The following is a 288,358-nucleotide window of genomic DNA, read 5'->3' on the forward strand; positions in this document are numbered from 1 at the left end:
CCCAGCCGGCGATCCAGACTACGCAAGTCCCAGGTCGAAGGCCGAGGACCGGAACGCAGGGTGGAACCGCCGTGGCCGCCGGCGGAGAACGGACTCTACTGCCGCTGGTGCCCTGAGCAACCGGGGGGGGTCCCTGGTCGGTGACGATCTCCCTGCCTCCTGAGACTTGGGGGGGCGCGAGCTGGGCTGCCCGGGAGACTGCGGGTGCGACGCCGGCCTTGCTGCCTTCGCTGGTTCCCCTGACGGTGGGACGCGCTTACCTCCTGCCTGTGCCCGGTGCCTGGATATTGTACAGCGGAGCTTCGCGACCTGCGGGGTTGGTGCCTGCTGGCTGGATGCCCCGACTGCTGAACGCTCGCTGTGGGCATTTCTGGAGGGCCCATCCTGGCCGCGGGCCCTCGCTCGGGGGGCGCTGAGGACCTGCTGGGCCTAGCTGCACGTGGATGTCCCCGCTGGCGGCGGAGACGGCCGAGAGAAGGAGTGGATTGGGCCTGGGAGACCCGTGAGTTTGGCCGAGGCCGGAGACCTGTGACGATCCCGTTGAGCCCTCCTCCCCCCCCCCCCCCCGTTGGGACCCTGGTGTGGTGGCTCCTTCCATGCGCCATGGGGAAAACAGATGCAAAGCAGAGGAAGCTCCAGTTTAGGAAGCAAATGGCCCAGGACACTGAAACTGTCCCAGCGTCCCAGACGGTGGTCCCTGAAACGCAGCTGGCGCCGACGCAGGACGAAGATATCAAGAGTATGTTCCGCGAGCTTAAGGGCTGCCTAAAGGAGATTGACGGCAAGCTTGACTCCATGGCCCAGCGACTAGACGGAATATCGCATAAGGTAGATCAACATGAGGAGAGGCTGGCGACGGTGGAGGCGCGGGTTGCCGACTGAGGAGAGCAACGGCGATACCCAGGAGAAACTGCTGCGAATGGACAGGGTCCTGGAGGTAATAAAGGGGCGAAACGAGGATTTGGAAGGCCACTCCCGCAGAAATAACGTGAGAATTATTGTTATTACGGAATCCACAAACATTGGCAATATGGAGCACTTCGTTGAAGGTATGTTCCGCGACCTGTTTGGGGAAGCCCTGTCGGCCATGTTCCTGGTCGAGAGGGCACATCGCACACTGGGGCCGCGCCCGGTGCCGGGAGCGCTGCCGCGCCCGATCCTTGCCCGAGTCCTAAACTATCGGGACAGAGACACGATACTGCGGCTGGCACGTGAAAGAGGTGAGCTCACATTCCAAAATATGGCTTGTGTCCTTACTTCCCGATTTCACTCAGGCTGTGCAAGCCGCGAGGCGTGAATTCCTACCGGCTAAAAAGATCTTCCAGAAAGTGGGGACGAAATATGCAATGCTATATCCTGCCAAGTTGCGGATCCACCATAAGGGGAAACCAATGGTCTTCACGGCGGCGACGGAGACGCTCAAATTTGCGCGGCAGGCGGAGCGGACGCTGCGAGACAAGCGAGACGGGCAGGGGACTCCACCGCACGACCAGCTAAGAGACATTGAATAAACAGAACATCACTACATGCCCTCGTGGGCCTGACACTCATTGGGACGTCAGACAGCTGGTTTATACAGTATACCACTTGTTGATGCATTAGGGGGGGAGGCTGGGTCTATAACATACAGGGGTTGCCGGGGGGAGCGGTGGGAGACAGTTGTACTCGCTCCGGGGACTATTTCTGATCATTGGCAGAGTATTGTGAAGGGGGCGATGTTGGCTTACCCTGCCACAGGCAGACAGTCTATGTGTATGTAGGGCGAATTGTTTGGCCACCCTGTCGCCTTTCAGACAGGGGAGAGTGCCGGTGACCCCACGCCCTCGCAGGGATGATTCCCGTAATATCACTGATGCAAAGTTGTTGTTGGGTGGGGTGGTGGGGGGGAAATGTGTCTCAACCTGATTGGGGGGTTGGAGTGGGTGGAGGGAGGATTTGGTCAATGTTGAATGGGTTTTGTACACTGCACTATTTTACTGCACCACTACAGGATGATGTGGCCCTGCCACTGGCCGCTGCCATGTTATTATTGCTTGTGAGACATACTGCACGAGAGTTTTCCCTGTGGGCCCCGAGCGCGATACCGCTGATGACCACACTGCTGCGTAGGATACACCACTATACACACACCTGACCGCACTGCGTTGTCTCACATGGAATATTCGAGGTCTGAATGACCATCGCAAGATAAGATTGACCCATGCGCATCGGACACGACACCAGATTGACATCAGTTTCCTACAGGAAATGCATTTGCCCCAGGTAGCCGGGGTGAGGCTTAGACATGCTAGATGGGGCGAGATACACACCTCTGGCTGCTCCAGCTACTCCCGGGGAGTGGCTATTTTAATTCGGCGAGGCCTACCCTGGCAAACATTTCGGGTACATGCCGACACTGAGGGGTGCTACATAATATTGCAGGGGAAGCTATTTCACATGCAGATAACACTAGTTAACACATACGGCCCCAACACGGACGACCCTGATTTTTTCCGGCACGTATGGCACAAGGCGCAGTCGCTGGGAGAGGGTGCATGCATGTGGGGCGGAGACTTCAATGCGGTGCTCTCGCAGGAATTGGACAGGGAGGGAGCTGCTCGCGTGCATCACCCGTGTGTGGCGGGTCTCCTCCGTGGCCTCATGACGGACTATAATTTATTAGACTCGTGGCGAGTACTGCACCCTGCGCTGCGGGAGGGCACCTGCTTCACCCCACACAGAGGAGCCTGGTCCAGATTGGATTTTTGGCTCTTAACCCCACAGGTGCATGCATGGGTGTCCGATGTTGCGCACAGGGCGCGCACCCTCTCCGACCACTCGCCAGTGGAACTGCTACTCCACGTACCAAAGCCATGTGTGACGCCCTTCGCGTGGCGCTTGCCAGCACAGGCCCTATCCGATCCGGTGTTTCGAGAAGACATATACCAACGCGTGACGGAATATTTTGAGCAGAACACTGGCTCTGTGGCGTCGGAAGGCACCCTGTGGGACGCTTTCAAAGTGTTGATCAGAGGTCACTGCATTGCGGGACAGGCCAAAGTACTTAAGGCCATAAGGGGAGCGCTAAAGCGGCTGGAAGACAGCCTGCATGCTCTGGAGGTGCAGTACTGCTCGGACCTCTCGGCGACAACTTTAGTGGAAACACGCACCAAACTCACGGAATACCAGGCTGAAGCAGATAGGGAGGTTAAGTTTCTGACCAAGCATGCTGTGGCCCGCAGGTATGGGGAAGGTGACTGCCCGGGCAGAACGCTCGCTCTCCTGCTGCGGTCGCAGAGACCATCCCCCTTCGTCTCCTCAGTGGCGACACCGGAGTGTGGACATGCGTATACTCCTCCAGAAATTCTGGATACGTTTTCGGACTTTTTATAAAGAATTGTACCGTACCCGGGGAGCGCCACCGCTGGCGGAGCTATCAAGCTACTTTGATACGATCCAGCTCATCTGGTTCAATGCACACCAAAAGTGATACTTCGATCGCCCCTTCGAGGTAGAAGACGTTAGGGATGCAATAGGCTCATTGGCGGCCGGAAAGGCGCCAGGACCGGATGGCCTACCGGCACAGTTCTACAAGGAGTATGCGGAACTGCTGACCCCCAGACTACTGGCAGTATATGCTGAGGCAGTCGAGGCGGGTGTGCTCCCGGAGTCGATGAGAGAGGCGGTCATCATTGCCCTCTTGAAACCGGACAAAGATGCCCAACACTGCGACTCATATAGGCCGCTATCCTTAATCAATACTGATGCAAAGATCTTCGCGAAAATGCTAGCAACGCGGTTGCAACCGGTGCTGCCACTTATGATACGCCCCGACCAGTCGGGCTTTGTGCCGGGCCGCTCTACATCTCACAACCTTCGAACCTTATTTGGGGTGCTACACTATTTAGCCCCGCATGTAAAGGCCGTAGCGGTGCTGTTAGACGCCACGAAAGCGTTCGACTCCCTGGAATGGGGATTCCGGTTTCCCTTGCTTCAGCGAACGGGTATGAGTGAGGCATTTATTGGCTATATTAGATTACTATATACCAACATCACTGCTCGGGTTCGAGTGAACGGGCTTATCTCTGCGCCCTTTGCCATTGGGAGAGGTATGAGGCAGGGCTGCCCCTTGTCGCCCCTGCTATTCGCCGTCGCTACAGAACCCTTGGCGGCCCGCATCAGACAGCATCATGTGGACAGGGGCATTGGTTTTTCATCGAGGGCACTGACCATCTCCCTATACGCGGACGATATTACTCTATATATGATTGACCCGCAGAACAACCTTTCGCCCATGACAAGAGAATTGATAGAGTATGGCTTGCTATCGGAAGTGAACATAAACTGGGAGAAGTCGGTTATTCTACCTCTGACAGCCGGGACGACTCGTTTTACCCCGGACTGCCCGCTGAGGTGGGCTGACGGGCCGGTGCGGTACCTGGGGGTTTGGATAAGCACGGACATACAGCAACTATGGTCGGAAAATTATGGGCAGGCACTGGGTTGGGTTGAGAGCGGGTCAGTCGCTCGAAGCATTTGTTCCTTTCGCTGGCGGGCAGGATTGCGGTGGCCAAAATGGTCATCCTGCCGAAGTTCTTATATTTATTTGGGAACATCCCGCTGCCCCTGACAGCTAGTTTTCTGCGCCAAGTGCGCTCGCAGATGGTGGAGCTGGCATGGGGGGGGTAAGCAGCCAAGGGTGGCATGGGAAACCCTCACTCTCCCGCAGCGGCAAGGAGGCTTGGCAGCACCGGATTTCCCACTTTATGCCTACTGTGCACAGGCACAATTTTTGCACTACTGGGTACACCCCACACCGTTTCAGCCACATGTGGCGATAGAGACGGATAGAGCGGCACCGACGCCGCTCGCCGTGGCTGTTTATGCGCCGCACAAGCGGAGATGCACCGACATCGACCCGGTGCACGCACTTAGATGGGCCTGGGATGGGCTGCGGCGCAGGGCCGGACTAGACCTCCTCAATGCCAGATCGATGCCGCTGCGAGATAACCCGATGTGGCCCCCCGCTGCAAAATAAGCGCACTGGGGAGCGAGCTGCGTCACGCGGCCTTCGCACAGTGGGAGATTTATTCCCGGGAGATTCCTTCATCACGCCGGAGCAGATGTGTGGTGAGGAAGCTCCGACGCTGCTGTACACACTACTTTACTACCAACTACGCCACACATGTCAAAAACTTTCCTACATTTCCGGCGCCTCCGCCGGATCTACTTGCACTGGAGAACGTTCCAATGGTGGAATCGGGACGCAAGCTCGTATCCCGGTTGTACCAGCGTATGCAATACAGCCATCCCGTAGCGATCCCGGCGGCGCGTGATTTGTGGTCCGCGGAACTGGGCACCAACATCTCTGATGAACACTGGGATCTCTGTTGTAAGCTCCTGGAGATCTTATCCCCCAACTACAGACTTCGCCTGATACATTTCAAATATATCCATATGGTATATCGCACCCCTCACCGGCTACACCGCATGGGTTTGAGGGATACAGATCATTGCTGGCGCTGTCACGCACGCGGGGCTACTTTCTTGCATATGGCGTGGGACTGTCCCCCGCTGGCGTCCTTCTGGGTCAAAGTGATGTACATAGTAAGTGCAATCACCGGCCTGCTGATCCCGTGTACACCGCAGGCTGCGCTGCTAGGTATCCTGCCTATGGTCAAACCCAACCACCGGAAGTTGCCAGCGATGCTCATTTTAATGGCCAAATGCCAAATTGCGATGCACTGGGGGGTGGCTACATCGCCTAGTATTAGAGACTGGGTTAAAAGAGTAGTATATTGCCAGTCGCAGCTCGCTCTGTATTGGAAGCTACTGCCGGTGCGTTCCAGGCCGAAGGATATCTGGGAGCCCTTCACACACTGGTTGGCACAAACCACGCTCCAGGCGCTGTAATTTAAATGCTCATTCGAGACAGTTGGGAGATGGATGCAGTTCAGGTTGCATATGGGGCACGTTGGTCTACATAGATGGTTTTTGAGACTGCACGTAAGTGGGGGGTGGGTGGATGGATGGATGGGTCGGGCGCATGTTCAGACATATTGAGGGGGAGCGGATCTACCGTATTGCTGGCAGTGGGTTGGTGGGGGGCGGTATCGTCCATACCATGTCATGTATACACTGCAGTGAGTTGAATTGTTTTTTGTTGCTGAAAAATGCAAATAAAAAGAATTTTTTAAAAAAAGGAAATAATTTAATCTCCCTCAATGGTGTCTACCCTCCATCTTTGTCAATGCATCCCACCGTGCATCCTGAAATGCCCAGATTGACTTCTTCACTCTTTCCTGACCCTGATCTCTTTTTCTTACATGCACTGGTCTTAACCATGCATCCAGCGCCTCAAACTGAGTTGGTCTAGGCTGGGTTCGTAATGCAGCCATCACTGACTTCAAGTGATACAACACATCAAATCTGAATGGACCATAACATGGGAACACCAAATCTCCCTCCTTTTCAGTCATCTTTTGCCAATTCTGAATCCAAAGTATAGTATGGAGCCCTACATTCATGGCCATATAATGTGCTGGAGTATTCTCAGTCGGTGCTTCTTCCCCCCCACACGAGGTACCACTCCTATTTCCCCTACAAAGATCCCACAATACCCTAAAACATTTCATGATGAAATCAACTGTTTTACCCAGAGTGTTTTCGTTTTACTTCCTGTCAGTCAACCAATACCAGCACGGCCTTACACTAACCGACCTATCACAGCGCAGCACACTTCGACATCACTCTTCCTCCTCATTCAGCAGTTCCCCTCCACATTCGTCTCGAACACTCTTGCACATCTCACTCATACAGCAAGTAACTGTCTACCCAATGACCGGACAATCACTTGATACTGTCCACCATACGACCGAACAGTCACTCGTAATGGTCTACCTCAATCTGACAATTGTCTGTCCGTAAAATGACTGGACAAATGCCCTAGACCATCTGCCCACGAACAGCTGGACGGTCACATAAATAGTTGATCGGATCCAATCACTTGATTATACACAAACAATAACCCATGACCTGCGTTGGTGACTCAGACACTCACTCTCTCGTAACCCATCTCGGGTGGGTTTGTCGATGACGTCTCACGACTCCCACAATCAATGGTCAACAATTACCGCTCCGGGTGTCTTCTACACCACAATCTATCTATCCCGGGATTCTAGGCTACTCGTCGAGCCGGGCGTCAAGAAATCACATGGACCGCACGCACTCAGTATGAAACCACAATCTCTCAACTCTCATTCCAACCCCAAGACATCACACAATCAAATAATCACTATAGTCTACCAACATCCCTATTCATACTCACTCCTCCGCGAACTGCTGCTTCCGTAGCACCATCACTCTCCGTCAGACTCCACCAAACAGTCGTTCTCTCTCGATCTTCTGGTCAACCATCCCTTGGGCTCTTCCTAACCTTTCCCTAGCTTCGCCCCTTACTACAGAGGTAACCGTCCTCTGCTACCAACTGATCAGGCTGGGTTCACAACAGAAATTTTAACAAGGAACCCTAGGTCGATGTATTTTTACCTGCTGAGAAGTGTAAAGGGTAGAAACATTGCATCACAACAATTAACTTTCCTGTATTAACCAGGACTCAAAGATCACAGATGCCAACTTCAGTTTAGGGGGTTTATTACAAAGCCAAAAACAACTGAATATACAAGCACCACAAGACTAGGTTGTAAAAATACATGGGAACTAATACAAAGCCAAACCTACGGATGAGTCTGCTCCGATGGATCACGAAGAGAATAAACAACTCTAAAAATAAAACACAAGCAAGGACTGCTCCAACATTTAAGTCAGACTTCATCTGTGGCTAAAAAGTGAGCAGACTGTCCCTACACTATCTCTAAAATAACATCCCTTAGCATTTCTCCGACAAAATCAGTCAAAAGGTGTCAACTTGAAAACTTCCCAAGAAGCACATTCACAATATAAGTCAGATGACTAAAGCAACAGAGTTCGTTTTAAGATACTCTTCCCAGATCAGTCTTCTAACCCCTTCTCAACTCATCCTGTCTCCTTCTGCTACTCTTCCCTCGGGGCACTTTTCCGAATACAAAACACAAAAAAGTAGAACACGCCCACAGATGACCTCATTAACGGACACCTCTCCTAGGTAGTTTTCCACCGTCTTCTCCATATGTACTCCGTTGACCTTGGTTACCAGGCCTCCTCAGCGAGAAAGAACAGCGGCGCCCAATTATCGATCTTGTTTACAAAGTAACACTTCCCCTCCATGCCTAAAACAAAAGACGTTTGTTCTAACAAAGACAGCTTCTTCCACCTGCAAATGAAACGTGAGAACAGAACATTTCTACGTGCATATGAAATTCGCCGACTACTTCTAAATGCGAGAGCTTACCATGGAAATTACATTTCCAGGCCTACACAATTTGGCTAACATAAGAACAAAACGAATAGGCCTTTCATAGCACAACGTGAGCATTCATTTAGGCCTTTACACATCAGGGTTTACACACATTAATAATGCACCTTGCTGCAAACATCTTCAATCATTAAATGTTAAGCATCTCGTTATTTCTTCGTGCAATCTCCATCTTGGTGCACATTTAAATCAGAAATGCATTTCACTACACAAGCTTTGTTAGGCAACTGCAATATACCACGGGTTACAATTTCAATATAAACAGCATTTCATTTCTTTGCATAACACAAAATACTTGTCTATTACTTCACTTGCACGTTATTACAATACGAGTCCACCGATCAAGATTAATGCAACAAGAATATATGCGGGTGCGGACTATCCGGGATTATGATGCACCACTACAATTTTAGAGCACCATCACGCTCCAGCACTGATTAGCTTGAATAAAAATGGGATAACAGGCCCTGGATTTTACTACTGTGGCTGCTGGAATGACTGACTTTTTGGCCTTCTTCAGAGCTTTCCACAATCTTTTTCTTGCCCTTTTGGATAGTGGGGCAGCATCACTGAAGCCATCTACTGAGCTTGAACATAAGGAATTAACAAGCTGGATTTTTTCAGTTCTCTCATTTCTCTGAGGGACAGGACATTTATCGATTTGTGTAGCTAAGCAGAGAAACCTCTGGCCCTCCACCAGACTCCACTGGCACCCTAATATCGCCGATCACATCTCCCTGGGGTGGTTGCCGATTCAAGTTCACACTAGGTACACCAACTCCCAGGTTGTTTTAACAAATGGGAGTTCATCCCTAATACGAACTCCCAATTGTGTTTTTTTTTTTTAACTTCATCAACAAGTGATCCTACTATTGACGGGAGGTCGAATACCTTATCTAAAATGTGATAACATGTGCATCTAATTACTTGATTGTTAACCTCAGTCGGAGCCATTACCACCAAATTTGTCAAATGTTGTAGTTTATCAATGCCCGCCACGTAAGCTGCTAAAGTATTTAGAAGTTCCACCTGTATATCAAGCTTATTTGAATGAAAATTTAGTGCAGTTATTGCATTCATTGTATTAAACAAATTTTGCCACACCATTATTATCTGCACTTTTATGTATAGCAGAACGCTCATCAGGTATAGGTGATACGTCATTCATCTAGGAACGAAAGGTCTGTGGAATTCAGCAAATTATCTACTTGGGCAATATTCTGTAATCCATGTTAACTATTTATGGGTTTACTCTTTAAAGGGACTAAAATTGGATGTGCATCCAGCACCAGCTCACCAACACAACCCAAAACTAAATAGATTCAGAACACTTATTGTTAGATAGTTCTGCTATAGATGATCCGAGACCAGAGGTCTTCAATCTGTGGGGCGTGCCCCCCAGGTGGGTCATGGAGTCCTAGGAAGGGGTACCGCATTCACCAGCTTCACTTGTGCCTGCAATTGAATACGTTTCCTTTCCTTATGCAAAAAGATAGCAGTCTTGGGATGGCAAATTTAGATCATTATCAGATGAATTGTGTGTCTTGTGAGTGAAAAGCCTTTTTGCCAGGATGCCTGCTTGCCTGAATGAAATGCAAATGTGCGCTATTTGTTAATCTGCAAGTGTAAAGTGTGCTTGGGATCTAGTTCTGACTTTAATTGATGCAATCACTCCAAGCTTGTGATAAAGATCTGTTTATTTTAGTGGTAGTGCAAAGAGTTAACTGGGCTGTGATGCGCATGCTTTTAATTGTAACTGCATTTACACAGCCCTTAGTACCCCTAAGGATGTGTTTAAGGGACAGATATGTAAAAAAATATTTTTTTTAAAAACGAATTGCATACGCCCTGGTATTACTAAAAATCTACATTTTGGAAGCACCATTTGTAGCAGTCTTACACTGTGTAATGCAAGTATAAAAGAATGACATTCACAGTGCTTTGTCACATTCTGTGACCTCTTAGCACTAACAATACAAGTTACTATTCGACTGCACAAATCAATATTTAATTCTATGGCTCTCTGGTTATACACAGACCTCAGCTGTGCATTACCTAATAGAGGTTTCATAATGTACAACAGTGCATTTCACAACTTGTAAAAATTATTTTTTCATTTACGCTGCCCATTATTTTATTTGTAGTAATTGGATGGTGAAGACCTAAAACAAAGTGCAGAATATTTTGGGGATTAATTATGAGAGGTTTGCATCACCAGAGCATCTTTGAGGCTCTGGCGGAGCAAGCGTCTCAACCATACCTACGAGGGGGTACAAAGCCACCTGCATGGCTTTGCATGGCCTCAGATATAAGACATAGCAGCGCAAGTCACTGCAACAACCTTGGCATCCCATATTTACAAAATAGAGTAAACCTGGGGCAGCTCCAAAAACGGACGCCTCCCCAGCGGAGGGATAATAAGGAGAAATGTTTTAATTTCTCCTAGTTTTGTTACTCTTGACATGTGTGCTACATTCTGCAGCTCACATAGAAAGAGGAAAGCGCCTCTCCGGATTGTTTGTGAAGAAAGGTGCCCCTTCCTGTAAAAAAAAAAAAAAAAAAAAAACATTCCTGCCTATTTTGGTACTAGCCAGCAAGTTGTGCACCAACACAAAGGAAAAGGACAGGACTGCATCTGATTTTATATATACGGTGCATTCCTGCCCTTTCACATTGGCGCAGGGCAGCACAGCAAGAAGAGTTGCGGTGATGCCCTACGCCAATTCCTCATATACGAGGCCCTTTGTTTATAGCCACACCTTTGAGTACACCCCACGCTCACTGACCTTTGGTTTGCTACACACTGTTTAATATTTCCCCACAGTAAAAGTTATTTGCTATGGGAATTGGTGGAGTTTATGGTTGTTGATAGTTGTCAGTGACGAGGAGTACTGGGTTCTAGAAGTTTGTCAGAAGGTGGTCCTTACTGCGAATGTTTTTTGACAAGGGAGTCTCGGCATCAAAAAGGTCGAAGACCTCTGTCCTAGACTCTGATGGCCCATTTCTTAGATGACCAAGATATAAAGGGGCTTTGGTTAGCTTGAAGTTTAACCAAACAGTTAACAGGCATTGCTGTCATTTGAGAACTTATTACACTCCGATATGGCCCAAAGATGGTCTTCCACCTGAAGTGCACAGTTCATTCTGGGCTGCAATGTAGTTTGGGTAGACAGCAAATTTACCTGAACAGCTTTTAAGCCATTGTGGACTTTAGCTTTAACTACATGGGAGTCCCACCCCCCCCCCCCCCCCGCCACCCCTTTCACATGGGGGATTTGCTACCACAGATGCATTTGAGGTCAAAAGCATGAAGGCAGCAAACTGTTTATCACTTTCTCTCAGTTCATCCCTGTGAGATAAGTCTTCACACATTTTCTGGACGATAAACATGTTTGAGTTCAGGCATAGATAAAGGCACTTTGACTTCACATTGATCTTCATGTTGAGCATGGTCTTTCTCTTTAAAATAGTCCATTGTGCTGGGCTGAGAAAAATTGGTCATGCCACCCCCCTACCCTCCCCGAGGAAGTTTGATTGTAGATTTGGCCCACAGCACTTAAAGCACCCCCCAGACTTGATGCGGGCCCATTTACGGCCTACAGATCCTCAAGGTCCATATCATTTACCTGAAAGGTATCCTTTTGGGATTGGATTTTCCTTGCGGCTTTCCGCCTCCTTTCTAGTTGATCTCGGAACGAAAGTTGCACTGGCCCCCTTGTGCGACCTGACCGCATGATGTGAGCCTAATTACTCCAATGATAGAGACAGGGAGGCAGATATCTTAGCAACAAGCTCCTATTAAGAGGCAACACCTCACCTTTAGTTTTTCTAAGAGCCCCTATCCCTCCTTTTTCTTTTTCCAAGTGAGTACGACTCTTTACTAACAATTTGGCTGGCTGATTAGCTGCCCAGTTGACTTTGCGGGTTGATCCACTTGCCGCAGGTTCTCTTTAATGAGTGGGGCACGAGTGGGCAACAGGACACACCCACAGGCTGCACCAGAACCTAGTTGGGCCTCCTCCGCAGGCCGCCTGTAACTAACACTCAGCGACCGCCAACTACCAGTAGCCACACTCTTCACACCTGGACCAGGAAATTGGTTATTGCGATATGGGGCGATATAGCACAATCTCTCCTGGTCTGGTACCAGATGGATAGATAATTGGTCTGCTCTAGGCCAGACGCAGGGGCAAACTTGTAGTGGACACGGGACGCAGCCTACTTGCGTCACGTCAGGGAGACCCAAGCAGGGGCTTGAGGTTGTGGCAGATGTGAGCAGCTTTAGCGAGGGCTACGAGTGGCACTCACCCAGCAAGCTGCACCCATGTCTACACAGGCCGCTTACGCAGGCAGCCTAGGACACACTTCTGTGGCCGACTACGGCCACCACACGTGCTCCTCCACCATCACAGCCAGTCCTGGACAATCCTGGCCAGCTTCTGACTGGTTTCTGGCTCGTTGCGCTGGCCGCAAGGCCTTAAGGGCGTCGGCCTTACAGGGCTCTCTAGGCATCTCGGGGGAGAACCATACCCCACCGGAGCCTAGCGCCCCTACCAAAATGCCGAATTACAGCTACTGTTTCTCTCCGGCTCCCTCTGCGTCAAGACTGCGAGACTGCAAGACGGTGTGGGGTATCAGAAGCTCAGTATTAGAGCACATTCTAGTCTAGATATCTCTCAAACACATCTCATGCTGAATGTAACTTTGCTAAAAAGTATAGTTCCAAATGTAAGATCAAAAGAAATAATCCTCAAAAATACTCTGCTACAACAGGTTGTACTTCCACTGCTCCCACGAAGTTAAGGATGCAAACCTAATTTTTAGCTTCCAGTTTTGAAATTCACATCTACAGACCATTTAGAAACTCCGTTGTCCGTTTTGTTTTTATGCTCATTAATCTGTTGAGTAGATGTCATGGGGTACCAACCACAGGTTAAGAATAACTGGCCTAAAATATAACATGTGATCTTTAAAAAAAGAAACATGGTAAAGCCTCAACAGGACCGATTTGCATTTGTTGCAATCAAATCTGGTGCCCTACAAATTACTATATTAACAAGCATTGGCATAGCCAATATGTCTCGCCTTTGGGACCTTAGTGTTTAGCCATGCAACAGTTGATGTTGTTGCACCAAGGCTATTGTGCTGCATAACTAAATACTTATACGGTCCCAAAGGTGAGACCTATTGGCTATGCCAATGCTCGTTTATTTACTTTAATCAATGCTGCACAGCAGCTCTGCTGCTGTACAACACGGATATGCAAAACAGTGAAAAAAAACCAACAGCTCTTGCTTAGACAAGGCCTGTAGGCTTGGCTTATGCTGTTTTGACCGAGTGCGGTAGTGGTTAGCATTAGAGGAGGAGCGTCCAACGTAAGCCCAAGAGGGCCAGCGATTGAGAATATTCACACAAGATCCATTCATATACAATAAACTGAACTGTTTCAACATAAATCACCATTATCCTCAAAAGGTGTCATGGATCCAGCCTCTCTGGACTATTGTTGGACACCTGTTTCAGATAGTTGTGGGATTGTAGAGGGGACATCACTGGCGGTGGTGATGCATGGCTGCCCATGGAACACATTCTTCTGTCTATAGAAGACAGACAAGATGGTCATCACCCAGGCCTTCAGTTTGCAATGATTTGGCCTCCGGTGTGCATCACTCTCCATTAATTATTTGTAAGCTTTCTTCCTTTGTGGGAGGAAAAGGAGTCCTTGATGCGCCTGTGCCATATGTTACAGTCTGCGACAATCTGCAAGTGCTGTGAAACACTGAAGCGCTCAGCAATAAATCAAACCTCTTTAGAACCTCTGTATGCCAGCAATCCTAGCGTCCCTTTAATAAATGCACAGCAGTCTGTCTCCACGTGCAGGCAATCACAGAATCGCTATAATAAATGCACCCCAGCTCCGCAGTACTGTGCCCTATTGTCCACATTGCAGACAAAGTGGGTAAACTGGACCAGGGGCTTGTTTTGGCAAACAAAGTTCCAAAATACTGCTCATACGAAGAACTTAACAAATGACATATCTGATGTTATTTGGAAGGAACAGAATAAACTAGCGAGGTGAATAATACTTTGACATGCAAATGCGCCATTTTGCGCAAGTGGAAAAAAGCGTCCCAAGGTACAGCGCTGGTTAGACTTGGCATCTTTTGGTGCGTTTTCCCTGACTCTTTGCTTTCCGACCTCCCGTTTGACTGTTTTTGCTGGTGTAATGATTCTGCGCACTTCCCTCGCTGCTGTCCAGTGGGAAAGTGCAAGTGCTCCTGTATAAGATGTATATGGATTGGTATTTCCACGATTGGCCTATTTGATCCATGTGTCAGTCCCTAGTAAAGAAGAAATAAAGGGGTGGGATGCACACCATAACTTTCGTTCTTTCCACAGTTAAACTAATCCAATCTGCGTGCAACTTGGCTCAGTGTCCTGCCCAAATGACACGATGTTCGAAGGTGTCATTCATGAATCAACGCATAGTTGCAACATTGTAAAGCGTCATGGGGATGCATTACTGAAATACATTTTAACCGTAAATGACTAGTCCAGATATTTTCTATTGCATTATGGGTATGGTAGTTCCGTTCTAAATGAGGGGACACCATTGGCGTGACGCGAAGTAGGTGTGGGTGGAGTGGGGAGGAGGAGCTACAGGGGATGTCCGGTTAAAAAGATGGAGGGATTTTCAAATACCTATTGATACACCGAGGTGGTTTGAAGATTTGCGGCATTTTGTTGCAGGTATGAAAGAATGTAAAGATAGCGCATGAGAAAGCTCAGTTCAGAACTTTTGGTAGGAGATATAATACATTAGTTTAAATGGTTGTGAATAAGAGGGTTAATACTGCCGATAGTAAACGTTAGGTTTGAACTGAGGCATAATGGGGGGCATTCGCTTTCCATACATTAGAGCACGCAAACATGATGTGATTACAAAGGTAACTGACAGATAAGCAAAGGGCATGTGGTTTAACGGAGGGGAAAATACTGTGATAAGGCAACACGGTAGAGGTTTATTTTTAACTTGTTCGTGATGCATCGCAATATGCACTGATTATGGTCGTTATTTTTCTAGTAACCCCTGACGAAGGGCAACTTCAGCCCGAAATGCATTGGGTTTTAATTTCGAATAAACTGCTTTTTATGAATAGCGCTTTAGTAGTGTTCATTGAGGTCCGGATGGGCATTTTTGGGACACAAGAAACTTGGGAAAAAGGCTCATACTCCACGTGTGGCCTTGAATCATAGATGAGCAAAAGAAATGTGAAATGTAAATGGATAAGTGATAAGAAAAAGGAGCCAGTAAGGAGCAGAATACGCCTAATGGCAAAACATTGCTGTGCACTGGTTTGGGGAGAAAAGTCTCCCCGTGTATTGGGGTAGTCCCTAGTATAGTGCACTGTGAGTGCCAGGGCCTATAGATCAAACGCGGTTGGTGGGCTGCAGCACTGGATTGTGCCACCCACAGCCCATAAAGTGTAACTCTGGCCTGCCATTGCAGAGCCTGTGCACAGCCTGGGGCTGCCATGTCGACTTGGCAAGTGCACACACTTGCAAGTCCCTAAACCTTCCCTTTGCTACATGTTAGTCACCCCCTAAGGTAGGTCCAAGGTACCCCTGTGGGCAGGGTGCATTGTATGTGAAATGCCCTGGTGTGTGTGGCATGTCCAGATAGTGAATTACAGCCTACTTAGTTTTCCACTATTGCAAGGCTACCTGTTCTCCATAGGCCAGAATGGGCAGTTTGATTATTACATCCTATAATCCAAACTAACCCAGGGAACATGGTAAAAATTCGAATTTAGTATGCCTGAACTCAGAATGATAAAACCAACTTCACTAAAAGATGTATTTTATCATTCTGAGTCTGAAAATACCACTTTTAGAAAGTAGGTTATTTTCTTGTCTGACCATCCAAGCAGCCTCTGCTAGGTTGTGTATTCCTGGTCTGGAGTGTGAGTGACAGGGGCTGGGGGAGTCCAGGAGGCAGGGTGGGTCAGCACAGGGCTGAATAGTAACATCTGCATGTAGATGGGTGGGAGGAGTTGTACCTGGGACCTAAATAGGACAGTGCCTTCCCTCCACAATGCTGGCTCCACCTCCTGTGGTGCGTCCGATGTCCCTGGCCTACTCTGGAAGGAAGGAGACTTGTCAACAAAGTGCTCCAGAACTGGTTTGGACCAGACAAAGGCCCCTCTGCCTCCAGAGGACAAAAATTGAGGGTAAAAAGGGGGACCAAACCCCAGAACTTCAGATCTCGCTGGAATCAAGGAACCTGCCAAGATAAAGCTGGAAAAGCTGCCAGGAGAAGTACTGTTCCTTTGCTGTGTTGCTTTGTAGGGTTGGCCTGCAGCTGCTGCTTCTGCCTTCGGCAGTGAAAGGACTGGACTTTCTCAGTGCTGAGAATCTCAAAGGGCCTGAACCGAGCTGGCCTCCTGTTAAGTCTCAGGGACTGCAAAGACTTCACCAACCTCTGGGTACAGCTCCTGGAACCGCTGTTTGTTGCCACAGAAAATAGGGAAACGCGACCAACTCAGTCACCGACTCAGTCGCTGGCCTTGTGTCCAATGCACCGCTGGCCGCACCAACTCGCCCTGCACCGCAAGCCTTGGTCTCACCGACGCAGTCTACACGATTGTCACTGAGCCGCTGCTCGCACCTCATCGAGGGACACCGCACCTTGCACCACTTCATTTTGCATTGCAACTAGATGCCAAGACCGACTCGCACACTTGTGTGAGCCGAACTAAGAAAGGTACTGTGAACTAATCTGTCCCGCACCGATGTGGTCAGCGGGAACTGCGAGACTTTTCAGCTTCGCGGTAGGCTCGGACCGAGCTACCGACACGTACGAACTGTTTAACATATTTTGCAACAAAGACATTGAGAAGTAACTATTTCTGAAGTACTGTATGGTGGATATTTATCGTATTTGGTCTTGTTTATATAAAAATATTGGATATTTTTCTAAAACTGGTGTGGTGTCAGTTTGTAGTGCTTACATTGTATTACTGTTTGTTTTGTGCAAATGCTTTACACACTGCCTCTAAGATAAGCCTGACTGCTTGTGCCAAGCTACCAAGGGAGTGAGCAGGGGTTATTTGAGGAGTGTAACTCCCTTGTCCTGATGGTTTCTGCCTGGCTTGGGTGCAAACCTTAGCCAACCTGAAATCCCATTTCTAACCACGCTTTATTCCAATTTTATACTGCGCAAAGGCAACCCAATTGTATTGTAGCGCTTTACGTTTGCACTGTTTACACTACGCAAGTTGATGTTAATTGTTTAGGCAAGGTAGATAATGTAATTTACCCAGAATCACAGTATGTTGATCTAATGCTTGGACTATAACCTAGTTGGCATCTCTGGCTGTAACACCACACTCCTCTAGTCAACCAAAAACAGGAATCACAGGTAAAAATTACAGTAAGCACAAGAACAGTCAAGTTCCTGTGTCACCGGTTGAGTATTCTAGCTGATGAGGACACTCAAAAGTCAAATGCCATGCATTCTGGAATGAATATTTTCATAGAGTTCAATTATCCCTCAATTCAATGAGCAATAAAAAAAAAAAGTAAAGCTACATTCTTTGATTGGCAATTCCAAAGTGCTTATTCTCCTGCAAAGTGTTCCCTTGCCTGCAGTGGTCAATTACTTCCAAGATATGTTTGGGCTATATAGCTACCAACAGATACATGCATACAAGCACTATCCTCTACCACAGGCAGCGCCCACATGTATCCAAGCACTTGATCGACCACTCTAAAGGGGTGCCATCAAACTTAAATTGTATAAACAATACATCATATGGCAATTCTCAGGTGTTTAAGAGAAAACGTTTACTGTCAGCTAAACAAAAACAAAATGCACTTTCAGCTGCCTGGAAGCAGCGTGGTTACACCTTACGCCAAGAAATATCACTTCCTTGAGAGAAATACAAAGCAGACTAAAAGATACTCTTGTCCTCACTTAACTGACCCCACGAGCACATTTTATAGATAAAGATAACTTGGAATTTGAAGTTAATCCAAATTTTCCATATGAGGCCAGTGGCTTGATGCAATTAACCCAGGCATGCGTTCGGCAAAGGTCAGTGTGGTAGCCTCACTCAGATACTTCCGCGTGGAGAACAGACGAGCAGGAGCCTGTTCCAATTATGCAAATCTATCACTACATGGAGGGGTAGGATTCAGGGCCGTGACTGGTAGATGAAACTAGTCTAAATATTCACGGGAGACTCCTTGGGCCTTGCGTTCGTGGTCTGCATTAACATTAGCATATTCACTGATGCTGATATTTTAAAGCCATGCGGATATAAGGATTATATTTAAAAGCCATGCAGAAATGATAAAAGCACATTCACTAATGCTGATATTTCTTGCCCGGGAGTGGTGCGTGCGCAGTTAGCTCTTTTTCAAAGCACTCTCGTGCTTGTGGCGCGCTGCTGCGCACTCCCGCAAGGTGTATGCCTCCACAAGCACGTGCTTTGAAAAAGAGCTGGACGGCTAAAGGTCCTCCTATGCAGCACATGCTCGCTGCGTAGGCAAGACATAAAAATTTAACTAGCCAACACTCACAATCCTTATACTAGAAGGAGCGATATGTTGCAGGTAAACATTGTACTGAATCGTTATATATATGTTCTTCAAACACATCATCCTCCCTTTCCTTTGTCAATTACCAAATTACCATTAAAATGGAATTTAGAAACCTCTCATGTATACTGCAGGAGTAAGCACAATTTAGGAAGGGGTTACTGTTAATAAGTTAGGAATTTATTATGCATGAATTTTTCGTCCAACTTTATTATAAAATTAAATACAGTGAATAACCACAACAGTGCTTACATGATTAAGTTTGTGCAAGCTTCCCATCTAGATAGGTCTCATAGTATTTAAATAAAATAATAAACACTATTCCAGGTTAACATCCTGTTAGTCAGAGTACAAATGAAACCAGAGGAAAATATTCACTCCTGTAGGCCTAATCCAACATTTTGTGAAATAAACCATAGTAAAATTGTAAACTGCAAACGTCCACTCCAGTGAAAGGGCACAGAACAAATATTTAAAATCTGAAAACAGAAGCTGCAGGAAATTATATATTTTATTAACTTGTAATTATTTACTTTGTTTTAAAGAAGGATAGACTGTCCATAACTATGCATTAAAACATTCTCCAATATCAGAACATTTATAAAAATTCCTCATATTTAAACAAAAAGGACAGAGCTCAGAACTGTTCATAAAACATTATCAACTATAGCTCCTAAAAATTACTAACGATTATATTGCATAGTTCAACATAGGGTAATCTTTTTGCTGGTGCCTGCACCTAATAATTTCTGTATTAAAATCTTTGAATATCAACTTGTAAAAAAAAAAAAAAGTCACTTTAAGATTGTGAAGTACTAATAAAGGGCCAACCCATAGAGGGCGTCTGATTGCCGTTCAAAAACCAACTTACATATTTTTTTACAAAAGGCAGATGTGTAATGGTCAGATCCTATGAAAATACAAAAAGGTACCTACAAATGTAGGTAATATCTATTGAACACGTAAAAACACCATAATTTGTGTAAGCAAGTCCTTCTGCTGTACAAGTTCACAACTCCGTAGCTTGGTCTCAAATTTTAGCCTTCAACATAGTTATTTTTAGACAAATATTTCAACAAGTTTGAAAAAGAGCAAATTCCTATCAGACCATTATTTTTCAAATAAAATGATGGGATCTAGCCTTCAGATGCAATCCTGAAACAAAGAACAGATCATTGCCTAAAGATGTAGGGCCTCCAACACCCTTCAATAACACGGAGAGCGACTTCCAGAGAACTTCCGTAATATTACAAATTTGCTGAAGATGTAAAATTGCTTCTTCATAGGTAGAAATTGATCTTGTACAAATATCAGAGACTGGCCCCTGGGCTTGAAGGCTCAGACAGAGGCAGGTATGCACCACCAGCCAAGCTAGGTCTTTCAAGGAACGCAGATTACAGAATTTCAATTGTTGGTGTGGAACAATGTAGGTCATCAATGTGAACACTTCAACTTTCTCATTGCACCCATTTCGCCAAGCTCAGTCTGTAGCAGCAGATGTCACCTTCATGGCAAGGTCAACAAATTAATTGCCAGTGGTTAAGCAAATTGCTAGCATCCCTCCCATTACCTTTTGTGGGTTTGATGTGCTGCCCTAAGTGGCAAGGGTATGCCTAGATGTGCGTTCCGTGCTCACTGCCACCGGAACCAAGCTATACTTGGCTGATGAGCCCTTATCAGGACACTACTGGTCCTAGGCGGTTTGTGGTCCGGTAAGGTCCTGGCCTGGCAGTTCAGGCTGGACTTTTCCCATTAAAAGCAGTGTCAAGGGGGAAGAGGAGTTGGCCTAACGGTTAGGGCGCTCGACCTGGGGTAACTGGGTTGGAGTCTCAGTAACTACTCTAAACATCCTGTGATTCGGGGAAAATCACTTCATCTCCCCGTGCCTAACAAAAAAATGAATGTCCTCATGTAAAATAACTGGTGCTATGTAAAGCGCTCTGATACCAGATTTGATTCGGGTCAAGTTTGCGCTATACATTTTAAAAAAAGGCTAATTTGCATATGGCTGGGTCCAAATTGAGGTGGCCTGAGAGCTAAAGAACGATGGGTTGGGATGCTACCCAGAGTTATTGCCAGTGGTTATAAAACCTGCAAGCATTCCACCCATCACCTTTTGTGTCTGATTCTCACAAGATCCTGGTAGTCGGATATTGATTTATATAGTTAGGAAGGGGCTACTACTTGGACTCATAAAATATTCCACTTTTTACAACAGTGATTCATATATTTCCCTGGGCCACAATTCCTTGGTCAATTAGCGCAATCAACCACCTAAAATTTAAGAAAAACCAACAGTAGATCAGGAAGGGATGCTGTACATTACCAGGTGATCATATACATCATTGTTAACAGTTTAACCCAATTAGAAGTTGTCCTTATTTAAAAAGTCAAAATGACAGATGTCATTGATTGTTCAGGAGCCCGACCTCCAGAAAACTTGTGATTTGCTCTTCAAAACTACATTTGCGGTTAGTGCTTTAGAAACTGTAATTAGGGACCCTTTTCAATAAATTCAGCCATCTTCTTCACCCATGTGGCAGGTGTCTGACATACAGAGTAAAACTTGTACTTCCAACAGATCAGCAGTTTCTGAAATGACTCCATTTTTTTTACATCAACATAACAAATCTAACCAAAAACAAGAGCGCAACATTCATGACAAAAGTAAGGTACTTCTGAACGTCATGTTGCTGGAACAGGATCTGTTAAATTTCAAGTATTCCCTATGGAGCATACAGAAATAAATCAGTTATAAATGGTTACTATAAGAAAAAAGGTGTTTAAATGCATGGGCGATTAGTAATTAATACCACAATATAGGTTTGCAGGTGAGAAAAGTGAATGATATAGATCTGTGCCTCTTGCATCAGTTTCCTCAGTCGATCCATCGACTCCATCATCAAGTTACGGTTTTAAAGTTGCAGAGGTATTAAGCGGCAGACTTGCAGTAATTCATTGAAGTGTATGGGATTAAATCCTTAGAGGGACAACAAGCAATTTCCAGACATCGCTCATAAAAAAAATGAATAACTTTGAACTCCTGTGGGTGGTGAGGTCGTCAAAGCGAGCTGCTGTTTGTACGGTTCTTTATTACTTTTACTTCTCCCACTCCCAATTGTCATTAGTTGCATTTCCCTGCCTGGGGTTGCACTGGATTCAAAGTAATTTATTGCTAATATATATATATATATATATATATATATATATATATTTTTGTGGCATATATATATATATTCACTGAAAAAACCATAGGTTTCACACATGTTATAGTTAGCGGAAATTTTACTGATAAAAAACCAATGAAATTGCCCCGTTATAGTTAGTGCTGGCAACTATAACTCACGCGACCGCAATCCTCTGCTGATGCTAATACTGTATTTAGACACTTATATGCCCATGTCTTCTTCCATACATTTTTAGCTATACATATATTACAAATATTTTTTTTTATAAAGACACATATGTCATCAGCAGAAGATTGCGGTCGCGTGAGTTATAGTTGCCAGCACCAACTACAACTGGGCAATTTCATTGGTTTTTTATCAGTAAAATTTCCGCTAACTATAACATGTGTGAAACCTATGGTTTTTTCAGTGAATTTGCAAGGTTTTTTAAATGCTAATTCCCAACTATAACGTGTGTGAAACCTATGGTTTTTTCAGTGAATTTGTACGGTTTTTTAAATGCTAAGTTACTTTACGCCATTCGAGGCGTGCGCGCCCACTTAACGCAGTTCGTTCCGTGCACGGTTTTTAGCAATTTTAATAAGCCCTGTACATTTGGTGGCCTTCGGCCACCAAAAGCACAGGGGGTGGGGTCAATGTGGATAGTGTTTTTTTTTTTTGATTTTATAATTTCATGTTGCCAAAATTTGGTTTTTTTTCAGATCTAATAAGCCCTGTACATTTGGTGGCCTGCGGCAACCAAAAGCACAGGGGGTGGGGTAAGTGTGGATAGTGTTTTTTTTTTTTTACCGTACGCGTACGGTAAACGTACTCGGCGAAATTGCCGAAAAAAAAATTAAACCGTTTTTGCTCTTGGGGGATGTTTGGGGACTCCGTCAACATGACTGTGTGGGAGGGAGTTGTCAAAACAGCCCCGTAACATGTTTTTGGGCATCATGTTTGATAAATAACACTCAGTGCGAGAGACAAAATGGCAGACGCCGCTTCCTGGTTTCGGCCGATTCGAATGTTTACTAAGATCTAAGAGCCAATCAGAATCGCGCACGCCACCGTACGCGTACGGTAAGCGTACGGTAAGCGTACCGTAAGCGGGCTCAGATATATATATTGATTTAAAGGCTATTTTCTCAGAATCTACTGAACAGATTTACACCAAACCTACAAAAGGCACTTCCTTGACATAGGGACTACCTCTCTGCCAAATTTCTAGTAATTCTGTTCAGGCTGTAGCTCTGTCTAAAGGTCCTATGGAAAAATGCATGGGAAAAACGCGTTTTGGGACCCCCCTTTTATCTCAGCCCCCGCTTGACGAATCCCCCCCGAGACTTTCAGGGAAGGAGCGGAGCGTAGCGCCCCACCTATTTTGAGAAATTCGCGAGGATTCATCGACCGGCGCCAAAGTTATTCAAAATAGAATGTTGCGGATTTCCTATGGAAACGTGGTCCTAACTATAACTACCTACTGGCGACCGCCAGTAGGTTATATATATATATATATATATATATACACACACACTATATGACTGCATTTAAAAGGTAGTTAAAGTTTAAAATAAACAGTGAATTAGACAACATTGAGGCCAAACATTTTGCAACAATGAAAACTTTCATTGGACTACACAATTTTCACAGACTGGAGCACTTTAAGTATAGAATTAACGCTGGAGGACTCATTTGAGGCATTTGCAGGACAGATGAGAACCATTCTCATGTACATATTCAGCCATTGGCAAGGAAAACGAAATACTTCTAAAACGATCTTCTATAGTAGCAAGACTCCTAGTGAAAGGCCTTCTGTGAGCTAGGTAAACACACCTGCATTTAGAAGTCTCATCTGTAAAGGCAGCCGCTAAGCAAAGAAAGCTTAGTGATATACGAGTTGATACTCATGAGTCTTCACTAAGGTATGAACTATGAATCTCTTGGGTTGTTGTGGACTAGTTGGGACCAAGCAAAACATAGCATTTTAGTAGAGCACGTCAGTCTGATTTACAATCCTGTGCAATAACCTCTTGTTGCAGGGATAATGCTCTGGATCTGAACCATATTTGGGACCATAGAACATCAGCAGGTAGGAACCGAGTCCCCATACCATCTCAGTATCTAGGAATCCGACTATCTATAGTGCCTCACTTGCCCTCCTAACCTTCCCACAGAAACAAGTGAATAGACACCTCGGAGCAAAACTCCCCACTCAGATCACGATAACAGGAAACACCTTTTGGCTCTCATACTCGCCCACAATAAGATAACCATGAGACGAAGGAAGTTTCAAATATTTATTTAAACTTCTTTGCTCTGAAATGCAGTAAACGTGCCACAATTAGAATACAAATGCATAATAAAATACTGTTAGCATGCTTAATAATCTGTATACCATAAAAAAGCCCTTTCCTTTTATAGGACCGAGTGACCTAAACCACAGAGCTGGCTACTAAAGCCAAATGATTATATACGACAGATCACTGATTACTGGTAGACCCTGTTCCTTAAAACACACAGACGGACCCTCTACATTTCAGCAGACCGTGCTCATCTCAGAATTCTCATTACATGTGTTGGCTCATGTGCTTATCTATATGATATAAACAAACAGCTGCATTCTTGTGTTAGCTGTTATGTCTAGGTGCTAGTGCCTAGCCAGAAACAACAACAAGGGACAGTGTTTGACATGGTCTGTGGTGTTCAGACTAAATCCCAGGAAAAGAACAGAACGCAAAAACATAAGCAGGAGCCATGTGAAAGTGCAGTGTGGCACAAAAGCAAGCGTGTTTATAAAGTAACGTGTGCAAAGGAAAAAGCCTACAATGCTTACAGTTACGCTAACAGAGAACACTACAATGGGACTAACATTGGGAACACTACAGTGGGACATGCAGGAAGCACACAACCCTTTACTTTGAGCGGACACGTTCTCTGTTCATAGATTGCGGGCACAGCACCACTTAGTTGAGAGCAGTGTAAACTAATACATTGACAGAGACCGAAGTTATCTACTTGGTCATCCCTTGCATTTCTGCCCGGGCTTGCATGCATCCTTACCCCTGTCCTGCTGCCACATTCCATCGTCCATAAGCTTCGTGAGTGTTGAGAAGTTAAGGACTAATAGTACATCAGCTATTGTACAGTTAGGCAAACTGTTACTCACACCCATTTTCACTGTGCCTACCATCTCGATGACTGAAGCAAAGTTTTTTTCAGTACTTGTCTGTGGAAAGAAGGGCAGGGTTGCATGGTAGGTCTTGCCAATAGGAGGGAGACACAAACATTTAGTGTAATTTATGTAGTTTTGCTACTTCTTGTACTATCCACAAGCTGCAGCTATCATTATGCCTTTTCTATGGAAGCACCTATTGGAGAATATATATATATATATATGGGGTGTTTTGAGAACTCTACTATATGGAAAGAGAACCTTAACACCAAAACAACAATATAAATGTCAATACCTTGCAGTTAATCACAGCATTTCATAATGTGTTTTTCTGCTCTGGCAATTTGGGGGGGGGGGGGGGGGGGGGGGAGAAAGTTCTAGGATAACAGACAACCTGTGTCCTCGAAATGGGTTTATGAAATGGCCATAAAAAAATAGTGCGGGGCACTCCTGTTGTACGTCTCAAAATAGTTTTATCGGTTATTCTGTGTTGCGTGCATACAGGGATCGGGATCTGCCAGAGTCCCTAGAACTAAGCGTATATTCAGGATTGTGCCTGATGAACCTATTTGCACTGCTATGTGTATTTAACATACAATGTCAGTTTGATCACGTTGACCAATTTCAGACCATATCATACAAGATCTCAGAAACAAACTTTTGACCGCCAATTTGTTTGGTCACCGATTCATACATTTAACTCAAATTGTTTAATATAGCGAAACAATGCTGTCAATTATAATTTTTTTACATATCAAACATTGATTCGTTGTTTATTAACATCCTAATCTGTATCATCCGCTTTATAAAGTTGCCTTTGCCCAATGCATTTCGGGACATAAAAGTCTTCAAGGGCCACTGTGTTTAGAGTAACAAAACACCTAATTACTGAAAACAGAAACAATGAAATAACTTCCACATCTCCCCTTACACCCGTCCCAATCCACCACATTAAGTCTATGCATTATGGAAAGTGTTCATAATGGTTTCCATATTTCACCTTGAACATTCTTCATCCTCAAATTAAAGAACATCAGATTCATTTGCTTTCAAGACATGCTTAGCCACCTATGATGAGGAGCCAGCTGCTCAGTATGAATTGCTGTGGACAAGGACACATGAATGGTTTAGCTTATAGTCCTTTTAATCATTCTAGGGTAAGAAAGATAAAAAATGGCCAACCTGGCAACAACTACTTATTCCCAGGAAATTTAATCCGGGCATAACTTCTATCAGTTAATACCTAGATTATCACAGAGAGGGCATCTTGTTGGATGATTTACTTGTCTAAGAATTTCCTGAGTGAAAGTAGTAACTGCCAATCATACTTCTCATGCTTTTTTAAACACTTTCACAAGCAGCCTTGTAGGTTAACAAGAATAGAGTAAGGAGGAACAATGACATTCCTGGTGTGAGGGCTCTGGTAGCTTCTCTTGTAGATTTTGGATGTAAAATACAAAAAGAAAAACCCAATATCCATTACAAGAAACAATCAGCGATGTACCTTGCTGGGACACTAGACGTGCTACAGTGATTACAGTGTGTACAGTCTATGGTCCCAGGACATCTCAGGAGGCCGATAAGGACATGTCTGTGGCTTAGGAGCGTGTCATTCCCCTCTGCCCCCTCCCCCATATATTGCATAATGTCCCCAAAGCTTGCTGTGGCCCCAAAAGCTTACTGTGGTACTATAGATTTTAGAGGCCATCGGATTTGCAATTAAGTTAAGTTACTGTGGCCAGAGTTTACTATACCAATGGATATTGTCCTGGGGCTTGATGTGGCTTCACCATTTGCTGTGTCTGGATGCTGTTGTGACCAAAAACTTGGGTGTCCTCAATGATTATTGTGCCACCAGACCTTGTGGTGTAGTCTAGAGCGGTTGTGTCCTTTAAAGCACAAAGTGTCCCTAGAGCTCGATTTGTCACTTTAGCTTGCTATGGTATGTACTTTTGCACTGGCACTTTTGGTGGCCGTGAATCTCCAGCACACCAGCAGCTTCCTGTGTCCTGAGCTCTTCATGTGTCCCTGGACCTTGCTGCAACACTAAAGTCCAGTCTCTAGCCCCCGCTTTGGCCACAGAGCTTGAACTTATTTTTTATGAACTTGTGGTACTACTTGCACTTGGTGTACTCTAAAGCCAGCTATGAATTGTTTTTGCAACAAAGCTTGCTCTGATCCCACATGTTGCTGTTACACTTGTTCTTGCTGCTGAACAAGAAACATATATGTGACCCATTGGGAGGTAATATCAAAGCATATGGAAACTAACAATAGCACAGGCACTTGCTTTGGATCATCAACAAATTATGGGCCCTGGTCCTTGCGGTGGTACTTGCTTGACATACAATTGAAGAATGCTGTTGCCATGAAGTTTCTAATGGTTTGATTTCTGATTCCAAAGTTACTCCATCAGCCTGCTCTTGCCACACCTCCTATGGTGCTCCATTCCTAGAGAAAGAAAGCCACATGTTGAGGGTTTGGTGGTTACACTGTGCCCATGGGTCCCCCCCATGCCGCTCTATGTACAAATATTCCACGAGACAGCTGCCCCCCCGTGCTCAGCTAAAACTGGTTGCTGTATGTCACCCTCATTTCCAGATTTGCTATCCCCTTGGGCCCCCAGTGTATATTCTGGCTCAGCATACCTCCGGTGGTTCTCCTAATTTGTCACCCCGGGCTGCAGTCTTGTCTATTAAAGGCAGTTTCTCCACCCTCGATGCCCTGCACTTGTTTCCCCAGGTGAACAACCTTTACAACGCAACTTTTACACCGCACTACCATTACAACGAAACTATTACAACATCCCCCCAGGTGAACAACCTTTACAACGCAACTTTTACACCGCACTACCATTACAACGAAACTATTACAACGCGAAATCTGTTACAACGCATGCCATTACAACGCATGCTATTACAACGAAATGCACTAGATGGCGTGCTAACATTAGAAATAGTGTAGTTTTACTATCCAAACACCTTCCCTACTGCAACGTGGACTGGAGTTAGAATAGTAAATTATACATTTCTAATGTCAGCACTCCATCTAGTGTACGTCGTTGTAAAAGCATGCGTTGTAAAGGCTGGCGTTGTAACAGATCTTGCGGTGTAAAAAATGCGTTGTAACGGCATGCGGTGTAAAAGCATGCGTTGTAACGTCATACATCCGTTTCCCCATGATGCCATCTTTGCTCTAGATGGCCACCTCCAACCAAGACTCCATGTTCCTACCCCACACACCCTTAATCAGCCCACATGCTCTACTCCTACCCCCACTCTACTCCCTCCTAGTGTCATCCATTTCCATTATTCCCTATGGATATAGACGGACCCCCATGAAACTCCCTTTTCTATTCAAGTGTAGTCGCCTCTCAAATGCCCTAGTCTCTTCTCGTGCCAGTCACTTCCTCAGGCTTTATGAATACAGCAGATCTTAACGTACTCTGATTTCTGCTGCCCTAGGTGATAGGTTACCACTCATTCCATTAGCAATGGGCCTGTATTTGATTTTTTTTTTGTTAGGAGGGTCTAACAATATGTTGCTGGTGGTTTCCAGAACAAATCCTTAGTAATGTAGTGTAGCAGCACTGACAGCACTTCAAGCCCCTATCGCTTCCTATTTAACATCCTATCCCAAGCGTCCAGTGGTGGTTGGCCAAAACCTCCATGCCTACATGTGCCTTCTCCTAAGATCAGTACACACTGCCCTCCAAGCACCTATTCTTTCTAGCTTCAAACCGGGCACTTTCCAGCTCCATACTCTTCTCCATTTGCCCTTACAATGACTCACTTTCTGGACCAGTACTTTGCAAACCTCTGTAATTTGCTAGTCAGCAATCTCCACCCACCAGGGCTTCAGTGGTTACACTGAGCCCTCCATGCTAGTTTTACCAGAAGGAGCAGATACCTCTAGTACTTTAGGTATTGCTGTGGCCCAATCCTTGACACCACCACTTGAGTCAACTGCCTGCTGGATGTTCCTAGGGTACCTCTCTAGGGTACTGTTGGTTACAACTGGCCCTCAACACCCATATCTGTTACCTGTCTCCTAAAGTCAGCCAGCTTAACTGTGGCTTTAGTGATTGCACTGGGTCCTTTAAAACCACAACTTCGCCCAAAGTCAATCACCACAACAAAGCTTAGGTGGTTACACTGCACCCTCCATGCTGTGTCTTCATCTGCTAGGGTGAGAATCTCTACCAGGACTCTGGTAACTACAGTAAACCCTCCTCAGCCCTCTTCCCCCTCTTCCCCCAAGCCCGTGTTTAACCTGCAACATCCCTCTTCTGCTCCCTTACAAGCTAGGCATGTTCCAGGATTCCCTATAGTTACACCATCCCTCCCGCAGTTGATTTCAACACAAGAGGTAGCTCCTCAAAGAGGACTGAAAGCTTTAACCTACTACCCACCAACCATTTGGTATGGTGGTCAGATTCCTCACATTGACCAGATGCAGATACATAATGCTCTACAGGAAACTTGTGTATTCTACCTATAGTCTTATTGTGTGGCTGTCAGAAGCGACACCTGTAAGGCTGTTTATAATTCACACCACCTCTAGTGTGTGCACCACCTCTAGTGTGTGCATAAATTATGTAAGGGATCATAGAGCATGTCTTATTACTTTTCTGTGGAGCGGTGAGGAGGTATTTTTCTAGCCATTTAAATCAGTACATGTATGTTTGTGTGGTGATCTTACAGAGACACCCAATGAGAAACATGGTTTCCATGGTCCACTAATAGAACAGGTCTAGTCTACCCCTCCCTCAGCCTAATAGAGCTAACTGTGGTCCCAGTTTCATTGTACTAGGACCAAAATATCACAACTCCACCTGTCTGTGGGGTTGAGAGACTTCCTATGGGAGGCCGAAAGGCTTCCGTTCATTGGAGCGGTTATGAAAAATGCCAAAACTTAACGCAATTAAATAAATCAACATTTCAGGTTATTTTAATGGCAAAAAGGATGCAGACAGTAGATAACTTTGTGAATTTCAGGGCTACACAGTTGACACCAACAAACACTACAAGGCTTGTTGCAGTCACTCTTAGCATCAGTCTGCAATTAACTGCCAGGGATTCAACAGTAGTCTACAACCTCGGGCAGCGCGATACATTTTCAAATTGTCAATGTCCTGCTTTCGGTGGTCTCCAACTCTTGGGCAATTAGTAATGCATTGGACCACAGCAATCAGCGTAAATAACTGCCATGGGATTATAGCAAATTATGATGAAGAAATAGTCAATGGTGAGGGGAATTTATCAGAATCAACTGAGATGGGCTGCTGACATGGGGGGGGGGGGGGGGGGGGGGAACAAAAAAAAAAAGTTAAGGCTGGAAGAGCGCTTTGTTGGTCCGTCAGAAGCCCAAGCAGAAGGACCATAGCCTCCTCCACACTCCGAGGCGTAGCAGGAAAAAGGAAATTTCAGGAAGTCTAAAAGCTGATAAGCATCTCAACTTTTCAAAAACAGTTTTGAAACCAATGAAACATCGAAATGCACCTGCTGTTTGTCAGTCATTAAGTATAGTCTCTGGAGCCTTAACAAAATGACAGCATAGTCACCGTGGCCATTGCAACATGACCTCATTTGGCACAGAGTCATTAATATAATGAAGGTTTCTGTATTGCTTCGGAATAGGATTCGTCATACCCAATAGAGTGAAAAAAGCTGCCGCTCCAAACGGAGGGTCACTGGAAGGACAGCCATGGTGGCATTTAAACCATGAATGGCAGAGAGGGGTGATTTGGAATATGAATTACAAAGCAGTAAAGCACCAAGCCTCGTGCTACACCCATACAATGTTCACTTATTACCAAGTACGTGGGAAGTGACAATAGCAGAGAAATTGCCCACATTTTCAGAGGCTTGGACATGCATTAATGGCGAATCCAGCACACACTGAAAGAATATGCCTTGGTGACAGGAGAAACTCAACCTTGACAGTTAAGTTATCAGCACAACATTAAGCCAACTGAAAGCTCTGGTTGATTATAGTGCTGCCTGCAAAGTTTAACAAACTGCAAATTTGCAGCAATCTTTCAGATCCTAAATATGAGTGGACATTCCTCTGCTCCCAAACGCAAACAAGATGATGATCATCAATAGAAGCAAATAGTGTTTGCATGCTCCAACAAGTGACAGATCAAGGTTTGATGCACAGGATTACAGCAAGCATGTGTATATCAATGTTCAGAAAGAACAGCCTTCGCTCCAGGAGTGACAGTAATGGTGGAGGAAGAGCATGAGGAAGTGAAGCAAGAGCATCTAGTAATGTGCTTTATGTTGAGGAACGACGAAAAGAGGAACATTCCATAAGCACATGGGATGAGAAATTCTTTGAAATAACAAACATGTGAGTTGTCTTGATGTGGCTCGTTATTTATCTCTATTTCAGCGTTCTGTCACTGCTGTTCACCCATTAAGCCGTTTCTTCTTGCCTTTGTGTTTTTTTTGTATAGTTGAAGGTTGGTGCTATATTATAGCAAGGCCATTCCTGCTATGCCTATGAAAGGTACAACAGCACAGACTGGACTGCTGGTGTTATGCGCAGCACATTCGAGGACTCCCTTATCAAATATCCTCCAAGCAAAGCTTGCAGAAGGATTTTAATAAACCAGTTTAGAAATGCTTTTCCTGGCCATGCTGGATAGCTCTTAATGGGTACCTGATCTATTAAATGCATGCTTAATTGCCAGTGGCTTTATGGATGAGATTTCCTATTCAAAATGCTCCCAAGCTAGTACTTCTGGTCATTCAAATACTCATTAAGGACTCCATGCAGGCTAAAAGGAGGTTGGTTTTGAGTCACCCATCTTACCCCATGCTCTCGACCTCATACACCAGATTCCAATAGGAATTATGGTTCAAACAGAAGACCTAAAACTCCTACAAGTATTTTTTAATGAGCAGGAAACCATCTCCTTGATTCAGGGGTGGGGGGGCGCGCTACAGCTCAGGATCCTCACTGATGAAAAGGCCCAACTGCACATTGAGCAGGGAATGGCTCTCGGATCCTATTCAAGAGACAGTGGGTTCTGTTCTCCCAAGACGTGGTCTTCAGCAGAGTGTGATGAATACAAACAAGCCTGGAGTACGAACGGAATGGAGCATGCAAAATGGGAGAAGAGAAAGTGGCAAATCAACTAAAGTAGGGTCGAGGGATGGGTGGAAACTGGATGAAAATCAATCAGCAAACTACAATCTAAAGTACAGGACACCAAGCTTCACTAACTGAAAAAACAGACACGCACAATGTGAGTGATAGAAAGACAATACCCAAACATGAAGAGGGATGGGCGAAAGTCATGATCCAGATGAAAAAGGGAGGCAAGGCATAAACCAGACAAGAAAGGAGTTGGGCATATTCCATATGAAGAAAGGGGAAAGACGACAAATGAGAAGGGACTGTAGCACAATACGGATGCAAAAGGGAACCAAAACATACAGATGAAGGGTATAGGGAAGAAGATGAGTGGAAATCACGGCGCAAGCACACCGAGTGGGAACCAATGCGTGAAATGGATGGGAAAGGGCACAATAAATAGAAGGAAACATGAAGCCGGATGAAAATGCACACTTTTACACTATTATTTCTCCCAAAAGCAACAATGTAAGCTACATTCTTAAAGAAGCCATGTCATTTTTGAAAGAAAATAAAAAAAGGAGCCTCTGGACAATTAAGAGGCAGCAGTATGCAAGATTCAGAATTTCCTGAAGCTGGAAATTACTAGACCTTCACTCAATAGATTATAAAGTATCTTTTGCAGTATCTTAGAAAGTAGCTAGTTTCTACCTAGTAAAGCAGTTAGATCTCCCACACAAAAGCATGTGCAAGTATTACTGGAGAATGTAAAGCTATGCATCAATGGCTTAAACTTACAATAAAATATAAACAGATCAGAAGCACACAGTGTGCGAGATTGGATAGTGATTAGAGTAAGTTCATAACAAAGAATACAGAGAAAGGTTGTGAGGACCAGAGCTCACAACAGATGAGAGAAGAGACAAACAAGAATGCTGACAGAAGGGAGCAGCAGAAAAGTGAAATGAGTGGTTGGTTCAAAGTGCAATCTGGATGAGAATGAAAAGTAAAATATCAGCCGAAAGAGGATCTGGATGGGAGCTGGATGAAACGTGGGGCAAGGTGCAAGCCAGATGAGAAACGAGAGCAAGACTCAAGCCAGATGATAGGAGAACCAGTGGAAACAAAGAAAAGGGGCAAAGGCACACTCCAGATGAAGAGAAACGAAAGTCAGATGAGGGGAGCAGGCAAAGAAATGAGAAAAGCAGCGAAGCATCAGACCGATGAGGGGAACAAAGCAAAAGATAGATGAGAGAAGGGAGTTAGGCGCAAACTTGACTAGTCACACAAGGCAAAGATGGATAACAGAGGGGAATGAGACAATCCAGATGACCATAAGGGGCAGAGAAGGAGGCAAGACAAAGATAAGTTAGAGATATTGGCAAAGACGGCTAATGCAGAGCAATGCACAAAATGGAAAAGAATGGAGGAAGGCAGATAATCAAAATACACGAGGCACAGGAATAATCACTGATGGGAAAGAATATGCTGCTAGATAGAGGAGAGATACAGGAAAGGGGATGGATGAGAAAAGAGACCTAGGCAGGATCAAAAGAGTAGCAAGGCACCCTAGATGAGAAGGCACAGAGGGCCAAAGTGAAATGGAGGATCAAGACAAACTGGATGACCGAGGAGTGGGGTGCATGCCGGTGTGCCCAAGATGATCAGGATCAAAGATGGAAGAGACTTTACCAAGGCACAATATGGATGAAAGGGGGTGTGGGGGGGAAAGGTGCAAGCCAAAAGAGTGAAGCAAGCACATTGATGAGACGAGAGAGAAGAATGACGGGCAAGGCTGATTAAAGAGGGAAATGAGGCAGAGGGTGGACAAGAGTATCAAGGCACAAGCCAGATGAAAATTAAAACTAAATGTATCTTTGAAAAGGGATTTATTTATCTTTCAATTTATGGTAACACTTAACATGAAAGTAAAAATTACAGTAAATAACTTTTACAAGAGTGATTAGCATAAGGGCTATTTGCATTAAAAATCATTTTTAATTGTACTATCGGTGGTTTTTTTCCACTAACATTTACAATTAACTATTCATGTGATCTATTTAATTTCATATAACTGTTACAAGTAATTTTAGGTTTGGTTTCTCATTTAAGCGGATGCAAAAGTCGTTTAATATTAAAGATAATTAAATGCCAATTTATCTTAATGGAAGTGACCATTGGGGCAAGGTTAAACTTATAAATGTTATTTGGTTAAGTAGAACTACATGTAGTGTGAGATGCAAGTGGTAGTTAATTTTATTGTTAAGAGCGAGGTACATTTAAGACCAAGGTGCAGAAGAACACAATGGAGGAGTAAAGAGACCTGCTGACGACAGCTGAAGATTGAGACTTACGAACAAGAGTTGGGAAATGCAAGACACATGTATCTGGATGAGTAATGAACAAGAAGCACAAGAGTGATGGAAGAGGAGGAGATAAGCACAAGCTCAGTGAGCCTGTTGAGGCACAAGTTGAAAGAGGCCCCGAAGCGCAACAATGACCGAGACAACAGAAGGCTGGAGAGAAGATGCATGAGAAAAGAGCCCTAGGGATCAAAAGAATAACAAGACATCTTAGATGAGAAAAGGCACAGAGGGCCACAGTGTATGAAGGAGAGGATCAAGACAAGCTGGATGATTGAGTGGGGTGCACGCCGGTGTGCAAAAGATAATTAGGATCAAAGATGAAGACGGTACCAAGGCACAATATGGATGAAAGGGGGAAAAAAATAAAAAAAATAAAAAAGTGCAAGCCAAAGGAGTGAAGCGAGCACATTGATGAGACCAAAGAGAAGCACAAGCCATATGAGAGAGAAGAGTCATGTGCAAGCCTAATGAAAGAGGGAAATTAGGCACAAGGAGGACAAGAGTGAATCAAGGCACAAGCCCGATGAAAAAAAGACAGAGGTTCAGGAACAAAGACAAAATATAGAAGGGAGCAAGGCACAGGCCAGATGAGGTGAGGCTTAACATACAAGCAAGATTACAGTAAGTTACAACCAACCAGCAGTTCCCTCTAAGAACCGCTCGTGCTAGATTGCTCATTTCTACCTAGGAAAGCAGTTAGATCTCACTCACAGAAGCATGTGTAATTATTGTAGAATGTTGAGCTGGGCATCAATGGCTTAACTTAGAATAAAATATAAATAGATCAGTGGCACACTGCGGGTGAGATTGGATACAAATTTGAATAAGTTCATAACAAAGAAAGGTTGTGAGTAACAGAGCTCACAACAGATGAGAGAAGACACAAACAAGAATGCTGATGAAGGGAGCAGGAGGAAAGTGAAATGAGTGAATGGTTCAGAGTTCAATCTAGATGAGAAGGGAGAATAAAATATCAGCCAAAAGAGAATCTGGATGAAATGTGGGGCAGGGTGCAAGCCAGATGAGAAATTAGTGCAAGTCTCAAGCCAGGTGATGTGGAAACAGATGAGAAAAGGAGCAAAGGCACACTCCCGATGACGGAGAAGAAAAGTCAGATGAGGGGCGCAGGCAAAAGATGAGAAAAGCAGTAAATCACAAGACCGAAATGATGAACAAAGTAAAAGATGAGAGAAGGGAATAGACGCAAACCAGATCAAACAAGGCGAAGCGACACTCCAGATGGCCATAAGGGGCTGAAAAGAAGGCAAGACAAAAGACAAGTTACAGGAGATTTGGGAGGAGATATTGGCAAAGACGGCTAATGGAGAGTAATGCACAATGGATAAGAACGGAGGAAGGCAGGTAATCAAAGATGCACGAGGCAGAAGTATAATTACTGATGGGAAAAAAACTCTGCAAGATAGAGCGATACAGGAAAGATGGATGAGAAAAGAGCCCTAGGGATCAAAATAGTAACAAGACATCATAAATGAGAAAAGGCACAGAGGGCCACAGTGTATGAAGGAGAGGGTCAAGACAAGCTGGATGATCGAGGAGTGGGGTGCACGCCGGTGTGCAAAAGATAATTAGGATCAAAGATGGAGACGGTACCAAGGCACAATATGGATGAAAGGGGAAAAAAGGTGCAAGCCAAAAGGAGTGAAGCGAGCACATAGGTGAGACCAAAGAGAAGCACAAACCATATGAGAGAGAAGAGCGATGTGCAAGCCTAATGAAAGAGTGAATCGAGGCACAAGGAGGACAAGAGTGAATCAAGGCACAAGCCTGATGAGAAAAGACAAAGGTTCAGGAACAAAGAAAATATAGAAGGGAGCAAGGCGCAAGCCAGATAATCTTAACATACAAGATTACAGTAAATTACTTTATAAAATTTTAAATGAATAACGATTAGCATAAGGGCTTCATATTTATTTGCATTAAAAAAAAATCACTTTTCCAATTAACTAATCATGTGATCAATTTAATTTCATACAAGTGTTAAAAGTAATTTTAATTTAAGGATTTGTTTCTCATTTAAGTTTATGCAATATTCAAAGTTAATTAATATTAAACATAATCAATGTCAATTTATTTTAATAGAAGGTGACCATTAGGGCAAGGTTAAACTTAGAAATGTGATTTAGTTACATAGCACTACATGTAGTATGAGGTAAGTGGTAGACTTGGGTTTACTGTTCAGAGCGAGGTACATTTAAGACCAAGGTGCAGAAGAACACAATGGAGGAGTAAAAGGACCTGCTGACGACAGCTGAAGAACGAGACTCCCGAACAAGAGTTGGGAAATATAAGTCGTGTATCTGGACGAGTAATGAACAAGAAGCACAAGAGTGATGGACGAAGAGGAGAGAAGCACAAGCTCAGTGAAAGCCTGTTGAGGCACAAGTTGAAAGAGGCCCGAAGCGCAACAAAGATGACCGGAGACAACACCAGAAGGCTGGTGAGATGGAAGCAGCAGCAAAGCTGGATGAGAGGCTCTATGCAAGGATGGAGACCAGGAGTAGATGGATAAGAGTGGCATCAAAGCACCAACCAGATGAGGAAAGTAGTTCTACAATGAGGGCACCAAATCGCTCACAGAATGAGAAAACAGAAAAATGCACCACACAGGTAAAAAGAAAAGTGAGTCGCAAGTCAGATAAGAACTGGGAGCTATGCTGAAGCTAGATGATTGAAGGTAGACAGGCACAAGATGGATGAAAAATGTAAGCGCATGAATTAGAAACTACTTTCCAGTGGCATTTTGTGAACTGCTCAAAAAGCTAGGAAAATGTTGGATACAACTTAATTCCAATAAAAGGAGTATCTGGATAATTAGAGCCAGTGTGAGAACTAGACAGTTATTAGAAATTTCTTCCCATTACCCAAGTAAGTTTGTTGTTTCTATGTGGTTATAGTACCTTTAATGGCTTATGTGTATTGTTCGATATTAATGAAAACTATGCGTAACCATGTAGTTCTCTACTCAATTAAAATATGAATTACAAAGGCTATGAAAAAGTAAACATGGAGGAGGCAAATGCTGGATGAGTGTGCAGTTAAGCAATGGAATAAGAGCAGATGAGAGATGGGAGACAAAGGCCTAAGGCTGGTAAGAGAAGGAATCAGCAGACAGTCTGGCACAAGCTGTTGGTGAAACACCAGACGAATGAGAAAAAGAAACAATGAATGAGAGAAGCAAGATAAAAGCCGTACAAGCGCGTGATCAAACTACAAACTTGATGAGCAATGGAAACAATAGCTAGCCCAATGAGACCGGAGTTAGTTTTTTTTTTTAATTGTATTTTGAATTAAAAAAAATAAGTTACATCTGGTAGTGCACAGTAATAACGGTTCATCTTTTCCAGTTACAAGGACTAGGGTCCATACGAGACCGTTAAAACCGCATGAATTATCTCCAAAGGGCAACAAGATACAGTATTCACAGTAACTCAAATTACATATCTGGATATATAATGGTATCTCTATGGGAACATTGTGGGAAGTGGGGGGCTCAGGAGAGTAAGGTTTATGGCAGCAGAAGGGAGTATGGAAAAAGACAGAAGTGAATATGGACGGCAGCATACTATGAAGTAAAGCAAGGCACAAGCTGGATGGGACATAAGTGTGCAACATGCAATAAGAGGTGGCTGCGAACTGGAGAAGGGGGGGGGGGGGGGAGGGGAGTGAAAATCAGGCCAGGGGACACAATAACATGAAATAAAGGCGGGTGATAAAGGGGAACTGAGGACAAATGGATGAGAAGGGACTAAGGTAAGTAGTGTAAAATACATGGTGCAGAGAAAATACGTACTTAAAAGTGAAGTGAGATAAGATTGAGGAGTTCGGCATGAGATGATAGACAGCAGCAAATTAGTGTGCTGGAAATAAAATGAGAATGACGGATTAAAGAAGGGACTGAGGCACCGCACGGGTCAGTGAGTAGAACAAGGCATAAGACCGATGAGAGAGAGAGAAGGGAGTCAGTCACAAGCTAGATGAGATTGAAAAGCAACGTGCAAGCCAGATCAGAGAGGGGTGGTGAGGAACAAGACAAATGAGGGGTGACCAAACACACTAGACAAGAAAGAGCAAAAGACAATTAAAGGAGGAGCAAGAATCAATATGGATGAGAGAGTACTGCCAGGTGAAATGGTGATGAAAGGGGAGCCCTAAAGAAGACTGCTAACCGAAGGATGTACTGCTCAAGACAGATTAAGGAAGGCAAAGTACTCAGTGGATAAGGGAGTGGAACAGGACTGATGGGAAAGTTGAAGGAGGCAACAGCCAGATGAGACTGTAGAGTGAAGGGCGTCGCAAGCCCGATACAGCAAGGAATCAAGGCCTGGATGATTGGATCAGAGCACACACTTGAGACGGAGGATGACAATTGATCAGAATAAACTAGATGAGACCGTACAATGCAAAAGTCAGAGGGAAATAAGATAGATATGCGAGGAACACTCAAAGCAACAAGATGAAGTACTGGACAAAGAACACTATATGAGAGACTGAAATGAAGTGTGATAAGTGTTAAAAAGGGAACGAGTTACTTAGAGGGGAATGAGTCACCAGCCACATGAAATCACAAAGCGATAGCGAGATGCAAGCCCTATGGACCATAGGCCAAGTTGCCTCATAAATTGAGGCAAGAGGCATATGAACCTGTAATCTACCTTTACTTCAGAGCCACTACTACGGCTTACCAGGACTACGCATTTTTTACGTACCAGAATCTTGTACTTCGCATGCCTTAAGTTTGCATGCTTCTACGTCGCATATACCCTTACTTAGCAAAGTCAATTACTTTACTGACTATTCACATCATTGTTTTTAGGTTCGTGCAGGAGGTTGTCTATTAGGTTACAGGGTTGTGTTTATGTAGTGTAGTGGTGTATTTGGGTTTAGGGTAGTGGTCATGCAGGGGGTGGCCTTTTAGGTTCGTATTTATGTAGTGTATTTGGGTTTAGGGTGGTGTTGGGGTAGTGTATGAGGGTAAGGATAAAAGTAAAAAAAAATGCATAGAAGTTGTATACTTATTATACTGCGAAGTAAAATGCATATTTAGTTCTTTAAATGCATTTGCGAACTAAAAGCATGCGCAGTTAAATCTCATAGTAATGGTATTTGCAATGTAAAAACATCGTAGTAAAAACTTGCCAAGTAATGGTCTCTAAGTAACATCATATATTCGTTTCACAGTAGCGAGGGGCAATGCATACAAATTAGTGAGAGGAGTAAGATTGATGGGAGAAAGGACTAAAAAACCTGATGATAGAAGGGGCAATGACTCGGTGTAAGCAAATCCAGGCTGAAAGAGGAGAGAGTCACTTGCCCGATGTGTCAAGCACACTTAATCGTTCTTGAAGAGAAGACAAAATGCCAAATATTTTAGGATTAAATCTGCTGCAATCTAGAACCTCTATATGTATTTATACAGGACAAGTATCCCCAGGAAAACTGAGGTTAGATGAGGACCATTTAGCCCACTCACCCGGCTAGACATTGGCACACAAGAGTCATACATGTATGTATTCACTAAGGAAATTCCAGGCACCCACATGGATGCATACTCAGTATTGTGTCTTACCCAGCAAATAAGGAGCATGGCAGACAACCCAGTCTTGAGGCACTCCTTTGGTTCTGTCCAATCAGCAAATGCAAACCTTACCATGTTGCCCTTTGATTCTTTATTACAAAATAAAGAAAATTCCCATATGACAGAACAAAATCACTATCTTATGAAGCGCTTCATTGCACACCAAGGACCAATTTGGTATATCCAGTAAAGTCAAACATAGCAATACACAAGCTAGTCTCCTGATAACATTTTCTTGTAATAAGTCACCCACCCCCCAAAAAAAAACAAATGTGCAAATTGAACTTTAACACCAAATTCATATTTCATTCCTTTTCCTTCCCAGTCAATTGGGAGCACCAATAGCTGTGAAAGAGCCATGTATTCAGGCTCGCGTGCCTGATCAGAAATATGGTTCAACTACATATCCAGTACACCAACGTGACAAACCCTCATACCCATGGGGAATGGAAAGAAAATCTTAATTTTCTATCCCAATTGTAAAGTGCAGAAGGGTTTTAAACTACCTCTGAAGCTCCACATAGCACAACTACCAGAAGGGATCATCAATCAGTCATTTGTAAAGCGCACTACATACCCGTGAGGGTCTTGAGGCACAGGGGAGGGGCGCTATTGATCGAACAGCCAGGACTTTTGTCCTCATGAAGGTCACCAGGTCTTGGGTCGGTCGTAGGCTCAGTGGGAGGGTGTACCATGTCTTGGCAGCAAGGTGGGAGAAGGATCTCCCACCGGTGGTTCTTCAGATGCGTGGGACGGTGGCTAGTGAGGTCGGTGGAGCGGAGCTGGTGGGGGGGGGGGGGGATGTAGACTGAGTAGTCTTGAGGTAGGCTGGGCCGGTCGTGGAGTGCAGTGTGCGTGGATGAGGAGCTTGAAGGATATCCTCTTGTTTACGGAGAGCCAGTGCAGGTTTCTCAGGTGGGGGGGGTGATGTGGCCATGGCATGTCGAGGATCAGTCATGCTGAGGTGTTTTGGATGCGTTGTAGTCATTTGATGAGCTTGGTTGGGGCTCCCATGTAGAGGGTGTTGAAGCAGGAGGAGACTGCGTTCACTTGCTTGGTCACTGAGCATTGAGTCGAGGAGGATTCCCAGGTTGCATGCGTGGTCAGTGGGTGTCAGGGCTGCCCCCAGTGCAGTCAGCTACCAGGAGTCGTCCCAGGCTGAAGGGTTGGAGCAGAGGATGAGGACCTCTGTCTTGTCAGAGTTCAGCTTCAGACGGCTGATCTTCATCCAGTCGGCGACAGCCTACATTAATAAGTGGAGGTTGGCTTTGGCGTTCCTTGGTGAGGGAGAGGATCAGTTGAGTGTAGTCGGCGTAAGATTATGTTGAGGTCGTGCCGTCAGGCGATGTGTGCGAGCGGGGACATGTAAATCTTGAACAGTGTCGGGCTGAGGGAGGATCCCTGGGGTATGCTGCAAATGATCGGTGGCTTCGGATCAGAATGGGGAGGCGGACGCTCTGGGTTCTGCCAGAGAGGAAGGAGGTGGACCATTCCAGAGCCTCGTATTGGATCCCTGCGGCGTGGAGGCATGTGAATAGTGTGCGGTGGCAGATTGTCGAAGGTGGCGGAGAGGTCTAGGAGGATGAGTGCTGCGGTCTCACTGTTGTCCAGCAGGGTCCTGATGTAATTGGTGGTGGTTATGAGGGCGGATGCTGTGGTTGCTGCGGAACCCTGACTGGGAAGGGTGCAGGATTCTGTTTTCTTCAACGTATCGGGTTAGCTGTCTGACAATCCTCAATGACCTTGGCCGGGAGCGGAGGAGATGGGCCGGAAGTTTGAGGTCTTTTGGGTCTGCCTTGGGTTTTGAGTAGGGCGTTAATCTCGCTGCGTTTCCAGCTCTCTGGGAAGGTGGTGGTCTCGAGGGAGAGGTTAATGACATTGTGCAGGTGGGCTATGATGGAGCGGCTTGCTTTGTTGAAGACGTGGTGCAGGAATGGGTCTGACGGAGAGCCGGAGTGGATTGTGCTCATGGTCTTGATGGCTAGCAGGGGGTCGTGGTCAATAATGTGCGGAGAGTCTGTTGTGTTACTGGCTGTTGAGGCTGTCTGGGTGTTGAAGCTGTCTTGGATGTCTGCTATCGCGGAAGAAAAAAAAGTGGCGAGTGAGTCGCACAGGGCTTGCGACGGCAGGCTGTAGTTTGTGTTGGAGCTGGGGTTGGAGAGTTCCTTCACGATGTTGAAGAGCTCTTTGCCATCATGTGCGTTGTTGTCGAGGCGGTCTTTAAAGGAGGTCCTCTCGGCAGCCCTGATGAGGTGGTGGCGGATGGCGTCCTTGTGTGCTGCGTGGCTGACTGGAGTCCGTTCACTGAGCCATTTCTCCTCTAGTTTCTGGCAAGCTTGCTTGGAGGCTAGGAGTCCTGGGGTGAACCAGCTTGCCCTCTTGCTGGTGTGTCTGGTGGGGTTTCTTCAGTGAGGTGAGGGTGTTGGCGCAGTCCTCTATCCAGCGTCTCAGGCCGTGGGCAGCGTTGGTGTTTGGGTGGGCTGAGAGCGAGGTTTGCATGTAGTTGATCTTCAGTGATATTGCTCCAGCAGCGGCAGGGGATCTGTTGGGTGCGGTGGGTTTCTGGAAGGTGAAGTGGATGCAGCGGTGGTTGATCCAGAGGAGTTCGGTGGTGTGGTTGAAGGAGACGTGCGGGCTTGAGGAGAAGACAGGGGGGGGGGGGGGGGGGTTCGAGCGTGTGGCCGGCAGAGTGGGTGGGCGTTGTGATGAGTTGCATCAGTCCGAGGGTGGCGAGGTTATCAATCAGGGTTGTGGTGTTGCTGTCGTTCAAGGTGAAAGTAGGTTGTCCGAGGAGGATGTAGTCGATGGAGATCAGGGCGTGTGTGCTGATGAAGTCGGCGATAGAGTCGCTGAACTGGGGATGGGGTCTGTAGACGAGGGTGCCTCCGAGGGTGGAGTTGGGGTCTGTGTGGATCTGGAAATGCATGTGTTAGGCAGTGCAGAGTGTCGTCGGTGCTAGTTGAGACCCTGATGCTGTTCTTGTGGACTATGGCGATTCCTCCTCGGACTCCGTTGGTGCGGTCTCTGCAGGTGATCTTGTAGCCGTCTGGGATGGCTATGGCGATGTCGGGTGCAGAGTCGTCGTTCATCCACATCTGTCAGGAAGGCGATGTCTGGGGATGTTGTGTCAAGCAGGTCCCAGAGCTAGACGGCGTGTTTGCATGCAGAGCGGGTGTCCAGTAGTATGCATCGGAGGTGGTTGAGGTCTTTCTTGGTGGGTGGTTTGTTGGCTCTGAGGCTGGGGTAGCTGCAGTTCCGGCAGGTAAAGGGACCGTGTGTGCATTTCAGGGTGGCCTTGAAGCAGGTGTGGGTCTGTCCGGAGTCGAGCGTGCAGAGTGCTGGCATCGTAGCGGTGGCGTTAATCGTGGCAGGTGCAGGGACCAGGGCTTCTGGCACTGGGCGCGGTCCAGGTGCGGACGTGCGCATGCAGGCCTAAGGCAAGCCAGTCTTCGGCGCGCCCGCTGCGCAGCAGCTGGCATATGGGGAGGTGGGAGGGAGGAGCAGCTGGGAGGCGGGAGGCAGCAAATGGGCAGTCGGGGGGGGGGGGGGGGAACGCAGCGGCGGGACAATAAAGGGCACAAAGAGGGACAACGAATGGAACAGAAGGCAAAAACGGGCACAGGGTTACAAGTGCAGCTAAGGAACAAAAGGCAAAAACGAGCAGAGACACTGGGCAGCGAGGGGGACAAGAGGAAAAAGGGCAGAGAGACACTGGGACAGCGAGGGGAATAAACAGGCACCGACCAAGTACAGGCAGCAGGGGAGGACAGAACAGCAGTCAGACACAATGACAGTAAAGGCAATACAGCGAATACAATAAATAGCGGAAGATGAACAAACCTAACTATGGCCTACCACTGGCCACCAGGGATGAGGCGCAGGTGGTATCCTGCGGGTGGAGGAGGGCCTCGAACTTCATCAGCAGTGGCAGTTGGGGCAGGGACACAGGCGGTACTGTGCAGAGGGGGCGCGACCTACCTGGTAGGACTGTTTAGCAATGTCCCGCTATACACAAGAATTCTGCAGGTGCCTCTGATCTTTTGAGGAGTCATAGGAAGCCCCAATTTCACTATATGGGCATGGAAAGTGACTTGACTAATGGGGCAAAAAAGATAGGAACTTCCAGGAGATCAGTGTTATTACCTAGACCTCTGAGAGGTTGCTGATTCTAGGAGGAGCATGAAATGTGAAGTGTTCACTCCAGAGCCTTGATTAGAGGTAGCTGGCTGGTATACAAGTTTTTCTAAAAGTCTCCTTGCTTCTGGGGGTACAGCTCAAGATCCTCACTGATAAAGCCCAACTGCACAATCAACGAGCACAGAGCAGGGAATCGTTCCCGGCTCCTAGTCAAGCAGCTCTGGGTTCTGTTCTCCCAAGTCTTGTGGTCTTCAGCCGAGTGTGATGAATACAAACAAGCCTAGAGTACGAACGGAATGGAGCACGCATAATGGGAGATAAGAGGAAGTGGATGAAGGTGCATGACGGTAGCGAGAAGGTGGCAAATTATCAGCCAAATGAGGGTCGAGAGAAGTGAAACCTGGATGAAATAAATCAGCAAAGCACAATCTAAAGTACAGGGGACCAAGTTCCACTAAATGAGAAAACAGACATCCACACAATGTGGGTGATAAATACCCAAGCCTGATGAGCTGGGCAAAAGTCATGATCCAGATGAAAAAGGGAGGAAAGGCATAAATCAGACAAGAGAAAGGAGTTGGGCATGAGCTATATGAAGGGGAAAAGAATACACATGAGAGAAAGGACTATAGTACAATACTGACGTAAATTTTAACCACAGAACATACAGATTAAGGGAAAAGGGAAGAATACGAGTGAAGACATGGCACAAGCATGAAGAGAGGGAACCAAGGCATGCAAGGGATGTGAAAAGGACACAATCTAGATGAAAGTGAACGTGAAGCCAGAAGAAAATTAATCTGCCGAGCATAAACGCTGTGCGGGGATGTACTGGGAGCACATAACAAGATTGGAGGACAGATCATAGAGGATCTTATGGGTAGTGAAGAGTTTTAAAATAGACTGCTCTATAGGTAGCTAGTGGAGCTGGCAAAGAGGGTGCAAAACATGGCAGTACTTCAGGAGGGCAAAGAATGCGGGCTGCCTCATTTTGGGCCCATTTGGTCACTGACTTGTTAACGCCAAGGAGCAGCCAGTTACATTAGTCCAGAACGGGGGACTAGACAAACTGTTGCGCATGTGTATCAAACAGCCCCAAGATAAGCTTTAAGCCATGTAGCAAGCCAAAGCAGGTGCCTGCCACTGCCTTGGCGTGCCCCTCAAATGTGAGGGCACCATCCACCAGAACTCCCAGGTTCTTGACAATAGATTTAGGTTGGGGGAGGTACTCCAAGGGCAGAGGGCCACCTTTGACTGCCCCACAGATTAGTATCTCTGCCCACCAGGATGCATTCTGATTTGGTGGAATTCAGTTGCAAGTAATCAGCCATCCATTCAAAGATGGCCGTGAGATCATCTTGATATTTCACAAGATCATGGTTGGGGTTGCTGGAGAAGGTGAACACGAGCTGGGTACCATCGGCGTATGATGCCAGGGCAAAGTTCCGGGCTTTAGCCATGAAGGCAGAAGTAAACATTAAGTAGAGTGGGGCTCAGGGAAGAGCCCTCAGGAACATCACAGGATAAAGGGTGGACACAGGAGGAAATAAAGGTGGGGGGGGGGGGGGGGGAAGGAAAGCAGGGACCTGGAAGGACCGGTCAGCCAGAAAGGACGAAAACCAAGAGAAGGCCTTACCCTTGACACTGATCTCACCCAGCCGATATAGCAAGATCATATGGGAGACAGTGTCAAAGGCACTCCGATTGAGTAGAATTAATGCCCATGTTCTGCCCTCATCCAGAGCAGACCGACGCTGCTCCTTGACCGCAAGCAGTGCAGATTCGATGCTATGTCTAGGTTGAAATTTATTTTGAAATGGATCTAGAATTCGGTTCGCTTCCAGATATTGAGTCCGGATGGTATGGACATAGGATTCCATGATTTTAGAGAGGTATGGGAGCAGATGACGGTCAAACGTTTTCAGCTGGGACGCGCCTAGCGTCTTTTTTTTTTTTTAAACAGGGGAACAACTTTAGCGTGCTTCTATGACTTTGGGGTGGCGGCCAACAAGAGCGACCCATTTATCAGCTCCTGGCACTCCGATAGTAGGCAGTGTTGACATTTTACAAAAAGGTTGGATTTCAGAGGGTCAGGAGACCCTGACTTTACCTTGGCAGACAGCCTCCACATCCTTTGAAGACATAGGCGGGAGGATGAGGGAGTGAGTGAGTCTCAAGATCAGAGGATGGGCTCTCCCAAAAGCCGGAGGTGGAGTTTCCCCCCTGGCAAAAAGTGCTGTAAATTAGCTCCACCTTGCTAATAAAGAATTTGACCAGTGTCTCACATTGTGAATTGGAGGATATAGTACTGTTAGCAGCAGTTGGGTATTTTAGCATATCTTTCAGAAGTGCAAAGATGGTTTTGGTAGGGCTGTTGCTAGTGATAAGTCATATTGCATTGTGCATCTTTGGTCTTCCGGAACGATTTATGGTATGCTTTGACTGCGTTTCTATAGTTAGCCTTTGCTATGGGATCATAGGACCATCTCCAAGTCCATTCTAAGATCTTAATTATTTTCTTTGGCATACAGTGTCTCATCATACCAGGCATTAATAGTGTACACTCGGAATGTGTCTGTTTTTCTGAGATATGGATATCCAGTGCTTTGACCCATCCCAGAAAAGCTGTGTTGGCTGCCGCAATCTCAATTGGCCATTCTGGGCGGTGAGAGTTTAAAATGGCTGTAAAGGCGGTCAGATCTAATTTATGCCATCGGTGCTTTATAGATGGCAGGCGAGGAAGTTGCAGTATGGGGCCTTCTATACAGAGCTGTAGGGAAATGAGGGAATGATCAGTCCAGGTCATAGTGAGAGGGGGCTTGGCTTCCAGGTCATAGTGAGAGGGGGCTTGGCTTCCAAAATTAGGAGATTAGAAAATACAGGGTCAAGGAGAGGACCAGCAACGTGTAGGTCCCAAAACTAACTGCATCATCTGACATGCTTCCATATCCAAGGAAATTGGAGACGTCTAGGGACTCTTGGAGTTCCAGGTGGAGGTAGGCTAGGTTGTTGAAATTGGCTGCCTCTAAAACTAATGTAGATGCGGTGTTAGCTAGGGCTCCTTGAAAAACTTTCGAAGGGCCCGGTGGGCAGTAAATGAGTAGCCCAGATAGCGTAAACTTGTCTTTGAACTTCAGTCAGGGATAGCCTTCAGGGCAAGGTTGCAGTTAGACAGATTTGAATATAATAGCTAAACCCCCCCCCCACCCCTCCAAACCGCTCAGTTTCTAGTGCGCATCACGTAGCCTACAGGGAGGGCCAGGGCCGGTATGGCAACAGAATCCTCGGAGAGCCAGGTATCCATGAGGAATAGGATGTCCGGGGCAGTCTCTTGCAGGAGGTCCAACACACCCGCATGCCGTTTACCATCTGCAGTTTAAACTGTCGTTCCCTTAGCTAAATTCCTTCCGCCAAGAGGTGGTCACTGTTTGCATGCAGGGGCTTACCCGGAGACCATATTTATTACACTGCGAGGTACAGGGATCAGGGTACCAGCTGAGATACCCGCAGGCAACTGTGGGTCGCAAGGTGGACCGAGATTCTTGTGTATAGACTAACCTATGGGGTAACCCAGAGACAGGGTCCCTGGCGTTTGGCAACGTCCGGGCACAGATGGGCTTGCATTTGGCATGCCCGCTGCGCAAGTCCGCCATGCGGTGTGCATTTAGTACTGGGTGGCAAAACTGACTCCTCCCAGGCTATACCGGATTTGATGGAACTAGTCAATCGGGTCGAGGCACACCAGAAATGAGATTTCAGCAGTACAAATTTTAAAAAACAAACAGCGTACAAATTCAATTCTGTGCAGTAGTTAGGTTACAACCAACCAGCAGTTCCCTCTAAGAACCGCTCATGCTATTTCTACCTAGGAAAGCAGTTCGATCTCACAGAAGCATGTGTAATTATTGTAGACTGTTGAGTAGGCCTGGGCGGTAAAATCCGTTCCGCTCGCGGAATTTGCGGAATTTGCGTAATTTCGCGTTCCGCGGAGAACGCGAAATTACCCAAAAATCTGCGTTCCGCGACTTCGCGAAATTTTTTGCTTGTTCGCGTTCTCAATATGCGTGTTCGCGAGATATTTGACCCCGAGCACGCAAACAGCGATCGCGAACAGGAAAAAAGTATCGCGAACAAGCAATTCCGCGTGTTCGCGGAATTTCTGCGTGTTCGGAGATTTTTTACCGTTTCGCGGAGATTTGCGTAACGCGATTACGCAAATTCCGCCCACCCCTACTGTTGAGCTGGGCATCAAAGGCTTAACTTAGAATAAAATATAAATAGATCAGTGGCACACTGCGAGTGAGATTGGATACAAATTTGAATAAGTTCATAACAAAGAAAGGTTGTGAGTACCAGAGCTCACAACGGATGAGAGAAGACAAAAACAAGAATGCTGACAGAAGGGAGCAGCAGGAAAGTGAAATGAGTGAATGGTTCAGAGTGCAATCTGGACGAGAAGGGAGAGTAAAATATCAGCCAAAAGATAATCTGGATGAAATGTGGGGCAGGGTGCAAGCCAGATGAGATATTAGTGCAAGTCTCAAGCCAGGTGATAGGAGAACCAGTGGAAACATCAGATGAGAAAAGGGGCAAAGGCACACTCCCGATGGAGAAGAAAAGTCAGATGAGGGGCGCAGGCAAAAGATGAGAAAAGCAGTGAATCACAAGCCCGATAAGAGGAACAAAGCAAAATATGAGAAGGGAGTTAGGCGCAAACCAGATCAGTCAAACAAGGCAACAATGGATAACAGGGGAATTGACAGTCCAGATGGCTATAAGGGCTGAAAAGAAAGCAAGACAAAGTTAGAGGAGATATTGGCAAAGACGGCTAATGGAGAGTAATGCACAAAATGGATAAGAACGGAGGAAGGCAGGTAATCAAAGATACACAAGGCAGAGCTATAATTACTGATGGGAAAATACTTTGCAAGATAGATACAGGAAAGAAGATGGATGAGAAAAGAGCCCTACGGATCAAAATAGTAACACATCCTAGATGAGAAAAGGCACAGAGGGCCACAGTGTATGAAGGAGAGGATCAAGACAAGCTGGATGATCGAGGAGTGGGGTGCACGCCGGTGTGCAAAAAATAATTAGGATTGGACACAGTACCAAGGCACAATATGGATGAAAGGGGAAAAGAAAAAAAAAGGTGCAAGCCAAAGGAGTGAAGCAAGCACATTGTGAGACCGAAGAGAAGCACAAGCGATATGAGAGAGAAGAGTGATGTGCAAGCCTAATGAAAGAGGCAAATTAGGCACAAGGAGGGCAAGAGTGAATCAAGGCACAAGCCCGATGAGAAAAGACAAAGGTTCAGGAACAAAGAAAATATAGAAGGGAGCGAGGCGCAAGCCAGATGAGGCTTAACATACAAGATTACAGTAAATTACTTCACAAACTTAAATGAATAATGATTAACATAACGGCTTCATATTTATTTGCATTAAAAAAATCACTTTACCAATTAACTATTTATGTGATCAATTTAATTAAGTGTTAAAAGTAATTTTAATTTAAGGATTGGTTTCTCATTTAAGTTGATGCAATATTAAAAGTTAATTATTAAACAATTCAATGTCAATTTATTTTAATAGAAGGGGACCAGTGGGGCAAGGTTAAACTTAGAAATGTGATTTAGTTACATAGCACTACATGTAGTGTGAGAGGTAAGTGGTAGACTTAGGTAAACTGTTCAGAGTGAGGTAAATTTAAGACCAAGGTGCAGAAGAACACAATGGAGGAACAGGGACCTGCTAACGGACAGATGAAGAACGAGACTCCCGAACAAGAGTTGGGAAATGTAAGTCGTGTATCTGGACGAGTAATGAACAAAAAGCACAAGAGTGATGGACGAGGAGGAGAGAAGCACAAGCTGAGGGAGAGCCTGTTGAGGCACAAGTTGAAAGAGGCCCGAAGCGCAACAAAGATGACCGGAGACAACACCAGAAGGCTGGTGAGATGGAAGCAGCAGCAAAGCTGGATGAGAGGCTCCATGCAAGGATGGAGACCAGGAGTAGATGGATAAGAGTGGCATCAAAGCACCAACCAGATGAGGAAAAGTAGTTCTACAATGAGGGCACCAAATCGCTCACAGAATGAGAAAACAGAAAAATGCACCACACAGGTAAAAAGAAAAGTGAGTCGCAAGTCAGATAAGAACTGGGAGCTATGCTGAAGCTAGATGATTGAAGGTAGACAGGCACAAGATGGATGAAAAATGTAAGCGCATGAATTAGAAACTACTTTCCAGTGGCATTTTGTGAACTGCTCAAAAAGCTAGGAAAATGTTGGATACAACTTAATTCCAATAAAAGGAGTATCTGGATAATTAGAGCCAGTGTGAGAACTAGACAGTTATTAGAAATTTCTTCCCATTACCCAAGTAAGTTTGTTGTTTCTATGTGGTTATAGTACCTTTAATGGCTTATGTGTATTGTTCGATATTAATTAAAACTATGCGTAACCATGTAGTTCTCTACTCAATTAAAATATGCATTACAAAGGCCATGAAAAACTAAAAACATGGATGAGGAATTTGCTGGAGGGGTGTGCAGTTAAGCATACATGAAATGAGAGGAAGAGATAGGAGACAAAGGCACAAGGCTGGTAAGAGAATTACGCTGCAGACATCTGCATGGGAGGCTGGTACAAGCTGTTGGTGAAACACCCGCCGGATGAGAAAAAGCTAGGAGCAAGCGGATGAAAGGGTGCCAAAATGCTCACAGGATAAGAAAAAGGTAGAGACACAGTGAGAGAAAAGCAAGATACAAGCCGTACAAGTATGCGATCGAACCACAAACTTGGAGAGAAATGGAAGCTATAGTTTGCCCAATGAGACCGGAGTGTAATATTTGTTGATTTTTTTTTTTTTTAACTGTCTTTATTGAATTTTGAATAAAAAATTCAATTACATCTGGTAGTGCACAGTAAAGATGGTTCATCATTTCCGATTACAAGGACTGGTCCATACGAGACCGTTAAAACAGCATACATGATCTCCAAAGGGCAACAGAATGCAGTATTCACAGTAACTCAATTCACATATCCGGATATTTAATGATCTCCATGGGGGAACACTGGGGATTGAGGGGGGGGGGGGGGCTCAGGAAAGTAAGGTTTAAGGCAGCGTGGGGGAGTATGGAAAAAACCAGAAGTGAATATGAACTGCAGAATAACATGAAGTCAAGCAAAGCACAAGCTGAATGGGCATAGGAGTGACATCCAATAAAAGGGGAGGCGTCGAACTGAAGATGTGGAGTGGAGGGGAGGGGGGGGGGAACGAAAAATCAGGCCAGGGGACAATACCATGAAATAAAAGGTGGATAATAAAGGGTACCCGAGCACGATTTGGATGATAGGGAACTGAGGTCCATAGTGTAAAATACATGGTGCCAAGAAAATACGTACTTAAGAGTGAAGATTAAGGAGTTGGGTATGAGACACGATAGACCGCAGCAAATCATTAGTGTGCTGGAAATAAAATGAGAATGATGACTGGTGAAAGAAGGGACTGAGGGACCAAACGAGTCGGTGAGTAGAACAAGGCATAAGACAGATGAGAACTAGAGTAGCAGTCATAAGCTAGATGAAATTGAAAATCAAGGTGCAAGCCAGATCAGAGAGGGGTGGTGAGGAACAAGACAAATGAGGGGGTGGGGAGACCAAAGCACACTGGACGAGAAAGAGATCAAAAGCCAAACAACGGATTAAAGGGAGGATTAAGAATCAATATGGATGATAGGGCATGGCGAGGTGAAGTTTTGGTGAGGGGAGCCCTAAAGAAGATGGATAACAGAAGGATGCAAGGCTCAAGACAGATGAAGGCAAAGCACTCCGTGGATATGGGAGTGAACAGGGCTGATGGGAAAGGTGAATGAGGCAACAGTCAGACGAGACTGTAGATTGAAAGGGAGTCGCAAGCCCGATAGAGCAAGCAAGGAATCAAGGCACACACTTAAGACAATGGACAACAATTGATCAGAATGAAGTAAAGACCAAACTGGATGAGAGGCAGTAGAATGCAAAATTCAAATGAGAGGGGAAATGGGAAAGATAAGTGAGGAAAACCCAAAGCCACAAGATGAAGTACTGGACAAAACACATGAGAGAAATTAAGTGCAATACGAGTGTTAAAAAGAGAACAAGTTAATGAAACTGGAATGAGGCACCAGCCACATGAAATCACAAAGTGAGAGTGAGATGCAAGCCCTATGGACCATAGGCCAAAGTGCCTGGTAAATGGCAGAGGCAAGAGGCATATGAAATGGGAACGAGGGCAATGCATACAGATGAGTGAGAGGAGTAAGATTGTTGGAAGAAAGGACCAAAAAAACAAAACTGATAGAAGGGCAATGACTCAAGAGTGGAAGCAAATCAAGAATGAAAGGAGTGTGAAGAACTTGCCCAATGATGGGTCAGGCAAGATTCACCTCAATGAGAGGAGCATGGCACACTTGTGATCGTTCTTGAAGATAGAGAAGACCATGCCAAAAATATTAGGATAAAATCTGCCGCAATCCAGAACCCCTATATATGACAAGTATCCCTAGGAAAACGGAGGCTAGATGATTACTATGTACTCCCCTCACCCTACTAGACCTTTGCACACAAGAGTCGTACATGTATGTATTCACTAAGGAAGTTCCAGACACCCATAGAGGCTGCATTCTCGGTGTTGCGTCTTACCCAGAAAATAAGGAGCATGGCAGACCACCCTGAATGGAGGGCCTCCTTTGGTTCTGTCCAATCAGTAAATGCAAACCTTTACCATGTTGCCGTTTGATTTTGTTCAAGTTCCAAAATAAACTGAATTCAATATATATATATATATATATATATATATATATATATATATATATATATATATATAGCACAATCACGATCTTATCCAGCGCTTCATTGCGCACCTAGGGCCAGTTCGGTAGAATCAGGAAAGTCAAATAGAGCAATACACGAGCCTGGTAACCTTTGTGTAGTAGGGAGTCTCCCCCCCCCAAAACAAGTTGCAAATTGAACTTGAACACTAAATTCAAATTTAGTGCGTTTTCCTTCCCAGTCAATTGAGAGCAACAATAGCTGTGAAAGAGCCATGGATTCAGTCTTGCATGCTCTATCAGAAATATGGTTCAAATACATATCCAGTACGCAAATACTCCAGCAATGTGAAAAACTCATACCCACGGGAAATGAAAAATCATAATTTTCTATTCCCATTGTAGAGCGCAGAAGGTTTTTAAACTACCTCTGAAGCTCCACATAGCAGAACGACCAGAAGGGATCCTTATAGAGGGTTTAGCAATGTCCTGCTATACACAAGAATTGTGCAGGCACCTCTGATCTTTTGAGGAGCCACAGACCATAGGAAGCCCCAATTCCACTGTACGGGCATAAAGAGTGACTGACTCGAATGGGGCATAAAAAGATCGGAACTTCCAGAAGATCAGTGTATTACCTAGACTTCTGGGAGATGTTGCCTACTCTGGGAGGATTCAAGCAGGGGTATGAAAGGTGGTGTCAACACCAGAGCCATGTTTCAAGGATGCTGGCTGAGCAATGAGGGACATGAAGGGCTCTTTAAAATAAGATAGTTTGTGAAGGTGAGTTAATGTTGAAGACAAAAGTCTTGGAGGGCCCAGTGGAAACACCTGAGCCCTAGGGTAGATGACAGACCTTTGGAGAAAACACATGGAGGGTTTTGCCAACCACCACTGGAGTCTTGAGCTAGGATGTTAAATAGAAAGCAACAGGTGCTTGGAGGAGCCATAAAACCTACAGTGGGTGCTGCTACACTACATTACTAAGGATTGGTTTTGGTAGTCACCAGCAAAGTATTGTTAAACCCTACTAAAAAATATCAAATACAGGCCCATTGCTAATGAAATTAGTAGCAACATATCACATAGGGCAGCAGAAATCCCAGCCAATTCCCCGAGTGTAACCAGAAGGTTCATGGTGGTGGTGAGCGTGGTGGAGTCTTGGTTAGTCTAGGAGTACATTAAGATCTGCTGTAATCATTAAAGCCTGAGGAAGTGACTGACATAAGGGACTAGGGCATTTGAGAGGAGACTACACTTCCATAGAAAAGGGAGTTTAACGAGGGTCCCACTATATTCATAGGGAATAATGGAAATGGATGGCACTAGGAGGGAGAAGAGTGGGCGTCGGAGTAGATCATGTGGGCTGATTAGGGGGGGCGGGGGTAGGAATATGGAGTCTTTGTTGGAGGTGGCTATCTAGCCGAACAAAGATGTATCATGGGGGAACAAGTGCAGGGCATCCAGGGTGGATAAACTGCCTTTAGTAGACAAAAGACTGCAGCCCGGGGTGACTGAAATTTAGAGAACCACCAGAGGTATGCTGAGCCAGAGTATACACTGGGGCCCCAAGGGGATAGCAAATCAGGAAAGTGGGGTGGCATACAGCAACCAGTTTCAGCAGAGAACTTGGGGGGCAGCAGACTAGTGGAATAATATTTGTACATAGAGGCATGGGGGCCCATGGGCCCAGTGTAATCAACAAACCCTCAATATGTGGCTTTCTTTCTCTATGAATGGAGAGCCATAGGAGGTGTGGCAAGAGCAGGCTGATAGAGTAACTTGGGAATCAGAGAACTTGAAGCATTAGAAACTTCTTGGCAACAGCATTCAATTGTATGTCAAGCAAGTACCACCTCAAGGACCATGGTCCATAATTTGTTGATGATCCAAATCAAGTGCCTGTGCTATTACTAGTTTCCTTATGCGCTGATGATACTGCCCAATGGGTCACATCAGTTTCCTGTTCAGCAGCAAGAACCAGTGTAACAGCAACCTGTGGGATCAGAGCAAGCTTTGTTGCAAAAACAATTCATAGCTGGCTTTAGAGTACACCAAGTAGTACCACAAGTAAAAAAAATAAAAAAATTCAGTTCAAGCTCTGTGGCCAAAGCGGGGGCTAGAGACTGTACTTTAGTGTTGAAGCAAGGTCCAGGGACACATGAAGAGCTCAGGACTACAGGAAGCTGCAGGTGTGCTGGAGATTCACGGCCACCAAAAGTGCCAGTGCAAAAGTACCTACCATAGCAAGCTAAAGTGACAAATCGAGCTCTAGGGACACTTTGTGCTTTAGAGGACACAACAGCTCTAGACTACACCACGAGGTCTCCTGGCACAATAATCATTGAGGACATAGCAAGTTTTTGGTCACAACAGCATCCACAGACACAGCAAATGTTGAAGCCACATCAAGCCCAAGGTCAATATCCATTGGTATAGTAAGCCTGGGACACAGTAACTTATAACTTGATTGCAAATCCGATGGCTACTAACATCTATAGTGCCACAGTAAGCTTTTGGGGCCACAGCAAGCTTTGGGGACATTACACAATCTATGGGGGAGGGGGTGGGGGGGGGGGGGGGGAAATGACAAGCTCCTAAGCCACAGATAAATCCTTATCAGCCTCTGAGATGTCCTGAGACCATACCAGACTGTACACACTAAAATCACTGTAGCACGTCTAGAGAAGACCGCAAGCTTCAATGTCCCAGCAAGGTACATGACAGATTGTTTCTTGTAATGGATATTGTGTTTCTTTTTGTATTTTACATCCAAGGGGATAACAAATCTGGAAAGGGGGGTGACATACAGCACAGGGCTTGGGGCCAGCTGACTCTAGTGGAATAATCCTTGTCCATACATAGACTAGTGTGATCTCTGGAGCCCTAGGAGATGTTGCAGACTATTGGAAGGCTCATACAAAGGCATGGAGGGCCCATGGGCCCAGTGTAACCACCAGACCCTCAACATTTGGCTTTCTTTCTCTAGCTATGGAGTGCCATAGGAGGTGTGGCAAGAGCAGGCAGATAGAGTAACTTGGGAATCTGAGATAGTAGCTGGCTCCACGAGAGGGCAGATAGGATAAAGGGCCAAAGGCAGGCAAAGGAGAACAGCTGAGTGCAGCGTGATAAGACTAGGCCTGTGGACTCAGACCCGTGGGAGATCTCTCTTTGTATGAGAAGGAACTTGGTATGGAGGGCTCAGTGTAGCTCCTGGGGCCCTGGGAAGCCAGTTCCCTAGTGGAGATTAAGGCGCCACCACAGCTCGAAGACTAAGAAAAATGGACCTGGATTATGGGACCCCAGTGTAGCTATAGGAGGCTTTCAAAATCGCATGCCCTAGGAGAACGCTGCAAGGGTATGGTACCCAGTGTAACTATAGGGGGTCTAAGTTGGTGATTGACTGTAGGAAGTGTACAGCGACATAGATGGGTCATTAAAAAACCAACAAAAAAAAACACAACCTTGGCACGCGGCAATCAGTAGCAGAGGAAAAGCCACAAACCGAGAGGAGGAAATTGACTACATGAATGATGGAATGCAGGGGTTTGTGGAGGCGGCTGAGCATAAGGGAGGGTGGTCTGAGAGATGTATACCCAGTGTAAGCACATGGGCCCAAAAGACAGCTAATCTTACTAGAGAACAGGCAGGGTCATATGGTCCAGTGTAACCACAGGGCCCAGTGATCAACTGGACCAGAAGGGGAGGTGAAAGGCTCAGTCTGAGCAAGTGGCCAGGAGAGGTAGTGGAGCCTAGATAAGAGAAGAGGGCAAGGAGTATACACCATAACCATGGAAAGGCGACCAATTCTTCCCTGATAGAGGATTGGAAAGCCCATGGATTCATTAGGGGCCATTAGTAAGGAGATTCTAGAGAAGAGTAAGCAAGGGCTGATGAGAATAGTGTAGATGTGGGGGTACAGTAAGTGTGACTAGATCTAGGGTGGAAAAAAATAATAGACGGACAGGCCCAGTGTAATCACCAGAGCATTGGGTGGGTTTGTTGACCATCTGAGACCCAATACGAGTGTGGAAAACACAGTCAGGGGCCCAGGGAGGCAATTAAAAACAGAGAAGAGACAAGGCATGGAGAGTGAAGTGTGTCTACACTTGCCTGAAGTGCTATTTACTCACTAAGAGGGAAGGTACTAAAGGGCCCAAACTAACAGAGGAAACAGATATGTGGTTGAATATCCCAAGCACCTAATTGGTAGCCTGGGGTTGGTGGGTTGCCCTATGAGAAGAGGGAGTAGTGTATCCCTGGGAGGTTACGGACTCAGAAGGCAAAAGTTTCAAGGGCCCTTGATACCACTGGACGGAGTGGGTTTATGATTTTGCAAGACACCAGACAAGACAGATGTATCGACTATAACCACAGTGAGCATGGAGGAGGGAGCAGACTAAGATCATGTACCTGGCTGTGGAGGGGGCGGGGGGGGGGGCGGAGAAGGGAGCGTTCGATTACCCAATTCCACCGAATCATAGGAGTTGTGCCTCTGTGTAGCTACAGGAGCCCCAGGGAAAGGGGAGCTGGCTAAAGGAGAGCCACTAGGGCTTTGAGGAACCAATGTAAGCAGAGGAGCTCTGGGTGAGGGCCACACACCCCATAACTCAGAATGATCAGTCTAAATATAGTGGAAAAGATGTAACAAATCTGTTTCATAATCAGTGCGGCCCCCGGGTTGCACTCAATTCCATCACAATAGAAGACGTTTAGAGTTGTTGGGCTCCCAGAAAAAGGGCCAAGAACTTCAGTACCACTGTAACCTACAAGGAAGCTGCAAACTCAGGGGACAGCAAGCATTGGGCAGTGGCAAATAGTAAGACTACTGCAACCTTCAGCTCTATGCGCTCCTGGGGATACATCAAGCTATGGGAGTGGAAGCATTCACCTGCAGGAAGCAAGTGTCGGGCACTAATCTAGAAGCACTGGGACTACTGCATGATGCAGTAGAACAAATAGCTCCTTCCCCACTGCAAGTACCAGGGTGACTACTGGTGCAACAGCATGTCCCAACACTAGATCCCATTATTTCTCCCCGTTATAGGATTAGATCCCAGGATTGCATCTACCCTCTGTGGTGCTAAAAACATTACTGAAAAATCAAAGACTGACCGCAAAGCTAGCAGCGCCGGTTGTTCAAGTGCTGACCGTAGTACTGATGGTTCCCAGTGGAACTGTAACAGAGCCAGAGTTCACTTGCAATGGCCCAGTGCAGATAGTTTCTGGTGGAAACATGGAGGCCGAGCTGCAGTTCCTGGTGGTAGTGTGGGTGGCTCCTCGTGGCAATGCCTGGCGTCCGGGCATTTGATCCCTTTCAAGTAAAAGACCACGGTCCCCAGCCTGCTGATTAGAGTGTGCAGTCTACAGGTAATAATTAAAGGTTCATCCGGTCTGTTTTTTTATCGTCTGTTATTGAAAGGTAGTCCCAGGTAGAGACAGGGGTGTCCATACTTGGATAAAAAATGGGCTTCTCCTTTACTTCAGCTGGCCTCTCATGGGATTGCCATTGGTTCTCATCACGAGGGCTGGTGGTTGCTGGTGGTAGCCCTTTTGGTTCTGGATGGAAATGGCGGTAGCTCTGCACGGTAGTGCCAGTAGTTCTTGGTGAGAATGCCAACACTTCCTGTATGAGAAAGAAAATAAGAAATAGGTTATTGGAAGAATAGAGGGGGCAACGGAAAAGAAGCAGAAACGAATTGATGAGGAAGCAACTGGCATGCAAACAGGGCAACAGAGGGGCAATGAGCAGGACATCACTCAGACAGGACCAGTCATACCAGATGGAGTAATAATGATGAAATATCAAACTCTTACCTCACAAACAGGCTGCATGCAAACAGACAGCATCACTGCACAGTCACGAAGTTGCAAATCCGTCAAACATCGTCCTATGCAAAAATAAAGAATGTCTTAATGAAAAAACCTGATTAACTACAAAACAATCAATTCATTTTCATTATGTAGGAAAGTTGACAATAGTGGCCAACTCATAATAAAGAAAGTCAAAAAAATAAAATATAGCCTTAGTCCCAATCCTTACCCCTACCAGCACTCTAAACATCACCCAAATTGTAATGGGTTTAAAAACTTAAATCCGTACTCCTTTCAACTAATATTGCATTGTTAAAATACTTCGAATTTGAAGTTTATTCTACCTATTTTGGAAAATACAATCTTAGGTTTCTCCCTTTTTTGATTCATCATTTATTTATATTTTTTAACACAATGCTGGCAATTCTAGGAAAGGGTAGCAATGTAATAGGACAGTAAATTACTAAACGCAAAAAAAACCTCATCTCCAAATCATGCAAGGGAAATTAAGTGACAATTGCTGTGTGCATCTCGATCTTTCTCACATACACAACTTGTAATTTTCGGGACAGTCGAGTTTATTCGACCGATGTAGCTAAAGCATGTCAAAATTCATTAACGGGTCATTTTTACAGCTTTCATTTTGCCAGATTTCAATTTACGATTATCCGTGCATTGCCAGATTTTATTTTACAGGTCTTTTATTTTGGCAGGTGCTCAATAGATGGAAACCCGAGTGATAATAAAAAAGGACCAGGATAAATACCTCTTCATATACCGCTTTTTTTGGACCCCTCTGAAATTCACTTCCAGGTACTTTTCTGGTTTTGGTAAGGATCACCCATCACTGTCACCCTACATTGGAATAAGTGGGAGAAAGACATACAAGCATCCTATCTAAACTAACAGGGCCACTGCTGCACCATACAAAATCATTACACAAAAGCCTTTAAGCAAAGCAAACCCATCAAACCCCAACAAAAACCAGGGCTAACCGGATTCCATATGGACATGGAAAACGAAAAAGCCCTACAACCCATTCACAATGCACGGCGAGTAACATAACAGTGAAAGGAAACATACAAGCATAGATTTCCCCCCCCCCCCCCCCCATCTACCAACAGTGGCCCAGCTCGTGTGTGTGGTGTGTCTATTGTGTACTAGTGACACCTGTAAAACAAAGATTACAATTATAAACACTGCTAGGAAAAGTAAAAAAATATCACAGGGCTAAACGAATTCCACGTAATCATGGAAAACTTAAAAGCCCCACATTACAACGAGCACAAACAGTAAACATAACGCATTAATATACACAAGCCTTGACATCTACTCACAGGTAATCAACATTGGTGACTTGGATTATGTGGTATGTGTTGTACCTACTCTAAACAATCCTCATAGGAATAATTAAACATTCTCTTACATTTAGAAATTGAAACAAAAAATGGCATCCACGCATTAGCGCAGAGAGGCCCAGGCCCTACCTAGGATGTCTTCACACAAGCTGCCTCTCTTCGAGGAGGCCCTGTGCGGCTCTTCAAATAAAATACCCTGCATGGAGAATGAAACACCTGTGAACCATCCATGGGTACCCATGCAGATGCCATACATACAAAACAAAAGTGGGCATTAATGGGACACAAAATACTATAGGATAATTTCAAGGCATCGCTATAGGCATCATTTAGAATTCAGTCAATGACTCAACCAAGCCCACTGGATGGGGGTCCCAAGTATTTACTGGCCCCTGTGAGAAGTGTGAAGCTTTTTCCTCTTTGCCAGATAACAGCTATTCCATAGGTAGCACAGTAGTAGGAGTCTGCATAAGAAGGGTAGCCCCATCGCCTTTCCATAGCAGCTGTAATTACTCATCCAGTCATTCATCCTTCCACCGACTCATATACCAACTCAAAGCACTCCCGTTACAAAAAATAGTGGGGCCCTTTGGCTCCATCACTGCGAGTCCAACCTGGTTTTCCATCAAAACAACGGAGGATATTTTTGCGGAAATACAGTCTACTCACCTGCACCATTAGCGCAGCTTTTATGCTGGAGTCCTCGAAGCAGTCAGACAGAGGAGGGGTCTCGATTTAGCAAGTGATTGAGAAAGGCACCACACGGTCCTGTCCTTCAACTGGAAGAGTGACCAGGATAACGCAATATGGCTTTACGAGATTGTGAGCAAGATTCAAATGCCATTGGAAGAGTACCATCTATGGAAGATAAAGACGGGTACAAAACCACCATCAACAAAAACATATTGCAGAGTTGCGCAATCAAAGCGAATGAAAAAAAGCAACCAATACTCAGCCCTCCACACCCAGCCGGCGTCATTGGCACAGATGTGTTGGTGTTCCAATTACATGTCAATGTTTCAGCACGTTTTTTGCTACTTAACAGAGGTGTGGAGCCTGTTTTGGCATTTTGGGGTTTGAGTCAACCAAGAAAATCTTTTTTGTGCCTTTTGTTTTGCTGTGGTGGGAGTAGTTTCTCAAGAGGAGGCTGGGCTACTAATTGCAAGTCAACAGGCCTGCAAGTTTTTCCTCAAATCTAGACTGGTGGCAGCCTAGATCAAAAGCTTTAGGGAGTTACAAAGTTGCCCATACGGATGTGGTCTACAGGATAACCTCCCCCCCCGCCCCCCTCCCCACCACCAGACCATATCCCCCCCCCCCGCCCCCTTCCCCACCAGCAACGCATTTTGCACAATGGACTAAACGGTGTATATTGTCCTCTCGTTTTCGAAAGGAGTACCTATGAGAAACTGGAGTCTCAACCCATGCTGAGGTCACCCTGTCCACCCTCCTGGTACATGCAAGGTCTGACACCTACCGTTTGACTGGAGCAGAACCTGCCCTTGACCTCTGAAGACGGCTCTGGCTTCCAGCCCCTCCAGCTGTCTGCGGGTGGTTTACAGCAGCAGCCTCCATCCTGCAGGAGATGCGGGTGACTGATTCAGCACGTGTGGCCGTCTGCCATCAGTGGTGGACTCATGCAGCTGCCGCAGGGTTGTCTCCTTTGCCAGTGGGTGATGAGACGTCCACCTAAGCATCCGCGCCACGCTAATGTGTTGCATTGGATTGTAGACACTGGCAAGTTGTGGTAGTCTTAGAAAGAAGTGCTTAAGGAGGCAGTGAGCACTGGACACAAGAGGTTCAGTCTGGAGTTCCAAGCAATATCCCTGGGGGACGGGGATGTCACCACTTAATATTTCCCACCTAATAGTTACAACATTGTTGAAGATAAACTAAATCTTTTCATCTTCTCTAAGCTTATCTCCTCCATTTCCTCGCCATGATGAAATCACTAATCTATGAAGAATTGGCCAATGTGATATTTTCCAGGTTACTAAGATTCATAAAACAATTTCCATTCATCTTGCCTTATTACTGCTATTCACTCAGTGTCTGTCTTGGTCTGTTCTTTTGATCCTTGATTTTTGATGTTTTTACCACGGTCTTCTCTGGTTTCCGTGTCAGCTTCCATTTTAAAATTAAATTAATGGTAGAGTTCCACTCAGTTTCTGGTCTCCTAATGTCTATATTGCAACACTAAATTGTGCATTCGACTCTTCTTGCAGCAGCTTCTCATCTCCTCTCCCCAATGTCCAGTCCCACCTCCATGCCTTCCCATTACTTGCACCTAAATAGTGGCATTAATCTGTGCTCTTTAAACATTCAGACCAATTCTAAAGCAGCATCTGTTTTAGTTTACCTTTGCTCAATAAGTTGGGTCTTCTGTGGTTTTAGGAGCAGTGCTTGCCATTGTCTGATGAAAAAGAAGAATTCATACTCAACTTGTCTTTGGCGAGATGGTGTCTATTAAAATTTGTGGCAGGCTCGTCATGAGCAGCACGATGAGGACAGGCTGCTGTTGCTATGGTCAATGTGGCTGGAATACACCCTTGACCAAGATGAAGCTACCGAACCTTGTTCACCAGGCTCAAGGCGAGTAAGGCGTGAAGCTGCTGCCGCGCTGATCATCAACCAAGGCGATGAGAAGTGAGCGCTCTGGACTCCGCATCTACTGAGTTGGTAAAGATTAGGGGCAGGGGACCGAGGAGCAGTCACTGCCAGGTTTGCCACTGGGTGAGCAGATGCACTGATTGGGTGTTGCTGGGCTCACTGACCAGGGAAAGGGATGAGGGGGTGGCTGGTGCTGCGTTCACTATTAGCTCAAATGACAAAATGTTTTGTTGGCTTAATTTCGGTATAAAAAGGTGGTGCTGGGCTTGCCATCCTTTGTAGCAATGAAGACGAGGATTCAGCAATGTCTTAAACAGCCAAGTTGAAGATAAGGAGCCCGTCTATTGCCGGACATGATGAAAACATATTGGTTAGTCTTCGTTTGCTCATATGATTAAGAAGGGTCTTTCCAGTGCCCACTATTGTCTCAGGTCATGAAGGTGAGAGGGCAGTGCCTGGCTGACCAGTGGCAGGATTGGAAGCAACAAGGAGGGAGAGGAGACTTACAGGTGCTCTCTTCATCTTTAAGAACATTATTCTCGATCTCTGTAAAAAGACAGAAACACAGGAAGTTTTAAGGGAGATGGGAGTGTACTTTAGGACCAAACACGAGCAACAAAACTGCAAAGGCAGTGCTAAAACACACTGACTCGCCAAACATCGTACATATGCACTGAATTTTGCTAAACAAAGCTTTACCATGGGAATTATGCATTATTCTGTGGCACCCCACAAAGCATCACCATAGAAATGCACTGCAGTAAAGCATCTTAGTGCTCTAAACACACAACATTAACAATGGAATTTAATAATCCCAGAGCATGACGGCAAAAATACTTCCTCATCCTATGGTGCTCAAAATGGAGTGCACAAGGTAAGACACTTTCTTGTAGCATTTGTCAGAGAGTTCACAAGAACAGCATTATTCAACCTTCTTTCCACAGGACTGCACCACACAAAGTTCTGCCTTAATGTGTCTAAAACAGGTTCTGGTCTGTGTTCACAGTCTATAAAGGGTCTTAAGATTGGAACTACTTCGTAGGTGGTGTGGGAAATTTGCCCTTTCTGATTCCCCCCCCCCCCCCTTTTGCTGAACCGTATTTTTGATAGCTATAAAACTGTGCAATTTACCCATACTAATTAGTGGTAAACCACATAAGCTCCTCCTTTCAACATTGTAAAATATATACTCCTGATTGGACTATTTACCTTACATAAAAGCCCCTAATATATGGTAATAAAGTGTACCCTGGGCCGCTAAGATAAATGTCACATCATCCCTTGAGGCAACCAGTACAGGGACAAACTAAAGCAAGTCTCCAGGCCTACCATAGGCACCCAACTGTGTAGTGTTAAAGGGGCAATAGAATCTGTCAACATAAACCCATCCTTTTGACAGGCCTAAACCTTCCTTTTAAATAAGTCATCCCTAAGGTAGACCTTCGGGCCAAGATGCAATATATATTATAAAAAAAAATTAGGGCATGTAAAGGTTAATGTTAAACATGTTCTTACAGCAACTAGACCCTCAAAGCCATTTTAACTGCATTATGGTTGAATGTTCCATATGAAAATACTGGGATGCAATATTACATTTAATAAATACTAAATTAGAAATACCAAAAAAAAAAAACTGGTGGTCGTAGGGGCAAAATTAGACAATTTAAGGAATCAGTGAAACCATGGATAATTACTACTTGTCCATGAATTTAATTCAAACAGAACCAATCTATAAATTTCCGACAGAATATCTAAACATTTACACTCTTAATTGTGAATTTTGGACTTTAAAGACCTCGGATTAGGACGCGACCATATAACAATACAAAAGACTACATTTAGATCCATAGAATTACGTACAACCACATAGTACAGTTCACACACACACAGGTAGATCTGTAATAAGATCTATGCTCCCATTATTCCTCTTTGGTTTAGAGATGGTTTAGTTCCTCCTCAATTCCCAATTGGCAAAGTGATGGTCACATTAGTCCAGATGTTTCACCGAGAGGCAGCCACTGAGTCAGGCTGGGTATTACTAAAATCTATGGGGCAGATTTACAAGCCCTTTACGCTGCCATTGAGTCACTTTTTTATGCAAGTGCGGCACAAACTATGCGGCCAATATACAACATTGCACATGTAGAGAGACGGGTCACCTTATAAAGCCCCCGTGTCACATTATACCTGCACCAAGTATAATTTATGCAGGCTAGGTGTTACCACGAAAAAATCCATATAGAACTAATGCAGTGAAATTTACAACATTTCACTGCTTCACTCTATACCTTCACTGCGTCAAAATCCCTACGCCTGCCAGGTGTAAGGATTGGGAGGGCTTTTTGTATGGACTCACCCATCAGTTGTGGCGCAGTGCTGGAGTTGCATCACTTTCATGAGCAACTTCAGTAATGAGTCACTTTTGGGCAAGCAGATGCATCAGAACTTCTGACGCTTCTGTTAATCCTTGCGCCAGGGAGCACTGTATTGTGAATACAACACATCCATGGTGGCACAAGGACATTTGGCGCAATGAAACGGACGCATCTATGCAGATGCGCGCGTTCCTTGTAAATCGGACCCTTTATTTAGAAGCACAATTTTATCTTAAACTTTTTTTGGGCGCGTTTTGTAGTGGTCCATCTTGTACTATCTGTAATGCACGTTTGACTTCTATATGCAGTGTGCTTTCTGTCACAGGATGGGACCTCGTAGCGCTAAAAATACATGAGCAACTATTATCCATTGCACCAACCAAGATTTTAATTGTGGCTTTCTGGTTACACACAGACCTCTGCAGTGCACTAATTAATAGAGGTTTCTTAATGTACTATTGTGCATTTCCCACTGAGAAACAGTGGAGTTTATTTTATTTAAGCTGCGCCATATTTCCTATGTAGCTACCCAATGGTGAAAGACCAAAAACATTTATAGAATATTTTGGTTGTTTTAGCCAAACCTGTGACTTTCCCCAAACACACTGACCCCGCCCCCTTGCATGCAGCATCACGGTTCTCATACTTTCTTTTTAATGCACTTCGACCGCTGCTTTTAGTGATAAAAATATACCGCGCATACACAAAGCAGTGATTTTTTTGCCATTTAACACCACGATTAAACAAACCAGAGATCAAAAACAAACGGCACACAGACTGGGCGAGCTCTTCAAATATGGCACGGGTGAACTCGATAGATTTGGAGACGCTGTGAATACCTTAGGGGGACTGATAATTTCACGCGAGGGCTCGAAGGAACCGAGGTGCATGAAGCTCACAGCGCGTGAACGGGGAGCAGCACTTTGGGGTACACGATGCGAGCAAAGTGCGTCACTGGCTGTGTGTCTGCTCGGCATACAGACAGACAGCCCCCGCAATCCTTATGGCTAATGAGAGTCCGGACAAGCGCTTGTAACGGAAATCTAGACATGGTACCTTTCTCTGCTGAGCTCCGTGGGGCGACCGAGATCTGGAAAGACAGAATGGAGCAAACCCGGTGTTTATAACACATCGTCCGTTGCGGCCCCAGCCCCCACAGCACTTAAGGCTTTCAATTACCTACACCTGAGACCAAACCGCGCCCACCCACACGCGCAGTCTAAATTCTGTGCAACACCGGCCCCTGCTCAGCTTGGGGGGAGCGGGAGCCGTGTTTAGAACAAAAACACCTGTTCCTTATCAGTCCTGAAGTTTTCGAGGCAACAATAAAAATGGCAAGATAACTTGTGATTAATGTTCCTGCTACAGAGAGAACAAGTTTTGTCTGGTGGCAGTTTCTTTCCACTTATGACTAAGTAGCACTGAGGGTAAATGTGCCTGCTGCAAAGAACGTGTGCAGCGCAAGTCACCATACTGTTTTTTTATGCGGCTTGGTCAGTAGGTTACTTACTGCTTTTATCACAGAGCTCGTTTTCCAGATCATAACGTACAAATCTAATATAGCACATTGAGCTATGAGCGGTCATCAAAGGGCTGCATGCAAGCTGCATGGTAGGAGATAGAAAGTTGTCCCCCCCCCCCCCCCGTCTTTCATCATCCTAATGTTGCTAAAACGGGTAACGTGCTCTGACGCCCTATGCTGGTATCAATAGCGCTAACAAACAAATGAAATGCATGTGAGAGGGGCTGTGGAGAGATGAGGGACACTGGTGGAGAGTGATATTCAGGGAGTTCGTGGAGAAAGACTTTTTTTTTTTGGGGGGGGGGGCTACAAAGATCGTCGCACTGGGCGCTACCAGCGCTAAAGCCGGCCCTGTTTGTTTGTATTATCTAACCTTTAGTGTATCTTTTCAGATATCCATGTGGTGGAAGCAGCTTTTATAAGGAAAATTACCTGACACAGTGACGCAGGTCGAAATAGTCTTGTGCCAAGGACCACTAGAGTTCTCCAGTATACAGAAACACTGGGATCGCCAGACCACGTGTCATCTGTTTAACCACAGGTAAAAGACAACCCTTTGTTTACAAGTAACATGTAAAAGAACCCGCATTTCATACGACTGTGCATTTTAAATAAAATCGCAAACGCGCATTACACAAAGGCCGTGTAAAATTGAATATCCGTCCACTAAAAACCGCGATAATAGGAATTTTAGCCCTTTGTAGCTGACTGAAAAATGCAGGACTACACGGCACCCACTGCTTCAATGGGACACTTTGGGTTTTCTGCTTTATAGTAACAACCAACAGACATGAGCTGAATGTGGCATGCTAGATAAGCACTGGCAAAGCCAGTAAGCCTGGGACTGGCTGCCAATCTGGCTTTGTGGCTATTTTTTCCAAAACTGTTCAGGGGGGCTACTTTTTGTGTGCAAGTGCATATTTTTGAAACCGCAGAAAGCCGTCCTTCACAGACGTAAACCAATGGCACCAGTAGACAGTGCCCATGCAGTGTGCTGTGGGCGGCAGAACAAACATGTTAAGGACACTCAATTAATGAAAATAGTTGACTGAAACCCCTATAACTGAGTATTTACATTTTTTATATAAATGTTATTGAAATTAGTGTCTTAGATAGTGCCATATTTAACAAACATTGGTGAAACCAATAGGTCTGGCATTTACTGCTATCCTTTTGGCTTCATCAAGGTTTGGTTTGTCATGGGTTTTTGCAAAACGTTATTGTTGGAGGAGCTGCTGGGCCAAGTCAAACTGTATAAATGGCAAACACCGCTTTAGTCTAAAAAAGCACCCATTGCCATAGTAGTCCCTGCACTAAATGGACGTACTTGGGGGCATATCAACAAGGGCTTTATCTCTGCTTTTTTGGCTTTAAAAGCCAAAAAAGGAGAGATAAAACTAGCGCCCTATCAACAACAGGGTGCTAACATTCAAATTTGCATGTTAGCACCCTTTTACTCTACGCTTCCCCTTGCATCTCTAATGAGATGTAAAGGGGGCGTTCCAGAGTAAAATAATAGGAGAAATGTCGCTAAGCGACATTTCTCCTATTATCAAGAATGTCGCTAACCCTGTTAGAGGCAAAAAAAGCAGCGATAACCGCGGTTAACGCTGCTTTTTTACGTCTGGTATTTTTCTGACTTAGCCATGATATCCTATGGAAGGAGGATATCATGGCTAAGTTTGTGAGTCCCTATCAACAAGGGAACGTGAGATTATCGCTGGGTTTCCAGCGATAATCTCACGTTCGCCTGTTAGCGTGAGAATTTTTATCGCTATTGAGATAAGCGTTACTAATAGCACGCTATCTCAGCGATAAAAATTCACGCTAGCCGGCGATAATTATCCTTGCGCTAAGTGCGCTTAGAGATAATTATCGCCGGGGGGGTGGTATTGTGTTCCACACAAGCGGACACCGCGCCACGACCAACCTGGGCTCCTGGGTTCCTGGATTGCCACAACGCTGTATTTTGGACGGGGCACCTACGCTGTGAGTCTCCCCCGCCGCCTCCACGACACCGCAGGCCACTGTTGGGGGAGACTACAGCTCCCGTGAGCCATCACTGCCCCGCCCCCTTCCTGTTGTCAGCGCGCCCGGAGGCGCTTTAAAACTCACGGCTCCCTCCGCGTCGCGGGACGCGCGCGGGAGGCGCCGGGCTAAGCCCGGGCAAAGGGCGGGCCCTCTGAGGCCCTCAGAGGTCAACAGTGGTCGGGCGGGCCACCCATCTAAGCTGTAGACAGGTGAGAGAAGCGATATGTCCACCAGGGGGAAGCGTTCTGCTATTCAAAGTGGTAGACCGGACGCGGCACATCCGAGTACACCGCTATCCTTGGAAAGTATGCTGGATAATGCTTTCAACATGGTTGCCAATGAAATTGCGAGCACAGAGAGACGGATGTCATTGGAGCTCCTACGTGCACATCCTGAGCCCCGGGACTCAAGTACAGCACACACCATACCCTTATGCCCAACTGTTACAGTGTCTAAGTCCAATGTGCCCCACCTACCATCTATTACTCTTGGGGAGGAAAGCGACACTATTATTCTTGAGTCACAGCTCGATATTACTGAATATGTCCCTATCCCTCATGTATCCCCGAAAGCCAAACCTGCTGGAGGAAAAAGGAAAAGAGGCCCCCCAAAATCCTTAACTAATAAAAGGAAACCAGCTTTGTATAACAAGGGCCAACCCACACCGCAGAGTATGTGGACTAGAGGGAAGCAAAAAATAATAGGGGGCAGTAGTGTCACGACTGAAGAAGCGCAATTGGCCGAAGAACCCCTGGATATTACTCCTCCCAGAAATGGCATAAACTGCACATGCACACAGACTGAGCCAGTTAGTGAAAGTATTACAGCAATGAAATCAAATGCGAATTTTATGGAAACCATTGTAGATACCGTTTTTAAACAGTTAGAATGTCAAATGATCAAATAGTTTAATAGTATTTTTAAAAGATTAGACTGCATTGAAACCTTGATAAAGAATGAAGATGTTAAGAGGAAGGGGGCTATTAGTCTTGACTTAATAAGGGGTGAGAGCTTTTTGAAAGATTTAGAAACTGCTAATAAGGGCATTTTTAGTGAGGGGCAAAATGCCTCCGGAAAAGCTACTATTGCTAACACTGCATCGAAAGGCGCCAATGAAGGGAGAAATTACACTCCAAAAACCCCCCAGCACACCCTGACTACAGTCACAGAACCAATATGCCCCAATACCATGGCCACCAATACGCTAAAGGATGCTCCCACCCTGCATGCCACAGGGAGGAAGGTACCTATTAACACTGCATTAGATAAGGGCCAAACAACTATCAAAAGGCCAACAATGCACTCAGGGCCTGTCCTCAATTTGCCTCCGGACGCCTGCCCCTATGTAATAATTCTGGCAGGCGTACCTCAGTTAAGGGAGGGACAGAGCGAGTCATGGATGCAGCTAAACAACAAATGTATAGACTGGCTATCTAAACACAAAGGGGTAGGACCTAATATTATGAGAGAAATTTTGACTACTCGACGGGTGAGCTGGGTTGGGCCACTACCCAAGAATATAGAAGGGGATTGTATTGTCATTAATTTTAGAAATCCCTCTACAGTTAAATTTATCCTTGGTAGTACTAACATGTGTTTCTCCCCCCCTACTGACATAACCTCTCTGCCACTGGGCTACTTTTACAGACCTCATCATAGACCACCCAGCCACATTTTTTTTCACCTTTTCCCCTACATAATAGGTACAGTGCACTGTCTGATCTGGGCACCTTGGACTGACCATCAACCATCTCGTCAGATTCAGTAATCAGGAATTACTCTAATATACCCGGGCCAGCAGGGGATTCACTTATTGACCCAACTACAGTGATTGCTAATGATGATGAGGTGCCCAAGGGCAATAGCTATGTTTTTACCCCGGTACCATCCACTAACAATCTGGCAATCCTGAGCTGGAATATAGCAGGTTTAAATGCTAAAGTCATAAATGGGGACTGGGTGGACTGGGTTTCTAAAATTGATATCTTGATGTTTCAAGAAACTTGGTGCACCACTCCTCTTCTTTTTGATGGTTTCAGTTGTTTTAACCAAATTGCTCCTACCCCTGCTATGGGTAGACCTAGCGGGGGATTATCAATATGGGTCAAAATAGGTGCAGATGTCAAAATTGAACCACTGGAAACGCACAATAGAAACTTCCAGGCATTGCTTTATATTAGTAGTGTTAGAATATGTTTAATACATTTTTATAACAATGATTTTAAAACACATCCCAATATGAATTTTATAAAGCTGTTTAATTTTATTGACGATATTGTAGAAGGACAAAAGTGTGGCAAACTTGATGGGATATGTGTAGGAGGTGATTTTAATGCACACATTCACCGTCAAACTCCTCCCTGTAAAAGAGGTGAAGAATTATCCAACCTTCTGGCCACAAGGGATCTAATTAACGTTATGGAAAAAGTAAACACTATGGAGAATATCTGCCCCGTGGCTACTTATATTGGGCATGGGAGTGCTTCCACAATTGACTATGTATTTATGACCCCTACGCTTGTGGACCTTTTATTGGAGGCCACAGTAGTTAGGTGTATATATAGCGACCATCACCCTATCCTATCCACTCTTAAACTTCCTTACAAAAAGCTGAAGCGGATAGAAATAGGGGCAAAAAACCTAGTCGCGTCGACGGATAAGCTAAGGGTGGTTTGGAAGGGGATTGATAATAAGGGGGTGTTAGCCCGAGTTGTAAAATCCTATCCTGGATTAGTATTCACCTGCCTGTCCTCCGACCGCCCTGACTATGCGATTGTGGAAGCATTCACGGAATTGTGTAAGACTATAAAGAAGGAGATATCTAAGCCAGTCTTAACTAAAACTAATATTAACCCTAGATGGTTTGACAACTCCTGCTCTAGAGCAAATAGAGATCTGAGAGCTGCCCTAAAGACCGACCCACCAGATCAGTCTTTGGTGAGGACCCTGAGGTCTAGTTACAAACGTACTTTAAGAACACGATCCGAAGAGCTTTTAAAAACTCATTGGGAATCACTTGTACGAACTGCAGCAACAAAGGATGTTGCTGGGTTTTGGAGCGAGGTTAAGAACCTGAAATCATTTGGCTCCAATATCACTCCCATAACTTGTAGCATACCAGGGGACGTATGGGTGAAGCACTTTACAAATATTTACATGGCATCGACTCCTCCTATTGAAAATTGTCAATCATCTAAGTTTCCGCACATTTCTATAACGGAAGTAGAGGATGCAATTCTTCAAAGCGCAGGAAATAAAGCGCCAGGGCCTGATGGAGTATCTATTGACTTAATAAAATCAGAGCCTGACCTATGGTCCCCACTTTTGTGTAATGTTTTTAATAACTTATCTACTACCTCATTGCCCGATTCCTGGTTCAATAGCACCATCGTACCTATCTTTAAAAAAGGGGACAGACTTGATCCTGGGAGTTATCGCCCAATATTATTAATTGACAATAGATTGAAGATTTTGGGCAGGGTAATTTTTAATAAGATTAGCATTTGGGCCGAAGAAAATAAAATTTTACACCCATGTCAGTTAGGTTTTAGAAGCAACGTAGGGACGGTTGAGCAGTGCTTGAACCTAAACTTAGTTTTAGATAAATATACTATAGCTAAAAAATCCCCACTTTACCTAGGTTTTATGGATCTAAGCTCTGCTTTTGATTTTGTCAACCGATCACGCCTATGGACAGCCTTGCTGAGATATGGTTTGGATGAACCTCTGGTCCAATTCCTGGCCCATTTACACAGTGATTTAAAAGCCTGTGTCCGTATTAACAACGATGGAGAAGTTTCGGGCGAGATTTTAATCGGCAGGGGTGTAAGACAAGGTTGTGTCTTGGCTCCCCTGCTTTTTATTTTATATATAAATGAATTAAGCACATCCTTGGATAAATTGAGTACTGATGTCCCGCTCGTCAACGGCAAACCCCTCCCTGTATTGCTTTATGCCGACGATGCAGTACTATTAGGTCGTATACCTAATGCACTCCGCACTTTAATTTCAGGCTTTGTCTCCTATATGGCCGACCTTGACCTATGTACAAATTTTAAAAAATCTTATATAATGTCTTGTGGGCCAAAGAAACATAAAATCCGCCATATTATGTCAGGGAACAATGTTTTAAATAGCACTAGCACTTTCCCTTACTTAGGTCTGTTGTTTTCCGATTTCGGATCCTGGCAACATCACGTTGCCAGAGGGAGGAATAAACTGGGCAAAGCCATTAACTCTATAATTACTTTACGCCAACCAAAGCATACTGAAGTCATTCTATCACTTTTACAAATCTATAAAACCCAGTGCGTCCCTACAGGAATTTACGGTGCCGAGGTGTGGCGATACTCGAGTTGCACGAACATTCAGACAGAAGAAAATAAATTCTGTAGGAAGGTACTGGGGGAGTTATCTCGGCACCATCATACGTGTGCCATAGAGAATTGAATCTCCCATATATAGAGGACTTTATAAAATCTAGACCTGCTTTGTTTTGGTTAAAAATTTGGCGTAACCCAGCCGCCTCTCTGACCCGTGACATAATTTTAGATTGCCTAAAAAGTGAGCGGGCAAAATATATTCCCTGGCTTAACGCGGTACAGATGAGCCTTTTAAGCGTAGAAATGGGGCATCTTTTCTCAGCACCCGAAACAATTGATTCATCACATAAGACTACAGTGAAAAGGGCCCTATTTCAATTGTATCGAGTGAACAGAGAAAAAATTGAATTTACAAAGCCAGCAATTCTTGGGTACATACCTCTACAAGTATTATGTACTAGGCCACTTAACATGCCCCAAGGCTATATACGCAAGAAACTGGGCCGATGGAATCGGAGTTTGCTGTTTAGATTTAGGGTTGGGAGTGTGGTAAACTTACTCTGCTTCCCCTTAGGTTACACCCATAATTTGGGAAACTTATTTTGCCCACGTAACCAGGGTGGAAAGCAAAGTCTGCTGCATTTCACACTGTTCTGTGGCTTCTATGTAAAATATACCAAACACTTGCTAATCCCTTATTTGAGAGCCAATGCCCTGACGGATTTTAATGAGGCTTTTAGAGTCTTACGGATGCTAAGTACTGACGATGTAATTTACAGAGTTAATCACTTTCTTCAAATTGCTGTCCGTTCCCGTGCCTCAATGAACACGACCTGAAGTGTGTTGATTATTCTGCTCACTCAACATATTGTATTTTGCACATTGGTTGTCCATTTACCTCAATGAATCTGGTTTGACAGCCTGTCCATTATTTGCACATTGTATTTTTGTACATTGGGTGTACTATTAGACATGCTGTTTTTAAGATCAGTTTCCATTAATGTATTCGGTTGTTTCATTACTTGCACATTGCATATTTGCACATTGGATGTACTTTAGACATGCTGTTTTCTTAAGATTTGTTTTATTGTTCATTGGGATGACTTTTTATGTATTTTAATGGACGCATCTTCTAGAGCTTTCTGATATGTTAGATCTAGAATTATCTTTGCACTATTTGCACATTGATATTTGCACTTATTTGACTGTGTATAAGAATGTCTGATGTAATTTGTATGTACTTTTATGGATGTTTTTGAATATATCCGAATAAAGATCAATTGAATTGAATTATCGCCGGTTGTTGTTGATATGCCCCTTTGTATGTGATGTGCTCCTTGTGAACGAGGAAAACTGTCACAGTGAAGTGGGCTGAAGCATTTCTGCAGGATGTATGCCTGTAATGGCCAAATAAAAAAGTGAACGAAGCAACAATAGTCCAATGCACGAGGAGAGCTGGCTTAAAGCCCCTGTAAGTGTGGAATTTTAGTAAAATCAAAAGGTTTGTGGCTAATTCCAGACCTAAAAATTAGAATTTCATGTACAACAAATAAGAATGCAGCATGTCTCTATAGAATATCCCAGCCTAAGCTAACCATTCGGTGATTCTGGACACAATCACTTAAACCTGCACCTTAAATGACCCCCTCCATAAAAGGAGGTATGGGTCTCGTGTAAAAAAAAACGTAGGGAGGGGGGCTGCATGGCCTCCCTCCTGGAGCCCTTGTTGGCCCTGGGAACTGCCACCCACCAGGGCATGCTCCTGCAATGTTCCGGGGTGGCCACCCCCGGGACATTGCTGTTTGCTATGACAGGGCAAATCTGACAGCGGCGGGAGCAGGTGCTTCCAAAAACCGAAGCAGAATTGCTTTTGCATAATGGGAGCTGCATGTCAGCAGCTCCCCTTTTGCAAAAGCAATACCGGCTCCCGCAGGAGGCGGGGAGCGGGCGGCACTGTGGGGGCATTGGGGCTCCCCCCACGGTCCCCAACTGAGTGGCCAAGCCCTGTGGGTAGGGATCCCCGGGGCCAGAAGTGGCCCGGGAGGGGGGCCACACGACCCCACTTCCCTATAAATAGAAGAAAAACAAAACTCAGAAAGGCCATATTTGGCCTCTGGATTGGGAGCCACACGGTCCCCCTCCCCCAAATAAAAAAAAAACAAGGCTGCCCTGCCCCAGGGGATGGGGTCCCCGGGGCCAAAAGTGGCCCAGGGAACGGGGGCCACGCAGCCCCCCTCCCATAAAAGAAAGAAAAAAAAACTGGCAACTTGCAGGAGGCCCCGCCCCCTCCCTGCACCACTCTGCAAACGCGCCCCCTCGGGACATGGCACCCGCCACTGCATGCAGGGGGATCTCTGTCCCCATTTTGAAATGGGGACAGGTGCCACCAGCAAACTGAAATATGTAGCAGCTGTTTCAAACTAATGCACGAACCATGGGGTAGGTGTGAATTTGTGTCTGCCCTGTTCACTTTGGGGATATGAACTTGTGTGTCTGTAGCTAGTCACAGTACCATTGAATCAAACCTCTCATGCCTCTTCTCTGAGACTTAGGCAGAAGCAAAGTGCTCAGGAATATCAGTGATGAATACCAGTCAAATCACCCACATTTGGCAGATATCCCCCGCATTCACCTGCTGTCAATAAAATACCCCCATAGATTTCATCGGGGGCATCCATCTTTGAAACCTACATCACTCTCCAAATAGTGTTCATTTTGCATTCGCCTTAATGGGAGCACCCTCATTTCATGCCTGACTTCACTCATATTTTTCAGTCAAAAGGTTAACAGGTATGGTGATCGAATTATCATTTATTTGAAATATCCCAATATCTCAGAGCTTGGCATTGTCAGGCATGATCAGACAGAATCAACAATATAGTAAAATAGAATGCAACCTTTCTGTCTCTCACACCTGTTCCTCCAGTCACAAGCCTAAGCACAACTCTAGCACAACAAAAACTCGCTTCCCACACAGGCCCTGCAGTGTATGGCACTCTTAAACCACCACAGAGATTATGGGCACCACATTAACTTCTCGGGAGCCAAGGTTTCAACAATCTATAAGGTAAATTGCTAGCAAGGGGATCATTTGTAAAAATATTTGGTCCTAAATTAGCTCTTACAGCACAGTGTAGCATGCTACCAGAAGAAGGCTTGTCAAGGGTGTGATGTGCCATAGAAACGGAACTACATTATGATAAAATACATTTTGACCATAAGGCCACTGTTTCTTGAGCTTGCTGACACACACCTTTTTTGTTTTTGCAGTTTTATAAAGCATCACTCCACCGGCAGGTATCCAAGCACTATACATGAGCACCAGTTGCATTACAGACCGACACATTCATTTTAGGTACGGGGAGATTAATTGATTTTCCCAGAATTATAGGATGTTTGAGCCTTCCGCCAGATTCGAACCCCATTCCCCAGCTTCGAGATTGGTCGCTCTAGCCGTTAAGCCACATCCCCTCACTTTCCGACACTTGCTCAGAGGGAATAGCTATTCATTGTGTGGAGCGAAATGGAACGGCGGTCCATGGCATGGCCGCCATCTCAAATGGAGATAGCGAATGTGCTGTGGGTGTCAGGTGTATCTTTCAATCGTGCATTGGCACCGGGACCGAGAGGTTGAAGGTGCCCATGGTGCAGTTCAGGTTCCTCAATTTCCCCCTATTACCACGGACAGAATGATTCCTCAGTCACACACACACACACACACACATCATACGCTGGTGGGGCCCATAACACCAACATTCATTCTATCAATCTATCCGTACCTACTCAGAAGGGAACATTGGTTCCGAACCACACTGCTTCCTTGATGGGAATTTATCACTTTCTCTGTATCAAACCCTAGCGTCTCTTCCCATCAAGAAATAGGTCGATAAATCATTTAGTTGGATTTAGTTCAATGACGCCTTTATACTCTAAATTATTTGAAATACATTTCAAGGAAAATAACCACTCAACACATTGACTCAATTAAGGTTTTCTTTATCTAATTCAAAGTTGCAGGTTCAATCCTTATAATTCAATTATCATCTTTTGTTATATTTACCTATTCTGGCTAATTGTCGTTTTCTAAGTCAGAATCTGGTTCTCAGTCAAATCGTCAAAGTTCTGTTCTATCATGCAGAGTCACCGTCCTCTCCGTCAGCATAACATCAGGATACCGGCAATGACGTCCTCTTCTCTCCGTATCGTTGAGCTCAGGCGCCTTACCTCTCTAGTCTACCACTATTTATACTAATTTTCATTTACAAAAAGTATCAAAACAAGTTTGAGGGGTTCTCATTGGTCCATTGGAACACATCTTGGTTCATCAGGAAACATTCGATGTAGTTCCCATGTGGGAAAAGTTTCAATGCAAATGTCTATTGTCAATTTTATAAGTCTAATGTATCTTTGTTGGACATCCAGGGGAACTGGCGCTTCGCCCGGGGTGGCCTTGCTGGGTACAGTTGTGACAGGTCACCGAGAGGGTATGGCTGCTGAAGTTTACGCAGGCGCACTTCTCCTTGTTCCATCCACGGATGTCATTCTATGTAGTCGAAATCAGTCGGTAGCCATTTAATGGCAGGCCCAAATGGTCAACTTAAGCAAAGAAACACAAAAACGTAATTAATACATTGAAATGTTTTAAACAGTGTTATTCCCTTACAAATACCCCTATGTGTGTGTATTTATCTAGCCATTTGCACCGTTCAAAGCCATTAGTACTCGTTTATTTAAGCATAAATCACAATAACATCACATAAGCAACGTTTATCATATTAATATGCATACAAACTTAGTTCACAAATTATTCTAGCCATGCAAAGCATTCCCACGTGTATTCTTTCTGTTAATAAGGTTCATTAGTCACCGTACAGCAAACCATTAATTATTATAATTAATTATTAATTGATTTAATACAAACATACATAAATGGATTGGGTACATAAAAAGAAAACATATTACCCGCTCCATCAATCCCACCTTGGTGATTTTATCACCATAAAAACAAAACCCATGAATTCATTTTATCTTCCCCTTTTATGGAAATTCAAATGTTTTCTTGCTCAATTATAATTCTGTTTCCCCTTCATCTTCTCTTTTTGCTTTGTCATACATACTCTCCTTCCATTCTTCCAATTCTATTTCTTTAAAATCTCTTTCTCGTTTCTTTTCCTTCTTTTTGATATTTTCCCGCCTAATTTTCTTTTTATTTCTTCTATGTCTGCAAAACATGCATCCTAGTCTAAGTATTAATAATATAAAAATTACACACGTTAATGGAAATAATATTTTCCCTAATATAGTACTACCTAATTTACCTAAGAAATTCTTAATAGCAGCCATTTTATTACTAATTTTAGTCCAGATACTTTCAACCTCCAATGGTACTATTTCATCATGCAATTCTGTAATATTTTTGATATAAACTTTTTGATCTTTGCTTTCATCAGGAATGTAAGTGCAACAATGTTAAACTTTCAGCATTCCACAGACTCCACCCTCTTTTGCCAATAAAATATCAAGGGCAAGTCGATTTTGCATTATCATAGCACGCATAGCAACCATTTCAGTGTTTACCAAAAGAAATCCTCCAGCAGTGCTTGTTGACAAGCGATCCACTATTGTCGACAGTTTCCGAATATTATTTGCATTCAGAGATATTCCCACTGCTGATATCAAGGCTCCAAAAATGTCACCTACAATTTCTAACCAAGTTTCTCTTCTACTACGCATTAATATGTTATTTTTTCCATTATTTTCTACTCTATCCATGTGAAAAATCTTTGGAAAGACCAGGCCAACATAACATGTGCCATACCAATGGTCGGGCAACCTGTAATAAGCCTTGTTCCCACAAATGTAGTACAATCCAGGAAAGACTGGATCATTTCCGCCTCTAAATCCCCATCCGGATGCAATAAAATATGTATCATGGCACTCACTAGTCCCTATATAATAATAATCATATTGGGATCTTTCCCTCATAATACATAATTTGCCTTTCTGTGGTGTATCTATAGCTATTGTTGGACTAGCTTCATTTTTCAGCTCCTTTTCTTCGTCTATGTCCCAAACAGTTTTCCTCATTTCATGTCCTTCTGCTTTTTTATGCATTCTTAATCTCCTTTCCTCAACTATATCTAAAAATGTTTTCTCTTCTTTCTTCAAACTGCAAGTTAAATTGTTTCTAAAAATATATTCTAATGTTAGTTCCTTAATTTCTATAAAAATCTCACCTAATACATTAGCAGTTTTAGCAGGATTCAATTCGTTATTCATGGGCAATTGTCGAAGAATGTTATCTATATTTGACAAATTATATTCTAATTTCCCTACTTGATAAAATATACTTGTTAAAACACTACATGTTATTCCATAAGTTGCAGGGAGGTGATGATAAGTCACTCCTTCTGAAACAGAGGCAGGTAACTGCATACATACGTAGCAATCCCTTACATCCATTGTCTTCATGTATTCATATAATAATTTTGAAAACACATTGCTAGAAAAATCAGTAATAGACCTATCCATGTGTATATGTTCAGTGCTTCTTTTAATTGTAACTACCTTTTGTGAACTCTTCCCTATGTTAGTCATATTCTCAGTATGCCCTTCTAGTGTATCTAAAGTTACTTTGAAAGAGATCAGTAGAGCAAGTACGCTCCAAAGAGGCATTAATAATCCTGTACAACAACAACACATTTTACACATCTCTTCATAAAGGTGCATCTACTCTTGTTATCATCTATGTTAGCCATTTTGTTAAATTGACCGTGTCTTTTGATTTAGCCTCTTCTACTCCACTCCTTGTTCTTTCACCTGAAAGCACTAAGCACTTATCAGGTTATCCCAGTCCTTCGATTATTTCTTATTCAATTCTTTATATTTTCTACAAAGACCTTTTTTTGGAATTACTCAGTTTGGCATTTCATCATTTTTCACTTCCTTCTCGTCATCCAAATACAGAAATTCCTCAATTTCCGCTTCTTCTCCAATATCGTATAAGATAACTCTCAGGATTTCTGCTGTTTCTTCTTCCTCTACCACTTTCAGCAAAGTCTCCTCTGGACTTCCTTGGCTATCTACCTCTTCTCCTTGTTCAGGCAGTGCCACATACGTCCATTCAGGTGACTTATACTTCTGGTTTGGTTTTCAGGATCGTTTGTTTTCCTCGGACACCTCTGTCTCTCCCTCTTTTGCTTTGTGCTGACTTGTCACTTCGTTCACTTGTTCAGCTTTTGAGGGTTTAACTCGTGTCAATCGATATCTCAGTCTCTTTATCTTATTTGGCCAAAGGTCTCCTTTAGCATTTCTTCTTAGTTTGCCTTCTTTAATGTTTCTCTCCTCGATCCAAGTTCTCTTTCTCAGAACTCGACCCTCTGGTATTTCATTTTCACTGTCTTCAGATTCTGTCTCAATTGGCTTTTCCTTTCTAACAGTTTCCTTTTCCACCTCTTGTGTTTGCCCTACTTCTGTCCCTCCTCGGGTCTCCGACACGCATTCTTCCTGCTTGCTACTTGTCCCTTCACCTAACTCAGTGTTGGATGTCCCTACACCTCCTCGGGGGTTTTCCGCAGAAATCTGTCCCTCTCTCTCTATTTCTGTCCCTTCTTCCTCTTCAAGAATTTTCTCAGGTGGAACTTCTCCTACTCTTTCATCTGGTGTGAATGTCACCTCTGTTGGAATGTTCTTTTCTTTTCTCTTCTTCTTTTTGTGTTCGCTACTGGTTTTTGGTATTTCTTGCTCGTCTCCAGAATCTGAACTTGTATCTGAAATCTGCAGTCTTTTCCTCAGGATTTCTCCTCGTGGGATTGGAGCTAGTCTTTGCTCTTTCTCCCCCCTTTCGGGATTTTCTCTTGTCTTTGAATTCTCGTTGTCTGAATCAGCACTCGATTCTGAATCATCAAAATATTATTTTCCAATGCTGTCTGCTGGATTTGGAACTCTCAAAGTGTGACTTGCATGTATCCAATTTTTCAGTCCAGCACACTTCACAGCAGTTGTTGTGGTTAGGACAACTTGCCTTGGCCTTCCCCACCTTGGAACCAAGCAATTTCTTCTTCTGTGGACTTTTATTCTCACCCAGTCCCCTGGGCTCAGGTCATGGGCTGGTTTCTTTCAAGGGTAGTGGCATCCGCTCCAACCTGGTGAAACACAGAATGAACTGCATCAGTTAGGCCTTAACAGTAATCAAAAACCATGTCATCAGTTATAGTCATTAACTTGTTGACTGGAACAAACACGTGTCTCATGGCGCGTCCCATGATAATTTCGTGGGGACTCAACCCTGTGGTTCTGTCTGGAGTGGATCTAATTGTCATCAGGACTAGAGGCAAGACATCAGGCCATTTCATTCCTGTGGCTAAACACATTTTCCCTATTCTGTTTTTGATTGTGCCATTCATTTGTTCAACCACACCAGAAGCCTCTGGTCGATAGGCACAATGTAGTTTTTGTTGTACACTTAATGCTTCACAGATCGATCTCATGATTTCATTGTAAAAGTGTCCTCCTCTGTCTGATTCAATGGTCACTGGGAACCCAAACCTTGGGATGAATTCTTGTAACAATAGCTTAGCCACTGTTATTCCATCATTTCTTCTTGTTGGGAAAGCCTCCACCCACCTGGAGAACAGACAGACTATCACCAAAACATACCTCAACCTGTTACAAAGGGGCATTTCAATGAAATCTATTTGCATTCTGGTGAAGGGCCCTCCCTCTCGGCCTATTGTGCCTAGGCTCACTACTGTTTTCCTCCCAGGATTGTACTGCTGACATATCAGGCATCTTTGACAGAGACTCTCTGCTATCAACCTGAATTTTGCATTGTACCAGGTCTGCTTAAAGGCCCTTATCATGGCATCTCTCCCTATGTGTCCTTGGCCATGATACATCCGTGCCATGGTTGACATCATGCTATCAGGCATTAATGGTCTTCCATCCCGATAGACACACACATGACCTTTCTCCCTTGGTGCGCAACCTGATTTTACCCACTGTTTCATTTCTTCATCTCCTGCTTCATCCTGCAACTGCCTCACTTCTTCCCATGTTCCCACAACGTTAGTAAAAATTAAGGAGCAAGAAGACATTTCCCTTTCCTTTGCCCGATTGATCGAATACTGATTTCGTGCACAATACTGGGCCATGTCATTTGCGTATCGATTCCCTGTAGTGATGTAAACACTACCTTGACTATGAGCAGCACATTTTACAACAGCCAGTTCTTTAGGCAGCTGTATCGCTTCAAGCAATTTTCCAACCACTTCTGCATTCTTTATAGGAGTTCCACTGGAGGTCAGGAAACCTCTCTGTAGCCAAAGTTGGCCAAAGTCGTGGACAACTCCAAAGCCATACTGGCTGTCTGTTATCACAGTCACTCTCACATTCTTCCCAATCTTGCATGCCTTTGTCAATGCCACTAATTCTGCTACTTGAGCGAATTTAACTCCTTTCAAGTGTGATGCTTCTATGACAGCTGCAACTGTGCATATTGCATATGCTGCACTCAACAATCCCTCATCCGTTCTCAAACAAGATCCATCCACAAACATCACATAATAACTTTCTGGCAATGGTAAATCTCTTATGCCTGGTCTGGGTTTCGTGCAAAAATCAAGCACATCCAAGCAATCATGATCAACGTCATCTCTTACCTCCACTCTCTCTGCATCTGGCAATAGTGTGGCTGGATTCACATTCACACACCTCTCCAGACTCACGTTGGTTGCACCTAGAATGACTTTCTCATACTTAGTCAGCCGACTATGTGACATGAACTGTGTTCGGCTCCTTGTTAAAAGGATCGCCACATCATGAGGTACAAACACTCTTACTGGATATCCCATCACAATTCCTTCACTTTGCTCTAGGCTTCGGCATGTAGCAGCTACTGCTTTCAGACATCCTGGCAAACCTATAGCTACTGGATCTAGCATTGACGAGAAATATGCAACTGGTCTCCTCAATCTTCCATGTTTCTGTATTAATACTGAGAGTGCACATCCGTTTCTCTCACTGCAGTACAACTCGAACTCTTTCTCATAGTCTGGCATACCCAGAGCTTGGGCTTCACAAAGGCTGTCCTTTAATTGTCTAAATGCTGCCAATTCTTCTTTGTTCAATTCAAGGGGGTCTTTAACCTCACTTTTTGTCAACTTTACCAATGGTTTGGCAATCAGGGAAAAGTTACTTATCCACTGACGACAGTAGCCAACCATCCCTAGGAACATTCTCACTTCCCTTTGTGTCATAGGGGCTCTCATTCCTTTGATAATTCTGATTCTATCTATTGTCACTTTTCTCAGCCCTTTTTCAATGTTATGTCCTAGGTATTGTACTTCCTTCTTGCAGAATTGCAATTTTGTCGGAGATACTTTTAGTCCTCCATCCGCCAAATGATTCAGCAAAGCTATTGTGTCTGTTTCACAAGCTTCATGCGTTTTCGATGCCACAAGTAAGTCATCGATGTACTGGACCAAAACTGAATTTTCAGGCATTGCTAGGCTCTCCAGAGATTTCTTCAGCAACTCACTTCACTTTGATAGCTTTATTTCGGTCGATGACCATAAAAGCACAGGTAAAATATGTACATACAAAATAAAACATAAATATTTATACATAGAAGTAAAAAGTTATTAAACAGAAGTTATCAAAGTTGAGATTTGCACATTAATAGTTTAGTTAATAAAAGTGGACCTCCTACGCCACATGCTATGCAAAAAACGGGAAACAGTAAATACGATAGGGGGCGAAGTGTCATAACGCAATATTCTGCATGCTTGTGCGCATTGTTTTAAGCCTAGATTTCTACATAGTGGCACAAGCCATGATCTACGAATTTCTTTATAGGCAGGGCAGAAGAATAGGATATGAACTAAATCTTCTTTGGTTGCGTTACAAGCCGGACAAAGCCCCTCACTTCTTCCTGACCATTTGCAGGTAAAGTCCCCGATTGGAAGGCAACCATGCCTTAGCTGAGTATATAACTTTTTGGCAATCGGGGGCTGAATTTGGTCTAAGAATTCCTCCCTACTGGGTGTCATCTTAACTTGCAAGAATTCTGCGGTCAGCCTACCCATAGTCTGTGAGCGGTATAGCAAAGTTAGCTTGTGCTGCTTTAGTAGGACTAGCAACTCCTTCTTCTGTACCGCTAAACAGCTCACCCATGGAGAGTCCCAGAGTTGGGGCAGGCCTATCTGGTATATTAATGCTTTAAGGTGAGATAGCCAGGGTATATTTTTGGCCTTCAATTGATCCCAAGTAGCCACGAATTCTGCTCTATAGTCATTAAGCTCGGGCACTGTCCATAACCTTCTCCAATATAGGAGGGGTCGGTTTGACAGAAAATCAGAAATGGGTTCCAGGTCTAGATCTAACCTCAAGGGGACGAGAGGTGTACTCTGGGGGAGCCCTAGCAAGTTTCTAACAAATGTGTGTTCAGCCTTTGATAGGGGTAATACACGAGTGTGGCCCCAGAGTTCTGCACCGTATGTAGCGGTAGGTCTTGCTTGAACCCTATACATTTCGAGGGCTGGAGAAACTGGTTTAAATTGCGTTTTCCTGTGAAACTTGCTAATGCCACCAGCTACCTGTGTCAACTTTAGGGCAGATTTGGTCACCTGGGGGCCCCAACCGAAATCTTCAGCAACTGATTAAATATTGAGGGGCTCTCTGTGTACCCCTGTGGGATTCGGCTCCATGCCAAAATACGCTCTCCAAACCGAAATGCAAAAATCGGCTGGCTGTCATGATGCAACGGAATGGAAAAGAAAGCATGACACAAATAAATTACTGTGTACCATTCTGCATCATGGGGAATCTGATACAAAATCACTTATGGATTTGGTACAATGGGACAACATGACACAACAATTTTGTTAATCTTTCTCAAATCCTTTCACTATTCTGAACTTTCCATTAGGCTTCTTCAGTCCCATGATAGGTGAATTACATGGACTGCTCATTATTTCCCTCAAAACTTCTTGTTGAATCATTTTCTCAATTAAAGGTGTTACTCCTTCAATTATTTCAGGTGTCAGTCTGTATTGTGGAATGTTTGCATAAACTACTCCTTCTTTTAATGTTATTTTTACTGGATCTATATTTCTCATAAGGCCTACATCTTCTCCAGTAAAATCCCAGACTCCTGCTTTCACAGACTGCTTCTATTCTTTGAGGTAATTCATCAGGGTTGAATACTGCATAAGTTCCTGTAACTTCATTCTCTTGATTAGCTATTGTCATTTTATACAATACATCCTCATCTGGTGTCTCAAATGCTATACCATCTGGGGTACAGATTAAAGTGCAATTCATCTTGCACAAAAGATCCCTTCCTAGCAAATTCACAGGACTGGTGTCACACACCACAAAACGATGCATGTCTGTAAATTTCCTTATTTTGACCTTTACGGGTTCTGTAAGGTATGTCCTCCTAATCTGTGTGTTTGACACACCAACTACTTGGATTGTTTCATCCGAAAGAGGAAGATTCTTTACATCTGCTGACCTGACAGTTGATCGTGGAGCTCCAGTGTCTACTAGAAAAGTAATGTTTTCATCATTAACTTTCCCATCCACAAATGGTCCTGTCTGATCTATTTCTAGAGTTGCGCCAAGCACGCACTCCTCTTCCTCCCTTCGGCACCGTCAATTATTCTCCTCTGTATCACTTTCGTCATTTCGCAGCCAATATTGTGAAACAGCGCTTGCGCGTTGCGGTTTGTTTACCTGTTCTTCATTGTAGAATCCCACTTCTTTACTATATTTCTGGGTGTTTCTGCTTTGCGGTAATGGTGGTTTTGGCACCTGATTCTGTGGATTAACAGCCTTCTGCTGTTGCTGCTGTTGGCCACTCACCTCACACTGACAAACAAGACAGTTTGAAGGAGAGAGTCCAAGGGAATAGATTGAAAGACCACTAAGGATTATATCCCCAAGCAACTGTTAACAAACACAGAAATCCTAGGGTCTGCGTACTACCTCCAAGTTATAACCTAAACCAGTGCGATAGTAGTCGACCTATTCGGTAAAAATTACTAATCAGAGTGTTCCTTAGGGCAGATCCCTTTTAGGACGTAATCCCTCACTCACCAATGGTGACCTGCTTCATCATAGGGACTCTCCTCCCAAAGGAAAACCCTAGTTCCTTTGGGGGCTACAACCCCCTCACTGAGAGGGAGGAGCTCAGGGATGTTCTGTTTATAGTTTTGAGGACTGACTAAATCCACATATGATGAGCAAAAATTTATGAGCAAGGATGCAGCGCAAATAATGAAAAGTGGTGAATATGTGAAAAGAAGTGATAATTAAAACTGGCTAGGAGGCATCAAAACCATGCTTTAATCAAAAGATGCCTACTGTCAGGGTTAAAAAAGTGCACGGGGGGTGTGCCTTGGAGCCCAGCGAAGATGGCAGCGCCGTGGTGAGGCTCCCGGACCGAAGCGGGGAAGCAGCGCCCATTTCTCCCTATTGTGCCTCATTTGTGGAGGAATACGCGGAAGAACTGATGCCTACAAGGATGCTGCACAAGTAGAATGTCCTCCCGGTAATCTTCACATCTTTATTGGCAGTTTGAGCGCATCGGCGAAATCACGCTATGCCGGCCGCCATTTTGTTTTTTTTCGTTTTTTCCTGCCGTGGCTGACAGGACTCCCATTTATAAACGCAATGGACTTTTTTCATTCTCTTTACTCCTTTGAAGTTCAGTTCAGCTATTTTGACCCCCTGTGGTGGCATATGGTGGTGCAGCAACCTAATTTTTATCTTACCATTTCTGGATGTCTGTGGTGACTAGGATGCAGCCGCCATTTTGCCCTGCCTACTATCTTTTCAGCGAATGCTCCTGAATTGCCAAGGAAAATCCTGCTAGTCTCAACGGTCGTTTAATCTATGTTGAGAGGTCAGCATATGTCTATTTGCTAGTGACTGTGCAACTTAATATTTATTTCCCCATGCAGGGGGGTCCTTCTCTCCTCATGTATTGACTGCCTCACACAGTCTTCTCAGGCTCTCCAGCTACCGTCCTGCGTTGGTGACTAAACAGTCTCAAGTTCAAAACTAGGTCCTATTGCTTATCTTTGTCTACTTTTCCTTCATATATTTATTCATTTCTATTCTCACTGCTCATCTAGCGCTTCCTACTTTTTTTCCGAGGTCTGGGTCTGTGTCTTGCATTTTGACAACGCAAATTTATGGGACGCACTAAAGGGACCTCCTATGCTGCTTCGAAACCTAAACGCATCTTCATTAAAAATTCAAAAGTTTTCTCAGAGCTTTCTCAGTTAACTGCTTCAGGTCTCCTGGCACCTGATTTGTGTCACGCAAGTATGGAACCTGCACAATCCGCCGTCGGTAAGGTTAATATGAAGCGTCAAAAGAAAGACCCCCCGTCACCACCTAAATCGGATTCTCCGGTCTCCATGGAACTGTTGTTGCAAGAAATACGAGCCCTCAGGCCGTTTATGGAGGAAACCAATACCAAACTACAAATTCTTTCGGATAATTGGTCACAAGTGGATGCCAGGCTTACAACAGTGGAACAGAATGTCTCTTCTTTTCAGGACACTACCAAATGTGTTACGTCCTTACAATCCCAGGTATCCACGTTACATAAACATGTTGAGGACCTTGAAAACCGGAATAGAAGGAACAACCTGCGCATTTATAATCTAGCAGAGGGAATTGAAGGTACATATCCTGTCACCTTCTTCAAGTCCTTTCTCCCGAAGGTTCTCCATGTGCCAGAAGATACCATGCTGAACATACAACGTGCCCACAGGCTGGGGCGGGTCGCTTCTGCAACAGCATCCTCACAGAAACCGAGGGGTGTTATTCTCTATTTCTTGGAGTACACTGACTTGTTAAAAGTTCTAGCTGCTGCCAAAGCTCGTCAGCAGATTACCTGGTCAGGAGCTACACTATTTTTTGCGCAAGATTATTCCAGAGCTACGGCGTCACGACGCAAGGCCTTTCTAGACATGAGACCGGTTCTTCGATCCATGGGCGCTAGGTATGGTCTGTACCACCCATGTCTGTTCAAAGTCACCTACAATAACAAAACCACTTCCTACGAGGATCCAGTGCGTCTGCAGAGTTTCATCAATGCACACAAGATAGACTTAATGGATTCTTCGAGACCCTCTTCCTCTCATGGAACTTGATTGGTTGAAATTTCTTGTTAAGACTGCTCTCTCTTATTTACCCTGTTTTTTCTCCCGTTAATTGCAGGAGCTATGTTGTTGTTATTTACTTACATAATTACGTATATTGTTCGCTTAGAGATGGCTAACTGATTTTTTATCTTTCATGCTTTTTCCACAGTCATGTTTATGTTATGGCGTGTTTCCCCATGGTTCCGGTTTGAGCTTCACCGGATGGCCCGTCTGTTTCACGCTGCTCCACCTTTCCCCATCTTCTCATTCCCTAACTGTAGGTATGTCTTTTGTTTTGTCTTTTGTCTTTTGTTCAGTACTTCTATTTTCCTTTATTTTCGCTTCAGGTGTCCCTTTAATTCTTATCAACTCTTACTCTCTGTCCTACTTATCTTCGTTCACTTTCCTATTTTCTATTCTTTCCAGTTTATGTTTTCCTTACCTTTCCCTTACAAATAATCTTTTCTATTTTTTCCAGATTTTCCTCTTTTCCTCAACATCCATACTATTTGATTCTCCTTTTTATCTCTTATCTGAGTCTCATTTTCCTCTCCAATTTTCTCTATTCTCATTCATTCACATACATTAATGTATTTATAGAATGGGTGTGCGTTTTACAGGTTTGGATCATTATCTGTTAAATTACTTATGTCATTGAGATTTACTTCATGGAACGTTAGGGGTATGAACTCGCCCATCAAAAGGCAAAGAGTTCTCACCCATTTAGCCAAATTGAATGCTGACTTGATGTTTCTACAAGAGACTCATTTAACGGACATCGAGTCATCAAAACTAAAAAGAGGGTGGGTGGGGGACGTTTTCTCATCTCCGGGTGATGGGAAGCGGAATGGTGTAACAATATTATGTCGCAAGTCACTTCCAATCTCGTTTGTATCGCAAGAATCTGATGGGGAGGGCAGATGGTTGCTTGTCAAATTGTTGTTAAAAGGAGTACCAGTATCTCTTCTTAATGTGTATGCCCCTACTTCGGGTGAGTCCTCCTTTTGGTCTACATTAGCTAAACAGATTGCACACGCTATGGAAGACAATTTTATATTGGCAGGTGACTGCACATTCATTGACAGAAACTCCAAATTCCCTTTTGTCCCTACCAAACAGCACAAATCCTTTGTTCATGCCATTAACCAACACAAACTTCTAGATGCGTGGCATTTGTGTAACCCTGCCCTCAGAGAATAGACTTTTTATTCACCTACTCATAACACCCAATCTAGGATTGACTATATTTTTGTGTCCCATAACATATCGCAAACACTTACTCACGTAGAGATAGGCCCTATTTTACTTTCAGACCATGCTCCCGTTTTGATTGGTATTGATATCATACCCAAATCCCTAACCCCTAGAAGATGGTGTTTTAACAATGCGCTCCTCTTAAACCCAGATTTCACTGCTTCTTTCACTTCTTTTTCTAATGTATATTTTCAGCTCAATCAAACTGATTGCCTACCGTTCTCAACAATATGAGATGCTTATAAGGCATCGGCAAGGGACTTTATTATCCGTTTTGTTGCTAAGCAACAAAGGTCTGCTCGTTTACATACCAAGAATCTTCTCCATGACATCAAAAAGTTGGAACACTCTTACTACACATCACACTCAAAGGACTGTCTGGCTGCTCTTATTAATGCTAAATTGCAGTTCAATAAGAAGTCGGCAGATGATGCTTCCTTGTACTTGTTGAAATCTAGTGCAAAGTTTTATGGTGGCAAAAATAAGGCCGGGAAAATACTGGCTAATTACCTAAAAGTCAAGCAAAACAAATTGAACATTGATTCAGTCTACGATATTAATTCCAATCTAAAATTTAAAGATGAAGAAATCTTAAATGAATTCTCCCGTTTTTATCAATCTCTATATTCATCTGAAACACAACCCTCTGTTGATTCCCTCTCACATTTCTTCTCTACTATCCCAAAACCAAATCCCTCCTCTCTGGATCTATCCCCTTTGGAGTTGGACGTTACGCAACAGGAGCTGACAGATGCACTTCAACACCTTAAAAAAGACAAAACGCCTGGCCCGGACGGCTTTACCGTTGAATTTTACCTTCATTTTTCCAAGATTCTTTTACCCAAATTGTACCTTTTGACAGAGTCCTTTTGCTCCTCCAAAAAATCCTCTGGTTCCTTTTCTGAGGCGCATATCTGTCTCATTCCCAAAGAGGGTAAGGATTCTAAATTTTGTAAAAATTATAGACCCATTTCCCTAGTTAACATTGATTACAAATTTTTTTCAAAAGCTTTGGCTATCAGGTTAGATTCTTATTTGCCAAATTTACTGGGGAAGGAGCAGTCTGGCTTCGTAAAGGGGCGTTTTATCACTGATAACACCCGCCTTCTTTTTAATATCCTCTCTAAATCGTCTCGGTTAACGCACTCCCTAGCAGCAATAACATTGGATGCGGAGAAGGCGTTTGATAGGGTTGAGTGGACTTACCTGTTCTATACTCTTAACTGGTTCGGTTTTGGCCCTAAATTTATTTCTTTGGTTTCTCTTCTCTATTCTAATCCTCGTGCTGCAGTATGTGCCAATGGTTTAATTTCTTCATTCTTTGATTTAGGCAGAGGAGTTCGTCAAGGATGCCCGCTGTCCCCCTTTTTGTTTAATCTTGCTTTAGAACCTTTCCTCTCTAAATTACACCACAACCCCTGCTTACATGGCTTTCAAACGTCTAACTTTCATATTAAATTGGCAGCTTATGCTGATGATATTTTGCTTTTTGTTTCTCAACCAAGTGAATCGATTCCTGCATTCCTAGCTGAAGTCCAAGCATACTCACTCATCTCTGGATATAAGTTAAATAACGACAAATGCAAGATTTTACCCCTAACCAAATACACGTTCAAACCTGATTTCAGCGACTCCAACTTCACATGGAGCCCCAAGCACATTAAGTACCTAGGATTGCATATCACACCTAATATTTCAGATACAGTGGCATTGTGTATGAGCAAGTGCAATCAGAAGCTTTCGGACCTGACCACTAGATGGCATCCCCTCTACTTATCTTGGTGGGGTCGCTTAGATACAATAAAAATGATGTTGTCACCTATAGTCTTATACACTATATCCAATATGGCAGTTCCGATTCCTGTTAAATCACTTAATAAGATTAACTCTATACTAGTTTCCTTCTTATGGAATAATAAAAAGCCCAGAATGTCATTGCAACGGTTAGTTTGCTCCAAAGATAAAGGTGGAGTTAATTTTCCAGATTTCCGAACGTACCACCAAGCATTTCTCTTACGCCAGGCAGCTTTTTGGTTGCTCGAGTCCACGGATGACTGTCCTTTATGGACCTCAATCGAACGTCTTTCTATATCTCCATTTTCTTTTCAGGAATACCTTGCCTTTTCGCGTCCACCGCAGTCTATTACGACTCCCATAATCAAACTGACTTTGAAACTTCTCCAGTTACTGCATCCCCCTACTCAACTTGCTAAGGATCCCTTCCTCCAAACACCCATTTGGCATAACAGAAATCTTCTCATTCGCAATATGCCCTTTTATTGGAAGTCCTGGAGGCAGAGGGGATTAATATGGGTTCACCAATTATTTTCCCATTCCGACTTTTTATCTTTTCCCTCGCTTAGCCAATCATTTAACCTACCTCCTTCATTCATTACCAAATATAACCTTTTAAAGGAAGCTGTGATGACTGCTTACATCCATTTACCTGATGCATCCAGTTCTTCCAATGACCCTGACTCCCTGCTACAATTTCACAACATGTTAAAGAGTACTCCTAAAGCTTCTACCATATACAGTTTCCTGCAGGACACTCGCGTAACCAGGCAGAAGTCAAAAACAGAGGAAGCATGGGAACATGATTTTCACACCTCTTGGCAAACTCCTACCTGGAAGAGCTTATGGATTAAGATACACAAATCCTCTAGGGCTGCCAATATCACGCAAACATTGTTTTTTATATATAACAGGCTCTTACTAACACCGCAGGCTTTAAATAAACGCTTTTCAGATGTACCGGATGCATGTTGGACGTGCTCTTCCCCAAATGCTGATCTGTTCCACATGCTATTCTCTTGCACACATGTATGTGATTTTTGGAAGCAAGTTTGGACTCAAATTAATCTCATTTTTGGTACTGCATGTTCTTTTTCCTTCACTAACATCTTTCTCGGCAGTCTCTCCCCTGTCTGGGAAAATGTATTGTCCAAGGTTAAGATCATTGATTTTTTAATTGCAGTTGCTTTTCAACAAATTACTGTTAATTGGAAAGATTCTACAAAAATTTCCTACAGAGCATGGTGGTATGCTGTATGCCATAACCACAGGTTGGGTAGGGCTTTTGTTTATCACGCACATTTGGCACCAAAGCGTCTGGCGTTATGGTCCCCTGTTACACAGTTTCTTGATAGAAATGCTAAACGGTTTTCCCAGTTGCAACCGTCACAACAAGAGGTTCTCAAACCCCCTTGATCCCCAAATTGTTCCATTCCTTTTCTTTCCTTTTTATATGTAAATGATACTCAGATTTTATGTATATTATGAATTTCTCATTTATTATTATTCACTGCTTAGTTTATGTATTTCAGAATATGTTTATATGGATATGCTGATATGAGGCAAATGTTATGTATTTTTTATGGACACCTGTATGCTTCTTAATAAATACTCTTTTTGAAAACTAAAAAAGAAGCAGTGCACCTGCGGTATGGATTTGAAACCACTATGGTGTGAGTTTAGGTGGTCAACATGTTTCAGCCCTAGAAGACCCAAACTGGATCGGGCTTTCGTCAGGACCTTGCGAAAAAACGCTACTGCCAATAATGAAGTGAAAAAGAAACTGAAAAGGATATGGGGCCAGAGCACTGTCATAGGCCTCTATCAATAACTGCTGATACCCGCAAAGGCTGGGTACAGGATTTCACCTCTACCTGGCAACCGCTCAGGAAGGCAGCACCGCTCTATCCAATGGTACCACTAGACCTGGAGAGCCTGCTGCCGGTATTAGTCTTTCGTAATAAGCATGAACTGATTCTTTCACTTCCTGATTTGTTCGATCTATTTTTACCCAATCTGTTTCTTTGGGAGGCACTTTGTTTTTCAAAAATACCCTAACTTGTTCATATTTCTTCATTACCTCGGGGTCTGATGCTCCTGTTTTGGGATCTCTCGGGTATTCTTTAGCTGGGCAATCTAGGACTATTTTGCATTCTGCCCATAAGTCTGCTGGCACTATTATATCAAATAGGCTATTTAGATCAATCCACAGTACTTTTGACAATTTAACAAATCTGTCCACCTGTCTGTACCACTCGACGGGCTTTTCTCGCAATCGAGGGAAGTCATTTTTTTTTTTTGAAAAACCTTTATTAGCATTTCAACCAATAACAAGTATGGGCCTACAACCCCCCGGGGCCGGCCGCTAAGCAATCAAAGCAACAGAGATCCAATGTTGACACAGGCAGAACCTCGGGGAGCAGAATCTCCATGCTACTATATTCTCGGCCAGTGAATGGCGCAAGTAGGACCCCAGGATTAAGAAGGCTTTCATTTTATAATAGGGAAAGACGAAAGGATCAGGTGCCGAACAATTTCCCAGCAGCGATAAATGGCAGGCAGAATAACAAACGTAAACAATAAACGGCAATCTATCGAGTCAATGGCGCTAAAACAGGAAGTGCAGGATGTAGAGAAGTATCGTGACCAGTTGCGCCTGCAGTCTCATGCCCTAAAGCCCAGAAAACACCCCGGAAATTGTGGCACACATGAAAAAGCAGTGATTCACAACAAAGGAGTTGTACCACACTGATCCCAGAAAAGAAAAACAGAGAAGAATCAAAGAAGAAAAAAAGAGGCCATGGAAAAAAAGGGTAAAGACTAAAGAATCCCCTTCCCCAACCCCCCACCCTGCACCTCTGCAGATGAGTACGGCCCCCCCCCCAGCAGTGTGCCTGTCGCCCTGGAACCAGACCCGAAATATAGAAGAACAGAGAAAAGGGAGTAAGAAAAGAACCCCACCAGACGGGGGGGTAGAGAGAGTATTACTAAACTGGAGGAGGGCCTTCAAAACATGCCCCCGGCTTCTCCCTCCCGCACGGTAAGTTTTCCCCAAGGCAAACAGTAAGCAGCACAAAATCGACCACGCCAAAGAAAAATGGGGAGCATTATGCACCAATTATACTAATAGCTATGCCATGAGAGCACGCAACCCCTGAGACCGCCCGTCTACTAGATGACCACCCCTGAAGGATCAGCCTTATCCTTGACCGCTCTTTGCAAATCTGCCCCTGCATACCCCTCGACCCAGCGCCATGTCCAATGTTACAAGGTAAAGGAGTGTCCAAAAACGACCGGGAAGCGACGCACACAGGTGGGGTGGAAGTCTCTGAGTACCAACACAGTCCGCATCATGGAGGGACGTCTTTCCCAGTGTTGCCCCAGGATCTGCACTGCACACAAGGTCCAGGAAGTCGGAATCAGCCAAAGTAGACAACTGTTGCTTGAATTTTCCCTGGGTCACCAAAGGCCGTGCACGGGACGAGGCCACCACCTCCCACTCAGGTCCAATACCTCCGGAACAGATCAAACCCACAGCCAGCCGATCACACGGAAGCATACTGTCCGGAGTTTCCAGCTGTTCACTAATCTCAGGGGTGGCCGCGGCATTGTCCTCCTGTGTGCAGTGTGGGAAGTCCCTGTGTACCTGCGGACAGGCAGGCCGCAACTGTCCCGACGCTGATGCCACACCATCGAGCTTACTCCCCAAGACCCCGATGCCATGAACCAAGGTGGAATGAAGGGCACCGAGAGCCTCGAGGAGGTCGCCGTATCCCAGCACAGCTCTCTGCGATCGCTCCACCACACTCCCAAAAGTCACACACTCCCAATCCTGCTGTGACCCGGTGGACAGGATGGTAGGCTTCATCATAACAAGATGGCCGCCGGGTAGGCCCGACCCGTATTGGGACCGGGACCCAGGGACAAGCGCCTCAAGGTCCACGTCGCTGGAAACAGGGTTCCGGGGGCAGGCAAAAATTATCGGTTGTGTGGTCACGGGCAACAGTCGTCCCCACCACGGACCAGCGCCCGCGAAAATCCGGGAGCAGCCCGCAAGAATCTGGGCGAGTTACGGGCGGCGTCTGGGCAGCTCACCGTCAAAGGCAGGGGCAATCACCGGAGAATCTCAGAATTGCCACCCCGGGCATGCACTCGGTCCGCTACGCTTAGCGGTAGGAACGACCACGGCGAAATGTAGGCCGAGGTGTGCACCGCTCCGGTGGTCCGACTCCACCCAGTCACCACAGGCCGCTGTTGTTGAACTGCCACCCGGCCAAGGCGTCCACTCGAGGTCCTGGCTCCAGGGCTGCACGGGCCGCAAATTTCAAAGGCACATTTCTCCGGCGGTACAGCCGCCAGAAACTTCGGAGTCACACGGTCGGTTGCCACTCTCATTCACAAATACGAGCGCGTAGCGCAGGCTGAGGATCCCATGCAGGATATCCGTGCGGGATGCGGAGGTTCACGGAGCCGGGAGTCTACGCTGCCGTCCCGGTCGCCATCTTGGCTCCTCCCCCGGGAAGTCATTTGTAAATGACAAAATGTCCTGTCTTGTCCATGGGACATGCACATATCCCCCTCCTGGAATCTCTCTCGTAGGGAATTCTGTCACTACCTTCTCCTTTTCTCTCACAAGAAATGCTGGGAAAGTTCTGTCTGAGGTATCATCTCGCTTTCTATACCACCTACCTTTCCATTTATCCATATCTCCCCATTTTCTCAACAATGTGTTTATGTCCTTAATCTGCCCTATTCGTCCTGTAGTGTTCATGTTTTCAATATCTTTTTCCGTGAAATCCACCCGGTAAGGCTTTTGCAAAGCTTTCACCTTGTCCATGTCAATTACCATTTCACTTGCTATTTCTTCTAGCCTGTCATGTAGTTCTTTGCTCTCCAAGTGACACATTTGCATAGAAACAACAGCTCCTCATCCTGGTAATTTTTCAGCTTTTCTGTGGGGATTGTCCCTACTATTAATTCTTCTAACACCATGCGTAATTTTGCCACATCAATTGTTTGGGATTCTTTTTCTTTTCCCTGCAAGCCCTTCAGCCATTCGCTCAATTCGTCTGTAGTTATTCCTACTGATTTTTCTGCATTCCCTTGTTCTGTCACTCTTTGTGGTTCTAATATTGATCCTCCTACTATTCTGTTTCTTTCTACAGAATCAGGACTATAAAACGGGTTATTTGACACATTCAGTTCACCTTCACTCATTGTTTGTCTCCAAGGATTCTCCCTTGCTCTCATTAGGGGTTGTTCCCCTTGTCTATTGCTTACAGACGGAACTGTTAGGCCATGCTCGCTTTCTTTCTGCTTTTCAAAAAAATGGGCATAACCGGACCTATGGTTACAGGGACTGTAACTGCTTCTAGATTTTTGGTCAATTCTCTTATCTTCTCTGTTAGTTCTAACGTGGTTTTTGCTAAATCCCTAGAATTTTCACTATCAGCCTTATTTTCCATCTCTTTCCCGGAAGCGTGCTGGGCCCATAACCCAGAGGTCGATGGATCGAAACCATCCTCTGCTACCAGAAAAACTGGTGCAGTTCAGGTTCCTCAATTTCCCCCTATTACCACGGACAGAATGATTCCTCAGTCACACACACACACACATCATACGCTGGTGGGGCCCATAACACCAACATTCATTCTATCAATCTATCCGTACCTACTCAGAAGGGAACATTGGTTCTGAACCACACTGCTTCATTGATGGGAATTTATCACTTTCTCTCTTTCCCTAAGAGAATTTCTTCTCTCCACCTCTGGAGTCATGACTTCTGTTTTGATGATTCGCAGGGTTCCTTTCACTGGAGTACCTGAGGTTAATATCTCTGATTCCTGTCTGTACGGTGGTGGATTTTTATCAAACATATCATCTAGAACATCATCCTCTGATTCATTTGCTCCATACCTTCTAGATTCTACATTATGTCTTTTCTCTATACATTTTCTTCCTTCATTTTCTCCTGTGGTTCTTACAGGAAACAGTCCTTCAGTCATACTTGCGTCTCGCCACCTTCTCCTTCGATCACAATGAGTTTCACGATCATTTTGTCGTCCAAACATATCTCTATATCTACTGCCATTTCTCTGTTTTTCTCGCTCATGCATCTCATCTTCCCACTCAGTCAATGCCTCGAACTGTGTCGGTCTAGGTCGTGGATCTAAACTCATCATTCTTTCCCGCAAATTCCTTAAAATTGGGAAATTAAACAAACCATTTTCTGGGAACGCTAAAACTCCGTCTTCCGTAGTGTACTTTGCCCAATTGTCTAACCAAATGCAAGTATGGTATCCATATTTCGCAACCATGAAGGATGCGGGTGTTTTCGTCGGAGGAAGTAACTGTCCTTCTCTTGTCACAATCTCTTTGTCTTTTACAAACCATCCTTTTATTTCACTAAACAAGGCTCTTTTCTTCTTTTCGGGTGAATGATAATACATCTTCCTTTCTTCTGTGAACCCCTAGTCTTTTCTTCAACTGTACGATCTTTAGTCCAATAGCAGCGCGACTCTCACTAACGCACCAATCCGGAGCGTATACGTCACTGTCACAGTCTCAAATCCCAGCGCGACTCACACTAACGCACCAATCCTGGAGCGTCGATGTCACCCTGTACTTCTCCAATCCTAGCACGGCTTTACACTAACGCACCAATCCGGGGCGTTTTACACTTCTGACCGAATGTCCAGTCCCAGCGCGGTCTTTCTGACGTCAGAAGTCGCTGCAGCAACTCCTGCTCCTGTCTCCGGTCTACCCCTCCTTTACAAGACTACTCGGTAGACTTTGTTTCAATTTTACAATACTGTTAGTTACGACATATAAACATCTCCATTGTCTGCTTCGCTAACCACAGAATAGTAATAGACCTTTCTCACAAGAATTCCGTCTTTCCCGAGAGCAGCGCTTACCTCTGCCCTACTACAGAATCGTTACTTCCGTTGATAAAGTAGCACATCATTCTACTTCACCCTTCTACCAAGCATCAGTTAACTGTTTCTCCAGAATTAAGAAACATAGTTGGAAACGCAATGCTCCTGAGAAATAAAACCAGAGTTTCACAATTAACCTGAATGCCTTTACATTCACGCACATTCACACAAGAAAATGTAGTACATTCACACAGAATCCTGTCTTTCCCGAGAACAGCGAACAGTTTGTCCTACTACAGAATTATGACATACGTTAACAAAGTAGCGCTTCCCTCTACTTTGTCCTTCTAACAAGCTCAGAGAACACCTGCTACCTTTTCAGTGATAAGCGTTATCGGAATGCCAATTGGTTTCCTGGTACTTAAACACCAAAATTTCACAGGTAACCTTTGCTATCATACACACTTCTCTCACACAGAAAATATATCTAATGGCAACACACGACTATGTCACTGAATCCGAACCCAAACAATGCGACGCGCAACTTCAATTGTTACACGTTTCTCCCTGTGTACCTACAGGGCCAACAATTCCGCCTTTCCCGGGAGCAGCGCTTTTCCTGTGCCCTACTACGGAACTGTTAGCGACTTCCTACATCCCAGAAGCCGTACAGACTACATAAAACTCAATACGACTTCAACATATAGTGTTAGTACACATATCAATACCAATCAATAATCAATAAGCTATATACAGGCAAAAATCATTCAACCAAAACAATAAAAACCATCTCTAGCTACCAGAAAAACTGGTGCATTTAGGGTTCCTCAATTTCCCCCTATTACCACGGACAGAATGATTCCTCAGTCACACACACACACACATCATACGCTGGTGGGGCCCATAACACCAACATTCATTCTATCAATCTATCCGTACCTACTCAGAAGGGAACATTGGTTCCGAACCACACTGCTTCCTTGATGGGAATTTATCACTTTCTCTGTATCAAACCCTAGCGTCTCTTCCCATCAAGAAATAGGTCGATAAATCATTTAGTTGGATTTAGTTCAATGACGCCTTTATACTCTAAATTAGTCGAAACACATTTCAAGAAAAATAACCACCCAACACATTGATTCAATTAAGGTTTTCTTTATCTAATTCAAAGTTGCAGGTTAAATCCTAATAATTCAATTATCATCTTTTGTCATATTTACCTATTCTGGCTAATTGTTGTTTTCTAAGTCAGAATCTGGTTCTCAGTCAAATCGTCAAAGTTCTGTTCTATCATGCAGAGTCACCGTCCTCTCCGTCAGCATAACATCAGGATACCGGCAATGACGTCCTCTTCTCACCATACCGTTGAGCCCAGCCGCCTTACCTCTCTAGTCTACCATTATTTATACTAATTTTCATTTACAAAAAGTATCAAAACAAGTTTGAGGGGCTCTCATTGGTACATTGGAACACATCTTGGTTCATCAGGAAACATTCAATGTAGTTCCCATGCGGGAAAAGTTTCAATGCAAATGTCTATTGTCAATTTTATTAGTCTAATGTATCTTTGTTGCAAATCCAGGGGAACTGGCGCTTCGCCCGGGGTGGCCTTGCTGGGTACAGTTGTGACAGGTCACCGAGAGGGTACGGCTGCTGAAGTTTACGCAGGCGCACTTCTCCTTGTTCCATCCACGTATGTCATTCTATGTAGTCGAAATCAGTCGGTAGCCATTTCATGGCAGGCCCAAATGGTCAACTTAAGCAAAGAAACACAAAAACGTAATTAATACATTGAAATGTTTTAAACAGTGTTATTCCCTTACTAATACCCCTATGTGTGTGTATTTATCTAGCCATTTGCACCGTTCAAAGCCATTAGTACTCGTTTATTTAAGCATAAATCACAATAACATCACATAAGCAACGTTAATCATATTAATATGCATACAAACTTAGTTCATAAATTGTATTGTATTGTATATCGATTTGTAAAGCGCGATTGCTGCCCCACGGGCGTCCAAGCGCTGAGGATGTAGACAGAGTTGGGAGGTAACGGCAGGAGTTAATGGGCAGGTTGGACCTAGCAAACAGAAGGGTCTTTAATTGTTTGCGGAAAGATTGCAGGTTGGGGTTGCATCTAAGTTGAAGAGGGAGTGAATTCCACAGTTTTGAGGCATTCAGAGTGAACATTCTGCCCCCAGTTCTAGCTCTCTTAACTTTTGGAACCACGGCCAAAAAGGCTTCGGTGGAGCGTAGATTCCTGCTTGGGTGATAGTGGGTGACTAGATTGTCATTTATTGCTGGACCTGTTTTCCAGAAGGCATGATGTGAAATGCATAGTGCCTTAAAAGCCACTCGCTGCTTCACCGGTAGTTTTTCTAGCCATGCAAAGCATTCCCACGTGTATTCTTTCTGTTAATAAGGTTGATTAGTCACCATACAACAAACCATTAATTATTATAATCAATTATTAATTGATTTAATACAAACATACATAAATGGATTGGGTACATAGAAAGAAAACATATTACCCGCTCCATCACCCACAGCACCCGGATTATAACTGCCTGTCACTACAGTTTGCAGGGTGTGGTCCATTTTCCTTGCTTACATTAGAACCCCATGCCAAGGTGTCCCGCCCTTCTCATCTTTACTCACACTCTCTTTTGTGCCCTAACTATATTACATTGTTGCGAAAAACTTGAGAATGGGCAATGCCATGCCTGTTAAAAGATGCATTGGCTCTTCTATACATTGATCTTTGTATATCACGATTCTTCATTGCATTGTCACTTTTCCCAGTGCTGTACAGAATAAATGTTTGTTTTGAAATTGCATGTTGGTATGTTCTGGACTGACTTCTTCCATTTCCTTATTGGGGTTTGATGTTCTATTTTAATATTATTTGTTTCTTTTCTTTGGTGTGATAGCGTACTTTTGATGTATTTCACTGATTTCTCTGTTTTCTTAGCTCAGCTTTTTCCTTGGTGGGTCTCTTTCTCTTTCCCTAACCATTCTGTTTCTGAGCTCAGCTCCCTGTGTTGCTTTCTACTTTGCCAGCCCTATTGCAGGTACCTTTTTCTCAATGCACTATGCGCAATGGGTAGGAAATTTCCTCTGACCGACAGACACTATTACTCACCCTGCACCAGTTCCGCTTGTAGATACTCTTTACTCACAATAAATACAAGGTTTGCCTTCACTTCACTGGGGTCCATCTTTCCCATCGGCCCTCCTGTGTCCCATAGCACGCCTTAGCTATCTGTGATTTGCACATGGCTAAACTGGTTTTTATTTTTATACAATTGACGTGGACAGTTTCCACAATAAGACAAGTTCATAATGAGACAGAGGTGATCACACAAAGGGTAACAAGAAACAGAATGATCAGGAAACAACCATTGGTGAAGCCATTAGGTCTTGCCTATGCTAGAGGTATTGGCTTTGCTTTAGCCATGTAATACACCAGTGTGCTTGTTGTTGAGTATGGCTAAAAGTTAGTGGTGTAGAGGAGAGTGGTGTGGAGTGTCTAAGAGTAGTTTGGAATAGAGGGTTGTAGAGTAGAGTGGCATAGAGTGAGTAGAGTGTCATAGACTGGAATGGCGTGGAATGGCATGGAGGGGCATTGAGTGGAGAAGTGTCATAGAGTGGGGTGGCAAAGAGTGGAGTAGAGTGTCGCAGAGTGAAGTGGCATGGAGTAGAGTATTGTGGAGTGGTGTGGAATGTTATAGAGTGGAGTGGCATGGGGTAGAGTAAAGTGGGGTAGTGTGGAGTGGCATAGAGTGGGATGTTGTAGAGTGTCATAGAGTGGAGTGGCGTGGAGTAGAGTGAAATGGCTTGGCATAGGGTGGAGGGGCATAGTGTGGAGTACAGGTTGTAGAGTGGAATGGCGTAGAGTGAAGCAGCGTAGACTGGAGTGATGTACAATGGAGTAGATTGGAGTGTCGTTGGGTGGCGTGGAGTGGAGCAAAGTGTTATAGAGTGATGTAGACTGGAGTGCATAGAGTGGAGTGGACTGTTGTAGGGTGTAGTGGCATGAAGTGTCTTAAAGTGAAGGTGCGTGGAGTGGAAGGGTCCAGAGTGGAGTGACGTAGAGTGGAGGGGTGTAGAGTGGAGCATGCATGGTGTGGTAGGCCACAGCCATTACAGACAACATATTTTCAAATTAAATTACCATTGCATTTACACAGGCACAGTTTTACTGATAAATCTATGCAGCACACAAACGATAATGGGTGGAAATTGGCAACACCTAGTGTATAGATTTGTTTTGATAATATCTACATATGTCCTTCCACTACACTTCAGAATTTTAAAAAATGTTGCTTCATTTGTGCTTTCTTAATGAAGTTTAGCCACTGTATGCTCCCTCTGGTGTCAAGTGATAGTACATCGAGTAGGGATTCTTTCATGGGTAGTGGTGTATTGTTTGACCAGATACGAATCCAGCAAGCAAGGTGCCTAAAAGCAATCGCATGGGCAACGTTCTTTAGTCCCAGGTCTAGAAGCATTGGTGTCAAAGTGGCATTCCAAGGGAGCTCCAGAACTGATCTTATAAATGAGTTTTCAGTTTTTTCTATGGCACCGACATTGTTGTGGCTCCAAAGCTCTGCCCCATAAATTGTGACTCCGATGCCCTGAGCTTGACACACTTGGGTTACTGGTGCCAGTGGTCTTCAAATTAACTTTCTTAACTTTTTAGCTAGGCCAGTGCCTATATAATGAAGTGAGAGCTGGCTTTTTACAATTTGGGGGTCCATGATTGTGTACTGGTCAGCCTTATCCCCAGGTAGTCAAATTGATTCACCTTCTCTAAACAGTGGAGCCCACCCTTATACTCCCCCTAAAAGACTTGTGTCAATTGAATGCCGTAAATTTAGTTTTTGAAGTATTGATATCTAATTTGAATTCCTCGCAGGCTGTGCTAAACCTATCCACTATGTTTTGGAGCCCCATCGGTGTTCTGGAAATGAGCAGGGTGTCGTCTGCGAATAATAGTGCGGGCACTGCCTGTTCTGCAAGCTCTGTTAGTGATTTAATCAGGCTGTTGATGTAGAGGTTAAACAGAGTCGATGCAAGGACACAACCTTGGTGCACTCTTCTGTGCACTTTGATTTGGTTGGTCAACCCCCCTCACTACCCCACCTGACTTCTGCGTAGTTGTCCTTATGGAGATCTGCAATAGATCATTCGGGGTCCCCATTTCATTTAGGGCTGCCCAAAGTTTTTCGCGGGGTACTAAATCAAATGTAGTGCAGAGGTCCACAAACACCACATTTGAGTGATTCTTTTTGATTGTTGCATATTTCCATAGGATCATTAAAAAATGAAACAGTTGGTCTATGGTGCTTGTGTTACCTCTGAATCCTGCCTGCAAAGATGACAGTATATTCGCATCCCTCATCCAATCTAAAAGGCTCTCCAGCAGATGCCGGCAGAATATTTTCTGTGTCATGTCAATGAGGCTGATGGGTCTGTAGTTCGCCGGATTACTTTTATCGCCTTTTTAAAATATTGGCACTACCTCGGCACCTAACCAGGAATCATGAATTTCTGTTCCCTTTAAAATAGCATTAAAGGTATGAGTGAAGATCGCACCCCAAAGTTTGCCTTCAGAGAGAAATAGGTCACCCGGGATTTTATCGAAGACTGGTGTTTTCCCCTTTTGCAGAGTAACAATTACTCCCTGAGTTTCTTCTATGGTAAAGATAAGTTGATATTTTTCCAATTCTGCAACAGGGTAATCAGTGGGTGCTTGACTAGTATCCTTTGGTCCAGCATAGAGTTGACCAAAGTGGTCTTCCGAAACCTGTGGCAGTATATGGAAATTTTCTTCTTTGATTAGGTTTTTTGACCCTTTGGATATCAAGTGCCAGAATTGTTTGCTATTTTTGGCTTGCGCCGCAACTAATAAATCTCTCCAGAAGTCTTCGTGCCAGTTCCTTTTTGCCTCAATTTGGGCGATTTTGTATTCTTTCCATATTTTGGATACCATAGTTCCTAGGCCAGTTTTGATGGCCCCCATCAAAGATTGTCAAGCTCACTTACAGGACTCGTCAAATCACTCATTCTTGTTTCCGGCCATTTTCTTGTCCCTGTCTTGCTTATAAAAAATGTTTAAATATTATTTAATAGTGACACCGGACCCAGGGGTACGTATCCCTGGGGTGTATGATGGGGTCCCCTTAATGAGTAGGCAGGAGGCTGTTCCGAGTAAACGTGATGTTCCTTTTATTTTTGGATAACAAAAGGCAAATAATAAAGTGTTCATAGCACACAGGACTCCGGGCACTCCACCGTTTTCGGGAAGTCTTGACAGGCACAGCCTCTTCCTCGAGATGGCAAATCAGGAAAACAAAGGAAAACATACCGTGTGTAAGTGGGGCGGTTCAACATCCTGAGTTGAAGGGGAAGGGAGCGTGAGGGAGCACCGAACACCAGAAGCCCGTGAAGTACAGAGAGCGGTGACCACCCTCAAAAGCGTTACCCATTCCCACCCAGTGCTTTCGAAAACCCCCGTATCCGGCGACATACCTGCTCCAGCCACACTCCTCCAGGAGCGTGGCGGAGCGGTGAGTGTCCTCGTTGGCCTCCTGGCGTTCTTCCTCCCCGAACCTCCGAGGGAGCGATACAATCTTCGCAGGTAGCTTCTTCCTTCTCTACTCTCTCCGGCTTGTCTCAGTTTTCTCCTCCGACTGCGTTCGCGCTGAGAATTGACACTTACTCCTTTTCTGCGGCAGTGTTCTCCTGTAATTGGTGGCTTGCGAGTGACGTCACAAATCCAGCCCCCGGCTCGGCTTCTCTCCACGAAGAATTAAAGGGGCCGTACGGGTCCTGCGTAGGGGTGGGCGGAATTTGCGAAATTCACTTTAGCAAATTATCGCGAAAATGTTAAAAATCTCCGCAAACACGTGGAAATATCGCAAAGTTTTTTTCCCGCCCGTTCGCTGTATTTTCTGCATGGTCACGGCTCGCCAACTTACTCATGTGGTTGCTCGCGGGCGCGGCCATCTTGTTTTCAGTTGTCTCGTGGTGCATGATCGCGAGAAGAAAGACGTGATCGCGAGACCAATGACGTCACTGCGGGCGCGAACTGTCGCAAGACAGTGCAAATGGCTACCAACAATCCAAATCTCATGGAGAACGTGACCGGATCGGGAAAACCTGTCGGTGAACGCGGGGATTCAGGTAAGGCGATTGCGCGCACGCGAGAATGTATTATTTTACAGCGCGAGCAAGAAACAAATTATCGCTAAGCTGCAGAATGCGAACATTTTTACATTTACGTGCTTTCCGCGGAACGCGAAATTGTCAAATTATCGCAATTTCCGCGACCGTAACGAAATTTTTGCCCAGGCCTAGTCCTGCGCACAAAGCACTATAGCGTCAATATCTGGGAAAAACAGTGAGCCCTCGTGCACAGGGGTCTCGTGACAAATAGGTTCATAAATATATCCACCGGAGATTGCAGCTCCGAACTCTAGGCGTCCAAGTCAACCACAGAGAAGGCTACTAAGTTGTACATTTGTGTCAAAGTGTCAGTGCTACTCTAAATCGCTGGCCATTTAACCCTCCTTCTGTTATTGCTAAGGACAGTTGGGGTGGGTAAAATACTCTGGACATAGCAGGTAGGAAGTGAACACATCAAATAATTCTAAAGTTAGGGCATATAATCGATCCTTGTTTGGCAATGGGCTCGTTTGTATATATAGCTGGGCTTTTGGTCAGACTTAGCACGCCCATTACTGGCCCTCAGCCCGTATTTCAGGGTTAGAGAGGCAACTTGAAATGCTACCTTTACGTTTTTAGCTGCCTTTACTTGACTCAGGCGCGGGATGCCCAATTCGGCATCCTCTTCATCGGTGACATTCATAATTGCCTCAAGGGGCTCAAAGGTTGTGTGAAAGTCCCCTGTAAGAACTCGGCTATGTGATGCCCCTTCCCTTTTGAAGAACTCGTCTAGGATAAAAATTGTGAGGGAGTCATGGTTTTGGGAGGGAAATCTGTTGTAGATGTTAACCAGGAGCATTGATCTGTTGGTAGTGATTCCTTGGATGCTAAAGGCCAATAAATTTGTGTATTTTATATAGGGCTCCCGGTTTTATGGTATTTATTTTTTTAACATTTCCGTCTGTATTTATCCATATTTATTTTTGGGTCATTTTATCTGTATTTATCCACATTTATTTTTGTTGCAATCAAAAAAAGGCGCTGCAGCTAGTATTTTTCTACATTTATTTAAATTGACATGCATACTTTGTCAGCTGAACCCATAGTGGGAAAGAATAAGGATTCGCTCTACAAATGACTGCCACACGCACGCTGTGTGCCTAGCCGCATACGGTGCTGCATCAGAGGCACCTGCGCCCCCACATTCACTTTCTAAAGTTCTGCTTACCTATAATATGTCCATCTAACATTATGTATCTGGCCCTGTAAAAAATAAAACTTTGAAATTCTGATGCATGCTGAATACAGTATACAGCCCGGCAATCTGTCAGTTTTGTGAAGGATATGTTCGACCCCTGAAATATAATTACCAATACCAGGTGTTTTTCCTTCCCAAGCAAGACACTTAATAGTAATATCTCTGTCAAAAACCAGGGTAAAGGATAAGATACAGGAGACGCTGGTTTGGAATGGCAAATACCACAGCTTAGGACCTTCACAGAACTACTGCTTACTAATATTGACAAAGCAAGAATAATGTGCTTTGTCTTTAGGAAAAGTTTCTTCAATAACAAATATAAAGCATGTAAGACACATGGTTGCACCAGGATTTTTTGTGGGTACAGAGATCATAATTTGTTTACTTTTATGTGTGGAATATTATTCTTTTTCTACAATGGAGTAATCTAGCACTGTATGAAGGCTTAATTTGTCTACAAGGGCAACAGAACTGCTCATGGCATCAGGCACATTTTACCATGGTCCTCATTTACTTGCTGCAAAGATAAAAGACGGCAAGCTCATCAAAAAATAGAGCTGGGAGTGAGACCTTGCCAAGGCTGTCCCATTTCACTGGCATCTCAACAACCCAGGGAATCAAACCAGCCCACAACCCACGTCTACACAGCCTGCCTCAGGCCAATTCTATAAAGTGTCCGTGTGCATGCTTTTCTACACTCCTTTCCCCTCTAATACAACAAAAGGTTGCTGGGGTTGCAGCCGATGTCCTGGTGTGTTTTCACACCTTTTAAAGGACTTTGGATGCTTGCACTGCTCAAAGAATTAACTTTGCATGAGCACCACAGCGAGGGGTGCTGGAGGGTCTCTGCAGACAAGGTGGCCCCAGATGCACTTGTTCACCGCTCTCCAGAGCGTCAGTAGTTTCAGATTTCATTCGCAGCCCCTGTGCGCCTCTGACACAGATTTTATAGAGGAGCACAGAGGTGGCAGAGGCATTTGTTTTGTCAGTATTTTCCCGTTTCTATATATAAATACAGGCAGAAAACTAAATGTTTTCCGTCTGTATTTATATGTAAAAATCCGGTAAAACGGAAAAACGGGAGCCTTAATTTTATATCATACTTTCTAATGTAGACCCTTAGGTTAATTTTGGTCCAGATGATAAGACCACCTGATGGACGATCCTTCTTTGACGGTACAGCTTCAACACTCTAATTAGAAAAATTCACTCTTGAAGCTTTATCAGTGGCCCAAGTCTCCTGAAAAAGACATATGTCATAACTATCCACAAACTTCACCCACTCTTCACAGACAATCTTAGATCTGAGACCTGCTAGATTCCAGGACAATAGTCTGAGTTTCTTAGTAGGCTCAGGGGTTGGAGGAGCTTGCCTTTCCTCTTGGCCAGTCAAACAAGTCGTGGTAATTGGTGATGTGATCATTAAGGTATGAGACTGCCCCTCCGCGTCACTATTCATATTGACCCCAGCTGGCTGTAGTAACTCAGTTGGTGTTAGAGAATAATAGCCTTCCTTTAGTGAATTTTTTATGACACAGTCGGGAAACAGTCCCTGCTCATGTCAAGTGTGCTTGTTCATAGGATCTGCCTGACCCTTGCGGGTTTTATTGCGGCTATTATCTGCTTGTCTTCCATGCTTTTTATCGATTTCCAAGGCCTGGTTTGGTTGGGAATATTTAAACTGAATCAGCGAACCCTTAGGTGGTGAGGTATGCAGGTCCAGGTTGACTAGGCCATCTGCTATATCCCAGCCAGCCAGATCCAGAATCATATAATCGAATCCCTTATTTATTGAGCAGCATTTTACAGTTATAATGTCTGGTCTTATGACTGAACGACATTGCCTCACCTGTCTTTTCCAGTAGATTACTTTATTAATAATAATAATAATAATAATAATAATCACATTTATAAAGCGCCTGGTTACACTAGGCTGGTGTGTCCCCACGCTGCGGTACAAGCTAAACTCTGCATCATAAGAGGGGAGCTAAGAATCAGGGCATAGCAAGGGGGGTCTACACAGAAGGGAAGAGGTATGTTTTCAATCTTTTCTGAAAGGTAATCTCAGAGCCCTCCAGCCGGAGGCTCTGAGGGAGTTTGTTCCACTGGTGTGCTGCCAAGTAGCGGAAGGAGCGGCCACCCATCCTTGCTCTCTTGATGGTAGGGACACACACCTGCCCCGTCCCGCTAGATCTTAGTTGCCGGGTCGGTGAGTAGGGGGTTAATAAGTCATGCAGGTAGGAGGGACCCTTCCTTTGTATGATCCGATGGCTAACGCACAGAGCCTTGCACCGAACTCTCTCCCTAAGTGGAAGCCAATATAGGGAGGCTAAGGCCCTCTTAGCAGAGGCTCTCTTAGGAAGCATTAGAACTAGTCGTGCTGCTGCATTCTGGATACACTGGAGTCTCTGCATACATTTAGCAGTTGCACCCAGGTACAGTATGTTCCCATAATCCAGACGCAATGTCACCAGAGCATGCACCATAGTTTTCCTGGCTGCAGTAGGCAACACATCTAGGGTTTTCCGCAGACCACGTTGGACTCCAAAACAGGCGCCTGCCACCCGCCTGGTATGGATCTCAAAGGAGAGCTTGGTGTCCAACCATACCCCAAGGTTCTTAGCCTGTTCACAAGGCGTGGGGGTGGGACCCAAAGTCTGGGGCCACCATGCCGATGACCACACTGATGGAGCTTTCCCTATCACAAGCACCTCGGTATTGTTGCCATTCAATTTCAGGCAATTATTTGCCATCCAAGAAACCAGTTCTTGCAGGCAGGACACAAAATTGAAGGCTGCCTTATCCTGTGCCTGTGTAAGGGAAATCACCAGTTGAGTATCATCGGCATAGGACACAACATTGATCCAGAATTTATCCGTGATCTTCGCTAAGGGGGTGACGTAAAGATTAAACAGGGTCGGACTCAGGGTAGACCCGTGAGGCACCCCCTGTTTCAGCTTGATGTCTTTAGAGTAGTGTGATCCCTGCACCACTTGAAAGCTGCGCTCAGACAGGAAGGATCCCATCCAATTCAAGGCACTACCTGACACACCTCCTTTCCTAAGACATTGCCACAGGGTATGGTGGGCAACAGTGTCGAAGGCGGTACTCAAGTCTAATAAGATTAAGGCCGCCATCTGACCCTCGTCTACATATTTCCGAATGGTCTCTATCGAAAAGAGTAGAGCCGATTCGGTAGAATAGAGGGCCCGAAAACCAGACTGGGTAGGATGAAGGAGATTATGTTTGCAGGTCTGTGCCATCAGTTGGATATTTACTACCTTCTCCGCAACTTTTGCAAAGTAAGGAAGCAGAGATATAGGGCGCAAATTGTCAAGTTGGTCCATACTAATATGGGGTTTCTTTTGTAATGTCAAACAACTGCCTCTTTCCATCTTTTTGGGACTATTCCTGAGGTGAAAGAGAGCTCCAAAAGATGTCTAATGCAGGGCTCGAGCATCTCAATACTCCCGTTAAGCACCCTAGGGAAGGCAGGATCCCTGGGTGAGCCTGACTTAATGCTGATGGCTATCTTATTGAGAGTCTCTGGGGGGGGGGGAATGATAAATTTATCGAGGCGTTCTGTCTCCAATATGTCGACAGGTTCCACCGCAACCCTGTAGCCATTGCGTGCAGAGCCAGGAAAGGAGGAGTAGATCTTCTCCACCTTTTCAGCAAAAAAATCAGCCACTCGATTGCATGATTCCCCTGAACCTGCAATAGGTGCTTCAATTTTCGCTAGGGAGAATATCTCTTTATAGACCCTGAACAACCCTTTAGCTGAGTTCTCAGCAGTCTCGATCCTTTCCTTATAATAGGTTGCCCTGGCCTTTCTAATGAACGCCTGATAGCTCTTAAGGCTAATTTTATATTCGCTCTTCACCTGGACTGAAAAATCTTTCCTCCACCGCCTTTCTAGGCGTTTGCATGCTGATTTGGCAGTTCTTAACTCATCGCCATACCAGGGAGCTGATTTTTGTCTTCTTCCTGACATTTTTAATGACCAGGGTGCGGTGCTATCTAATGCATCCGTGATGCGCCTCTCCAAGGCTTCACAAGCAGAATCAGAGTCCAAGCCGCCCGGTAACCCTCCCTTTAAGAGGGCCCTGTTATAATTCCCCTGAGAAAAACCAGCCCACTTCCTATGTTTTATTTTGGTCTAAACTTTCTCCTGTACCTTCGGCAAGGGCAACCTTGCCGTAAAAGGAATCAGGAAATGATCATACCATAAAACCGGGAGCCCAACTGATGTGTGGGGAGTTCTGATTTTAATGTTAATTGTAAGGCTGCCAATTCCTGACGGATCTCTTGAGCCCCAGAGTTGAGTGTGTCATCAAGGTGCAGATTTAAATCACCCAGCACTAATAACTTCTCATATCGTAGTGTTGGTTGTATGAGGCACTCAATCAGACTAGGTGAGAACCGTGTAGAGGGTCTGGGAGGTCTATAGACCAGAAGCCCCTTAATTATGTAATTGGTGGCTGTCCTAATCGTAAAAAGACCTGCCTAGTTATCTACTATGTCAACCGGCTCGAGAGAGCACTGGATAGCGTGTTTATAAATGATCGCAATCCCCCCTTCTCTGCCGGAGAGTCTATCCACTCTGGTGATCCCATAGCCACTGGGGAGTGCCTCAAGGATTTCTGGCGCTGAGTCCTCATCCAACCAAGTCTCTGTGAGAAACAGCACATCTGCCCGACCATCTGCCAGATGGTCGCAGATCTCCACTCTGTTTCTTCAGTGACCTACAGTTAATTAAGGAAAAACTAAGTAATGGGCCTACCTCCTCATCCTCCACCTGAGCATTCGCTGTAAATGATCAATGTCTACATTTCCAGCTCTTGCTCTCTGCCATTATGCTATGTCTACACTGCTCACCCGTAGTGGAATAGAGCGCGTGTAGCTGTTGGGAGCTATAGTAAAATCCGAATCCGAAACCACCAGGGGTTCTGGCCTCGGGCCCCGGTCGGCCGCGGATGGGCGCAGACGGGCTTGCCTTTGGCATGCCACCGGCGGCGCGCCCGCTGCATGTGTCTGCTGCGCGGCCGCTGAGGCATGTGGCCTTTAGAGGAATACTCTCCCTGCAGCTAGACCACTGACCGTGCCAAGCGGAAGTGCCTGGCTCTACCTTCTCCGCCCTCTGCGCAACGGTTCTGGTTACCGCGTCGGACCGAGGCGGGAAGGACCAGCAATCGAGCCCAGGCCTCCGCAATCAGGTAGGAACCACAAGCACCCCTAGTGCTCCCTTAAAAAAGTAAAAACAGAAATAAACAATTTAAAAGATCTGAGCCCAAGATTATGTATTTAAAATGTCTTGGTCTGCCGTACCGCAAAGCGGGTCGAGGGACACTGCCACTGTCCGCCTAACCGCCATTGATCAAGGCTTCTTTTGTTTCTCCTGAAGCACATGTCAATTTAGGTACACTTGTTATGTACACTCTATTTCTAGCACCTCTATGCAATTCCAGGGGGCTCCATTAACTGGCCCCCCTGCAGGATCTGGGGATCTCACCATCAGTGCGTGAACTTTCGTGAAATTGATTCAAACCTGTCACCCCTATTGGAGTCTTTGCTGTGGGGAGTCCTACCTCAGTATTGATTTTCCCTTTCACCCAACATTGATCGCGAAATCTGCCCTGATGCCACTGACCTTTGTATGGTGATGTACCATAAAAATAAACTAAAGGACTATACCTACCAATAGTCCCAACACCATTACCAAATAATCAGTCAGTTGGCAGTGAAGAAGGTTCAATCGTTTATTAAACAAAATACTCTATAGAGGAGCCTCTCCGAACCTCACCCATCAGGTGCGCCGAGAAGACTGTTGGCTCGTATTCAAATATGACGTTATACACTTTTTGGTTCAATACATACAATCACTGTAAAAGGAAAAACACCAGTTGGCCCTCGAGCTCCAGGAAAGGACCATATATGGCACACATCAGATCAGTACAAAGGCTTGACTATCTATTACTGATGAGGTCAGGAGGGGTGACTCCCTTTCGTCTTGGTGCCTGGGAGTGTAGACACTGCGCCTCCAGAATTGCGCTTATCGCCCCCAAAGCCAGATGCAACCTTGAGTCTTAGAACAGTAAAAGTAAAACGGCCTACCTTCAACTGCTACCAGTAACTCAAATGAACTGGGGCCTGACAATTGCACGTGATCAACACGTGATCACAGCCCGTGCTCGAGCATATGATCAGAAGAGGGCGTCTGTATGGTTCTCAGCCTACTCTTTTAGCAATGGATATACAAGGAGGTAATAAACGAGTTTCCTCCAAGCAAAAGCATATATTTCAAACAGGGAGTATATGTATAGATGCATCATGCTAACATAATATAGGTCCGATACTCCTTATACTTTTTTATCCCTCAGAACGGCCCTTTTAGCATGATGTAGCTAAATAACAACCGTTCAATCTTCAAATATTCCCTCGTCAATCTGCATTAAGTCTTTGAGCTCCTGCTGAACTAGCTGAGCTTTTACCGCTGTTGGGGATGGACCAAACACAGAGGAAGTGAGTTTTGTCACGCAATAAGAGCAACATGCAGGCCCACATTGTACACAAACACAACACATGAATAAGATACCGGCTATACATGCCAGCACCATCAAAATGTTCCATCCCCAGGTAGACAGCAAACCCCAGAACCAACTAGAGAGAGACCACGTACCAGTTTCTACATGTATCTCAGAAGCCAAACGATGTGGCTTCTGTATGGCCAAATGAACGGAGGCGGCGGAGTCAGCAATATAAACACAGCCAGAGCTGCCGATCACATGGCATGCTCCTCCTCGATCTGCCAAGATAACGTCCAAAACCATACGGTTTTGAAGCGAAACGAGTCTGGTGGCCTGTAGCTCTACTGTGATATTGGTCAGTATTCCCCTTCAACTACTCTAGATAAACGTCGTACTTCGTGGCTAGTAATCATAGGCCCCCAAAAGGGGAACACTCCCTTCATAATGTTGGTGAAATGCTGCAGTGGAGTATCAGTCTGATCTATATCAGTGGTATGTATCTATCACTCTTTTATTTCTCCTAATAAGCACGCTACGTTTATCTAGTCAGTGATCCTTGTGATAATCAGAAGGGGCAATATAGACTGGAGGGTACAGGAAGGACAGGTAGCAACGTCCATTCCAACCTCATGGAAGCCAAGTATAGGCACTTTCTCCACAGACAAAATATACATTAGGAGGGGTTAACAAAGGAGGGCTGCTAAAGCTACGCAACTGATAAGTGTAATTACATCAGCTTTTCCCTACTGATATGTACCCTGCTCCTTGAACCCAAAATGTAGAGGTGCTGTTTAATACAGGCACTGGAATAGCCCTATCTTCAGTAACATTACGGTCCTGAAAGTGTCGAAAATATTGAGCGAAATTGAATTCAACAAAGTCCAAAATTTCATTTTTCAACCAAGTGGTATTTTCGTGAGTTATATACATATTCATACAGGCATTCGAATCTAAGGTTCCCTCTCCATTATTCCCATCGGGGTTGAATCCTTGATGAACCTCAATATAAGCTAAAATCATTTCATAATCTCTCTCTGAAAACCTTTGAGCGTCCACAGTGTAATGCATATACATCATAGAAAGCAATTTGAACCAAGTCTCGCAACTTCCCAGATTAGACAAAGGTAGAGATATAAATAAGTCGTGCTTATGCATAACAGATGGTAAAAGACCACAATCCCAACAATTCGTAGTATTGGTGGCACTGTGTGCTTGATGAAGCATTTCAATGAATGCGTTTTTCACATAGGTCTGACGATGCCTTTCCTTATGAGGGGCTAAAGTATGAAAGACATGTTCCGGAGGTGGGGTAGTTGTTCCTAAAACAGTATGCAATGGGTGGCAAAATTCTAAATATATGAATACTCCCAGTTATATAATTAGCAATATTGCTATAGTAGCTATAAATGCAATTTTAACACGATTGGTCCAACTAGAAAAAACAGGCATAGATGTAGGAAAATAGCGTGGTACAAAAGGACGTTCCTCTTCAGGAACAAAACGAGCAAAGGGATACATGCTAACTAAAAGTCCAACAATAAACTATGGCAATGCAGTCCAACCTGCCAGAGGGTGCTTCTTTCCTGTGTCCGTTTAGAGCCTCACAGGCAGGCTCCTATCGTTCATCACAGATAATACCAAAACAAACTTCTCACGTTGGAGTTATGTTCTCACACAACCCTTGAAGAAAACACAACCTGGGCCACTTTGAACATGAAATTCAGTCTTTCTTTCTGAGCAGAGCAAACAAATGTTCAAGGCTCTCAGCGCGTTCAGTCCAGTGTCTCGCTCAGTACACCAGAAGCGTATCTAACAGACATTCATAGCACAGGTCTGTATCCTATCACTCAAGTCTCTTCCTATCTCCTACCATGTTCACCTGGTGTACTGTGTTGTTTTCTGGGCCGCAGGTTGTATCGAGTATGGCCAGGCACTTCCTGATCAGGGAACAAAACAGAGGATGATGAATCCAGTGAAATAGGGGTACCACAAGCCTCTGGGTTAGCTGTAGGAACAACAGAATCTGGGGTGATCAATTGTGCTGATGACAGCGCCCCTTCCGAACCCGGTGCACCTTCTCCTTGCCCTTCTCCAATTACCTGGGCGTCAGAAAAAGGGATGAATCGAGGAACTCGCTCAGTTTCCTGAGTCAGAACCCTGTCCTGGATTCGCTGATCATATGGAAGCGGGAGGGATAGTTTTTTCAGATGTGACACATGGATCCAGTGTCGCTTGCCGTTCACTTTTACCGCCGTCCGCGTGGCCAACAAGACTTGGAATGGTTGAGACCAACGAGGATCCAAGCTGAATTTTCGCTGATAGTTACGGACCAGAACGCACTGTCCTGGTTCCAAGCGATGTCCAGGATCCTCCGGCAGAGGCTGCAAAACTGCTGAGACCTGTTGATGAATGGAACGAAGATCTTTAGTCAAAGCATACAAATAGTCTGTCAGCATAGGATACTCTATATAACGAAGCGTTCTGGGTCTCGGGATGTCCCAAACATTAGCAGGGTGCCCAAAAATGACCTCATACGGAGACAAACCAGAACGGGAATGTGGGGTAACTCGTATTGACATTAATGCCAGCGGCAGAGCATCTGGCCACCTCAATCCAGTACTTTCTTGAATTTTAGCTAATTTGAGCTGTAATATCCCATTATACTTCTCGACCAACCCAGCGGACTGGGGGTGTCGAGCCGCATGGAATTTCTGTTTAATCTGTAGTCCATTACATATATGTGTGATGAGTTCTGCATTAAAATGTCTTCCGTTGTCACTCCAGATCACACGAGGCAATCCGTAGCGAGGGAAATACTCCTTTACCAATGCTTTTGCCGTTGCCAAAGCAGTGTTTTCTTTTGTCGGGTAGGCTTCCACCCACTTACTGAAAGCGCATACCACGACCAGAACATACTTCAAATTGTTAACGTGCTCCAGCTGGATATAATCCATTTGAAGCCCCTCAAAAGGCAAAGATGGTGGTGCAAAGTTTCCACTCAGAACAGGCTCCCTGCCTCCTGGATTATGTCGTAAGAAAACCATGCAATATTGTACCAAATGAGCAGCGGTCCTCGAAATATTGGGGTTGTACCATACAGGATCTAATAATGCACAAATACCTTTCACCCCAATATGCGCTGAACCATGTGCCATTGTCACCACCGCATTGACTAATGCATTAGGCAAGAACCACCGCTGCTTTTCTGTCAGATCAATCCAACAACCATCTGCATCTAATCTCCCAATTCGCTCTCTCCAGTGAGCCAGTAAAATAGGGGTAGCTTCTTTCTGTATTTCTCGGACACTCTCCATGGTATTATCAAACATCTCTGTTTCAGCCACCCACCTAGCAGAGCTAGTCACAAACATTGAGGTCAATTTGGATTTCGCAGTTTCCTTAGCTACTTGATCGGCAAAGGCATTACCCTCCCCCACTGCATCAATCACTGCCTTGTGTGCACTACATTTGACTACAGCCACTATTTCTGGTAACGTCAATGCTGTCAGTAATCGCAAAATCAAGGGACCATGCTGTATTCGCTGACCATGAGAAGTAAGAAAACCTCTTTCTGCCCAAAGTCGGCCAAAACTATGAGCCACGCCAAAGGCGTACTGGCTCTCGGTTTAAATATTTACTCTCAGTCCTTCACTTAACTCACAGGCCCGAAACAATGCCACTAATTCAGTCGCCTGCGCTGACTGATAGGGTACTCGAGAAGCCTCAACTATAGTGTGAAGAGTAGTTATCGCACATGCAGCAGTTGTCGTGCCATCTGGTAACTTGAAACAAGAGCCATCGACATACAACTCCCCTTGAGGGTCAGATAGAGGAGTGTCAGTCAGGTCTACCCGTCCCTTCGTTTCTTCCTCAGTCCGAAATATACAATCTTGAACATAATTGTTCTTTTCATTCGAAGGGAGGGGTAGTAACGTAGCAGGGTTCAGAGTGGCACATCGTTTAATCGTAATATGTGGAGCAAACAAAGTCAATTCATATCAGGTAAGGCGCGCACTTGTAAGGTGCTGGGTCTTTGTTTTGTTCAATAATGTATCCACAGCGTGCGGTACCATCACTGTGAGGTCAGTGTTCAGAACGAGCCCTTCCGACTTACGAATAGCCATCGCAACCGCAGCAGTGGCTCTTAAACAGCTAGGGAGTGCTCTGGTGAAGTTATCCAACACCGCCGAGAAATAGGCACAAGGTCTCTGCTTATCACCAAATCCTTGTGTTAACACAGAAAGCGAGCAACCGTCCACCTCGTGTACGTAAAGCACAAAAGGTTTTCGGTAGGAGTACCAAGAACAGGTGCAGAACAAAGCGCAGATTTCAGAGTCAAAAGCATCTTGATAAGCATCAGTCCAGGGTAAAGGTTCATGCACATCTTTAGTGGTTAAGTACATAAGGGGTTTAGTAAGAAGGGAAAATTAGGGATCCATTGGCGACAGTAAGAAGTTATGCCGAGAAATGCATGAACATCACGCTGAGTACGAGGTACAGACATATTAAAAATGGTAGTCACACGCTCAGGGGTTAGTCTCCTCCCCTCCTTCGACAGTAGATCACCGAGATAGGTCACCTCCTGTGGACAATATTGAAATTTAGAAAGGGACACTTTATTGCCATTAGCAGCCAAATGAGACAACAATTATACAGTGGCCTTCTTACAACCTTCCTCGGTATCAGAGGCCACTAACAAATCGTCTACGTATTGCAACAGTACATTACCAGGAGGCAAGACCAAATCATCCAACAATGTTTTCAAAGCTTGACTATAAATACTAGGACTCTCTGTGTACCCCTGGGGAACGCGGCAGAACTGGAAGCTGCAACCAGATAATGAGAAGCCAAAAATATGGCGGCTATCAGGATGAATCGGAATGCTAAAGAAAGCATTCTTTAAATCAATCACTGAGAAATATTTGGCAGTAGGAGGAATCATAGTGAGAATAGTAGTGATGTCGGAAACCACAGGGTATTGGGGCACCACTATTTTATTAATTTCACACAAATCAATCACAAAACGAGAGGTATCAGCATAGTCAGGATCGCTTCCAACAGGGGCTCTCTTTAAGATAGGCAATATGGGGCTGTAACACACATTAGCAGCTGTCTCTTCCACCACACCCCTTTTCACCAAATCTTGTATGATGGAGAGCAAAGCCTTCTCGTCTGCGGAGAAATTTTGTACTGAGGTATACGAGGAAGCCAAGCATTTTGCTTCAAAGTAATAGAAACGGGCGGAATCTTTAATAATCCTACATCTGTGTCACCAGTGGCCCACAATGTTGCTGGAATAACAGAAAACTCAGGAGGGAGGGGTTCATTTTTAGTGAAACACTGCAAAGTATGCTTCCCAAGGGAATTAATAGTCAAATAAACACCATCAGGTGAACAATGAATCGTAGCATGTAATTTCTTCAACAAATCCAAGCCCAACAAATTTTCGCCACAATGGGAAGTCAAAAGAAACGGGGAGTCTATCGTAAAAGGACCAATTGTAGAAGGAATAGGTTTGGAGATGGGGCTCACCACTAGAATTCCCGAGAATCCTACCGAAACATTATTGTGCCCAGACAGAGCAGCCCCTGGGACCAGGGAACGAGAAATAGAACTATTCATTGCACCCGTATCAACTAAAAACTTTTCAGATGTCCCCATTAATTGTGCCTCTACATAAGGTCCTTGCTGATCAATGGGTACTGACACCTGGCCCTCACTCTGTCCATGGCTATCCTATGTATAAGCATACCCTTCGGTCGCGTCCATTATACACTCCTCATTATAATACTGCCTACCTCGTGGATTATCAAAATAGTTATTTTCTTGTCCAGCTTGCGTCGCCTCTTCTCGTCGCATGTCACTGAGATCCACACTTCTCCGACCTCTTCCTCTACTTCCCATAGCCCCGTTCTGGGTCTGCAACAACGGACACTGAGATCGCCAATGCCCTTCCTCCTTACAATAAGCCCACTGATTAATTCCCAAAACAACAGCGGGCCCTCTTCCTCGTCCAGTTCTCGCCCCCCTCGGGACGAACCCTCTACCGCCACTCTCTCTGCCTCGTCCTTGAACTTGTTGCAACAACACCCGTGTTTTAAGATCCTTTGTTCTCTTTTCCGTCTTATCCTTACTCTCATTTTCTCTATGTTCGTAATATTGGGCCATACTCAATATTACCGAAGGCGTGGAGGTGGTCCAGGTACCTTCAGCGGCTTGTAGCCGTGCAGAGACTTCTGGTAACAAATTGGTCACAAAACGATAAACAAATAATCGTATACCGCCTTCCAACGACAAATCCTGTCCACAAAAATCAATGAATACGCCCTCAAATCTAGTGAAAAAATCAGAAACACTTTCGTCTTTCTTCTGTTTACATGCGGTCAATTTGTCCCAATCCACCTTACGAGGCGGAATTAAGGAATGCATGCAAGTGATAATACGGCCAGGTAATGCCAATACTTCAGGTTTCGGCTTACCCCAGGCTTACTATCCTTGTCCCAATATTTTATCTGCTCCCATGTTCCGCCTAATTCTTGAGCATGGTCCTGACCTGACGCCATACGTCAACGGGAACTAACAATGCAAAAAATAGCTCTATGTCAGCTAAGGTCATGACAGCCAAAGAGGCCGCTTCTGTGAGTTCTTTATAATAAGCCGTGAGATTTTTACAGGGGTCGGGTAATTGTGATTTTAGCGAGAGGACTTCACTCCTCTTCCAGGGGGTGTAAACCCTTTGTTCTTGCACTCGGGCCTCTACACAAGGTCTAGTCACCACGCCATGGTCATACTTTAGTTTCGGTATTTCAGGATGAAGAATAGGATGAACTTCTCGCATAGGATGCTGAGTGTCCCACGAGGAACACTTTTGATGCATCCGTTCTCGATAATTTAATAAAACCTCCACATTTCTATACACTTCATCTGGGCTAAGTTCAGACTTATGAGCCCTGTCCAGGATGTCATACATGACGTGGGGGGCCATGCATCCTGGAAAACACTGTTCCCAGAGAGTAATAATACGTGAGCCATGGGTTTCAAAGCATGTTGCTACATAACAGGCTCATAGTCTCGAAGCGTGTTCCATATATCAGTTATAGTGTAAATAGGCTGTCGCATCCACTGGGATGACTGATTCTCAATCATCTGTTTCTCATTCGGTCCTACAGCTGAACGGGTAAACAACTTCCGTGTGTTGAAATCCCCTGGAGCACAAAATGGAGTCGAAACAGCTGGAGATGGGGTTGTGCTCGCAGAAAGGGAAGCCCACACAGGGGTGGGGGGGAGACAAAACAGCTGTGGACATAACAGAAGATGGCAGTGTAACAGGCCATAAGGTAGCCGTCTCAGACACTGAGGGAGACAAAACAGAGGACGTTCCCGGAGAGGCAAGGGAAGAGAAATCAACAGGGGCGGTAGCTGAAGGGGCCTGTACTAGAGTCGGGAGAACAACGGGATATATACGCTGCGGAGCATAAGGTGGAGGTGGACGAGTATCCAATAAATCCTCTATCTCATCTTCCGCTTCAGTCCTAGCCACATAGGTCTTATCCACTTGCAATCTAAATTGTCTGTCTGCACAATCAATCCCTTGTTCAATTTGTGCTTTATCCTAAGCTATAGCTTTCTGAGTAATCGTCTGATTTCCCCTCATCCTACATACTTTCTCCTCCCGCATACGTCTACGCCTTGCTTCCTTCTGCCACAGGTTCAGGGAGTCAAACAGTGACTGTCAACTTCGTTTAGAAAATAATCGATCCTGCAGGAAATGTATCTTTTTTTCATCAAAAGACCCGGTTAAATGCCATTGCAAGTCCACATTATCTTTAGTATATTTATGCCATAGTGTATTAAACAGGAGAGGTGTAATACCATGCTTTACATACATATCATAACTTGGGCTGCCCTCAGGTGGGGCAGGTTGACTTTCAGCCAAACGCATATCACTAGGGAGGCAACAACATCCAAAACAAACCAATTTGCTAAAACACGGCATGGTGATTGTCGTCACGCGTTCCTCATCCGATCATAAAAATAACCTTCCAAACATGGCCATGTTCAAACATTCACAAAACGTACCACCTCACACTCATTCAAACATACACAAGACAATAATATATATATACATACAAAGATATTCAAAAAGGATGTCTTTTCAAACAAAGAACAGAGCCCGTCGACTCCTGTTGGTGGAGAATCAATCAAATTCAGATTCCAAGACCGACAGATACCAAAATCAAGCAGTCCAAAGACTACCAAGAGACTGTCAGACAGGTATAACCACAGACCGACCTACGGACCATCCCGCAGCCTTCCTGGTTCACTCTTGGGACTATTCTGACTAAGCCCGCTTCATATGTGTTCCCAAGGCTACCCAGGTACAGCCACAGGCTTTTCCGAGAGCAGTCCAGCCGGGCGCGCACCTCACGTGCCACAACGGGCGTCCGATCAGCATCTCTATTATTCACAAAAGGTCCGTGGAGAATCTATACGTGCAGCCACCACAATGCTGCCCTGTCAGACCCCCAAGATTCTCCGTGGTACACTGACCACCAAATACTTACACAGTTAACTGCTTCAAAAGCACTGCTCAACAGTGCAGACCAAGAAAACCAAAACAATTCCACTCACCTGGTGCACACAGGTACAATTGCGTGTTCTCCACTGCCAACTCCTGAAGACCAACGCGGTCAGCTCCTGGGTTACGCCCGTAGGACTCCGGTGACGGGTCACTAGCAGCTGGGGATACTCTGATCGTGAGAGCGGAGTAAGTTCATACCAAAGACGGCGACATTTTTTAATTTTTTTTTTACATTTTATTTTTATTACAAGGAACAGGAACAAATCACAAAATAAAACATATTGTCTTGGTGGCGACCCTACCGGGCACCAAGACATCAACAATCCAATTATAGTTAGTTGACAGGCGGATAAGAATAATAACCCACAACATCCCACAATATGCCCTATCCTGCAGACTCTTCAATCCATTCTGTGATTGGCCTCCAAATTTTTAACCCCCTTATGCTCCCTCTAAGTCCCTTTGTTTTATAAATAGCAGATTCCATATTAAACATTGCCAAAAGTCGGGCCCTCCAAGCACAAAATGACGGAGGGTCAGAAGAGATCCAATCTTTCGTAATACAAGCGCGAAAAATCGCCATACAGATAAACAGAAAGGAAGTTATAGATTTCGATCTTCCTTGCGCTTCAGCATCTGATTTAATTCCTAATAACACCATTTCCCCAGTAATATACACTGGTGATCCCAGTACCACAACCAAAAAGTATTGAATTGAAGATAAAAGATCCGCCAGTTTTGGGCATGAGTAAAACATATGGATAGCATCTGCAGCTAAAGTACCACACCTATTACACTTAGTTCCTGGTCCTGTTCCCCATTTCAAAATATTGCACGGTGTGTAGTATAAATCATAGATAGCCATATAATGTTGTGCACGCATCCTACCTGTCATTAAAATTTCGTTCGCCAAGGTAATAGTGGTGTCTAACGCAATTGTCTCTATATTTAACTTCCTTTTCCATCTTTCCTGGCAATACTGCAAGTCATCGGGCATTACCTTTCTAAAAGTCGAATAGAAGAAACCTATAGGCATATTTTCCCCCAACTGTTCTATTACGGGGAACTTTCTAAATTGGTGCATACCATCTGAAGCTACTGTATTACAGAAGCTTCGGATTTGCAAATATTTAAAAAAAATCATGTTTTGATAATCCATATTGTAATGTAAGCTCTGTAAAAGATAAAAATTGTCCATCTGGACAGAGATCTCCTAGACGAGAGATCCCTTTCTGCATCCATCTATTAATAATATAGTCTCGAAAAATTGGTGGAAGCACCCCTAAAGCATCAAGAGAGATATAGGCATTTATTTTCGGAAGAGCTAGAAGCCGTTTAACTCCCCTCCAGATAGCAAAGGCTGCCTTATAAATTTTAAACTTTGCTTTTTTATAGTAGCTGGGTTCCGTGAATTTTACTAGACAGGAATTTGCCTTTTCCCCTAATCCGAATTCATAAATTGAAGGGCTGTGACAGGGCAACAGCTTAGCCCTATCTCCCACTACCAGTGGAGACATAAATTTAATTGCTGTCGCCCAATAGTAAAATAAAAAATACGGGATCCCCCAGCCTCCCACGGTTCTAGGTAGCACCATCTTTTTGCATGCCCTTCTATGCCTTTTATGGTCCCATTAAAATCTAGAACTAATATTCTCAAGTCTTTTGAAATAAATTGCTGGGAATTCCAGTGGTATAGTTCTAAACAGGTATAACAGTTTGAGGAGCACCACCACCGTTAAAACATTTGACCGTCCATGCAGCGACAAATGAAGATTGTTTATTCTGTCTAAGGTAGCATTAATCCTATCTAATACTGTGTTCAAGTTAATTTCAGGGATATTATTAACAGGAGAGCATAGGTTGATTCCCAAATAAGTAGCTTCTGAAAGAGTAGAGATGCCGTCCGGAGGGTTACCCCCCACTCATAGAATCTGAGTTTTACTCAGGTTTAATTTATAGCCGGACATTAAACCATACTGCAAAGCGAAATGTTCAATCGTTGAAAGAGCAGAGGGAATATCAGTGGTGAGAATAACAATATCATCTGCGTATGCAAATGCTGTATACTTAATGTCACCCACTTCAACAGGTTTAATCTCTTTAGATTGATTTAATTTAACTAAAAAAAAATCAATATATAAGGCAAATAATAAAGGTGAGCTGGGACAACCTTGCCACATGCTCCGGCTTATAGTGAAAGATTCTGACTCTCTACCCGAGAGACGTATACACGCATTAGGTGACTGATACAGTGACTTAATGGCTTGAAGTATACCTGGCCTAAAATCCTTCAGCTGCATTACTTCCCAAAGGAAAGGCCAGGACACCCTGTCGAATGCCTTCTCGGCATCCAACAGGAAGATTCCAATAGGGGTTTTTGTAGCTTTTGCCCAGTCCATTAATGCTATCACACGAATGTTAGAATCCGGGTTCTCTGGTTGACACAGGTAGGGACTTGTGTCAAGCAGGGATCCCTTCTTCCAGTCAGGGTAAGGGGTTACACTCTAACAATAACCCCTGCTCACCCTCTAGGTAGCTTGGCGCGAGCAGACAAGGCGTTATCTTAGGCGTAATGGTTAAGCATTTGGGACCACATACAACAATTCAATGATACCCCCACAAATGGACTCCACACTGGGTTTATCAATAATAAGTATTTTATATTTAAGCAGACTTAGCACAAGACCCAGTAACGATAAACGGGCCCACAATACAATTTGTAATAAGCAGTTCTTGAGTTCAAGCATATTTCAGGAGTTCTGTGCGCTTCATGCGTGTCGGGTGGTTTGTGTGACTGTAAGAGGCTCACGAGCGGGGCTCACAAGCGTTTGCAGACGCTCCGGGCGATGCGTACACCTTTCGGTGCGAAGAGGGCACAGTACCTTTATCTTTCAGGAGTTCATCACGGACGGTGCGGTGAATTTCCAGCGCGTTTGTACGGCGCGATGTCCTTTCAATTGCAGTGCGAGCTACGGCTCGAAAGGGGCCTCAGTCGCGTTGCTCAGGGGGACAATGCGGGTGTACAGTGCGTTGGCTCTTCGTTGCGGCGTTTGAGCCGTACCTTGAGAGCGGCGCCCTTGTTCTCAGCGCGATGCGAAGCAGGCAGTATTCCCGGGGGAGTCGCGTGCCAACCACTCGGCGCACCACAGCATGCCCTCGGCAAGGGTAGGGGGGCACGCACAAGGGGTACGATGTGGAGAGGGGCAAACAGCAAGTGTCACGAAGTTCTTCCCTTGCGTTGCGAGCTACGGCTCGAGGGGCCTTAGTCGCGTTGCTCGGGCCGGGCAGGGGGGCACAGGCTTGCCCAAGTACATGCCGGGTTGAGAGGCACACACTTTTCTCGGTGTCAGCTTCACAGGGAGAACGGCGGTTCTCAAGTGGGGTGAAGTCCACTGGTCCTGGGACTTCGTTCAGGGGGCAAGCTCAGCACAAGCCCTTGGAGACCTTAAACAGCACAAGTTGAAGCAAAGTTTCTCAGCAATCTTTCTCCTCTCCTTCAGCAGCAAGGCAACCACTGCAGGCCAATCCCCCAGGTCAGGGACAGTACAACAGAGGTTCATCTTGTAGCAGGATCTGATTTCTTAGGAGCAGGGCTCCTACATTTATACTACATTTCTTTTGTTCTCCCAGGCCAGGGGGGCCCTTGCCTAGTTCAGTCCAGTTCTGGAGCACTTTATTCACGCGATGCAGGCTTCTTAATTCAGGGTGCAGGGCAGAGTCATCAGACGCTCCACAGGGGGCAGAGCCGGCATTGTGGTGGCAAAGCACAGTCCTATTCAGAGTCCAGGTGCACTCCTCCCACCCATCTACCTGTCAATCGTTCTATTCACCACCAGGCTACCTAGCCCTGCCCATCTGGGTTTCCCCGGCCCTGTCACTCACGCAAGCCAGACAGCAGATACACATCACGCAGAGGCGGGCTGAAATGGTTAGGCGAACAAAGGCCATCTTTCTAAAAGTGGCGTTTGCGAACACAGAACATTAAAATAAACCTTGCCAACGGATGTACTTTATTATTCTGAGTTCAGGCATACTAAACTCGATCTTCTACCATGTTCTCTGGGTCTGTTAGGATCATAGGATGTAACAATCCTAACAGCCCATTCTGGCCTATGAGAACAGGGTAGCCTTACAATAGTGAAAAACGAAAATGGCTGTAATTCACTATTACGACATGCCACACACATCAGGGCTTGTCCTACCTTACACTTACAATGCACCCTGCCCTTGTGCCTGCCATAGGGGTGACTAATATGAAGTTACGGGAAGGTTTAGGGACTGGCAAGTGTGTGCACTTGCCCAGTCAGCATGTCAGTACCAGACTGCACGCAGGTTCTGCAGTGGCAGACCTAGACACATTTTACCAGGCCGCTTCTGTGGGTGGCACAACCAGTGCTGCGAGCCCACCAGTGGCATTTGTATTTACACGCCCTGGCACTCCTGGTGCACTTTACTGGGGTCTGACAGTAAACCAAATAAGCCAATCAGGGAATCCAACCAACATATACAATTTACATAGGGAGCACTTGCACTGTGGCACCGGTTGGCAGTGGTACAGTGCTCGGAGTGGCCAACACCATAAAAACACATGAGGCACAGCGACAAAAAGTGGAAGGGAGACTCACGCCAAGGTGCCAGGTCTAACAACGACGCACGTGATCAGTCGTATCACGGCCAGGAATAAACCCGTGCTGAAGTGGGGAGACAAGGGTGGCGATAATACTCGATAGACGAGCAGCTAGAACTTTGGAATAAATTTTACTATCAGCATTAATCAATGAGATAGGTCTGTATGAGGCAGGCGACACCGGAGATTCATCTTTTTAAAGAAATACTGTGATTATTGATTTCTGCCTAGACAGAGGGGGTGAACCCTTCTGAGTATCTAGAAACGTAGCCAAGAGTTCATTTTTTAGAAGTGAAAAAAAGGTTCTAAAGAATTCCAGAGGAATCCCATCTTGACCAACAGCCTTACCTACCACAAGGGATAACATTGCTGCCTCTATTTCCTTAATAGAGATATCGGCCTCTAGCCCTTCTTTTTGTTCTGGAGTTAATTTTAAAATCTCATTATCTCCCCAAAACCTCACAAAATTGCCTTCTATATCAGTAAGATCTTTATATGAGTACAACTGAGTATAAAAATTATTGAAGATCTCCAAGATTTTTATGGGATCCGAATGCGTTTGCCCAGCTTCATCCTGAATTAATTCCACCCTCCTAGCGACCTCTTTCTGCTTTAATCTTTCTGCAAGTAAGCGACCCGAGTTTTCACCTACCTCATATAGATCTAACCGATGAACTACGATTTGGCCCGCTACAGCAGTAGCAAAGTTTTGATACACCTTCATTTTCTGAATGGCCAGATCTCTCGCTATCTGTTCGTAATTCTGAGTAGTAATAACGGCTGTCATAAACTTGACTTCTAAAGTTCTCAATTTGTTCAACTGCTCGTCTTGTTTTATCTTTATTCTACACTGTTTATTAATCGAATAACTAAGGGTCTTCCCCGTACCCCAGCCTTAAAGGCATCCCAAATCATACCACTTGAAGCAGATCCGCGATTAACTTAAAAAAAACTCAACTATCCACTTAGACATTTGATCCTGATAGAGAGGGTCAAGCAATAACCGTCGGTCAAATGTCCAGGTTTTTTTAAAAGGTCTATACATTGTCTCCACCTCTAATTCCATAATAATAGGGTTATGGTCAGATATTATTTTTGGTTGGATGTTGATCTGAGCATTAGACAATAATTCTAAAGAAGTGAAAAAATAATCCAGTCGGACATGTTTCCGATGAGGGGCAGAAAAAAAAGTGTAACCGGGGTCGTTAGGTCTTTTTAACCACCAGACATCAACTAAACCGAAATCATTAAGAAGACCCTTGGTGGCCTTGAAAACCTTTGTCTTTGCCCTTTATATTTCATGTCACTACTAATATTCTCATCTCCTTGCAATTAATTGTAAGTTAAAGTCTCCACACAAGATTATAGGAGAGGGCCATAAAGCCAGTTCAATACGGATGTCATTCAACATATCAGGGTCGTCAGCGTTAGGCCCCTATATCGAGCACAGAGTAAAAAGAAGACCATCTATCATCATCTCAGTAATGGCCCACCGACCAAATTGATCAGTCGCAATACGGTTACACTTATCCCATCCATATTTTTAAAAAAATTGCAACACCCCTTGTGTTCGACCCTTGCCGAGTACAACAAACTAGCTCTAAGCCAAGATCTTTAAGACAGGCCCTATTATTCCATGCTATATATGCGTTTCCTGAATACATAGGACTTCTACCCTCATTGTTTTCAGTATCTGAGCTATCATCTCTATTTTATTCCTGTTATTCAGCCTACATACATTCCATGAACAGATAGCAAATTTACCCATCTTTAATCAAATCTAGCTTTATCAGGGTTGTCAAATCAATTGGATATTGACTCCAAGTAATAACATGTTTGAGACTTGCTTTCACCAGAGACTCTCCCTAAAAAGTTATTCCTAAAAACAGCTTACCAAACCAAAACATGCCTTGTGCCTTTACTGGTCCCACCATCGTGCTGCTACATTGCCCATGTTCCTTGTCCCATACCCTCCCCCCCCAACCCCCTTTCCACACTGCAACCCCTACCCCCCCCACTCCCCCATGAACCCACCCAAAAAGGACCAAAGGACTGAATAGTCCCTATTAGTGATGGAAAGAGAGGATAAAGCACTCTCCCGCTCCCCTACCCCCCTCTCTGACTGCAAAAATATAGAACTACTCTTGCTAAACTCACTGACCATTACAGTGTCCCCTAAAATTCCTTCGCAGCTAACTCAGAGGTGAAAAATGACGTTTTTTCCTTAACTATGACTTTAAGCTTAGCCGGGTTTAGTAGATAAGCTTGTGCCCCTTTTGCTTGCAGAGGTGGAATTAATTGGCGCAAATACCATCTAAGCTGTACTGTTGCCTGACAATAGTCAGGAGTCATGAAAACTCACACCCTTTAGCTCTCCGCTTACGATTGGGGCGAGCTAGGTCGTATAGACGCTCAGAAAGTAAAAAATTATTAAGACAGATCAAGATTGCCCTGGGCTTAGTCGCTACCCCTCTAGAACCTGCCCTTATCTGAAAGGGGAATCTATGAACCCTCTGTAGCTCAAGTTCCCATTTCCAATTAGTTAAATCAAAAAAAGCCTCAGTTAGTAGTTCGATCATAAATTGCCGAATGTCATTCCCTTCCAACCCCTCAGGGACGCCAAGTACACGCAGGTTATTTCTTCTTGACCTGTTTTCAATGTCAGTTAGCTTCCAATTTATGTCATTATGTGTTGATTGAAGGGCTGAAACATCAGCCTTCTGGACTACCAGCACATCCTCTAGTGAAGAAATTCTACATTCAGCTTCTCCTATTCTGGCTGATAGCTCTGAGCAGGATTTAGCCACGCACCACACCGTATTTTGTAGTTTGCGTACTGTCCCCTGAACCCGGAGGCTCTCAGCCTTTGTCTCCTCTCTATGTGACATAATGGCATAATATATTGTCGATAGTGTCACCGCATTATCAGATTCTTCCAAGATAGTGTTTGGATCTACCGTGGGGTTACTTGGTAGCGTGGCTTGTCATGCTAAATGGGGGTCAGTATAAGATTCTAAACTTGGTGATCCTTCCGTTAGTTGTCACTTGCCCTAGCAAGAGATCAGTAGGGCTAGACAAGTCTTGCACCTTTTGCACTGTGCCTCCCCCTTCTTGTAGTGATGTATTCAACTCCTCCTCAACTGGGGCGGAACTCGTACCGCTTCTGTCATCCACCGAATCAAGATCCAAACTTTCCCCTTCTGACACAACTGAAACATCTGACATAGAGTAGAACTTGGCCCCAGAGCCACAGGAGTCCAACTCTATGGCGGTTTCTGCTATAATGGGATAATTATCAGCAGCCAGGTCACCAGTTTCTACAGTTGTTAGGCCAGCGAAGTCATGGGACTTATTAAACAGTGGCTCGACATTATTTCCTACCCTAGGATTTGTAGGATCGCTAAGCGAGGATGAAGAAGGGAAAGTCCCTATGCCACTTGCTGCCATTTTTGCTGTGTTTAGCATACTAACTGGTGTTCCCTTGCCCTGGCTCTTGCTCATCGGTGTCAGCAGGGTCTGACTTTAATTCCCATTTATATTAGTACTGGAGACCTGCTTCTTTTTCCTAAAAATCCCCGTCACTGCAATTCTTGAGCCTGATCCAGTCACCACCACCGGCCCCTGATTGGGCAGGGCTTCGGGTAGCCCTTTGAGGCCGGATTCACTGGTAGAGCGAGAGCTTTCCTGTAATGATGAGAGTACACCAGCCAAATCCTGATTAAGAGTTATTTGTTCTGCATTTGAAGTAGTAATCACAGTTACTGAAGCGGCAGCGGCTGCATGCGTCTTTGGTCCTTTAGGAGCACTGGAATTAGCATTTTTGGGCCTCATAGTCAAGGATTTGTTACTCCTGTCCCGGGCTTCCCTAGCCCAGAGACGCCTCAGCGTGCACCTAGTCTCTTCTCCAGGGGACCGGAGACCAGTCTCAAGGCCAGTGCTGCGCCTACTAACGCCAACGCCAAGATGGGGGTAGCCGACACCAGCAAAAATATTTAACCCAGCTTGGCGTCTAAGGGGAGAAGTATCAAGCAGCTGTACCAGCCACAACATAACCCCCTCCCCCAGTCCCCGCTACCGACCACGGAGATCGATAGGTGCCGCAGGATTGCCAGCGGTTCTGCAGCCCCCCCAGTCACTCATGTTTCGCTTCAATACGCTACGCTCCGCTCCGTCTCTGACTTCACCGCTTCACCACTTCAACGCTGTAGATCAGAACAAGATCAGAACAAGCAAGAGGTAAGCCAGAGCTCTACTCCATCCATAGCGTTTTTGTTTGCCGTCATAGCCGCTCACATCATACCGGATCACAAACACGATCGGAAAGACAGCAGGTAAACAGCAAATAAACAGAACTGAGCTGCAGCTCCGGGCCACTGCAACTCCGTACACGGTTTTTACGAGCTGCTTCGCTTCAGTCAGCTTTGCTTCTTCCGTGGCAGTGTCTTTGCCGTTTTTCGCCGCCCTCACCGAACCACCCTGCTTACGACATCACGATCATCCTGAGACAGGCGGGAGGCGGCAGGTAAGCCGGGCCATCCGCGTTTCATCCGCGTTTCACAGGGAGGGAGGGAGTCCTGGAGAGCGCTGCAATCCATCTCAATCGGACACAGCCGCGTCCGCCATCTTGGTCCCGCAAGATGGCTAAATTTCAAAGGATCCTTTTTCCATCCACCCGCTTGACCAGAATTACCCCTTGTCCTTACCACCCGTTTACGGGGAGGACGACCCAATCACGGAGTCCCGGCGGAGTCGCCAACTGATGTACCATAAAAATAAACTAAAGGACTATACCTACCAATAGTCCCAACACCATTACCAAATAATCAGTCAGTTGGCAGTGAAGAAGGTTCAAAGGTTTGTTAAACAAAATACTATATAGGTGAGCCTCTCCGAACCTCACCCATCAGGTGCGCAGAGAAGACGGTTGGCTCGTATTCAAACATGAGGTTATCTACTTTTCGGTTCAATACATACAATCACTGTAAAAGGAAAAACACCAGTTGGCCCTCGAGCTCCAGGAAAGGACCATATATGGCACACATCAGATCAGTGCAAAGGCTTGACTATCTATTACTGATGGGGTCAGGAGGTGTGACTCCCTTTTCGTCTTGGTGCCTGGGAGTGTAGACACGGCGCCTCCAGGAATGCGCTTATCACCTTCAGCTGCTACCAGTAACTCAAATGAACTGGGGCCTGACAATTGCACGTGATCAACACGTGAACACAGCCCGTGCTCGTGCATATGATCAGAAGATGGCGTCTGTATAGTTCTCGGCCTACTCTTTTAGCAATGGATATACAGGGAGGAAATAAATGAGTTTCCTCCTAGCAAAAGCATATATTTCAAACAGGGAGTATACGTATAGATGCATCATGCTAACATAATATAGGTCTGATACTCCTTATACACAGGAAATCTACTTTTTTATCCCTCAATGGATTACAGAGTGTAGTGCTCTTCCCTGCTATTTCCCCTCGCTTAGGGCATGGGGGCATTTGTTTTTTAAAATGCTGCTGGTGGATGTGGTGAATTCCTTGTATTTTCAGGGGAGCTAAAATCATAGATTGTGTAACAATCCCTGAGCTGCTATTTCCATCACCCTTTTCCACTCAATCTTTACTCTGCTGGTGAATAATATTGGCCATTCCAATCCCTCTAATGGTGATTGATTTTATCCTTCTAAGCTGATCTATGAGAGACCCCACAGTCATTCTCAGTGAAAGCACCTCTAGAGTTAATTCCTTAACAGTTGCTTTAATCTCTCTCAATTCACTATTGATGGAGCCGGGTTACATGTTCTAGATCTACTCTGGAACCACTGGCCGATGTCTCTTTTTGTCTGCTTGGAAGTGTAGAGGGGAGGACATCGTCAGTAGCCAATTATACCTTACAATTCAAATGAATCATGATTCCAAAGAATCACAGACTCCCAATCCAAATTTAGTTAGTTTATTACAAAGCCAGGAACAACTGAACATGCAAACACCTCAAGATGTGGGTATAGAAATACATTGGAACTAATACAAAGCCAAACCTACGGGTGAAGTTAAGATGGTGCAGCATACACAAGATAACCAAATCAAGAATCAGGACACAGAATATTACAGTGCACACGTCTAGAGTCCCCTTCATCAGAGGTTCGTAGGTAAAAAGCATTAGTCTATCCCAACTCTACCACTAACATGACATCCCTACTCAAAGTTTCCCAAAGGCAAGTCTGAAAAGGTGTCAGCTAGTGAAGGCTTCCTAAGAAGACAATTCCCTTTGAATGGGTCAAGTAGCATGAAGCTACAGAGCTCACTCTAAGATGCCCTCTTCTCTCAAGGTAAGGCAGAAGCCCCTGGACTCTGACTCTGACCCTAACTCCAATTCAAGAATGGGAACAAACTTCCCGTCAGGCAACGCGATAACAACCCATTCACACAAGGCACCACCTCATAGGCAACTTTCCATGCGGCAATGATGCTCCCAGGCCTTGGCTCGATGACCTTGATTCCCAGGCTCTCTCTGGTGAGAAAGAACACCATCCCACATTATCAGCATTGTTGTTCAATGTATCTTCTCCTCCCTCAGCCTAACTCCTAAAACAAACACATTATTCTAAATAACAAAGACGCATTTCTCCATCTGCAACAGAAAACATGAGAAAGAGCAAGTTCTGCATATACATGAATTCTTCTAGCAAAGCTGGCTCGAGAGCAACAGGGAAAATACTTGTTAGGCCTACAGAATTTGGCCAATATAAGAAACTGCACGTGTATTCATAACACACGAATGTACCTAAGCATTGCTACTGTGCACAATTAAATCAGTGTGTTACATAAACTTACAAATCATAACATTCATTAGTCAGGAATACAATTCTCTACGTTATGATTTTCTATCTAGTCATACGTTATTGAAATGATTAATTCTTCACGCTATACAAAATATACCTATCACTTCACCATACACAGTATTAGAGTACATGATCTAATAACACAAATGTTAGCACAATGAAGATTATATGCGGGCGTGGACCACCCATAATTATGATGCACCCCTACAACTGCCAGAGCAAAATTATGCTCTATCACTATAAGGAGTACTGGTGTCCGCTTTTGTTAAATTATTCCCCTTCTTCCTCTTGGCCTCTGCCTCATGGGCCAAGGGGGAAACTATGATCTCACCTGGGTTCCTGCTGACAGTAGCTTCAGCGCTGGGTACAAGAGGGTCAAACTGATTCGTGCATACATTATCTGGGGCTACTGTTACCTCGGCATTAGAGTTGGTATGACCAGTTCCAGAGGGTACATGTGTGGGGATGGATTCCCGATGCTTCCCGTTACTTGTGTCGCTGCAATGCGCTGAAGACATAGGAGTGTCACTAGGGGCTGGTAGCTTGAGCGGAATCTTTTTCAAGGGGATCCTTTGCAAAATAATGTCTACAACTCTCTGGCCCGCTTTAGATGGCTTATTCTGGCCATTTAGTAGGCTTACAACCTTCTTCAATTAGAGTGTTTATATTGTCCACCACACAGTTCGCGGCAGCCCTTGATGCGGACCTTTTTACTTGCTTAGAAGCCACATTTGGATGCCCTTGGCTTTCTGTTTGCCCATTCTACAATGGTAAGCAGTATCAATCAAATCTGCGATAGGCAGGCCTATCAGCGGTAATCCCTTCAGAGGATATATATAGGTGACCAAGACCATGGACGTGGTCGAAACATGTTCTTTTGTCAATCTAAAATAAAGAAAACTTTACATACTTGTTGGAGTGGGCTCGTGGATTTCTGATCGAAGTATCCAGTTTTTTTTTGTTTGTTTTTTCTGAAAAAAATCACGGGTTAACCCCTTCGCTGCTGCGGACATTCCGCTGCAGCGCTGGGGGGGGGCAGGGGGGCAGCGCGGCGGGCCTGTGCTCATGACGGAGCCGCTCCGTCATGAGCCACAGTTGAGCTGTGCTCATGACGGAACGGTTCCGTCATGACTCCGCCCATTTGCGTTGTCGCCCCGCACAGGCGGGGAAACAGCGCCGCGCAGGCGGAGCGGCCGCCGACAGGATTGTCATGACGGAACCGTTCCGTCATGAGCACACGGCAACCGTGGCTCATGACGGAACGGTTCCGTCATGAGCAGGGAAGGGGTTAAAGTAGCATTATAGTCACAAAGTCACCCACAAGGTAATGTTTACAAAACAAAAAAAAATCAAAATTCTAAAGTTATAGTTCTCGAGCTAACTATAATTTTCATCTCCACCATTCACTGCTTATGATTTCACATATTACATCACTCACAACATGTTAAATGACATCATTGGCGACATCACTGATGACATCTCAAATGACATTATTGTTTACATCATCCGAGCTACTGCTCCTCAAATGCCCCTATAAACCTCTAAATCACTTAAGGAAACAAAGTAGGTAGTAAAGTGCCCACAAACATATAGCACAAACATTGACTGTGTTCATGTGTGCATATAAGAAATAGTGTAGTAGTTGAGAAAAGACTGATTCACTGTGGTAAAAGTTAAACAGTGCACAATTTAACCACCTGTAAAACGTGGAAACAGTACTTCATTTAAGCAAGGTAGAGACTAAGCGCAACTAGTGTGCAGATGTATGTTACCAATAGGTTGAGGTTTAAATCCAAATCCTGTTGCCAAAATATGTGAGAAAAACTGAAGCTTATTCTTACATTACATTATTCACCTGTGCATTTCTTTGCACATGCTGATGGTAAAGAGATGCCAGTGAACATTATGACACATTATACATTGTTGAAGAATTTATAATTAGGGCTCCCGGTTTTATGGTATTTATGTTTTTTAACATTTCCGTCTGTATTTATCCATATTTAATTTTTGGCCATTTTATCTGTATTTGTCCATATTTATTTTGTGTTTTGCGTATAAATGTAGTTGTAAAACTGTACATTTCCATATTTATATAAATGATAAACGCGCACTCATACTTTGATGTCTATCATGTTTTAGCTATTTAAGTTGCCAAATATTACATAACAGTACTCCCGTTTTTAGGTCTCGCGAGCCAAAGGCTCGAAGAGACATTTTATATCTGGGCATTTTCAAAGTGCTGCCGTGGCCTAAAGCTACAGTGCACGTGAACGTGCACGCGCGCAGCCCGTAGCGATCGTAATCACGATCACTTTCACGGGCTCCTCTGATGCTGGAATTCCCCCCTCCCTTCTCGTCTAACTTGCTTTGTTTCTCCTTTGTTAAAATGCTTGCTGTGAAAGGCCAGTTTCGTTGCATTGCCAGTGTTCAGTTTTCAACCTTATTCACCCATTGCTGTTTAATGAAACGGTTTTCTAAATAGTGGAGTCTAATTCTGATTTTATCAACCTTGGCAGCCGACGCGTGTTTTGCTCGCGTTGCTACGACCGTCTCATCTGTCGCCTTCATCAAGGCTTGTTTTGTTTGCTTTTCTGGTCAGCCCAAAGCCCCAATCACAAATGACGTTCAACTGTATAGTTTGGCTCAGAAAACGGCCCGCCTTGGGCAAGCTGACATGCCTCGTTTTGCAAGTAGGAACTTCCTTCTTTCCATTCTTGTCAGCGCAGCTGCTGTTTCACCTTTTATCTCTGGTTGTTTTTAAAACGAAGCATCGTTATGTGAAGTCGGCGCGCCTTCCATGTGTGTTTCCAGCCTCTTCTACGCACCCCCCTCCCAGCGCCCCCCTCGCACAGCTTCTCGCTGCTCGGATTCGATCTTACACGCGGCTCAGGTTTGGACACATTATTTCCACACTTGTAAGAATCTTGGAACAGGAAGCCGTGGCTACCCCTAGAACTGCCAAATATCACTTATTTCATGAGAACGGAGGTTAGTAGAGGGTGCGGGCTCCAAAGGTTCTCGAGTACCGATGAACACAATGTTCCATTTATCAGAACCAAGTTCACTTTAAGAGAATGCAGTTCCTTGTTTTGGTTTGGACTGTTCTCGTCTTTAAACAACAGTCGATTTATTTTGTACCCAATCCTTTTCCTCTTAAAAGTGTTCTGTTCCATTTTTTTTTTAGCGTTTTAGATAGCGCGAACTAGACCTGAAGATATCGGAGCGCTTTACATGAGCTCCAGTTTCGTTACAGACGGACAATTTCATTTTTGTTATGCAGGGGGAGATTATTTGCCCAGAATCACAAGATGTTGAGCGTCGTTGCCGAGACACGAACCCGATTCCTCTGCTTCCAGGTCAACCGCTCTAACTGCAAGGCCACACTCCTGACTTATTCTCGTTCCTTATTTGAGCATTCACATGCATGGTGTGCCTCATGGCATGTCTGGCAGAGCTAATCTACCTCCCCCCTCTCCCGCCCCATTCCCCCCCACATACACATCACAGTCTCATGCTCGGGGACGACAGAATTATGCTGCAATGATGGAGCAAATTATGCAGCATGGTTCACTAAATTATGCAGCAAGAAAAGGCAAGTTATGCGGCATAATGTGGCCCGTTGTGTGTCAGTATTGTGCCTTTAGTTTGTCATTTTGACACAATTAATGTTGCCTGGGTAAAAGTTACATTTCATTAGCACCAGAGTAACACCCGAGTACTGCATAATCAGCCAGCTAACTTGTGCTCGGGCTCTGCCCCTGCTTGACACAAGTGTAGTACTTTTTTTTAGTAACTTTGGATTCGTTGGATTTAGATGCCTTCTTTTTTTTTTTTTTTTTATTAAAGTCTGCAAATGGCGCAGCAGATGGAGGTTTAAGTGATAAGTATGGTAAATCTATAATTATGCAGAAAACACTACAGAATTGCAGAATTCCTGTGCCCTGCCATGCTAAGTTTAGAAATGTAAGTTTCTCTATTATACAAGTAGTTTTTAGGTCTCGCGAGCCAAAGGCTCGAAGAGACATTTTATATCTGGCCTTTTCCAAGTGCTGCCGTGGCCTAAAGCTACAGTGCACGTGAACGTGCACGCGCGCAGCGCCATGTGTCTTTCCTCCGTAGCGATCGTAATCACGATCACTTTCACTTTCGCGGCCGTGTTTCCAAAGCTTGTTTAAATTCCGCCGAAGCTGCAATCAGCAAGTGGTGCCAGTCAATGGGTTTTCTCTGCTTCACCAGCCTGCCCGTTTCTGCCAGGAGTGCAATGACACATGAAATTTCAATAGTTGCTGATCGCTCGGTGTTTCAGTATTAGAGGCTAGCAGTGCAGCTTGGACAAACAGCTGCAGGATTTTAGGGCTTTTTTCATTTACCCACCTTTTTAACGTAGCCCGGAGTAGCCCGCTAATAATGTGGGCTGGGTGCAGACCTTTAATTCTATACAGAAAGTTTCAGAGGGGTGCAGCATTGCATCCTGTGAGAAGTAGAAGGTGCCACTTCATGCAGCGCACAGAAAGTATTGGCACGCACTCTCAAAAAATCACTTCAAAGCGCCCGCTTAATCCTTGCACCTCTGATGTGGGTGCTCAATTGTATGGCGCAGGCCAGCGCACAGAAAGTATTGGCACGCACTCTCAAAAAATCACTTCAAAGCGCCCGCTTAATTCTTGCACCTCTGATGTGGGTGCTCAATTGTATGGCGCAGGCCAGTCTCAAATGCCAGCTCAGAAGCAGGCCGGTTCCAGTTTCAGTTGCCGACCTCAGAAATAGTCCGGCACCCGTGTTCCAATCTCAGAAGCGCCAAAACGCCATCCTCTGTGCCACCGCGCCAACAATCATCCAAGAGTCTCTCCAGGGGCACTTGGTGCCAGCTCCAGTGCCAATCCCTACAGATGGCATACTCAGACTGGAGTGCGCTTGTCCTCTTATTCTCTTTCCGAGCAATGTGGATCTCCCGTTGCCGTCGGCGAGGTAAACCAGCCAGAAAAACCCAGTCATGGAGGACGAAGAGGATGCCATTGGAATCCTGGACAGAGCCCTGAAGGAGGAGGACGTGTTTCTGTTGGGTGACTACAAGATCATTGTGATGCCCTCGTGCCCCCTGGAGCTGGACTTCCTCATGTCGGGAAAGGTGAGAAGACATGGAAACACTGATTTTATTTTTCATGTTTACAGTATTCCTGTCTTGCAGCTCTGTGCGCATTGGAAGGCCAATGTGGTCATGTATGGACATTGCTTGGGGGTCAGAGGAGGGAGGGGGTTGTTGAGGGTGTGGCAAAGCCTGCCCTCTGAAAGGTGATTGCTCAGTGCGCATAGTAAAGGCTGTCTTGTTTGTAGGCAAGGTTGGTGGTGCTATGGCCGCGGGCTCTGGAAAACTCGTCTCAATGTATATTTGTTTTACCGGTGCTAGTAAAAGAGGGTGCGCCTGCTGCTCGTTTTCCACTGGAGCTGTTCCTTCGGAAGGGGGTAGGTGATGAACAAGAGTCCCATTTGTGCCCCTCAGCTTGGCAGACATTGTCCTGGGTGAACAGCGCGCTCCCTCTGCCCCCTTGGTGTGGTGCCAGCACGTCGACCTTCCTGAACACAAAGTGTGCCTCTTGCAGGATCACACTGCAGATTGCTGTCCCTGCTTCCCGTCTGTTTGCAGGTCTGAGGCACACACTTCTCTGGACATGGCTCGTCATACCTCAGTGCCCTTTGCACATTGCTACCTCTCTGAATGTAGCTCAGTAAAAGCCACACCCAGCTACCAGGGTTCAACGTGATGTAGCTAGGTTGGGTGTATGACTGTGCCAGGTGGCCACAGTTCTACCAGATTATACCTGTACTAACAGCAGTCACCAAGAAGGGTGCCCCAATGCAAACTGAGTGGACCTCTTAGCTGGCACACAACGCCCATAGCCTACAGCCCCCTCCGTTGTGTGTCTCAGCCTGGGCTGACGCAGCTGGAGCTGCTGTGCGTTCGGCTGGGCAGTGTCTGGAGTCTTATCTCCTGCACCCTGAGTTATTCACAGATCTTTAAAGTCCATTTGCATATTTACATTCCTTTGTAAACTGGTTACCCAGGCTTCGTTTGTTTCTGGTTCCAGTACCCCCTGTGCCCCCACTCTGCCTATTCCTTTGCCGTAGTTTCAGAATGTATTTCACGAAAAGGAATATAAAGTAGGATTGCCAAAAGAAAAATGCCAGCCATGTGTTGTTTAAAGAGCCTGCAAAACCTTGTCTTGACAATAAATAGGGATGTAAATAAAAAAGTATGTATTCATTTGTAATGTGACTTTTCTGTCTTTGTTCCCTTTAATTGTCATGGATCATTCAGGCAGTCCTAGAACACAATTAAAAGTGCTTTTTATTTATATTTGCTGTTCCAAGTATGCACAAATAACTGCTGAAAATACGGCTTTAGGTGACTGTTTATTTTTGTACCATTTGGGACATCAAAATAATGAGCTGGCAACCCTAATCATAAGACTGGAAGTTTGTTGTAGGATCACCACATTATTTATTTCCTCCACCCTTAATCCCTACTTTATGCCATAATAGAAATAGTTTAATTTATATCTGAAACTCTACGCCGCCGTCAATAACATGCTGAGTTACTTCAATAGTCTGGGAATGTACCCTGCATTCAGATAATTGACGCCTTATTCTCGACCTTCACTTTCACCCTGCACTCACAGTGATCACACTGATCACCATGCACTCACACTGATCACCATGCACTCACACCATTCACCTGCTCACCCCGCACTCACAATGCACTTGTACTGTTCACCCTGTACCTCACCCTGCTGTCAATGAGCACACTACTCACCCTGCAGTCATGTAACACTTCACTCACCTGTCCCCCTTACTGCTCAATCTGCAATCTCACTCAAATAAGCCCATCACTAACCATGCATTCATTAGTCGCACTCTGCACTTACATCCGCATCCAAATTCATATGGTCATCTCACTCACCCTGCAGTCACTCCTCTTACCGTACTCTCACACTGTCGCATCGCTCACCGTGCACTCACATGTGCACTCTTATCACCCACACAGCACACAGGGTTAATGTGCCTGCTACAAAGAACGTGTACCAAGCAGATCACAGAACTGAGTGTGAGTAAACTAAGAATAGCCCTATAAAACATATGAAATGTTTGTCAGAAAGAGGCTATAGAGAAATTAGGTGCACTGTTGGCGAATGGTAGGGAGGGAATTTATGGAGAAGGAGGAAATGCGGGAGGGGCGCCAAAAAAGACTGTTGCACTGTGTGCGACCAGGGCCAGCACTGGCTGGCAGTGTTAGTTTCCCCACCCCCCGAAGTTCGGGTCTAGTTGCACCCCTACCTCTTAGTGCCTCTGACTCACCACTGTGCACTACTCCCACCAAGCTGCACGGGGAGCTTCTTTTACTCTCCGTTTTACTTTTAATTTAGGAAACCCATTTTTTAAAATTATTGTTATCTTTGATGTTAAGACCACACAACACACCTCCTCCAGGCCTTTCCCTCTTTAGGTCGAGCCGTGGCAGCGCATGCGCTGCAAGCTATGCTGTATTGGAGTATGTACTTGAAGCCCCGCTCACTCTCCGCCCATATTTGTCATGGGCTTGTGTCATTGTCTTTCATAAATGCTGGCTTCGGATTCATTATTAGACTTGTTAGTCCCTCCTTAGTATCACCTTGTCTATATTTGTAACATCCCATGAGTACTAGCCCTTTTACTTTGGTTGTTACACAGTATGTCTTTAGTCTGTGAGCACTATTTTCTGTCATGAGTTTCTCTTACTGCAGGAGGGTCTCTTGTGCACAGATGTGACCAATGGATTGTTTATTCAACTCATAGTAAATGGGGAGCTCTTCAGGGGCCAAAGGAGATAGAAGGGGGCAACTCAGTGATGCCGTCCAGCATTTGGAATGCAATAGGTCTCGCATTTGCGAGAGTTTAAGCTATTGGCATTTTAAATGACAATGCCTTTTATTTAGGTTTTAAAAACCAAATTATACATAAAAGGCATAATCATTTACAATGCCAATAGCTCAAACCCGCGTAAATGCGAGACCTATTGCATTGCAGATGCTTGTTTAATTTCCCAAGCTGTCCATCTACTCAACTGTTGGGCTAAATTCATGAAAACAGCACGAAGAGTCACTGAAAAGAAGCACATTTTCTGTATTTATCAATTTTAAAAAAAATAAATGAATACAGAAATCACATTGTTTCACATTGTCTGTATTTATCTATAAAAATCCGTAAAAACTGAAAACAGGGAACCCTATTTATAATGCTTGATTGATGCACTTGCACTTTCAAACAGTTCAAGTTGCACTATTAATGTGAGGTATGTTCTAATAGTGTACGCTATTCTGCTCATTTCAGAAATATGCAAAAGGTATTTTTACAAATTACAGGGGATTGTGCAAGCCAGTTGTGCATTCTTCATCTTGGCTAGTGAGTCAGTGTAAAGCTGTTCACTTAAAGTTCTATGTGAGAAGAGGTATTTAACCGGCACATCTCATTAAGGAAAATAATGACCAAACACTCTTTTGAACAGTATTCAAGGTCTCATAAACAGTTGACTGCATTCATGTCTACAGAGATATTATCTGGCCTATTCACAAAGGTAACTAACACTTGTGAGTTTGTTCCTCCATAAATTGCTGATCACATTAATGTCTGTAGAGACATTACGTTTCTTACACATCTGAATATCAGTAAAAAAAGAGTATTATATCTACAAAATGTGGGTGATTTCACAGATATGCTTCATGCCCTGTAAATGGTTAAGCCCATTAGCACTACAAAGGTGTTAGAAAATCAGATCTAGGTGTAGGTTGGTGAATACCTTCCAGTATGAAACGTGCATAGTAAACTGTTGCATTCATTGGATGATGTCACCAGTGATGTGATTTAGCATGTCATGAGTTATGTTATATGTACAGTTACAAGCAATGCATGACAGGGACGCAAGTTATAATCAGCTCACTCAAGTACAACTGGCAACTTATTAGCGATTTTAGTTTTTTTTAACGTTACACTATGTGTGACTTTGTCAATGAACTATAATACCACTTTAATCTTTTTTTTTCAATAATGTTCTGAGATCCTTTTAATGTAGGTTTAGGTGGTTTTCGATGCCTAATTATAACATCACTTTAACCATATATATATTCACTGAAAAAACCATAGGTTTCAGGGGCATTATAGTAAGGAATTGGCATTTAAAAAACCTTAGAAATTCACTGAAAAAAACATAGGTTTCAGGGGCGTTATAGTTAGCCTGACATTCCCCTCGTACAAAACCCTAGAAATCCCCCTGTTATAGTTAGTTCAGCTAACTATAACTCGCGCCCCCGCAATGCACTGCTGATGACGTCGCATATTACATCACTCATGACATGGTCAGTGACATCACTGATGACATCACTGATGACATCTGAAATAACATCACTGATGACATCACTGATGACGTCATCCAGTGAGTGTGTGTTTCTGTACATTTTAAATATGTTTAATATATGTATAGGGAAAAACCTATGGAAGAATGAGTGGGTGTATAAGTGTGTGAATGGATGATTTAGTAGGTGCGTGACTGACTGTATAAGTGAGTCATTAAACGTATCTTACTGCAGACTAGTGACTAAACTGTGTGAATGTTTGTATCTGTCTGTCTGTTGGTGTATAAGCGGCTGCATGGTTTTGTGAATAGCTATATGAGTGTCTCTATGGGTTATTGATTGGTTGTCTGAGTATCTGTTTGGGTGCCTGAGTGTTTGTGTGGGTGGGGTGTGTGTGACTCTGTGCATACATGTGTGAGTGGGTGATTCTATGGGTGCATAGTTTTAATAGTGCATCTATGATGGACTGTATGTTATGTTATGTTATGTTATTTTTGATTTCTATAGCGCACGGCTACTCCATTGGAGGTTCCCGGCGCTTTTTATTGGCAGCTTGTAAGCATAAAAACATAACACAGTGGGATAAAAGAAAAACAACAAAACTAAGGAGGGAACATGCTAAGGGGCAAAGAGCCAAGTTTTAAGGCCCTTCCTAAAGGTCAGCAAATTAGAAGTGCTACGTAGAGCCAATGGCAAAGCATTCCAAAGCTGCGATGCCTTCAGCTTGAAGGAGCGGCCCCCTACGCGGGCCCTCTTTACTCGAGGGACCACCGCAAGGAAGAGAGATTCGGATCGCAGAGATCGGGCCGGGCGATAAAAGGTAGTATGGTTGGGTGAGTGTATGTATGGGTGTGTTAGTGATTGAATGTATATCTCAGAGTTACTACATATGTGAAAGGCAGTATGTGTAAGAGTATATAAGTGGGTATATGTGAGAGTGTGTGATTGTGAGAGTGGCTGTATGGATGAGTGTGTGCTTGTATCAGTGATTGTATAAGAGCGTAAGAATGTGGTACTATTTTTATGAGTATGTGAACTTGTCTGTGTATAACTGCATAGGTGAGTAAATGGGAGTGTGATTAATTATTTGCATGACTGACTAGGTGTGAGAGTACCTCTATGGATGATTGGTGGTGTGTGAGTGTCCATGTAGGTGTATAAATGCATATGATAGTCCTGTACTGAGTAACTGTAAGTATGAGTGACTGTACAGGTGAGTGAGTGGATGTGTGTGTAGATCTAAGAGTCAATGAGTGGGTATGTAGTTATTGGTATTGGAGTATCTATGGTTTTGAGAATGGACGTCTGAAATTTTGATTGAGTATATCAAAGGGTGTGAGAAGATGCACTCATTTATCACATGGATGACATCATCAGTGATGTCATGAGTGATGTCATTTCAGATGTCATCCGTGATGTCATCAGTGATGTCACTGACCATGTCATGAGTGATGTAATATGTGACGTCATCAGCAGTGCATTGCGGGGGCGCGAGTTATAGTTAGCTGAACTAACTATAACAGGGGAATTTCTAGGGTTTTGTACGAGGGAAATGTCCAGCTAACTATAACGCCCCTGAAACCTATGTTTTTTTCAGTGAATTTCTAAGGTTTTTTAAATGCCAATTCCTAACTATAACGCCCCTGAAACCTATGGTTTTTTCAGTGAATTTCAAAGGTTTTTTAAATGCTAATTCCTAACTATATCAGGCCTGAAACCTATGGTTTTTTCAGTGAATTTCAACGGTTTTCTAAACGACAATTTTGAATGTATTAATTGTTGTACTGATGTTTTTGATACTGATTTACTACATTTTTTAAACTATTTATTTTTAGATATATTTTTTTAATTACATTATAATTACATTATACATTGCAATACAAAATATACTTTCTCAGAATGAATTACTTTAGTTTAAATACTTTGCAAATAGGCAACAGACTTTTAAGTACAGTAGTTACAGTTGTTGCCATGGGCAACACAATTTCAAACACAAAGCAACATTGAGCTCAATGTGAATTTCTAGTTAAATGCAATTAGTTACTTTATGGATTACTTTTCTAACCACAAGACTGGATCCTAGATTCAGTCCTTTGACATCTCCTGTAAACAGTTGAGTAAAAGCGCTTTGGTTACAGTAGTGATTTTTAAGGAATATTATTGTATTTTATAAGTTGACACTTAGAAACTTTTTCCCATAGAATCACCAATGTTATCCTATGGCAGAAAATTCACTTAGCAGGTAAGTAGTGTTATCGTTACTTTTTATTACTCAGTGGTGGATCCTGGATCCAGCACTGGCCAACCTCCTGTAAACAGTTGAAAGAATGTGTTTAAGTCATACAGATGATTTTTTAGGACTATTTTTAGCCCCCCTTCTTTTGCTTATCTTTTGGCTCTGTGGACCCCATCCCCCAGGGCCTGCCCCCAATTTGTTTTTTTTTATTTAAAAAAAAAAAAAATCGGGAAGGGGGCCTCGTGGCCCCCCTCCTGAGGCCATCATTTTCCCCGGGGACCCCATCCCCCTGGGCATGGCTCTTTTTATTTATTTTTTATTTATGGAGGGGGGCTGCGTAGCCCCCCTCCTGTGGCCCATTTTGGCCCCGGGGACCCCATCCCCCGGGGCCGTTTTTGAAAATTATTTTTGAAAATTATTTTTTTAATTTATTATTGGGAGGGGGCCGCATGGCCACTATTGGCCCCGGGGACCCCATCCCCCGGGACCTGGCCTTCACGTTGGGGACCGTGGGGAGGGTTCCAATCCCCCCACGGCCCCGCCGGCTATTGCTTTTCCACATGGGGAGCAGCTAACATGCTGCTCCCCGTGTGGAAAAGCAATCGTCTTTGGTATGTGGAAGAGAGAGCAGGTTTCCTGCTCTCTCTTCCAAATACCAAAGCAGTTTGCTATGGCAGGGCGGGAGCCGCGAGGCTCCCACCCTGCCATAGCAAACAGCAGTGTCCCGGGGGTGGGCACCCCGGGACACTGCAGGAGCCGGCCCTGGGGGTGGTGGTGCCCAGGGCCATCTTTGGCTCCAGGCGGGGGGCTGCGCGGCACCCCTCCCACTGAATTTTAAGCCCCGGGGGGTGGTGGTCCCCGGGGCTTGGGGGGCTCGGGCCCCCCCACACTGGTATTTTTTTTATTTTTTTTTTAAAAGCCCTGGGGGGTGGCGGTCCCCGGGGCTGGGGGGCCCCTCTGGGCCCCCCATTATGATAAAAACATTGCCCCCGGGGCTAAATAAAAACGAAGCGTGGGAGCCTGTGCTTCGTTTTTTTTTTCATTCGCGGGATTCGCGGGATGCGCGGACCCTACGCGCATCCCGCGATTTAAAAATAAAAAGCAGGCCTAGGGGGTCAGGGTATTTCTACCCTGCCCCCTTGTCGCGTTTTGCGTCTTTGTTTTTGTGCTTTCTTGTGCCACGGTTCTACCCAGGCACAAGATGGCTGCCAACACTTCCTGATTCAGAGTGTTGGCAGCCAATTAGCATTCAGCTCGTGCTCGGGAGGGTTTGGGGAGGGTGCGTGGAGGATCCGCGGATCCTCCGCGGCCATAGATATCACTAACTTTTTTACCTTAATTTTCTCAGGAACTACTGAACGGATTCACACCATATATGCAAAAGGCACGAGTCCGAACTGAGGACTACCTCTTTGCCAAATTTGGTGTCATTCCGTTCAGCGGTTCGGGCTGTAGCTGCGACAACAGATCCTGGCGTTTGGTGAATTGCTGGTTTGTATTAAATCAATTTGGCAAGTGGAGTCCCCGGGAGTGCAGGGAGTGCAGCATCATTAATTCATTGTCTGAATTATCTTGAGGATACTGGTGCTATCCTAACAACTGCATCAGTAAGAGCGCGGCACTTGTGACTGTTTTGGGTTTGAATATATATAAATATATAAGAAACAAAGATATGTTGGAGCACATTGTACTTTGGGTACGTTATATAGACGACCTGTTCCTGATATGGGAGGGACACACAGAGGATCTGAACACCTTCCTCAAGGGTCTCAATAATAATTCCTTTCAATTGCAATTTACTCACAACATCAGTAAAACAATGATTATCTTGATATCCATATCTATATCAAAAATCAGAAGATCTGTACGACACTCTTTCGTAAATCGACTTCATGCAATAGCATCTTATCGGCTAACAGTGCACATCCCAAATGTTTAAAATGGAGTGTTCCATATGGAGAATTTTTAAGAGCACGGAGAAATTACTCAGAAGAAGAGGAATTTCTTTTACAACTGGATGAGATGTGTCTGAGATTTTTAATCAGAGGATACCCAGCAATAGTGTTGGACAATGCTAAATTAAGAACCTTACAAAAGAAGAGAGAAGCCTTACTATTGCCTAAAAGAACCAACACGGAACAGATTGAGAATCCGGATAACAACAAAATAAGATACATCACTCAATTTAACTCATCCAGTAAAACCATCAGAAACACACTCCAAGATCATTGGAAAATCCTAAGAAGAGATGATGACCTAAAAGAAATGACATCAGACCATCTCAATATTACATACAAAAAAGCTCCATTTCTGAATGATATCCTTGTACACAGCCATCATCAAAGGAGTGAACGAGGTGGAAGCAAAACGCAATGGTTAAAAGCAAAGGGATTTTTCAAATGTTCGAAATGTAAAGCCTGCCGCCATGGTTTGAACATACAGAAAATTGACATTATGACTGGTGAACACAAGGTTCTCAAAGAGAGGATTACTTGTGAAACCACGCATGTGGTCTATGTTTTAAAATGTGAATGCGGGAAGGAATATATAGGTAGCACCGTAAACAAACTAAAACTGCATATTTTACAACATCTAAGGGCAACAAAGAACAAGTATTTCTTCTATGCCATCTCAAAACATATCTGGAATGTACATGGTGGCAATTTTGACAACCTAAAATACTATGGAGTCGAACATATCCCTCAAAGCATCAGAGGGGGAGATCGTGATCGTCTTTTGAGACAAGCTGAATCAAGATTGATTATTCTTAAAGGAACAGAGATACCATGGGGTTTAAATGCAGATGCTGAATTACATAATTTCCTATGAGAACTTGGAACAACTTAATTACAAAAAATATTGATCCACAATGAAAAGTGAATGTTTGACCAAGTTATACATGTTTGAGAATTTAACTATTTAGTTTTTGATGTTATGTTCTTATAAGTTTATTTTCATTTTTTGAGATAATGCAAAAAGAGTTAAAATCTAGCAGAATTATGGTGGCCAATTTGAGTCAACTGAACCATTGTAGACAATTTGAATCAATTAACATATCTATATATTTTTCTTCTAGAGCATGTTAAGGTGTTGTATAAGACGACCAAATGGGAGTTACGAACATGATCTGCATTAGAATCTGTGTACTAATTTGGCAGGCATGTAAAGTTCCCCTCCTCTTCTTTAATAATGGGAAAGAATTAGGTTCAGAATTAGCCGTGCTCCATAGCTCCCTGTGTACCTCGATATTACATAATAGTTTTTATCATATATTATCTTATTTTCATTTCTATAATCTGGTACTTTACCATGATTAGATAATTACAGATAAAAATTAGTCCTATGTTTCATTTTATTTTACATTATTAATTACATTATACACTTTAGGAAGGACTTAGTATATTTGTTACAACACCTACGGACTGTTCTAGCTCCTTAAGATCATGCTTATATATATGGTTGACCTATCAAATGAATCCAACTGTTCAGGGTCCATAATTGATGGGATGTTGTGTCTTACATACTTTTAAATGTTAAAAGGATGCATAAAGTTCAGGACCCCACACACATCATACATTACATATATATTTTTTAAATGTTTTGTAGTGCCTGATGAAACTCTTTTTTTGTTGCTACAAGAATAGTATACATCTAAATGCCACATAATGCAATTGGAACTGAAGTACTTTACAAGTTTGTATATGCATTTATGTCGCCCCAAAAAATGTTCAAGCCCAAACTGAATGTGCTTTTTTGTTCCCTTTTATGATACATCTTTGCTTTTAAAACTTGGGATCTTTGGTTAATTGGGGGCGGGTCAAACCAACCCCTTTTTAAACACCCTTCACTGATCATCACATGACCCGGACGAAGGCCTTTGGCCGAAACGCGTAGGTCATTTTGTTGTAACCTGATGCACTTTGCACTTTGCATGTTTTAAATTTAAAGAAGAGAAAAAAAGCAAATAAATATGAAGTGAGCAATTCGAAACTAACCTGGATCTGCTGTTTGGTGTGCTGCCTTTCTGTGACCCTCTGGGATTTGGTGATCATTTCTGAGGGCCTTGTTCGGAAAAATCCTTCCCATAAATATAAATATATATATATATAATTAAAGCAGTCACAAGCGACGTGCTGTAGTTGCTGGTGTAGTTGTTAGGATGTGACCAGTATCCTCAAGATAATTTAGACAAGAAGGTCACCTACCAATCAATGTGTGCTCAGATTGAGAAAGACTGCGAGACAGCTGAAACGCATCTCTGAATGTTCTTTTAACCTGCCGGATCGTGGAGTGCCCATTGCATTAAAGAGAAATGAACACTTTCAGTCTTCGTGTGCATGCTCTTTGTAGAAATACAGGAGTTTATTTTGGATATTTTGGAGCGGAGCGGTGATGCTTTTTCATGCAACACCAGATTTTGGGTCGTGAAGCTACAACCGCAACCAGTAGGATTGAGTACGTGAGTGCTTCTTTGTTGAGCCACCGGACTTTCATTTTAGATGAGCAATATGTGGCACTGGCTGAGGTGGAGAAGAGGTTTCAGCGCGAGGAAGTCGGGAGACTTTCAGCGCAGGGACTGGGATCTCTATGTCAAGCTTGGGGCCGCGCTCAGGATTTCATTAAGGATTTCTGGTTCTGGGCACTGGGCAAAATATCATCGCGGTGAGAACTGTGGGTTCCTATTGCTTTCATGGGAAGGCCTCCCCCGACATGGCAGTTTTTAACCACTGTGCCGACCATGGGATTTCATGTTTCACTAAGCACACTGAACAAGCATTGGCATAGCCAATAGGTCTCGCCTTCGGGACCTTATAAGTATTTAGCCATGCAGCACATCATCCTTGGTGCTGTGCTGCCATGAATTGAAGAGCTATATAATTACTGTACAATGTCTGATGCAGTCCTTAACTACTGTGAAATTTTATGTACAATTTCTTCGAAGCATCATTTCACTGTGTTTATTATAAAAGTTATTAACTTTAGCCAAATTTAGACTGTTAGAAACTGTTACATGTATATAGCACTTACTACCCCTGACGAAGCGTTGATATGGAGCTCCTTATGACTCCATGCCTCTAGGGATTCAATGCTCCAGTAACAGTTTTTTTTTCCGGTTCTCAAGTTCAGTAATAGTAAGGGCAGTGCAGCTGGACTACAAGTTCCAGAATAGATTGGGGTGTTAAACAGAAGCCCTGAAGTGGAGCACTGCCTTCTTGATGACACAAAGTCCCCTGATTTAACTAAGAGAACTAGAATGAAATACAGACTATGTAGTGGACGAACTGTGCTCAACTACCAGGGGACAGTTAAGATTTGAAGTATCCTCCTCACCTCAACAATGGTAATGTGTTCACAGGAAGATATAAGGAGCTTAAAGGCACGCACATGGTTGCAGTTGTGTGTGTTTTTCTTTTCTTTACTCTTTGAGGCTCTTAAAATCCACTCCAGTCTTATGTGTTTTCACATGAGGATTGTAACTGACTGTGAAACATCTGTTCTGGATTTTATATTTATTGTTGCATACCTCGTTCAGTGTTTGGAACTGAGTCAGTAAACATCCCACATTCGATGAATTTACTGTGTGCAATTATAATTTTGATTCAACGTTTCAATGCGTCACCTCAAGCTCCTGTGTTATGCCACTAATATAAATTAATTCGCAGATGTTAATCAATGTTACCAAATGAAAGGAGGTGGACATGTAGTCTCTGTATTCAAAGGCACAAAACCCGAGCTCAGATCTTAGTTCCTGCACACAGGAAAAGTGTCTTATCTGACAGTTTTGTGCCTCCTGAGCGGGCAGGCACAGTGAGTGCTTAGAAGCAAGACTACCACTGTGCTCGTTGCTTTGCTGCCTCCTTACAGTTTTTTGTCTATCCAGCCATGAAGTGAAGGCACCTCAGCAAGTTAACTACACCACATATTTCTGCGTGCAACAAGAAGTATCCGGGGTCTGATTCCAATCGGGCCGAGTCAGACGTTTATCCTTTTTTGACCAACAAAGTCAGTTTGAAATGAGCAGTAAAATAAATAAAACACACTGCACGCCGTCTGCTGTGGGCTCAGAGATGAGAATGGACAGGGAGGGAAGGCCCGGCAGGAGAGCTGTTAAGAGCTGTGGCTATTTGATTTTTTCAAGCGCGGCAGGCGCAGTGTTTATTAAAGAAAACATGCTGCGCGCACCTCCTGCTGTGGGCTAAGAGATGAGATGGATTAGGGAAGGGAAGCCCAGCAGGAGAGCTATGCTTTTTAAAAACACAAGGGAGGGCGAGGGTGAGACAGGCAGGGGAGCGAGAGTAGAGGAAAGTCAACAAGCGCGACGCTAATTGGAAACAGATGGCCCCCGCGCTCCGATGCTCGCTCCCGCAAGGTGGATGCCAGCACAAGCACAAGTGTTTCAAAAGTGCAGACCGATTCCAAAAGGTCATCTCCTAGAGTAGCACTTGCACGCTGAGCTAGGCTCGACCTAAAAACAGGTTCCAGTTACAAGGTGACATTTTCAATATAATCAGCACAATGCTGGTTTACATCAACTAAAGTCATTGTGAATGCCTGGTTAACCAGTATTTGGCTGATAATACCTGCAAGCTAAGATCGGAGGGAGGCACAGTTGGTTTGGGTATTTCTAATGTGCTTGCGCTGAATTTATAGGTGGACAAAATTTTACACCTTAGTTTTCCTTTTGCCAGTGAAGTTGCATGAAATATCTGCACAAGGGTGCTACATTGTAAGGAAGTTATTGTCAGCATAGAAACATTTGCAATGTGGAATTAACATAATGCTCAAGAGTATTTGTTGGCAGCAACAACGCTATACTTCACTAAAATCAATAGTTGATGCTGTAAGCAGTTTTTTAATTCTGCTGCCTCAGGTGAACATAAAATGTTTTTTTGTGATTTTTCTCGGCAATTCATGTATTACATTTTGATTCCTGCCAACGAACATTGTTTTCTTTATGTTTACTAATCAGTGTAATTTTAAAAGGCACCTCCCAATCAATGTGTGTTCAGATTGAGAAAGGCTGCGAGACAGCTGAAACGAGTCTCTGAATGTTCTTTTAACCTTCCGGGCCGTGGAGGGCCCATTGCATTAAAGAGAAATGAACACTTTCAGTCTTCTTGTGCATGCTCTTTATAGAAATACAGGAGTTATTTTGGATATATATTATATATATATATATATATATATATATATATATATATATATATATATATATATATTCACTGAAAAAACCATAGGTTTCAGGGGTGTTATAGTTAGCTGGACTTTTCACTTGTACAAAACCATTGAAATTCCCCCGTTCTAGTTAGTTCAGCTAACTATAACTCGCGCGCCCGCAATGCACTGCTGATGACGTCACATATTACATCACTCATGACATGGTCAGTGACATCACTCATGACATCACTGATGACATCTCAAATGACATCACTGATGACATCATCCAGTGAATGTGTGTTTTTCTGAAAATTAAATATGTTTTATATATGTATATCTCAAGGTCGATGGAAGAATACATGGGTATATAAGTGTCTAAATGGATGATTTGTTTTTGAAAAATTGATTGTGTAACTGACTGATTAAGTGTATCATAGTGAATACATGGCTTAGTGAGTAATGTTTAAATATGTAAATATCTGTATCAGTCTCTCACTTTGTGTATAAGTGGCTGCATGGGTTGGTGAGTAGCTACATGGGTGTCTATATAGGTTATTAGTTGGTTTTTTGAGTATCAGTCTGAGTGTCTGCATGGTTCGGTGGGGGGTATTACGTAGTGCATAGGTGCATGAATGAGTGACTCACTGTTTGTATGTGTTGAACACAGCATGTGTGCAGGACTGTATGGGTGGATGAGTGTGTGTATGGGTGTGTTAGTGAGTGAATGACTGTCTCAATAGTGTCTTTATGAGTAACTACATATGTTTTAAACTAGTATATGTGACTATTAGTGTATATATGTGAGTATATGTGAGAGTGAGAGATTGAAAGAGTTCCTGTATGAATAAGTATGTGTTTCTATAAGTGATTGTTTAAAAGACTAAGTATGTGTAAGTTTCCGTAGAAGTAAGTGTGGTGGTGTGTGTATAACTGTATATGCAAGTAAATGTATGTTTGATTCTTTATTAGCATGAGTGACTATGTGTGTGAGTAACTCTATGGATGAGTGGCATTGTGTAACAGGATGTATAGGTGTATGAGTACATATGATGAGTGAGTACATGTATGAGTGACTGTATAGGACTGTTGGTGAATGAGTGGATGTGTATGTGGATCTTAGAATTACTGAAGAGGTTGTTGTAACTGGTATTGGTATGTCCATTGTTTTGAAAAGTTTAGTCTCTATTTTTGAATGTGTGTATCAAAGGTTATATTAGGGTGAGAGGAGGTCTGACACTCTATCACAAGGATGATGTCATCAGTGATGTCATCAGTGATGTCATTTGAGATGTCATCAGTGATGTCATGAGTGATGTCACTGACGATGTCATGAGTGATGTAATATGTGACGTCATCAGCAGTGCATTGCGGGCGCGCGAGTTATAGTTAGCTGAACTAACTATAACGGGGGAATTTCAATGGTTTTGTACAAGTGAAAAGTCCAGCTAACTATAATACCCCTGAAACCTATGGTTTTTTCAGTGAATTTCTGAGGTTTTTTAAATGCTAATTCCTAACTATAACGTGCCTGAAACCTATGGTTTTTTCTGTGAATTTCAAAGGTTTTTTAAATGCTAATTTCTAACTATGCCTACAGAGATAGGACATGTGAAGAAAGAAGAAAAAATGCACAGAAAGAAACAAAAGAAGTGCAGAAAGAAGCAACAGAAGTCCTCAAATACGAAGATAAGTGCAGGAAGAAGGATAACGTGCAGAAAGAACAAAAAGAAGAGCAGAAAGAAGCCTTGTTGCAAAATCATCCTGTACCCTCAACTTTTTCAGACGGATACTGGTGGTAACTGAGTCTGACTAACCAGTCCTAGAGCCAGTGCTATGTTAAAAGACACTTAGAATACAGTGAAAACACCTACATACACTAGGGAACATTATGCGTTGGGGTCCCCCTGTGATTAGCATGACCTCCTCTGTAAGCCCCTAGTGTATAATAGGGCATGGGGATTAAAACTACCTCTTAAAACAGGCCACAGGGCGTTTTTGCACACGTTAACTCAGGCCCCGTCCCCTCCCTTCACCACTGTGTAAACACGCCCTGTGTCCATTTTTAGTTGGGAGATTAAGTTCATTTGAATCCTGAGGGTCCCTAGGGTCCAACTAGCCCACTAGGTACCTCCAGTAAGTGCCACAGAGCTGCGTTGCAGAGAGGTGTAAAAAGTGGCACGGCCTGGACCACCTCTCTGCAATGCAGCTCAGTGGCGCTTACTGGAAGCACTTGGTGGGCTAGTTAGCCCCCAGGGGCCCTCAGTATTGAAGGGAAATTATATCCCCAATTTAAAACGTGCCATAGTGCGTGTTTGCACACGTCACCTCAGGCCCCGTCCCCTCCCTTCACCACTGTGTAAACGCGCCCTGTGGCTGTTCTAAGTTGAGAGATTAAGTCCCCCTGAATCCTAAGGGTCCCTAGGGTCAAACTAGACCACTAGGTACCTCCAGTAAGCGCCACAGAGCTGCGTTGCAGAGAGGTGTAAAAAGGGGCTTGGCCTCAGAACACCTGGCTGCAGCGCAGCTCCCTGGTGCATACTGGAGATGCCTGTTGGGGGCGCGTTTGCAGAGTGCTGCACGGAGGGGGCATGGCCTCCGGCACGATGCCAGTCTTTTATTTATTTTAGTTTTTTAAGAAGGGGGGCTGTTTGGTTCCCCTTCTTATTCTAATTTATTGGCCCTGATGACCCCATCCCCCAGGACCAGTCTCCTAATTATATTTTTTTGACCCCAATCCCCAGGGCCGGCCACTGTTTTTTATTATTTTTAAAAAATATATATTTATAGACACACCTAGGACATGCTGGACAAACCGTACGTACCTATCACCATGACGATTTGCGTGATATTCATTAAAAGGCGACTATGCATGCAATGAATCCACGTGGAATGTATCTACACCACTAGTGAAGCTCTGACATGTCTGATGCCCTACTGTGCCTAATCCTGGTAGACACCCTTGTCGTTTATTTATACAAACATGTGTAGCTATTGACGGGCACATTTAATACACATGCACACCAAGCCATTCAAAGGGGATTCGACAAAAATTCGACCAAAACTATGCAAGAAACCCCCCTCACGGTTAATAAAACACACATCCACTGCCGGATGTGTAATACTTTTTATTTTACTCTCTGGAAAGGGGACGAACATCACTTGAGAGTCACAGCGTGCTCCTGACAGAGCCCAATGCTGTGTTACACCCACCATTGCCTGCCGAGTGCCACACACCTCTGTGTTGTATTCCACTAGCTAGTGCATATGCTATGACACTCTCTAGCCCATGTGCACTGTAACACCACCCCGTGAATATGTCATGCCACACTTGTCTTCGCACTGGTTATATTGCCCCATCTAACGTGCCTTTCTCGATGCCTATGTTATAACGCACAGTGCTATGCCATACATATTACAATCTGGGATCCATATCTTTGTCACAGTGCATATGCAACGTTACACTCCCCAGCACATATTTTATATTACAACTTTAGAGACTAGTTAGGTTACACAACACTGCCCTGTGCATATTACACTCCAAGGCGCATATCGCATAGCACGCGCTAGTGCCTGTGCTTTCTCGCGCTCTCCAATGAATCTGTCATTGCGCACAATGTATTGCATATTATATTTCACGCCCAGTTCATCTTATATCACACTTTTTGGTGCATAGTTTATACCATACACTATATCTAGTTTTCATTTTCAATCGTGCTCTCAGGACTATGTTCTATATAACACTGTGTTCACCTACCCTTTTCACGGGCATTACATTTTGCGATAGGGGGTGGAGGGTCAGGGGGTGTTTCTGCCAAGTGAGCCCGGAGTCACAGTCACAAACGTCCTCTTCTTCCTGAATAAAAGTGAGATTATGCTGCATACTTGTTCATATTTTAAGTAGTTCGCACAGACACAATGTTTTAAAAACAATAAAGTTCCTAATACCCGCCTTCTCTGAACAGTTAGCTTGCTGCCCCATCCCCTTCCTCCCTATCCTCTGTTGTGTGAATCCATGGACTAGCCTCCTCCCTCCTGCCATGCATGGTCTGATGTGCTGCCACTGCCCTCAATTTAGTATGATGTACCAGTCCACTCCTCCTGCCCTCCATTGCCCAATTCTATGCCCCATCATTGACCTCCTGCTTAAACTCTGTGCTTAGCTTGCTGCCCCTATTCTCCTTCCCCCTGCCCTCTGATGTCTTTGTGCATGCCCCTGCTCCATCCTTTTTGCCCACCATGTCCCATGGACCTGCCACTCCTATCTACTCTGAGTGTTCTGTTGAGCTGCCACTCCCCTCCCACCTGCCTAGCATTGTCAGATGACTGTAACCTGTCCCTGCCACCTCCACCCTGCCTGTCCACATGCCATGCCCCTATCCTCTTCCTCCTGTCCTACATGGTCCATTGTACTGCCACACCCTTCTGCCCTCCCTGGTCTGTTGTGCTGCAACTGCTCCTCCTGCCTGCCCCGTGTGGTCTGTTGTGAGGTCCCTTCCCCTGAACTTTCTTGTCTGTGCACAGGTCCTGACCCTCCCTTCTATCCTCCATCGTCCTTTGTGCATGCCCCTCCACCCTCCTTCTTGCCCATCATAGCCATTGTGCTGCCACTAACCCTCCCACTTGCCATGCATGGTCTTCTGTGCTGCCATGGCCCCTCCCACCTTCCCTGTGTGGTCAGTTAGCTGCCCCTGACCCCCTCCCACCTTCCCTCCATGGTCTGTGTGTATGCCATCACAGTCTCACTGTTGCTCTTCATGGTGTGTCTTGCTTCTAGTGCCCATCCTGCCTGACCTCCATGGCTATCTTGCTGCTCCTGCCCTGCCCCCTTGCCCCCAGCCCTACTCCCTCCCTCCTGGCTTGTCTGTTCCATTGTAATGCCCCTGATCCGTCCCTCCTGCCCTTTATGGTCTGTTATGCTGCAGCTTTCTCTCCTGTCTGTCCATTATGGTCAGCTAGCTACCATTGCCTCTTGCCCCTCTGTTCTCTGTTGTCCATGTGCATGGTCCTGTCCCCTCCCTCTTGCTTTCTATGGATTGTTGTGCTGCACTCCCATCCTGCATGCCCTGTGTGGTGTATTGTGCTGCTGCAAACCCTGATGCCTGCCCTGCAGGGTCAGTTTGGTGCACCTCTCCATGTCCCTCCTGTCCTCTGTTATCCAAGTCCATGTCCCTATCCCATTTCCTTCCATGATCCAATGTACCATACTTGCGAACATTTTGAACTTGGTAAGAGGGAGATTTTGAAAAAAAACTGGGGTATTGATTTTCCCCTTTGAGTTACATTGAAAAAGAGGATATTGTAGACAGGAGACAGATCAAATAAAGCCCATTTGAGCTTAAAAACATTGGACGTTTCCTGGCTGAATCGGGTCTGTTGGCATGTATGGTTGTACTACCATTGCCTCTTCCTTCTGCCCACAATGGTCTATTACATTGCCACAGCCTTGAAGGAGGGTAGATTTTGTATCACAGGGGGCCCCTGGCCCGTTCTGTCCACACCTGAAGTATGAGACCCTTGTCCTTGCCCTGCCAGCTGCATTTGTAGGCCGTATTAAATTGACCAGCGGGTCCTGTGTTGCTATATAATTATCCTGAGACATCCTTACCACTCAGCCAGCATAAAACCCCTGTGTAGGCCCTTCTGTTCAATATGTAGGCCTCTTTGTTAAATTGACCATAGCTCTGCAATTTTAGTGTATAGCAGTCTGAAGGCAGGTCTGCGAGGCCTTCTGATCCAAACTAGTAGCCCCCACCCTACCCGAGTGCTCCGTGCTCGGTATCAAAGTTCAACATCCCCCTGAAGCTGTCGACATACAGTAGGCTGCATCCTGGACTGGTACTTGCTTCCTGGGTAGGTTTCCCGCTTTTAAGGAAGTGGCAACCGCAGAGCGTCAAGTTAGGAGAACTGAGGAGATTTTATACATGAATATATTGAATTCCCGTACAATACCCATTATTTTCTGCTTGCTCTATGGAACTTACGATAAGCGATTGGCCTGAGAGACTGACCTTTTCACCCAGTCCATTGTCAGCATTAAGTGGGTAAATGACGAAATGTCTGGTAAAATCTGCAGACGAAGCTTTTTGGTAGCATACGTAGGTAGATGTAGCGTGCAAAGGAGCTCACAAAATGATATAAAAAGGGAGCACCCACAGATATCGACGGACTACCTTGCCGTCTGTATGTAGGTTAACAGGCAGTGCAGGTTTTCCCCAAGAGCTGGGAGCTCTTGTCTTCCTTTGCTTAAAATGTCTTGCTCTGCTTTGCTTGAAGTATCTTATTCTATTTTACCTATATGAAATGTCATGTTATGTTTAACCATTGTTCTCTTTACTTTTGCATTTAAAAGATTTTGTATTGTAATTGCAGGAATGCTTGCTCTAAGAGTAAACGTGAGTGTTCCTAGGTAACATTTTTCTTGGTGTAACTTGTTTCTCATGATGCATTTATAGATGTGTTTTCTCTCTCTCTCTGTCAGTACATTAATTGAGATACAGAGCATATTATGACAGCTGTATGATTATCTGGATTCTGTATTTTGTACTTTATGTCTCTATTCTGCGGATTCTTTGAAGTTGCATCTTCTCATTAAACTGCCATTGTATTCTGCCTCCAATTCCATGTCTCATATGTCTGTTTAATTCATTTTTGGAACAAGCGTTCCTAGGCACCCCGGCTCAAATTAAGGTGCCCCTTTTGTCCCTGACTCACTCTCCTGCTCAGTTCTGTGGTGGCTCCCGGGGATCTGGGGACCGCCCCTAGCTTCCTTGACCCGTAATAGATCTTCCCTCCAACAGCCTCTCTTGCAAGTCCTGTATTGTTGGTTTGTTGCCCCTGCCCCCCTTTCCACTGCCCTCCATAGTCTGTTGTGCTTCCACGGCCCTTCCTGCCTGCTCAGTGTGGTTAAATTGTTGCCTTTGCACCCTCCTACCTGCCTTCAATTTTCAGAGTCCGTGCACCTGGCCTCTGCCTCTCAACAGTATCCTAATGAACAACTAGATTGCTAACATTCTATATTTATTACAAAAGTGTGGAACGCCTGACATCATCTTGATGTAATCAAAACTGTAATACCTAGAGCATTTCCTTTAGAAATTACATATATGAGAGGGTCTTATTGGCATCAAAATTATGGTTAGTGCTCTAAAAGACTAAAATAAGGACATATTTTCTGAGTTTTCAAATAGCGACAAAGCACTTTTAAATTATTTGTTATCTTTATGTTTTTTATCCAGTTGACCACTTGATTAAATGTTGCACTTAGGGGAGAGGATGTGGTGTTACTTCCAGAACTGCAGACTTTGCAACTGGGGAACCAGGTTGAAGTTTCTGCTTCAGCTCGACATTCTGTGATTCTGGTCAAATCACTTAGTCTCCCCATGTCTACAACCAAAATGAATTTGTTCTTGTGTGATGTAACCAATGCTCATGTAAAGCACTCCAATACCTGACAAGTCTGCACTATATAACACTGCAAAAACACAAAATAATAAGTGTTTTGCACACTTCTGTTATTGGGCTATATTTGGGCTACATCTGGGTGATTTTGGGCTACATTTGGGCTCTTTTGTCTCCGGTGGCCATCTTGGGAGATTTATTTGTTATGAAGTTTCCTAATTTCCTCATGTACTGCAGTCTCCTCAGTAGGAAATGCTTTCAGTTTTTTACTTTGATTCCATCATGAAGGTATTCAGATATGTCACACATTTGCCATAAATTCTGAATGTTAGCACTCTAGTTGCTCATTAGATCACTGTAGTAAAACTACTGCACCATGGAAGTCTGCTCCTGGTATTAAAAGTGCATGTTTCAGTCTGCATGTCAGAATTTTTTAATGAAATAGAAGAGGATTTGAGAAGTCACTCAAAATGTGCCCTCATTTTCTTTCTTCAGCATTAATCATAATTTCTATGGCAAAATGAACCTCCTCATTGTGTTCCTTTTTAAATTAAATGTTTTAAGTGTTAGCAGTTTATTCCAATCAAGATGGCTTCAGGTGTGCCATACTTTTGTCATAATGAAGACAGTAAGCGCTCTAGTTGTTTTTAAGAACATTCTGGGACATTCTGTCATTGGGCTATACTTGGGCTACATCTGGGTGATATTTGGGCTACATTTGGGCTCTTTTGTCTCTGGTGGCCATCTTGGGAGACTTATTTGTTATGAAGTTTCCTAATTTCCTCATTTACTGCAGTCTCCTCAGTAGGAAATACTTTCAGTTTTTTACTTTGATTCCATCAAGAAGGCATTCAGATGTGTCACACATTTGCCATAAATTCAGAATGTTAGCACTCTTTTTGCTCATTAGATCACTGTAGTAAAGCTACTGCTCACCAGGGAAAACTGCTGCTGGTATTGAAAGTGCATGTTTCAGTCTGCATGTCAGAATTTTTTAATGAAATAGAAGAGGATTTGAGAAGTCACTCAAAATGTGCCCTAATTTTTCTTTCTGCAGCACTAATCATACTTTTTATGGAAAAATGAACCCCCTCATTTTGTTCCTTTTTAAATTAAATGTTTTGAGAGTTACCACTTTAATCCAAGCAAGATGGCTTCAGGTGTGCCATACGTTTATCATAAGTAGGACTGTTAGCGCTCTAGTAGTTCTTTGGAACACTCTGGGAAGCTGCAGTAGAACACAAAGGAATCAACTGACAGTCTCTGCCCTTGTTGGATGTACATGTTTTACTGAGAATGTCAGACTTCATTCTCACATGACTGAGAAAGATAATGTGAATTTACAGAAAATAAGCTCTCAGTTTAGCCTATAGATCACCTTCCAAACCTCTGTGGTAAAAGCATGAGAAAATATTTTTCTCTCAATCATGATATCCCAGCAGAAGGCTTTTTCACATGGTGAAATCACCTTAGAACATACCACAATTCCTAAAATGAGTATGGTACCATCAACAAATGATTTATAATGTAACTAAAGTCTTAAAACCTTCTATTAACTGCAATGCTTTTTAATGAGGTGCTATCATGTATATTGGTCCCAAGATGGCTGCCAACACTTCTTGGATGAAGTGCTGACAGCCAATCAGATCTCAGGATGAGATGTGTGGCTAGGCTCCGCCCACATATATATATGCTTTTAAATGCTATTTTCTCAGGAAATACTGAACAGATTTACACCAGACCTGCAAAAGGCACTTCCTTGACCTTATGGCTACCTCTCTGCCAAATTTCAAGTAATTCTGTTCAGCCGTTCGGGCTGTAGCTGTGTCTAAAGGTCCTATGGAAAAATGCATGGGGAAAACGCGTTTTGGGACCCCCCTTTTTTCTCGGCCCCTGCTTGACGACTCCCCCCGAGACTTTCAGGGTAGGAGCGGAGCGTAGCGCCCCACCTATTTTGAAACTTTCGCGAGGATTCGTCGACCGGCGCCAAAGTTATTCCAAATAGAATGTTGCGGATTTCCTATGGAAACAGGGTCCTAACTATAACTACCTACTGGCGACCGCCAGTAGGTAATATATATATATATATATATATATTATAAGACAAAGCAGTCACAAGCGATGTGCTGTAGTTGCTGGTGTGACGCGCTTTAGTTGCTGGTGTAGTCGTTAGGATATGGCCAGTATCCTCAAGATAATTCAGACAATGAATTGTGATGCTGCCCTCCCAAGGGCTTTGCTTGCCAAATTGATTTAATACAAATCAGCAATACACCAAATGCCACTAACACGTTTCAACCATTACGGTCTTCCTCACGGCAGCTGAGACTGTGTTCAATTATGATGCTCGTATTCATGCCTTTTATACCCTGATGGGTATGCTGGCACTTGTAGTAGTTGTGCCTATCCCACTTTGAAGTCCTTGCTGGGTTGATTACTTATTCTGATGCACACACACATCTTGTGAAGATCTTACCTGAGTTTTCAAACAGAGGAGCACTCCTTTTGATCTTTTCGCACAGTGCTGTTATTTCAATGAACTGTGCCTCTCCTCCACGTTTCTGATTGTATTCACAAAACACATTAACTAGTCTGTGGACTTAACCATAGTTCCTAAGCTAGCATGTCATTCATTTACATTGATGTATTATGAAGTACCCAGCTTCCCTTATTGGGCAGTAAAAACTGCTGAATATGAAGCGTGGCAAACGGGGCACCAGACCCTCTCTATTTGAGGGTCGCATCAGCATGAAGGACAATAGCCAAAGACATGCGCTCACCATCTCCATGAGGCTGTCCCTGGCGTCTGTTTAGGTTCCTGAAATCCACAAGGCGCGTTTAAAATCAGTGTCTATCTGGGCTGTTTTAGCCTTTAAATGTATAGTAAACATGCCCAGATTAGTATCTCGAGCTTCACTCTGCTGCAATTTCAAGTTGTTAAAGTTTCTTTCAGGTCAGGCTCCACTGCTAAACACAAATTCAAACACGGAGCAGTCACAAGCGACGCGCTCTAGTTGCTGGTGCAGTTGTTTGGATATGACCAGTATCCTCAAGATATTATATATATATACATAAAATACCCTTGATGCAAAAAAAGGAAGCAAGGAACTCTAGGTATTTCCCAAGTTTAGGTGAAGAGCAGTTCCAATATGGAGCACCCTGCAACAACAGCGACACTCTGAATCTGCTCACCTCTAGTGTGTTTTTCAAGAAAAGCTTTTAGGCATAGGATTAGCCCAGTGCCATTCACACCGAGATAGAAAGTGACAAAGTCTCTTGCCATTTTTACAGATAAGTCTTTAAGCATAGGATTACCTAGAGCCATGCATGCCCAGTTGAAAAATGACAAAAGCCTCTCCCCACTGCGACCACAGTATTACAGCCTTGGATTAAGAAAATAGCATCCAAGTCAACCTGGAATGAATAAAAGCAACCCCTGACACGTGTTTCGCTCTTGTTATGAGCTCTTCAGAGAGGTATAGCCTTGTCCAGTCACAAGGAAGCACCCAGTATAAAACAAAGCACAATCTGCTAAGCCCAGTCTGCTCCACTTGCTAGATCTAATTTCGAACTACTATGATATTTGAGCACACCAAGCTTTTTTTGAGTATTATCTGGAAGCCATTGGACTGTCACACAAAAGTCTAAGCCAAAGGTGCAAGGCAAGGTAGTGAAGAAGATTGCAGCCAGGGCATAGCGATCGACCATGAACTGCTCTGTATAGCCCTTCACAGCATGGCCTGCATATATACTGGCTATTGCAATTCCAACTGTAACTTAAAACAAGTGTACCCATGTCTTCTAATGTACAGTCATGGATGACATCACACACCACGGGTTTCCACAAATGTGGTTGTTGTGGTGTCTGCAAATGGGCTAAACATAAAACAAAGACTTTTTGTGACTTCAATAATCGCACATATGTGATTAGAACCAATATCAATTGTACTACCAAATTTGTAGTCTACATCATTGAATGTACTTGTGGGAAACAATATGTGGGGAGTACAATCAGAGCCCTTCGGGAAAGAATTGGGGAACATGTGAGGGCGCTTCACCAACAGGATGCTAGATACCCTGTAGCACTACATGCAGCTGTGTGCCCCACTCAAAGTTCTCGCAAATGTTTTTAATTTTTTGCCATTGAGACTATTGGTTTGGGTCCGCGAGGTGGCAATAGAGAACTGCGATTAAGAAGAACCGAGGCTACTTGGATTTTGCGACTTCAGACTGTTGAACACGGACTCAATTTTGACTCCGAGGTGCAATATTTTTAGGGCTAATATATTTTTGGTGTATATGAACTGTCGCTCTTCTTAATTTTTTCATCACGATCTTTGTTGTACTTAAGGTCATGCTTATGCGATAATGTGAAATTATTGATTAGTCATTACATGGACTATTTCGCTCTGGTTGTATTTGCGAGGAGCTCTATCTATTGCTGTAGAATGTCGGGCCGCTACATGCTTTGTATTTGATTTTTATTTTGTGATTCTAGGAAATTTCAATCTGCACAACTGCTTTGTGGTCTGATGTTAGTACTATTTACATGTTAAGTTTGTTTTTTGTATGTTATGTTACTCTGAATTTTTATTTGTTCTGACAATGTATTGTTGTGCATTATTAATTTTTTTCTTGTGTTGCTTTGTATTATCTGCATTATTCGTGTACAGGTGTCGTTTTGGTATCCTCTTTTGTTTATGTTTTGTATTTGCTTTTTAATTTGCCATTATTGCAACTTATTATGTTCTTGTGTTTATTTGTCAGTTATTCCCACTTTTCTCAATTTTCTACTTTTTATTCTCATCATGTCCATCTCTGATTTTTTTCGTTGTATTTTATTTATTTTTTAACCATTCTTCTCACCTGATTTGCCTTTGTATTGTTTCTCTTTCTTTTTTCTTTTTTTCTTTTGGTTTGCACCTGGGTTTATTATCCTTTTTTTTTCTCTTATAGTTTTGCGTTTGACTCTGGGTTGTATGGCTATATTTTTTTGGTTCTACAACTAGTTACCGTCTGTTAGTTAGTCTGTGAGGCGGACATCAATTTTTTTTTTTACACTTCCGGGTTTAGCAACGCTGGTGGAGCCGCGGTCTAGCTGTTGTAACGCTGGCATTTCTTCCTTTTATTTCTGGTTCCTCGCTATGCGTGCACACACTCGTCCATACCAGTACCGTCATGATGCTCGCTGTTTTCTACTCCTTGGTAAGTTTCACTGGGCTATTTAGGTTTTATCCGTTGTGCGATATTATCCTTTCCTATATTTATTTTTGACAAGGTGTTTTTTCTTTTTTACGTTAGAATTGGTGATTACTCACTCGGATTCACCTCTTTCTTCAGCTACTCTGGAACTCTTGTACCGAAGCATACCTTGGTCTTTATTACGTTGCCTTTTGATTTGTGAGACATTACCCTTTGTTTATTACTTGTCCGGTGACACGGTGACCATTTGTCCCCATATTTCCATGTAAGGACTTAGGTAAGATTTAGCCCGTACTTTCCGTACTTTGAGTTATTTAATTTCCATATTTTCGGGGTTTTTTCCTTAATATTGGATATTTTAAAGGAACCGTTAGACATCCATATTGGTGCTTAAACGTAGGTTTTTGTTGATTTTTATACTGTAGCTCGATTACACTTTTGTTGTTCTCTGTGAGACTTGTTAACCCATTCAGTGCGGCGCGGATTACTGCGCTGTGCTGAAGGGTTCGTGCGCGGGCCATGATGGAGTGGTTCCGTCATCCGCACAGCGCAACCGATGCGCATGACTGAACCGCTCCGTCATGCGCATCGAAGGGGTTAACATTGTGATGGCCATGTTTTTCCACATCCGAATGTTGTGATTGTGGGCGAATTATTCGTCTGACGTACAGTGTTGACTAGTCCAATTACCACTTACCGTGTGTGCTCCCCTCTGCTTTTCTAATAGATTATCTTCACATTTCAATTGGCTTTTTTCTCTCGACTGTGCTATATTTGTACTTTCTCCGGTTTCGAGTCGTTTTGTTTCTATGTCATTAGCTTCAGGTACCTTCTCTTTTTAATCTTTGTTCTATCTCTATACTTTTCTTCCTCTTGGACTTTGGGTCTCTTTCTTCTTATACTACCCCAAAAAAAAAATTTCGTTTGAGGTATATTTGGTGACACGTATTCGGTGTATTTGCACTAGACATGGTTGACACTGGTTTTTTCACAACGACGTATTATCCATTACACGGTCTTTTCTTTTTTCACAAGGGTTATTCATTTTCTTATTGAGTGGGCATGATGATGAATCCTTAACCTTTTTATCTATTATCCCTTTCCTTGAAATGTTAGCACTCTTTCTGGATGTTTTTTGTCTGGGTTTCCACGTGGTCTTTGTGTGATCACACTATGGGTGACTGAGAGGTTTTGTCTCTCTAGTTACTGTGATTTTAATTTCTGTTGTTTATATCAAAATATTTGTATCATTCCCAGCCCTGAAGAGTCGTGGGATAACCTTCCTTGACGAAACACGTGTCGGCTGGTCATGTTTTCGAAAAGAATAAAGAACATCTATTATGATTGAAGATTTGGGTCCATTTTGCTTTCGCTGTTACAATATCTAATTGACTTTACATATATGTGTGCACAGGTTTTGTTTGTACAATTTTGTAGTAGGGCTTGCCCTACACATATTGAGGGGTTTGAAGGGTCTCCCCTTCCTGTATAGCACCATATCTACCTGTTTAAATTACACTTTTCACGCTACACGCAGTGCGCCACTACTTCCTATTTACTTAATATCCTTTTTGCTAGTTCTAACTCTGAAGAAGAATTACTATCCAGAAAGTTTGCGTTTACATCCTGATCCCTCAGAGATCATTCTAAATTTATAATATGTTTCTTAATACTCTACTGAAGGTCAAAGCTGCAACCATCATTTAATGTATCTTGCAGAGTGCACAGTTCTAAATCAAAGACGGGGTTCTACGTTGATCACTGACTTTTTTCTACCTGAGTTTACCAGTGTAATTACAGATGCAACTACAACCGCCAATATTGGTATCCAAAAGATTGAAGCAATGTAGGTAATTTTAGCAGCCAATTCTTCTAACATACCATATCTACTATGGCTTTAAGGTGTGAGGAACATTTAGATCAATTGTAATTGGGAGAGTGATGCATTGGAGTCAAAATGTTGGCTGATAATGAAGATAGTAATAGTATACCCGCTTTGTACTTGTCCTCTTATGTGGGCAGTATGTAGTTCGATCAAATAATGCTGTGTAGTGTTCCTAGTTCCACACCACTAGCAAACTCCTCCTCGGTAAATGATCTTGCCCTTCCAGATGTCCCAATGCCATTTCCTAAAATTCTGACCAATGGGCTACTATGCCATAAGACAAATAAAAACCTGAGTGGAACACTTGAAACTTGTAAAATTGATATCTCTTTGCGTGGAAATGGCTTAATGAATAAATTTTCAGTGCACAACTTGATCATCTGTCCAGGTCATTGGATTTCAGAATCCCTCCAAGCCCTTGAGAAGCATCTGGGCTTTGTACTATCCTTACTAGAGAATTCAGTATTGGGCACTGACCACTTTTCTGATCTGTTGACATTAATCTTGGAAGTTCTAACCAAGCAAAAGCCTAAGACGAGTGCCTCTGCTCAATTTGACCTGCTGGTCGTGGGATCAGCTGTAAAAATTGCTATAGAGAGCAATGGTTGTGAAACACAATTGACAAGTGGTGCTATCAAAGTGGCAGGAAGACAAATCATTACTGTTTTCTATAAGGCTCAATACACAGCCCTCTCAGCTAATAGTAAAGATGGGGGCAGTGTGCCTGAGCACAGTGGAGACACTTCAATACGGTGCAGGGGGCCTTCAAGCTCTAGAGGGCCCCCTCAGCACAGTTGTCCGGCTGAAGAGCTCCTGATTTAGTTCAGAGGGGGCCCCTCACATAACTTGCAGGGGGGCACCCTCAAGTTTTGTTTCGCCACTGGGGAAATACATGGAGATAACCCTTAGGCTGGAACTGGCGATCAACTGACCTGAATGTCATCCTTTTAACGTACCCCGTCTCCCAATCCCACTAATTGCAAGAGCCGCAGGCAAGCAGGAAAACTTTTATCCAACACATTTCCATGCTTACATGGAACATTGCTGGTCTCTACTCCAAATGTGACGATCCATATTGGTATTCATTTGTTAAATTGCAAGATATGTTGCTTCCAGGAGATGTGGCGACCTAAAGTAAAGGAGCTGAGTTTGTGCCTGATAATTTCCTTGAGTTCAAAATAGGAGCAAGTAAACCCATCAAAGGGTGGCCAAAGGTGGGTCTAGCAATGTGGGTCTCCACAAAGTTAGATTGTAAAATGGAACAAACACCTGTTCCAAAAGAACGAGCAAACATATTATACGCAAATTGATAAGTCCGGAAAAAACACTCAAATTGTGGACATTATGAATGTTTATATCACGACTAGTCAGAACTCAGATGGATCAGACTATCTGTGAATCCTTGAAAAAGTGATGGATTAAAATCTACTCTAAATCATTTCGCCAAATAGTCATTCATTTGCTATCATGACTTCGACATCACCCCCACAGTAGGGATTTGGGAAGAGACTACCTTGGAAGAAGAAACAATTGGGACATTCTAGCACCTCATCTGACAAAGGACATTATAACCAATAACACAAGGAGAGGGAATGTTTTTGCTAATTTATTAGTGAATTGACAACTATACCTTCTCAAAGCGCGTAATAACTCCGATAGTCCAGCTGCTCCAACTTTTAGGTGTGGCAGAAGATCGAGTTTGATTGACTACTTTTTCATAAACATTGACTCTTGCAATTCTGTTCTTGGCCTGAAGGTTATATTGATATTCGATGTCAAAGCAAATATAAGCCTATAATTAATTCCGTCTACATTCAGGACATCGTGACAACCAATAATAGAAAAGTAATGAAATGGAGTATGGGAAGATACTTAAACAAGTGATTGCTATTAATGAATAATTTGAGGGAGCAGTGCGCTGCTATTTGCATTCAACTGTTAACTGGTTTGATTTGTAGTGTCTTGCAATTTAGAAATGATGGAACCCTTTTAGCTCCAGGTGGACTCTGTAGAACTGTGACGTAAATGAAATGCACTGAAGGCTGGTTTAGAATGTTGGGTTCGCAGTTACTTGCAGAAGAATAAAGATGAGTATCACTAAGCTCCATGTGTGGCACTGTCATTTGTGGGTACCCAGCCTGGGGAGAACGCTACAACTGACGACGAGTTAGGGGGTACGTAACTTGAAGATTTACAGTGTTCTCCCAGAGAGTTTGCGGTGGTCCAAGGAAACTGCTCATGTGTGCCACATGTGTTGCAGTCGTTGTGAGAAGCTGAGGCTTAACGCATGTTGAACCAAAGCATAACTGCAGCCGCTGTAAAGAAGTTAAAAATCATGAAAACATTACAAAGAATCAATGACTGAGAACCTGCTGGTTAAATCATATGTTAAGGTAAAGCTCTGCTACGCAATATACAGTCACATGTAATATGGAGCTTGAACACTAAAGGGAGATACGACCAGGGTTTTAAAGATCAGCTATTGATAAACACAAAGTGCAATACAACATTACAATTAGAAAGTGGTGAAGACAAAGAGGGGGCAAAAAGATTCCTAAGAACAAAACACTATTTACTCACTAGAACCTGAGCAAAGTGTGCCAGTACGACCTAAAGTGCAGGCACTGCAACCCAGACTAAGCGCAGGGGTTGTGCTTACGAGACTGGTAAGTCTTGCCAAGCCAACTGAAGGGCTGTGAAGGTGGCCAGAACACGAACACAGCAGTGGGCAACAATCAGACCGGTGGCCAACATCTTTGAAAATTCAAACATAGTTTTCCAATGGAGGCAAAGACTAAGGCTGTTTTTCTAAAAGTCATTAAGCGAGAGCTAGAGATGAGCACATCTCACGGCCTTAGAGATGGTTCACACAAACAGGTTTAAGATAAACAGCAGAGGGAGCTGGAGAGAGAGCCACCCTCAATATCAACCACTCCCAGAAATTGTTACAACGCTGCTGCTTTCCTGAAACCACCACCACCATTCGATACCGTTAAAAAGCAAAATATTGGCGATAGATGGACTGCTTGGATAGAGACATTTGATGATTTCATTGATGCACTTGAAGAGACTGATAACAAAAGATTATCAAGTATCTCAAGAATTTTGCTGATGATGGTGTAAATGAAGTCATAAAGAGAATGCTGCGGACCGAAGAAGTCAGATATCATCCGATTAAAGATGTGCTGAATCTCAAGTCTAATCCAATGCCAAATGTTGATTATGAATGATGCATCTTCAACCAAGAATGCCAGAAAGTTGGTGAGACCATTGACAAATTTGTGGAGGGACTGGACACATTTATCAGACATTGTACAATCAATTCACGTGTAGCGACAATGAAACACTAGAAAATGAAGGTACAACCACGCGTCCATGTGTTTCAAGGCCTGTCTACTCAGTTTCAGCACAGCTACTGACATGGGGCTGATCTCTGTGAATTAGAACATAAATGTGCACCACAAAATAGTAAGTCATTTCCTTTCGTTATTTCTTGGTTTGGGAAAACTTAACACTATGAAAGTGAAGTTGCATATTAATGAGGACGTCCTTCCTGTTGCTCAAAGATATAGACAAATTGTTTTTCATTTGTATGAGGCTGTTGAGAAAGAACTTGAATCGTTACTTAAGCATGATATTATTGATCTCCCACTTGTACAACACCATGGGTTTCTCTCATAGTAGTAGTGCCGAAAAAGGATGGTGAAGAAGCTGTACGCATATACGTTGACATGCGTCAAGCTAACAAGGCAATGGAATGAGAGTGACATCCACATTGCTGACATGATAACACAATCAGATGGTGCACAGGTCTTCTCTTGTCTTGATGTAAATAAAGTTTATCATCATTTAGAACCTGAAGAAGATTGCAGGTACATTACAGCCTCTTCTACACATGTTGGTCTGTTTGATACAAAAGACTACATTTTGGTGTGTCATCTGCTGCAGACCTGTTTCAAGAGGCAAGTTGACGTATCATACAGCCTGTCATGAATGCGTTCAATTACAATGATGACATATTGGTTTTCGGAACGACACAAAAAGAATACGATAAAGCTCTGGCACAGATGTGTAGTTTACTTGCCAAAGCAGGTTTGACTTTGAATGCAGACAAGTGTGAGTTCCATAAGGCAAAGCTAAAATTATTTGGCCATATCTTTACTGATGGGGGCATGACACCAGATCCTGCTAAAGTACAAGCGCTGTCAATTGCTGATCTCCCACAAGATGTTTCCATGGTGTGTTCATTTCTTGGCATGATGAGTTACTGTTCCAGATATGTACAAGACTGCGTGCTTGGGAATAGATCGAGCATTAAGATATAGGCATTTGAGAGCAGGGGGAGAGACTGTTGCAAAAAATGTCTGTGACAGATCCCCATCAGTTGTGCCCGATGTCAAGCCATGACTCCAAGACCTGTGGTAACTGTGTGTCGATGAACCCGACGGCCATCAGGGAACGTGAGGTGAAGCTTTATGTCCCCAAGCATAAGAAGACTCTGTCCAAGTCATGCTCTCCATCCATGGTTTGTTCTCGGGACCGAAGTCAGCTGGGCTGCTCCTGAGGTTGGTTGACATCATGCTCCAAGTCCTCAGGTAAGTGTAAAAACACAAGAACTTGAAGTGGGATTATGCTCCATATGTGCCAATTATATGCACCTGAGAAATCGTTGGGGACGGTGCCACTCTTTTCAATTGCACTTCAGAACCCAGCCGACGTCAGAGCTGTTCTCGTAGCTGGTACCGGTACAACCGAGTTTTCAGGGCCTTCAGCCATGTCGCATCAGATTAAAGAGTTCCTCACATCTATGCTCCAGCTCTTTGGATCCCTACCACCTCCTTCTTGCAAGCCTATAAGCCCAAAGGAGGGTAGAGGCCTTCCACCAGGGATACCTCCGGCATGTTGTCCCTCAGTGCCAACTGGACCTTCCAAAACTATCTTGCCTTTGGCTCTTGTTCCGACACTGCTTGCAGCACCACAGCTCATGGTTGATGGCAGCCCCCAGAGAAATCTGCTTCCTAGGCCATGGTGATGCCAAGGGCGTCCAAAGTACTTAACCTCAAGCTGTCCACCTTGGTGATTACAAACATTGTTTTATCAGAAGTCCTCCAACCATGGGAAACATCTTCTGAGACACTTTTTCCATTGAACGAGGCACTTTTGAATTCATTTTTGTGGGCTTGGGCCAAACCTTGTCCTGACCCCCTAATCAATAGGCAGATTAGCAGACGCGATCACCCTGCTCCTGATGACCCAGCTTTTATTTTGCAAGCACCCCTCGCCAGAAAGCCTAGCGGTGCAGGATTCCACCAGCCTCTCTAATCCCAACACATTTCCTACCACTCCTCCTAAAAGGGAATCTAAGCGAGTAGAAATATTCGGCAAACATTTTTTTTTAACCAGCTTGGCCCTTTGATTTGTGTGCACCAGCTGTTTATTGGGATGCTATTCACAGGCCCTTTGGGATTCAGTGCCAGAAGTCCTCCCTGGTGTTCCCAAAGATCTTTGATCTGTGTTCTCTCAGACAATTCAAGATGGTCTAAATGCTGCCAAGTTCATGATTCATTGTGGCTTGGACACCACAGATTCTCTCAGGTGGGCCACAGGCACCAGCGTTGCCATGTGTCACCATTCGTGGCTGCTACTGAATGGGTTCTACGATGATGTCCAAGCCCCCCTAATGGACATGCCCATTGATGGGACTGATTTCACTGTTGTGCGCTTTCACTGTTGTGCCGTTTAGTCTCTGGGCCTTTCCGCCCCTCCTCGCCAACTGCAATAGTTTCATCACTCATTTTGTGGCTTTGGCTGAGGAGTCTCTTACTGCCAAACTGACCAACCCACCAGTGAATCCAACTGTTTTAAGAGAGACCGTGGTGTCAACCGTTCCTGCGGCCAAGATCAGCGTGACACCCAGCCCACCACACCCTCACCCCCATGGCCACTCCTGCCAAACCTCTTTAGCGTGCCCTTGCAGGGACTCAGCCACCCGGTGGGAGACAGTATCCTCTGAATCTTCCTGGACTGGCAAAAGATCACGTTGGACAGGTGCGTCCTACAGATTGTTCGCAAGGCATACGCTTTACCCTTTCTCTGTTCTTCACCACCACTTCCACCATCCCCTCAGCAACTGACAAAGCCATCCCCCCATTTTGTGAAAGGAAGAGCAAGCCCTCTTGTCCATATGTGCTATTGAAAGTGCGCTTGTGCCAGAAGTAGGATGTGGTTGTTATTCCCTTTACTTTCTGGTGCCCAAGAAGCACGTAGATGTTCAGCCTATCCTAGACTTGTGCCCTCTCAAAGCCTTCCTCCAGAAGGAGAAATACAGGTCTTGTCTGCCTCAACCCTGGAGACTGGAAGGTAGTGTTGAACCTGCAGGACACCTACTTCTACATACATGTCCTGCCTTCCGATCAGCGCTACCTGTGGTTGGTGGTAGGAGAGGAGCTTTCAGTTTGCAGTGCTCCCCTTGGGTCTCACCAGTGCCCCTCAGATGTTCACAAGAGTGATAGCGGTGGTGGCATCACACCGTCAGAGGTCAAGGGTGCCAGCCTTCCTCTACCTTGATGACTGACTGTTGAAGGTAAGCTTGCCCCAAGCAGTTGTCAACCACCTCCAAAGTCCAGCAAACCTCCTTTTATCTTTGGTGTTTGCAATCAACATGCTGAAGTCACATTTGACTCCATATCAGGTGCCCCCTTGATTAGAGTTTTGTGCCTTTCCACCGGGAGAGAGAGTCCAGGACATTTAGGGTTTGATCCCGATCTTTCAGCTTTAGTCCTGGTTCCAGTGAGGTTGACTCTGAGGCTGCTGGGGTTGATGACCTCTTGCATGATGCTGGTCAAGCCCGCCAAGTGGCATTTGTGGGATCTGCAGTGTGATCTGAATTCCCAGCGCACCCAACATCAAGGAGACCTGTCCCACTACATTCAGATTTAGGAGGATTCTGCAAAATATGTGGGATGATGGTTATTGGATTGAGATTTAATCAATGGCAGACCCCTTTCCATTCCTTGCCCAGAGCTGACAGTGGTGTCTGGTGCATTGCTCCTGGATTGGGTGGGTCATGTGGGAGAGTCAGAGATCAGAGGCATCTGGTCTCCAGCAGAGTCCCAGCTCCACATAAACCTTCTAAAACTGTGGGCCATCTGTTTGGTGTTGAAAGTCTTACTTCTGTCCATCAATGGTAGGCAGGTACAGGTGCTCATGGACAACACCAACGATATGTGGTACTGCAACAAGCAGGACAGGGTGAGGTCATGGGCCCTGTGCCATCAGGCCTTGTGCCTCTCAAATTGGCTGGCCCCCCAAGGAGTTTTACTGCTAGTGAACCACCTGGCATGATCATTGACTGCCAGGGTGGACAAGCTCAGCCTTTGATGTCTGGCAGATCATGAATGGCAGCTACACCTGGAGGCAGAGCAAGATCTCTTCCACGAATTTCGAGAACATTGGCTCGATCATTTTACCACTGCCAAGAATGCACAATGACAGCACTTCTGCACTTTGAAGTTTCTGAGGCATCTTCCATCAGGAGATGGGTTCATTCTTGAGTGGAACTCGAGAATCCTGTATGCCTTACCGCTGATACAACTCCTGCCCTGAGTTTTTAACATCAGGAACGACCAGACTCAAGTCATCCTAGTGGCTCTAGATTGGGCACAGAGTATAGTATCCTGAACTCTTGGGGTTGAGCATATGTCCTCTGATCACGCTGCTCCTCTGGGAAGACCTGCTGTTGCAGCAACATGGCAGGGTTCAGCCCCCGAGCCTTCGCAATCTCCACTTTTATGTTTGGAGATTGAGCAATGGCAGCTGAACACTTTTGACTTTCCTCCGGACGTTGTTGATGTCATTTTGGCAGCCAGGCGACCCTCGATGAAAACAATATATCCACCTGTCGCTAGGACAAATTTGTGGCTTGGTTCGGCACACACTAGATCGAACCCTCCAGGTAATATGTTCTGTTAATTGTTGTTTCTCTTGCCTGGCAAGGTTTTGCTTTAGGCACTGCTAGGAGTTATCTTTTGGCCTACTTATGGTTGCCCGGTCATCCCTCATTGTTTAAGTCACCAGTTGAGATGTGATCTTGAAAGGCCAGCAACACATTTGCCTCTTCTCCTTTTTTCATGCACCAATGGGTTCTTAATCCAGTCCTGACGTATATAATGTGCACTCCATTTGAGCTGCCTCACAGCTGTCCTTTATGGCTCCTTACTATCAAGACTGTGTTTATTATTGTCATCACCTCAGCACACTGTGTGAGTGTGATTCAAGCTCTTTGTGTGAATGCACCATGCACTTCCTTCTTCCCAGACTGGTTGGTTCTACAGACACAGGCAACCTTCATGCCGAAAGCTGTGACACCGTTCCACGTTGGTCGTGCCATAAACCTGATGGTGTTCTATGCTCCATGTTAGAAATGGGGGGTCTCTAGTTGGCATGGGTAGGTACCTTTGACCAAGTAGGGGCCCTTGCTTCTAGTCAGGGAAAAGGGGGTGTTATATTTCATATCGGTACCCTAACATAGGTCCAGGGAACATCGTACGCTTTCCCTACATCAGCTCCTTTTATTTCATATGAATGAGCCTTATAAGGACATAACTCCAAATAAGAACAGACTGCCTTGTATGGACATAACACCTTATAAGGACTGTAGCCTTTTATGGACTAAACCTTTCACCTAGTTCCATGTTGAGGGTGGGTTCTTTCCCAATCGATATTGCTAAGACATCATCCTTAGCACATATGAATAATTAATTGGTACACTCTCCAGGAGGTATGCTTCACCTCTCCCATCGATGCACACGTTAATCCCCAACGTCATACCTCATACTGAACAATGGGTAACACACGTACATAGACTGTATAAATACAGCACCTTTTGCTATCAGAAAGCAGGAGGGACCCGAGACTTCAAGGCCGACACTGACCAGAGACGCTGCAGCTCCAGCATGCTCTCGCTCCAGCTGACAGTGGTCTAACTATCCCTTGCGGGGTGTCCAGCTCAATTCCAGGACAAAGTCCCACATTCTCACTATTCAGGTATGGGGGTTCGACTCATTCCTAGCGGGATTCTTGGCTCTTAGATTCTAGACTATTAGGCTCTTAGGCTCAGTAGCTCTTTCACACCTACTTACATGCTAGGTACACTTAGGTACATCTAGTCAGACATCTTAAGAGTACGCACTTTATTTTATAAATGCATTTCATATTCATGTATATGTTCGTGACTATTGCAAAATGGTAGAACACTACTATTCCTTTTTATTCACTGTACTGCTGGTTCTATATATCTGCTACTGTGTTACAGTTGTAACAGCACACTTATTCTACATGAGAAGAACTACGGTACAATAAATTCCTATTGTAAAAAAGGCTCGGCTGCTTCTTCTCTATATCTCTTTGAGAGCAAAACAAGCTTGCACGAGTGACTGGGTGAAAAGTAGTATATTGTTTCCATGAGTCTGAGATTATTGTGTTCTGAGGTTGCAAAAATGAATCTCTCTGACAACCGGAGATTCTAGTAGCACTACGAGCTAGCTAATGCGAAAACAGGCTAACATATTTGGTGGGGGTGTACAGAGTCAGTCTGCCACCAGGCTCGCAGTTTATGTTATCCGCAAATGCGTAGGTCCTGCACAAAGGGTACTATTGGAACTACACAACATGGCGCCCAACGTGGTTTATTGATGGTGTACTTACTCAACAATAGAATCTGAGTAGCCCAGTCATGCTTATTCTCAGAGACCCTACTTACAAAACCCGGAGACGTCTGCAGTAAGTGGGCAAAAAAACTCTGCCACAGCTGAGTAGGCGAGATATCCTATGTATTGGCTGTTGGTTAATCAAGCTTGAAATCAATAATATTCCCAAAATTGTGCATAAAACCTTTGCATAAAATAATTCTGTGTCTTCAACACGATGGCGGATGAGGAAAGAGTTTTAAACCTGAGACTGAATCAGTCTGATGAGGAAGATGCGGATGCAATACAAATTGCACCCAAAGTAAGACAAACTTTAACAGTAAAACTACTCAAACATGGGTTACAACCCAGAGAAAGTGTAGTAATATTTGTGATAGAGGCGCATGAAGATTTCAAAACAGAGGTATTCTACTCAGGTTATATTCGTAGCAGCCGAGGCTGTAACAAAAACCTTTCTTATTACATTCATGATGACATTCCAGCGGTCTACACTCCTTTTGAGGAGACTGAGATTCCGCTTACTTTCCAGGAACATATTTTCTGGTTTAATGGCGCCCTACCCCACATAAAAACAAGAGCAAGGCTTGGTCCTTTAGGGATTACAGGAGCAACATGGCCGATATTAGCGACCTATGCACCACATCCAGACATTGACACAATGCCATAGGATGAACTACTTGTTCAACACAAAGAGTTGATAAAACTCTACATAAACATGACACACTTTATCTTAAGTACTCTAGTGGTCTAACCTACAGTAATTACACCTACTGCAGCTCCTACACAGAGCTCAGGTACTAAAATTACTCCACAAAATTACACGCAGTAATGGGCAAATTGCCCACAAAACGTGAACAAATTCCTTTCTGGGTAGCTCAGAAGATAACCCAGTTAGAAGCAGTATTTCCAAATACCACACCATTTGAAAAACACAGAATGTTAACAATCTGTTTGCCCATGGGGATTACACCACAGTTAGAGGATTGCACCTCTTGGGGTACAGTCTTTGCTGCCGTATATACCAGAACTCATGGTATTCCCTCATTAGCAGTAGTACCAGATGTATTAAGACAAATACAAAACGACTATGGAGCAGAACCTGCCCTGAACCTAGGGATGAAGTTGTTAAACAACTATGACCAGGTATCAGCCATAATACCAGCTAACATTAAAGGGGAAGCAGCATCAGTGGCAATCCGCCAACGCCTAAGGGAGTTCTCTCCACTAGAACAGGAGAATGAACTACCCAAAATAATTGACACTGCGTATGCAGAATTAGGTAGGGATAGTTTGGGGGGAAGAGCTTTAAAACCTCAACTACAGGGCAGTCCTGAAAAAGACACTTTTAAACAGACACCTACTTCTTCTAAGAAGAAGTGGGATAAAAAAGAAAACTCTAAAGATAAGAGAACTCAGGCCCGAGGTAGGTCTCCTCAACGGGAGCACTCTGAAAAGAGATACAACCTCAAGAATAGGGATAATATTAGGAAACCTGACAGGTATCGGGATACTGATACACGTTCCTCTTGTTCCTTTCAGGGCTCGAAGAAAGGCTCCGCAAGAGAAGGACGGTCAGAACACAGAGAGGAGCGCACACACGCCCCGGGACTTGCAGGGCCGTTCTTTGATGAACTACAAGTAGCTCTCTCAGTCCCTTGTCTCAGATCTGAGCATTGTATTCTTCTTGGGGATCTCAATGTTCACATGGATAATACAGCGGACCTCGATGCAATGAAACTCAGTGACATCACAGTTCCATTAGTATTGTCTCCGTTTCTGCAGAAACCGACGCACAACAAAGGCCATACTCTTGACCAGATTTTTTCAACAAAATCTATTACGATAACGTCTATACAACCAGTATTATGGTCTGATCATTTTTTGATCTCCTTTTTTGTGCCTGCCACTGCTCTTACTCGGGTGAGAGAATCAATAGAGACCACGCGAACTTCGCGCCCTTTCCATCTGCTTTCGGTGGATATGTTATCTGAGGCCCTTACCACCTTTCCATGTCCTCTTTTGGGCAATTTGGAAGAGAATCTTAGTCTCTTTCAGAATTGGCTGACAGCCAGATTTCAGACCTTAATCCCCGAAAAAAAGCTTAAATCAGGCGAACGTAGAGCGTCGGCCCCATGGTTCACTCCCCAGCTAAGGGAGCAGCGGCAGGGTTGTAAAAGGGCTGAGAGAGTTTGGAGACGGACCTATGATATGACTGAGAAATTGAAATTTCGAGCAATAACTAAAGCCTACCACCAGTCAATCTGGAATGAAAAAAAGGCCTATTTTGAGCGTCGAATTGATGAGGCTGAAAATGGCTGTAAAGAAATTTTTAAAGTTGTTCTGGATTTCACCTCTCCAGCTATCTGTACACCATCTCATACTCATTCAGAAGTATGGATAAAACAGCTTGCAACTTTCTTCACCAGTAAAATCACAACCATTCAAGCCACTCTTTTCCACCCTAGCTCTGTCGGTCGTGGGTCCCTCATCCCCCCCTTCATTTAGGGAGGGTCTAGGCCCTTCTCTTTTACAATTTCCACATCTATGCCTTGACACTTCTCTCGAGCTTTTGTCAAGCTTGAAATCAGGTTCTCCACTTGATCCGTGCCCGGCTAAACATCTGGGGAAGGTGGCACCCGCTTTAAATGCCTTGCTGAACCCCCTTCTGAATTCTTCACTGTCAACGGGAGTGGTCCCGCAGGCATGGAAACATGCTCTGATCCTGCCATTGATCAAGAAGCCTACCTTGGACCTCCTTATCCATGCCAACTATAGGCCTATTTCCCTTCTCCCTGCCCTGGCGAAAGTGGCCGAGAAATTTGCACATCGGACGATTTCCAATTTCATCGAAGGAAACGACCTGTTGCATGACACGCAATCTGGGTTCCGTGCAAATTTCAGCACGGAGTCGGCTCTTCTCGAGGTCACGGATGCCATCAGGGAAGTACTCGACTCTGGAGGAAGGGCCATGTTGGTAATGTTAGATCTGTCGGCGGCCTTCGACACCGTCCCTCATGATCGCCTCCTTGTAAGACTCTGGGAGAGCGGCATTCGGGGAACGGTGTGGAATTGGCTTAAATCTTTTCTGGCCGGCCGCCAGCAAACGATCTGGGCGCCCCCTTTCTCCGCTGATATGGCTCCACTAGAGGTAGGGGTACCGCAGGGTTCCATTCTTATCCCCATGCTATTTAACATCTTTATGGCCCCTCTGGCGGTAGTCGCGGAGTCTTTTGGCGCCCAGATCGTATCTTACGCCGATGACACCCAGCTCCTGTTCACTTGTGATAGGGGCGGGTCATTCGACGGCGTACAGATCAGGGATTGCTTTGGTGCGGTTTTTGAGTGGTTCAGGTGTAATGGATTAAAAGTGCAATTCCGATAAGTCGGAGCTGCTCTTTTTTGGTTGCACCTGTGAACCAGACTGGAAAGCTTGGTGGCCACAAGATCTGTTTCCACCTGACAACGTGTCTCTCAAGGCTAAAAATTTGGGAGTGATTGTGGACAGTGAATTGTCCTTTGGGCCACATGTTTCGTGCCTCTCAGGTAAATGCTTTGGCATTTTACGGATGCTGAGGAAGTTTCTTCCTCTAGTGTCTTTCCAGCATAGGAAGATTATTGTTCAGGCCTTGATCGGATCTCGACTGGACTACGCAAACGCCCTTTTCTTGGGTCTACCAAAATATCTTTTGACCCGTTTGCAAGTGGTCCAGAACTCGGCAGCCCGTGCTATTTACGGCCTCCCGAGAAGAGCAGGTGCCACGGCTTTACTGAATTCTTTACACTGGCTACCGATCGCTAAAAGAATTCTTTTTAAGTGCCTGACTTTTGCCTTCAAAGCTTTATAAGGATCTGGCCCTAAGTACATAAGGAAACGTCTCTCCCGATATGTACCCAGCAGGTCTTTGAGATCATCTTGTCTATCCAAAATGACAGTCCCGGTTATCAGGCGTGCAAGGATGGGAGGTCGATCTTTCCGCTATCTAGCCCCGAAGGAGTGGAATGAACTATCACTTTCTCTCAGACAGGCTCCCAGTCTCCTTGCTTTTAGAAAAGAGCTTAAAACGTGGCTTTTTACTAAATAAACTTTTTACTAAATAAACTTGATCCTTCTCTTCTGTCTGCTTTTTTAGTTGTTATGTCTTGTTTTGCCAGCCGATACTCTTCATCAAAGCGCCGGGATGCTCCTCGGAGTAGCCGAGCGCTATAGAAGAAATAAATTAACATAACATAACACAGTCCAGAGACAAGCAGCGCGCTCAAGACTTTACTTCTAAAAAAGAAGATAAGCAAAATCGAAAACCTCAATTTAAGAAAAAGAAAGTTGCCGGTCTGAAAATCAGACATGCCCAGAATTCTGAGGACACAACTTCTGAACGGGAATATGCTCTGACGATGCTAAACAGTGCGGCAGAAGTAACAATAGCTCACCAGAACCTGAAGGATTTTCTGGTGACAGCGGAGTTGAATGATTACATCACAGTGGAAAAATCAGACACCAGGGTGAGCGCCCCACATAAGTTATTTGAAATAACACTCCGGATGGAGGGGGGAAGCCCAGGAAAGTAAAAGGTCTTTTTGGAAGAACTTATCTGGTTATAACATCCTGTTAGCAGAAAAAGTTTGTCTGCCTGCATTCGTTATAGAGTGCCCTAGGGAAGAAAGTATAATTTTTCCTGCATTTTCCAACCACATTCCCATTCACCTTAAACACACATATGCACAGGAGTGGGCTGTAGCCTAAGCCCCTGCATTGAACAAAAATCACGCAGGGTGGGATGAGAACTCAACCTACCACGTGATCCCGTTAAAAGTTTCACCTAATACTCAGAGGCATTACCCAATAAAGCAAGAAGCTAAAGGGAGATCTTAGATCAACTTAAATACCAGGGGGTCATTTAAAAATGTACCTCTCCAATGAACAATCCTTTGTTTCTAGTTGCTAAACCTGACAGTACATATCGTCTAGTATTAGATTACAGACATTTAAACTCATGCACAAAGACCTTTGCTGTCCCAAATGCACACAGTGCCGCATTAATGAATAATGTTGTGCGCAAAAAATATAAAACCACACTTGATATCTTAAATGGATTTTTCTGCCAAAATATAGCACCTGAAAACAGGTATCTAACAGCCTTCAGTGCGTTAGGGTCACAACGACAATTTTGTCGACTCGCCCAAGGGTACAAAAATCGCCCCGGGTATTTTCTGCAAGAGTAACAGAGTTACTTCAAAATTTTGATGAAGAAGTGTTGTCCTATGTGGATGATATTTTTCTGACTGACGAGACTTAGAGAGGCACTTGACCAGGGTAAGCACCATTATTATGGGATTTGCCGCAGAAGGCTACAAATTCAACTTTAACCCCTTCTGTGCCCATGACGAGCTGGACTCGTCATGGAGCACAGTTGCGCTGTGCCCATGACGAGTCCAGCTCGTCATGACACCCATCCACGGGGGAAGCGCTGGCGCTCCCACCGTGAGTGGTCGCCCTTTTTTTTTTTTTACTGGGAAGGCAGGGGAAGACATTCCCCTGCCTCCCCCGCTCCCCACCTCCGCGTCATCAATGACGTCAGCGCGCGATCCGTGCTGACGTCATTGGAGGTTTCCCCTTTGTTCTCCGAGGCGCAGGAAGCCATTTGCTTCCTGCGCGTCGGAGAGGAAAGGTGAGTTTTGGGGCTGGGGAGGGGGGATTTCGTGATCGGTGGGTTAGGTAGGGTGGGGGCAAAATGTTGGGGGAGGACAAAGGCATTCAGACAAGGCTCGGCTTGGTTCGTCTTCATTTTAGTTGCTTCCCTGTGAAATGGATCCAAAAAAGAAACACACTCTTGCGAGAGATGCCCTTTTTCTCACATTGTTCTATTCCAAAGTGCAGCGGGTTGGAGAGAAATAGAAGGTTTTAAATATGAAAATTAAATACATAACTAAATAAAGCAAGACAGAGGGGTTGCAAAGGGGCCAGATTGGTTTTATTGACATCCAAATACACCAGCATCACTTTACAGAGTTTGCCAGTGAAGCGCTACTTTTGTTTTCTCGTCTTTCTTTGAACAGCATTGTTGTTCCCAGGTTGGGAGAGTGTACCATTCCTGGAGGTACTGCAATACCTGGTTGATGGGTGGATTGGAAAACAAAATGTGTACCATGGCTCTGTGTATATGGATGTGGTCTTTTTTATACCATACTGCTTACGTTGTGTAAGGATATAAGCAATGGATATTGAAACGGTTCCCTTCAGGGCCCTCTAGTCATGTCCATAACTTTTCAGGTGAAACCACTCGCTGATTTCTGAATAGTGAGTGAGAGATCGTTAAGGTAACCATGTTGTTTCTGCTTACATTACATTCCCATGCTAGACCGTAGAAGGCCCCACTAGACCTTAGAAGGCTTGATGTCTTAGCACAAGCAGGTGTACCCTAGTGGTGTCTATTGTGGGTTAACCTTGAAGGCCTGTCCACCACAATCCATCTCCAGTCTTGCGGGCAGGCCTACAAAGCAGCACACCCTAGAGCAACAGTGATCCAGTCGCTGTGACTCTGTCACTGAGGTCACATGAACCTTGAGCAGATTAGGGCGATGCGAACGGTGTGACCTCACTGGGTACCTATTTTGGGTGGGTGCGTAGTGTTTGCAAGTATATTATGGTTTGAAAAAAACTTGCTGCCTCCTTCCTGGCCTCCAGCAATTTTCAAAAACAATAAAAAATGTCATGATAACTTTGGTGATTATGTTCTTCCTAGAGAGAGATGGAGTTTCACGAGCAGTGAGTCAATGGTTCAGTTTCTCGTCCTTTCAATTATTAATAGTGCATTTCATTTTTGTGAAATCACTTGCTAATACAATTGTATATACTGAACCATTACTCACCCTCGTGCCAAATCCAACCAGTATGTGTGTGTGCTTTAGGATTAGATGGCTGTGCAGTAATATTTGTCTTTTTTTGTCTTCCTGAAGCAGGGTGTACCTTGTCCCTTTTTGTGAATATTGTGATGTGTTGGTTTTGTGCCTGGTGGTGTGAATGGTCTTGTGTGTATCACGTATGAAAGGTGTGTGAATGGCCTGTAAAGCGGTTGGTGCCTTGCCGTGGCTTTACAGCTCACGAGCTGCGAGTCATTGGTTCAGTTTTTTCTCCATTTAATTATTGACCATGCATTTCATTTTTGTGAAATCTCTTGTTAACAAAATTTAACATACTGAACCATCACTCGCCCTCGTGCCAAATCCAACCAGTATGTGTGTGTGTTTGAGGAAAAGATGGCTGTGCAGGAATCTTTCTCTTTTTAGTTTCTCTGCCAAGGTGTATGTTCCATGTGAGAGTAACCCACCAACTGTAGATATTGTCGTAAACCCATGGGAGTTCATGGTGATGTCTCTCTTGTGAATTCCAAAAAGTTATTTTATCCACAATGTCCTGCAAACCTCAAAATGTCTGTCACAATTTCCTTGCAATACAGTGCCGAAATTCTCACGCTGTAGAAACAAACAACTAATTATGTCAAAACTATCTGGTTTTGCAAGGGGGTCAACTGTCTTTTTGGCCCGTGCTCGGCGGGCATCTAGGGAAACCGACCAAACCCATACATTTCTGAAAACTAGACACCCGAGGGCTTCCAGGGAGGTATGGCTTGCGTGGATCCCCCAAAGTTTCCTTACCCAGAATCCCCTGCAAACCTCAATTTTAGCTGAAATAAATCACTTTTTTCAAACATTTTTGTGTGGGAAAGTTGTGGCATCACTGGGCTCACTCAAATGTCCCACCACCCAGCGTTCCCCCGGGGCTCCCGGTAAAAATGGTGCCTCACTTGTGTGGTAGGCCCAAGTACCCGCGACAGGCAAGGGCCCAAAACATTTTTGGGATAGGCAATGTTGATGTCGCATCACTATGTTTTGGGCCCTTGCCTGTCGCGGGTACTTGGGCCTCCCACACAAGTGAGGCACCATTTTTACCGGGAGACCCGGGGAACGCTGGGTGGTGGGAAATTTGAGTGAGCTCGGTGATGCCACAACTTTCCCACACAAAAATGTGTGAAAAATGTGATTTTTTTCAGCTAAAATTGAGGTTTGCAGGGGATTCTGGGTAAGGAAAGGTTGGGGGATCCATGCAAGCCATACCTTCCTGGAAGCCCCCGGGTGTCTAGTTTTCAGAAATGTATGGGTTTGGTAGGTTTCCCTAGATGGCCGCCGAGCACTGGGCCAAAAGCCCAAGTGACCCCCCTTGCAAAACCAGGTGGTTTTGAGATATGCAATTCTGATGTTGCCTCACTACGTTTTGGGCCCTTGCCTGTCGCGGGTACTTGGGCCTCCCGCACAAGTGAGGTACCATTTTTACCGGGAGACCTGGGGGAACGCTGGGTAGTGGGAAATTTGAGTGAGCCCGGTGATGCCACAACTTTCCCACACAAAAATGTGTGAAAAATGTAATTTGTTTCAGCTAAAATTGAGGTTTGCAGGGGATTCTGGGTAAGGAAACGTTGGGGGATCCAAGCAAACCATGCCTCCCTGGAAGCACACAGGTGTCTAGTTTTCAGAAATGTATAGCTTTGCTAGGTTTTCGAAGGTGCCCGCAGAGCTTGGGTTAAAAACCTAGAGCTAGGCACTTTGCCGAAAAAGGGTCATTTTTCACTGCGATATTGAGGTGTGACCGCGTTGCGTTTTGCACCGTTTCCTGTCGCGGGCACTAGGCCGACCCACACAAGTGAGGTACCGTTTTTCTCGTAAGACTTTGGGGAATGTGGGGTGGGTAGAAATTTGTGGATCCACGCAGATTCCGGAACTTTCCACCACAGAAATGTGGGGAAAATGTGGGGGTTTTTGACAATTTTTTAGGTTTCCAAGGGATTCTGGGTAGCAGACCCTGGTGGGAGGCAGTCAAGTCACCACATCCTGGATTCCCCTGGGTGTCTAAATTTAAAAATGTATAGGTTTGCTAGGTTTCCTAAGGTGCCCGCAGAGCTTGGGTTCAAAAACTACAGCTAGACATTTTGCCAAAAAAGGGTCATTTTTCACTGCGAAATTGAGGTGTGACCACGTTGCGTTTTGCACTGTTTCCTGTCACAGGCACTAGGCCAACACACACAAGTGAGGTACCGTTTTTCTCGTAAGACTTTGGGGAAAGCGGAGTGGGTGGAAATTTGTGGATCCACGCAGATTCCGGAACTTTCCACCACAGAAATGTGGGGAAAATGAGTTTTTTTGGACAATTTTTTAGGTTTGCAAGGGATTCTGGGTAACAGAACCTAGTGAGAGGCAGTCAAGTCACCCCATCCTGGATTCCCCTGGGTGTCTAGTTTTCAAAAATGTATAGGTTTGCTAAGTTTCCCAAGGTGCCCGCAGAGCTAGGGTTCACAAACTACAGCTAGACATTTGCCAAAAAAGGGTCATTTCTCACTGCGAAATTGAGGTGTGACCACGTTGCGTTTTGCGCCGTTTCCTGTCGCGCCCACTAGGCCGACCCACACAAGTGAGGTACCATTTTTCTCATAAGACTTTTTGGGGAACGCGGGGTGGGTGCAAATTTGTGGATCCACGCAGATTCCCGAACTTTCCACCACAGAAATGTGGGGAAAATGTGTTTTTATTGAAAAAGTTTTGAGGTTTGCAAGGAATTCTGGGTAACATACCCTGGTGGGAGGCAGTCAAGTCACCCCATCCTGGATTCCCCTGGGTGTCTAGTTTTCAAAAATGTATAGGTTTGCTAGGTTTCTCAAGGTGCCTGCAGAGCTAGGGTTAAAAAACTACAGCTAGGCACTTTGCCAAAAAATGACCATTTTTCACTGCGAAATTGAGGTGTGACCACGTTGTGTTTTGGGCCGTTTCCTGTCGCAAGCACTAGGCTGACCCGCACAAGTGAGGTACAGTTTTTCTTGTAAGACTTTGAGGGACGCGTGGTGGGTGGAAATTTGTGGATCCACGCAGATTCCGGAGCTTTCCACCACAGAAATGTGGAGAAAATATGTTTTTTTTGACAATTCTTTAGGTTTGCAAGGAATTCTGGGTAACAGACCCTGGTGGGAGGCAGTCAAGTCACCCCATCCTGGATTCCCCTGGGTGTCTAGTTTTTTAAAATGCATAGGTTTGCTAGGTTTCCCAAGGTGCCCGCAGAGCTAGGGTTCAAAAACCTAGAGCTAGGCACTTTACCAAAAAAGGGGCATTTTTCACTGCGATATTGAGGTGTGACCACGTTACGTTTTGCGCCGTTTCCTGTCACGGGCACTAGGCCGACCTCTACAAGTGAGGTACCATTTTTATTGTAAGACTTTGGGGAACGCGGGGTGGGTGGAAATTTGTAGATCCACACAGGTTCCAGAACTTTCCACAACAGAAATGTGGGGAAAATTTGTTTTTTTTGACAATTTTTTAGGTTTGCAAGGGATTTTGGGTAACAGAACCTAGTGGGAGGCAGACAAATCACCCCATCCTGGATTCCCCTGGGTGTCTAGTTTTTAAAAATGTATAGGTTTGCAACATTTAACTAGGTGCCGGCAGAGCTAGTGTTCAAAAACTACAGCTAGACACTTCGCAATAAAAGGGTACATTTTCATTGTGAAAATGTGGTGTGTTCACGTTGGGTTTTGAGCCATTTCCTGTCGTGGGCACTATGCCTACCCACACAAGTGAGGTACCATTTTTATCGGGAGACTTAGGGTAATTCAGATTTGTAAAGGAACTGTTATTACCTATTGACTTTCGATACATTTCTGCCTTCCAAATGAAAGATATTGTGTGAAAAAGAAGTCATTCTAAAAAATGACTGATAATTCTCATGCTAGTATGAGTATTCCCAATTTCAGAAATGTGCAAATATCTACTGTTTCTAAACTCTATATTTTGTTCCCATTTCAGAAATACATAGGTGTCTTTCATACCGATTTTTCCATGTACACATTTTTACAGAATAATTACTATATACCCGATACATAATAAAAAAACATTGCAAATTGCTGCTCAGTTTTTGGCTCTGGGTTCGTTGGGTTCTTGGTGAACCTGCAAGTCCTATATATCCCCACAACCAGTAATGTCCAGCGGATGTAACGGTATATTGCTTTCAAAGAGCTGTCATATTTAGAAGAAGATACATGTGAAAACGTTGACACAAAAGGCTGTTTTTTTCAACTAATTTTCAATTTATCCTATATTTAACTGTTAGTTTCTATAAAGAAACCTTGATGGATCTACACAAATGACCCCTTGCTGAATTCAGAATTTTGCCTACTTCTCTAAAATGTATAGCTTTCCAGGATCCATTATTGCTTTTGTACCCATTTCTACCATTAACTGGAAGGAGGTCGAAAGCACAAAAAATAGCAAAAATAGGCTATGTCCCAGAAAAATGCCAAAACTGTGTAAAAAATATTGGGTTTCTGACAAAAGTCTGGTATCCCCTAAAAGCTGGGAAAATTGTGATTTCAACCCCACAAACCCTTTTTTGATAACATTTGCAGGGAAAAACACAGATGCTTTCATTTGCAGCCCGTTTTTCCAATTTTTCCAAAAAAAAAACAAATTTTGCTGTATTTTGGCTCATTTCTGTGACCCCTCCAGGGGAATCCACAAACCCTGAGTACCTTTAGAATCCCCATGATGTTGGAAGAAAAGGACGCAAATTTGGCGTGGATACCTTATGTGGTCAAAAAGTTACAGGGGCCTCATCGCTCACTACCCCAAATAGCCAAAAAAAAGGCTTGGCACAGGAGGGGGAAAAGGCCTGGCAGCGAAGGGGTTAAAAAATCGAAAATAGCCCACCTCAATGTCCTTTTTTTGGGGTATGAGTTGTCAAGTGAAGGCAAAAGTCTGGCAGCTAACTTTTTAGAAAAGTGTCCGCTGCTCCAGCCTCCAAAATCATTGAAATATTTACAATCAATACTAGGATTCCTAAATTTCGGCAGAACATACATTTTAGATTGCGCACAAAGGGTAAGACCTTTCTATGAATTAATCAAACCTGACTTTTCAGCCAGAGATTGGACACATACTAATATTCTTTGTTTACTCCAGGAAGACATGATTGCTTCCGAACACTTACAGACACACGTAAACTTACGACACTTGGAGTGGAGAGGTGTGGCTCACTGGTTAGAGGCGGCAGACCCGTAAGCAGAGAATCGGCAAGGGACCAGGGTTCAATTCCCGACACGGCAGGGTCGTGGACCAGGGTCAAAAACTGACTCGATAATTCTCGCCTCGGTACCTACTCTAACCAGGAACACACTCGGCAACTCTGGGCATTAAGCTTGCCTCATCTCTACAACGGCCCCCCACAGACGCCGGGGATGCCTGGTTTCACCTTGGAGATACACAGAAAGGGACCATCTCACAGGGATAGCCAGGACGGGTTCCCCATCGGTCTATAGTGCCGGGACACTTCCGAGTAGCTGTGCGCTGAATAAATTAAAATAACATAACACTTGATTATCCAAATAATTGCGGGTCAAAGCGGGACTCTTATTTGACCTTTAATGAGGGAGAAACTGTACCAATCGCATACAAATCACACCTGTACACAAATGCAGAAATGAGTTTCACTTCAACAGAACAAATCCTGACCACAGTTCAGACTGCTGTAGCAAGAGAAAGAGCACTGGCCCAGGGGAAACGAATCATTGTCGCTACTCCGGTACCGGCTTTAGAAACTGTTACAAAGGCCAGCATCCCGAATGCGAAAGCGTTACATCCAAGATGAATTCAATGGGCTAATTCTCTTACTGCAACAGATGTTGAATACAGATTTGATCCAAGTTTAAAAACTCAAGCATTCCTGCAATATGAACAAGAATATCCTCTACCTAATGAAATCTTGCCTCTTAACCAGTATGAATATATTATTTACACTGATGGATCTGCTCAACCAGCGATGGGAGTAAGCAGCAATATTTTTCAGCATGTGCTATCGTTAAAGGTTGCATACGTGATGGCAAGTTCCATCCCAGCTGCACAAAGATGCAATCTCTAGGAGACTGCACGGCTCAGTTGGCAGAATTGAAAGCACTGATACTGGCACTTGTAAATACGGTTACGAATTCCCCACACTATCGTGTGTGATTCTTTTTACTGTGTACAGTTGTACAATGAGTACTTACAGCATTAGGAACAAAACGGATTTAAGGATGCAAAAGGTGGCACAATTAAGCATGAAATGCTATGGGAACGGGTAGGGGAATTGAAATCCGAGCTACCAAGGACTCACGTGATCCATACACTGAGTCATCAACGTGATGGCGTTCACAGTGAAGGGAATTAATTGGCTGATGAAGCCGCGAAGGGGGCTGTTCACACGGCTTCTGTATCTGTGCTGACTCATTCAAAATCGAGAATAGACGGAGATATAATGGTAACTGTCATCGCTTCACGCAAAGGCAGCACAGCAGTACCTAAAAACTTTCCACTCAAATACTCTTACAAGTTAGATGCACAAAACATTCCATATGCTCAGATTCCTGGAGCGGGGGATAGAGTAATACCAAATATGGATCGTAGGCAAAGTTTATTACTGGCTGCACACGAGGGTTAGGGCTCTGCGCACACAGGCGTTACAACTATTTCTTTACTGAAGTAGCGCTATTGGTGGCCAGGGTTATCCAAGCTAACTAAAGACTGTCTTGAAATACGATATCTGCCAGCAGGTGAAAGGCTCCACCGTTACACGCCTGGCACAGACTTCATTACTAAAGTCAGACGAACCTCTCGCATGTGTTTACTTGGACCACTGCGGCCCCTTACAAACTGATGGGGTTTACAGGTATATCATGGTGGCAGTGGATTCATGCTCGAGATTTCTATGGGTTTGGCCTCAACGTTCTGCTGACGCTCGAACTGTTGTAAAAGATTTGCGAGTATTTATTGGTACATACGCAGTTAGCACATTACCCTCTGACCGCAGCCCTGCATTTAGCTCTCGGGCTTACAAAGAGGCCATTGAAGGAATGGGCATAGCATTGCAATTCTCATCTCTGTATCATCCTGAGGGAAATTCTGTTGTGGATAGAAAAAAATGAGACTTAAAGCAATCTTTAACCGCTAGAGTATTAGGCAAGGGCGGTAGTTGGGTCACACACCTTTATGGTGTACAGGGGGCATTAAATACCCAGTCAAGAAGCTCTCTAGGGGGTGTCACTCCATATGAGGTCCTCTTTGGGACACAAATGTGGGTACCTGATCTTGATTGTGAAGGGGCAATGGCGGATGAAAAACCATTTGACATCCATGATCGTTTGGCTGTTTTACAGGATCTAAAAGAATCCAGGACAAAACAAAGCAATGTCTATCTAAAGCAGACCGCCACTGAAGAAGTCAAGGTAGTTACAGCAAGACCTGTCTGGATCCCAAAAGTCAGGGATCTGGTCAGAGAGAACATTGCGGACAAAGAGGAATTTGGACCCTCTTACAGAAAACCTGTACCAGTCCTTGCAGTGCACGGAACAAGAACTGTGCTGCTCCCGCCTCTTGCCAGAAAATAGGAGAAAAGATTTGTCTCAATCGACTTAATCAAACCACACTATGTGGCCGATACTAAACAGTAGGTCTAGTGGGCTCCGATGTAGGAGACGTCCTCCTCTAGCTACAATCCAAGAAGTTCAAACAGAAAGACTCATCACGTTTGAAGAGCCACCTGTAAGGAATGGATTACTAAGCCACCCTCCAGACAGAGCTATCTACACTCGGACTCACTAAAACCAATGATGCACCCACACACATTGCAGGTTACACCCTAGATTTAGTTCTATCCAACTCTCCTCACAAGATATACAAATCTACCAGCCCTCTTTCTTGGTCTGACCACTCCAAAATAGATTTTTGCTTAGTGGGGCCTACTGAGCATGAAACCTAGGAAAAACCAACGCCTCGATTCTATAGACAGTGGCACAAACTAACACCCACACTCTTTAATGAAACCTTCACACCCCCCCACATTTCTACCTCAGACACGGTTGAAAAGCACCTAACTGACTTGCAACAGACTTTAAAATCCACCATAGATGTGCTGATCCCCTCAAGAAAATCCATAGCGACCCCCAAGAGCCCCCAGACTAGGCCTGGGCCAAAATTCCGTTCCGTTCGCGGAAGTTGCGATATTTTGGCATTCTCGCGTTCCGCGGAAAGCGCGAAAATGTCAAAATTTCCGCATTCCGCAGCTTAGCGATAATTTTTTTCTTGCTCGCGCTGTAAAACAATACATTCTCGCGCGCGCGCGATCGCCTTACCTGAATCCCTGCGTTCTCCGACAAGTTTTCTTGACCCGGTCGCGTTCTCCACGAGATGTTGGATTTTGGTAGCCATTTTGCGCTGTCTCGCGAGAGTTCGCGGCCGCATTCAAGTCATTTTTCACGCGATCACGTCATTTGTCGCGCGATCAGGTATTTCTTCTCGCGATCATGCACCGCGCGAGTATGAGAAGATTGAGATCTCGAACATGTCATTCTACATCGCGAGCCAGAGAATGAGGAAGCGGGAACATGAAATCGAACGCGAACAGGAGAAAGAGACCGCGAACACGTCATATCCAACGCGACAGGGACAAAGAAGAGAACGCGATCATATCGTTTTCGACACGCCGGCGGAAGTAATGTGAAGCTGGAGAACTCAACAATGTAAAATTTACAATTTGGAGAGGAATATCGGCTCTAGCAGCATGAAACCATCTGCAAATACTGATTTTGGATGAAAAGAACTCCTTACATTCACATTTGGCTTTCCTTTTTTGTGCAAGGACTCCAGGATTCATTTTTTTTTTACAAAGTGGAGAGAGGGAGGAAGTGACACAGATTCTCCAACTTCCTGTTCCTGTCCAGCAGGCTCCTCCCAGTGCTTTGTCCATCTCCTGCTCATTCTGCCTTTGGATTTGGAGCTGGAAAGATCTCTCTTTTTGTCTGCTGCATCATTGCAATTGGATTTCAGGATTTTTGGAATAGGATATTTTACAAGTAAGTGGTTGTTGTGTTTGATTGTGGGCATTGCAGTTGTTGTGTAACTACAATTTATTTTTGATAATTAATTATCATCATTCCTTTTTTTTTTTTTTAATTTATTTTAATTTTGTGGGTTGTAGTAGTAGGCCCGAGCTAGCCATGGGCATGGCCTCATGGGTGTGTGTGTGCATGATGAAGCAACTGTTCCTTTTGTTTTTTGAATATATTTCATTTTCAATCACATTTAGGGCATGGATGGCATTGGATTGAGTTGGGGAAGTGTGTATTTTGGGGTGGCCTTGCTGATGTTGTTGGGGCTCTCCATGTGGCTGGTGGCCATTTTGAGGCCTAGGCCTGCAAGCTTGCCTGGCCTTGTCTGCCAGCAGGCCTGCTTTCATCCACTGCTACCAGAGCAGGTAGCCACAGCTTTAGTAATCTACTGTTTTCTGTGTGTTCTGTTGATTTTAGACATCATTTTGGGCATGGATGGCATTGGATTGAGTTGGGGAAGTGTGTATTTTGGGGTGGCCTTGCTGATGTTGTTGGGGCTCGCCATGTGGCTGGTGGCCATTTTGAGGCCTAGGCCTGCAAGCTTGCCTGGCCTTGTCTGCCAGCAGGCCTGCTTTCATCCACTGCTACCAGAGCAGGTAGCCACAGCTTTAGTAATCTACTGTTTTCTGTGTGTTCTGTTGATTTTAGACATCATTTTGGGCATGGATGCCATTGGATTGAGTTGGGGAAGTGTGTATTTTGGGGTGGCCTTGCTGATGTTGTTGGGGCTCGCCATGTGGCTGGTGGCCATTTTGAGGCCTAGGCCTGCAAGCTTGCCTGGCCTTGTCTGCCAGCAGGCCTGCTTTCATCCACTGCTACCAGAGCAGGTAGCCACAGCTTTAGTAATCTACTGTTTTCTGTGTGTTCTGTTGATTTTAGACATCATTTTGGGCATGGATGGCATTGGATTGAGTTGGGGAAGTGTGTATTTTGGGGTGGCCTTGCTGATGTTGTTGGGGCTCGCCATGTGGCTGGTGGCCATTTTGAGGCCTAGGCCTGCAAGCTTGCCTGGCCTTGTCTGCCAGCAGGCCTGCTTTCATCCACTGCTACCAGAGCAGGTAGCCACAGCTTTAGTAATCTACTGTTTTCTGTGTGTTCTGTTGATTTTAGACATCATTTTGGGCATGGATGCCATTGGATTGAGTTGGGGAAGTGTGTATTTTGGGGTGGCCTTGCTGATGTTGTTGGGGCTCTCCATGTGGCTGGTGGCCATTTTGAGGCCTAGGCCTGCAAGCTTGCCTGCCCTTGTCTGCCAGCAGGCCTGCTTTCATCCACTGCTACCAGAGCAGGTAGCCACAGCTTTAGTAATCTACTGTTTTCTGTGTGTTCTGTTGATTTTAGACATCATTTTGGGCATGGATGCCATTGGATTGAGTTGGGGAAGTGTGTATTTTGGGGTGGCCTTGCTGATGCTGTTGGGGCTCGCCATGTGGCTGGTGGCCATTTTGAGGCCTAGGCCTGCAAGCTTGCCTGGCCTTGTCTGCCAGCAGGCCTGCTTTCATCCACTACTACCAGAGCAGGTAGCCACAGCTTTAGTAATCTACTGTTTTCTGTGTGTTCTGTTGATTTTAGACATCATTTTGGGCATGGATGGCATTGGATTGAGTTGGGGAAGTGTGTATTTTGGGGTGGCCTTGCTGATGCTGTTGGGGCTCTCCATGTGGCTGGTGGCCATTTTGAGGCCTAGGCCTGCAAGCTTGCCTGGCCTTGTCTGCCAACAGGCCTGCTTTCATCCACTGCTACCAGAGCAGGTAGCCACAGCTTTAGTAATCTACTGTTTTCTGTGTGTTCTGTTGATTTTAGACATCATTTTGGGCATGGATGGCATTGGATTGAGTTGGGGAAGTGTGTTTTTTGGGGTGGCCTTGCTGATGCTGTTGGGGCTCGCCATGTGGCTGGTGGCCATTTTGAGGCCTAGGCCTGCAAGCTTGCCTGGCCTTGTCTGCCAACAGGCCTGCTTTCATCCACTGCTACCAGAGCAGGTAGCCACAGCTTTAGTAATCTACTGTTTTCTGTGTGTTCTGTTGATTTTAGACATCATTTTGGGCATGGATGGCATTGGATTGAGTTGGGGAAGTGTGTTTTTTGGGGTGGCCTTGCTGATGTTGTTGGGCCTGGACATGTGGCTGGTGGCCATTTTGAGGCCTAGGCCTGCAAGCTTGCCTGGCCTTGTCTGCCAGCAGGCCTGCTTTCATCCACTGCTACCAGAGCAGGTAGCCACAGCTTTATTGATCAAGTGTTTTCTATGTGATCTGTTGAATTTGTAGACATCACCTTCCTGAGAGTGTAGTGTGGCTGTACACAGTACTAGTAGTATAACATAGCTCTAGTTAAAAAAAATTCATAAATGGCTAGACTATCTTTTGTTTGCACTAGTACAGTACTAAGTAACTGAACCACAAAAACAAATGCAACATTTCACTGATGTTCTTCTCCTGTCTTCTTTGCTTTTAGGTGCACAAAAGACAGAGTAGGAGGTGTCATCGGCATCACCTGGCTACCCGTTGTACTGCCAGCCAGACAGAAGTCCTGCTGCGCATCACGCCCACGTGTGACCAGAACTTGTTGTGCATCTGCCTCCTGCCTGACGTCGGAATAAGATGGCCCCAAAGAAAGGTACCAGGTCCAGTACCAAGAAAGTTGCTGGTGAGAAGAAGGAACAGAAAAAGGAAGTGCCATTAACCACGACTGGTGGTGTGCCGGCCAAGGTTTTTTTTGGCACCAAAGCGTTGTCCGGGAACCAAGCTGGGAGCAGCACAGCGGTCCAGCAACCCCACCAACCTAGGCCCAAGGGCTTTACTGTCGCAGAGGTAGCCAGTCTACTAACGGGCAGCGGTGTTGAAGAAATGTCATTACCGCAAAGTAGTACACAATCAAGTTCAACGCAGGCGCAAACTCAGCAGATCAGTGTGCAGCCGGCGCAACCAGAACAGCAGCAGCAGCCGGCGCAACCAGAACAGCAGCAGCAGCAGCCGGCGCAACCAGAACAGCAGCAGCAGCCGGCGCAACCAGAACAGCAGCAGCAGCCGGCGCAACCAGAACAGCAGCAGCAGCCGCCGCAACCAGAACAGCAGCAGCAGCCGCCGCAACCAGACCAGCAGCAGCAGCCGCCGCAACCAGACCAGCAGCAGCAGCCGCCGCAACCAGACCAGCAGCAGCAGCCGCCGCAACCAGAACAGCAGCAGCCGCCACAACAGCCCACCATAGTAGTTGTTGCTCCTGACGTAGGGGCATTTCAGGAAATCGAGCTTCCTGCAGACAAAGCGGAGCGAAGTCAAACCACTGTTCCAGAACATCTATTGTCTTCCAGACCACCAGCAAGGAAAAGGAGGCTTAGTCCATCATCTTCTTCTTCAAGCCCCGCTTCTGATGATCGTGATGACACTTGGGTCCCACCAGCTCGGTCTGAGAGTGAAGTACGCCACAAGACATTGCTTCTGAAAAGGAAGGTCCCAGAAAAACTTAGAGTTATGGAGGTAGATGTAGAAGAGGGGGGTGATGATGTTGATGAAGACGAGCCAGTCATCACGCACATTACTCCCGCCCCAAAGGGATTGGAGACCGACATTCTAACCCTATCCAGAAAGGCTGCTACTGAGCGGGATGCAGCACGGATCTCACCAACACAGGTTACACCACCACTACCTCCAGCTGCCATATTTTCCAAGGCCCGGCAGGGACCTACATCCAGCTCAACCACCTCAGTAGGAAGTGGTAGTAAAAGTCACAGTGTAGGTGGACAGGGTCACATATTTTCAAGGACCCCCTCAAGTTCATCTGGTGTTGAAAGTGGCACATCCAGCAGTGCCAGAAAGTTCTCCTCCCCAGTTTGGGACTTCTTTTCTGTTAGCGCCAAGGAGGAGAACGTTGCTATATGCGCAATTTGTCGGCAAGGTGTTCGGCGTGGTAAGCTTGGTACAAACTATGGTACCGGAGGACAAGCAAGTCATCTCAGAACACACCACACTATTGTGTGGGAGGATCACCTACTTAAGTTAAAAGAAAGTAGGAAAACTAAACCCTTTGAAGTTGGTCAGGAATCAGGGAGCGATATTATTGTGGTGGCAGGTGAAGAACAGGGAGGCATTTCTAGCCCTGTCTCCAGTAGTGCAGTCACTGCAGTGGTAACGCCCACATCCTCCTCAGTAACATCAGAGTGGCACCGCAGTAAGAGCCATACTCAGAGTGTGGGTGAGACACCAAGGCGACCGGCGGCGAGTACCTCAATGAGACAATCTGTGTCGTTGAGCCTTAGTGGGTTAATGGCACCACTAAGGAAAGTAAGCCAGCCTACCATTGACAGCATGTTTAGGTTGGAGGGGCAGTTCCAACGCAACCACCCAACGGCACGATTGTACAATGCGAAGCTGGCTAAAATGTTAGCGCTGGACCTTCTTCCTTTTTCATTTGTGGAAGGGGTGGGTTTCCTTGAATTTGTGTCTGCCATCTGCCCGAAATGGAAAGTTCCAAGCCGGTCCTATTTCGCAAGAATTGCTGTTCCGGCACTACATCATGATGTGCTGGAATTGGTTGGACAAGCTTTGCAGAAGAGTGCTGTGCACAATATCCACCTGACAACAGACATGTGGACCAGTTGCCAAGCCACAGATTACATGTGTATCACTGCACACTGGATCTCTTTTGTGGGGGTTAAAGATCTACTATCTGCACGAGGTGTTGTTGACACAGCTGCGATTTTTGAAGGTACTCGGAAACATGCAACTGTAGCCATGTTCGCCATGGAGAAATCTCATACGGCTGAAAACATTTTAGAAGAGTTTCGCACCAAGGTTTTGGAATGGCTGCAGCCCAGAGGGCTTGGTATTGGTTTTGTTGCCACAGACAATGGCAGTAATGTACTTAAGGCCATGGAACTTGGTTCCTATTTCAGGGTTCCGTGTTTGGCACACTGCATAAACATTATAGTGCAAGACTTTCTGAAAAAAGAACCCATAGTAAGCAATTTACTGTCCATCTGCCGAAGAATATGCACTCATTTCAGCCATTCTTTTAAAGCTCGGAAGCAGCTGAGGATCTTCCAACGTGAGCGTAGGGTGCCAGTCAAGGCACTCATCCAGGAGGTGGCAACACGTTGGAACTCAACGTATTACATGCTTGATCGTCTGTACGAACAGCACAGGTCACTCAATGATTATGTCTGGTACAAAGGCAGTGATGCTAGTGTTAAAGGCATGACCCTTCAGAGGGAGCAATGGACCCTAATTCAATGCCTGACTGAGATGCTGTCTCCTTTTGAGGTCTTCACACGTGAAGTCAGCAAGGAGGACTGTACAATGGGCCAAGCGATCCCATTGTTGCAAATGCTAGAGCATGAGCTGAATAATGTGTCTGAATCCTACAAAGGTGTAGAGGACAGAAGGCAAGCCCATGACTTGGTGGAGAGCTTATCCAGGCGCTTATCAGAAAATGTAAGGATACAAAATAAAATTTTGTCACAAGACCATTACATTTGTGCCACAATTCTGGATCCACGTGCAAAATTAGGACTATTCCATTCTTTTTCCGACACTGATGTTGCCCGCTACAAAAGTTGTATAGCTGAAGCAGCCATCAAGTTTGAAAACGAAGGGCTGCTAATTAAAAGCCCGCCACATCAACCCACAACAAGTACTGATACTGAAGCAGGCCATGCAGAATCAAGTGCAACTTCGTCGGCTGAGGGCAGTGCGGTTGGCTCACAATCGCAACACTCACCATCACCATCGACTACAAAAACAATAACTGGATCATTCGGCCAAGTACAATCATTATCAGATTGGTATGTAAAGATGGGCCGTAAGCACAGTGCTGATGCACAGAAAAAACAGCACAAAAGCTTACCAGCAGCAACCCTGAACATTGAGCGGATGGTCCAGGCCTATCTGGACGATCCAACAGAGGTGTACGTTGATCAAAACCCAGTGCAGTATTGGTATAGGAAAAGGTCTGAATGGCCACAGCTCAGCAGGCTGGCGATAAGCTATCTGGCTTGCCCTGTCGCAAGTGTCTCTTCCGAACGTGTTTTCAGTGCTGCTGGTTCCATTGTAACCTTGAGAAGGACCAGTCTATCTCCCAAAAACGTGGAGAGGTTAACAATGATCAAAATGAATCAGCACTTCATACCACCGAATTACACAATGCATGAATCAACAGAGGAAGATGAGGACAGCGGCTCAGGTGACGGTAGTATTGTGTCAGATGATTACCTACTACTGGAAGATCCCCCAGAGTTTGAGGACGAGCTATACTTCCCTGACAATTAGGCTCGCACTTACTGTCTTCCTCCCTTTTTTCCCCCTTTGTTTGTGTCTGTTGTTCCGGTTATAAACTTGTGAATCGCAACCAATGCATTATCACCGTCTTCTAATCTTCTAATTTAAGATACAAGTTTCAGGTGTCTGCCATTTGACACTACAGTCCTCAGAATCCAGCTCCTCCGCTCGATCATACTGCATCTCCTGGTCAATTCCATTTCCCTCATGAATGATGATTGGATGATGGTAACAACAAATTCAAACTTTCCTCGTCCTTCCAAAACAAGTGGACCATGAATCTGATGACTTCTATAGCTATCCTCCTTCAGAGCCGAGAGAGACTGGCCATTAACTGAAAATAAGATGCAACAGGTAATGATTGATGCCATGCATTGTCCGCAGAAAAGCAGACTGAGTGATGTAGATTTTGTTGTGTGTGTTGCGCATGAATGAATTGATGTAATTGTGCACTGCCACTAATCAACTTTCTACAGAACACACTAGTAATTACTAATTTTCCTCTTCTGGCAAACAAGAAATGTGTACTTCTCTCCTGCATCTTGGTGATACATTGCTTTTAATTCAATACAGGAAGGGCACTCACTCAATCTGCTGCGCAATGCAAATGACTGTGACTTAACAGCACCGTCCATCATGATGATGGCGAAAGAGACGGCCTGCAGCGTTAACGAGATGAGATGCAACAGGTAATGATTGATGCCATGCATTGGCCGCAGAATAGCAGACTGAATGATGTAGATTTTGTGGTGTGTTTCGCATGAATTGATGTAATTGTGCACTGCCACTAATCAACTTTCTACAGAACACACTAGTAATTACTAATTTTCCTCTTCTGGCAAACAAGAAATGTGTACTTCTCTCCTGCATCTTGGTGATACATTGCTTTTAATTCAATACAGGAAGGGCACTCACTCAATCTGCTGCGCAATGCAAATGACTGTGACTTAACAGCACCGTCCATCATGATGATGGCGAAAGAGACGGCCTGCAGCGTTAACGAGATGAGATGCAACAGGTAATGATTGATGCCATGCATTGGCCGCAGAATAGCAGACTGAATGATGTAGATTTTGTGGTGTGTTTCGCATGAATTGATGTAATTGTGCACTGCCACTAATCAACTTTCTACAGAACACACTAGTAATTACTAATTTTCCTCTTCTGGCAAACAAGAAATGTGTACTTCTCTCCTGCATCTTGGTGATACATTGCTTTTAATTCAATACAGGAAGGGCACTCACTCAATCTGCTGCGCAATGCAAATGACTGTGACTTAAACAGCACCGTCCGTCATGATGATGGCGAAAGAGACGGCCCGTTAACTTAAGATGAGAAGTAACAGGTAATAAATGATGATAATTAATGGCATGCATTGGACACCTGACTCTGAGCTATTGATCTTTGTGTTGGCGTTGTTTGTTGTGCACAAAGTGAATGATGTCAAAGTGTACTAGTGTTAATCTATCTTTCTGTACACAATAAAGAATGACTCAAGTCAGTAATATTTATATTTCTACTCTTGTTGTGTTCTAAAAATTACACTTGTACTGCAGGCCGATCTTCAGTCAGTAGAAGTATCAGAGCTGATGATGAAGTCAGGAGGATGTTTCATGAGTGGCATAAAACGGAAAAGCCTAAAGGTAAACACGTGAACCACAACCACAGCACACCCAAATGTCTGTGTAGAAGTTGAATAGAGTGTAGCGGTGGGATGACTGCAGTGCATTGATTTTACTAACTTTAACTGTAAAATGCTATGTCTGGAATGGATAATGTGCTTTGCGTTTGTCCAACTCTTTGAGAGAAAAAAAAAAGGACTCTAAAGTGGTAACGTAGGATGTGCTAATGGTAAGCACTGTGGGCCTGATCTCTCCTGTTACTGTTGAAGGTCTATGCTGGAAACAGACTACAGTAGAGATGATGCATATGCATACATGCCACCTCGGAAAGTGTTCTTGTTGCACTACACCATCACTTGTGCATTTGTTTTCACTTTCTTTCTGAATATCCCCTTTGGTTTTCAATCTAAAATTACAGGCCGGGCCTTGTCCAAAACTTTGTAAAACATTACAATGCATATTAATTACCTTACCAATCAATCACCTTTTTATTCCAGCCGGGCAGTGGCGAGTGGTGAGGCGACACACCCTAGATTGATGGACGAGAGGAGCAAGAGGAATGCCGAGATGCAAAAAACCAGTCCACATTTTTGACCAGGATAAGACAGTAACAGTATCCACTTTTCACTTCTTTTAAAAAATTTGATTAATATCTTGTATACATTCTTTACAACAGTGTGTTCTTGGAGTTGTTATTATCAATCATCATTACGTTTTCTCTGTGTTTACGATTCTTCACTACCAATATTTAAAATTTCTATTTGCTATCTGTTAAAGTTTTAAGGCCGGAACAGAACAAGAAATAGAAGTGTATGTAATCCGGGTCTCATCATGCATGCATTTCCTTTTTTATACCTTAACATATGGAATGGATATGGTATGGTAGTCTTCAATGATTGTCGTTTGTTTGTCTATGTATGCATACTGTTTTTCTATGTCAAACCTTTCCCAAAATCCCCCTTCCCATCCAATCAACGGACCCTAACCCTCTTCCCCCGGGCTGTGTGACTTATTGTCGAGGTGTAACTAAATTAAAAGTACACCAATACTTAATCACACACTTGCTGGGGCGGATGTGGTGAAAGCAACACTACTTCAATTTCAATGCAGAGCGATGATCTTCTTCTGCTTGCCCACCCATGAGTAGGATATTTCACAGGTTATTTTATTTAACAAAGGAACATATACCTCAGCATGAATTGCCGGCATTGATTTGATTTGTTTGTTGTCATTCCTCATATACAGCACTAACTGTTAGACTGTAGGCATAGCCAAGTCGACAAAACTATAGTTTGTAACTCTGTCTAGTAGGCTATCCTCATAATATCCAGCATTCATTTTTTTTGTCAAATATTTGAACATATAATTGTTGCTCGGTAAATTCTGTGATGTACTTCATTCAACTACTCCTCTAACAGTCTCTCAAAGGCGATTGACTATCTCCTTTTCTTTTTTTGGAAATGCTGCTACCCTGCCAGTGTATACTACTACTATACTACCACCACCACCCCAATCATGGCATGTATGAAAAAGGAAACCATCTTCACCATGCAGCCAGTGCTGTGCCACAGTTGGACATAAACATCAAGCACCGGTAAGAGAGAAGTTTGGGGGAGGCAGAATCAATAATGGACATGTCAATGATGTCAGTTTCAAACACCACTCCAAAGAATGCATAGTAGGACCAGTCAATGAGTGAGGTGTGTCGCATCTATCTGTTTGTGTCTTATACAGTCAGCAAATTATTGAAATCAAACACACGCTATGGGCGGCCATGCACCAGCAAAGAAACAGTGTGATGTAAAACAGTTACCCCACCTACAAAACATTAACAACATTGCATGTAACATAGAAAAATATATTTAATTGACCCTAACAAATAAACTAAACCCACAAAAGCTGACCCACCCCCCTCCCTAACCCCAACGACTGTCCATAGAAATAGAGAACGCCCAAACGAGTGAGGAAACAAACAGGAATTAAAAAAGGGGCAGTGACAGGGACTAACTGGTGGGGCGGGACTGGAGGAGGACACGAATCTGGTCCTCTAAATGGGCGACGCGGCGTCTAAGGCCGCGGCAGTTGCAACCACAGTGGGGGGGGGCACCGGAGATGGCACGGTGGCGGCGGGCAGCCGCCAGACGGTGGCGCCGTACCGCTGGAGGGCGGTGGCTGGGGCCCGGGGCACTGGAGGAGGCTTCAATTGCTGCTGCACTCTCCTCCTCCTCCTCGGCTAGGACCACCAGCCGCCGGTATTCCTGCTGGATTGCCTCCAGCTTCCGGCGCCGTGCCTTGGCGGCCAACTCCTTGCGGTTGATTTTCGGAGTAGCTGTGTATCAAAAAGAAAAAAACACGACAATTGTAAAATATAGTCTTAATAAAACAGTAGGACAAGGTAATTATTTATACACATAGTGGCATGGTAGAGTAGCACTATAAAATAAAGCACAGTAGTACATAACATTTTAAATGTCGCCCGTCCTTCTTCCTTCCACCTGTCTTACACTTTTTAGTTGAACAGTGCACCAGGTGCTCTTCTCCATAAAACTTTCAAAGCGGAGTTGAAATCAGATAGATGAGGCCATTGGTTACTCAATACTCTGGCTCCTAGTCCTATACCAATTAAAGGGAATTCTAGTCTTCTAGTTCACTCTTCAAACGTCCCCAAGAACTCATACTTACTTACGACATCGGATAGCGGGCGGACTTTGTCCGCCCGCCATCCGACTGCTAAAAAGGGTGGGGGTCCCGTGGGGACAATTAATTAGGATGATGCGCCCGGCACAGTGGCGGGCGCACCCTGTTATTTTAATTTTAAATTCTGGTTGGCTTTGCTGAAAGCAATGCTAAAATGTTGTGCTGCTTTTCCAAGCACAACATGACGGGCCTCGCACGGAGCCTGTCACGTTTTGCTTTGAAAGTCGGGGGGTACCATAGCATCGGTAGGTACCCTCCATGGGGGCCCCCAAGCATACTCTGCAATGTGTGCATGCCTTTCCGTGGCGGACGGTAATGCCGCCACGCAAAGGCATTCCAAAATGCAGATTATATGGCTGCCGGTGTGGTGAGAGAGACACCACCGCCATATTGAACCCTTTTCCGCCTAGACATGTCTGAATATTTTCTACAGGGATGGCGGGAGGTTTGCCCCTGCTGTGACGGCAGTGAATTCCAGCCAGCCCGGCGGGGGCAATACGCCCACCATCCTAATGGGGCCCTAATTCACAACTTTACAGTATACATAGACATACAGTACACCTTTGCAGTGAGTGTGCTGTCAAGTTCAACAATAGTTAAAGATTATGAATCTAACTTACCACCGCCTGCCACTGGTGCTGCCACTCCCCCTCCGTTGCTATCTGCAACTGCCGCATCCTCGCCCTCGGCGTCGCCTTCGCTGGCCCCAGCAATGGTGGTCGGTAGTGCGCCTAGAAAACATTACACATTTATTAGGCAACATATACACCTCCCCCCTATTGATCAGTAGCAAGGTTGAAAAATGAGTTAATACTAACATAAATCACTAGTACAAATCAGGTAGTAGTAGAGTAGACACTAAGTTATATGATCATTGTAGCATTTGCTTGATTAGCCCTAGCCATGCACATGTGACGTTACCTTTACCTTGCAGCTTCTTAAGACACCTTTGAGCCCACATGACCTGCCTCACACTGCTACTGTCTAGTCTACGCGCTGCGTACAGGCGGTCAACAAACATTAACCAGCCACTTTTTTAGGAAGAACTGGTGTACTACTGTTACTGTTAGTCCATATTGCTTATCCATAGATGCTACACTTTTTGGCACGGCTGAGAAATGCTTGCAAGTTGCAATATACTAACGCACACCATTTCTTTTTTCGCATTACAGACGCAAGATTCGCTTCTACGAACCAGAGCTTCTGAACGATGCACCAACTACCAGTACTAGGTTCTTCTGAGGTGAGGGGTCCCTTCACTCACATCTTCATTTATAAATGTATATAAACTAAATTGCTATGGGATGGTGGTGCTGCCTTCCACCACTTCAGTTATCATGATTTAATTCCCAACTGTATTAGTGTAACAATGTATTTTGTTTTAATGTTATTGATTTGCCGGTTGGTGCTGCTAAGATAACAGTGTACAGACCTTCTCAAATTGAAATAAAAATTTTAAACTTACATAGACTTCGTGGTATTTGGTGTGGAGTGGACTAACTTACACGATTGAGCAAATTAAAGTAAGGGTGTGCATGTGAATTGCTTCCACGACAGAGGTTGGGTGTGTTAATGTTCTGGGTTGTCTACTTGTTGGTTGTCTTGGGGGGAGGGTTCCGAGACCTAATAGGTATGACAAGACAGTACTATAGTCAAGCAGTGGAATTGTGGTGGGTGCGGAATTTCTGATTGAGGTGTGCAAGGAAGGTCCAACCTACCATCACCAACATCCTATTTTCTGGTGCAAATGTATGTGCAAGATCCCTACAACAGTTGTATGTCCTATAGGGTATCATATCAAAATATTAAGAAATCTGGTAGGGCTGTTGCTGTGAATTTTCAAAGCCTAAACATCAACAAGAGTAAAAAGTAGTACAAGACAACGACCCAACGGATTGTACGAGCTACTGGTGAATATGAGTTTTATATTACAACCTTTCACAAAGAGTGCCACTGGGCAAGACTAGCTACTACAGTACAGACAGACAGACTGATAGTATGTAGTAGTACTCAGTCATCGTAGCGGAGGCAGGGATAAGCTTTTTGAAACCGTACAGATCGAAGGATAATTGGTGGTAAAAAAATAGCATTTGGAAACACACTATAGTTCGGGAGAAATGGGGCAGTAAAAGTTATGGAATAAGAAATATTATTAAAAACAAGAAGACTTACTGGGGCCAGCAGAGGAGCCCTCAGCGGTGTCCTCCTCGTGGTGTTCCTGTCCCGCCGACTGCCCAGTCCCTGCCCGTCTGCCCCTGGGTGCTGATGAACAGGAAAGATATAAGAAAGACAAACATTGATGGATGGTGTCAACTTAAGCAAATACAATTTTTTTCAACAACGGTCAAAAAACACTTATCTAAACAATTGCAATAACTACATTGACCGATCTCATCTGGTCAACATGTAATATCGGGGGATTCGCAGTTCGACTACTTAAGTTACTATTTATCAACAGTAATCCATTCTTCCATTCTGATTCCAGAAAACTAAGTTACAAGTAAGCCTAAGTATTAGTACAACCTACCACCCAACCTAGCCCACCTATTCCAGGCATGCCAATTGTACATTAAGTATGCATTTCGACTGTATTCCTCAACAATGTGTATGATCCAATCATGGAGGACACATTAACATGACTACATTTTTTGTATATACACAATTTTGGTTTGATTGATGCTCATCTGCTACTGCTAAGTAACTGCAAAGCCTACCTCCACTCATTGAACAAACTAGAAAGGTTCTAAAGACTGGCGTACTAGCAGCACGTCACGTAACTGAGTGAGGGGGCATCACGCATACCACTAACCAATTAGAAGCTCATACAAAGTACCTAAACCTATGTATCAATCCGCCCCTATCTATTAGTGACAGGACAAAGTAAGGAGTGGACATGAGTCACTGTAGCATTACGTAACTTAATTTCTCTAAAATAAACTCGTAAAGAATCACGCTAAGCAAGCGCAAACGCAAAGCTGCAAACAAGTAAGATTAGTAGTAGCGCAGAAGAGCACCTGTGTCATAATCACAGAAGACTTTTAAACATTATTAACCTGGAATGTATTGCAAGCAGCAACATTCTATCTGGTTGGAAGGAAAAAAAGATATTCGCAATATATAACATAGAGCAGAAGAACAGACACAAAGTTGTAATAATTAAATAGGTACTCACCAAGCCCCGGGACCTCCACTCCTAGCAGGTCCAGCAGGTCCTGCTCACGGTCCAGGATGTCGGACCACCGGTGCGTCAGCTGTGCCTGGGTGCGCCGGACCCCAGAGATGCGAGACACTGCCCGGCGCACCTTCCCCCACCGCTGCCGACGCTCCCGGAGGCCGTACCCGGACCCAGGCCTGCCACCTGCTGCCAGGGTTGAGGGGAGGTGGCGCTGCACAAAGAAAATTAGTGCAGCCAACTCCGCCTCCCCAAATAAGGCCCGTGCATGCACCCCTTGTGGGCGCCGCCTTCCGCAAGGAAGGCGGTCGCGGCTCTGGCTGCGCCGGCGAACAGCCCTGCCCTTGGACATGGTTCTGGGGACGGGGCGGGAAAGAAAAGGTAAAATAAATAAAGGAGTAAAGGAAATAAATAGCAGGCAATACAAAGAGAAAAAGTAGCTAAAAAACAAAAAAAAAGGTACACAAAAACCAAAAATATAGAGGCAGGAAAATAGTTAGAGAAATAATAAGTAATAAAGATCCGAAAAAAGTGGCTATAAACAAAGGATTGAAAAGATTTAGGGAGGATTGAAAATCAGGCCCCAGAACCATGCAATAGAGTGGAAAACAAGATGGCCGCGCCCGTTGCGACCACGTGGGCAAGTTCGCGCGATATTTTCTCCCTGAGCAAGCAAAAAGCAACGCGATCAAGTAAAAGCGATCGCGAACAGGAAATATCGACCGCGAACATGCATTGCGCGACCCGGAACAGGAAGTAAACAACGCCAGAGGGCGGGACAAGTGAAAACAAGATGGCCGCGCCCATGAGCGACCGCATGGGTAAGTTGGCGACCCGCGAACACGCAAAAAATACCGCGAACAGGCGGCAAAAAACTTCCGCATCTTCGCGATATTTCCGGCGTGTTTGCGGAGATTTTCTGCAATCTCGCGATAATTTGCGGAGGTTAATTCCGCAAATTCCGCCCACCCCTACCCCAGACCCCTTGGTACTCAACGGACCTTCGGACAGAAAAAAGTCAGTGCAAAAAGTTAGAGCGACAATGGCATCGAACCCATGTCCCCCTTGACAAAGGAAAGAATAACATTGCCCAAGCCTCTTACCACAAAAACCTGAAACTCGCCCAGAAGAAATATATAGGCAACCAACTCGAACAGACTGATAATACCCCTAAAGCCCTTTTTCAGGTACTCAACACTCTTATCAGTCCCAAAGCCTGCAACCTGGAAGACGCACCAACTCAGTCTCTCTGTGATAGTGTTGCAGATTACCTCTCTCAAAAAATTGAGAACATTTACAATAAAATAACCACCAGCACACACCCTAATCTCAACGTTTAACCCCCCGTCTCACCAAACACCTTAACACTTAAGGAATTTCCTCTGCTTACCATTTAATACACTGAATCTCTACTGAAATCAATGAAATCTGGATCCACTAATGATCTCATCCCAGCTTAAATTTCCAGAGGACTCGCAGCTCAGCTGGCGGCCCCACTATGCCATATTCTAAATAGTTCAATCAAGGAAGGCAAGCTTACTGAGGAATGGAAAGCCACCCCATCATGCCTATTAGGAAAAACACCAAATTACCTCCTGACCTGATTTCCAATTACTGACCAATATCATTACTCCCTCTCCATAGCAAAATACTTGAAAAACACATTAATACACACCTGCCTTCTTTCATAGAATCCTCTGAATGCCTTGACTACTCTCAGTCAGGCTTTTGCCCGAGACACAGCACGAAATAAGCTCTGGTAAATTTCACGGATGACATTCGGATGCATGCGGACGCTGGCCAAGCAGTAATTCTCTTGCTGCTGACCTGTCCGCAGCATTCGATACCATCTCTCACGAGATCCTGCTGGAGAGAATACGAGCCATAGGCATCCAGGACAATGCATTAAACTAGCTGACAGATTTCCTGAAGGAGAGAACCCAAACAGTAAACCTTGGTCCCTTCAAATCTCAGACCACCATGGTATCCAAGGGCGTGCCACAGGGCTCTTGCCTTAGCCCCACATTATTTAACATATATGTTGCCCCACTCTCATCACTTCTAAGGAACATTAGATTCACACCCATATCCTACGTGGACGACACTCAACTTCTCCTATCCTTCGACATAAACACCCCTAACATCAAGAGCATCTTCGCAAAGGGATGAAAACCATAACAAAGTAGATGAGCAGCAACTTCCTTCAGTTGAAAGCAGAAAAAACGGAAATAATGCTATTCAAAGATGCAATAACATGCTGGTCACCCAACTGGTGGCCTGAGGAACCATCCCCATCCCCAAAAACAGTGGTTAAGAATCTTGGGGTCCTAATGGATAACAAACTAAACCTGGATGAGCATGTAGCGGCTACCAAGCGGGCATGCTTCCATGCACTCAGCCTGTTTCGTAAAGTCTTTCCTTTCCTCCCCTCTTCCACATGCAAGATCCTGGTACATGCACTGGTTCCAAGCCGCCTGGACTACAGCAATGCCCTGCTGACCTCTGCAAAGGAAACCTCCTTGAGCAGCCTACAGGTGGTCCAGAATACGGCTGCCCACCTAGTAAACAGTGCTCCCCCCAGAACACCCTCACTCCCCCAGCTTCGCAAACTACACTGGTTGCCCATACGCAAAAGAATAAAATTTAAAATAAGCTGTATGGTGTTTAAAGCCTTAAATAAAATGGGACCAAGATATCTGTCGGATAAACTGGTCAGATACACTCCTTTGCGAACCCTCCGATCAGGAGGCTCGACCTCCTTTCCGTACTGCGTATAAAACAAACCAGACTAGGAGGCAAAGCCTTTTCCTACCTAGCCCCTCAAACCTGGAACCAAATACCATTGGACATTCGTCAATTCACCAACTTCATGGACTTCAGAAAAAAACGAAAAACCTCACTGTTCTGAGCCATCTACTTCACAGTCTCGAATGCAGCCTTAGCGCGGAGATACCCCAACCGGGGTGATTCATGCGCTCTACAAATGAAATAAATAAAAATAAAAATAAATAAGCAACAATGCTATGGAGCTTGTTCCACTTGAACCAAATATTCACAATCAAAAAGAAAATACGAATAATTCACAAGTTGCAATTAGACCTAATACAGATGTCTACATCAACATGCCTCGTCGAGAGGAAAAGGATATTTCAACTAATCCCGATGCAATTCCAACAATTGATCGAACTGCTTCTGGCTATTTCATTAACTTTGATACGTTTTCACTGGATCCAGGCGAACTGGAAAGGACACCAGCCAAAACACCATTCAAGCAAGAATTAAAGAACTTTCTTCTCTTTCTTCAAAAAACATACCCGGTATCACCTTGGATTGAACTCTGGGTAATTTCTGGGATAATGATTTTTCTTTTATAGCTACGTTTAGTTTTGACTTTTAGTATGCTTATTAATGGACATTATCTTCAACAAGATTCCACAGCCGGAAAGGTCAATATCCTCCCGAAGCCACACACATCGTCACATCGTGTACGAAGAGACTTGCCATCAGTGAACATTACAGCAGTTCCTATACCCGATGGTATAGTATGGGACAAGGTTGATTTCAACATCTTCGGCCCGACCAAACTTTTAAAAATTAATCATGCATTTAAAATATCATTAAGTGATTTAATTACCTTCAGTACATTTTCTGATGATTGGGACACTGAAACAGTTAATAACATATTATCTGATTTAGAGAAAACTGCAGCATTTTCTAATAATGATATGTTAGAAGGTTCATCAAATTATGACAAATTGTACTGTTATCAACAGTTTGGTCATCATTTCCTGCACAAATCCATTTCACCTAGGAATGATTTGAATACAATCAGTGGGAACATTGCCCAACACCACCAAAAACAAGTTCACAAGTGTTTGCACATACATTTGAATACTTTTCAGGATTTAACACAACAGATCCAGCCTCATTTTATTATAAGGTTGTACCAACATCAGCACTGAGAATTATGTTGACGAACACTAAACAGATTGACTCTGCTTCCTTTTTGGCCCAATTGTCTGAACAGGGTTTCGACCTATGGAAAGACGGAATTGACACAAAATCGATTTGGGGTTCAAGAAACTGGCAAGTCCAGGGTACAGGGGCACTATTTAGAGCATGCCTCATTCCACAGCAGATGATCTTTTTAAATAAAACTGCAACAGATAGCCTGTCTTGGAGTAGCCAAGCTAATGGACCTGAACACTCCAAGGTTGCCTACACCGACACATGGGTGGCAGAATTCTTCTATAAAGGAAGGGACAACAGTTGATGACATACTAAAGTACAATAGATCAGATCCCAATTGGAAGGAGCGGGTGGTTTGACCCTTAGATAAATACACATGTCATAGAAGGTTCCTGAACATCACAGAGGGACTCACCATGCATAGGCCGGACCCATGTTATGTACAGAGAAAACATCCAAGGGTAGTGACATCCTATAGTGTCGTGACGTTGTGCCTAGATTGGCTAAAAATCTCAACACTGGCAGAAGTGAAACAACACTTATCTTTACTCTCACAAGACATGGATCTTAGGGACTTTTCACTAGGAGCTAGGAAACAACATCGAAAACGTTTCATATATGCAAGCGTTTATGCTGCCTATAATGAAATCTTGAAGATTTCCCAACAAGAAGCCGCAGAGAGAATACAGGAAATAAACCGTATAAACTTAGAAAAAGCTTTTGCTGTGGTGGATAATGGGTTAACAACTTTGACCTCCAGAATATATTCATTAGGCAACATTGTATCTTCTGCTATTGACATACTGGAACAGGATTTAGCCATATTACAACACGGCCAATCACAGTCACGTTCTATTATGTTATTGAGCTGGACACTACAATCTTTGCATGCAGGCCTTGTGCCTTGACGTTTTATAAACAGTATGTCTCTGTTTTCAGAATACAATCTAACTGATACACAGATTGAAATGGCACAAAGGGGAGCTAAATATACAATGCTGCAAATTGAAAAACTGGAACGGTTACCATTCACAGTAGCTGAATTACCATCAACTGAGTGGCTAATCCATGGCCAAATCATTCTACCGGTCACTACATTTCAGTTTCACTATTGCCTTGAGCAAAGGCAGGCAGATATGAAAAATTGGGTAAAGAATACTTTAAGAAATCCTGGGATTTACCATATAGATTTCGATGCCGGAGTGGGAATCGAGAAGTGTTTCTTAGTGGTACCAACTGCAAGAATGCTTTAAGCGGTTCTCTCATGTGCCAAGATATCGTTTGGCACGGAGCCTGTAATGGTTCAGTTTCAAATTTGTCTTGCCACATGAAAGGAACACCAGCTGCCGTAATATTGCCAGTGTTCGAGTTACTTTCGAATGGGAGTTACTTGATGCTGAATGATCAAGGTTGTTGTGGCATGCTTCCAGGCATTGCATATCTGGTCACCGTGAACACCAGGGTTAATTGCTGTATGCAAGTATTGTTTCCTCCGACAAATACAGTCAGGGAGGCGCTAGTATGGCCTTCACGGATTGTTTCGTTGATACAGTTTTGTGCTTTGAGCAGAATGAAAGCCATGCTTTTACCAAAAAACGTGCCACTGACCTCCGCTCGAGAAACCTTTGAACTTCAGCTTGCAAAGACCTCGACCGAGATACAGGCGCTAATTCGAGCAAACTTCGCCCTACTTTAAGTAGAAATGGTGGGACGTAGCTTTAATATGTCTGATATGAGTGGCATTATACACCTATTTAGGACCATAGGGTCCGGATTCCTTAGCACTTTCCAGACTATCCTCAGAGTTATTTCTAACTTCATACACTCCGTGTTTGGGAATATTTTCGGGGGTCTACCTCTGATACTGCTAGCTGTAGCTGGAATCCTGATTATCATCTACCTGCTGCGCAATGGACGGACCATCCGCCAGCGAGATTGTGAAGGCTCTCCTAGAAAGACATTGCCATGAGCGCATGGTACAGCATCTCGGTGCACCTCGCCTATGAGAACTAAGTCCTTCTTGGTTCTTATCCTTCAGACCAGTCTTTGAGGACTGCATCGTACCTATCTTCCGTTGCCTGTTCTGCGGAGGCAAATGCAAGTTGGACATCTGTCTAACACCTCTGACGGAGACGCCAGCCGATGTAGACTACAGGCTGGAACCCTTGTGGTCCCATGCACGACTATGTATCCAGCGTATTCCCATCTTGACACATGCCTTCCTTGAGGAACCTCAGGTGCCTTTCACGACTGAATTAAATTACAGCTCCAGCATTGACACCGAGGTTACGAATCCGGTTACCGGAGGCCTATACACCAGCTGTTGGCAGCGAGGAGTTTCATCTTTGCACACTTGACTTGCTATGCAAGATATTGCAATGTTTGTCCCCTGCTGTAGCAGGCAGCGATTATGTTATGTCTCCCAGTCAGGACTTCTAATCTGAATCTGGCTTACCGTGTGCTGGGAATGAATTCGGAACATTTTTCCCTTTTCGTTTTCAAAATAACTTTTCAAATTGACACTTTCTATTACAAAGCATGGCCTTCTAAGTACCCTTACAGTCGTTCTACTTGTGTCATCGAACTCATTTAGAACTGTGATTTGCGGAACTTTACGACAATATCAAACATTACCAAAGAACATTGTTTTCCTTGTTTTTTAAACGGTTTTTAAATGATTTTTAAACGTTTTTAGAAACATTTTAAATGACTGCTTGATAATTTTATACACTGACACTTTTATGAAAATGTGTATCTCGGAATGTGTATTATTATTGTTAAGTATAAGGTGGAGTGGGTGTTATATTTCATATCGGTACCTTAACATAGGTCCAGGGAACATCGTACACTTTCCCTACATCAGCTCCTGTTATTTCATATGAACGAGCCTTGGACATAACTCCAAATAAGGACAAACTGCCTTGTATGGACATAATGCCTTATAAGGACTGTAGCCTTTTATGGACTAAACCTTTCACCTAGTTCCATGCTGAGGGTAGGTTTTTCCCAATCCATATTGCTGATGTCGTCCTTAGCACATATGAATAATTAATGAGTACACTCTCCAGGAGGTATACTTCACCTCTCCCATCGACGCACAAGGTTTAATCCCCAACGTCATACCTCATACTGAACAATGGGTAACACATGTACATAGAGTTTAGAAATACAGCACCTCTTGCTATCAGAAAGCAGGAGGGACCCGAGACTTCAAGGCCGACACACTAACCAGAGACGCTGCAGCTCCGGCATGATCTTGCTCCAGCTGACAGTGGTCTAACTATCCCTTGCGGGGTGTCTAGGTCAAGTCCAGGACGAAGTCCCATATTCTCACTAGTCAGGTATGGGGCTTCGACTCAATCCTAGCGGGATTCTTGGCTCTTAGATTCTAGACTATTAGGCTCTTAGGCTCAGTAGCTCTTTCACACCTACTTACATGCTAGGTACACTTAGTTACATCTAGTCAGGCATCTTAGGAGTACGCACTTTATTTTATAAATGCATTTCATATTCATGTATATGTTTGTGACTATTGCAAAATGGTAGAACAATACTATACCTTTTTATTCACTGTACTGCTGGTTTTATATCTCTGCTACTGTGTTACAGTTGTAACAGCGCACTTATTCTACAGGAGAAGAACTACGGTACAATAAATTCTTATTGTAAAAACGCTCAACTGTTTCTTCTCTGTATCTCTCTGAGAGCAAAACAAGCTTGCACGAGTGACTGGGTGAAAAGTAGTATATTGTTTCCACGAGTCTGAGATTATTGTGTTCTGAGGTTGCAAAAACGAATCTCTTTGATAACAGGAGATTCTAGTAGCACTACGAGCTAGCTAATGCAAAAACAGGCTAACATATTCGCTGGGGGTGTACAGAGTCAGTCTGCCACCAGGCTCACAGTTTATGATATCCACAAATGCATATGTCCTGCACAAAGGGTTCTATTGGAACTACACTACAGGGGTACACTCCCGGATAACCCCTGCTCACCCCCTTGGTAGCTTGGCATGAGCAGACAGGCTTATCTCAGAGGCAGTGTGTAAAGCATTTGTGGACACATACAGTAATACAGTGAAAATACTACAAATGAACACTACACCAGTTTAGAAAAATAAGTAATCTTTACTAGACTTAACACAAGACCAAACACAAAAATCCACAATGCTGTACTCAAAAATAAGACTTTAAGATGGTAGAAAATAGCTTAGTTCAATGTAGATGGTTAATGCAACACTTTACTCTCAAATTACCTGGGATGCGACATGCAATATAAACAAAAGGGGCGCAGGGAGGCTGATGCGCCGTTCCTTACACTCAGGGGATTGGATGCATTGCTTCCTTACTGCAGCGCAGGGGAGGTGATGAGTCGCTTCATTACTGTGTGGGGAGTTGATGCGTAGTTTCTTACTGCATCCCGGTGACGATGTGACAAGATGGCGCCTCGATGTGATGTGACGATCCAGTGCGATGCGACAAACTGGCATCCTTGATGCAATGCGACAATGTGGATGCGATGCGTGCACACCGTGGATGTGATGCGTGCGGCCGTGAGGCGACTCGGTGAACTCTTGAGCCACAACAGGCCCTGCGACATGCTTCTCCGGTGATATGGCGACATCTGCGGTGGCGACACGCTTCTCCTGGGATGCAACGCGCTTCGTCGGTGATGCGACGGCGAAAAGATGCTGCGGCGACACGCTTCTTCGGTTATGCGACAGCAACTTCTGCGGTGGTGACACAATTCTTCCTCGGTGCGTTGCGCTTCCATCTCCCAGTGACACACAGTCTCCAGAGGACCCAAAACAACAGCAGGCACCTCTCTGTAGGCAGAACTCCCAGCAAGGAAATTCAGGTGGAGCTGGTGGTGAAGTCTTGGTGTCCCTGTGACTTCAGACAGAAGGCAAGCTCAACTTCAAGCCCTTGGAGATCTTCCTAAAGATGCTAAAGTACACAAAGTTCCTCTTCCCTTTTCTTGGAAATGAGTAACCACTGCAGCTCAACCCCATACAGCAACCAGCACTGCAGCACTATCCTCCTTCAGCTTCCTTGGTTACTTTGCTAACATATATATATAGGCGATCAAACAAAAACCAGCATGGCTGGTTTGTAGAAATGCCCCCTTGAAGCTTAGCTGCTCTTTGCGGGAGATGCTGTCTAGTGATTAAGTTGTGAGCTACAGACCAAAAAGCCACGGTTTCAATCCCAGTTACCCACCTACACACTTTGTGTGATATTAGGTAATAACTTATTGTAGGTTAGGCCTCTCTGTTCTCTCAAAATCTAAATGTGCCTAGAAACCGCTGTACACTATTATCAAATTCAACATTTATTGTTGCTGAAAAGCTCCTTAGAGCACATATATAATGAATTATACCCACTTCCCCAATCACCCACTTATTTTGTCATTTGGTGGCTTCTCTGCACCTCTTTTTTCTACTGACATACATCCACTACAATCCCAACCAAAACACATAAATAAAACACATTATCATTTACAACACCAATAGCTCCAGCTCCCAAAAATGCGAGACCTATTGCATTGTAAATGCTTGTTTAGGTGGCCTTTGAGACAGCTTTATCTGTCTCACCAGACTATTGTCTTTCCAAATAAATAATGCATTGGCCTGTTAAATTGTCAATCACATTTTGCTTCTTCCAATCATAGCACACAGCAGGGGGCAATGGCCCTCCCACTTTTACCCATTGGTGCCCTTCTCTTTGATTGAGTGCACAAAGAGAGAGGAGAGGAGTTGGCCTAACAGCTAGGGCGCTCGACCTCGGACCTGGGTTTGAGTCTCGGTAATGACGCTGAACATCCTGTGATTCTGGGCAAATCACTTACGGGCAGATTAGCAGAATCTGCCCCTTTGTGACCGGTATTTTTGCATTTGGGATGCATCATCCCAAATGCAAAAATCGCAATTTAAGGAATCTCTAAATAGCGATTCCTTAAATTGCGATTGCATTTAAGGAATCCCAAATTGAGATTCCTTAAATGCAATGCATTAAAGTTAAAAAATTACCGATTTCGCTAATAGGGGGAGCAAATTACCATGAAGTTGAACTTCATGGTAATTTGCAAAAACTTTGAAAAATGCACTTTTGTGCATTTTTCAAAGTTTCATGTTGCGCACACACATGCCCTTAGAGCATGTGTGTGTGCAACATATGTGCACAGATCAATTTCAGGGGTGCAATAGGGTGTCATTTTGACACCCTTGCACCCTTGAAATTGCATGAGCAATTTGCGAGTACATACTGGTACTCGCAATTTTACTCATGCAATCTCCAATTCATTCCTATGTGCCTGGAGGCCCATTGGAATGAATGGGACGGCATTCCTTAATTGAACTCGCAATTTGCGAGTCGCAATTAAGGAATTTGTAGGAATCGCTATTTTTATAGCGATTCCTACATGCATAGGCTTTTGTAGTTCCTTAATTGCGATTCCTTAAAAATCGCAATTAAGGATTCGCAAAAGTCTTTGTTGATGCATGTGCCAGTTGGCATATGCATCAACAAAGACTTTTGCGATTCCTTAATAGAGATTTTTAAGGAATCGCAATTACGGAATTGCAAAAGCCTATGCATGTAGGAATCGCTATAAAAATAGCGATTCCTACAAATTCCTTAATTGCGACTCGCAAATTGCGAGTCGCAATTAAGGAATGCCTACCATTCATTCCTATGGGCCTCCAGGCCCATAGGGATGAATTGGAGATTGCATGAGCAAATTACGAGTACCAGTATGTACTCGCAAATTGCTCATGCAATTTCAAGGGTGCAAGGGTGTCAAAATGACACCCTATTGCACCCCTGAAATTGATCTGTGCACATATGTTGCACACACACATGCTCTAAGGGCATGTGTGTGCGCAACATGAAACTTTGAAAAATGCACAAAAGTGCATTTTTCAAAGTTTTTGCAAATTACCATGAAGTTCAACTTCATGGTAATTTGCTCCCCCTATTAGCGAAATCGCTAATATTTTTACTTTATTGCATTGCATTTAAGGAATCTCAATTTGGGATTCCTTAAATGCAATCACAATTTAAGGAATAGCTATTTAGAGATTCCTTAAATTGCGATTTTTGCATTTGGGATGATGCATCCCAAATGCCAAAATACCGGTCGCAAAGGGGCAGATTCTGCTAATCTGCCCGTTTGCGACCAGTTTTCTTGTTGATGCATGTGGCCCTTAATCTCCCCGTGCCGAACAAAAAATGAATGTGTGTCCTCATGTAATGTAACTGGTGCTATGTAAAGTGCTCTGATACCTGATTGGATTCCGGTCAAGTTCGCGCTATATAAAACTCTGCAAAAAAAAGAAAAATACATTAGACACTGTTCACATCATCTGAAACAAAGTTCATTTCTCTTCATTGGCGAAAGCATTTGTAGTTTAACGTTTGTTTTTGTATGCTAAGTCGTTATTTTTCCAGCACTTTGGGGACCAAGTTAAATGGCGGTTTATTTTCTGTCTTCATATTTAAAGTGTTTAAGCAACATTACAGCAACCTGTGATGTGGGTGATTAGTTTTGCAGAGAGTTATTCATGTCGACTTTACAAATAATCATAATTATAACAAAACAACAATACTACTACTACAAATAATAATATTATTAATAATGATAATAATAATAACTTTATTGATAGCATGTGGCAGCCAAGTTTAGGTTTTCTTTTTCTGACATATGCTTGCAACAAAAAAGTTAAGCATTTTACAGTTTGACTAGAACAGACCTATTGGCTTTGCCAAGGGTTTTTTTTCTTTAGTGGCATATGCTTGCAATAAAAAAACAAAAAAGTCACCGTTGCGCCAGCTTGCCAAGCAAAATCTATTGGCTTTGCCACTGCTTGTTATTTTTACATCAATTAACTTTTTAGATGGCTTCTCCATATCCTGTGTAAGACCATAAGGCTCAGGGAGAGAGCAATAAAACTTTGCAGGACGCGTTCTCCAATCACACTGCTCTGGCCCGAATTGGAAAAATTAAGTGAAAAAAGGAAAGGTGCGCGGTTTATAACCCATTGTTCCAAAACTGAACTGTGATAGCCTCGACACAAAGCAACTTGTCTTAAACGCTGAAGGCAGCGGATGTGTGCAGGCAACTGTTTCCATGGAGCGAGCATCATGCTGACTTCTTTTCGACATCCTGAGAGCTTGAGGGGAAACTACTTTCTTCAGATGTGACAGATACTGTAATTAGACTGTTAAAATTCTAGCTTCAGTGCCATTTGTGGGCCATCATTGTTGTTATGACATTTTCATCTCACATGCTTGAAAGCTTCTAAAAGTCCCCAGTCGCAAAGTCACATCCTCAAAATACTTTCTTCAGACTCTTTTTCACACACTGTAAAGCTTGTCGTTGTGTTCTTTATCCTGAAAATATGCAATTAATACTTACAAAAGCAAATCCGATTTGAAACTGTGATTAATTCGCATTTTTGGTTTGTTTATATTTTGTCTAAACAATGTAACGTTATTAAAATTACATTTGAAATTTTTGTAGGCCATTTTCCTTTTGAGAAAGACCCCGACCACTTCAGTGAAAGGGCCCCTCCATGGTGAACAAGCAACAGCCACATGTCTCCTTCAAACGGTGTTCTTTTTGCACACCCAGCGGTGTACAAGCTGGGGCGTCTCCTTAGCGACACTCTCCACAGCTGTCTTTATTCCATCTGAAAACACTAGCCACAATTCTGACACAAAGAGAGAAAGTGAGAGACAGGTTCCCTCCGCTGTACTTCCGTAGCTTTCTTCTATCTGACAAAATAAGTTTCAGATGTCATTGCATTGTTCAACAAGGTCATAATGTTATCCAGGCGGCAAGGTGGTTTCTGATCTGACCCAGGTAGCCTATGTGCTTACTCTTGCTACCGAAAATTCTGCTTAAAAAATATACAGTAAGTTGCATCATTCAGCCTCTGTGACTTAGTTCTGCATGGACCTGAAACACTAAAGTATGATTGGTGGTGCAGGTTGGACATGAGCATAGGCAATCACCATGCTGCTTGCACGTGAAGACAGTGGAGTAATGATGGGGCCCCCTGCAGAATTTGGTGAGGGGACCCTGGCACTCCCATATCCTACCAATACTCATAGAACGTAGGCCTAATAGAGTTCCCTCTGAAGGGTGGGGTCCCCTGCACCGTTGGGGCTGTAGGGATGTGTTATGCCCCTCCATGAAGATTGGTAATGTAGGAGACCTGGTGTATGTGAGCAGATCGCCCAAACAACAGTGCAGGATGGAATATGGAGTGAAGCATCCTGTATGATTGTCACGCTTGCTTGGGACGGAATTAACGAGAAGGAAGAGTGTGTGAGTGTGTCTGTGCCAGTCCACCTTGCAGTATCACCCCTTCTAGTGGTCGCTATGGCATCATTTCTGGCATCACAGGCTACTTATGCCATCCAGACCCACAGGCCCACAAGAGCCATCTCTTGCTTGATGGGTCCTTCACCTGGCATACTGGTGGATTGCTATTGTGCCATGGTGCCTATCCCTTATATGATGTTGGTGCTAGTGTAATTGTGGCAGGTCTTGACATCTTGAGGGCTTGCACTGCATAAAAATGCCTAAACCTGGACAAATGCTGGTCCTTGGATAATGGTGGTAATTCCTTACTCTATGGTGTCCACCCTGACATAATGCTAGCTATTTGCGAATGGTGGTTCTTCCTTGCATATTCAAAGCATCTGTGGAATCATGGTGCCCACCACTGGTAAAACATGCAGGTCCTTGCGTAATGGTGGCCAATTTTGGTAGAATTAGTGGGATGGTATCGATAACCAGAGGTAAATCTTGGCATATTGTCACAATCTATGGAATGGTGTCCCTACAACTGGAATAATGGGGACAAGATTGTGGTTAATCTTGGCATTTTGTGGGAATACATTGCATGTTGGAGCCCAATCCTGAAATAAACAGCAGTGGAAAGCCATCACAAATTGAGGGCCTTCTTGCATGTGATTGTAACACATTGTTGGGGAAGACACATAGGTGCCGATTCCGATCCTGTAAAACCCGGGTACGAACCGTCGGACAGAGCGTTTTCTCAGTCCGACTCGTACCCGGGAAAAACACCTTACAAACCCACAAGTACGATTCGTACAGAAACACCATTTCCGTACGAATCGTAAAAACCACCGACCGGCTAAAACATACCCACAATTCCGATCCGGGACACCGCGTAAGCGACCTTCGCATGGAGTCAGGCAGCGTTTAACGGACCAGCAGGTACGATTCGTACCCACAGCACTTCGCACGGCAAAATTTTACCGGGACCCAAAAAGTGCCGGAAAAGCTAAGTACGCCACGATGCACGGCGAAAAGGGGGCCCGGTACGCACCGTACCCCCATCCCTACATGTCCGTGCTGTACCCCAGCACCCCCCCCCATGTCTGCGCCATACCCCAGCACACCCCGTAGGCGCGTAACACCACCCCCGTAGGTGGTGGGGTGGGGGTCCGTGCCGTACCTACGGGGGTGGTGGTACGCGCCATACCTACGGGGGTGGGGTGGGGGTCCACGCCATACCTACGGGGTGGTGGTACGCGCCGTACCTACGGGGGTGGGGTGGGGGTCCGCGCCGTATCTACGGGGGTGGGGTGGGGGTCCGCGCCGTACCTACAGGGGTGGTGGTACACGCCGTACCTACGGGGGTGGGGGTCCGCGCCGTACCTACGGGGGTGGGGTGGGGGTACGTTCCGTACCTACGGAGGTGGGGTGGGGATACGGTGCGTACGTGGGGGGGTGGGCTGGGGGGGGGTGTTCGGCGCATATGCGGGCACATGTTTGGACGTCTCCATGGTTGCCTTGGGAGTTCGCTCCGTACGGTGTTTTTTTCCATACGGTTGTGCATTCGGACGGACGGGACGGATCGTACTTGCGCGCTCGGACTTCAGTTTACCGATTCGTACGTAAAACTGTCCGGGGACGTGTCGGACACTGTTTCCGACCCGAGGACGTTGTCGGGGAATTTTCCCAGTGCGATTCGTATGGATTTTTTAACATATGAATCGTACTTGCCAGTTTGTACGGGACTTGTACGATTCGTACGTAAAACAATCCGGATACAATTCGTACGGGGAATATTTCTAACGGATCGGAATCGGCACCAAAATGTCCATGCATGACACATTGAAGTTTGGAGACTGCTGGGATGGGACTTTCCCCTGCTTGGTGTAAAGTTCAACCAATCAATAAATGCTTTATTCGAATTTAAAAGATATTAAAATCATAAAAGCACAAAATTCAAGAAAATCAGGTCATTTAAAAACTACATTAAAATATCTCAATAAAATACAGCTATTCCAATTATACAAACTTTTACAGCATAGGGATTAACAGGTTAAGCTTTTTCTTTTCCTCATTATACTCTTCAAGAGCCCCGTCATAGCTCCAATACAGTACACATTGTCCAATAATTAAAAAAAAAGAAATGCCGCACGACATTGCTGCCAGCCTCCCTGCTTTAAAATAGGCTTAATCCATCTAGCTCTTTCTTTAACATAAAATTTACAAAATAAAACAACATGCATTGTAGATTGTGAAGCAGTGTTGTCACAAGGACAAGGGCAGAGTTTCCTAGACCAGTCATTTACAAAAGGAAAAGAAACCAGGCGATGGAAACAATCAAATCTGAGCCTAGTCAATATATATCTGTCAAATTCTTGTAGACAGCATACTAAATAGAGCTAGATGGAATAGCTAGACAGGCTCAGTTGATGCTGGATCACAGAGTATTTACTTATCTCTACCATTAATCTAAGGGACTCAAAGTGCTGTAAACATAAGGATTTAAGCTCCTTTCTCGATAAAGTGCACATAGTGTCAGGGTTAGAATACAAATTAGGTCTACATAAGTCGTGCGATAAATTACTTATATAGTTTAACCAGGGGATTTTTTTAGCCTGATCTAATCCCATGGAATCCTTTATGATCTCACGGTTCAAACCTAAACTAGAAGAGATCCAAATCCTATGCCAAAGTAAGATTGGTTGAATTTTAACCAAGTCGGAAATATGGGTGATTCCCAGCTCATTATGACAATTAAAAATGGAAGAACTCCGAGGAACGGCTAGAATGAACCTTAAAAAATCATTTTCAACCACTTGAATTGGTGCAACATCTTGGAAACCCCAAATCCCTGCCCCATATGTGGCTATGCTAATGCGTTTTGCTTGATATATTTTCAATAGTATTCCCGGGGGCCTTTTCCCCATTTTCCTTGAGAAAAGCATCAGTGCTGCAGTTGCCCTTTTAACTAGGTGCGTCCTTCTCTTAACCGCTGGTCCCCAGGAACCCTTGTCCTCCAATAAAATTCCAAGATAAGAAAATGTTTTAGTTGATTCAATTCTGCCGTCCCCCGTTACTAAAGTTCTACACTTATTCTTTCCTTTCCCACAGGACATCATAAAAGTCTTTGTACATTTATTTTTAGGCCCCTATTGTCCATAAAATCAATATAAGTTGACAGGGCTCTCTGTAGGCCAAGCTGGGTTCTAGCCATTAGCACTGCATCATCCGCGTAGAGAAGGGAGACAATCTGCTGGTTCTTTATTATCGGAGAATCATTCACCCTGGCCTCCAATTCCTCTTCCAAAGTGTTGGTATATAATGTGAAGAGGAACGGGGCCAGTACACAACCTTGCCTAACTCCCTTCTCCACACGGAATGATTTGGTGCACTCTCCCTTTAATCCATACCTCACTTTGGCTGAGGCCCCCTGATATAATTGTCTCAGAAATAGTACTAAGGGGGGGTCAACTTTTAGTTCCTCTAAAATGCTCCATAACCTACTGTGATCAACACAATCAAATGCGGCACTAAGATCAACGAATACCACAAATAAGTACCCTGCCTTTGCTTGGGTATATTTTCCCTGAATCAACGAAAAGTTTAAAACCTGTTCAATAGTACCCATCCCCTCCCTAAACCCATATTGGACCCTGCTTAGGATGTTATTGTCCTCAGCTCACTGTTGAAGTCTATTTAGAACAACCCTTACTGCGATTTTCATAAAGGAGTCTAGGAGGGAGATAGGACGATAACAAGCTGGATCTTCCCGGTCCCCTTTTTTAAAAACTGGTATTATCACAGACTCCGACCAGGATTTAATAAACCCCTCAGCACAGCAGGCTTCTAAAACTTGGGTTAGCAGTGGAGACCATAGCTCTATTGTACTTTTATATAAATCAATCGGGATCCCGTCGGGGCCTGGAGCTTTACCTCTTTTGCTCTCATTTATTGCCATCACCACTTCATCATATGAAAATTGAATGTCAATCGGCATAAACTGAATAGAATATCTAGATGTAGAAGGTTCCCGAGATGAATTAATATCCTCACTGCTCTTATTGCCATACACTTTGGAGAAGAAATTTACCCAAGAAAGCTCATCTATTGCTATCTCAACTCGTGCTTCCTCTTTGTAGCAAAAAATGGTGCTTTGACTGCCTGCCAAAAATAAGTACAATCTTTACGTAGGGAAGCCTCATATAAATTATTCCAAGCTAGGTTTTGAATTTCTTTCTTACAATTGCTTCTTGCCAAATTGTAGGCCTTCCTACACGCTCTAATTTCCTCATAATCCCTCTCTGGTTTATGAAGGGCAGCTTTTAGCAAGGAATATGTCTTGGAACAGTTGGTGTAAAGGTTAGCCAGCCTGTCCTGAGTGCTGGGCTACCTGTATCTGGTATCCTGATGTTGTACTTTGACCCTAGTTTAACACAAATCTAATGTGTGTGGAAAGGTCTATGCCTGTTCCTTGACATGATTGGGGGCCTCAGTCTGTTACATGATCTGAAGATACACACTAAATGTGCCTTCCTTATAGAGACAGAGGACTACTGTCACATCGCCGGTATAGGCCTGGTAAGTAACACCACTATTTACATACTCACATTTCTCATCTATTTTACACAAGATAACTTTTGACATACATTTGCATGTGTGACAATGCAGGATAACATTTTCTGAACATTTAGTGCAAGGGATAAAGTTTACTGTGCAAATGTCAACATTGTTATTGTTCAGGTAGGCGACTATGGTATCCTACGAGAATCAGCAATTGAGTCCTGACAGGGGTTGCAACAGTGCCACATGAATTCTGTTTATTTTATATACAGAACCACTTCCTTGTTGAGGCAGAGGATCTCTCAACTGACACTGTGAGGCCACTACATGCAGGAATTGCAGCTCAGCTGATTCCTGTTTACCAACACAAGGGATGATCTGCTCTTCATAAAGATGGACATCCTGATGGCACTTACTCACAGGTAATGGGGAGTTAGACCACCTGGGCCGGGATTTGGTAGATCACCCCACCAGGCAACACTAGGTTACGGAGCACTAGGTAGGAGTACACTATACACAGTACTTATATGCTCGCATATATTCACTGTCTTAGCACAATTGTGGATATGATATTCATTTTCACTATTCTTTTAATGCTAAATAATCTGTTTAATCCCATTGATTATCACAGCGCACGTATTTCATACAAGAATCACAATACTTTGATAAATATTGAAATGCCTTGCTGAGTAATTCTTGTGTATTTCTTTGGGTATGCCTGAGAGGCCAAACAAAGGGGTTCTAGATCTGTTACCACAATTTCCTTGGGGGATCAGGGTTGTCATGTTCTGAGGTTGCACACACATTAGTTACCCTGTATGGTTAGGGGTGCAGATGGTGCACTTTGGGCTAGCAGGGATATAGGGCCAACATATCCTGAGAGTGTGCACAGAATCAGTCTGGCACAACCCTGGTGTTTATGTTATCAAAAACACAGTTGTATCAGAGGGGTTCAAGCCGTACAACATGGTGCCACCAATGCTATAGGTTGGGGTCTTATTTAATGGATCGACTGTGAAGTTTTCTTTCTGTATACCCAAAGACCCCTACTCACCTCCTAACAGGAGACATCCTTGGTGTTATTGAAAATCATTGTCAACTGAGTAATTGTTAAAATCAATGATGTAGTCTTGTAGGTTACAAAAAATGTAGGTTCATTAGGTTTATTTCCGGTTACAGGTAAATCAGGTAAAGCCCCACTAGGAGCAGCATCCTGCTGCTCAGCCCTTCTCAATACAACTGTCCACTCATGCAAGCACAAACACTCTCAACATTCCAACAATGCAATGACCTCACTCACTGGTAGAGCAGTAGGGAACATCAAGACTGTTTGGAGAATGCATAACATAGCAAGAGTCCACAAAACATCACTCCAAGCAAACAAGAAGAAATTCAGCAGGGTGAAAGACGGCAAAACACGCTTCCACAAAACGTCCACCAAAACTGTAAACACCACCCGACCTAAACAAGCAGAAAAGGACAAGCAATACTTTCTGCAATAACTTTAATGCTCCACTGGTATGTAAGATGGTAAAATACACAGGCAAATAATACATCCCCCAAATTCACAATGCCAGATTGCAGATAACCCAAAAACTGAATACAACTACCTGTTCCCCTTACAACACATACACTCTAAAAAAACAGCCTGATACCCTCCATACTACAACAGTGAAACAGAACCAGGGCTTCTTCCACACTCTACTGCATAAGGGTGTAACCATGTACCCCATCAACATACACCTAAACAGGACAGGGTTTTACCCACCCTCTTCTGCATAGGGGTGTAACAACATACCCCCTTTACATTGGGCTAAAAATTGCCCCATCATCCTAACCCATACAAAGGATGCTAACTACCCACCGGGGTGAACACATTGCCCCAACATCCTAAACCCCTCGGGAAGGATGGTCAAAATCACACTTCACAAAAATGTCACTCAACCTGCCTTTTCTCTGCCTGCATAGTAAACAGGACAGAGAATACGTACACTCATACAACCTTGGGCTAAACACATGCCCCTACACCTTTAACCACTTAGGCAGGGTAGAACCATGTGCTTACACACTGCCCTTACACCCTTGCCCCTTACGAAGGGTGAACCTAGTCTAAAGAACCTCACATGTCACTCAGCACATTTGACTATGACATTCGACCCCATAAAAACATTTCTAGGATTCAGCACGTTATTGAAGATTCAACACACTACACACTACGCACAAACATAGCATTGAAAATTATTCACTGGCAGGGAGATTTAAAACCACCGCTCTGGTGAGCAACTACTCACTTGAATCCTAAATCGACGTCAATGGTGAGTCTGTCCCAGTACTCAGTGCACTGCACTGTGTAGTTCACCTAGGGCCATATTCACAAGGAGCTATCGCCAAATTAATGGCACTTTATCGCAGCCAAAGGAGAGATAAATTTACCTCCCCATTCACAAGCTGGCGCTAACAACCCACAGCACCAGTTTACCCGCGATAGCAGCCACAAAAAACATCGCCACAGAGGACCCCCATAACTATCGCTAATGAGATGCAAAGTGGGCGTTCACGTGCCAAGAGCTGCGACAACACCACACCTCAACATTCTCAACAATCAACCCGATCTGCGATAAAAACACGGCGATAAGGCATGTTAGCACCAGGAAATCTACACCTGCTCTGACCTGGTGTTAAGTCGGACAGCAGCCAGCACCACAAAAGGGAGACCAGCCCAGGGCCACATCAGAAGGGCAACAGATGCCATGGAGCCACACATCATGCGGCCCGGACACCCAAGTGGGCCACAACACCCACCGACACCACCCCCCAGACCACCCCTCCCTGGCACCCTCCCCAACAAAGACATGCCACATCAGCTACACAAAAACATGTACAAAATATTCTGCATGATGTCGCACAATCACAGCAGTTGATATGCATGTGTCGTCACAGAAATGAGCATCACACATTCACTTTCGAAGCAACAAAAAAAGCGTTATTAAAATGAACACCAAAATTAAATGAAGACACATGGTGGCTCCTCGCGGGACAGTCCGTAGGTCACAGACTGCAAGACAAAAAACATGATGAGAAGGTGTGTCCTGCACACATCAAAGGACAGAGAGAGAGCAAAGGAGAGAGAGAGAGGAAGAGAGGGGGAGAGAGAGAGAAGACGAGAGGGAGAGAGAGAGAGAGAGAAGACGAGAGGGAGAGAGAGAGAGAGAGGAGAGAGGGAGAGAGAGAGAGGGAGAGAGAGAAAGAGAGAGAGAGAAGAAGAGAGGGAGAGAGAGAGAGAAGAAGAGAGAGAGAGAGAGAGAGAGAGGGAGAGAGAGAGAGACAGAGAAGAAGAGAGAGAGAGAGAGAGAGGGAGAGAGAGAGAGAGAGAGAGAGAGAGAGAGAAAAAGAGAGGGAGAGAGAGCAAGAGAGAAGAAGAGAGGGAGAGAGAGAGAGAAAGAGAGAGAGACGCCCCTGCGCATCCAGGCCACACTGCTCACCTGCTGCCACCGGTGTGTCTCCAACCACGTGCTGGTATGTATAGCAGTACACCAGGACACACATCTTATTCAGAGCCGTCATCTGAAACAGAGCCCAGATACATGACTGGCACAGAACACACACTTACACAAGATAACATCGCCTACCCGCCCATGCACACCCAGGCAAAGGCACCTGCTGCCCATGGTGTGTGCCCGCCCATGCACACCCAGGCCTCACTGCTCACCTTCTGCCACCGGCGTGTAGACTGGATGTCCCACCACGTGGCGCTGCAAGCCACAAGCCCAGGGCCCGCGGACATGGCACCCTCAACACCATGCAGCCATGCTCCGCAGACCAACAGGTCTCACGTTTGGTGCTGGGTATTGAATACTCCATGGCAGAGGACATACCAGTGCACCCGGCAATACCGCAGGCTGCACACCTGCTCAGTTTTGATTTGTTCAGCATTACGTACATCATATGTGTGCCTTTGCACACCCGAATAGCCCAATGGGTGCCACTAAGTCTGTGACCCGGAAGTGAGGCCACGTGGCAGTAGGCCCGCGCTGCCCACTGGCTCTGGCCTACACTGCGGTCCAGCACGGCACATGAAACCTGAGTTGCCCAGACCGCCGGGACGGGGCATCATCGCAGGATGCCCACCCGCTCAGCAGCCTAAGGTGCCACTGACTCAGTGCACCCAAAGTCACCGTCCCGTGGCCAGGTGCCTGTGCCTGCCACAATGCGGCGGGTGCGACTAACCCTGTGCAACCTCAGTCAGCCCACGTGGTGGTCGGCCTGTACCGTACGCAGGCATGGGTTGCCACTAACCCTGTGCAACCCCAGCCAGCACCACGTGGTGGTTGGCCCATGCCGTACGCAGGCGTGGTCCCCTCTAACCTTGTGCACAACAAGACCCTTGTGCCCTTTGGGAACCGTGGTGTCCGTCATCCAGTCACCACGAGCAGAGGATAATGTGACGTCGTCGGCCCCTTATGTTGGCGGAGTCACATGGCCTGTGACGCCTGTGCCGGATGGGTGTGGTGTGTGTGCAAACCTGCACTCAAGGAATGGCTGTGACATGCTGACAACTAGACCAGTGACCTGCTCACCACCAGCGAGTTTGCCTGCGATGGGGAGAAATGAGGGCCCCCCCTTGGAGCGTGAGTTGAGTGGTCTGGCCTGCCGTACGCCGGACCAGCGCAGGGCTTGCCACAATGACACATGGGCTCTGGGCGTGGTTCAGTTCATGTCCGGACCAGGAAGTGAGTGATGCGTGTGTCCCTGTTGTAGTGTCCACGGGACCCGGTACATAAATTGCAATGTAGCACCCTCTGACTGGCATCCCACAAGATGAGCATCATTGACGCAAGGGAAATCACTGTCCCTACATTCATCCACACATGCATACATGACTGATGAAAGACATGACACAGCAGTGCGTCAATGGATGTTTATTGCACATCCAGTGCAGTTATGCAGCTGGAGAGGTTCAGGGCAATGCCCAGCACAATACACAATATGGGCCTGTGGATGGCCAGCCGGAGTCCATCCGGGGATGACAAGTCCTGCTGAAGGGAAGGGTACGGTCCACATCCTGGTCGCCGTGTCATTGGTCATCACTCCGGAAGTGGCAGTCCAAGTCGCTGTCCAAGTGAGTGTATCGGAGTGTATCGTGGGTCAGTGGAAGGTCATGAGACCATGTGCGGGACCAAGCTGGCGGTAATGAATGCTGATGCCTGGTCCTTCTGACCACAGTCCCTTCCACATCCTCGTCCCCGGGTGTGTGCCCTGCCCCACCTGTGGATGTTGCAGAACCGGCTGCTCTACTGTGTGCCACTGACATATAGGGGGCCTGAGTGGATCCGCCTGCCGCACTGTTTGCCACTGACACATCAGGTGCCTGAGTGGATACAGCTGCCGCACAGGGAGGCACTGACACATCAGGGGCGGGGATGTGGATGGTGTGGGGGCAGCAGCATTCATCGGTGCCACGCCTTGTGGCGGCAATGCCATGGTGGAAGTCTGTAGGGCAACATAGATTCCAGCTACATTTTGATGATGTGCAGCAGTGGCTGCTATCCTTTCCGCCTCCAACCGTACCATGTCCTCCATAAGCCTCAGTATGTGTGCCAGCTCACGGCTGGCATTGCTGAAGCCACTCTGGGCGGACAGGAGCTCTTCTCTCCGCGTCATGACTCCAGCGATGTCAGTCAGGGCTCGTTGGAGACCATGGGGTGGACATAGACACCCAAGGATGGCGTCCAGTTTGGCAGCCATGTCAAAGTCCACCCACACCTGCTCAGTCGTCTCCATATGGCACTCCAGCACATGGCGTTGGAAGGCTATGTGTTGCTCCTGGAGGTCTTGGCAGGGTGCCGGGGCTGTGGGTGCCTCCTGCTGGGTGGTTTGGGTGGTGGGTGGGGTCTCATCGATGTAGCTGGGCTGCCCTGAGCCTGGAGGTGAGTGGCAGATGAGGTCAATGATGTTTTGGATGGTTTGGGTATTGATGCTGGCGTTGTCCTCCTCGTCATCCATGAAGAGTGGCTGGGACTGCTCTGCAGGAGGTGTTGACGGTGCCCCTGCGTTGTGAAGGGGAGATGGTGTATTACAATGTGCCCACATGTGTGTAGACGCATGGTACAGGTTGACATTCAGACAACATGGCATTGTACATTGTGACAGTCTGTAGATCTGGGCGATGCCCCAGAGTCATTGTGGGTGTGCACTGTGCTCTGCTTGATTGTGCATGTGTGCCATAGTGGCCATCTCCACCCTTCCCCCAGTACCTGGGGGGCACTCACCCTGTTGCGGTTGTGTTGTGTCCTGTCGAGCAGTGTCTGGTACCCCGACTCCGGCCACAGTCACCACACTGATGACTGTCAACACCAGCTCCTCCATGTCATCCAGCTCCAGCTGTGGCGATGGGGCCCCCACCTCCAGTCTGCATTGCTGCCTTCTGTTTGGCAGAGAGTTTCTCCTTGGTCTTCTGCTTGATGTCATTCCATCGCCTCTTGACTTCGTCCATTGTCCGCTTGTGCTGTCCGACGGCATTCACCCTGTCGAGGATGTCTCGCCATATTGCAGTTTTGCTGCCCAGTGACACGTTGGAGGTGACGAAGAGTTGTTGATGTGTTCCATCACCTACGTGACTATGATTCTGTTCGCCAGTGGACTGAACTATGTCTTTTTGTCCTTGCCCTTCCCTGTCCCCGAGGTCCCTGGCTGGTCGTCCGGGTTGCTTGTGTGGTTGCGCTCGTCCTCTGCGCCTGCTCCGGCTGCCTCCATGGTGCTTGGTTGTAGGTCAGTTTGTGAGTGGGTGTTTTTTCTACTTTTATGAAGATTTCTTCCACCTGCCAGGTGTGTGTTACAGGCCTGGCGCTGCTTATCGCTGATTTCCTCATCGCGCTTTGGCCCATCGCAGATGTTTTGGTGTTGTGGTTTGTGTTTTTATCTCCATCGAGGTGGTTTTATCACAGATATTGTCCGCGGTTTCGGCAGACTATTGCATGCTACCGCCTTGTTGTGAATCCCACGTTGACACGGGGTAACTTTCCCGCGATGGGCTGCGATATTGAAAGTTGCGTTACACTACTCTTGCGGTAGTTATTACACGTTCTTGTGAATATACCCCTCAGTATTTTACTTTGAAAGAGCCATTGCCCCAATACGTATTTCAACCCAGTGTGCTGAGTGCGGATGTTTTAAACTTCTCAAGGCATGTCACACAGGCTTAACATCCATAACTAATTTACGCTCCAACACAGCTGTTTGCGAACTTGCTACAACACGTGGATGAAGTCAACACGCCCAGGTTTCATAATAAAGAGACTGCTGATCAAACGCAGTCAACACTCTAGATTCCTCCGAGCACATTCTATCTTCCCTCTTGATGTGACCACGTGGCAGGAGGATGTAACAAACATGTAGTGCACACACCTCTATGAGGAGCTCTCTAAAGACACAAAATATATCAGTGCCAGAGCTACGCTTGCAGACTCCGTAGAATGTCCATCAAATGACAAGTGTGCCCACATAGGTCTTTTCACACAAGACTGCCCGTCAGCAGGTACGCACTAGATTTCACTATGAAGTGTGCGCAAAGAATATCGGCATGTACTTGGCCTCCCCAACAAGACATGCAGCATGTCTTGAGCTCCGTGCAGAGAGACGCAGTTCACATGCTCCTCAACAATGCTGCTGACACGCTCCAGAATGCTGCTGCGGTCATGCTCTAGACACGCCGGTCACCCTCCAGTATTCAAATGCTGCACAACGCCGCTTGGCCAAAGGCAAGTAAAGAAAAATGAATAAAGTGTTTCACATGGTTCAAATGGCATAAAGAAAAGGGCTCACCACAAGCCAAGCATAGTCATCAGTACCAGAAGACACTACCTGCCAACTGTAAACTCCAACTTTGTCAGCACTAATTGCACAAATTAAGTTGAACAGTTCCAAAATACCTTTAATACCAGTGTTGTTCCAACGCTAAGTTCAGGTATAGACACCTCGCAGGTTAAATGCTCCTTGCCTCACTGGTTCACTTCTTACCAGTGTTTCTCATCCATATGAAATAGGCAGCCCTTTGAGTCTTCTGCACACTTACGCTGGTCTTAAAATGTCCTGGACTGCAGGCTGTCTGATGTACATAGACACTGGTGAGGCTAACAGGCGCAATTCTTCCTTGCGGGCTTCAAACTCTTTTTCTTTGCAATCCACTTAGTTGGTTCTGCAGTTCCTCTAGTTTCTTCTCGGTTTCTCTAGTTTCTTCTTAATTTCTTATCCCTTGCATGGAGTTTCTATTCTTGTTGCTGCCAGTTTTACAATCAAAGATGTAGTCTGGTAGATTACAAATATATTGTATGTTTTTTAGGTGTAGATCATGTTACAGGTAAATCAGGTAAAGCCCCACCAGGTACAGCATCCTGCTGATCAGCCCTTCTAATTTCAACTGTCCACTCGAGTCAGGTCAAGTCAAACAAATTTTATTTGGCCAAATTTTTACCATAAAAGCACATATACACAAACCATGATTAAAAGGCAAAAAAAACCATACATTTCATCACACAGAACAAACCTAAAAACTCATCTGCGCTAATCTTCCATTGGTCTTTAAAACCCTCAAATATTGGTTTGCCCATATAAAATAAACAACTACAGATGTGTAGGCCTTATTAAGGTGCATTTCAATATGATATTTATCATATGTCTTCATAAAACCATGTTTATTACATAGTCAAATTGTTTCCTTCACCGTAACGCCCTTGCTAAAAAGCTCCCCACCCCATTGGAGAAGACAACATTTGCAGGAATATCAAAGCAGACCTCACTTGTGCAAAATGGTAGTGTTTAAAAAGTGGTAAAATATATCTACTCCGACGATCATTATAAAATCACAAAAAAACATTAAATGTAAAAGGTCTTTTGCTGAAAAACCATCACATGTACAGGGCTTTAGGGACCCTAGTATAGAAAAGCCCCTTGGAAACACTAGTGGATACAATTACACCTGAATCTTATTAAAAGAAAGCGATGGTATGGGTTATTAACATAGGACCAGAAAGGTTGCTCTAGGGGCCCAAAGATCAATAATATGTATTTTCTTATTGTTGATTTTTTAATTTCCATATTTTCCCTTTCCACCACCCTCCTTTCTAGAAATTGATTTTTAATAGCTTTCAACTCTCCGTGATACATCTTATTGGGATGTATAAAGAGATCAGGACACCCTAAGTTAGCTAATTGCCTAGAAATGTAAGCTATCCAAGGTACCTCAGCAGACATATCCAGCCTCATGCAATCTTTTAATACACATTGGTTCAAGGTAGGTGTGGGACTCAGCCTTGCTTTTAACCACCAAATCAGAGGAGCCACTGCTATCTGGTCAGATATGTAACCCTGTCCTAGTCGAGTGAAGTCATAAAATCAATTAAATCATTTACAAGTCGTTTAAACCTATTGGTGTCCTAGCCAACAAAACAGCATCATCCGTGTACAAAAGAGCAGGTATAGATTTAAAACCTGCTCTAGGGATGTCGTTACTAGCAGTTTCCAGGACAACCCCTAGGTTATTAATATATAGAGTAAACAAAACAGGGGCCAAAATGCACCCCTGTCTCACCCATCTGTTCACATCCCAGGACCTTGTAAGGGAGCCGTTTTCGTTAAATCTGACAGAGGCAGTCAGAGTTAGATGATATCAGTGTAAAAATGCTACCAAATCGCATCCATTCCATAATCAATTAATATGGGCCATAATTTAGACCTATTCACTCGGCCGAATGCAGATGTTAAATCCATAAATGCCATATACATACGGCCTTTTTTAGCAAGTGTATATTTGCAGGTCAGTATAAGCAGGTTTATGCATTGGTCCACAGTTCCTATGCCTTTCCTAAAACCATATGGTAATTCGGAGATTACATTGGTGGCATCTAACCATGTTTGTGGTCGATCTAAAATCACCTTTCCCATGATTTTAGTGGATGAATCTAATAATGAAATGGGGCAGTAACATACGGGATCATCCCAAGACCTTTTTTAAAAATAGGTAAAATAACTGCTGTTGACCATGAAGGTGGAAGACCACCTACTGTAGCTGCATTAAAAACCTTGACTAAAATCTTTGCCCAAGTCCCTGGGTCAGTGTTATAGAGGTCCACAGGAACCCCATCTGGCCCAGATGCCTTTCGACTAGCAGTGTCCATAATTGCTTTCTGAACCTCATCCATCCCAAACCTTAACGCATCCCTATGCTGGGTACCCAAGGAGTACTTTGTTTCTCATGGCCTACTCCTTTGTAGATTTGTTCAAAGTGGCTCACCCATCTATCTGCGGGGATGACCCAATTTGTACTCGCCTCATGGTGTTCTGCAAAAAAGGGACAATTTACAATTTTCCAAAATTTTGTACTGTTGTGCAGAACACCATCCTGATTTAGGTCCAGCCATGTGTGCTCCCGTATCTTATCCTTTCTATGAGTTATAGCTGCTTTATATGCTTTCCTACAAACCTTGATCATTTCTAAGTTCTTTGGCTGTATTTTTAGGGTGAGCATAAGAGCCTTATGGGCTTTAGAACAGTCTGTATCAAACCACTTTTCCTTTTTAAAATCCCCCGTCCTCCGCCTCCCTGTTAAATTGCCTGCAATTCGCTTTGTGAGGTTACCAAAGGCCTCCATAACCAGACTGGTATCTGAAAAGTCATCCAGGCACATTTCAATATCCTCTTTACCCTCCTTATATAGATTGGCTAGAAAGGCTTCTGGGATTATCTTTTCCCATCTTATTTTACAAGCCTGGTCTGTTGGTATAAAGTCTCTGTTTGCCAAACTCTTTTTTCACCCCCATGGAAGGCCATCTCTCTTCTCATATCAACAGTTAACAGGTTGTGGTCACTATAACAACTCCTTGTAGGGTTTACTTTTAATACTTCGGTCAGCAGAGGGACAGATACCATAGTAAAATCTATAGTCAAATCACATCCCCTGCCAATAAAAGATGACACTGTGTCTGTCTCCTCTGTATGCTCAAGACAATATAGATTATTTATTGCAAGTAAGCTCTCTAACCGAGTACCTTGGGCAGAGTGTTCAAAATGACTTGAAGAAGCCAAGATGTGCCCAGATCTCCCACCTTGGGCACAATCACAAGGACAAAGATGTATGTTAAAATCTGCCACTATGATAACCTCAAAATAGAAACTACTCTCCTCTCCATATTGCTCCAAAAACCCTCAAGTGCTGTGATATGTCCGTTATCGTTATCCCTGCAAAAGGAGTTATAAAAATGAATTATTACCAGTGATGCACACTTCAAAAACATTAATTCTACAGCTAGCACATGGGGAGAAGAACAAAATAACCTCTTTCTAGTGTAGGCTAGTTTAGGCGATATCAAGGTAAGCAGGCGTCCCTTCACGCGCCCTGCAATGGAGGGTAAAGCAGCTTCATAAAAGGGTGTAAAACCATCCAAAACAAAAGAATAAGACATGTCCCAGGTTTCTTGTAATGTAATAATATGACAAGGTCTTATTATGTCTAGCCACAGGTCCTTGTCTTTCTTAGCCCTTGGACCAGCAATGTTCCAAGACATTAACCTAAGGTTCGGTAGACCACATTTATAAGATCCAGAGCTCAGATCAATATTTGTGACCACCCCAGATGATTAGGGGGACCTTCCGGGTTCCTCGCCCCCTCAAATTGACCCAATTGCCAATCAATACTATCTAGTTCTCTCAATGGGGCAGATCTAGTTTCAAAAGAGAGAGTTGTTTTTACAAGTGAGGGTTGTAGTGGCCTTGCTGGTATGGGTCTTTGGTGCGGTACACCTGGGTAATAGAAAAAGTGAAGCGGAAGAATCTTAATTCCAGTTTTAACATCATTTCTGTAGTGGCTGTGAATCATGACATTAGTATGTATTGGGTGGGTTAGGCTAACCACAATGCAATCACCTTCCCTGTCCTTTTCTACAGTGGTTCCAACCCACTATTCTAGCCATGATAACATTTGATGATAAGTGATGACCCTTTACAAATGGATTATCCAGCCAGTGGGTCACTTTATGGATCAGATTTATTGTTGACACCTTTGAACCCTGTTTAACTGGGGATACACCCGTCATGACTGCCACTAAGGGAGCCGACTCCGAGGGTAACTCAAGAATATCATATCTCGCTACTATATATGGGGGTGGATAGGGGAGATTTATGCCTTGTACTTCGGGCCTTAGATTATTTCTTGGGTATGACTTTTCCACAGTCAAAGACTTTCTTGATGCTAACAAAGACCCCCCCCCTTTCGTCCCTGTTATGCTGATGGCTGTTGCCATTAGCTTGAGTGCCCTCCTGTGGTTGGGTTTTAATAGCTTGATCTGACTGAAGAACCAGAACCTTATGGGCCTGGCGGCGCAGGGTACGCCTTAATCTCCTGGGTTCTCCTGCTTCAGCTAACAGAGACACGGGGACACTCTGTTGGCGTAAAATATCAGATTTATTAGCTGCAGCTAGTACAGTTGTCCTAGAAGTACACATGGTATGTTCTCAGGAGACTGCCACTTCACTCCGTGGCGCACTATCTTATATAGTATATAGACAGCATATAGATTAACCAGAAACACACCCAATACATACATGAAGAACCAATAAGAAAGGGTTAAAAACAAAATGTAGCCAATAGAAAGAGTGTAAAAATAAAGTATCGAGTAACCCGAAGAAGCCTCTCCTTCAACTGTGTTTGTCACCCCTCTTTACGGGTTAATTTATTAACGTATCTGCAACTGACTTGCAGGTGGCGAGATACATTTGTGTGTTTTGGAGGACAGTTGTGAAACGAGAGAATACGAGCAGAGAACAGCGATGGCCAGAAGATAAGATAAAGTCAGAAGAGAATAGTGTGAACCAACAGATAGTTGAGACAGGGATTAGAAAAACCAGACAGGGATTAGTGTACTCGGCCAGTCCCTAACACCAGCTTTGTAAACAGAGGCAGAAGGCTATTTTGACACGATACTGCAGGAAAAGCAGAAAAGACTTCGTTCGTTGTGCTGCCTGAGTGAGGGCAACACAAAATGGCGGCGGATTACAAAATGGCGGGTTAATACGATCGAGATCGAAAATCGAATTTCCTCACTGACTGACTGCTATCTTTATACTGTATGGGCTCATGACTGCTTGATAAAGGGTTGAGGGGTGCCGAGCAAGCCCGGCCCCCCCAGATAGCTCCATGCTCCCTTTCTCAAGGCTGTCAGAAATTTGTCGAGTTTGCAGGTCAATAGACTGCTCAAGTAAAACTTCTGTCTTTGCCAATCGTATATCAATGGGTGCTAGGAGTAATTTTCCAATATCTTCAATTTTTCAGCAACAAAATAGGCGCAATCAACTCCAAGTCAACCCGGTCTGACGCAACTAAACCCACATGTCCCTTGGGTGTATACACAGCCTTTTTCCCTCCGCCTCTGGGGGTTCAATTAAAGTTGTCCATTCGTCTCACTCCCCTCCATGGCCATCTGGCGAACCTGTAACAATTGACATAGTGGGGACCCTTATAGCACTATCAACAGGTTACAGAGGGTCACCAGGAGGCGAAGCACTCTGAGAATGATTGCTTATCTCCAGTAAGAGCCTCCTTTCAGTAAGGGCAATTTCATTTGACAAAACGTTTACCGCCCAAATTATGAATGAGTCCAAGGTAGTTGCAGCATTCCCCCTTCCAGTTGGGCCCGTAGATTTCTTCTTTATTCCCATTTTTTATCAAGGGCCACGCTCCTGAGTAAATAAATGGAGGAAGTGGCGGAAGTAGTAGTTGCAAAAGTGTCACAACTATAAGATCTAATCCCATAAACAGAGGGATTCAGTAGAGCCCCCCCACCCAAGAGGTACAACCCAGTGCGTAGGCTCCCACAGAGAAAACAGATGCCACTGTGAGTGAAATATGCAACACAAACAGCAGTACACAGTACCTTAGGATTCCCTCAGTTCCAAAAGGTTAGGGTGGTGGTGGTCTCTTCTGGGCTCTGACGGGTGCAGATGTCCTGTGCTGCGGAAGCACCCAAGTGTGTTTATGGAGCCGGGGAGACTAGCCATGCCTCCCGCGCCGGTGCCACCAACAACCACCACCAGGAACACTGGGGGACAGAGTCTCACCCCAGTAGCCAGGAGCCAGAATCCGAGGAGAAGGTGAGTGCAGGCGGGCTCCACCAACCCATTTCACTAATTGTCCACTCATCCAAGACCAAACAATCTCAACATGACAACTATCCAATGAACTCACTCTCTGACTGAGCAGCAGAAAACATCAAGACTGTGGGGAAAATGCATAAAATAGCAAGAGGCCACAATAGCAGGTTAACCTGATTTATTGGCTTTAGGTTGTTCAAGATTGAGCCTTTCTAAGGATCTCCCCATAGGAGCACCGTCTCTGAGTTTACAACATACACTTATGGCTGAACTGGCAGCATTAAACATACCTCAGAACTGGAGACATGCAGTTACTTAGAAGTTTCTACAACATGATCTCGCACTTGCGGGTGGGGACATTACCTTTGTGATTGAGGCACACAAAGCATTTAGGACAGAGGTATTCTATTCATGGGTTTCGTTCTCAGCAGCGAACATTTGCTCATGATTGTTTTACACTTACACTGCAACTAATGTTTCAAATAACTATACAGCTTATGAAGCTATAGAAATTACATTAACATACGAAGAACATCAACATTGCTTTCAAGGCACCCTACCACACACCTCAATCAGTCTGGAACAATCTGGGAGAAGTTTCATAATTTCCTAAAGTGCATGGTCACCTGTGCATGTCTGCACCAAGCACCCATCAGATAACCATTGAGAAGCTCCACTGAGCAGCTGTCCCCAACCACAGCCACATGACCAATGAGGGAAACTTCCGGCTCACGCTCCGTTCAGAAGTGGATGAGCGAGTGAGCGATCATCAGAGGAGCCAGGCAGCTGCCCCAGAAGCACTGGCCCATTCATGTATTGAAAGACATTTTTGGGTGAGAAACAGTTAACTGAGTTAAAAAGGTTGTGCTAGCCCAAGAGCATAGCACTAAACTGTAAATGAGCCTAATTACACTAGAATTAGAACCAGGAAGAAACCGCTTGTGCCATAATGAGGGAACGGGGTCCATAGAGGAAGAGGCAACTCTAGCACCAGAGCATCGTGTACATTTTGCTGTGTGTAGTATATGGCTCAAGTGTGCATTAAAGTGCTTGTCTTCTGAAAGTCAAGCACTAGGGTGGGAAATCATTAATTATACTAATGTATGATTTTTGAGTGCTGAACTTGAGAACTCCCAACACTACGTCCCTGAGAAGCTTGTGACTGCTCACCATCACTACCACTGAAAGTCAAGCCCTGAAGGAGCTCCACCTGGCCTAATATGCAGAGCCACAGTAGGATATATCCCAGGCATGAGAGACAAATAACCTTAAAACCCACAGTTAAGGGCATACTTTTGGTTTTGGAAATATTAGTTATTATCCACAATCAAAAGACCGTATTTCATAGGAAAATGTGCTTACCTTCAGCAACTGGCAAGCCAATGCCTATGGATATATTTGTTATATCAAACTATATTTAAAGATGATATTTACTGGTATGCTGATTTGAGACACATACTTTTTCCCATGGTACTTGAGGGAACATGCTGCCATGGTCTGAATTTCATTCTTGGTGGAGGCATTTCATCATCGATTTCAATTAACTTTTTTTGTTATTATTAATACTGCTTTCTAATGTCCTTATTCCTAAAATAAGTGGCAGAGACACTTCTCTATCCGCATGTAAGAGCTGTCTACTTCAATTGTTGGAGACATGAGATTGTGATACATTTGTACTTTTAATGTAGACTGCATCCCCCTACTCATTCGACATAGATTTACAATCATGAAATGCGACTGAGAATACACCTAACATTGGCAGGATAGAAAAATGAATGGATGTGAAATGTAAAAAGAAAGACTAATGTCAGAAGCCTTTTTTAAAAAGGAGACAGATTTTTTGAACTGCTACTAATACCTGCAGTCTTTAGGGAATTCCTAGTGTACCATTTTACCACCATGTTTTGAAGTTTTCTTGAGGAATACTTACCCCAACATCCTTGTGAAGATTCTGTCTTTATAAGAGTATTGAACTGCTGTATCTCCAGAATGTACTTCATGGTATTTATCAAACCTGAATATTGACTCTAAAATGTCAGCATAATATTGAGGTCAAAATATCTTTTGTTACTGCTGGCAAAAATATTGAAGGTGAAAATACAATCTAATAAAATATTGTGGTTGCTACTAAAGTTTACACTAATATTAAATATTATTATATTTTGTTATATTTTAGACTTTAATGTAAATTTATTTACGAGTTTGGTGGTCCTACAGTGGCGGTGGTTCTCCGCTGTCTGCTGTAGGACCGCCAAACCCATGGTGCGACCTCCTGTCAGATCCGGAGTTAAATCCTGGTCTTGCGGTGTTGCAGTGGTCTGAATGTGGCTGTCTGTAAGTCTCATTAAAGAGCCTGTAATTCAGACCGTCACAGTCAATCCGCCGATTGCACCTTCCTTTGCGGTGTGGCATAATTCTACACCATGCAGGAAATGGGGGTGCAAATGCAGGGGGGCACTGCATGTTCCCCCTGCATGCACACCCCAGTCCAAATTCAGCGGGGGCCCCTATTTGTTGCCTTTCCGCCACCCTTTTCATTACAGGATCACCAATATGAAAAGGGCGACAAAAATGAAACTCATAATATGCTCGGCGGTGCCGGCAGCAGCACCACCAGCATATTGCAGCCAGTTGCAAACTGCTGGCCCAGCAGTATCCTTGATCTTGGGGATTATGGCAGTCTCATAGCTGTATGGCTGCCGCAAATATAAAAATACTGTGGATTGTCATCGGACCTCCACCCTGGGACCCCCAAACTTGTAATAAGGCCATTGGTGTTTAGTACATTTTACTTCTTGACATCTTTTGAGGGGTATACTTTTAGAATAATTGGATGAATATTGGTTTAAATGCAAATATAATTATTATACATTTTTGAAATATTAAAAAAAAAAAAATCTAAACACATGCCTTATAAAATGAGGGGTTAATTCATGAGAAAGTCACATAGTGCAGCGCAGCAAGTCATCTTACTGTGCTGCGTGACAGGGAAAGGGCAGGAATGAGCCGTATTTAAGGCACTACAGTGCATTCCTATCCATTCCCCTCTGCTGGCGCCCCTTTGGCTGCCTAGCGTCAAAGCAGGCACACTTGCATCATCGTGCAAGGGGGCCTGTGTTGCATCCTGGATTGTTTTTGTGTAGGAAGGGGCACCTTCCTGCACAAAAACAATCCTGGGAGGCATATTCCTCTTTCTATGTGGGCTGCTGAATGCAGGACACATAGAAAGAGAAAGAAACAAGAAGAAATAGACATATTTCTCCTCATTGCTCCTCCCCTGGGAACGTGAAAGATTTTGGCACCTTCCCAGGTTTACATATTCTTGTAAATCTGAAAATGCGTCAAAAACCATAGGAGTTGCATGGGAGCACCCATGCAAAGCCCATGGAATGCCTTCCCAGGGCAGAGTAATACAAAACAGCGGTTTGCGCTGCGTTGTGTTACTCAAGATTTTTTTAGCCATTCAGAGCCACGCAAAGTAGTTATGCGTGGCTTCAACAATCTGACTTAGAGGTTTGTGTTACGCATATGCCACGTTGGGTGGTGCAAATGCGACACAATCCTCTCATAAATATGCCCCATACTATTTAAATGCAAACAAACTTAAATAGAAAATTTACTTTGTACTGTTTTTTAAATATTATGCTAATTACTAAATTACTATTCATTATGTGCTTCTCTTGTCGTGGGATTTACAGAAAGATTGGGTAGGTAGTATATACATTTAATTCATTTCTTTATAATGAATAATTACATTTAAACATATCTATTACATGTATTTGTTTTATTAAATATAAATACTTTTAACAATAAAACAAATTTTGGGGTTCAACATTATTTTTGTGAGAAGTGTGGGTTGTGTTTTATTTTTGGAATACTATAAGAAAATGTTTGAAATTTAAAATATTATTAATGGGTTTTAATACTTTATCACATTTAGTATAATATTGTGGCTCTACATGATTTTTTTCTTAAGTATCATTCACTTTATTATATAAATGGTGTATTTCTGAATTTGCATTGTATTTCTATAAATCAAAATTATAAAATAAGAAAAAAAATGCAAACTACTATTTTGATATTTGTGTACCAAAGGATATTAAGCTCCAAAAGATTTGTTTTAATAAATCATTTTGAAATACTGTTAGAGTAGTATGCTTAACATTTTTAAAATATGTTCTTTTAGCATTGTTCTTCGGAGCAGAGTTTAAATATTAAAGGTGACTCTTTTATTAGAATAGTAAATCTGAACCCCTTTAATTTAAACATTTTCCCAGTGTTAGTTCAATTGGAGTTAGAATAGTAAGTGCGACTTGCCCTAATGGATGCATTTCCTCTAATATTTCTGGGGTTATAGATAGACTAGTAAATCCAACCCCTTATAATATATGCACTTTCCTAAATGTTTATGAGATTGAGATTAATATAATAAAACCCCCTCAATAAAGTTACTTTATTTATTATGTGTTGTATTGGACTTGGAATAGTAAACTGAACCATTTAGTTTATACACTTTACAAAGTGTTTAAAGGTTTGGATTTAAAATAGTACACATAATTCACCTCTCTAATATACTCAGTTTCCTAAAGTATTGTTGTACTGAAAACTCCTATGACACACACTTACCTTAATGTTTTTGAAGTTTTAGTTAGAATAGTAAGTGTTGGACTTGGCCCTTTTTGCAGGGTCATCCCTAAACTTTTTTGTCCTTTCTCCTAGGCTTTTTCGGACATGGTGTTGGTGGTTTTAGGACTCTGTGCACTTTAGTACTGCTGTCCAGTGTAAAGTGCGTGTGCTCTCTGTGATAAACTTGGTATGATTGGTCTACACCTGTTTGACTTATAAAATGTACCTGTCAGTCCCCTGTAAAGTGGTATCTCATATACCCAGGGCTGGTACATTAAATGCTACTGGTGGGCTTGCAGCGCTAATTGCTCTACCCACTAAAGAAGCCTTTCAAACCTACCTCAGGCCTCTGCCATTGCAGGGCCTGTGCGCGCAGTGTTACTGCCGCTGTGACGTAGCACCTAAAGTGTGTGCCATGTCTGTGACCCCCATTTTACTGCATTTCAGTCACCCCTAAGGTAGGCCCTAGCTAGCCCTATTATCAGGGTGCATTGTAGGTAAAAGGTAGGACATGTACCTTAAGTGTGTGACATGTCCTGGTAGTGAAAAACTGCATTTTGGTTTCTCACTACTGTGAAGCTGCCCTCCCAAAGGAATGCATTGGGGATTCCCTGACAAGTGTTTCAGTGGTAATTCCTGATATGGGAGGAGCAACGTGGTCAAGTTTGGTATGTTTGGAATAGTAATAATAAATGTTACGCAATGGTGTGCACAGATTTATTATAACTATTTTAGAAATGCTTTTAGAAGGAGGCATTTCCGTGTGCATTGTGACTGCCTGCCTGATGTGGATTGCATGTATGGCTTTGGAGTGACAGGGGCTGGTGAGGTGTGTGTGGCTCCAGGAGGGGCAGGGTGAGTCAGCGTTAGGCTGAATAGGGCATCTGCATTTGGAGTAGTGGGTGGAGTAGTCTCCTAATCCTGAATAAACCTATGCCTGCCTATGTGAATGCTGGCTCCGCTCCCCTGTGGTATGTCTGAAGGCAGAACCCCCATCTCACAAAGGAGGGTGTGAGCACTGTACACAAAGTGCTCCACACCCCGCAGAACCAGTTGCAACTGGTTTCCCCAGCCCTGTGCCAGGGCAGAACAAAGAAAATGTTGCTATAAATAGAGGGGCTGTGACCCCATGGGTTGTGCTGGTCCTGTGCCTACTTGGACGTGCTGCTGCTGGGCCCCAGGAGGAACCTCCATAAGGGATGTCCTCCCTGCCGGAGGGCCCTGTGTGCTGGCCTGCCTGGGCCCAGCTGTGTCCTCCTGGAACTTTGTGGACCTAGCACCTCGTGAGCGCTATCTATTTCTCCCAGGACAGGGAGATTGCTGGGGCTTAACAGCGCTGAGCTGCCCTTCGTGGAAGAGGGAATCCCCAGCGTAGGGATCCCCCAGTGGTGCTAATGAGGCGGGATTCCACCCCGCATTGTTGCCTTGTTTAGCGGGTGCCCACCCCGCATTTATGCTCTTTAGCGGGTGCCCACCCCGCATTTATGCTTAAGAGTAGAGGAGCCGCCGCTGAGCGCGGCGACCCAGAAACCAGGCAAGTTGCCTGACTGTGGGCAGGGCTAAGCGGACAGCTGTCCAATTGCAGCACGGCCGAAGCAGAAGTCTGGCCTCACCTCCGTGTGCCGGAGGAGGAAGAGAAGCCAGGCGGGATCCTACCCGTGCTGGCAAACGCACCGAGATGACGACGACTTCGCTCAGTGGGTGGGGGCCTCTGAGGTGGGTGGCGATCCCGAGGCAGAGACCAGAGGAGGCCGAGCAGCAGTCTTCCTCCTGACCGACGGCAGGAACAAGGAGTCACCCGGGCTCCTGCAGCAGACCGTAGAAGTCCCCGTAGAGCCCCGGTGAGTGGGGCTCAGTTTGGTTGGTGTCACTACTGATTTCCTTTGGGGTGGAGTTCAGGGCTCAGCGTAGCAGCCCCGGTGTGAAGGGGCTGAGAAGGCCCTGTTGGTCCCAGGGCTTTGGTTTCACAGCTGCCCTGCCGGACAGTGGGCAGCTGCAACGTTGGAGGCAATTGTTTCTAAGAGTCCCGATTGGGGCTCAGACGGCACAGTTAGTGCCAGGGCCCAGTTTTGCACGCAGCTGCATCGCAGGTGAGCGGGCAGCTGCCACACAGGGCATTGTCATTTCTTGAGGAGCAAGGATGGGGTGAGACGCCTCCTGCGCCCCAGTGCCCAAGGCACATTTAGTGCCAGTGCCTTGATTATTCTCCAGCTGCACCGCGAGAGAGAGATGGCAGTTGCAACGTTGTTAGGCATTCCTTTTGAGAGGAGAAAAAGGGGTGAGGTGCACCCCAGTGGTTTGCGCACCTTGCTTCGCTGCATTGGCAGCTACGCCCTGACATTTCTGGACATAGGGCATTTGACCCCCAGTGGAAGGCCAGTTGGCCTGGGGTCATTTCTGTGTTTTGGCCTAAGGTGATGCCTATTGCGTAATGTGTTTATGCTTATGAGGTTATTGTATAATGTGTTTATGCTAGTGAGGCCTAATGCGTAATGTGTTTATGCTAATGAGGTTTGGGCCTAATGTGTTTCTGCCTAATGTCATGCTATGATATTTTAGGATGGTGTCTAATGCTAATGTGATAATATTGAGGTCATTATGGTACCAGTAGTTACTGGTTGTGTTTTATATTTACTACCTGTGTGCTGATGGTCCTGACCGTGGCCAGATTGGCCTGGTCCTGCATAAAATCCCCTGTGAATATTGCCTTGTGGTAAATAATTTAATTACCGGTACTTAATTTGATGCGGAAAATCTATAATAATAGCTCAGTAAAATAAGAGGCAGAATCCGTGGTATTAGAGGTTCGGAACGGGCTTTATTCCAAAATCAATTCGAATTGAGGACTCCATATTCCATCACCACGAAGGTTCAGGAAGTGAAGGACAATACTTTATTGACAGATAATCATATTTATAGAAGAGGCATTATAGTGAAACAGATGTAGGAGGCGTAACAGTTGATAATAGAGATAAAAACATACATGCGTAACTAAAATGGGTGTAACTAGGCGTAACTAAAGAACGTCATTTAGGTATGATGTCACAAATGGGTGGTTCCATGAAAGAATTTCGCAATGTCAGCAGAAATACTTGGCAGAGATGCGCGCGCAACAGCATGACGTGTGATTGACGTGCAACTAGGGGGTGAAGGGGACTTGACATTTAGCTCTTCATGTGGAGACAGAAGTCTGGGGTTATGTCAACCTAATCCTAAATCATATCTTACATCCTATGTTTAAAGAACTGTGTTATCCAAAAAGAGAGGTCTCTTAGGATAGAATCTTATTCTATACTGACTATACTGACTGTTAGTGCGTGTACAAGCGTCTAAGTGTCTACACTAGATGCGAGGGCAGAAATCTTCCATAGTAACAGGGCTATGAATTACTTGCATAAAGACAGAGAAGCCGGGCCCTTTGCTCGGTAGCTGGAAGAATGTTTACTTAAACTACTAGACAGGAATGCATTGGATGGGGAGCGGAGCAGATAATCTCGAAGGTGAAATACAGTTTTTTGGCAAGCAGACAGGTCGAGTCAGGCACCGTTAGCCGCGCAGGGAGTAGGACAAAGTTCATGGATACAGATGCGAGCTCAGACTGGAGCTTTCAGAGGCAGAAGGCAGGAAAAGGCTTAATGGCAGAATCAGGGCCTACTCGCCTGGACTGTGAAATGGCATAAATGAACCATATAAAGCCGGTGGCCTTTCATACTTAGGAATAGAATATCCGGCCCATTCATGGCGGATCTGAAAGAGGACATGATGACGGCGTACGCACATGTGTTTGCGTCTTCATAACTAGAACTGAAGGAAACATACATGTACTTGTGATTTATACATGAAACCGTTGGGGTCCAAGATAGGGGACATAACTGATCATAAAAATCCATATTTCCACATTCCCTCCTTGTCCCCTACTTGCCCTTAAGAGATATCAATCTTCATCAATCCGTTGATCTGTTCATATAACATCATTTGTTCTTCTTTCTTCTTCCGGGATGAATGAAATCTTGGTGTTGGAATACACGATGTGGCACACAGACCACAAATCGCTGGTCCACATTGTAGGCATAAGCAGCAACTGAATAATATGAGAAAGCCAATACCTAGGAAGGATAGGACCCTCTATCCCCAGGCTGACAATACACCCCAAAACCAACCGGACCAAGTCCAGGTGCCTGGATTCTGGTGTATCTGGCTTACAATCTTATGAAGGCGAGTTATGGCTTTATATACAGATGGCGAATTTTCTGGTATGAAAATGCAACAACTTGATCCGATGACCCTACAAGCTCCGCCCCTATCGGCCAGGATGACGTCAAGGACAAGACAATTTTGAAGCACAACAATCCGCATAGCAGACTGCTCTTCTGTTAAATTGCCTAAGGCGGAAATAGTTTCGTTCACTACTGCTTCAAGGGTTCTGGTTAATCTACGTATCAGCTTACTATTGGTAACTGTACCTATATAGGGAAAGAAACCTTTATTGAAATCTGTGTATTTTTCCCATGCTGTTTCAGTGTAATCGACGATTGGGAGATCTCTCCGTTCTCTATTGTGTACTAAATGAGTATTTCTGTGATAATCAGGAGGAGCTAGGAAAACAGGTGGCAAAAGGAATCCGATGTAGCAGGTACCATCCCAATCTAGAGGCAAACGTATATATGCAGTCTGACCACATATGAAGTAGGAATGGCGAGAAGCTCTAAATGTAGACTTGCCTTGATCACTGAATTCTATTACAGTGGTGCACTTACTATGGCCCATATGTATGGAACCATTCTTTCTTACACACAATTCACCTTTAACTGGAAATACTGACATAGCGGGCAAAATTGGTGCAGCTTCGGATTCAACATTCAGGATCATGAGATTAAGCGTGAAATTCCCTAATCCATATACTTCATTTTCTAGATCAGTTCCTGTTCTTTTGGGTAGTCCCTCCTTGTTAGGGTAGCAGACTTTAAGCAAAACTAAGTTCAGGTTTCCCCACACCCAGTTGTCTTGATAAACTGCGGAATTGGAATCTAGGGAATTAATTAAACTAAACCATGCTCCACAGGAGCCATTGTGTGTGAACGGATATGGAAAGAGAGGCAGAATTCCCTTATAGTTCTGATAGGGAGGGAGTCGGCCACATATCCAACAATTTGTAGCATTGCTAGCCTGATGGGAATGATGTAACATACTAATAAAAGTGTTATTGCGCAGCGCAAATCTATAGGACAACTCATGCGGGGGTAATTCACTAAAAGAATGTTCAGCAGTAACATTGTAAACATGTTTAGAAATAGGATAATATATGTGCAACAATATACTTGCAGCGATTATTAAAAGACTTAAGAAAAACAAAATTAATAACGTCACTGTGCAATGACTACGCAGTGATTTACAGTACGCATGTTGTTTCAACTGCATCCTTCGGTTTCTTTCTCTATTCAGGTCTAGGGGATACATGTCAGAGACAAATTCGACCGATTCACCTTGGAGAGGACTTAAACAATCAAATTGTCTGACTTGTTAGACCGTAGTTTTAGTTTATATAGTTCCTTGTCACTCAGTTCAACCAAAGGAAGCTTTGAGTCAATCGGTGAAGACACGCGAGGTGTATCGTTTACATCAGACGGTAGTCCATGAAATTTCTTGATGTGACTTGAATGTATCCAGCCTTTGCGACCTTCGATCTTCACGGCTGTCCTTGTGGTGAGCAGTACGAGTTGAGGCGATTTCCACCTAGGATCCAGCTGAGACTTCCGGTCAAAATTCCTCACTAACACCAGGTCCCCGGGAACTACGTCATGGGGTTTCACCTCGGTGTTGTCGGGAAAGGCTGCAGCTACCTGTGAACGACAAGATTGTAGTGCAGACATCAAGGAAGCCAAGTAATCTGTCAGCATATTACAGTCAACATCAGTTATTTTGCGTGGTATAGGCGTCCCCCACATATTTGGTGGTCTACCGAAGATCACCTCATAAGGGGATAGCCCTGTTCGAGAGTGCGCTACCATTCTCATGTAAAAGAGTGCAACTGGTAAGGCTACTACCCAGTCGACACCTTTCTCTCTACATATTTTGGACAATCTAATTTTCAGAGTTTGATTATGTCGTTCCACGATACCTGCTGCCTCGGGGTGTCGGACACAGTGAAATCTCCATTGATAGCCTAACAAAAGTGAAACGTGTTTCATTAGTTCGGATGAGAACGGCTGGCCGTTATCTGAGTAGACAACACGTGGTAAACCGTACCGTGGGAAGAATTCTCGAACCAACTGTTTGGCAGTAGTCGGGGCAGTGTAATCTGAAACCGGGTATGCCTCTGTCCAACTGGAAAGAGCACAGACAACTACAAGAACATATTTGAATCCTCAACATCGTTCCATCTGGATATAATCCATCTGGAGGACTTCAAAAGGGTGCTCAGGAGGCTGAAATCCACCCTGTTCTACGGGAATGCTTTTACCTGGGTTGAACTGACAACAGATCATACAGGTACGAACTTTTTGTTTAGCTGCTGCTCGTAAATGTTTGTTGAACCAAATGTGTTGAATGCTGTCTAGCATAGCTTTTTTCTCCTAAGTGTGCTGGACTATGTATTGTATTAATGATAACTTGAACCATAGAATCAGGAAGGAACCATACAGATTTTTCCTTCGTCATCCATCCTTGATCCGTTTGGATCCCTCCTAATTCAGTCCATTTCTTTATTTCATCTGGTGTAGCATGTGTCTGTATGTCAATTACGTCAAGAGCGGGATCTTTAACCATCATGTAATGTGTTGGTGTCGGAACTATTGTCTTTGTCATGTCAGATGTGTGAGTTTGAGCAGTCTGTTTAGCTGTTCTGTCAGCTAGATCATTGCCTTGGGAAATGATATCAGTAACTTTCGTATGAGCTTTACATTTCATAATTGATATTGCAGTGGGTAGATGTATTGCATCTAATAAGGCATGAATGAGGGGTCCGTGCTGAATGTGGGCACCGTGAGAAGTTAAATAACCTCTCTCTCGCCACAGCACGCCGAAGTCATGTACAACTCCGAATGCATAACGTGAATCAGTGTATATGTTGACTTTTTTATTTGTGGCTTGAATACAGGCTTGTGTCAGAGCGATGAGCTCTGCTGCTTGAGCTGACAAGGTATTTATGCAATTTGTTTCAATGACTTCAGTATCTGTTGTGACTGCATACGCGGCCACTAACTCTCCTGTACTTGTTCTCATACATGAACCATCTACATACAACGTCAGGTCTGGGTCTGACAATGGGACGTCTGTCAAGTCTTGTCTAGGTTTCGTCGTGATAGTAATAACTTCAATACAATCATGTGCTAGTGGGTCTGTTCCGTTTACTGGCAAAAGTGTGGCAGGATTCAATGTACTACAACGTCTGATTTCTATGTGTGGCTGAAACAATGTTAATTCGTAACCAGTGAGTCTTGCTATAGTCAAGTGTTGTGTTTGTGTGCGGTTCAAGAGAACCTCTACTGCATGTGGTACTTGTACTGTCAATTGGTGTCCTAACACTATGGCATCGCTTTGCCTGATTGCTAAAGCTGTCGCTGCCACTGATTTCAGGCACGCAGGCAGAGCCTGAGCTACGGGATCTAATGTACTAGAAAAATAAGCACATGGTTTGTGTGATCCTGCTTGTTCCTGAGTGAGTACTGACAAAGCAGTACCTTCGCGTTCTGTAACAGAGTGTAAACTGTTTATTGTAACATGGTGTTGCTAAAACAGGTGCTTGACATAAAGCTTTCTTTAGGCTTTCAAAAGCTTGTGTATGTTCCTGAGTCCAAGGGAGGACAGTCGATGTGGCTGCCTCCTGTGTTGTCAACTGAATGAGTGGTTTTGCTAGAAATGCATACTGAGGGATCCACTGCCTACAGTATGAAGTGAGGCCTATAAAAGCCCGCACCTCCTTTTGTGTCTTGGGTATTGGCATGTTAGCAATTAACTGGATGCGATCGGGTGTAAGCTGCCTTCCCTCCTTGGACAGCGAGTGCCCAAGGTAAACAACTCGCTGGACACAGAATTGCAGCTTAGAAGGGGACACCTTGTGCCCCTTGTCGGCCAAGAATTGTAAAACCGTCAGTGAGGCTTTTTCACATTCAAGTTCGCTTCTAGCGGTGATCAGCAGATCATCGACATATTGAAGCAGGGCAGTGTTGACTGGCATGTGGATACTGTCAAGTTCTCGTTTCAGTGCTTGGCTATAGATGCTGGGGCTTTCTGTGAATCCTTGAGGTGCGCGTGTGAATTTAAAGCTTCGTCCATTTAAACTAAATCCGAACAAGTATTGGCTTTCCGGATCTATTGGGACGCTGAAAAAGGCATTCTTGAGATCAATTACAGTAAAGAATGTTGCTTCGGAATCAATGGCTGTCAGTAATGAAGAAATGTCTGGGACTACGGGGTATTGTGGTACAATACATTTATTTAATTCGCGCAGATCAATAACCAAACGATATACTGGCGGGGCTTTTGGATCAGTTCGTTTAAGAATCGGAATTATCGGGGAATTACATACATTGGAGTCGGTTTCCACAACCACTCCTTGGGTAATAAGCTCGTCAATGATTTGCAGTAAAGCCACTACAGCATCTGGGGGTAACTTGTACTGTCGCATTCGTGGTAGTACCACTCCTGCCTTTAGTGTGACTCGATATGGTGTAATGTTCATGCAACCAACATCTGTAGGGCCTTGTGCCCATAAATGTGTGGGTAAAGTCTGCAGTCGGTGATCCATGTCTCGGGACACGTAGTGCCCTTTGAAATCACGTAAAAACAATCTTACTCCTTCCGGAGAACAACATATTATAGCTCCTAGAGCTTTCAATGTTTTTATACCTAACAAGTTTTCTGGACATGATTTAGTAAGCAATAAATCTGTAGTTCGTGTCAAGGGACCAATCGTAAGTGGAAGAGGCTGTGATACTTCGTTAATGATAGGTTTTCCTGAAAAGCCAAGGGAAATATTCTGTGAGCCTGAGAGGGGTGCCCCTGGAACTTCACTACGTTTTATGGTTGTTCGGCTTGCCCATGTATCAAGTAAAAATTTTCTATCTTGGCCTAATAGTTCACTGTGTACATAAGGTCCTTCTTGATCTACAGGGACCTCGATAAGGGGTAAGCCAACTTCCCTCTCTAGGCTGTTTCATGAGTATCGTTGATAATCAGGATAGTCATACTGTGCGGTCTGGTACATCTGTTGTGTCGTTGTTTGTGTGGCAGCAATAGGCTGCGGTGGTGGAGCTGACATAGATTGTTGCGGAGCCGGCATGGACTGTGGATGTTGCGGGGCTCCTTGTTGGTTCTGATCCTGTCTAAGTGGCCGTGGTCTTTCTTTTGTATTACCTATGGCGATATTATGTTTTAAAACTGGACAATCGTGTACATAATGACCTGGCTGTTTACAATAGTTGCATGTCCCTTTTACAGGACCTGCTGAAACACTGGACTGTGTCATACCCTTTTTATGACCGTCAGCTGGAACTGTCTGGGAAACTAGCATTTTCATTTTCGTGTCTTTCATGCGTCTTTGTTCATGTTCTTGTTCTTCTCTAATTCTATTGTGATGATATTGTAGCATTTGTAACATTTGTGACGGAGTGTTACCTTGCCAGGTACTCTCGAATTTCAATACTCTATTCTTAACTTGGGGCAAGGAGTTTTCAACTAATTTTGTCACAAACAGATGTGGATACTATTCGCTACTTGCTTTTATTCCACTATTTATACCAAAACATTTTTCGAATCGGGCATAAAAATCACTAGTGTCTTCATCTTGCTTTTGTTTACAGGCTGATATTGCACCCCAGTCTTCCTTTTTCGTAGTTAATAAACGTGGCAGTACCTGTACTAGTAAACCTGGTAGTGTTTTGGTCTTGTCCCCAAGCCCTGAACCTGGACCTCAAGCTTTTTCTTCGTTTTCTAATGCTGTCCAATCTATCTTTTGGTCTCCCACCTCCCAATCCTTTTCCTTGAGTTTTTCGTAAATGCCCGCAGGCATTAATACCTTCAATATTTTCATAATGTCGGGATAGGTATACTCTCCCATGAGCAACATGTCTTTAATTTCACGGTGGAAACCCGCTGGGTCTTTGTCATGACTGGGTACCACTTTCTTCATTTCTAATAGTTCTATTTTAGATATGGGTGTGTATACAAACACACGTTTAAACTGATTGTCATCACCTTTTATCGGGTGCACTTCGCGTAAGGGATTCTGTCTATCCATATAATACGTCGTTCTTTCCTTGATGGGCAGTGAGACATGTTCGGGGCATACAAAAAGAATGTACTGCTTTCTGGATTCTAGTATTTCTCTAATTAACTCAGTACCTGAACCTCTCCATTTATTCGTGAGTAATTCAGTCAATATATCAGGTAAGGGACCAGGATCGGAGTGTTGGCTTTTATATAATATAAGGAGTTGTTGAATCATATAGATACCAGCTAAACGCTGTTCATCTGGGGTGAGGTTCAAAAACGTATGTGCTAGTGTATCATCACTATATTTTCCGGGACTATCAACCCAGTGAACGGCTGACCTGGCTAATTCTTGTTCGTCCATAGAATCGAGTATATGATAACCCCTTCGTTCTCTGAGTAATTTGTCAGCGGCTTGGAACGAATGTTCGGGGGACCTTATATTTATTATAGGTGTTTGGAAATTTCTGCTATTATCTGGACGTATCGAACGTATCGGATCAGTAAAGCATCTAGTATTATTGCAAGATCTTCCTCTACCTACATAGGCCATTGTTTCTAACTGTCCTGTGGGCAGTTCTAATTCTTCTTCGTCTTCGGTTTGTTCAGGCTGGTCTACTGCTAATCTTTCTTCGTGTATTCGTTCTACTTCTTTGCGGATTTTTCGGCACATAGCTATTATACTTAATCGTTTATCATGTCTCCCCTCTGATATATTCCGACTCCATGTGGTAAGAATTTGCATTTCTTCCGGATTTACCCCTGGTCGGTCTTGATTTCTGATCACACAATTTATGAGGAAACGTAACAGTTCCCCCTGTATCTCCACTTTCTGGTACTCCATGGCTCGATTAATACTTTCAGAATCTCGCCCTGACTGGACAAAGTGATATATATTTTCTAAATGTGTAGTCATTCCTGGTAGCCTCCCTAAATATATTGCAGCTCGTCGGATGCGTAATGATGCCAGCAGCATTTCGTCCTCTTTGCCGGGCACAGGGTCATATCTACAATCTATTAGAAGTTCCTTAAGCATGTCGGGAGTTACTAGTTTGGGCGTACGTTGGTGGGCTAATTCTTGAAAGGAAAGTTTATTTACTCTGGGTGGCGTGGAAAAAATGTTTGCTGTACCTCCTGTAGCACCGCCTGGGGTGCTGGATGTGAAAGGATTCGTTGAACGTGATATAGCAACCATAGGTGTGGATATAGCTGTAGAAGCAGATGTGCTTGCCGGAACTTGTGTCGGAGTTTGTCGTTGCGGAGGTACAGACAGAGGGTCTTGGCGTTGAACCCCCTCGGCAGGCGGTCTATGTGGCGCAGTATTAGCATACTCGGGAGCTGCGTCGTCTAAATAAGAAGAAAGGAAAACATCTTCTGCCGTTCTGGGATGCCCTTTGGGATGTGCTTTTATCGGAAACAATGGGGGTGGCAAGTCTTTTGGTATCTCCGGAGTAGCCTTAGGTAACCCTTCGGCCAGAAGAGGATACATACCATTCATAAGGGCATTTCTTTGTCGGTCTACTTGTTCTGATTTTACTCGAGTACCTTCTTCAATTAATAGATTTTCTCGGACTTTATTTGAATTCTCCTTACTTTTCTCTTCCTGTCTGAGTGCTTTTTCTGTACGTCTATATGATTCTTTACGCCATAATTCAATGGCATCTTTCTGTGACTGTCTAGCTTTCTTTTTCCATAATTCTTCCTCTACTTTCATGATGCAATCTGCATCCCAGGTCCCAGCTGCGGGCCACCTCTGACTTTCTGGTAATTCCTTGGTATAGTCTACCCATAAATCAAGAAATAATATGGCGTCTAGGCCATGTTTATGATACATGAAGTACCCTGGAGTGTCCCTAGGAGGAATGGGAACAGCTTCTTCGAGTACCCCTTTTCTAGTTTTTATCAGTCTTAATTTCGAAAAGAGCGGCATATTGAGAACTGATCTGATACCTAATTTTGAACACGTTTAATACAACAAAACACAATAATGAACAGTCATTCACACCACAATATACAGAACGTATTTAAAACATTTTAACATTTAACATTTAATAAACAACAATGATGGCCATTTAGGGAACTAGTCACTAAGCATAATACTCGGCACTAACTAGGTAATTCTGAATTATATACTAGACATACTTGATATACTGCTAAACAGTACAGATACACTGCTGAAACAGTGCAGACCGGATTTGTGTACCCAAACCCGTCTTGACCGGCACAACCTATGTGCACGTCAGAACGCCTCCCCGGCAATGGTACTCACCGGGTAGCTCGGAACGGAAGGCCTCGGAACTGAACTGAACTGGACTTGAACCGGACTGGACTCGACTCGAAACTTCGGAACTTCGGAAACTGGTGGGCCTCTGTATACCTCGGATCTTGCTCTCTCAGCTAGGCTCTGGTCGGGATACTTCGCACTTCTCACCGCCTCGTCTGGGTGTTGATCGCAGCCTCAGTTACCCCCGCTCGGCAGGAGGGAGATACAGGAAATCCTGTGGGTACGCGTTGTTGTCCGTCCAGCCGTGACAGGAGACCGGGCCTGCAACGCACCTCCGGCGCGTGAGATGAGAAAGTGTCCCTGTTCGGGCGCCATATATGTGGTAAATAATTTAATTACCGGTACTTAATTTGATGCGGAAAATCTATAATAATAGCTCAGTAAAATAAGAGGCAGAATCCGTGGTATTAGAGGTTCGGAACGGGCTTTATTCCAAAATCAATTCGAATTGAGGACTCCATATTCCATCACCACGAAGGTTCAGGAAGTGAAGGACAATACTTTATTGACAGATAATCATATTTATAGAAGAGGCATTATAGTGAAACAGATGCAGGAGGCGTAACAGTTGATAATAGAGATAAAAACATACATGCGTAACTAAAATGGGTGTAACTAGGCGTAACTAAAGAACGTCATTTAGGTATGATGTCACAAATGGGTGGTTCCATGAAAGAATTTCGCAATGTCAGCAGAAATACTTGGCAGAGATGCGCGCGCAACAGCATGACGTGTGATTGACGTGCAACTAGGGGGTGAAGGGGACTTGACATTTAGCTCTTCATGTGGAGACAGAAGTCTGGGGTTATGTCAACCTAATCCTAAATCATATCTTACATCCTATGTTTAAAGAACTGTGTTATCCAAAAAGAGAGGTCTCTTAGGATAGAATCTTATTCTATACTGACTATACTGACTGTTAGTGCGTGTACAAGCGTCTAAGTGTCTACACTAGATGCGAGGGCAGAAATCTTCCATAGTAACAGGGCTATGAATTACTTGCATAAAGACAGAGAAGCCGGGCCCTTTGCTCGGTAGCTGGAAGAATGTTTACTTAAACTACTAGACAGGAATGCATTGGATGGGGAGCGGAGCAGATAATCTCGAAGGTGAAATACAGTTTTTTGGCAAGCAGACAGGTCGAGTCAGGCACCGTTAGCCGCGCAGGGAGTAGGACAAAGTTCATGGATACAGATGCGAGCTCAGACTGGAGCTTTCAGAGGCAGAAGGCAGGAAAAGGCTTAATGGCAGAATCAGGGCCTACTCGCCTGGACTGTGAAATGGCATAAATTAACCATATAAAGCCGGTGGCCTTTCATACTTAGGAATAGAATATCCGGCCCATTCATGGCGGATCTGAAAGAGGACATGTTGACGGTGTACGCACATGTGTTTGCGTCTTCATAACTAGAACTGGAGGAAACATACATGGACTTGTGATTTATACATGAAACCGTTGGGGTCCAAGATAGGGGACATAACTGATCATAAAAATCCATATTTCCACAGCCTAGTGCCAGTAGGCACAGTGTATATGTGTGGTTATGATCTGATGTGTTTATGATAATACAAAGGCTATTTTTGATATAACCTTGTGTGGAGTTTCTTTTGTGGTGTGCCTGGCGTGTGGCTGCTGTGTGTGCGTTGCGCAAATGCTTTACACATTGCCTCTGGGATAAGCCTGACTGCTCGTGCCAAGCTACCAAGGGGGTGAGCAGGGGTTATCTTCAGGATGTAACTCACTTGCCCGGACTAGAGTGGTGGTTTCTGCCTGGCTTAGGCGCATGCCCTAGCCAACCAGAAATCCCATTTCTAACATTGGTTGTCAGCGGTGAGGATAGGACTTGCATTTTCGCAGTAATACAGCGACAACTGGTTGCACTACAAACTATGCATTTAGAGAATCACAGGTTTGGGGATTACTTCTACTGATTATGTTTCTCATAAAAGTGTCATTTTTTGAATATTGTTCTCCTATTGCACTGTGGGTTGTGAATCTTGCCAAGATGGGTTTAACCTATAATGAGGATAACCTTTTGGAGTACCCCCAGGAGGAGAGAGAAAATTACAGGGTGGGACGCCAGTAGGTGGGGAGGTTCCCATAGATAGGGAATCCCTTGCTGGGTGCAGTGCCCCATCCCTTTCCCTGTCCCCAGGGGAGTGGGTGGATAGGAGGCAAGAAAGGGAGCATCAGCTGACGTTGAAAAGGCTCAAAGAGGAGCTAGCGCAGCTGAGTGTGTAGGAGAAGAAGCTACCTTGGGGGGGTAGGTTATCCCCTGAGTGCAGTTTTAGTTGTCTGGATTCACCAGTGAGGGTGGGGTCCAGTGGTGGCAGCAATATGGAAACAAGTGCAGTAAGTCTCACTCCCAGATCCCAGAGCGTGGTACCTAGTTCCCAGGTAGAGGGTGTCACACCTGAAGGGTATAGGTTGAGGTTCATGGACAGTAGGAAACTGTCTCACCAGTCTTGGGGGGAGTTTGTGGATGAATGTTGTAATGCACTGAAAGTTTGTGTGATGAGTAGCACGGCAAATGATTTTGAAGGGCTGTTCAATCTGGTTGTCAGAGAGCACTTGTTCAGTAATTGTTTTCCGGGGTTACGCCAACACCTGTTGGAGTGTGAGTTCTCCGATCCCAGGGAGCTTGCACGGGAGGCAGACTTCTGGCTGTGGGACGGAGGGTCTGAAGAGGCATTGGGGAGTGATCCCAAAAGAAGTGGCTCAGGTATCTTCCGGTCCTGTGTGGTGGAAGAGGTTCAGAGTAGCCCAGATAGGTCCTGGTGTAGTGGGAGGGGTGTAGGGGCTAACGTCCTGTCTCAGTGGAGAAGGAGTGAGTGTGGGACTGTGTCCCAAGGTACCCGAAACCCAGTCTCAGGGCCTGGAGGGTTCCCTAAGGGAACACCAGGTTGGGGGCCTAGTCTGTACTAGTAGGCCATTTGAGGGGGATCTCCTAGTGTCAGGAGAACCTGGAGCATCTGTAAACAGAGCTCGAGTGGCTCTGGTGTCTGGCGGGGCCGCTCCAGTTGGGAGGGTGCAGAAGTCCAGATTGAGGGGTGAGAGGGGGATGTGTTCCCCAGTGGGAGAACCAGTGGGTCAGGGACTCGCCAGAAGGACTGAGTCTCCTAGGAGTGAGCATGGTGACACCACTTCTGTCCCGGGGGATCTTTGAGCACTGTCAGATGGACAGGGGTCAGGAGATCTGCGCCAGGCAGACTGTCACATTACACATGAGTCATGTGTTACCCTCGGGGAGATACTGTGTGAGTCCCCAGAAGTATCGGTGTGCCAGTCAAGTGTTCAACCGCAGGGTTTAGTCCTTGGGTTGGGAGGCAAGGTTCAGGTTCTGCCTGACCTGGAGGGAAGGACATCTGTAATCAGTGTCCTGACCTGGGGGAAACTATGTGAGTCCCCAGAAGTCCTGGCGTGCCAGGCAAGTGCTCAGCCACGGGGATCAGCCCCAAGGTTGGGAGGCCAGGTTCAGGATCTGCCTGACCTGTAAGCAAGGACATCTGTAACCAATGTCCTGACCGGTATGGCTTCCAGGGTACCACTCCAGGTGGGAGGGTGCAGAGGTGCAGAACTCTGGAAGGGGGTGCAGAGGGAGGGATCACTCGCCTCTGTCCCCGGTGCAACCTGAGGATTTAGACCCTAGGTTGGGAGACCAGTTGCTGGAGAGAGGTTCTGAACTGGTGAGAGAGTTGTGTTCTGAGGGTGCCTCTCCAAGGAGGAGAGTGCAGAGCCCTAGAAGGAGAAGTAGGAGAAGAAGAGCCTCGCCCGTGACTTCTGGTCAGCCTGAGGGTGTGGACCCTAGGCTGGAGGATCAGTGGCAGTTTAGAAATGCCCTGATGAGGGGTAGAGTGGAGAATGGGTACTATGTACCAGGGGTTACTGCCCCCCACTCTGTGAGATGGCAAGGACCAGATACATCTGGATGGCCTAGAGCCTGGTCCTGGCCGAGGACAACTAGGGAGTTCGAGTGGGGTAGTTTATTTGGTCCTGGGAGCTTTGACAGAGGGAACCACATGGGTTCAGAATGGCGTAGAACTGGAGTGTGCCCCTACAGTTGTGGGCCCGTGTCCGTGTTCTATCGCCCAAGGCAGGGAAACCCATCAAGGTGGGGATTGGTCTACCCTGCGTTTTGGCTGAAAAGGGGTTTTATTGGACCTGGCTCTTTTTGCAGGGTCATCCTTAAACTTTTTTTGCCTTTTACCTAGCCTTTTTTCTGACATGGTGTTGGTGGTTTTAGGACTCTAGGCAATTTTGCACTGCTGTCCAGTGTAAAGTGCGTGTGCTCTCTGTGATAAACATGGTAAGATTGGTCTACACCTGTTTGGCTTATTTAATTTACCTGTCAGTCCCTTGTAAAGTTGTAGCTCATATACCCAGGGCTGGTAAATTAAAGGCTACTGGTAGGCTTGCAGCGCTGATTGCGTCACCCACCAAAGAAGCCTTTCAAACCTACCCCAGGCCTCTGCCATTGCAGGGCCAGTGCGCGCAGTGTTACTGCCACTGTGACGTGGCACCTAAAGTGTGTGCTGTGTCTGTGACCCCCATTGTACTGCATGTCAGTCACCCCTAAGGTAGGCCCTAGCCAGCCATATGGGCAGGGTGCCTTGTAGGTAAAAGGTAGGACATGTACCTTAAGTCTGTGACATGTCCTGGTAGGGACAAACAGCCATTTTGGTTTCTCACTACTGTGAGGCTGCCCTCCCAAAGCAATGCATTGGGGATTCCCTGATAAGGGTTTCAGTGGTAATTCCTGATATGAGAGGAGCAGCATGGTCAAGTTTGGTATGTTTGGAATAGTGATAATAAATGCTACGCAATGGTGTGCGCAGATTTATTATAACTATTTTAGAAATGCCACTTTTAGAAATGGGCATTTCTGTGTGCATTGTGTCTGCCTGCCTGATGTGGATTGCATGTCTGGCTTTGGAGTGACAGGAGCTGGTGAGGTGTGTGTGGCTCCAGGAGGGGCAGGGTGAGTCAGCGCTAGGCTGAATAGGGCATCTGCATTTTGGAGTAGTGGGTGGAGTAGTCCCCTAACCCTGAATAGACCTGTGCCTGCCTTTGTGAATGCTGGCTCTGCCCCCTGTGGTGTGTCTGATGGCAGAGCCCCCATCTCACAAAGGAGGGTGTGAGCACTGTACACAAAGTGCTCCACACCCCCCAGAATCAGTTGCAACTGGTTTCCCCAGCCCTGTGCCAGGGCAGAACAAAGAAAATGTTGATATAAATAGAGGGGCTGTGACCCCATGGATTGTGCTGGTCCTGTGCTTACTTGGACGTGCTGCTGCTGGGTCCCAGGAGGATCCGCCACAAGGGACTGCCTCCCTGCTGGAGGGCCCTGTGTGCTGGCCTGCCTGGACACAGCTGTGTCCCCCTGGAACTTTGTGGACCTAGCGCCTCGTGGGCGCTATCTATCTCTCCCAGGAAGGGGAGAGTGCTGGGGCTTCACAGCGCTGAGATGCCCATCATGAAAGAGAGAATCCCCGGCGTAGAGATTCCCCTGTGTTGCTAATGAGATGGGAGCCCACCCCACATTGTTGCCTCGTTTAGCGGGTGCCCATCCTGCATTTATGCTCTTTAGTGGGTGCCCACTCCGCATTTATGCTTTAGAGGAGAGGAGATGCTGCTGAGTGCGGCGACCCGGAAACCAGGCAAGTTGCCTGACTGTGGGCAGGGTTAACAGGACGGCCGGCGAATTAGAGCACGGCCGAAGCAGAAGTCTGGCCTGAGAGAGAGACGGGAGCCTATTCCGCCTCCTAGAGCCCCGCGTATGCCGGAGGAGGAAGAGAAGCCAGGCGGGAGCCTACCCCGCGCTGGCAAACGCACCAAGATGACTGAGACTTCGCTCCATGGGTGGGGGCCTGTGAGGTGAGCGGTGACCCCGAGGCAGAGACTGGAGGAGGCCGAGCAGCAGTCTTCCTCCTGACTGATGGCAGGGACAAGGAGGAGTCTCCCGGGCTCCTACAGCAGACCAGAGAAGTTCCCGAAGAGCCCCTGTGAGTGGGGCTCAGTTTGGTTGGTGCCACTACTGATTTCCTTAGGGGTGGAGTTCAGGGCCCAGCGTAGGAGCCCCAGTGCAAAGGGGCTGAGAAGGCCCTGTAGGTCCCAGGGCTTTGGTTTCACAGCTGCCGGACATTGGGCAGCTGCAACGTTGGAGGCAATTGTTTGTAGGAGTCTGGGAGTGGGGCTCAGACAGTACAATTAGTGCCGGGTCCAGTTTTGCACTCAGCTGCACAGCAGGTGAGTGGGCAGCTGCCACATGGGGCATTGACATTTCTTGAGGACCAAGGATGGGGTGAGACGCCTTCTGCGCCCCAGTGCCCAAGGCACATTTAGTGCCAGTGCCTTGATTATTCTCCAGCTGCACCGCGAGAGAGAGCGGGCAGCTGCAACATTGTTGGGTATTCCTTTTGAGGGGAGAGCCCCCACTGCATTGCGCACCTTGCTTTGCTGCATTGGCTGCTACGCCCTGACATTTCTGGACATAGGGCATTTGACCACCAGTGGAAGGCCAGTTGGCCTTGGGTGATTTCTGTGTTTTCGCCTAAGGTGATGCCTATTGTGTAATGTGTTTATGCTTATGAGGTTATTGCATAATGTGCTAATGCTGGTGAGGCCTAATGCGTAATGTGCTGATCCTAATGAGGTTTGGGCCTAATTATGCCTAATTTCATGCTATGATATTTTAGGGTGTCTCATGCTAATGTGATAATGTTGAGGTCATTATGGTGCCAGTAGTTACTGGTTGTGTTTTATATTTACTACCTGTATTCTGATGGTTCTGACCGTGGCCCAATTGACCTGGTCCTGTATATAATCCCCTGTGAATATTGCAAATTGACAATAGAGGGTAGGTGGGAGGGGCTAAAGAAACACACGGACATTGGAGGGCAGGTGGGAGGGGCTAAAGAAAAACACGGACAATGGAGGGCAGGTGGAAGAGGCTCAGGAAGCATCCAGACAATAGATGGTAGACAGGCGGGGCTTGGGCGCACACAGCGTGAGAGAGGCTGGGCATAAACACGGACAACAGAGGTTAGGCATGAGGCACTTGGGCAACACACAGACAATGGATAGTAGGCTGGAGAGGCTGAGTCAACACACACAGACAAGAGAGGACATACTGGGTGGGCTAGAGAAGCACACAGACAATGCAGGGTTGGTGGGAGGGACTGTGGAAGCCCAAGGACAACAGAGAGTAAGTGGGAGATATTGGGGCAGCACAAGGACAACATAGGGTAGGTATAAGGAACTCAGGCACCACATGGCCAAATGAAGGAAGGCGGAAGGCTAGGTTAACACATAGACATGGGAGAGTGGGCAGCAGTGACTGGGGAAGCATGCCAGCAATGTTTGGAAGGGATGAGGGGCTGGAGAAGCACAGGGACAACGGAAGATAGGTGGGAGTGGTTGAGGCAGCACTCGGACAATGAAGGGTAAATGGGAGAGGCTGGAGCAACACTCGGAAAATAGAGGGTAGGTGGCAGGGGCTCGGCCAACAAATGAACAATGGATGGTATCCGTGAGGGCCTGAGGCAGCATACAGACAATAGAAGAAAGGAAGGAGGGGCTTGGGCGCCCATGGAAAACAAAGGGCAGCAGGAGGGGCTGGGAAAGCAAGCTGACAAAGGAGTGTAGGCAGGAGTGGCTGGGACAACACATGGACCAAGGGCAGCAGTCCGCAGTGGCTGGGACAGCACATGGACAATGACAATGGAGAGTGGGAGAAAGTAGCGGTGGAACACACAGACCATGGAGGGTAGGCGGGAAGGACTGGGGCAGCACATGGACAATGGAAAGTTAGGGTGAGGGGCTAGGGAAGCAAGCTGGCAACTGAGAGTAGGAGAGATGGACCAGGGCACCACACGGACAATAGAGGGTAGGTGTAAGGGCTGGGGCAGCACATTGACAATGAAGCGTAGGCAAGAACGGCTAGAGCGCCACACACAGATAATGGAGGATAAGCAGGAGGGGCTGGGGCAGCACATGGATGACAGTGTGCAGGAGGGTCCAGAGAATCACCCAGACAATAGGGGCTCAGACAGAACACAGAGAATAGAGGATAGGTTGGGGGTTGGGGCAGCTCACGGACTAAGAGGGGTAAGCATGAGGAACTTGGTCAGCACATGAACAAAAGAAGGTAATTGAAAGGGAGTGGGGCAGCACATGGACAACTAAGGGTTGGTGGGAGGCGCTGAGGTAGCCCACAAGACAGCAGATGGGTAGACAGAGGGGGAGAGAAGCACACAGACAACAAAGGCTAGGTAGAAGTGCTGAGGCAGCACACAGACAATGCAGAGTAGGTGGAAGGTGCTAGAGTAGAAAACATACAATGGAAGGAAGGCAGAAGGAGCTAAGGCATCTCACAGACAATGACGGGTAGGCAGAAGGGGCTGAAGAAGCAAGCTGACCATGAAGGATAGGCAGGAGGGGCGAGTCAGCACACAGGCAATGGAGGGTGAGCAAGATGGACTGGGACAGCTTTTGAACAACAGATGGTAGGTGGGAGTGTCTGGGGTAGCACGTGGAAAACGGAGGGCAGGCGGGAGAGGCTGGGGCAGGACATGACCAAGGGAGGGTGGGCGGGAGTGAATGGGACTGCACAGGGACATTGAAGTGTAGGCAAGCACGGCTGTGGCAGCACACGGAGAATGAAGGGTTGGTGGGAAGGGCAGGGGCAGCACATGGAAATCTGATGGTTGCCATGAGGAGCTACAGCAGCTCATGGAGAATGAAGGGTAGGCATCAGTTGCTAGGGCAGCACATGGACAATGGAGAGTAGGTGTAAGGGGCTTGGGTAGCACATAGAAAAATAAGAGAATGTGGGAGGAGCTGGGGTAGCAAATTGATAACAGGGTAGGAGGGAGGGACTGGGGCACTTTACAGACAGCAGAGGGTAGGCAGTAGGGACTGAAAAAGCACATGGACAACGGAGGGTACGTTTGAGGGTATGAGTAGGCACACAGACAACAGATGGGTATGTTTAGGGTTGGATAAGCACACAGACAACAGAGGCTAGGTGGGATCGCTGAGACAGCACACAGACAACAGAAGGTAGGTGGGAGGTCCTGGGGTAGCTCACAGACAAAGGGTAGGTGGGAGGGGCTGAGGCAGCACATGGATGGTATGCTGTAAGTGGGAGGGGCTGGGTACCACACAGACCCCGGAGGGTAGGAAGGAGGGGCTGGTTTAGCAAGCTGACACTGGATGGTCAGCGGGAGGGACAGGGAAAGCCCATGGACAATGGAAGATAGGAGTATGTGGCGAGGTAGCACACAGACAACAGAAGGTAGGTGGGAGGGCTATGGGAAGCACACCTACAAGGAGGATGGGCAAAGGGGGCTGGGGCGGGACACTGAGACTGGAGCGTGGGCGGGAGGAGTTGCGGCAGCAAAGGAGAGTAGGCATGAGGGGATTGGGCAGCACATGAACAAAATAGGGTAGGCATGAGAGGCTGGGTAGCACACGGACAACAGAAAGAAGGTGGGAGGCAGAGGGGCCCTACACAGACAAAGGAGCGTAGCAATGAGGTAGTGTGGAGGGTAGGTAGGAGGTACTGGGGTGGCACATGGACAAATGTAAATGTAAATGTAGGTGTACTTGTAAAGCGCACTGTGACTCCATGGAGTATCCTGGCGCTGAAGACCGCTGGGGAACCCGTCCTGGTTTTCCCTGTGAGATGGTCCCTTTCTGGGTATCTCCAAGGTGAAACCATGCATCCCCGGCATCTGTGGGGGGCCGTTGTAGAGATGAGGCAAGCTTAATGCCCAGAGTTGCCGAGTGTGTTCCTGGTTAGAGTAGGTACCGAGGCGAGAATTATCAAGTCCGTTTTGACCCTGGTCCACGACCCTGCCGCATCGGGAATTGAACCCTGGTCCCTGGCCGATTCTCTGCTTACGGGTCTGCCGCCTCTAACCAGTGAGCCACATCTCTCCATGATGGCTTTCATGAGGGTCTTCAGTAGCAAAGAGACAATGAAAGACACCTGCAAGGGGTTGTGGCAGCAAAAAGACAATGGAGGGTAAGCGTGAGGGGATGAGGATGCACACAGACAATGGAAGGAAGATAGAAGGGACTGGGACAGCACACCCATAATAATGGGTAGGCTTAAGGTGCTGGGGCAGTACACAACAATGGACGGTAGGTGTAAGGACTTGGGCAGCACACAGAAAAAGAAAGGATTGCAGAAGGGGCTGGGACAGCACATAGAAATAGGGTAGGGGCAGCAGACAGACAATTGAGTATAGTAATGGGGGCTGGGGCAGCACACGGACGATAGAGAGTAGGCGTGAGTTGCGAGGGGCAGCACATGGACAATGGAGCATAGGCGGTAGGGACTGAAAAAGCAATTTGACGACAAAGCATAGGTGGGATGGGCCAGGGTACCACACAGACAATAGAATGTAGGCGTGAGGTGCTTGGGGGACTGAAAAGATAGGGTATTCTCTAGAGGCTGGGTCAGCAAGTTGACAATGGATAGGACATGGGAGGGGCTAGAACAGCACAAGGACAATGGAGGGTAGATGGGAGGGGTTCAGGAAGCAAATTTCCAGTGAAGAGTAGGTGGAAGTGCCTGCGGAAGCACACAGACAATGGAGGATAGGTAGGAGGAGCTGGGACAGCACACGAAACATGTAGAGTAATTATGATAGGCTAGGGAAGCAATCGGACAACCTAGGGTAGGTGCGAGGGGCTAGGGGACCATATGACAACAGAGGGTAGTTGTGAGGTTCTGGGGCAGCACACATGCAATGGAATATAGGCAGAAGAGTCTGGAGTAGCACACTGACAATGGAGTGAAGGCAGGAGAGGCTGGAACAGCACACATATAATGGAGGGTCGATGGGAGGACCGGGGATGCACAGAAACAATGGAGGCCAAAAGGGAGGGGCAAGGCAGCACACAGATAATGAAGGGTAGACGTGAGGGGCTGGGCAGCACACAGAGAATGGAGGGTAGGCAGGGGAAGCACACAAAGGAGGGGAGGTGGGAGGGGCTGATAAACCAAGGTGACAAATAAGGAGAGGCCGAAGGACTGGAGGAGCAAACAGACAAAGGTGGGTAGGCAGGAGGATCTGGGTGAGCACACTGACAATGGAGGGAAGGGCTCTGGCTGAACACAGGGAGGGCAGGCAAATTGTAAAACCCCTTGCACACTCGCCAAGCACTGCTAATTGCCTCCAATTTTACAACACTTGTGACATGTCCTATGGCATTATTGATAACATCACTGCTACATATGAAATGACGTCATTGATGACAACACTGTGCGTGGTGGGAACATGAGTTTTAGTTACGTTACGTTTTTTTTACTGATATGTTTTAACTGACATTTTCATCTAACAGTTGTTTGCTTGCTAATAACTTTGCTCCCATTTGACAAATCTCTACAAAACTTTCCAGACCTATAGGTTTTTCTACATAGGCACATACTGGAAAGTTTTGCAGTGATTGGTCAAGGGGTTGCACAGAAATATGGGGGGGTCCCACAGTGTGTTTTTGCGCCAGTGCATTTTCCATAGACTTTTGTGTCGAACATAGTGTAAAAACAGCTGAACAGATTTGAATGAAATGTGGTAGGAATATAGAATATGGTGTGTAGATAATTGTTCCATACAGTACTGGTAAGTAAGATAAATATTTTTAAAACTGTTAGAAATGGGATTTCTGGTTGGCTAAGGTTTGCGCCAAAGCCAGGCAGAAACCACCACTCTAGTCAGGGCAAGGGAGTTACACACCGAACATAACCCCTGCTCGCCCCCTTGGTAGCTTGGCACGAGCAGTCAGGCTTATCCCGGAGGCAATTTGTAAAGCGTTTGCGCAACACACACACACAGCACCAACACCCTAAGCACACTACAAAAGGAACTCCACACAATGTTATATAAAAAATAGCCTTTGTAATGTCATAAATACATTAGAAACATAATCACATAATATACACTGTGCAAACTTAGCATGAGATCCTGCAACGTAAAACAGAGGATGCATAAATCACCTTGCGCATGAATCACCTTAGGCATAAAACTACCTTAGGCCCAAACCTCATTAGCATCACAGATTACGCAATAGGCATCACAGTAGGCATTACAAGCATAAATACATTACGCAATAACTGTAAGCATGAGTGCCATCACATAAAAAAATTGTGCATCACATTAGGGCCTTGCGCCCTACCACCATAAACTGACCCAGGCCGACTGGCCTTTCACAGGGGCTCAAATGCCCTATGTCCCGCAGAGTCAGGGCTGGCTGTGCATGCAGCGAAGTAAAAGTGCGCAGTTTCACCACCTAAACGTGGCAGCTGCCCACTAATTGCTGGGCAGTTGTGCAAATGAGCACGGGCACCAACGTGCCCCCTGAGCCCCTCTCTGGGACTCTAAATGAAAATGCCCTCAAGGAAATATGGGGCTGGCACTGCGGTGCCTCTGGGGTCCCCACTGGGACTACTGGGTGACAAGTGGTCCCACGGTGAAGCTGCCCACTGTCTTGCAGGGAAGCTGTGGCAGAAACAAGCACTGGCACTAGGGGGCCCCGTTCTGCGGCCCTTAGAACAAAATCACCCCCAACGTTGGAGCGGCCCACTCTCCTGCGGGCTCGCTCAGCAGCTGGGCACTTTACACTCTGTGAACCTGAAGCCCTACTGACCGGGCTCCATGCTGCCGCTCTTGGAGGAGACTGCTGGTCCACGAAGGGGGGTGCGACCATAGGCACCTACAACAGTCAGGCAGTGACCCCACTCACCAGGCTGATTCTGGCAGACTCTGTCTCATCTTCTGGAGGGTTGCGGGGCTCCCACCACTCACAGGGGCCCCGCTTAGGGACACACCAACCTCTGGACTTCCTCGGGCACCGTCCAGTGTGGGGTGGGCTCCCGCCTGGATTCTTCTTCCAGCCGATGCGGGGCTCTCACCGACACAGGAGCTCGACTGGGCCTGCCCACATCTCACAAAGGTTGCCTGACTTCAGGTTTTGCGCAACTGCAGTGCTCTGTCTCCCCAGGCTGCGGCGGTGATTCTGGGGCATTTAAAAATACGGAGTGGGCTCCCGCTAGTTTTAAGGCATCCAGAAGTGGCACAAACGCGGGGTGGGCTCCCGCTTTAGTGTAAAAGCATCCATATGCGAGGTGGGCACCCACTTCTTCCAAAAATGCAGGAAACGCAGGGAGGGCACTCGCCGACATTGATGCACATAAAAGGTTGCCGGAATGCGGGGTGGGCACCCGCTCTTCCCACGGCAAAGCGAGGGAATCCCTACGTCGGGATTCCCTCGGAATAGATGGCAACTGTGCGCTGCAAGGCCCCAGCACTCCTCTCTCCTTTAAATAACAGCGTTCTCAGATGCTAGACGCCACAAAGACTTTGCCAAGGCCAAAAAGGAAGAGTCCTTGGTGCTGGGGAGACCCAGCAAAGCGCAGCCAGGCAGGCCAGCATGCAGGGACCCCCAGAAAACGGCAGCTGGGTCCTGCGGCGGTTCCTCCTGGCAGAGTGTCCTCCCAAAGGTAAGAACGAGCACAACAGAACAATTTCATGGGGTCACAGCCCCTTCATTTATACACCCCTTTCCCTTTGCCTGTAAGCACAGGGCTGGGGAAACCAGATTTGTGGGTGCTTTGGAGCACTTTGTTTTGCTCACCTCCTCTCTCCTTTGTCAGGTGGGGGTTCAGGGATCAGACGCACCACAGGGGGTGGACCCGGCATTGTGGAGGGAAGGCACAGCCCTATTCAGGTCCCAGGTGCAACTCCTCCCTCCCATCTGCATACAGATCTCTCTATTCACCACTGGGCTGACCACCCCTGGCTCCTGGAGCCACCCACACCTCTCAGCTCCTGTCAATCACAAGCCAGACATGCAATTCACATCAGGCAGGCAGACACACAGCACACAGAAATGCCAACTTCTAAAAGTGGCATTTCTCCACCAGTCACCATAAATCTGCGCACACCATTGCGCAGGATTTATTCTCACGAGTTCATACATACTAAACTTGCCCCTGCACTCCTCTCCTACCAGGAATTACCAGGGACACACATATCCCCCATGCATTCCTATGGGAGGGCAGGCCAATCTCACCACACGCACTCAGAGCGCGCACGCACTTTACACTGGGCCACAGTGCTAAAGTGCGCAGAGGCCAAAAACTACCAATATCAGGTCACAGAAAGGGCAAAAAGTTCAGGGGTGAACCTGCCAAAAGGGCCAAGTCCAACAAAAACTATAAGGCATTTAACTTGGTGATATCTGTTGTTTCTGTATTGACACAAGATTTCAAAGTATTTAGCAAAAGTAATTCCTATAAATTACTGTGCAATTTAAAAACATTTTAATAAAATTTCATATTTATTTAAAAATTTGAAATACAGTCCACTATGCTGTATTATACTGACATATTGTACTACAGTGTATTTTATATTGTTGTGTTCTGTAATTAATGCAGTACTTTGCAGATACTAGTGCGGATCTCAGTAAAGTCTTTCAAAAATACAAAGAGAATATAAATAAGTTACACAACCTATTACCACTTTAATAATGTGATAATAGGTAGTGAACAATAATAAAACCTACTACTTACCTACATCTAAGGACCTAACCCAGAACGCAATCAAAGTTTGTTGGAAACTACATAGCTGCCTTTAATGTTTTTTAGATAGAGCCATTAGGCGATCATATACTACCTTTTCATCAGCATGTATGGGTGTACACCACAAAGTTACCACAGTATACAATGGCATAATATATAACTGTATTTAGACAGTTATAACTGAAACACTACTTAAACTATTTACACCTATTGCCAGAACATGAGCATTTACACCCCATAATTTATTTTCCTGCCATATTACATCTACATCCATTCACCTACTTGAACACTACATCTGTTTAAAGTGCCACACTCCACTCTATGCCACTCCACTGTACTCTATTCCACTCTACACCACTCAACTCTATGCTGCTCCACTCCACACTTCTACAGTCTATGCCACTCTACTGTATGCCGCTCCACTCTATGCTATTCCACTCCACACCACCACACTGTACCTCACTTCACTCTCCATCACTCCACTTCACTCTACTGTATGCTGTTCCACTCTACGCGAGCACTGGGCATTTTCCCCCATTGGACGTCTGGGTGAGGGACGGTTTTAGGCCTCTGGGTGCCGTTTTTGTTATCGGGCCGGCAATATCGGCCTCCTGTAACAAAAATGGCCAAAACCGGCCCTAGCAAACAGCTCGACCACACCCCCTCCCCATGGGCCGGCCGAGCAACTTGCAAGGGCCGGTTTCGGTTCCCAGTCTGGCCCTGCACTCCATGATACACTATTTCACTGTATGTCACTCCACTCTACTACACTAAACTACACTGTACTGTGCACTATTCCACTCTATACCACTCCAATCTATGCTACTGTAGTCTATGCCACTCCACTGTACACCACTACACTCTACACTATTCCAATGTGTGCCATTCCACTCCACACTGCTAAACTGTATGCCACTCCACTCTACTCTGTGCTACTCCACTAAACGCTATTCTACAGTATGTACCTCCACTCCACGCCACTCAACTGTCCACCACTGCCCCCTATGCTATTACAGTCTACCCAACCTCACACCACTTTATGCCACTCCATTGTACCCCACTCCACTGTACGCTACTCCACTGTGCACCACTCCACTCTACGCCACTCTACTCCACACCACTCCACTGTAGGCTATTCTGTTTTATGCCACTCAATTGTACCACGCTTCACTCAACACCACTCTACACTACTTCAGTCCACTTTATGCCATTAAACGGTGCACCACTCCGCTCAGTGCTATTCCACTGTACACCACTACACTGTACCTCATTCCACTCTCCACCACCCATTCTACACTACTCCACTGCACTCTACACCACTCCACTTTATGCCACTCTACTGTATGCTGTTCTACTCAACACCACTCCACTCTACGCCACTCCAGTCTACCCCAGTCCATTCCATGCTATTCCACTGTAAACCACCCCACTGTACACCACTCTACTCTACACTATTCCACTCTACACCACACCACTGTACACCACTCCAATCTACTCTTCTCCACGCCACTGTACACTATTCCACTCTACACCACTCCACTGTACCACAATCCACTCTATTCCACTCCACTCTACACCACTCTAATGTACGCTCTTCCACTGTACACAAAACCTCTATACCACACTCCAGTCTACACTATCCAATCGTCACTTCTCCATTGTATGCCTCTCCACTGTATCACACTCCACTCTACTCCACTCCACTGTACTCTACTCTGCAACACTACACTCTATGACCCTACACTCTACGACACTCTCCTCCACTCTATTGTACTGTAAATTTATCATTTAAGCATCACCTTCGAATAACTATAAATGTATTTAGCCTTTATATATATAAACCAAACTTAAAGTACACAAAAATTGGAAATTTTAAAGTTATACTTATATTTTTAATTTATAATTTTAGCAGCATCTTCAAATTATTATAACTAGCCAATCTCCACACACAGTGTATTGAACTCAGTAGCCACACTTTTTTCCAACAACAATGGGCCTGTGCACACGCCAACAGCGTATAAAGAGCAATTTATCAAAAGCTGCATGTACATAGATTGCATGTAACAAGTTTGAGATTCACTTTTATCCCTTAAGGTGGCAAAGAAACAATTCTCACAATACAGAGTGTTTCAATTTCTTCCTCCGGGCCACCTCTTCTTCCTCCTATTGCAACATCACAAGATCATCTTCTTCAGCCATTGCGGTTGTCCAAAACTTCAAAGGTGGCTTTTGAATAATAAAAATTCCCTCTTCCAAAGAGCTCAACCTCCTCCTTTAAAGATATCAAATTGAATAGGGATAAGGGGTATAGGCTTCCTGTTTCCTACCTTTGCCAGAGTTCTAAGCAAATGAAATACTGTTTTATAAAAATGAAAGTACCTTTGTACTATCTCCTTACTACCGCATCAATATTGCGGTACCTGTATAGTTCACAAACACAACCTACATTTACAATACTAACACATATACCATTAAAACACATAACTAGCCATGAAACCCTGAAGCCATATCTGAAATAAAAAATAATTGTTTGGTGTATACGAAATTGTAAAACTTTACGGAGGTACCACAGCAGTATTGAGGTACTGCTAGTGAAAGCAATATGATCACAAAGACAACGCCGACCATCAAATTGCACTTCGGCCTTTCTCTGAAGTCCCGCGGTCCCAAAACAAAAATCTCAAAGAATTAATACCGTAAGGAAAAACATTATATGATTAGAAACAAATTTTTACTTAAACTAATTTTTACAAAAAAAATACCAAACATCCAAAAGAGTAGGATTAGTTATAGTTAGGCAAAGTTAATTAATTATTTCTATACAAAACCAACTTAAACTACACAAAATTTAGGAATTCTACAGTTATAGTTATAACATAAAGTTATAATTTGTGCTCCACTCATATCTTACTATAACTTGCACACTCCTGTACAGTGCTGTCAACTCACTAGCAAGCAAGACTAAGTTAACTATAACTCACATCTTCTCCATGCTCTGCTTATAACCTTTCATATTACATCACTTATAGCATGCTAAATCATAGCATTCATAACAGCACTCATGGCATCTCAAATGACATCATTTATGAGAAGACTGTGCATGGTTGAGAACCATTAAGGTGGATTTTATATTACTATGAAAATGAGTCCTTGATTCATTTTTCTAGCTACTCCCAAACTGAAGTTAAGAATTATAAAGTGTTAAAATGTACCCCAGTTTCTTTCTATGAAAGAGCCAGCCTTGCCAAAGTGAAGAATGACTTTGGAGGATTCTCACTGCCAGGACATGTAAGCCATGAAATATTCATGTCCTTCTTTTTAAACAGAATGCATCCTGCCCTATGGATACTTAGACCTACTTTAGGGGTGACTTACGAGCATCAAAAAGGCAGGTTTAGGGTAGACATATTTTGCATGGTTGAGTTGTTAGTTTTAAAATTGCATACGCAGTCTGCAGGGGCAGACTTGACGACATGCTTTGCATTGTCACCGTAGTGATGACACAATATGTGCTGTGGTCCACTAGTAACAATTAACTTACAGGTCCTGGGTAAACCTTTGTACTTTATACAAGAGACTTATAGGTAAGTTAAATGTACCAATCGAGAATGTAGCCAATTTCAATATGTTTTAGGGGGTCAGAGCACATGCACTGGGATCTGTTTAGCAGAGTCTCAGTCCACAGCATTAAAAAACCAGCAGCATCAGTCTAGAAAAAATAGGGTGACCATAGAAAAAGAGGCATTTTCTTACAACTTGGGTACTATAGGTAGTTTAAGTATTGTTCAGGATTGGGTCAAGATCTGAGGGATCAAAATGTTAAGGGGCTTTCTTATGAGCCCTTGCACTTTTGTGCCGCAGGTGCGTCACTTTTTGTGATGCATTAGCAGTGTAAAAAATGCGCCATGTTGCGTCATATTTACAGTATGACGCATTTAGGTAGAGGCGTCAGTTTGTAAACCCCTGCGCCACATTATACATGCGTCAGGTATAATGTATACAGGGTGGGGGTTCTGACGCAAGTAAGCCTCGTAGAAGTGACGCAGTGAAATCTATGAGATTTCACTGCATCACTTCTAGGACGCAAATGCGTCAATATCTTACGCCCGCCTCACAGCAGGCGTAAGACTGACGCAGGCACATTTGAAATGGGACTTCCTCATGTGAAATGACCCAATGAGGAAGTTGCGTCACTTTTGTGACACACTCCAGCAATGCATCATTTTTGCGCCTACAGATACGTCAGAAATTCTGACGTATCTGTAACTCCTTGCGATATGATGCGTCATACCGTAAATATGACGCATCCATCATGCCACAAGGATTACGCAAAGAAAAGGGATGCATTGCTGTTTTCACGCAGCAATGCGTCACTTGTCATAAATGAGGCCCTTTGTGTTTCACACAATTTCTAAAGCGCACGAGAGGGAACTTCCTGCCCTGTCTGTAGATTGCCAATGAATAGAACATACATTAATCCTTATTATAGAGGTACCAAAAGCAGTCTCAATCTAGTAGAAAAAGGCGCAAAAACTGATTATTTCAAGGAAATCCTTAATAAGCCATTTACATACACGCCTGTGGGCTCCAAAGAGGCATGCCCCCTGACGAGCTGCAGTCTCTCAAAACGAGCAACCCGAAGGTGTGCATGCCTCGAGAGAGGTGAGAGGGACAATGTTAGGACACTGAAGCACAACGAAGGACTTTAGAGTTCTCAAAATGTTCAGTTTTCGTTTACTCTTCTTATATACTGCTGATTAAAGGACTGTGGTGTTTTCATTAACTAAAGGCAAATTAAATATTAATGCTCAAAGACCAAACACACTAACTGAATGTAAAAGAAATCATACTATTGTAGAAGGATTCCAACTGCTGATTACACGATGGGGACAAATTAAGCTTCATTGTTCAACTGAGGACAATAAAACGTCTGTAGATTAATTTCCGAGCTCTCCCACGGCTAAAATCTGTACATCATACTTATGGTGTAACTCCTGAAAATTATGGAAAAAATGTAATGCTTGTAAAATAGAAGTTTTCAAAAATTACTGTTTGTACAATAACAATATTCAAACATGTCGTATACTGTGAAAATGGCATGACTTGATGTGAACATGTCTCAGCCAAATACATAATGGGGATAGACCATTTTTCCAAAAATAGGAGATTCTTTAGGATTATGCAACGGCAAAAAGGGGCTCATTAACCCATTTCTCAAAGAAAGGGAGTTAGAATGTGGTTAGGTGAGGAATGCAAACCTCATTATTCATTCATATTACTCTCATAAAATAAAATCTACATTGGCAAAGCCTGCACTGACCTAGCTATGTTCTCAATCTTGCCACAGAGAATTTGTTTTACCAGTAAGCCTTTTTCCTATTCATAGCAGGTCCTTTCCAGCCAATGTGAGCACTCTTTTCCCAAACCTCTCAGGTATTTTTCCATTTTCAGTCAATTTATTTTCAAGAGAAAAATATAAGGCACTTACCTTTTGCCAATTTCGCTGTGACTGCGTTAAAAGCGCATTTTAGTCTCAAGGGGATGAAATCCAATTAGGTCAGGTAGGAAAACACTCCCTTTCAGTCTTTCTTTTTCTATCCTGTCTACTGGTTCAGATGCACGTCCTTTTCACTCCCCATAGGAGGGGCACTCTAAAGACTTGCATAGAAGTTTAAATACCTCCACTGTCCTCCGCTCAACCCCTCCCCCCCCCCCCCCCACGCCGCTTCTTTTGCTTCTGCGCTCAGGGCGATTCAGCTATCTTTCATGTACGGTGGTGTGATTAACTCCGGTGTGGGGAAAGAAAAATAAGGCATTGCTGATTTTTTATTTTTTTTGTCCAGTGAGAAAATTGTGATAGGAGTAATAACCTGGCAAGCTACTTTTTGAAAAGAACACGTAAACAAATATGACTTTGGAGATAATTTCTCCCCACACAGATCAATCAAACAGCCGCAACAGGCAAAGCGACTCAATCACTGTCAGGCGCCTTTAGTATGCCACACAGTGCTGGCTGGCGCTGAACCGCAGATCCGAAGTAATAATGAGTCATTTCGTTGCTGAAATGAGGTTTTAGCTCTTTATGAATGCTCGTAACTTAGCTGAGTCTAATTTAACTTATTGAGGTAATTGATGGCATTTTGTATGACCTACAGGGCAAAGGTCTGAATCCCAGGTGGGTTCACCTCAGCCCTGAATCCTGCAGTTGGATTAAGGGACCTATGGCGAGCCGATGCCAGTTGTTCGGTCCCCACCCCAGGGGGTTGGGGCAAGTGGAACCGGCCACTGAGTTCATAAGGCGATAGGTCAGTTAGGGGGGGTTTAGCAAGATAGTATTTATTAGGTGAGGGGGGCAAGGGCCGACCTCTTTGGCTGACCCTTGTTCCATTGGACAATTAGGAGCAGGTGATTGTAGGGAATTCCTGGGAAATTAATAACATTGGATCCACCCACCTGCCTGGTCCAATAAGGAGTCCTTGGATAGGCATTGCAGGAGTTTGATCTAACCCTTTTCTTGTATTCTGGGACCTAGGTCCTGGTTTGTGGCGTAGTTGCCACAATAGAGCAGGTGCAGTTTGTTTTTAGGTAGGCTCTAGTTAGGGGGGCACAGAGCAGGGCCTGGGCAGACAACCATAGGGAGTAATACAGCATGTTAATATTGAGAGAAGGAAATGTTTGGGGCATGCTTGGGTGAGTTAGCTGTAGCAAGAAAGGGTGAGAGATGTGAAACGAAGAAGGAAAGGGAGTTCTTGAGCATGATTTTGTGATATTGGGCAGGAACCTTTAAGGGAGGGGTTTTGTTAGTTTGTTTACTATGTATTAGTGTGTCTTGGAGAATTATTATGTATTGTTAGATCTGGCACATTGGCATGAGTCTCCCTTCCATTTTTCGCTGTGCCTCATATGTTTTTGTTGCTGGTGTTAGTTGCTCAGGGCACTGTGCCACTGCTGTCCAGTGCCACAGTGCAAGTGCTCCCTATTGTAAATTAATGTATAATTTGTGATTCCATGATTGGTTGGTTTGGTTTACCTGTCAGACCCAGGTACAGTGCACCAGGAGTGCCCAGGGCTTGTAATCCAAATACTGCTGGTGGGCTTGCAGCACTGGTTGTGCCACCCACAGAAGCAGCCTGTAAACATGTGTCTAAGGTCTGCCATTGCAGAGCCTGCGTGCAGTCTGGTACTGTCATGCTGACTGGGGAAGTGCACCCACTTGCCAGTCCCTAAACCATCCCTTTTCTTCATATCAGACACCCCTATGGTAGGCCCAAGGGCAGGGTGCATTGTAAGGATAAGGTAGGACATTACCTAGTGTGTGTGGCATGTTCTAATAGTGAATTAAAGCCATTATCGTTTTTCACTATTGCAAGGCTACCTGTTCTCCATAGGCCAGAATGGGCAGTTTGATTATTACATTTTATAATCCTAACTGACTCAGAGAACATGGTGGAAATTCGAATTTAGTATGCCTGAACTCAGGCTGATAAAATACATCTTTTAGTAAAGTTGGTTTTAACATTCTGTGTTTGAAAATGCCACTTTTAGAAAGTAGGCATTTTCTTGTCTAACCATTCAAACCTGCCTCTGCTAAGCTGTGTATTCCTTTGTCTGGAGTTTGAGTGACAGGGCTGGGGAATTGCAGGAGACAGGGTGAGGTGCTCCAGTGGTGAATAGAGAGATCTGCAACTAGATGGGTGGGAGGAGTTGCACCTGGGACCTGAATAGGGCTGTGTCTGCCTTCCACAATGCTGGCTCCACCCCCTGGGGAGCGGCTGATATCTCTGCCCTGCACAATGAATGAAGAGAAGGAATCCTGTCAACAAAGTGCTCCAGTGCTGTACTTGTCTTCCACAATGCTGGCTCCACCTCCTGTGGGGCATCTAATGTTTCTGCCATGCACTTTGAAAGGAAAGGAGAGGTCTGGTAAACAGAGTGCTCAGGAACTGGTTTGGACTGGGCAAAGGCCCCTCTGCCTTCAGAGGACAAAAGATTTCTGGGTATAAATATTGGGACCCTGATCCCAAGAAATTAGATCACTTTGGGAAAACAAGAAGAACCTCTGCTGAGGGAAGAACCAGAAGAAGCTGAGGAGGAAACTATCCCTGAACCTGGGGGATTGGCCTGCAGTGGTTGCCTTACTGAAGAGAGGAGAAAGGAACTTTGTGTGTACTTTTGCTCAACTTGTGAAGGATTTCCACGGGCTTGGAAAAGAGCTTACCTCCTGCTGAAGTCTCAGGAACAACAGACTTCACCCCCCAGCTCCCCAGAGTTCTTTGGAAGTGCCTGCTGCTGTTGTTGGGCCTTGTGAGTGACTGCGTGTCGCAAGGAGCTGGAAGCCCGACTCAAGAAGGAGAAGCGTGCCGCCGTCGGAGCTGTTGTCGTTGTGTGTCGCCGCTGCAGCATCGCATCGAGCGGAAGCGTCTCGCATCATCCAGGAAGTGTCTCGCAACGCCGAAGAAGCGGGTCGCCATTGCAGCCATCATAGCTGACAGATTGCACCGCATCAAGAGAAGAGTCTCGCATCGAGGAAGAAGCGTGTCGCCACTGCAGCCATCATAGTTGTCGCATTGCACCGCATCAAGAAAAGCACCTCGCATCCACGGAGAAGCATGCCGCCGTCACATCGCGTAAAGGGGTGTCGCCACTGCAGCATCGCATCGAGCGGAAGCGTCTCGCAACATCAGAGAAGAGTATCGCTGCCAAGGCCGCTGTCGTCGCATCGCGTAAAGTGTGTCGCCGCTGCAGCTGAAGCATTGAGTCGAGTCTTCTCGCAACATCGGAGAAGCGTGCCGCATCTGGAAGATCTTCACATCCTTATTTCGTTGCACCAAAATCTTCAATGCATCAACATCGTTGCAACACTTTTGTTGCCCTGCGTGTCGCATCTGAAAGGTACATTGACTTAAAGTGTCGCATTTAAGAACTTAAGAGAACTAAGCAAAATCCTACCATCCAAAGTAACAGTATTGTGTGTTTTTGTCGTTTAATGGTCTTGTGGTAAATCTATATAAAGAATACTTATTTTTGATATAAAACCTGTGTGGTGTCCATTTGTAGTGTTGTAACTTGGTTACTGTATGTGTTCACAAATGCTTTACACACTGCCTCTGAGATAAGCCTGTCTGCTCGGGCCAAGCTACCAAGGGGGTGAGCAGGGGTTATTTTAGGAGTGTACCCCCTTACCCTGACTAGAGGAGAGGGTCCCTATTTGTCACAAGTGCATACCTGTGCCAACTAGAGACCCCCAAGTCTAACATTGGTGGTCAGCGGTGAGGATTCTGGACTTGCATTTGTGACTCATGTACAGTGATTGGTGAACACTACTTAGTGAGTGCAGACCTTAACACAACCAATACTTGTTGGTAGATTTCCATTTGGGACTTTCTATTTTTGAGAAGTGCCAAGTTTAACCACCATGGACAAAGCAGCATCCATAGTCTCTGGTGATAATGAATGGGAATGGGAAGAAGATAAACTGAAAAGCTGCAAAGTACAACAGCTGAAATTCTTTTGTAAAAAATGTAATGTTTGCACTACTGGATGCAAAAACTAGGCAGAGTTCTACAAGGCGCTGAGGGCCTGGGCAGAAGCAAGGAATGCCACTGATGATGATAATGCAGAGGAGCAGCTGGATGGGCCAGTGGGTCCAAGAGGAAGGAGAACCCCTTCTCCTGCCGGTAGCAGTGTTTCTGGTAAAAGTCTATCTCCAGAGGAGTTGGCAGATAGAAAAGAGTGTAGGATGCACAAATTGGAGTTGACCAAGCTCAAGTTAAGTGGGCTGTTAGAATTTGAAATGCAAAGTAGAAAGTTAGGCCTAGAAGAAAAGAAGCTACAGTTTGAACATGAACAGATTTTGAGGGAGATGGAGTTGAAAGCCCAGAGCTTAGGGAGTACTCCCTCTGGTGGCAGCACACCATCAATGCCTGTAGAATCTAGAGTTTATATCCCTAAAAATGCGGTGAAGGAATTTTTGAAAAATGATGATATTAGGCAGTGGTTCAAGGCCTACGAGGTAGCCATGTCTTCCCACCGGGTCCCTGAGAAGGATTGGGGAGCGGGGTTGTGGGGATGGTTCCTTAGTGTGGGGCGGGACACACTGATAGACTTGCCTTCTGATGTCTATAATTCCTATCCCCACATGAAAGATGCATTGATGTCTAGATATGGTTTGACCCCTGAGATGTACAGACAGAGGTTCAGGGGTTGCACAAATATAGCAAACAGTACCTATGTTGAATATGTTACTTTTTTCTGCAGAGCATTGGATGGTTGGGTGAAGGGTAGCAAAGTCAATAATTTTCAGGGACTGCCTGATTTGATTGCATTGGAGCACTTGTCAAGTAACTGTTTTCCTGAGCTACGCCAGCACCTGATTGATAGTAGGCTGAATAATCCTAGGAAGCTTGCTGAGAAGACGGACCGCTGGGTCAGTACCAGGGTCCACAAGGTTCACGTGGGAGACTCAGCCAAGAGTGGGCAGGGTCCCCATCAGAAGAGTGGGGGGGACAAGGGTAAACAGAGGGAGTTCCATAAGATTCCCCAAAGTAATCCCCAAGTGAACCAAGGGAAAGGTTCTCAGCCTCCCCCCCAGAAACAGTCAGGGGCCCGACAGGTCCACCTGTTCAAAGAGGGCCCTGAGATGCTACAAATGTGGAGAACTGGGTAATTTTGCCAAGGATACCAAGTGTCGCCTTTTTGGAAAACCAGCACCCACTGGTGCAGCCCCCCGGCAGATGGCTAGTGTAGCCCTGGGTGAGGAGATGGGTTCCCAGGGTGGGTGGGGTCCCGCAGAGATGTCCCTTGTCTCATTAGGAGACTGTGAGGTGGTCCATAGGACCCTGCTGCCTGATAACACTAAAAAATACAGGCAGTGGGTGACGATCAATGGCCATAGAGTGGAGGCTCTGAGAGACACAGGGGCCAGTGTGACAGCTGTCAAGTGTCACCTGGTGTCTCAAGAGTAGGTTGTCCTTGGAGCATTCTACCCAACCCAGTTGTTGCCGCTGACAACACAGAGAGTCACTGCAAGGTGGCTCAGGTTCCATTTGAGTGGGGGGGGGTCTCTGGTACTCTTCAGGTAGCTGTGAGGCCCGCCATGCCTGTTGACTGTTTATTAGGGAATGACTTGGAGAGCTCACCTTGGGCGAAAGTGGAGCGGAATGCACATTTAGAAATGTTGGGTATGCCTGACTGGGCGTGTGTGACCACCCGGTCAATGGCAGCGAGTAAAGATGCTCAAGAGCCTGAGAGGGGGGGCCCCGGTACCTGCCGTCAAGAGTAGAGGCAGGGGGCGCGGGAAACCGGCCCCCGAAGTTCCCACGGTCCAGGAGGGAGCAGACCCTGAGCCTACAGGGGAACAGGTAGCCGAACTGGGGGACCTGCCTGAGCTGACCCATTGGCAGCAAGAAGGAGGACCCTCCAGGGAGGAGTTCTGTGAGGAGCAGAACAAGTGCCCTTCTCTCGTGGGTCTGCGGCAGCAGGCTGCAGACCAGGAAGCAGGTGATCAGTCTAGATCACATTGGATCTACTGGGAGAATGACCTCCTGTGTACAGAGCCTAAGATTGCTGAGCCTGGGTCAGCCCGTGTGCTGGTGGTACCCCAGTGCTTTAGAGCCTTCCTACTGGGACTGGCTCATGATGTTCCATTGGTAGGGCATTTGGGGCAGGACAAGACCTTTGAAAGGCTTGTCACCCATTTTTATTGCCTCAAATGTGCAGGAGTTCAGACACTCACTGCAGGACATGCCAGACTTGCCAAGCAAGTGGTAAGAGTGGGAGGAAGCGCAAGGCTCCTCTCTAGCCCTTCCCTGTAGTCAGCACCCCCTTTGAACGGGTGGGTATTGACTTTGTGGGGCCACTGGACCCCAAGACAGCCATGGGCAACAGGTTCATCCTGGTCTTGGTGGACCATGCCACCCGGTACCCGGAAGCCATACCTCTAAGGACAGTGACGGCTCCCGTGGTGGGACGAGCACTGATGGGAATTATCTCCAGAGTGGGATTCCCTCGCGAGGTAGTGTCTGACCGCATTCCCAACTTCATATTCAAGTATATGAAGTCCCTGTGGCAGGAGTGTGGTGTAACCTATAAGTTCACCACTCCTTACCACCCCCAAGGAAACGGGTTGGTTGAGAGATTCAACAGCACCCTCAAAGGCATGATACTGGGTCTTGAGGAACCCATGAGGCGTAAATGGGACGTCCTCTTACCATGCCTGCTCTTTGCCTACCGTGAGGTACCACAGAAATCTCTAGGGTTCAGTCCCTTTGAGCTTCTCTATGGACACCCCATAGGAGGACCTCTAAGTCTGGTCAAAGAAGGCTGGGCGCAATCTCCCAGGAAACCTCCGCAGGATGTATATAGCTACATGCTGGCCTTTAGGAACCAGACTAGGCATTTCAGACAACTCGCTGAGGCGAACCTGGAAGCCAGCCAGGAGGAGATGAAGCGCTGGTATGACCAGAATGCCACTCTGCTTGAGCTTCAGCCTGGACAGAAGGTGGGGGTCATGGCCCCCGTGGAGCCCTGTGCGCTCCAGGATAAGTGGACCGGCCCCTTTGAGGTTGTGGAGCACAAGAATCCAGTTACCTACTTGGTGGACTTGCGGTCTCCCAGGAACCCCTTGAGGGTCCTGCATGTCAGCCGCCTGTGGGCATGCTCTTGGCAACAGATGCTGGAATGGAGGAGGAGACCGAGCCTCTTCCTGACCTCCTGTCAGCCAGAGAGCAAGATGGGTCAGTGGATGGTGTCAACCTCTCTTCCACCCTGACCCCTGAGCAACAGAATGACTGCCACCAGTTGCTGGGACAGTTTTCTGATCTGGTCTCCCTGGTTCCTGGTGTCACTGATTGGTGCGTTCATGAGGTGGACACTGGGGACAGTACACCTGTGAGGCACAAGGCCTACAGAGTGACTGACAGGGTGAGAGCTTGCATCCAGGAGGAGGTCTCCAAGATGCTTGCGTTAGGGGTAATTGAGTCCTCTAGCAGTCCTTGGGCCAGCCCAGTGGTCTTGGTCCCAAAGGCTGCCTCGCCGGGTGCCATACCCGAACTCCGGTTCTGTGTGGACTACCGAGGGCTCAATGCAGTCACCAGGACTGATGCACACCCCATCCCCAGAGCTGATGAGCTCATAGATCGGCTAGGGGCTGCACTGTACCTCAGCACGTTTGACTTAACGTCTGGGTACTGGCAGATCGCCTTGACCGATGGGGCAAAGGAGAGGTCAGCATTCTCCACACCAGATGGGCACTACCAGTTCCGGGTTATGCCCTTTGGGATGAAGAATGCCCCTGTCACCTTTCAGAGGTTGGTCAACCAGGTGTTGGCTGGACAGGACTCGTTCAGTGCCGCCTACCTGGATGACATCGCAGTGTTCAGCGCCAGTTGGAAAGAACATCTGTGCCACCTCTGGGAAGTGTTGATAGCGCTGCGGAGGGCAGGCCTCACGATCAAGGCGAGTAAGTGCCAGATCGGGCAGGGTTCCGTGGTGTACTTGGGACACCAGGTAGGGAGGGGCTAGGTGGCGCCCCTACAGCCCAAGATTGAAACCATCCTGGCTTGGGAGCCGCCCAAAACCCAGACAGAGGTGAGAGCCTTCTTAGGACTCACGGGTTACTACAGGAGGTTTGTCAAGGGGTAGGGCAACATTGTTGCATCCTTGACAGTGCTGACTTCCAGGAAGCAGCCAAGGAAAGTGATTTGGACTGACACCTGTCAGGAAGCTTTTGAGGCCTTAAAAACTGCTATGTGCACAGCGTCCGTGCTCTTGGCACCCAACTTCTCCAAGGAGTTCATAGTGCAAACAGACGCTTCAGAGCATGGTGTGGGGGCTGTTCCATCACAGATGAATGAGGAAGGCCTAGATCAACCTGAAGCCTTCATCAGTCGGAGGTTACTTCCACGGGAACAGAGGTGGAAGTGCTATTGAGCGTGAGGCTTTTGCTGTGGTCTGGACACTGAAGAAGCTGAGACCCTACCTGTTTGGGAATCACTTCCGGGTGCAGACAGACCACAGGCCCCTCAGATGATTGATGCAGATGAGGGGTGAGAATCCAAAACTGTTAAGGTGGTCCATTTCCCTACAGGGGATGGATCTCATGGTTGAACATCGAACCGGTACAGAACACACCAATGTTGATGGTCTGTCCAGATTTTTCCGCCTTAGTGATGAGAACTCCCATTAGGTAGGATAGTTCTCCCCACATTTCAGCTGGAGGGGACACGTGTTGGACCTGGCACATTGGCGTGAGACTCCCTTCCATTTTTCACTGTGCCTCATATGTTTTTGTTGCTGGTGTTAGTTGCTCAGGGCGCTGTGCCACTGCTGTCCAGTGCCACAGTGCAAGTGTTCCCTATTGTAAATTAATGTATAATTTGTGATTCCATGATTGGTTGGTTTGGTTTACCTGTCAGACCCTAGTACAGTGCACCAGGAGTGCCCAGGGCTTGTAATCTAAATACTGCTGGTGGACTTGCAGCACTGGTTGTGCCACCCACAGAAGCAGCCTGTAAACATGTGTCTAAGGTCTGCCATTGCAGAGCCTGCGTGCAGTCTGGTACTGTCATGCTGACTGGGCAAGTGCACCCACTTGCCAGTCCCTAAACCATCCCTTTTCTTCATATCAGACACCCCTATGGTAGGCCCAAGGGCAGGCAGCATTGTAAGGATAAGGTAGGACATGCCCTGGTGTGTGTGGCATGTTCTAATAGTGAATTACAGCCATTTTCGTTTTTCACTATTGCAAGGCTACCTGTTCTCCATAGGCCAGAATGGGAAGTTTGGTTATTACATTTTATAATCCTAACTGACTCAGAGAACATGGAAGAAATTCGAATTTAGTATGCCTGAACTAAGGATGATAAAATACATCTTTTAGTAAAGTTGGTTTTAACATTATGTGTTTGAAAATGCCACTTTTAGAAAGTAGGCATTTTCTTGTATAACCATTCAAACCTGCCTCTGCTAGGTTGTGTATTCCTTTGTCTGGAGTTTGAGTGACAGGGCTGGGGAATTCCAGGAGACAGGGTGAGGTGCCCAAGTGGTGAATGGAGAGATCTGCATCTAGATGGGTGGGAGGAGTTGCACCTGGGACCTGAATAGGGCTGTGCCTGCCTTCCACAATGATGGCTCCACCCCCTGGGGAGCGGCTGATTTCTCTGCCCTGCACAGTGAATGAAGAGAAGGAATCCTGTCAACAAAGTGCTCCAGTGCTGTACTTGCCTTCCACAATGCTGGCTCCACCTCCTGTGGGGCGGTCTAATGTTTCTGCCCTGCACTGTGAAAGGAAAGGAGAGGTCTGGTAAACAGAGTGCTCAGGAACTGGTTTGGACTGGGCAAAGGCCCCTCTGCCTTTAGAGGACAAAGGATTTCTGGATATAAATATTGGGACCCTGATCCCAAGAAATTAGATCACTTTGGGAAAACAAGAAGAACCTCTGCTGAGGGAGGAACCAGAAGAAGCTGAGGGGGAAACTATCCCTGAACCTGGGGGATTGGCCTGCAGTGGTTACCTTACTGCCAAAGAGAGGAGAAAGGAACTTTGTGTGTACTTTTGCTCAACTTGTGAAGGATCTCCAAGGACTTGGAAAAGAGCTTGCCTCCTGCTGAAGTCTCAGGAACAACAGACTTCACCCCCACCTCCCCAGAGATCTTTGGAAGTGCCTGCTGCTGTTGTTGGGACTTCTGAGGGACTGCGTGTCGCAAGGAGCTGGAAGCGCGACTCAAAAAGGAGAAGCGTGCCGCCGTCGGAGCTGTTGTCGTCGCATCTCGTAAAGTGTGTCGCCACTGCAGCATCGCATCAAACGGAAGCGTCTCGCATCATCCAGGAAGTGTCTCGCAACGCCGAAGAAGCGGGTCGCCATCGCAGCCATCGTAGCTGATGCATTGCACCATATCAAGAGAAGAGTCTCGCATCGAGGAAGAAGCGTGTCGCCATCGCAGCCATCGTAGTTGTCGCATTGCACCGCATCAAGAAAAGCAACTCGCAACCATGGAGAAGCGTGCCGCCGTCGGAGCTGCTGCTGTCACATCACGTAAAGGGGTGTCGCCGCTGCAGCATCGCATCGAGCAGAAGCGTATCGCAACATCGGAGAAGAGTGTCGCTGCCAAGGCCGCTGTCGTTGCATCGCGTAAAGTGTGTCGCCGCTGCAGCTGAAGCATCGAGTCGGGTCTTCTCGCAACATCGGAGAAGCGTGCAGCATCTGGAAGATCTTCACGTCTTTATTTCTTTGCACCAAAATCTTCAACTCATCAACATCATTGCAACACTTTCGTTGCCCTGCGTGTCGCATCTAAAAGGTACATTGACTTAAAGTGTCGCATTTAAGAACTTAAGAGAACTAAGCAAAATCCTACCATCTAAAGTAACAGTATTGTGTGCTTTTGTCGTTTAATGGTCTTCTGGTAAATCTATATAAAGAATACTTATTTTTTATATAAAACCTGTGTGGTGTCCATTTGTAGTGTTGTCAATTGGTTACTGTATGTGTTCACAAATGCTTTACACACTGCCTCTGAGATAAGCCTGTCTGTTCGTGCCAAGCTACCAAGGGGGTGAGCAAGGGTTATGTTAGGAGTGTACCCCCTTACCCTGACTAGAGGAGAGGGTCCCTATTTGTCACAAGTGCATACCTGTGCCAACTAGAGACCCCCAAGTCTAACATGTATCATATGTTAATGAAGTTGATTTTACTGCAGACCTGTCCTAAAAAAGTGGCGTTATTCACACTATATCACAGTCTGTAGTGAAAGTGTAATCTTGCAAGAAGACATTAAATTGCGTACAATTGATACATAATTGGAAGTGCATGGAAGCGGCAATAAAGAATGCTTTGAGCTATAGTAATTATTAATTAATTAGTAATTAATAGTATCATCTTCATGAATGTTTGAATCGCATTATTATTAATATTATTTTAATAATAATAGCAATAATAATAATAATCATCATCATCATATCTTATGAACGCTTGGACTTCGTCAGACTATGTACAGGCCTTTAAAAATTCAGTTGGTCACTGCTTGCTTGTAATAGTTTATTACATGCGTTAAACTGCGGCAACTTCACATGAATGGCAAAGAGTCAACAATACTCTGGTTCACCTTCCTGGATCTCCAAAACTCTCCCTATCAGGGAAACAGGTAGGTGAAAGAGAACATGATCTGCCCGTATCCGTCTGTTGTGATTGCTCTCTTATCTGGGTGATGGGGTTAGTCACTTGCTAATAGGGCTTGCCTAATTGGACAACATAAACATGCAATGCATCAGTACATACGCCTGTGGAGTAGGTATTCTCTTTTTACTCTGTATCCATGTCCTAAGTGTTTCCTATATCTTGCCTGTCTTCACTTACACGCTCTCTCTAGTGACACTTGTTAAGGTGGATACCTACCTACAATGAAAAGGAGCAATGTGAGAGATGACAAAAGAAAATGTATAATTACCTCCTCCCTGAACCCCAAGAATCCAACTATTCTTAAAGGATATGAACTAATATATAGTACCGGCATAATGGTAAATCCCGTTGTAGAATGTACATGCTTGTTAGGGTTGTTACTCCCCAACCTACTTCTTCTCTTATAATAATGCATACTATTGTGTGCATAATGTATCCTACAAAATCTATGCCTATTAGCCCCTTTAATTAACCCCCTTCCTGGAGTCTGATGTATGTTGGTAATCATGACAACAGTAAGATGATACATCCACCGGCCACGCTACCCTTCCACTGCTATCTTTCATGGCCCCCCTCCTTCCCCCTCCATGATCTCACTCATGGATGGATTAAGCCCTTTTCGTTAGGAGTGAAGGTCAGGATTCCTCGCAGCTTGAAATCCTGCAGCTACCTGCCCCTCACCAGTTTTCCACAGTTCCCACACCCTACCGTTGTGGAATTGCTGAGCAGCTGTATTTCAGGCCTTCCCTCCTGGAATTTACTTCTGCTTCCTCTGATCTCTTACCAGCCAGTGAAGCAGTGGTGTAACTTAATGACCAAGTCCTCTCCCTTCCTTCTTCACTTAGTAGACATGGCAAATTCATGCCTATTTAGATCTGTGTGCATCATCTTTAACCACTGCTACCTGCCCACTGACAAACCACTGAAATTTATCAGGTGCCATAGCTTCTATTGCTCTACTATTCCCCAGTCAACTGGGGCATACCTGTGCCCAAAAGCATTGTGGTATTGGGACACTCCTTTCAATTTGGCCCTGGTTGGATATGTGTGCATTACCCCTCTTCCTTTTCTTTGCATCATGGAATTTATAGTCCTGCTTTTGAAAGGGATAACACAAATCTAGAAGGCTCACAAAGCATAAGATCTATTCCTTCTGACTATGCATCCCCCAACACCCCCTTTCAACTCCACCCCAGGTCCACTCTCTCCGACTTCCCCTTGCCCTCTTCGCCCCGCACTTAGAGGATATTTTTACATGGTATTGGTTAACATGCGGTGTTTGATATAATGCTTGTTGTACGCATCTAAGGTTATTGAAACCTTTTTCTATACTGCACCCATTTTACATTTAAGAAATCTTACT

The 288,358-nt window shown here is 44.9% G+C and overlaps 3 long non-coding RNA genes across 4 annotated transcripts; 1 reads left to right on the top strand and 2 right to left on the bottom strand.

Moving 5' to 3' along the window:
- Positions 1-58,349: 58,349 nt before the first annotated feature.
- On the bottom strand, positions 58,350-60,177 carry LOC146798373 (uncharacterized). The gene is made up of 3 exons (XR_014969148.1): positions 59,912-60,177; positions 59,149-59,222; positions 58,350-58,957 (listed from the first exon to the last, which is right to left on the bottom strand). It is a non-coding gene; the product is annotated as an uncharacterized LOC146798373 (long non-coding RNA).
- A 106-nt stretch (positions 60,178-60,283) lies between these two features.
- LOC146798374 (uncharacterized) lies at positions 60,284-66,612 on the bottom strand. Its single transcript, XR_014969149.1, has 4 exons — positions 66,545-66,612; positions 61,981-63,659; positions 61,173-61,361; positions 60,284-60,699 (listed from the first exon to the last, which is right to left on the bottom strand). It is a non-coding gene; the product is annotated as an uncharacterized LOC146798374 (long non-coding RNA).
- A 243-nt stretch (positions 66,613-66,855) lies between these two features.
- Positions 66,856-168,760, top strand: LOC146798375 (uncharacterized). 2 transcript variants are annotated; one of them, XR_014969150.1, is made up of 4 exons: positions 66,856-66,981; positions 67,403-67,551; positions 88,691-88,802; positions 166,084-168,760. It is a non-coding gene; the product is annotated as an uncharacterized LOC146798375 (long non-coding RNA). The 2 variants fall into 2 exon arrangements; XR_014969151.1 differs by having other exon boundaries at positions 88,691-88,798.
- Positions 168,761-288,358: the final 119,598 nt, after the last annotated feature.

The sequence above is a fragment of the Triturus cristatus genome, chromosome 9 (genome assembly GCF_964204655.1).
Source record: "Triturus cristatus chromosome 9, aTriCri1.1, whole genome shotgun sequence".
In the NCBI taxonomy this organism is placed as follows: domain Eukaryota; kingdom Metazoa; phylum Chordata; class Amphibia; order Caudata; family Salamandridae; genus Triturus; species Triturus cristatus.